At 46.2% G+C, this 243793-nt stretch overlaps 3 protein-coding genes, 2 long non-coding RNA genes and 1 other non-coding gene across 11 annotated transcripts; 2 read left to right on the top strand and 4 right to left on the bottom strand.

Moving 5' to 3' along the window:
- Positions 1–9621: 9621 nt before the first annotated feature.
- On the bottom strand, positions 9622–139861 carry LRRK1 (leucine rich repeat kinase 1). 6 transcript variants are annotated; one of them, XR_014815340.1, is made up of 34 exons: positions 139809–139861; positions 134155–134402; positions 91944–92107; positions 87468–87639; positions 83177–83356; positions 82623–82771; positions 60723–60949; positions 59317–59444; positions 58816–58979; positions 57568–57705; positions 56062–56174; positions 54344–54420; positions 49100–49229; positions 48304–48416; positions 47690–47904; positions 45439–45603; positions 44798–44970; positions 43828–43948; positions 43408–43567; positions 42729–43005; positions 38800–38971; positions 36015–36178; positions 34632–34771; positions 32017–32266; positions 29286–29452; positions 25479–25676; positions 23358–23635; positions 21585–21843; positions 20482–20633; positions 18577–18694; positions 16963–17079; positions 13529–14379; positions 13044–13145; positions 9622–11022 (listed from the first exon to the last, which is right to left on the bottom strand). XR_014815340.1 is itself a non-coding variant. In XM_021098586.2 (34 exons), the coding sequence occupies exons 2-34, from the start codon at positions 134252–134254 to the stop codon at positions 10845–10847; spliced, it is 6048 nt and encodes a 2015-aa protein (XP_020954245.2). In that variant the 5' UTR covers positions 134255–134402; positions 139809–139861; the 3' UTR covers positions 9622–10844. The 6 variants fall into 6 exon arrangements, 4 of the variants coding, with proteins under 4 accessions (XP_020954245.2, XP_020954249.2, XP_020954252.1 ...); XM_021098586.2 differs by having other exon boundaries at positions 21585–21779; XM_021098590.2 differs by lacking the exons at positions 134155–134402; positions 139809–139861 and adding an exon at positions 99099–99268 and having other exon boundaries at positions 21585–21779.
- On the bottom strand, positions 75936–81998 carry LOC146406427 (uncharacterized). Its single transcript, XR_014815346.1, has 2 exons — positions 81349–81998; positions 75936–80396 (listed from the first exon to the last, which is right to left on the bottom strand). It is a non-coding gene; the product is annotated as an uncharacterized LOC146406427 (long non-coding RNA).
- Positions 94800–94903, top strand: LOC146406426 (small nucleolar RNA U13). Its single transcript, XR_014832441.1, has one exon. It is a non-coding gene; the product is annotated as a small nucleolar RNA U13 (small nucleolar RNA).
- On the bottom strand, positions 120658–123444 carry LOC146406425 (uncharacterized). Its single transcript, XR_014815362.1, has 2 exons — positions 123392–123444; positions 120658–122848 (listed from the first exon to the last, which is right to left on the bottom strand). It is a non-coding gene; the product is annotated as an uncharacterized LOC146406425 (long non-coding RNA).
- A 2886-nt stretch (positions 139862–142747) lies between the features above and the next one.
- On the bottom strand, positions 142748–182791 carry ALDH1A3 (aldehyde dehydrogenase 1 family member A3). Its single transcript, XM_021098574.2, has 13 exons — positions 182614–182791; positions 176829–176933; positions 174420–174560; positions 169214–169343; positions 168815–168876; positions 166619–166747; positions 163894–164007; positions 161334–161436; positions 158196–158380; positions 153302–153466; positions 151553–151710; positions 150258–150332; positions 142748–144643 (listed from the first exon to the last, which is right to left on the bottom strand). Exons 1-13 carry the CDS (start codon positions 182710–182712, stop codon positions 144571–144573), a joined length of 1539 nt encoding a protein of 512 aa, XP_020954233.1. The 5' UTR covers positions 182713–182791; the 3' UTR covers positions 142748–144570.
- LOC106509041 (uncharacterized) lies at positions 182711–202153 on the top strand. Its single transcript, XM_085013916.1, has 3 exons — positions 182711–182774; positions 182865–183208; positions 197071–202153. Exons 1-3 carry the CDS (start codon positions 182711–182713, stop codon positions 197185–197187), a joined length of 525 nt encoding a protein of 174 aa, XP_084870042.1. The 3' UTR covers positions 197188–202153.
- Positions 202154–243793: the final 41640 nt, after the last annotated feature.

Here is a 243793-nt window from a genome sequence, read left to right as displayed (position 1 = left end):
ACAATCTTACTTCTTTTCCTGTATAGATGGCTTTAATTTCTTTTTCCTACCTAATTCCTTGGCTAGGACTTTCAGTACTATTTTGAATAGGAGTGGTGAGAGTGAGATCCTTGTCTTGTTGAGTATGATGTTAGCTATGGGCTTGTCATATATAACTTTTATTATGCTGAGTGTATTTTTTTTAATAATGAAAGGATGTTGAATTTGTGAAATGCTTTTCCAGCATCTATTGAGATGACTGTATATTTATCCTTCATTCTGTTAATGTGGTATTTCACATTGATTTGCACATGTTGGACTATCTCTGCATCCCAGGGTTCAATCCCACTTGGTCATGGTACATGATCCTTTTAATGTGCTGTTGAATTCAGTTTGCAGGTATTTTGTTGAGGATTTTTACATCTATGTTCATCAGAGATATTGGCCTATAATTTCCTTGTCTTGTAATGTCCCCATTTGTCTTTGGTATCAAAGTAATGTTGACCTTGTAAAATGAATTTGGAAGCGTTCTCACATTTTCAATTTTTTGGAAGTTTGAGAAGGATTGGTATTAATTCTTTAAATGTTTGGGAGAATTTCACCAGCAAAGCCACTTGTTTCTGGATTTTTTCTTTGTTCGGAAATCTTTCTTTCTTTTTTTCTTTCTTAGGGTCACACCTGCATCATATGGAAGTTCCCAGACTAGGGGTAAAATCAGAGCTGCAGCTGCCAGCCTACACCACAACTCATAATCTCAGTCACATCTGTGACCTATACTGCAGTTCATGGCAATGCAGGATTCTTAACCCACCGAGCAAGGCCAGGGATCAAACCCACATCCTTATGGATACTAGTTGGGTTCCTTACTGCTGAGAGGCATTGGCGACTCCCTGCTGGGAGATTTTTGATTACTGATTCAATTTTATTACTTGTTATTGTCTGTTCTGGTTTTCTACTGCATCGTGATGCAGTCTTGGGAGGTTGTATATCTCTAAGAATGTACCCATTTCTTCTAGGGTATCCCATTTGTTGGGGGTATAAGTGTTCACACTAGTCTCTCATGCTCCTTTGTATTTCAGTGGTATCAGTTGTAATGTCTCTTTCATTTCTGATTTTACTTAAGTCATTTTTTTGTTCTTGGTCTAGCTAAATGTCAATATTGTTTATTTTTTCAAAAAGTGAGCTCAGCTTTGTTAATGTTTTCTATTCTTTTCTTTTTATGGCTTCACCTGTTTGATATGAAAGTTCCTAGGCTAGGAGTCAAATCAGAGCTGCAACTGCTGGCCTATGCCACAACCAAGGCAACACCTGATCTGAGCCACATTTGTAACCTACACCACAGCCTTCAGCAATGCCAGATCCTTCACTCACTGAGCAAGGCCAGGGATCAGACCTGTTCCTCACAGACCCTATGTCAGGTTCTTAACCCACTAAGCCACATTGGGAACTCCTGCAGGTTTTCAAGTCTCTTATTTATTTCTGATCTGATCTGTGTTATTTCCCTCTTTATGCTAACTTTGGTCTTAGTTTTTCTTTCTATTCTATTCCTTGAGGTACAAATTTAGGTTATTTGAAATGTTTTTTGTTTTTTTTTTTAAATGTAGGTGTTTATCCCTATAAACTTACCCTTTAGAACTGCATTTTTTGCATCCCATAAGTTTTGAGATGTGTGTTTCCATTTTTTGTTTGTTTCAATTTTTTAAATTTCCCTTTTTATTTCTTCTTTGACCAGTTATTGTTCAGGCATGTGTTGTTTAATTTCCACATATATGTGAATTTTCCAGGTTTTCTTCTCTTATTGATGTCTCTCCCCTCCTTGGAAGTCAGGAGGTGGGACTGAAAAATCCAACCCTCTAATCTTGACCTTGGTTCTCCTGGCAACCAGGCCCTCTTCTTAGGTGCAGCCAGAAGTCACTCATTAGCATAACAAAAGACACCTTTATCCCCTTGATCACTCAGGAAATTCCAAGGGTTTTAGGAATTCTGTGCCAGAAACTGGGACCAAGACCAAATACATATTTCTTATTACAAATCTCATCACACAATGATATTTCCAGACCTCAGTGAGAAAAGGTCTCAGATGCTGATGGGATAAGCGCTGAGGACCCAGGGTGGTATGGACAGTTTCCTGGGGCCAGGCTTCCAGCAGCTCCTCTGGAGGTGATTGCAAGAGCCTCAAGCCTCTAGCTGCTTGTTTTTCCTGTGTGAAGCATTTGCTCACTGTGCCCATAGGACTTTTCAAGCTCAAGTTTTCAGAAAGCTTTGTGCTTTTTTGCAGTCCACCTCACAAAGTGAGGCATTCTTTAGCTTCCCTTTGTCCCACCCTCAGGCTGTGTTGCCTTGCTCTTTGAGCCTCGTGAGAAATGCATTTAGTTGGAAACTTCCAGAAAAACCAACTCAAGGGTCCTTTCCAGGCAGGAGGGTGAGTGGGCAGGCCCCCTTCCCTCTCAGTGGATCCTCTTTCTAGCTGGCCATCAAGGGTGACAGTCTTCTCCTTCCAAGATGACTTTCTCTGCGTTTGTGTTTTTCTTTTACACGGATTTTAAGAAATGTTTTATACGCTAATATTATACACTAACTAGAAGGAGCCAATGTTTATATAACATTTGTGCAGTCATTAAAAGTGATTATAAATTATGCATATCTTTTAAATTACAACTACAACTTGCATGCTCTTAATAACTTTTCATCCCAACTTTTCCCATCTCGTCCTATTTCAATCAACAAGTTAACAAATCACAACCCAACCAGACTGAGCCCCTTTAAGCCAGGCTCTTTGTCCTTTGAACAGGGCCCCTGAAAGCCTGGGATAACCAGCTTGCTGCAGCCCCATTCTAAACAGTGTGAGTGCCTGTGTGTGTGTGTTTGTGTGTGCATGTGTTTGTGCATATGTGTGCATATGTGGACACAGTATCAGCTGCCCTGCAAAAAGTCCTGCCTCACTGGGATTCCAAATCTGAGACATTAGAATGGTGACGTAAGAAAGGGCTACTCTATGAGCCACTTTTAATGACAGAACTCAGAAATGTTGTGATGATTTTATTAAAATTTGTTTTAATTTTATTTTATCAATTTTATTAATAATTATTAACTAATAAATGTTATTAATTTTATTAAAACTAGTAATAGTTTTTATTTACATGTACATCTGCATGTACATTACAATGTATGTTTACTTTTTTTTTTTCCTTCCTTTTTAGGGCTGCACCCACGGCATATGGAAATTCCCAGGCTAGGGGTTGAATTGGAGCTGCAGCTGCTGGCCTACAACTACAGCAACTCAGGATTCGAGCCATGTCTGCAACCTACACTTCAGCTCATGGAAATGCCAGATCCTTAATCCACAGAGCAAGGTCTGGAATTGAACCTGCATCCTCACCGTTACTAGTCATGTCCATTACCGCTGAGCACAATGGGAATGCCTACACTTATGTTTACAGTATTGTGAGTAACTCTCAGATAAAAAGCCCATGCTAGCCATCTGAGTCCCCACCCAGTTGTCCCATCTCTTGGTCTCCTTCTACCCTGAAGGCTGTCAGCTCACGTGGATGTTCACAGTTTCACAAATTATGTTGCTGTGATGTGCCCCCACTCCACCCCCGATTGCCTTATCTTTCTTTTAGGATGAGACTTTTTTGGCCTGTTTAGACCCCCTCTTCCCTGTCCCTTCCCTTAAGAAGCTCCCAGTCTTGGGGAGACAGAGCTGGGGCCATTTCCTCTTTGCAGGACAGAAGTGGACAGCACTGTGGAGCCTGGTGCTGAGGACTCTAGACCCATGAGTGAGTGTGCTGGGGGCAGGCATGGATGGTGGTAGGGTGTCGGTGTCCTGTATCAATCAGGATGGCCAGGTGAGCTTGGGTAATAAGCCCCAAATCCCAGTGGCCCCAACCACAGTGCTCACTTCCTGCTCTCGCTCTAGATCCATGGCAGGGTGTCTGGGCATTCTGGCCATCTCTTCAGGACCCAGGCTGACCCAACCACCACCAGCTCTAGCTGCAGGTCCTGGGGACAGAGTGGAGAGCACCTGGAGGGTCTCACAGCCAATGAAGTACTCCTGCCCCCGGTGATGGACACCCCTTCCACTCACCCTGCTCCTGTTTGCCAGAACTAGTCATGTGGCCTCTCCTGAAGGCCAGGGATGGAAGATACAGGCGATGCAGCCATATTACAGGCTGGGAAGAGTGGGCAGGACTGGTGATGGCCCGAGGATGAAACAGACCACAGATAGCAAAGTGGAAATTTATTTGTGTGACTCTCCTTACTCCTTTTTCATTTTTTTTTTTTTCTTTTTCTGACTGCAACCACAGCATATGAAAGTTCTGGGCCAGGGATCGAATCTGAGTTGTAGCTGCGACCTATGCCACAGCTGGGGCAACGCTGATTTTTAACCCACTGTGCCACAGGGGGAATTTCTCCTATTTCATTTTTTAAAGGATGTGTTCCCAAAAGGGACTCCTAAATAATCCTATTGCCTACTTACACACATACATCAGCTTTCATTTATTGTGATGTGTTACACCTTAACTCTGTTCTCAAGTAAAGGTGTTAGTAAGAGTCTTCTTGATACATCAGGAAAAAAAAAGGAGATTTATTTTTAAAGTTAGGCTATTTCATAGGAACAGGACTGCTTGTGTTTCCCTTGAGCAGTTCATAGAAAGGACTTGTGCGTCCCCCTGGGTGAGGGTCATGGAGCCCATCAGTTAGGGAAATGGGTGAGGTGGACAAGGGAACAGGGACAGAGTCCAGGCCCTGGGTCAGGGGCTGGGCTGGGCTATGACACACACATCTCTTTTACTCCTGAATCCTTCTGATGGGGAAAGACCTGCTATGGCCAATTTACTGAGAAGAAACCAGAGCCACGAAGGAGGGGTGGCTTGCCTGGGGTCAAAGGTTTAAACTTGCAGGATGCCACACCCTAAGTTTTGGCCTTTGGGCAACTAGAGTGAATGCCCAGACTCCCCTCTATAACTGTGGCTGCTACATGGACAAGATCTATAGGCTGCACCATACCCAGTGCTCATGAAAGGAAATAAGTTCTCGAGCATGTCTGGCTGCAGAATGCTCTGGTTCACTGTTGCTCAGGTCTCTCTGCCCAAATTTGAAAAGATGCTTTTTAGGACCACCCAGAGCATCACCTGTTAGCTCCCAGGGCTCTGCTTGGGATAGTGGAAAATGTACCTGAACATTTAGGAATAGTATTTGGCTCCTAGTAATGGAAAGCTGGAAAACACTGGCTTAAACAAGAAAGTACTCAAGAAAGTACTCAAGAGTTACCTGGTGGCCCAATAAGGCTCCAGCATTGTCACTTCTGTGGCTCTGGTCACTGCTGCATTGAGGGTTCGATCCCTGGCCCGGGAACTCCTGCATGCCACAGGTGTGGCCAAAAATAAAATATAAACAAAATACCACCCAAAAAGAAAGTACTTTCCTTATCTATGCGAATTGGAGATCGGCACTTGCCATCTGAATCTATAAGGACTGAATCATGAGCCGCTACAGCTGCTGACCCTCAGCACCCTCTGAAAGGAGCCCAGGGAGACCAGGAGCGAGGCACTCTGTGCTCTGGGAAAACTTGCAGAATGATTCTAGTATCTAGAACATATCTAGTTAGGTATTTTCAGGAGAAGATTTTCTGAGTCCAATTCTTGCCTCTCCTCATATCTAGAAAAACACTAAAATCCTTCATGGCGATGTTGCCTTCTCATGACTAGCATAAACCTTCATGAGACTAGTAGTGACCCTCTGCAAAATGTGTGCTTCATTGCATGTACCTCTGCCGTCTCCAAAATCACATGTATACTGACCTTCCCCCTGCCTCTTTGGCACAGTTTCTCAGAGCTACCTGAAATGTTGCCTTCTGGGCTCTAGTCCTCATTTTGCCCCAAATAAAACTTAACACTCAACTTTTATCTTGTGCATATTTTTTTTTTTAAGTCGACGTCTATGAGATGACAAGGGGATTGAAGGGAGGCAGCCAGGGCTGGCTTGAGGGCTACCTCCCCATCACTGTCCCAGTGTCCTCTCTGTACCCTCACGGGGGCCCTGCCCTCTTGTCAGCGAGGATCAGGGAGGCAGGGGCAGGGCCAAGCCCAACACAGGCATCTTCACGCTATCCCTGGCTGAGCTCAGTCCCAGGGCCATCTGTTCCTGTGAGAGAGGCTGGGAGCTGATACACCAACAAAATCAAGATCTGGTACTGAGCAGAAGGTATAGTGAGCAATCACTGTGATTCTCCAAGGGCTGTTATGACTTATATTCCCCAACCCCATAGAAGCAGGCACATAGGGATATAGAGAATTTGAGGCCCAAGGCCCTGACATGCTGGAAGATGTAAGTCCTTCCAGGGTGGAGTTTCCATGTTTCCGGATTTCCTGAGCCTTGGGGCGAGGGGGTGTTTTCTGTGTCACCTCATCCCCCTTTTAGGGGTCATTGAATGCTTTCTATAGGATGGACTCCCAGCCTCGGAGGCACTCTGTGGAGAGATGGGGTCTGGTGCGCCAACTCCACCAGCCCCCAGCAGTGTCCTTGCAGAGACTCTGCAACTCTGAGCAATCGGGGGCCCTGGAAGGTGGTGTTGGTGCGCTGGTGACCATCGGAAAGGCCATGGCTTCCCAGGTGGTGGCTGGGAGGAGGCTGGGTTCCCTCTGCCAGGGGAGGGGTCTTACCTGCAACTGAGCTGCATGTGCTCTTGGCCCCGGGAGCCCACTCACTTTCGTTTTTTGAACAACCTTCAAGCCTGTTCTTCTGCCCGGATTTCAGCTTGGGACTCTGCCTGCATCACCAGGATAGCCAGGGTGAATTATGGTTCAGCCATGGGCCTGAGGTGAGAAGGATATTGTTGGCCTTGCTCCTGGCACCGGACACCCATCATAGGGTCAAGGGAGATTTCCTATTACTTCTTTACCCCAAGGCTGAAGTGTGTCCTTCCTCGGTCCAGCCCAGCTTACCTTCATAAGAAGGTTAGTTTACAATTCAAACAGTGTGGAAGAAGGTATAAAGTAAAAACAAAGGGCCTGCTTCTCAGTCATCCTCCTCAGTGGCAACAAATTTCTATCAGACTCCTGGACATTCTTAAGGATATTTCCCCTGTGCACATAACTCACTCACACACTTATGTACACACGCACGCATAACTGTACTTTTTTCAGTTTTGTTTTTCTGCCCCATCTGCAGCATGCAGAAGTTCCCGCGCCAGGGATCAAACCTGTGCCACAGCAATGACAATGCCTGATCCTTAACTGCTAGGCCCCCAGGGATTCTCTGTGTAATATTTTTTGTTTTTATTTGTTTTTTCCGTCTTTGACCACGATTGTGGCATTTGGAAGTTCCCCTGGGCCAGGGATCAAATCTGAGCCGCAGCTGCGACCTATAGCAGGGGCAATGTCAGATCTTTAACTCTCGGCCCCAGAACTGGCAACATCACAGAGACAAGTTGGACCATTAACCCACAGTGCCACAGTAGAAACTCCCTCATTTTTGTTCTTTTATGCAAGTAGTAACTCTATACACACCAAACTGCAAGTTGCTTTTTAGAAAAACAACACATTCGTTATACTACGGAGAACATGCCAATCCAGCATGGTTGGTACTGCCCTGTGTCTGAAAGGCTGCAGCGTATGGCACTGTTGGAGGAGCAGACATTATCTGACTTCCTTCCTGATAGAGGTTTAGGTTGTCTTGTGTTCGGGGCCATTACAAGCGATACGGCCAGGATGTCTTTGTTTTGAATCTTTCAGCATTTTCACAGAATTTAAGAATCCAATATTTAGTGGGACAGCTAGGTCAAAGGGTATGTGCGTTTGAAGTTTGGGTAGATACAGCCCAAATGCCCTTGAAGGAGTGACCCCATTATAAATTGCCTCCCGGTACCTGCCATGGTGCAGGAGTTAAGAATCCAACTGTGATGGCTCGAGTCACTGTAGAGATGTAGATTCAAGCCTGGGCTGCTGCAGTGGGCTAAAGGAGTTGGCATTGCTGCAGCTGCAGCTGCAGCATAGGTTGTAGCTGTGGCTCAGATTCAATACCTGATTGGGAAACTTCCATATGCCATGGGTACGGCCATAACATAAATAAATAAATAAATAAATAAATAAATAAAAAGTAAGTATCCTCCCCTTTAGTCCATCCTCCACTCAGCCGCCAAAGTGATTTTTAAAGAAATTTAGATCATCTAGTGCCCCTGCTTAAAACTGCAAGTTGCTTCATTGGGTACCCATGCCTCTGATGCTGTGCCTCTCTGGCCCTGATCTCCCCTCCTTACAAATGTTCTAGCCACAGCAGCTTCTCACCTGTGCCTCCAGCAAAGCAGTTCATTCCTACCACAGGGCCTTTGCATGTGCCAGTCCTTCCAGCTGTGCCTTCAGAGAGAGCTCCATGTGGATGCTGACATGAGGGCCATAGAGGCATGTTTATTTGGGGGAAGGTGGAGGCAGGGGTAAAGGCATGAAGAAGTCCCTGGGACCAGGGATCAAACCTGTGCCACAGCAGTGACCTGAGCCACTGCTGTGAGAACGCCACATCCTTTAACCAAGAGGCCACCAGGGAACTCCCATAAAAGCGTTTTATTCTTGTCTTCATGACTCTCTCCTTCCTATGGGGCAAGGTTGGGTGTTGTTGATGTCCTCTACCTGTTTTCCTATCAGTTTTTTTCTCATTAATAGGTACAAGCTTTTTGTTTAAAAGATAAGCGAACTACATGTCTCATTTGTGTCACAAATATTATTGCCCTGGTTGACTGTCCATATTTTGGCTTTGGTAATTTTTGTTTGTTTCTAATTTTTACTATTTTTAGAAGTTTGTTTTTTCTTTCTTAATTTTTTTTTTTTTTTAATGGTTTCACCTTCAGCATATGGAAATTCCAGGGCCAGCAACTGAATTTAAGCTGCAGCTGCGGCAGTGCTGGATCCTTTAATGCTGAATCCTGAACTGGGCCAGGGATTGAACCTGTGCTTCTGCAGTGACCCGAGCTGCTGTAGTTGGATCCTGAACCCACTGTGCTAAGTAGGAACTCCAAGTTTCTAATTTTTAGATAGCCAAGTCAAGTAACTATTTCCTGCATGGTTGCTAACTCTTGTGAAAGACTCCCTCTGTGGGCTCTGCGAGACCATCCCCTGAGCATCTGCCTCTCCTCACAGCATCCTGGGCCCTGGCCTGGGGCTAGATGAGCTGGAAAAGCAGGGTGGGACCGGATGGAGTCCCACAGCAGTCTGGCTGAGATGATGTGGACCATAGGTCTAGGGCAGAGGACGAACAGGACCATTTGAGAAGTTAACTAGGTAACTTCGGGGCACAGAGATGAAAGGGAGAGCAGTGACCGCCAAGGTCCTACTGAGGGCCCAATGGCTGCAAAGTGGGCAGGAGCACAGACCCTCAGACCCCTGGGACCCAATGCCCGGGCTGCTACAAGGAAGTGGGGAGATGGACAGAGCCTCGTTTCTGCCCAAGGACACTGCTACAGGGCAGCCTGCCCCAGGGGGGCAGCCAGGGGCCAGGATGGGGCCGTCCTCCCCTCTCCCCCACCCCAGGGGAGCTGGCAGGCCAGGGAGGGGCTATTCCCCCTGGGGAAGCTAGGGGGCCAGGGTGGGCAGAATCTGTGCCCTGTGTTATTCCAGAACTCTACAGAAGGAAGCCATGACCTCATTCTTGAGACAGTCTGTTTATTTTCAGATAAGAGGAATTACATTTGCCCACATACTCTGGCAAAATCTTAAGTTTGATTTTTATAATTTAATTTTAGAAAAAGGTCAACAACTTGAACTGGTGCACGATCTTTCATTCATACTCCCATTCTGGGTCAAGCAGCTTCCAATGGTTCCTCTTGAGAACGGCGTGGACATGTGTGCATTCTTGTTTGTGCACGCGGGTGCGAGTGCACACGAGCGCATGTGCACATGTGCCTACTTACCCACATTCCCTCATTAACAATGTCACTTTTTTACTGTGCTGTATGTGCTGTGCAGTAAATGTTTAGCGAATACATATTTTGATGTAAGCCCCATAGGACAAGATTTCACAATCAGAGGCCTAACCACTGAGATATGGACTTAATTTGTTAAAGTGATAAACGAGATTATGATGTGCAAACAAACAGGGCTTGTGCCCCAGCTGTGTCCAAGTTTATTTCACAAAGCTGTAAACACAGGCCCTTTCTCAAGTCCTGCTGATCGGGTCTCTCCTGCCTTCTGGGGGCAGGAGAAGAAATGCAAAGGCTGAGTCAGTGCTCTCAGCCCTGGGCTGGCTCTTGGCTTTCCAGCCCCATCACTTAAAGGAACCCATTCATTCCCCAGATCGGGCAGTGCTCCTCACTGGGGTCCTTCTGAGCTTTTTCACACACTTTCCAGAGCAGGAGACACCTGATCTCTGACTGCCCGAGCGGGGCCTCGGGCCCCGGGGACCCGGGAGCTTGAGAAACGTGCTGAGAGCCTGGGAGCCACTCAGAGAAGGGGCAGGGGTCACAGCTCCCCTCCCTCCCTGCCCTGAACCGCTCCCCAATGGAGAGCCCCTCATGTAATTCCACCCCAGATGTGGGGGTTAAAGTGGGGAGGCCCATTGTGCTGGTGAGGCCCAGCCCCCCTTCATGTGACCCAGCCCAGCCCTGAAAGTGGACGGAGGGGGCGGGGGAGTTCCTCCCAATCAGACCCCACCGTCTTCCGTTGGGGTAAAACCAGCCCGGAGTGGGGTGGGGGTGTCCAGCGAACTTGTGCCTTAGAACAGGAGCACCCCAAACCTGCAGAGAGGTGGGAACTTCTCAGCACTTTTTAGCAGCAAGTGATTCAGAGGAGAACCTGATCCACCTTCTGGGTCCTCAGGGGGCTCCAGGCTGCAGGTGGAGGGGCCAGGTCCGAGAAACGCTCCTTCCACAGGGATTATCTTCTCTTCCGAATGCAGGCCTCCAGCCGGCCCAGCTCCTCGTAGGACTGGTAGAAAACATCAAACTCCCGGGTGCCCCAGCCCCTCCAGACAGCCAGGCACCACTCCAGGTTTTCGTTCTCAAAGCCGCACACAACTGTGTCCTTGGCCACCACGGCCGCATCCATGAGCACCCTGCAGAAAGAGGGGGCATGGTCTGAGAAAACCCACAGGGGGTCCCCACTTGGTGGGGGCCATGACCTTCCCCCTGAACCTTCTTGTAGGACAGCGCCTGCTTAAGGCGGCATCTGTACACCTACACCTGGCCCCCACCGGCGTGCTGGGATGCCCTGCTCCCCTCTCTGGTGGTCCAGCATCCAGCAGCCTTTCTAAAGTCTGAAAAGGGGCCAGGGCATCATCTCAGGTCCACATCAGAGCAGGTATCCTCCGTAATGTGCCCCAGACGCCAAAGTGTCCAGAAAAAAAGAGTCAGCCCTCCGTGTCCACAGGCTTGGCATCCTCAGATAAGGAGGACTGACTGTCCCGTGCCCTTTTATATTATAAAGACTTGAACATCCTTGGATTTTGGTATCTGCAGGGGTCCTGGACGCCCCACCCCCCGCCCCGCAGATTCTGAGAAAGGACAGTATAGTCAATTCCATCTAATTCTCGCTCATCAATGGTCCATGATGAATTTTAAGATTTAGCTCGATTCCCTTGCCATCCATCCCAGGCGTGCTTTTTCTCCCTTTCTAAGTTTCCACAGGCTGAGGAAATGCAGAGCAATAGATTAGGCAGAAAATCTGTACCAACAAGTCCTAACTCTATACACTCTTTTGAGGCTCTGGATTGTCTCAGCTGGTTGGAGCATGCACTGCAAGCTTTCTCCTGGGCCCTGAGAAGTGGTGGCCCACCTTGAAGCCAGAAACTCCTCCCTCCGCCCCCTGCGCCCCGACCCGTCCCAAGGCCAGCATGTCAAGTGGGATGGGCAGGGCCCTCCGCTCCCTTGGGCCTTGAATGTCTCCTTGGGCATCTGATAAATGCATCTCAAAACCTAGCAAAACTAGCGAGCTCTGGCTGCAGCCTTCCTGCCTGGGCTTTCTCCCTAGTGAGTGTGCCTGGCTCCTGGTAAACTTGTCTTTGGGGGAGCAAATAGGAAAATTCAGGGATATTAATGGGGGCATTCCAAGGTCAAAAGGGCAGGCCTCTACAGGTCCTCAACCCCCCGCCCCACCGGAAGCCTCTTCTGACATCTGGAAGCTACTGATGCCCAAAAATGCAGCTGGGGCCCAGCCACAATCCCAGATCTTGTCTCCAGAACCACTTGCAGGGCAAGGTCACTGGCGCCAGTGCCACTGACATGATCTCCATCAGTATCCTGCTCCAGGGAAAACAGGCCAAAGGGGATTTCTCCATAAGGGAGGTTAACAGCATGGGACTCAGCAAAGTGAAGGGTGTAGACACTGCCAGCCACCTGGTGACTCCAGGACACCGGCGGGCACCAGCCTCCCGTCTCCACAGCCAGGGTGACTCTCACAGTGGAGTCTGGCCTGCCTCCTGGTGGGAGCCCTTTGGATGGGTGATGGGCACAGCTGAGCCTGGGCATGGGCGTGGCAAGAGGTGGTGAGGCCTGGCTGCAGGGCCCTGGTTGGGGCTGAATGGGAGGAGGGGCCCCTCGGGAAGGGCTATTGCATGGTGGGGAGGACTAGGAATCACCTGGATCCCCATTTCTTTTTTGGCTGTCCCACAGCATATGGAGTTCCCAGGCCAGGGATCAGATCTGAGCTGCAGTTTCAACCTAAGGTGCAGCTGTGGCAAAGCCACACCCTTTAAACCACTGTGCTGGGTCAGGGATTGAACCTGCTTCCCAGCGCTCCAGAGATACTGCTGATCCCCACTTTGATTGCAGCTGAGCTTGGGCCCTGGAGGCACACCCCAGGAAGAACACTTGGTTCACAGCTGTAGTGGGCACCCCAGAAACAGTCAGCCACAACTGGTGATGAATGGGTGATGCCTGGTTCAGTTGGTATTTGCCGATCCTCTAGGAGCTGCCTGCTAGACCCCAGCATGTTCCTCATCTGCCTATGGCCACAGTGATAATGCCATGTTTATTTGTGGAAGACACAGGGGCGGCAGCCATTAGGCAGGGAGGTGGCAGGGGGCCTCGATTCCCCTAGCCACATGCCAGGTCCTCAAGTTGCTACCCTCAGTCTTACCCACGTGAAGTCAGCTCTCGGGCTTTCAAGACGGCGATGACTCGGCCCCGCTGGGCACCTGCATCCTTCTCCAGGCCGATGACGATAATATCTCCACCACGCCTAAGAAACCAAAACCCAGAAGGGGAAGCATTTGTCCAGGGCTGTGCTCTCCAGGGGAAACGGAGCTGGCGTGCAGAAAGGCATGGCAACAAATGCAGTTTCTGCAAATGGATTGAGTTACCAGAGGCCCCGAAGCCGGGCAAGAAGCCCTTTCCCAGGAGGAAACCTGACCGTGGCTCTCCTTTGTCATTCCCTGAGCTCTCTAGAGGGCAGATGGGCTTTCGTGCCGCCCGTCTTAGATCTGCTAAAGAGATCCCTCTGGTTCCAGGGGAGAGGAAACAGCTCATGATGGATCTCAATAATGTCTTAAGGTTCCCTGCACTCTGCTCCCAAAGCCAGAGCAACGGGCAGTGCAGGACAGCGCCCCCTGCTGGAAAACCTACCTGGGGACCCAGATGACATCTTTCACGGCCAGGATCTTCACTGCCTGCAAGTGCTGGCTGAATGCCTCACCGTCCACGGGGCTCAGGTCATGCTCAGGCCTATCGGAGCCCAGGGTGGGCTCCAGCAGCCTGCTGGTGTCCCCGCTGTCAGTGGAAAAAAGCAGACTGGAGGAGCTTGCTGGGGAGCAGGGCACGCTGGAAAGGGATGTGGGCACCCGGTGGGATGGGGACGAGGAGTAGGAGGACACGGAGCAGTAGTCAGTCAGCGAGTCCTGGTGGGTCAGGATCTGTGTTCCCAGCTCCTCACTGTACATGATGCTCACGTCCGCCAGGGAGTCCTTCTGGGGCTCCTTCGGGCTGGCGATGGGGCTGAGCAGGGGCTCCGGGCCCATGGGGTGCACAGGAAACACGTCCCTGAGGGGGCTAGGGTCCCCGCAGAAGTAGCGGGCGCACAGTTGGTAGGTGGCTGAGTGGTACATCACCAAGCAGTTGGCCCTGTCGTCCAGGCACCAGACGACCTCCTCCCCACGGCACTCAGAGCTGCACACGACCGACATGACCACCGAAGGGGCTGAGTAAGGCTCCAGCCGCCTGCGGATCTCCAGGGCCATGCAGTCGATGACCAGCAGGCCCGGCCCATTGCTGTACCAGACCTCAGACCCGCTGTTGACCACCTCCATGGCCTTCACAGGGTAGGGGTTCTGCCGCGCGTCTTCGTCTGGGATGCTGAACCTGGACCTGTTGGCTGTGTGTGAGCACAGGTAGGAGCAGCTGTTGTCTGGGGCGCCCCGCACCACGGAAAACACAGCCACAAGCCCATCAGCCAGGCCCGCCAACACCAGGTAGGAATTCTGCAGGGAGAAGGGAGGGATGTGTGATGCCTTTGCTTGTGCATCTTATGGATCCCAGGAGCCAAAAATTGGCCACAAGACCTCTGCATGTACCCCAGGGGGGCACTCATTTTCCATCCACAGGTACTTCTTGGAGGGGCAAGTTTTGGAAAAGGCAGGGGCTACCTTCTGGGAGTGCTCTCAAAGGAGGTGCAGTCCAGGCCCTGAAGAGCCACACCCATCCTCCCTGCCCTGAGCCAGAGTGAGAAGAAGGCCCTTGGCCCCTGAGGGAGGGGGCATGTGGCCTAGACCACAAGGCCAGACTTTGGTCAGCCTGGGCTTCTTGTAATGTCAGTTGCAGGGGGCAGGGGGTGGGGGACTGCCTTTTCGGTCACCAGGGCCTCCTTCAGAGGCAGGATGTGCGTCCTTCCCTCCCGTGAACTCTGTTCCTTAAGGTGACAGCAATTGTGGGTGCCCCATGGATCTGCTCTTAGTCTCCTGTTTGCTGTCCCCAGAAGGTGGGTGCCCCATGAGAGCAGGCCAAGGTCTGGTACCCACCACTGCCCCAATGCTGGTCTGCTATAGGGAAGGGCAAGGCCCCCTCCACCTCTGACTCTCCCTAGTTTTCTGCTCAAGTATTCATTCTTAAAGAAATTGCTTCCAACTCAGCTTTTCCGCGGAGGCGCGTCTTGGCCACTGTGCCACATTCCCCGTTTACATCTCTGAAATGCCTGTGGTTCAGCTGACACTGATGGGGGTCCTCGGGATGCCCTCACAACCCCATGAAGCATGTGCTCTTTTACGGCCACCAGAGGTCCCCACGCAGAGGCCAACATTGCAAAGACTGTGCTGAATGCTGGGCCCAGCCCAGGCATCCCTGGAGCATCTGTGTGGAGCTGGGGATGGAGAGCAGCCCAGACGCCTGGGTGGGGCTGGGGTGGGATGGGAAGAGTTTAGGAGAACAAAGCCAGAGTTGGGACCGAGCGGGGCCCCAGGCCCTGGGCCAGCGAGGGTGAGGACAGAAAGCCCCCTTGTTGGAGCTGGGAAGCTGGGCTGTCCCAGGTGATGAGTGAACCAGCCTCTAGCTCAACAGCAAGGTCAATGAGGCCTAAGAACGTTTATCCAAATCCATCTTCAGGTTTCGAGGAAAGAAAACAGCCAAAGCAAACAGGAGCAAGGCCTCTATCTGAGTCCCTGCTCTGGGCCCCAGCCAGGCAGTGAGCCCCACGTCCCGGCTGGGTGTGGACGTGCGCGTGCAAGAATGCAGGGGTCTGCTGTCCGAAGCCACGGGGCAGCACAGCCTCTGAGGGGCAGGCACCCTGGCAGGGAGGCTCCGCACAGAGCCAGCTTTATTCCCTCTGGTCTTGCGGGCGGGTGGCGGTGCCCTGGCTCGGGGCTCTGGGCAGCCCTGAGCTTAAATAACGCTTTGTGTCATGTCCTGCGCTCTGGTGCAGACGGGGTCCTGAGCTGCCCAGCCTCGCCCATGGGGCCACAGTCATAAATGGCTCAAGGTTGATTTCAAACTTTTTTTTAAAGAAATGAAACTGTAGAGGGGTGGAGAGGAGAGCACGTGTATTTCATGACCGTAAGGAAAGAGTAATAATGCTCATGTTCAACCAGTGCACCAGCCCAGAGCTTTGGGTACGTTATGCCCAGAGATCCTCCTCACAATCTTTTACGCCCATTTTGCAGGTGGGAAAACTGGCATTGGATGATGACACCCAGAGCTTTGGGTACGTTATGCCCAGAGATCCTCCTCACAATCTTTTACGCCCATTTTGCAGGTGGGAAAACTGGCATTGGATGATGACAGCCAACGTGTTTTAACAAAGCCACACCAACAAGGAGCTCTCGAGTGGAGAGTGTGCCTGCTGTAAAAACGGCACCTCAGGGCCCACAGAGGGGGTCCAGAGGCCTGGGGGGTTGGGGCGGAGCGTGGGGCAGCTTCTCAGAGTCCGGGTCACGGCCCTTGTTCTTCAGACCTGAATAGGAAGAGGTATGAGCCACTAGGTCAGTCCTAAAGGGAAAGGCCTGCTCAGAGTGCGGTGCTGGGAGGAGAGGAGTGAGAGGGGGTTGTGGAGGGGGGAGACCTGGCCGGCTCTGCAGGCTGGGTCTGAAAGCTGAGGATATGCATCTTCAGGGCCATATTGGACAAAGAGGGATGGAGGTCTGGGACTGATGGAGACTGGTCTGGGGAGGCAGAACCAGAGTGGGAGGGGAGCTAGGGGCCTGCCAGGGCCTGGTGACTCAGTGGCTGTGAGAAGTGCTGAGCTAGGCCCCTGCTCTCAGAAGGGGAAGGGCACACAAGCAACTGTCCCCTGACACCATCTGCACCAGAAAAGCATCTCACCATGAACTGGGGCTGTGGTTTCGTGTGCTGAAGGTAGGCTTTCCACCTAGCCCTTTGTTTTACTGGTCCTTAGGCTCTCAGAAACCCCAAAGGCACTGATGGTCCAGGTGTCCTGTCTCTGTGAGACTGACAGTGACCCAGGCTTGCTGCTCCAGGTGGGCATGGCCTTGCTGCCCTCCTCACCAACCCAAGGGAAGGGAAACTCAGATGCAGTGCCCCCACTTCCCCATGACCTCACCTCCCCGTGACCTCACCTTTTTTATAACAGGCACTGCCAGGAAGCAGGTGACGATGGCTGGGGTGTCCAAAGCCTGCTGGGGCATGTTCAACGGGCACATGCCCTTGAGGCTGTAGATGTAGATCTTCTGGTCCTATGGAGGCAGACAGCCAACATGAGCCGGACTGGACCTGGCCTGCCGTTTCCTAGGGGGCAAGTTCTGTCTTGGGAGTTCCTTTATGTCTTCGGAAGTAATGCTTATGGAGGCTTTCTGGTTGGCTGCTCTTTGTAGAAACTTTGAAGACTACCAAGTAATCTAGAGGAGATGCAATTGCCCATGATCCAACACCCCAAGAAAGCCACCTTTGGGACTTGGGCCCAGACTTTGAGTTTTCTGTGGATATTGGTGGGGGTCTGGTTCCCCACGACAGCAGAACGACGTTATCGTGCTGTCTGCACAGGTTTCTCCTCCTGGGACACTCCCTGCAGGCAGAAGCCCTGTCCTACCTGGTCTGGGAAGGAGTGATGTCTGTGCTCCTCTTTCTTCTTTTTTAGGGCCCCACCCGCAGCATATGGAGGTTCCCAGGCTAGGGGTCAAATCGGACCTACAGCTGCCGGCCTACACCAGAGCCACAGCAATGCCAGATCTGAGCCACATCTGCAACCTACACCACAGCTCACAGCAACGCCGGATCCTTAACCCACTGAGCAAGGCCGGGGATAGAACCTGCTCTTCTTCACTGTCTGTTGCTCGGGGCTACCAGACTTTGGTTCACCTTTTGCAGATGTTTATTCTGTTCAAGTTGTTCACGATATGAATTTTACTGGAATGAGCTTTTTTTTTTTTTCTTTTTTTCCTTTTCTTTTTTGGCTGTGCCTGTGGCATACGGAAGTTCCTGAGCCAGGGATAGAATCCACACCACAGCTGTGACCCAAGCCACAACGGTGACAATGCCAGATACTTAACCCACTGTGCTACCAGGGAACTCCTGGAATGAGCATCCTCAAGCATCTGTCTGTCTGAGTCTGTATGTACGTGTGCGTGTCTTGTTTTTTTCCTTAGAACAGATTCTTAAAACTGAAATTCCTGAGGCTTACATAGTATGAATATTTTTAAGATTTCAGATGCATATTTGAACCAAACTTCCCATCTGCTATCTGGAAAGGGCTCCGCTAATTTATACCCCCCCCCCCCCAAGAGCAGCTTCAGAGACTTTGTTTTGGGGCATTCCTCTCTGGATTCCTCAGAAGACAGTTCCTCTGCCTTCTGCTGACCTCTTTACAAGAAAGCAAAGGGCCTCATAGCTGAGTGGATTTGCTGCGTAGACACGGCAGGGTTATAAGAAACCCAGTCATTTCACCAACCTGCTGGGGTTCTCTTGCTGGGATTCTGCCCTTGACACTATCACAGCTGAACCCCAGTCACCAGCCAGGGACAAAGCAGGCTGAGTTGCCCCTGGTGAGATGCTGCTTGCCAACTGGGCTGCTGGCATTGACCTGGGGTCTCACGGGTGTGGGCTGGGGTTATGCCTAAACCTCAAATGTACCCAGGTGTCCTGTCCTGCATGTTTAGTTGCTAAATGCCCCCCTACCCCCCCCACCAGGGGCTGGTGTCATCCACCCTGAGGAGAGCCCTGCAGGGGGTTGTTACCTCAGTGGCCGTCCACAGAGAGTTCTGGACCTTGAGCTGGCAGCTCAACTTCATTCCAGCACAGCTCATGTGCTGCACTTCCAGAAGGCCCTTCTCTGTGTTCACCACTGTGTAGTTCCTACAATGGGCAACAACCATGTGGTCAGCTCATGCCGGTCAGGGGTCCCCTCCCTCTCCCTGGCCTGGCCTGTAGCAGCCTTAGAGGAGGACATCAGCTGCCATGGCCCTTGGCCACCCCTTCCAGCCCAGAGTCCAATTCTGCCTGTTCCGAGAGACTCAAGGACTGCTCGTGGCTGGAGCAGAGCCTGGTTCGTCTGCCTGGTAATGCCTGAACATTTAGGCGCAGGAAGGCCATTCCCAAGGGGAAGAAGGACCCTCCTCTTTCTGCGACCTTTGAGGTCATGCCTAAAGCAGAAAGAGACATTAGGAGGCTGTACTGCACGCAGGCCACTCCCTGCCCCACCCTCCACTGGCCATGTCTGTCCCTACCCCAGTAAAGGGGGATCCCCCACAGCAGACAATACCGGGTCAACTAGAGACAAGACAGGGGAATTTCAGAGTAGACTGGGGCCTCAATGAGTTCTCTACAAAGAACTAACAAGCTGTGTTTTATAAATACAGCCCTTCACCACCACCCCCAACCCCCTGCATCACTGGATGTCCTTGATGGGACCTTGTCCCCAGTCCAAGGAAATAAGTCAAGTGAGTGGGTAGCAGTTCTCAATGTAAAATTTTTCTGTCAGCACATTTCAGAAACCCTTGCCATTGCTGACTGAGAACATGTATCTACAGACGAGAGAGCTGAGTGAAAAATCTCCAAATGAAAACTTCCTTCAAAGTTTATATTCCCCCCTTTTTTCCCAGTCTTTTTTCTATGCATTGAAAAAGTGAAACTAGGATATTACAAATCACTTTACATTTAACTTGAAAAAAAAAGAAAAATATAGACTTAAAGGGTGAAATACCCCTATTCCCTCCAACAAGAATTTTGTGACATGCGTCCTGTGTTTGGCATGTCCTCCCTTCCTTCTCCCCCCATCCCTTCCTTCTCCCCCCATCCCTTCCTTCATTCTCGGATTGTCTCATTTTCTCTCCAGTCTCACTTCCCAGGCTCACTGCCCTTGTGCTTCTGGCCAGAACTACTTCCAGTCCCTTTCATTTATCTCACTGCATCTTAAGCTTTGCTTTATCTACGTCCGCTCAGATTTGAGCAACTTCTAGTGTTCCCACCAGACTTTCCAGAAGATTCTTCATGCCATAAAATGCTATTTTGCCTCTGAAGATATCACACTAGGTAGGTGGGAGAGGTCACAGCCCTGGCGAGAACTGAAGGGTCTTGCACAGAATGGGGCTTTCCTGGACATTGCCAAGGCTTTGATGCTACCTTTCCAAATCCCTGGGCTTTCTGTCATTCTCCTCAAATATTCTGAGCCTTTCCCCAATGGCCTTGCCCTTCCTGCCACTTCACTGAGAAAAAGAGATGCACCTGAAAGGGGGAGCACATGATATCCTACTTAGTGGCACCCTTCCTGCTGGACCCTGGGGCCCTTTCCCTCGTCTCTACTCGGCAGCTCCACTCTAGTCCCTGTCCTCTCTCCCGACTCCCAGTATCATTCACCTCTACTCTCAAGCTGCAAATAACTCCCCCATCTTAAAACAACCCCTCGCCTTTAACCCCCCATCCTCAGCAGACATCTTTTCTCTGCTTCTCTTATCCACAAACCCACGCGTGCCCATCTGCAGGCATGTAGACTGTTTTTTCTCTTGAGCAGGCTCCAACAGGCTTTCAAGCCCTGTCTGCTAAACATCTCTCATCATGGTTGTCCCCGACTGCTCCCCAAGTCCACGATGCGCCCCCCACCCTAACTCTGATACCAGCAGGGCCCTGTAAACCTCAGGCTTTACCTAGACTCCTCTTTCCCGTCCCAGAACACCACCATGTACTCTTGGTCCTGGGACGAGAAGAAGGCCGTCTGCTTCCCACAGGGCAGCTGGTACATGAAGGTTGCGAAGGTCGGGTCCTTCATCTGGCTCACCACTGCCAGGGCCAGCGGTCGCTGCAGGAGAGAGGCCATCAGGGTTGTAAACAAGGGTCGGTTTTCAACCAGATGGATGCTCAGCCTGTCTGAGACACTAAGGGTCTTGAACCAGGAAGGAAGTAGTGGAGCTGCTTATTCAGGACCCAGTCAAAGCAAGAGGCCGAAACAACTTCAAATGCCAGAAACAAACCCTTTGCCTCTGCGTCTGGATGGTGACTGTCGTCCATGAACTCAAAGGGGGTCAGCTCAGCCTAACCTCTGATATTCCACCCCCGCCCCAAGTCCAGGGACAAACAATCTTCTAAAGAGTTTTTCTCGGATCTCATTTATCCTCAACACATTAAATTAGCACCATCTAATTTGATAAATGAGTTTTAATCTTAAAACCACCAGTCTCTTCCTAAAAGGACTAGCTTCAAAATGGTAACATGGCTCTTGCTTCTTAGGAGCAAACCTTCCTCCCATTACTTTGGAGAGAGACGCGCACACACGTTCTCTCTGCCCTTGCTCAGGGGCTGTCTTGCTATAAAAGGGTTGGTTTGGTTTATTTGCAGGATGATGTAACATGAATACTGGGAGGGAAAGAAACTTCATTTTTCCTGAGAGCAACACCCATGCAAAGAAAATGAACTGGGTGTATTAAAGGCAGTTAACATCTATTGGTAGAAGAGGTGAGTAGGAAAGTGTTGCTGCATTTATTCTAGACCCTTAGGGAAGGGTGGGCAGGCAGTTATACACATGCCCTCAGCCTTGCTGTTTTTTGCTTTTTTGGCCATGCCTATAGCATAAGGGAGTTCCTGGGTCAGGTATCAAACCTATGCTACAGTAGTGACCTGAGCCACAGCAGTGACAATGCTGGATCCTTAACCCACTGCACCACCAGAGAGCTCCAATACATGTGCACTCTGGAGACCCACAGCCTCCACCCCTGGCAGGAGCTGTGGGCCCCCAGGCTCCGCTCCCAGGTACCTTCTCAGGCTTCGTGTCCCAGCACTCCATCATGAGAGCCTGGAGTCGATGGAACTGCACTTCCTCCGGTGGCCCCAGGACTGGGCGGATGCCCTTGGACAGCTTCTTGGCAATCTGAAGTTGGTGGTGGCCCAGTGCAGGCCGCTGTCCGGACAGCAACTCATAGAGCACCATCCCATAGGAAAACATGTCTACCTGGGCAGAGAGGCAAGCCAAGTCAGGTCCCCTGCCTGGGCCCAGCAGATCTTGCAAAGTGGCCCTGAGATGGAGGGAGTGGGAAGACGCATTAGATAAGGAAAGAATGGGCCTTGCCCAAAGGGAGACACTCATCAATTCCATCAATCCATCCACCTCACGCTACCTCACCAAACCTCCCACCAAACAACTGACAAGCCACCATTCTGTCCCTCTGCCCATCTATCTTCTGGTTCTTCTCCTTTTCCTTTCTTCTTCCCTCCCTCCCTTCCTTCCTCATCCATCCATCTATCCATCCTTCCATCTACCTTCCATGATCCATATTAACTGTTCACCCACCCATCCATCCATCTACCTGATCACCTGCCCTTCTAGCCATCTTCCTGTCTACCCACACTTGCAGCCATCTGACTATCCTTCTGTCCATTTACCCATCCATCCTCCTATACTTCCATCCAGCCAGCCATCCACTAAATGCATACTGAGAACTTGCTAACTGTCAGGCACTAGTTAAGGGCTCCAAGGATGCCATGATCCCTTTCCTTATGTATCATAACAAGGCAGGAAATTGCAGACTCTCAGCTTAACATGCTTGCTAGTAGGACAGCAGTATATACAAATCATCAAGAGGGGAACATCTCCCAGATCATAAAATCTTGATTCCTCTAAATATCATAAAAAGACCTGGAAAGGAGAGAGTTACACAGGCCTCCAGGAGTGGCAAAAAAATAGCTTTTTAGCAGGAGAATGGTTAAGACAGATTTGAGAGTTTTTTCAATGTGAAGGTTCCTGTTATAAATTTAGTTTTCAGGTGCCTTGTCTGTGTCATCTGCTACTAAGAAGCTTATTTCTGTCACTCTGATTTGCCTTTTCTATACTGGTAAATAGCCCCAGGTGCCAGGTTAAACTACACATGCTCATGTTATTCTTAAAGCAATTAGTCAATGGCCCATCTATAAATCACCAAGTAATGAGAAATTACAGACCAGAGGTTTCACCGCTGGGCGATTAATTAACCCGGGCTGGTACTAGATGACAAGTGAGTAATGTGATTTTAAGTTGTCTGTGTGCCTGCAACAAACAGCTCCAAGGGAGGAAGGCAAACATTTAGCATCATCTCGGCCAAGGCTGACCATGTGGCTGTCCCACCAGATCTCCCTCTCTTCTCCTGGCTTGGATGATGCTGCCTTTCCATTTGACCAGGAGCCTTTATTATCCTTATCTGTCTGTTCCTCTCAAGCACCTGTGGGGCTGGTCCTCTGTCCTCATTTGGCACATCTAAACGGCAGAGTTAGGAGACCCAAATCTGGACTTATCTCCATCTTGGACTTTTGTCCACTGTGAACAGCTTTCACTCTATTTCTCAACCAAGGTTTGAGAATTCTGAGGCTGGCTGATGCTAAGGAGAAGTCACTCTCAATATTACGAAGTGGACACAGGCCCTTGTGTCTCCTGGGTCAAGCAAGCACTTGCCAGTTGGGCATAAGCAAGACAGAGGTGTGTGTTTGGGGGGGCATGAAGCCCCAAAATAGCAGGTGCTGCCAGGACCCCCAAGCTGACCTTGCAAAGGGTGCATACCTTTTCATCATACACGATGCGAGGCCTGATCTCTGGGGCCTGGTAGCCGGGAGTGCCCTCCACGCCAAGGGCGCCCTCGTGAAACGACTGCCGGGAGATGCCATAGTCTGACAGCTTGATGTTGATGTGCTCCTTGACGTCCAGAGACCAGACCAGAATATTGTCTGACTTCAGGTCACAGAAGATGATGTTTTTCTTGTGCAGGTAGGCCAGGCCGGAGGCTATCTGGTAGGCTATTTTTTGGGTGAGCATGTGTCCCAGGGGTATAAAGGAAGAGTCTTTGCAAAGAAAAAAATATCAAACTGTCATCATAACAACTTTCTATTTTCCTTTTCTTTCTTTTTTGTTTTGTTTTGTTTTTTTCGTTTGTTTTTTTGGCTGTGCCCGCAGCATGTGGAAATTCCAGGGCCAAGGATTGAAACCAAGCCACAGTAGTGATAGCACTGGATCTTTAACCCACTGATCCACAAGGGAACTCCCACTCTCTTCTTACTCCTATTTTCCTTACTCTTATTTTACTTTATATTCAACCAACTCATTCAGCATTCGGCTGAATGCCAGAAGAAACAGAGAACAACTTTCCTAAGTAAAGATTCCTTAGGTTAGAAATGCTTGTTGTTACAGCTTCTTTTATGGTATCTCATGCCTGCAATGGTTGGTGTTTTTACTGAAAGAGCAAGGATTCAACATTCCAAGAGTTCATCTCAGGCCAAGATTGAGGTACTGTCAAGGGGTGAGTTGCAGGTGTAAGAACTTCATTAAAAAGAAAAAAATTCTCTTCCCTGGAGGGAGAAGTGATGGCTGTTCAGTGAATTTTTTCTTCCTGAGTTAAAGACAGCTACCTCTTTCCCTCTGTCAGGTCCTTGGAATTTAGTTACCTATCTCTAAGGGTAAATTTTTTTTTTTCTTTTTTGGCCTCCCAGCAGCATATGGAGTTCCCTGGCTAAGGATCAGATCTGAGCTGCAACTGCAACCTAAGCCACAGCTGTGGCAATGCTGGAACCTTAACCGGCTGTGCAGGGCCGGGGATTGAAGCTGCTTCCCAATGCTCCCAAGATGCCACTGATCCTGTTGTACTACATCGGGAACTGCAACAGGGTAATTATTTTAAAATTTGGTTAAACAGTAATATAAGATATGGAATTCCTGTTGTGGCTCAGCAGGTTATGATCCCAACTATTATCCATGAGGATTTGGGTTTGATTCCTGGAGTCATTCAGTGGGTTAAGGTTCTGGTATTGTCGTTAGCTGTGGTGTAGGTCACAGATGCGGCTTGGATCCCGCATTGCTGTGGCTGTGGTGTAGGCCGGCAGCTGCAGCTCCGATTTGGTCCTTAGCCTGGGAACTTCCATATGTCACAGATGTGGCCCTAAAAAGCAATATATATATATATATATAGGGTCCCTTTAACAATGGTGGAGTTGTATGTGCATTAGGGCCAAAGGGGAGGTTTATGTAGTGGTGGCCTTACAGGCCCCCCAGGGCTGCCTCTCTCTCTCTTTTTTTTTTTTGTCTTTTTGCCTTTTCTGGGGCTGCTCCCAAGGCATATGGAGGTTCCCAGGCTAGGGGTCCAATCAGAGCTACAGCTGCCGGCCTACACCAGAGCCATAGCAACATGGGATCCGAGCCACGTCTGAGACCTACACCACAGCTCACGGCAACACCAGATCCTCAACCCACTGAACAAGGCCAGGGATTGAATCTGCAACCTCATCGTTCCTAGTCGGATTCCTTAACCACTGAACCACGACAGGAACCCCCTGGGCTGCCTCTCTTAATGCTTTTGACTGTTTTCTCAGCAGGTCTATTACCACCTTCCTTTGACGGATGAGTAAATGGACAAGTTCCTGGGTGATGGCAAAGAACCCAGACTTGGAATATGGTTCTATCCGACTCCTCCAGTCAGGCCAACACCACCCCCAGTGTTCAGACCTGGCAAACCTCCTTTCTCCCCACAGGACGTCGCATGTGGGCTGTGGGCAGGTGCGCCTGGCCCCTGAGGGCTCCTTGGGACATGGGCTTCCCAGCACGTGGGGGGTGGTGCTCTTAGGCCTGGCACGGGCTGGATCAGGCTGAGAGCCCCAGGCAGTCCCTGTGGAAGATTCTGGGTGTGGTGGTTACCTTTTGCCTTCTCAGACAGCACGGTATTGAGGCTGCCCAGCGGGGCGAGCTCCAGGGCGAAGCAGAGTGGGTGGATGCTGATGCCAATGAGGGCCACGATGCAGGGGTGCTGCAGGGCATGCAGGGTGCTGGCCTCCTGCCGGAACTCTGAGAAGTTCCTCATGGCGTCCGTGGCCCGCAGGTGCCTCAGCATGGTGTCTGTGGGGAGAGCACAGCATCAGCACTGGGGCAGCCCATCCAGGGTGACTGGGGCTGGGGGGGGGCGGAGGCTGCCACACTCAGAGCTGCCCTCCCGGGGCTCGTGGGCCAGGTTTGGCCAGGCTGTGCATTCTAAGTCACTCAGCTATCATGACCCCAAATCTGGTCCCAAATGGTGGCATTCCTGAGGTGTCCGGCTGGTTGTAACCCCCTTCCTCCTCAGGGGCTGCACTTGTTCTGTCACACTCCAGGGAGGACCACGTGTCTCCGCCCTCGCCACCCCTCCCCCAGCCCTCGCTCCACCCTGCTGCCTGGGGGCCTCAGTTGGATCTTTTTCTAATTCTGCACCCCTGAGCCTGGCATGTAACCAGGCCCCCACAGCTCATTCACTGGGGTGCAAGGCTTGGCCACTGCTGCTCACCTTACTCCCTGCCAGAAGCCAGGACCACAGAAGGCAGAAAGGACCACCACCCTCTTGTCAACCAGAGGGAAAATCATGGGGCAGCCATGGGCTTGTGACAACGTCATCTTGGGCCAGAGAAGAAATATCAGCAGCCAGTAGCGGGCTGTGCTCAACCTTTTCCCAATGGCCTTGAAACGCATCCCCCATGGAAGGTGCTTGCCAGAGTCCCCCCCTGAGGGCCTCTCCCACCAGCTAGAGGAGCAGGATGTCACCCAGCAGGCTGTGGCCAGCCCTGAGGACATGGAGCACTGTCCCCCAGGCTTGCTCATCCTCTTGTGTCCTGATCTATCCCTCCCCTATGTTCGGATTTTAAAATTAGGGATCATTGGACTTGGAAGTTTAAACAGCAGGAAGAAAATCTTGGCAATTAAAATGCATCAATTGTGCCAGATCTATGTGTGGGCCAGGCAAATTTGTTTTTTAAGTGTAAAAGCTTTGGTTTTTTGCTGTGGGTCTTTAACCCATTAAGAATGAATTTTTGACTCTGCCCCAGTTTAGGGAGTAGTCAGCGGTTCTGCTGAATTTCAACGTCATCTCTGTCTCGTGTCAGCCTCCAAGAGACACTGTGCCTGGAGAAAAATGCCTTAAGCCTGTAGATTCATGAGTCAGGACATTTGCTGGGCCAGCCTCTCTCCTTTGTCTTCCACTGTGGTATTTTCTCGGCTGTTCTTGGTTTTTTTTTTTTTTTTTTGTCATTTTATATGTATGTTAGAATGGGTGAGATTTCACACACACATGCACACCCTGCTGGAATTTAGATGAGAACTGAATGATACATATTAATTATTCCTCAGTACCTTGTGGTTTAATTGCTGTCATGGAACGCATTTGCTAATGGGGCATTGCTGCTGAATTTGACGTTGAGTTCACATTTAGGAACTTTACCAAACGCTTATTGGCTCTGATGTTTGTCAATAAGGTTTCTTAGATTTATATTCTCTTCACATAATTACAATTTTATCTCTTCCTTTCTTATCTGTTTCTTAATTTTTAATCTTTTAAATAATTTATTTTTTTGGCTGCCCCTGAGTCAAGCAGGAATTCCCAGGCCAAGGACTGAACCCAGGCCATAGCAGTGACGACAATACCCAATCTTTAACCACTACGCCACCAGGAAACTCCTGATCTGTTTTTTTTTTTTTTTTTTTTAACATATACATATTTTTCTATGATTCTGAGTTTTCTGTGCCTTGACAAAAGACCTGAATAGACATTTCTCCCAAGAAGATAGCCAACAAGCACATGAAAAAATGCTTATAACTGATTAATGGAGAAGTGCAAATCAAAACTACTATGAGGTACCCCCTCATACAAGTCAGAATGGCCATCATTAATACGTCCACAAATAACAAACGCTGGAGAAAGTGTGGAGAAAAGGGAACCCTCCTACACTGTTGGTGGGAATGTAAATTGGGACAACCACTATGGAAAACAGTATGGAGGTACATCAGAAAACTAAATATAGAACTACCATATGACCCAGCAATCCCACTCTTGGGCATATATCCAGACAAAACTTTCCTTGAAAAAGACACATGCACCTGTATGTTCATTGAAGCACTATTCACAATAGCCAAGACATGGAAACAACCTAAATGTCCACAGATAGATGAATGGGTGAAGAAGATGTGGTATATATGCACAATGGAATACTACTCAGCCACAAAAAAGAACAAAATAATGCCATCTACAGCAACTTGGATGGAATTAGACACTCTCATATTAAATGAAGTAAGTCAGAAAGAGAAAGACAAATACCATATGATATCACATATCTGGAATCTAACATATGGCACAAATGAATCTTTCCACAGAAAAGAAAATCATGGACATGGAGAACAGACTTGTGGTTGCCAAGGCGGAGGGGGAGGGAGTGGGACAGACTTGGAATTTGGGGTTAATAGATGCAAACTATTGCCTTTGGAATGCATAAGCAATGAGATCTTCTGAATAGCACTGGGAATTATAAATATAGTCACTTATGATGGGGCATGATAATGTGAGAAAAAATAATGTATACATGTATGTGTAACTGGGTCACCATTCTGTACAGTAGAAAACTGACAGAACACTAAACCAGATATAATGGAAAAAAATAAAAATCATTAAAAAAAATAAGTCTTCTGTGCCTTGAAAGCTAGTATCCATCAGATCAACTGCATTTATTGATGGCAAGGTTAATCATTTTCCCATTTCTTTTTATTTTTTTTTGGCTGTCCCACAGTGTATGGCGCTGTTGGGCCAGGGGTCAGATCTGAGCCACAACTGCAACCTACAACGAAGCTGCGGCAATGCCAGATCCTTTAACCCATTGGGCCAGGCCAGGGATTGAACCTGCATTCTGGTGTCTCAGAAACCCTGCCGATCCTGTAGTGCACAGAACTCCCTCATTTCTTTTTATTAAGCAAAGAATTATCTACATGCCCACGCAGCATGAACTCCTTTTGTGATCATAAGGATAGCTGTGCTAAGCAGGGGGCAGTGAGAGATGTGGTATCTAGCCAGCTGGAAGGGAGGAGGTTTCCCAGCCCTTGCACTGGCTGAGTATTGAGTGGTGACAAGTGGCTCAACCTCTTTGAGCACCTGATGTGTGGACCTCAGCATGCCAAGACTAGAGGGTGTGCACTCCTTTGAGGGGAGGGGTGGGGGCAAAGCTACCTACACTGGCTTCTAATCCATTCATCTGGAGCACCCACCATCCTTCCTATAGTGGTTGGGGGGGTCCCCCAGGGTGAGGGGTCCACCTGAGGTCTGACTGTGTGCCCACCACAGATGCAGAGCAGATGGAAATTGTAAGGACGCCTCATGTGGCTCTCACCCAGACGTGAATAATCTCCAAAAGCCATTTCCAGGCCTTCCCTGCTTGGCCTCATCCTTGGCCATAGCAGTGATGACAATACCCAATCTTTAACCACTACGCCACCAGGAAACTCCTGATCTGTTTTTTTTTTGTTGTTTTTTTTTTTAACATATACATATTTTTCTATGATTCTGAGTTTTCTGTGCCTTGACAAAAGACCTGAATAGACATTTCTCCCGAGAAGACATACAGATGGAGCCCACCCTCCATCCCAGCCACTGTGGCCTCAGGCATCCTCAAGGTGGTGCGTTTGGACCTAGGGAACATGATGCAGGGCCCCGTTTACCTGCAGGGGCATTAGCAAAGTTCTTGAATTTCTTGATCTGGAATCGCTTCACCGCCACGGGCTGGCCTTGGTACCTGGCCCGGTAGATGACGGTGCCGCTCCCACCTTGCCCCAGGATGGCGCTCTCATCCTCGCTGTGCTCCAGCTTGCTGTTCTCCAGGAAGAGCCTGTCAGAAACACAGGGTGGGGGTCAGAAAAGATCTCTCAAACTGCTCTCTGCCCCCGGAGAGGCCTGCCGAGGTGGGAGGTGGGTCCTGGGCTGGACGGGTACAAGGATGTGCTTGGCCATTCATTCCCATTGTGGAGAGTCAGGGGTCAAAGGCACTTGTAGAGTCAGACAGATCTGGGATAAATCCCAGCCCTTGGCAGGTTACGTTGCCTGGACGAGCCTTGGTCTCCTCCTCTATAAAGCAGGCTCATCAGAGCAATGGCCTCAGAGGTGTGGGTGGTGAACGGCAAGGGGTGAAGCCTCTGAAAGCGGTGGACACAGTAAAAGAATTCTTTCGGACATTTTCCTCCAAAAGAGTCTATGCTTTGAGAGCTAGTATCCATCAGACAAACTGCATTTATTGACAGCTGGGTTGGTGGTTTCATCATTTCTTTTTATTTTTATTTTTTAATTTTTTTTTTGTGGCGGGGGGAGCGTGTGTGGAAGTTCCTGAGTCAGGGATTGAACCCAAGCTGCAGTTGCAGCCTGCGCTGCAGCTGCGCAATGCTGGATCCTTAACCCACTGCACCAAGAGGGAATTTCCATCTCATTTCTTCTTTTTGTTCAGCAAAGTATTAGGTAAACGGCCATGAAGAGCTTCTGAGCAACATGACCTGTGTCCCCACAACTGGTGGCTAGGATTTCACCCAAGGGCAGGGACTTTAGACCTCACCCATCTTTGTGTTCTAACCCTAGATAAAAGGGAGATTTGGGTTGGGCTTTTGGAAATACTGTGCAAGTCACTCCTGGAAGGGAGGGAAAGAGGGAGGGATGGAGGGAGGGCAGGAGGGAAGGCGAGGGAGCCAATGCCCTCCTGTTTCAGGGCTGGCCCTGCTCTCCTGAGGTCCACCAGGGTTCTGCATCAGCCACCCCTGCCAGGTGCCTTCCCTGGAGCTTGCCTGGCCCAATGGACCACGTAGTGGTTTCCCACATCTTCCCGGAACAGGTTTTGCAGGTGCACCGACTTCGTCTAGCTCGACCACATCACACTCAAGGTAGATGCCACTGTAAAGTTGGAGCTCTTGGTGATGCAGCTGAAGACGAACTGGGCTGTCCTCTGAGTGCTCACTCAAAACCACCTGCTTGGTAAGGGTGGGCCCTTGGGAGCCTCTTAAGTCAGGGAATAGTAGGAATGCTGGGGATCCCTTGGGGCTTTCCATTAGGATTCTTGTGAACTTGGGGACACAGGACAAGCCTCCATGGATGCTGGATTGCCTCTGCCCCCACCTGCCTGAACTCCCAGTGGGGGAGGGTGATGCTTTGGGACCATGGCTGGCCACAGCCAAAGTTTCCAGAGAGTCTCTGCTGGATTGCAAATCCTGTTCAGGTTGTTGGACTTTTCAACTCTCCACCAAATGCCTGAGTTTAAGAACCATGCTAGCCTGCAATTAGATCCAAACCACCCCCAGTGTGGCTTTCCAGATTCCACACAGTATACACCATAGCCCAGGTTGTGGGGGGCATAAAATATAACTAGGTTCAGCAAATAAATGAAAATTCTAAAATTTGGGGCTGCCTAATTGGGCACCTGACTGTTAAACAACTCCTATGTATACACAACTCTGCAGGTGGTCTCTGAGAAGTGACAACCTTCATGTTAAAGACCTAGGAACAAAGGGAAGTCATTTTGCAGAAGAGTGTTATTTAATTGTCATTTCAGCCAAAGGGATAACTGGGCATATTGAAAAGAACTATGGGGGAAATTTTTCCAACATAGGAAGTGATTTCTAAATTTAACAGAGTCATCCAGCAGCGTGCTTTGGAACCCCAGTCCTGCAATATCTCAGAGTACTCCACTTCCACTTTCTTGGCAGCAATTTGGAAAAATGATGACACAAATATTCTTAACCCCCCAACAAGTTTAATGTTCTTTAAAGAAACCAAATAATAGCAATCCTTTGAATAAGAAAACAACAGGACTTCACAACTCCAAAAACATTGCTAATCACCAGTATCAAACTGTCTCCAAGGAGACCAAATCATGGCTTCTGGTTTCCATGACTACAGAAGATTCCATCCTTTACCCTGGATTTTGTGACTACTTCCTGTGAGATGGGACCACAAAACGTTTCCTCTTTTCTCCAGCATTCTCTCCCCAGTTATTATCTTAGATTATAGGTAGATTATTGTTCATTATTATCTTAGATTACAAGTATAGGTAGAACAGATTTAGGGACCTACATGCTCAGTCACAAGGCAGTAATCAGGAGCCTGTGTTTGCCAAGAAAAGAAAAGGAAGCAGTAGGTCTGGGTGCGTCCCCTTCTTGGATACTAAGGAGCGTTTGTCTTCTGTTCATTGATCCGGCAGCAAAGTAGGAACCAGAGGAGGGTCAGCTCAGTGGAACACAGCGCTAGCTAATGCAGGGAGGGAGCCTAGGTTCTCCACGTACTCTACTCAGCTGGGCCAGCTGTGACCTCCAAATGAATGGGGAGCCAACAGCCTGGTTTCCTTCAGTTGCCCCCTGCTCCCTGGGCTTGGATGGGAAGCCCTGGGTCCCAAGCGTCATTGGCACTGTGGCATACCTGGCTGGGAAATCGGTCATGAACAGCTCGGGCACCAGCTCCTGGAGAGGCACAGGGATGTAGGGGTGCCTGGGGCACGAGATGAAGTCCCGCTCGATGGCCGTCAGCACGCAGTCCTCCATGTCGAAGTATTGTACGTCCTCCGATCTCTCACTTGGGTCGGTGTGCCGGGCCCAGGAGGTCTCACACACCGGGCAGGGCACGTACTGCTCCATCAGGGGGGTCCCATCGCTCTCTGTGGCTGTCAGGGCTAAATGGGGACAGGGTAGGAGGTCAGCTCACACGAAGCCGGCTGCAGGTGGGTCCCTGAGCAGCAGCTGTATTGCAGGTGGGTGGGCCTTTCACTGGAGGGGAGGCTGTCTGCCTTGGCCTGGACCCCCAGGAGTGGCTGAAATGTGACTGCCACACTCCAGTTCCTTTTTGGAGGGTGCCAGCCTTGATCCTGAAAGACACTTGCCAAGAGGGGCCGCAGAGGGGTTGTCTGCACCCTGAGCTGGCCAAGGAGGGGCTGAGAATTTGGGGATCCCTCCTACACAGCATCCTATCCCAACAGGACAGCAAATTGGATCTGACCACACTCCAATGACCTGACCACGAATAGTAAGGAGCTGTTCTTAAAATCAGAAACATATGATCCTTTCTCCAAGAGCAATGCAGGAGGAGAAATGAGTACAAATTATAATAGACACAATCTAGTTATTTTTCATGGGTTCTCCTGGGCAGGAGGCACAGCTTTTCTCCATGCCTCTGAAAGGAGGTGCAAAGAAACACCCTGGGCAGGAGGCACAGCTTTTCTCCATGCCTCTGAAAGGAGGTGCAAAGAAACACCCTGGGCAGGAGACACAGCTTTTCTCCATGCCTCTGAAAGGAGGTGCAAAGAAACACCCTCTAAGGGGGCCCCCATGGAGATGCCTGCAGGATAAACTGACACTCTGTTTTGTGCAGGGTGGGCTCCTAGAACTTTCTGGGCACATGTGTGTGGTGCAGCCTGCCAGCTGGCTGGTGCTGCTGTGCCTGAGCATCCCTGTCTCAGGCCCTCAGCCGGTCCCCACCTGCTGTGAGGACCACTGGTTGGTGGGGAGCTACAAAGGGCCCGGAGGTTTCAAATGGATGGCCAAGCACCCCCCAACTGCCAAAGCCCACACACTAAATTGCCTTCTCTTAGGCCCCTTTCTGTTTTTTTCCTTGTAGGTCATCCTTCCCACTGACCCCCCCGGGGGGTCCCAGACCTTGTGTCTGAGCAAGATCTGGAGCACGCCCAGCTACTGTTTCTTAAGCACTTTCTTTGATGCTCTCCTGGGATGCGGGGGTGGCTTGCAGGTGAGGAAGCCAGCTCGGGAGGCCAGAGGACTGGATAGCAGGCCAGAAGCAGGGCTCCCATCCCAAACCCACTCTTTGCTCTTTCGGCCTCCAGCCTTCCGGCTTGAGGGCTCATGGGGAAGAAGCTGCAAGGCTGCCCCACAGTGGGTCAGCCTCCACTCCAGTAGCAAAACAAACAGAGGCCCCTCAACAGCTTCACTTCAAAAAGTATTTTCTTTGGGTGGACTGTTAATGCTGATCAAAGCGACTGGAAAGGGCCACATGTGTGGCTGATTGCCGCTGGGATTTGGGGGTCTGTGGTGGGCAGGGAAGGAGAAGGGAGGCCTTGGCAGGTGTGGAGCCTTCCCTCCCACCCTTGCATAGGGGATGACTCTCCAGCTGCAGCCTCCCCACCACCCATTTAGGAAGCCTGGTCCTCCCTGTATAAACAAGACTGCGTGAAGCTCACATCCAGGTCTTCCCAGACCACGAATGGTACCCAGGGGCATCTTTCTTCCTATATGCTGTGGGCAGCTAGGGGTCACCTCCTGCCCAGGATCTTCCCCATGGCACCTGCACACATGCCGAGCTGGGCTCTCCCAGGGCTCTGGACTCTGCCCGAGGGCTGTTAGGACCCTGCTGGGCTCCCTGGGCTGAATCCTAGTGAAATTTCTCTTTTCCCAGTAAGGAGCCCCACACTGATTTATAAAGAATTTTAATAACAGGGAGTTCCTGTCATGGCTCAGTGAAAATGATTCTGACTAGCATCCATGAGGATGCAGGTTCAATCCCTGGCCTTGCTCAGTGGGTTAAGGATCTTGCATTGCTATGAGCTGTGGTGTAGGTCGCAGATGTGGCTCAGATCCCAAGTTGCTATGGCTGTGATGAAGGCTGGCAGCTGTAACTCCAATTCGACCCCTAGCCTGGGAACCTCTATATGCTGTGGGTATGGCCCTAAAAAGCAAAAAAAAAAAAAAAAAAAAAAGAAGAAGAAGAATTAATAACATGAGCCAAGACCTCGTTCAACAATGTTTTCTGGAGTTCCCATTGTGGCTCAGCAAGTTAAGAGCCCAACATAGTATCCATGAGGATGTGGGTTCAATTCCTGGCCTCATTCCGTGGGTTAAGGATCCAGTGTCGCTGCAAGCTGCAGTATAGGTTGCAGATGCAGCTTGGATCCTGTGTGGCTGTAGCTGTGGTGCAGGCTGGCAGCTGCAGCTCTGATTTGACCCCTAGCCTGCAAACTTACATATGCTGCAGGTGCGGCCATAAAAATAAAAAATAATATAATAATAATAAAAGGAATGTTTTCTTACCGGGAAACCACTGATCAATCAAGGAGTTGACATGGTCTGTGATAAAAGCCATTGCTGAGAAGTCCCTCATTTCCGACTGGCAGATGATTTTTATTCCCCCACTTTTTTTCTTCTTCCAGTTCACGTCTGAGGACTCCACACTGCAACCCAGAACAAAAAGGTATCCGTAGTTGGTGATGGGTTGTGAAAGGCCCTGGGATAACCTCCTTTCCCACAAGGTGAGGGTGCAATCCCAGGGGCCCAGGCAGGACTGTCGGGGGGCTCCTGCGTTTCTATACTTGTGTACGTGGTCCTACCTGTCCCCCACCACTGCTCCCCACCCCCAACAGTGAAGTGAACAGAACGAGGACTTTGCAGTAAGGGATACTCAGGCTGGGCTATGACCTTTGGGTGTGAACCTGGGGAAGGCTTTTCCCTTTCCGAACCACAGGATTCTCATTTGCCAAGTGGGGACCATGAGCTTTAAATGCGAACATCTCCATGAAAGCTGCAGGCACCAAGAGTGGCCCAAATCAGGCCTTCAAAAGACTTACTTTCCCCCTTTTCCCTCTCTTTTCACAGAGCTGGAGAAGATTCTTGAAAAATTTCTGATAAGTATTAAATAATTCCATGTGTGTACTAAACTTGATTATAAATCACTTACTAGGGAGTTCCCACTGTGGCCTAGTGGAAACGAATCCAACTAGTAACCATGAGGATGTGGATTCGATCCCTGGCCTCACTCACTGGGTTAAGGATCTGGCATTGGCATGAGCTGTGGTGTAGTCGCAGATGTGGCTCGTATCCCAAGTTGCTGTGGCATAGGCCAGCAGCTGTAGCTCCCATTCGATCCCTAGCCTGGGAACTTCCATATGCCTCAAATGCGTACCTAAACAAACAAACAAACATACAAACAAACAAAAATTACTAACCTGCTGAGCTGACTTCATGTCTATCTCATGAAAAAAAAGAGGAAAAGGGAGCTAAGGTAGGTATAGTTGGATACAGGCTAGGGAACAAGTGCCACTGTCTTCAGACAAGAAGCTGGGGCTGGGAAGCTGCATGGCCCCTTCCGGTCTCACCTAAGTGACCAGGGGTATGCTGGATGCTCTCACCCCTGAGCTCAGTGGTCACCCACTCCCCTCTAGTCCTGGGCTGTGGTCACCACACTCTCGCCTGCCTTTCCAATTCTGCAAGGGGAGAGGAGGAGGGGTGAGGAGATGGTGAAACTCTGAGACATTTGCAGAAAGGTTTCCTATTCTAGCAAGTTCCACAATGAGCAGCACTTAGGAACGGAACTCTGGACACCAAATGGACAGTCTCCTCGTGGGGGCTGCCCTGAGGGCCACTTCCACTGCATCCTAGCGACCCAACTCAGTCAGGTGGGTTCCCAAATGCTCCTACCTGAGGTAGCCCCCGTCAAAAGTGACCAGGAGCCCTTCCTGCCAATAGATGGTCTGATTTCTTTTCACTCTGAATGTGCTGCAGCGATTTCTCTGGTTTCCTGTAAAACTGTAAATGGTGACTTTCCTGTGCCTGCTTTTAGTATTCTTCTTGTTTTCAAAAAGCTGAAAGACAGAGAAAAGATCCTGCTTAAGTATTCCAGGCTCCTCGCTGGCCCTGAGCAGAGCTCTGAAGAGGCCGGCCTGGCCCCGTCGTGATAAATGACCCCCATCTGTCTTCCCACCCCTCCTCCTGCTCCCAAATGAAACGCTGCATTATCCAAAGGGGTCTCCAGGATACTCTGGGAACACATTTCCCCCCAAAGGATTGCAAATAGCTCTTCTTTTTCAAATCTTTTCCCTCTCTAATGTTACAAGCAAAAAGTTACCACAGAAAATGTGGAAAGTACAGAAAAATAAAAGAGAGAAAATATCAGTTTAATACATAGAGAGACCACGAAAAGTTTGGTAAATTTTACTCCAGTTTTTTTTTTCCCTCTTTTTTTTTTTTTTTTTTTGCCACACCTGCAGCATGTGGAGGTTCCCAGACCAGGGATTGAACCTGTGCCACAGCAGTAACCAGAGCCACAGCAGTGACAATGGTGGATCCTGAACCTGCTGTACCACCAGGGAATTTCCAGGGAATTTATAAAACAGCTAGGGCCATGTTTTGAAATTTTGTATTTCTAGATTTCTGTGCATACTTTAAAAAATTTTGCTTTTCCTACTCCATTAAAAACTCCATTCTAAAGCTCAATATTTTATTAGTAAAGTTAAGTATAGTAATTTGCTGAATCATTCTCTTCCTTGGACTTTTAGGTTGATTCCAATCTTTTGCTCCTTCAGATAAACCAGATGAACATGAAAGAGCACAGAGCTTTCTCTGTTTTCAAATGATTTCCTTAGTTCAGATTTACAGAAATAGGATTATTGGATCAAAAGGGTTGAACGTCTTCAGGCTCTGGATTCCTAGTGAGGAATCACTTTCAAGGTGATGAGGCTGTTTATCCACTGAGCAGGTTGTGCGAACTTTCTGGATTCTGGGGTTGGCTATTAGCTCTTTGCTAATTTGAAAAGTGGTGTCTTATCAGTGCTTGAATCTGCCTGCCTTTGATTACTTCTGAGAATCAATTCCTTTTCCTCATCTGAATTTCAACAGGACTTCTTGTCTAATTCTGAGTGAGGGATGCAGCCTGGAAGGGTCCTGGCCCCCGCCAGCCACTGAACCCACTTGAGGACTCAGGCCTCACACGAAGCTGGTGCTCGGTGATCTCCCACTTGGAATGTGGTGGAGGAAGAGTTCAAAGGGAGGGCAGAGTGACCGGGAACACTGGAAGAACCTGCCCTTGCGCCCACCCCTTCCATCTGGCAATGCGTCCTCCTGTGTTACTAACAAGTCTCCCTCCGGCTCCCAGAAGCCGTGAAAGTTACGATTTTCAGGCTCTTGCATTTATTTTTGAACCTTTCAATAAAATGGGACGATCAAAGAATATATTTAATAACCAAGAAGTTTAATTCCATAAGGGCCCTTTTGATAAGAATGTGGCAAAAGCAAACTCATGCTGAGTTTCATGTCAGTTATCAACAGTCCTGGCTTATGTCAGGGGCTCTCACTGTAAAGTGGGTCAGAATCCTCTGGAAGGCCCTGGGATCCACCCTGGAGTTTCTGATAAAATGGATCTGAGGCAGGCCCAAGAGAATCTGCACTTCTAGCAAGTTCCCAGGTGAAGCTGATTCTGCTGGTCCAGGAACTCCACTTTGAGAACCACCACTCTGGACAATTACTACTTTCATATGATTATCTTTTTTTTTTTTTTTTTTTGGTCTTTTTGCCTTCTCTAGGGCCGCTCCCACAGCATATAGAGGTTCCCAGGCTACGAGTCAAATCAGAGCTGTAGCTGCTAGCCTGTGCCAGCCCACAGCAACGAGGGATCCAAGCCGCGTCTGCGACCTACACCACAGCTCATGGCAACGCGGGATCCTTAACCCACTGAGCAAGGCCAGGGATTGAACCTGCAACCTCATGGTTCCTAGTCGGATTAGTTAACAACTGAGCCATGATGGGAACTCCTCAATATGATTATCTTGAATGAAATGAATGTGGACTGATGGCCTGGTGAACCTACAAAAGAACTCCTTGCTCCCCAGTTCAAGTTCAAGTTCTAGGTCAGTGGTTCCCAAGCTTGACTGGACAGTGGAATCACCTGGGGAGCCTTTAAAAAATAGATGCGTGGGTGCTGCTCCCAGATTCCAACTTAGTGGTCTGGGTCTGGGGTCTGGTCTGTGTCTTTCTGGAACTCACCAAGGGAGTCTAGTCACAGCCTGAATGGCCAAGCTGCAGTTCTGAAGCCATGGTTCTTCAGGTGTGGTCCCTGACCAGCAGCATCACCATGGCAGGCTCTTGGATCCCTGTCCACAGCCCCTGGGCCAGAACCTGAGTGGGGCCTAGCTGTCTGTGTTCTGACATCCACTGGGGTGCTGAGTGGGTTAGATCGGAACTCATACTCTTAAGGGAGTGGTCTGTCCAAACCAGTTGGGTGCTGAGCTGGCATTCACAGAACGGTTTGAGGGCCTAAAGGAGAGAAGGCACCCATGCTGTGTTTGCCTCCAGGCCCTAAGTCAGTAGCTTTGCTAAGGGAAAAGGGTCTTCCATCAGGCCCCTCAAGCAAGGGGCATCCCCCGCCTCCTTCCCTCCAACCAGGGTGCAGCAGCATGCAAAAATTGCCCTCTGCAGAAAATGCAACTACCTGGAGGTCCATCTCGGCCAGGCTGATCAGCATCCGTGCTATAAACCTTTGCCAGAAGCCAACAGGAACGAAGCTCATCTTAAACACCCTCTGAATGGTGTTGGCCGTGGGGTGCCGCATGCCGTGGGTGTCCAGACCGGGTTTGGACGGAAGGAGATGTGGCAGGAGATAGCTGAAACACATCCAAGGGAGCTGGTGAGCCTGGGGCCTGACCCGGGGGAACACGGCCTGGCCTGGGGCAGGCTCTGCTGAAGTGGCACGGACTGCCCGGTGCCTTCCTCCCAGGGCCTTTGCCATCTTATTTTTAGAAAGAAAGGGTAATTTATATGCTGAGAATAAATGCTGGGCACAGCGGATCTGTTTCCCGAGGCCTTTGAGATAGAGACTAAAACACTTGTAAGGGAAGACGTGAAAACATCCGTGGTCGTAAACACAGACAAAGCCAGTGGCAGTGGATTCTCTGTAAACTGGGTTGAGAATGGGGAATCGCTTAACATTAACTCTGGGTGGTGAAGGAAAAACAAACGCAGCTGCACATTTCCAAGGACAATGTAGATATTGGGGTCACAGAACATCTTTTGGTCTTAGAAGCTCTTTATTGTCCTTGGCCAGTGGAGCAACAAAATTGCTTGAAAAGTTAAAAGGAGGCTGTTTGTGCAAAGAACCACATTTTGTGAGCGAACTCTTACTCATCGTAAGGGTGCTAAGTCACAGTGTCAGTGAGCCATTCAGGACTGTGATCACTTGAAAACTGCTGAAACAGGGCGCTGGGTGTCCCACCAAGAATTCCCTGAAAACCAGTATCTTCTGTGTGCCCTGGAGCTAAGGCGGCCGGGGCAGAGCCTTTGGGTGTGCCTTTTTCTTAAAGGTTTTGCCTTCAGCTTTCCTAAGTTTAAAATACATCAGTTTAGGTCCAATAACGTGCCTTTAGACCTTTCTGGAAGAGACTCCCTGAGAATACCATGGAAGGAAAATTCAATGACAGCATGGCGGGCAGTCTACCCAAGGGTCAGTCCTGTGTCTTCAGCACATGGCTTAACCCTGTTGGGATTCTGCTTCCTGACACAGGAAGGGAAAAGATGTCCACCTCACAGGGTGAGAGAAGGAGGGACAGGGGCTGTGTAGGTGAGACCCACAGGGGGCAGACAGTGAAGTTTTAGGTCCTTTTCAGTGATTTTTAGGTCTTCGGAGAAAGGACCTTCTCAAGCATCCCAGCTGGGGGGCCTCTCCCCACAGCCAGGCGCTCTCCAGCAGAGGATCTGATTTAGTCCCTCCAGGTCCTGAGAAGCCCTTTATCTCTTTGATCTCTCCAAACGGGAGGCCCTTGTCAGTGCCCAGTGTGATGTTTCCTGCTTCCTCTGCCTGTATCAAGTGCAGCTTGGATCTCACGAGACCCCCTACACTGATGGAGCCCTGCAACTTCCTGCTTCTTTCTACCTGGCAGTTGTGCTCTGTGCAAAGGGAGGCATCCCAGCTGCAGTTCACGGAGCAGCTGCTCAACACTGAGGAAGGCAGAGCCGACTTAGAAGCCAGCACAGAAAGCCCTTCTCAAGGTGACTGGCAATGGAAGCCCTTCTCAAGGTGAGTGGAGCCTTGGGAGAGCCCTGCCCCCCTCACCACTCCCTGCACTTGCTGGAGAGCGGTCACTAGCAGGGATGACTAAGAGGTGAGTTCTTCACATGCCTGTTGAATATAAAACCATGCAGACCGGGATGCTGCGTGGCATCCGCATGCAGAGCCAGCTCACCCTACACCTCAAGTCTGCCTCAGTGGTCAGGCAGGAACCCTTCCCAGATGCTGACAGCCATGGAACACTGCCCCTCCACCAAAGATGCACAAATGCTCACAAGTGGATGGGGAGCCTTAGAAGTGCCCTGAAGGTTTTTGCAGGGACAGGAGGTGTTCAAGGACTTTAGGTCAAAACCTGAAAACCATGCTTTAAAAGGAGCAGAGAATGACTGTTTGCACTGCTATTGCTCTTGACCATAGAAAAGCTTATGGTTCAAGATGCTGGAATTCCTTGTCCCTGGGGCACAAGACAAATTGCTCAGACACTCCTAACTTTGTTATTATTATTATTGTGTTTTTCTTTTTAAGGTGGCACCTGCGGCATATGGAAGTTCCCAGGCTAGGGTCTGAACAGGAGCGCAGCTTCAGGCCTACGCCACAGCCACAGCAATGCCAGACCTGAGCCATGTTTTTGACCTACTCCACAGTTTGTTGCAACGCTGGATCCTTAACCCGCTGAGAGAGGCTGGGGATCAAAACTGCATTCTCATGGATACTAGTTGGGTTCTTATCCCACTGAGCCACAGCAGGAACTCCGCTTCTGACTTTAGATAGAATCAGACACTGCTGGCTATGAGTACTTATCACAAAGAGAGAGAAACAACAACAGTACTGATAACACATGATGTCCTTGGAACTCACAGGTATAGGAGACACTTCGTATTTTACATGTACTATCTAATTTAATCCTCACAATGCCTATGCTGCTAGTAGGTAATAGCATTATTCCCATTTTACAGATGAGAGAAGAAAGGTAGCTGGAATTCACATCAGGCATTCTGCCTCCATGGGCTGACTCACTGCAATATAAGCCTCCGTGAGGACTTGCAATGATTTGGCTGATTTGATTGTATGGCTGACTTGCTTTCACGGAGTGCTAATATCTCCTCATTCCTCTAACCTGTCAATAAAATAACCAGAAAATTGTCAGATCTTGGCGATGCTGTGAACTCAAAGGCTGCTTCACGTCTGCTTCTTCGTGGGCCAAAGTCAAGGGCACACCCAGGCCATGGTGTGAGGGGTCAGGTGGATTTTGGATTCCTCTTTGGGGTTTCTCTTTTTAGGACTCACTCTTGACCCCAAGGGGCTAGAGCAGGAAGCACTGTGGCCTCCCCCCCAGAGCTATAAGGCCAAGTGAAATCTAGATGGGGACTCAGTCAGAGATGGTCCAGAAGGCCCAGCTTGTGTCGATGGAATTGCTGGGCTGGCCACACAGGGTCTAGGCTAGCTCCTTAGGAGTCTTCAGTAGGTATCTCCCAGGAGCTCTGGGGTTGGAGATAGAGTGGTGACATGTTCTATGGCATGTGCATGGAAAAGAGCTGTGGATTTGGCATTCTGGCTACTGTGTCATTGCCAACATCAGCATCAGACCCAGGAAGTGGCTGAAACTGAAATTAGAGCCAGGAGACCCTGAGCACCAAGCTGGTTTAGGTCAGAGCATCACTAGATGGAACCCATGTACCCCTCCAGGCCCTGCCCTCTCAGCATTTGGACCAAGCTATATAATTAGCATGGCCATCTTTGTCACTCATTCCATTTTTTATTCAGCAAATAACCAAGCCATCAACTTCCAAGGCATGAACTCCCCAAAGTCATTATTATTATTATTATTATTATTATTATTATTATTACTATGTCTTCTTAAGGCCGCACCTGTGGCATATGGAAGTTCCCAAGCTAGGGGTCGAATTGGAGCTGCAGCTGCTGGTCTATACCACAGCCACAGCAATGTGGGATCCTACACCACAGCTCACAGCAATGCTGGATTCTTAACCTACTGAGCAAGGCCAGGGATCGAACCTGAGTCCTCATGGATACTGGTCGGGTTTGTTACCACTGAGGCATGATGGGAACTCCTCCCCAAAGTTATTTTTAACGCCACTGTCATTCTTGCACGTTTTCCTATATCTTTTTAATTGATGGATTTCTTTGAACTCCCTGAAAAGAGACACCCAAGGCATAGGAAGGAGTTGCCAGCGGGGGGTGGGGGTCGGGTGCTGAGCCCACCCCCTGCAGCCCCAGCCCAGGCAGGTGGGTCATTGTCATGGCCCGTTCCTGGAAATCTTGCTCAAGCCACCATCGGCTCCACCCCAATTCCTTCCTCCAGGAAGCAGCCTGCACAGATCCACCCATGGCCTCACCTGTCGTTGGCAACTGGCAGGGCGATCTCAAACTTGGCCAGAAACTGGAAATACTGCTCTTCTGTCTGCTTCGTGAAGCCGGTCCCAACCAGCAGCATCCTGAGGTCCTCCGCTCTGATCACCCCGTTCTTGGCCACTGACCTGGAACCCTTGATGTTGAAGATCCTCTGCAGACATTCGGACAACCAAATGGGGTCGAGGAAGTAGAGGTTCCTCAGGCCGTGGCTGGTGTCTGGGAAGTGGAGCAGCGTGCCGGTTTCAATGAGGAAGCTGATGGCTGCCAGGGAAGGGGAGGAGGGAGCAGCGTCAGAGAGAGGGCAAAGGGACCTCTGGGTGACCTCCTCCCGAGGGGGCAGGTCACAGAGTCTTCCTAGGAGGCAACCAACACTCCCAATGCACCGGTCAATTGCACCATCACGCCTTCTCAGAGGCATCCTGTCACTCTTGCCAACGTGCCAATCTCCGTTATTCATGGATTCCATCTTTGCAAATCCGCTTACCCATTAAAATTGACTTGTGACCCCAAATCAATACAGGGAGTGTCTTTGCTGTCATTTCCAGACATGTGCAAAGCAGTGAAAAATTGGAGTGCCCCTCGTCAGGGCCCCGGGCCTCTGCCTGTGGGTACCCGCCTGAGCCCCTCTGCCTGCCTGGGCGCTTGCCCTCCCAGCCCACCCACCGGACTGCAGGTCCTCGTAGTCCTTGATGTCGTTGTCGGGCATCTGCTCCACCAGCTGCTCCAGCTGCCTGTCTGTCAGGTACTGCACGTCATCGCTCCGGCTGCGACGCTGCTGCTCCGCCAGCACGGCCTCTTGGAGGCCCAGGTAGCTCCTGGGGATCTGGGACAGGTGGGCAAGGCTGAGCCCTCAGGTCCCGAGGGGAGCCTGGCAGCCTGGCCTCACCTGACGCCCTCCAGAGACCTTACTGTTTCCAATCACGCCCCCCACCCCCCAAAAAACTGCTCACATGGGGACCATGGAGCCTGACGACGAGCATACACAGCTCACGCGTCTTACAGGAGGAAGAGAGGGAGGTGCAGATGCTCAGGCAAATGGGAAGCAGGCCCTGCTGGCTTCAAGCAGCTGAGGGAGGTACCCACCAGCCTCCCTGCCAGTCGCTGGCAGCCGATGGTGCTACCCACGTCCTTCATGTTGCACGTGACCTGGAAAATGAGCTGCCGCAGCCCTTCCTGACCTTCCAGGCTCTTACAGGAAAGCTCGCTGTCAGTGCAAAAAAGAAGAGCGCTTATCAGCACACCTCCCCTCTTGGACAAGCACTGCGATAACTTCGGTTTCCCAAGTGTTTCATTCCAAACACTGGCAAGTTGAGAAAGCTCATGAAAGATGGACATGGAGACATCTACTGAGGCCTTACTAGGTAAGGTGTGGTGCTGGCAGCGCTACAATGCACCGTTTTAGTCCGTCTCCTCAATGTTCCCATTTTTCAGAGGAGGAAATCGAGACATGCAGGCACAGGGTGGCCCCCAAGGACACAAGCTGGAAAGGCCAGGCCCAGGTTTCTGACCCAGAGCCAGCACACCAGTGTTCATGATACTTCACCCAGAGTGAGGGAATCCAAGAGGCACTGTTTCCATCATCTGCAAAGTGGGCACAACAACCCCCATACCTAACCTGCAGAGCTGTTGTGAGAATCCAAGGACAAGCCCAGGACATGGGTCCCACTAGCACGGGCCGGTCCTAAACCTCCCCCATGCCAGGACCACGCAGACCCAAAGAGAGGACCAGGTCCACACCTGGGGTCTGTTCTCGATCAACAAATGTGATGGATGGGGTTCCAGTGTCTTATCTCCTGGTGCCACTGGGGCTATGCACACTCAGCACTGGCCCCAGGGTGGGGAGACTGGGAAAGAAAGCACACAGAGGGTCTCCAGCCCTGCCCAGAAAGTCCTCTGGAAGCGCCTCCCCCTTCCCCCCAGCGGTGTCTAGTCTGGGGGCTGAGCTGCCACCCTCCGTGCAGCCCCTGGCTCAGGAGCCCTCTATGGACAGAGCCCAGGTGTCTCTGGGAAGATGGACAAGGGAGGGGCCAGTGGGAGGCCACGGGGCACGCACTGTAAGTGTTTGAAGGTGATGTCCGGAAAGCCAGTGGCCCTGGAGCCGGAGGGCGAGCGGCAGAGAGCCAGCACGTAGGCGCGCAGCGTGGCGATCCTCTCCACGCGGAATTTGGTTTCGATTAGGTCCAAGTGTGTTCCGACAACCAGCACCACGGCGTTTGGGGCCTTGGCCTGTGAGAGAGAACCCCATGCTGAGCACCAGCTCCCTTCGCTGGAACAGTTCCCCAGGTGGAGACTGTGTGGACTCTGGATGCCCGGGGCCCCCAGCCATGACCCCTCACTCTATGCACCCCTCTGTAAACTGCGAGGGCCTGGGGGGCACATTCCTGGGGCCTAGATCCCTGATCCCTTCAGAGGGGGCCTCAGCTTCTGGGGCACTGGCCTGCACACTGGCAGAGGGAGCCCTGTCTTCCTTCTGAATCCAAGATACAGGGCTCTTAAATTGAAGGAAGCAGAAAAGTACAAGAGCACCACCAACCATGCAGCCAAGGAGGGCTTAAGTGCTTCACGGTGGCCTATGATGCTGTGACAGCCCAACCAAGTACAAAGCTTTTCTTTCTAACAATCCCATCCAGCCGCTTTTTAGCAATGCCTGCAATGCCCGGAGGACTGTGACCTGAAGGGCTGGCACTTTCTCACCTCAATGTTGAGAAGCCAGAACTGGAGGTTGGCCACAGCCTCTTCCCCCAGTGCCAGGTTCCAGACCACCACATACAGAGCCTTGTCCGTGAAGAAGCACTGGTTGACGGTGGCCATGCTGGCAGGGCCGCCAATGTCCCAGACGTTGAACTCCACGGACTCAACCTACTTGAGCAACAAGGCAGTGACAGGGATACATTTTAGCAACCGGGGTTTTAGCCAATTTATCAAAATGACATAATGCATCACTCTGAACATTGTACATGGGGGCCTGAAAAGGCAGAGCCATGGAAAAGCATGGCCCGCCCTGCTGTTTGTCTCGGGAGCCAGCCATCCAAGGGAGGGAAAGGGGCCCCACGGCTTGGAAGTGGGCTGCTAGGGGCTTCTATCTACTTCTCAGGGAGCAGGGGGCCCCAGACGGCTGGCTTCCATGGGTAGAGGCATCTGGAACATTGAAAGCATTGTCTCCACCTCGGCTGCAGACATTTAGGAGACATCCTGCTGCAGGAAGCCTAGGGCTGACGTCAATGCTCACACCAAGGCTTAACCTCCATCCCAGTGAGGCCAAGGCCAAGGCCAAGGAGATGGACCTCCAAACCGTGCAGGTCAGAGGGCAGCACCCACCACGGATGATGGGAAATAGGCCTGACGTGGGAATCGAACAAAAGACTAGCTGTTGGGCTGAGGGGAAAGGCTGGGTAAACGGCGGTGCCTCTATTGTATATGAGGTCAGAGTCTGGCCTGAGCAGCTAAGGCTGCAGTTTGGCCTCCAAGACATAGTGCGCTGACCTGCTTTTCTGGTATAAAGATGAAAACGGACAGCTGGTCTAAACTGGCTGACTGCCCAGCCTCACAGTGAGTTAGGAGCGTTCATAAGAGCAGGTGGTTGTCCTTCAGTGAAAGGGGCGGGGGTGGGGGACTTGAATGATGGCGGAAAGGAAGTGGGGCCAAAGGTCAAGAAAAATGAAAACCCCCTCAGGCCTTGGTCAACCATTTGCTAAAGAACAGCTGGAAGCAAGTGACATGGAATAACTGCTTAGAAAAGCAGGAGAGAATCCAAAGATTCTAGTTACTTTCCTAGGTTTGCTCCTGGGGTGTTTGGGCTTGGGGGGGAGGCAGTGATGATTTGACTGTTCTGGCCCTAATGGGTAGGTCTCCTCTCTTTGTTTGTTTGTTCTTGTTTTGTTTTTTGTTTCTGGGCCACACCCATGGCATGTGGAAGTTTCCAGGCCAGGGATGGAACCCGAGCCAGAACAGTGACCTGAGTTGCTGCAGGGACAATGCTGGATCCTTAACCCATTGTGCCAGAATGGAACTCCACAGGTCTCCATTCTTTGGAGGGGAAGTTTCTGAGTCTGTGTTAAAAACATACACTCAACTTAAATGCCAAATGACTTGAATTGGATTTCCCTGACTTGGAAAGAAATTTTGTGTGAAAGACTGCAACAGAACTGGTCTCTAGCCAGCCCTGTGCTAAATGCTATGGGGATAATTGTACAGCCTCTGATCCAAGGCCCCTGGGTTTTCCACATATAGTCTCCTTGCCCCTGCATCCCTGCATGACTACCTGTACCCACAAATTTGGCAAGAGACAAGGGAGGCATCACTGGCATGTGTTCACCCCCTGGGCTGGGAGAAGTGGCTCAGGACCCTGCTCTAGCCCCTCCCAGCAGTATTCCACAGGTTCTTTTCTCTTATTCAAGGGCAAGACGATTTTAATAGGTTCACTGAAGGACTCATTTGAAATGGGACTTAAAAACTTGACTTTTCAGAACCTGAGTTGAAAGCACGTGTCGAGGAGGACAGCGCATTCCTTCTGGGACTGGTAGCCTTTCAACCTCCCTTAGGCGCCATGCCGATGTCTCACTCCTGCCAGGGTAGTTCATTCTTAGCCCTGGGGAAATGCCTGGCCCTGGGCCATTTGAATCACAATCTTTGGGGCCAGGGGTGGCGAGGCCTGGTGCTGCTGTCCTTAAAAGATCATCAAAGAAATTTAACCATCTCCCATGATTAAGAAGCACTGGCCTAGAACCTCAACTTCACTATAATAGAAAATTTACAAGGATATATTAAGAAATTATTCACTGCCCTTGGCAGGAGTTGGTTGGAACCACCACATAGTGACTCCTGTAATTATCCTGGTTCTCAGACACGAGCCTGAGAAAATCCTGGGCTCTCTGGAGAGGAGGGAGAAGGGGCCCTAGAAGCTCCCTCCCTCCCACAGGGACTCTGCACGCCGACCGTCCTTGACCTTAGCTCTTGAGCCAGCCGGCCTCTGGAGCTCCCATTTGGTAGTCCTGATGGTGGCCTCGCCGTGCGCCACCTGGGGGGCCCTCCCCGTCTGTAAGATCTCCAGGAGGGTGGACTTGCCCTGACGAGGAGGACCCACGATGACCATCTTCATCTGCTTACACTTTTCCGCCTTCCGCAGCTGAGCACGCAGGTAAGACAGCATGGCTTTGGGGCCTGTGCAGAATAAGTGGGGGAGGGGAAGGGGACAGGGGCTGACATATGGGTGGGATCACGCTCGCGCCTCTCAGGAAACAAAGTCCTGTCTGTATGTTCCAGTGGGGTGAGCTGAGAAGACCACTGGGTCTCTGGAGGGACGATGTGATACGAATCACTCCAAAAGTGAAATTTAAAGGTCAAGGACCTACAGACAGCATCCTTGCTGCCTACAGGGTCAGAGGTAGTTTAATCACATGGTCAACTGCAGTACAACGGTCCACAGCAATCACTGAGTTCAGGATAACTTTCTAGCGTCTTCCCAAACACAGGAGCTGGAGGTGGGCTCTGTGGGCCCCCAGCTGTTTAACAACTGGACTTGAGCATCTTCCCAAGGTGGTGCTGCTGAGGAAACCCTACCTTCTTTTCTGATCTCCGCAGGCACGTTGTTGACATTCAGGTCTTCAATGTCCAACTGCCAGAGGTTGCCCAGTTGCCCCAGCTCGGGAGGGAGCTCTCGGAGGCCAGGATTGCTGAGGGCACACACACACCACAGGAGGAAATACACGCATACACACAGACACACATACAAACCATAGGAGGACACACACACACAGCAGCCCGTCAGTCTCTGGGGCCTGTGGGGGCCACCGACAACCTGCACCCCAAGCCCAACACCTTGGGCCCTGGTTCCAAGCAATCCATTTAAATGCTAATTCCAAAGACTTTCTCCCTGGGAAGCCAGTGGTCCAAATAGCAGCTCTGTCTTCTGCAAATCCTGGAGGCTTCGCCCTGGGTCCCCTTCCCCAACTTTCCCATCTCTTCAGTGAATTACACCACCATCAAGATGAACACTACGTCTTCTTGAAAAGGCAAGGTAACCTGAATTCGTTCATATTTTCATCGTTTTACACACTGTCTGGACCCCCGGGGCCATGCCTGGCAGTAGTTACTCAATACATGAAAAGGTGAATGATTGAGCAGTTCATTAAAACCAGGTGAAATTGCCAAAAGGGCATCATTGCATCACAATCCCTGCTTTCCCCTCCCCCACCTCTTTGACTAATCCTGGCTCTGAAAATCCTACCACTGCTTCTTGGTACATAGATGGATGTTTCCCTTGGCTTTGGTACCGTGTCCTCAGATGCTTTATACAAGGACATTCTGCTTCCCTGGGCCAGTGGAGGCGGCACTGCTGCTCTGGCCATGTACTTACTTTCCCAGGTAGAGTTCTGATAAGCTCTTCAGTAGGCAAACCGAGGGTGGGACTGCGTCCAGGTGATTGTCGTTCAGACACAGGACTTCCAAAGACTCACTCAGGAAGGCTGGGAATTCCAGCACACATGCTGCAAAGAAATGGCAAAGCAGACTGTCAGTTTGCAAACAATTCTGGACTTTCATGGTCATGGCGCCAAGGCCAGATAGGCGCTTAGACTGGTACAAACTTTGGAGGGCATTTTGGCAAGTCCATCAGGATAAGATGCTCATTTCATGTGTGGCAAAGATGTGAGGACAAGGACACTCAGGGACACACTTTGTGATAGCAAAGGTAGAATCTAGGCAGCTTCCATGCCCCCTGCCCCCTCCCCAGGGAGCTGGTTAAGTGAATAGTGAGAAAATGTACAATGATTACAGAGCTGGGGGTAGATCTACATACTTGGGTATGAAGTGATACTCAAGAGCTATTGGTAAATTTGTGCACCACAAAACGTGTGCAGACACATGATCAAACACCTCCCATGCATTATGTATGTTATATTCATGTGTGCGCACACATAACATGAACACACACATGCTCTGTTATGTACATGTGTGCACACATGTGCATGTCATGTGAAGTTATGTGCATGCACATGTTAGAAAATGTGATACACATTTTATACACAGAAGATGTTACATGCATTTGTAACATGTGACCCACGTGTTAGGAAACGTGTGGCACACATACCACACGTGCACATCCACACAGGTACATGTTACATGCTGTTACAGGCATGTTTATACACACACGTGCACGTGCGTGCACCTATGTAGGTATATGTTATAATGTATGTCAGATACAATTGCTACCAGAGACCCATGAAATCCCACAGTTATCCCTGTAGAAGGAATTACTCAGACCAAATATTTGCTCCACGTCCTTTGTGCGGTTCAAAAATTTTGTTTACCTTAGGCAGGTATTACTTTTTCAATTCAAAAATGCTAGTTAAGTGAAAAACAGTAACACAGGCTTGGTTTTTGTGCTTCCTAAGATGGTAGTCTCTGGAAAACAGGACAAGGCTCTAGTATTTAAGTGACTTTATTAATTAGGCTACTGTGAGATTACTATTAGAATCACGTCACATCTGCTGTTCCCACGGCAGCGCGGTGAGCACATCGAGAATGCTGGTGGGGAGGGTCCAGAAACACACAGCCACGGAACTGAGGGTTGGATGGGAGGGAGGGAAGGAGGGGGGGAGGGAAGGGGGGAGGGAGAGAGAGAGAGAGAAGCTTGGGTTCTTCTGTGGGGCTGTAACGATGCTTTGCTGCATCGACCCTCAACCACAGCTTCCCCCTTAACTCTGGCTTTTCTCCGCACATGTAGCTGCTGTCTCAATGGTAACGGGGTACCCTGGCACCAGAGTGTGTTCTTGGGGAGACAATAACGGAATACCAATACTGAAGCCCAGAAAATCTGCCCAGCCAGCTCCATAGTCATGGGACTCAGTGCTGTGGCCCCTATGGAAATAAAGGTGCGACAGGCTTTTAAAGACGGCTTTGTATTCAACCTTGTTCTATAAGAAAATGTTCAAAAAGCCTTTTTTTCTTTTCAATAAAGAAGAATGATCAACTTTAGCCTGCTCTATTTCACATGGAAAGACTATCAAGCATAATAAAGGCTCACTTGGAGTTCCTGTTGTGGCTCAGGGGAGATAAATCTGACTAGTATTCATGAGGACGCAGGTTCGATCGCTGGCCTCGCTCAGTAGGTTAAGGATCTGGCATTGCCGTGACCTGTGGTGTAGGTCACAGATGTGGCTCAGATCCCACGTTGCAGTGGTCGTGGTGTGGGCCAGTGGCTACAGCTCCAATTTGAACCCTAGCCAGGGAACCTCCATATGCCGCAGGTGTGGCCCTAAAAAGCTAAAAAAGAAAAAAAAAAGGAAAGAAAAAGGCTCACTTTCTTCCCAGAGAACGTGTTCTGAACACCTGGCCTGTGTGCTTTCCAATTTTAAAGTTTCGCCTTGGTGTTTACGAAGCCTCTTAAAGTAATGGGCGGATGGAAGAAGGAACTTATATTGCAAACAGAGGCAACACCTGTCATAGACTGGCCCAGAATGGAAACTGGGCTGGGCAGAGCACAGCTCGAGGTATTTATGAACTGTAATTATTTATTCATAAGTTATTTATGACTTGGATAGTCTCAATTTTATGGTAAAAATGGCCGTCCAAATTATTTTTGGATGTGGCCACTGCGCCAACATGACTACTTAAATGTACATAAATCTATGTGGAGTTTTACTACCCATCTGCAAACAAGTTATCTTTTATAGATAATCCCTCACTCGAGGTCAACAGCTCGAAAGAAGAGCCCTGCTGAGGAAAAGCATTCACAGAGGGCTTTCACACAAGTGTGGGCCTCAACTTTCTAGAAGGAATTGAAAAAAATCAAGAGGCCCTTGTCACGCACCAAGGCCCAGTGCAGTGCAATCCACCACTGTCAGGGAAACGCCCAGAGCAGTGGCTCTTCCCCTAGCCCCAGACTTGCTCCTGTGGGCCACTAAAAAGGCTATTTTCCAGAACCCGGGCACATGTTATCACACTTTTCTTTCTTCTCTTTCTTTTTTTTTTTAAATGGCCGTACCCACAACATACGGAAGTTCCTGGGTCAGGGATTAAATCCAAGCTGCAGCTGCAACCTATGCCATAGCGGCAGCAATGCTGGATAATTTAACCCACTGTACCTGGCTGGGGATGGAACTCATGCCTCTGCAGTGACCTGAGCCACTGCAGTCAGATTCTTAACCCACTGTGCCACTGTGGGAACTTTCCATCACACTTTTACTGTGTACCTTTGGCCTTATACTTTGGAGGTTCCTTGAGAAAGCTGCAGGTCCTGCAGGGTGTTGGGCTATCTTCTTGTGCACATCTGCAAGGTCTGCATTTCTAGACTGGAGACATCTTTCCAGTCAACCCCCACGCACGAGGCTTGGTTCAGCTCGACCCAGCGGTGGAGGTGCAGCCAAGGTCCACACCAGCAGCTCTTTGCATGCCCATCTACCCATTTGGGCACCAATGAGAAAAAACTGTTTATTTCTCCTTCCTTCCAAGTGAAATCCCTATATCTGGACTCAATTTCCAAAGCCCTAAGGCCCTTTGTTTTGAAAAGGATTGGTTATGAAATTCCAAACTGCATTTCCCTAGTAGCGAGGTTCAGGGCTTTTCTGTTTCTTTCTGGGCCATCTGGACTTCCTTTCCTGTGAACTGTTTATATCTATTGCCCAGTTTCTGCCTATTCGGCTGACTTTTTTTTTAAAAAAAAATCAATTTGTAAGCTGTCTTTGTATATTAGGGACTTAAGCCAATTTATGTTGCAACAGTTTGTGTTGAAAATATTTCTTCTTCGTCTGTTTGCATTACGACTTTTGTTTATGATGTCTTTTACTGAACAAAGCTTTCCATTTTTACAAAGCCCAAGATTTAGGTCTTTTTTTTTTTTTTTTTAAATGACTTCTGGATTTCCCACCTAGCTTTTAAAGGTCTTCTCACCCCCAATTTATACATCCATTCTCTTAAATGTTCTTTTTCTTTTACACTCCAAGGGGCTATTGACATGAAATTTTGTAATTGATGTAAGGCAGGGCAGCCGCTGGTGTGTTTTCCCCCTTCCAGCTTGATAGGCAGTTAAACCAACACTATTTATTAAAATGATAAAACATTTTTTCCACACTAAATTGAAATGTCCTCTTTGTCATATATTAAATTCCTATATTAGGTCTATTTTTGGACCCTTTTCTGTTCTACTGATGATGTGTTACTTTTTCAATGATATGTAACACATCCATACGTGACTGACATATGCTTCTCATATGTATACACACCAGTTCATCAAAAACGGGCAATGGGTGGGCCCACTATTTAGTTCATCTCTTGCAAATGTGTCTTGGCCTCTGTGGTGCTTCTTATCCACACCTCACTCTAACAACACTTACAGAGTGCCTGTCAACATAGATCGATCAAGTCAAAGAAGAACGTTATATTACATTAAAACGACCTAAATATCAGTTCCTGTTCTAAGGGGCAGCATCCAGAAGGACTTATCTGTGAGCATTAACAGCTTTAGAAGTCCTGGCTTTCAGGTTAAAAAAAGAGGGCTGGTGGTTGAACTTGAAGGACAGACCTGCACCGCCCCCCCTCCCCCGCCCCTTACAAAAGATAATGAACGAAAAGAACTGTTTTCCTGGAAATAGCCTCTGCTGAACTGGCCTTGTTGTGTGACCAGTGCAAACAGAAAAGTTCTGTTTCTGCTGAGTTTGGTGTGTGACCTCAAGCCCCTCCGGAATCTCAGACCAACCAGGACGGCCTGCAGGACCAAGGGTGGCTCTGTTCCCATGTGGACCTCACAAGATGCCACAGTGTGGCCGTGAGGCCTTCACAGCACTGCCCCTGGGCCCCAGCACTGGATCCCATAGTGTTGGCTGAAACCTGGCTCTTCACTGAGTAGCCATGTGACCACATCAGTCAAGCCCTGTGCTATCAGACTGAATTATGTTCCTTCACATCCATGCGTGGAAGCCCTGACCCCCAAAGTGATGCTATTAGGAGACGGGGTCTTTGGGAGGTGATCAGGTTCAGATGAGGTCATGTGGGTGGGGCCCTGATGATGGGGTTAGTGCCCTTCTGAGAAGAGAGACTAGAGGGCTCTCTCTCTCTCTCTGTCCTGCGACAACACAGCGAGAAGGCAGCTGTCTGTAAACCAGGAAGACTGCCCTCCCTAGAAACTGCCCACGCACCCTGATCTTGGACATCAGCCTCCAGAACAGTGAGAAAATACATTTCTGTTGTTTGGCTCCCCCAGTCAGTGGTATTTTGTTATGGAAGCCTGAACTGAAGAAGTCCAGGAGGCTTAGTTTCCTCATCTGCAAAATGGGAAACCACAACCCATATGTCACATTGTGATGATTAAAGAAAGCCTGACACATGTAAGGTCTCCATGGCAGTCCTCACAAGCAGCAGGCCATCTACACACAGTACCTACTGGTCTATGGGACTGTAAACAGGAAGGGGGGTTTCAGGACCCTTGCAGGCCATCCATGTGACATTAGCCACAGGCATGATACTTCAAGCATGGACATCTCTGGCATCCGCACTGGGAACTGCAGGAGAAAGCCCAATGGGAGGGCCATCCTCACCCACCTCAGGTGGGGAGCAGCGGCAGGGTTCTGCCAGCTGTCTCATCCCCCAGCCCTGACTCACACACCTGTCTCTGTCCCTGAACGCTGGCGGCCTCTGGTGGTGAAAAAGGAAATTCGCTTTGTTTTAAGTCCATCTTCATTTCTGTAAGGGGAGAAAGGTCAAAATTTGAGGAAAGCATGGCAAAGACATTCCTGTTTTAGCTGTGACTATATAGTGCCAGGCAGAGAGAAGGAGAAAAATCCATGAGCAGCTTGTTTGGGCCCCTGCTGCTGACATGTAAGCATGGAGAGCCAGTGCCTACTAACTGGACAGTTGTGCTCAGAATTCTTTTGGGAAGAAAACACGCAGAGAAGGTGATCTAATGCTGGCAGAAGGACTGGTGGTTTCAATTCCTGAGTTTTTCCAGCTCAGGCAGGTGCAAGTGTTTCTGTGCCTGGCAGGAACACCCATTCTAGTGGTCTGTGGTGTCATGACGTTCACTGGATTAAGTTCCGCTGAGATGCTACAGAAGTGGCTCTTAGCAAATAAGTGTGTGTGTGTGTGTGTGTGTGTGTGTGTGTGTGTGAGTGTGTGTTGGATCTCCCCACCCCAAGGGCCAGCTGAGCTCCTCCCCAGGATTTCCTCTTTTATTAGAAGACCTTGAAAGGTACTTTTTATTCCATCTACATAAACATTAGTTAGTGATTGGCAAAAAACTTTTTTTAAATTTTATTTTTATTTTTTGATGAGCTTCTGGGTTGGTGAACACACCTACCTGCTGGAGGGTGGTGTAGCCTATTTCCATGGGGACAGAGGCCCCTGTACTAAGAACCCTTCCATTTTATTTCATTTCATTTTATTTTTATTTTTTGTCTTTTTAGGGCTGCATCTGCAGCATATGGAAGTTCTCAGGGCTAGGGGTCAAATCGGAGCTACAACTCTTGGCCTACACCACAGCCACAGCAACGCCAGATCCGAGCCATGTCTGTGACCTATATACCACAGCTCATGGCAACGCTGGATCCTTAACCCACTAAGCAAGGCCCAGGATTGAACCTGCATCCTCATGGATACTAGTCGGGTTTGTTAACCACTGAGCCACAATGGAAACTCCTAAAGAAAATTTTAAAATTTATTTTTAATTTAATTTTTTTCTGGGGGGGTAGTGTCACAGTATGCAGCAGTTTGCTGTGGGATGTCACTTCTCAGACCAGGCACTGAACCTGGGTTGCAGTCATGAAAGTATCAAGTCCTAATCTATAGACTACCAGGGAACTCCCTTGGCAAAAACTTGTGACTAGCATGACAGGGGAGGCTAAAATGAGATTCTCCAGGAGCCTTTAAAAATTAGAAATGGGAGGACACTGTTATGGGGTAAATCGTGTCCCTCTGACGTCCAGATTCATGTGCAGAAGTCCCAGCCCCCAGAACCTCAGAAGGGGACTGAATTTGGAGACAGGCCTTTAAAGAGTTCATCAAAACAAGGTCAAAAGGGGGTTCCTAATCCAGGATGGCTGGTGTCCTTATTATAAGGGGAGATCAGGACACAGACACACAGAGGGAAGACCACATGAGGACACAGGGAGAAGGTGGCCATCTCCACACCAAGGAGAGAGGCCCCAGGAGAAACCAACCCGAAGGACCACTCAGACTGTGGGAAGCACATGCCTGAGCTCTGAGCTGCCGGGCCTGTGGCACTGTGTCCTGGCTGCCCGGCAGGCTCGTAGAGACACCACCCCAGGGGTCTGTCGGCTGTGTTTACACACATGTGAGACCTTGCCGAGGACAAAGACCTCTGCTTACTTGCCAAATTGGTTTTTGGAGAGATCCAGGGTTTTGAGTTGTCTGCAGGTCCACTTCTCTTGAGGTGGCAGCGCCACCAGCTGGTTTCCCTGTAACTTCAAGAACAGAAGGGCCTGGACAGAGGGAGAGAGAGGCAAAGATGACGTCAAACACCAACAGGGAGGCAGAACTGAGGGAAAATCGGTTCCCTGCAAAGAGCAGTCACACGATGATAACCCACTCACTGTCACAAAGATTCCAGCAGCACAGGCGCTTCAGGGTCCCTTAAAACTCATGAAATTATAGCAAGCAGAGCAGATGGACAATTATAGAAGCGCCTTCCCTCCAGATCAATGGGAGGCAATTACTCCAGAATGAAAGGAGTCTAAGTACTTCTCAGAACTAAGGTTTTATTTTTATTTATTTATTTATTTATTTATTTATTTATTTATTTATTTATTTATTTAAATAGCAGCATATATAAGTTCCTGAGTCAGGGGTTGAAATGGAGCTGCAGCTGCCAGCCTATACCACAGCCTAAGCAACATTGGATCTGAGCTACATCTGCAACCTACACCACAGCTTGTGGCAACACTGGATTCTTAACCCTCTGATCGAGGCCAGGGATGGAACGTGCATCCTCACAGAGCCTTCAGGTCCTTAACCTGCTGAACAACAATGGGAACTTCTTGAGACTTCTTAAGAGTAACAATTATTTGTGGACCTGTCCTGGGAAGAGCAGCTGAGTCTGAAGGCCCTAGAGGCCATCGAGTTACCACAGGAGGGGGACACAGCATGGCGCCTCCTTGGGCCAGCCTGCGTGACACCCTGGACAGGGGCCAGGTGGCAGCAGCGACACTGAAGGTGACTGGCCTCAGCTGCACACTCTCTGCTGGCCCGACATTGATGCCTTCAGGGCAGTGAAGGGTTTCCCATTTGGGGACCAAGTGGTGAAAAAGGATCCATGCTCTGTCTTGAAAGGTTGCCATTGGGGGTTGCCAGATCTGCAAACAACCTAAGGTAAGAAGGCAGCAGTGCCTCCCTACCCCCCCAGCTTCCTCCCATCTCCCCCCCCCACCCCCCGTAGCCACCCACACACCCAATGGCACTTCCTGAATTCATGACCAGGAATTCCAGTTCTGTCACCTCCGGGGAGGGAGGCAGGGACAAGAGGGCCCCGCCCTGCAGTACTGCCTGGGCTTCATGCACCAGCAGTCCTGGGGGGCCCATCCCAAGAGCCTGCAAGAGAGAGAGCTAGAGAGGCATCTGGGCTGTGCTTACAACTGTCAACATTCAAGAAAGTGCTGGAGGATGAAAATCCATCATCCACTGCCCCCCCAGAGCTGTTTCCATTGTGCACATTTCCTCTCAATCTTTGCACACAACTGTGCACATTTTTGAGAGTTTAACTTTTCTTTCAACTTCTTGTTTTTGCCTCGGAAGCTCAGAAGCAGCACACCGTGGTGTGTGTGGACTGATTTTTCTTACTAAGGCTGAAAACGAGAAATAAAGTGCTGTCAGACTTACATCAAGCTGAAAAAGTCCCAGGGGAACTTCTTTGAGTGCATTTTCTGAGAAGTCCACATCCTTAAGGTGGTTCTTCCAAAACACAGCCATTTTGTCTGGTAGAGACTCCAGGGCATTTTTGGATGCTTTGCAACATTTCTAGGAGGATGACGAGAAAGAGGATATTAATGAGCTTTTTAAACGCTGCGGCGTCTCTGAGACTGTTTCCAAATTTAATGTGGAAAACAAGACCATGACAATACAGCTTTGCAATAAATACTATTCAGTTAGTTAAGAGGCTACAGACTGTCCTTGTCCAATTTTCTTGTCCCTGCTCCAAGGATGAGATGGGGACGGGGAGACCAATGTGGCTCACGGTCCTTTCCCTTCCCTCCAGAACATCTGGCCCATTGTCCTTGGAAATAATGAGACAGTTTATCTGGAGGGGAGCCAGTTGCTGACACACATATGTTTAAACCAGAACTGTTAGGGCCAGGGATGGAGAATTTCCATCTTTGCTGTTAAAACCAACAGCAATCAGAGTTCCCATTGTGGCTCAGCGAGTTAAGAACCTGACTAGTATCCATGAGGATGTGGGTTTGATCCCTGGCTTCTCTCAGTGAGTTAAGGATCCGGCGTGGCCATGAGCCGTGGTGTACGTCAAAGGCGTGACTCAGATGTGATGTTGCTGTGGCTGGGGTGTAGGCCAGCAGCTACAGCTCCAATTGGGTCCGTAGCCTTGGAACTTCCATACGCTGCAGGTGTAGCCCTAAAAAGACAAAAGGAAAAAAAAAAAAAAAAAAAAAAAAGAAAACCAACAGCCAGCAATAAAACACAAGTATTCTTTACCCCGTTCTGTTTAAACAAGCAAACTTCCCAAGAAATAAAAACACCATTTAATGGGCAGCTCTAGGGATGCAGACCATGCCTTCTTTTTTATTTTTATTTTACAGCTGTCCTAAAAGAAAGACCCTGCTGTTTTGGACAGAACTCATCCTGTGCCCAACGTGCAAGGCCGACCACTGGAAAGTCCTCTGGGTGTAATACAGTGTGAATCTCAACCCCAGAGCCAGGTGGGCTGGCCCTTGGGGGAGTTACCTGCCTGAGACCCTCAGTCGCTGGATGCTGAGTGACACAGCTTGGGTCTAACACAGGGACAGATCTGGGTGGCCGCTGAGGGGAGGCAGTGTGCCAGGGCACCCAGCTCCTTGAGGTGCATGTGGACATGGAACTGACTGGTCCCTTCATGAATTCTGGTAAGATACTAACCAAAGGGCAGGCCCAGGCATCTGGAAACACTTTCAGATTATTTCTGGAGACATTCAGACAACTGAGTGACTTGAAAGCATGAAGGAAAAGTGCGGGGAGTTCTGTCAATTTATTGTCAGAAATATCGAGTTCCTGTAGCTTCCGTAAACCAATCCAGTTCGTGGCTAAGGGGCGAAAAAAAGAGGATGAGTTGGTGGAAATATCCCAGTCCAGAAGAAAATGACAGGGTTTGGGGATTGGCACATGCACACTGAGGTTTATTGAACGATTGGCCAATGGGGGACCTGCTGCATAGCATAGAGAACTCCACCTGCTGTATAACACAGAGATTATATTCTGTGATATTCTATGTGGGAAAAGAATCTCAAAGAGAATGGACGTGTGTATATGTCTCACTGAATCACTTTGTTGTGCAGCAGCAATGATCACAACAGCAATAAAACTTTAAAACAAAAGAAGAAAATGACAAAGGAAGTCAGGTTACTGATGATGACAACATACCACTTTCTTCTTCGAACAATTTTTCCAAATAATTTTTTGAAGCTGTCAGTTTCTGAAGTTTGGAGAGGTGCAGGAATCCCAGTGGGAGGTAGGACAACTTGTTGCTGGAAATGTCAATTTCCAGGAGCCTGGAGAAGAAGGAAGTGAAGGCACCAGAAGAAAGAGGGAAAGCCTCACAGTTACACTTCTCTGAAAGCATCTCTCTTTTTCTCCTTGCAAAAGGTTAAAGAGTATGCATTGAAAATGCAGCAGATATCATGTTTATTCACTGCATTCCTGTCACTATGGCCTGTGGAGACAAAGTAAACCAAGCCTCTCTTTGGTGAAGCCGGGTCTCATTGACCAACAGGGACGAAAACCTTTCTCACATATGTGTTAGCAGAAGGAGCTGGTGGCCTGGATGCTGCTGGGAACCCACAGAGCTGTGCTTTTAGCCTTTTGGACCCTCAAGGCTGCCCTGGTTAAGGACCCCCCCCAACTCCATGGCACTAGGTTAAATTTTGTGTCCAGGCTTCTTTCCCAGGGGTTATTGCTGACCCTAAGCCCTTTCTGACATTCTTATGTCACTTAAGCCTCAGCTTTTGAAATCAGCTCAAATCCTTGGCATTTCAGTTGTGGCTCAGCAGGTTACAAACCCAAATAGTATCCATGAGGATGACGGTTTGATCCCTGACCTCTCGCAGTGGGTTAAGGATCCGGCATCACCGTGAGCTGTGGCGTGGGTCACAGATGTGGCTCGGATCCTGTGTTGCTGTGGCTGATTCGACCCCTAGCCTGGGAACCTCCATATGCCGCAGGTGCAGCCCTAAAAAACAAAACAAAACAAAACAAAAAAAAGAAAGAAAAGAAAAAAAGCAATCAGCTCAAATACCACCTGGAATGAGGCCTTGCAGGTAGGTATGCATCATGCAGGGGGAGGTCCTCCCCCTCCCCACGCAGCCTCACCAGGAGGCTTGGTCCTCTTCCCAAGGCCTCCCTGACAAGGAGATGGGGGCTGCCTACACCGTCAGCCTACTGCCAGAGTTCTGAGGGATTCGGTTTCTCTGAGGCCCTGCCCACTCATTTCGCTCGGAGGTGGACCAAGAGCTGGGGTCTTTGGGCCCCCTGGTTTCTGCCAGCTCCCCTCCCCTGATTCCTGTGTGACTGACATCTCGGGTAAGCAGGCTTGCGTGGCCGCCAGCCAGTGGACAAACCATCCCGCTAGACCTCTAAGGTTCACCTGGAAAGGAGGCGGGACTTCATGCCCAAGAGCTTGCCTAAGGCTGGGCAGAACACTCTCCTCCCATTTTAGCTGAAAAATCTGTTTTCAAAGGCACCAACCACAATCAGGGAGCATGATCACAGGAGGATGGGGAGAGTGGCCAGGTTCCGGTTCTCACGCCAGGGGCTGCAGGGCAGGGGCCCACCTGGAACAGATGATTTCGTCCGATGACTGCACGCTGGGCAGCTCCCCCAGGTGGTTGTCTGAGAGGTTCAGCTTCCGGAGGTTGATCAGTCCCCAGGGGATGACCGAGGGGAGGGATGCCAGGCAGTTGGCAGAAAGGTCCAGCTCCGTGATCTGGCAGGAGATGTCGATGAGCCAGTCCAGATCCACCCAGGGCAGCTTGAGGTGGGACCATTTCACATGAAGAGCCTGGATATTGGAGAAAGCGGAAAGGCACATACTGGCGATAAGCCCAGGGTCCGTGCAGGCTTGGGATGAAATGATTATTCACGTGAGAGTCTATCTGCTCGTCTCAGTGGAGTCCCAAGAGGCTGGGACCCTGTGGACAGGAGGAGGTACCTATTTGTCATGCACCTGCATCCCCAAGGTGATCTCTGCACAGCTGCAGCTACTTACTCTCCAGCCTCTAGAGGGAGCATGTGAGCTTAGTGTCACCCCTTTCAGGGCTGATGAGAGCCAGGTAGGAAACAAAGCAGGAATGGCCTCTGCTCTGTACAGGCAAGGCCACCCTAGTTTGGAGGAGCCTCACAGACTGGAGAAGAAGGCTGAGACCCAAATCTGGGACTTCTTACCTCCCTTCAGGGCTCTCTTCCCTGTAACTAGAGCAGTTGCCGCCTGCAGCCGCTTTACACCCAACTGGGTGCTTTGTGGATGGGCTGCCTCCAGAGAGAGAGACTGAATATACAGATAATGGACAGACTGTATATAAAAATGAGAACTCTGAGCCACAACATGCAGCAACCTGCCAGGAAACTGACCCCCTTATCAATAATAAATAGTCCAGGAAGCCAGACTTGCAGAAGCCATACTGCAATGTCTAGTAACAATCCAGGAAGCTAAACAATAACTTCTATAACAACTGGCCCCAAATGGCCAGGACTCGATTGATAAGTGACAGTCTCCCTAATCTTGTCCCTGCTTTCAACTTAGAATAACAAGGAAAGCCAAATGAGCTCCCCTAACCCTTCACCTAGGATATCCTCTTCTGGTTAGCTGCCTCCAGCTTCCCCATCAACAGCTTCTAGTCTGGGCACACCCAAGGCTTCCCTTTATCCACAATAAAGATTCTCTACTCCTCTGACAAAATGCAAGGAACAGCAAGCTCTGAATATGTCTCCTTTGCTTTTTTTATTGGATTGGGTCATAAAGGCCAAGAGTTTGCTGGAATATGTGGGAAAAGAGATCTGGTCAAATTTGCATGGGCAAAGCTTTTTTCTCTTTTTGATTATCAAAAAATTGGGGGTTCAATTAGGTTTCTGGGGAAAGGAAATTGGATTTTTGACTTGTTTCTCTAAAGCAACCAGAAATCCATATCAGAAAACTAGAGAAACAAAAATTACTGCTTTACTAACAGGCAAATCTAACAACCAGACAGACAGGGAAAGACACCAATAACAGGAGGTAAGTTTGCTTTCAAAATTGGCAGCAGCAGACCAACTTCCTTATCTGGCCACTAGGGGGCAATGTGTTCCTTCTCGTTATCTCCTTAGCTAACTTGCTGGGATTGGAAAGGCTGGGTCTACTACATCCTCTCAAGGTCTACTCTCTGAACCAAGGAGAAGAGGGATTGTCTCTGCCTGTCTTTCTCCATTCACCTGGATGGTGTACTGGATTTTGGGTCATGAGAATGGAGCTTTAGTCTCAGTTGCTTTTCTTTTTTTTTTCCTCAGACAAGTCAAGCTATTGATGTAGACCTGTTTTTATTATTATTGTTTCCCTACTTATTTATTTATGGCCACACCTTCAACATGGGGAAGTTCCTGGGCTAGGGATCAAAGCCATGCCACAGCATCAACCTGAGCTGCTTCAGTGATAACACTGGATCCTTAAACCACTACGCCGCAAGAGAACTCCCCCTCAGAGGTTTTTGTTTGTCTGTTTGTTTTTAAACTTCAAAACTGTAGAAAAATTGAACTAGGACACAATGCCTATCCATTCATATACTCTTCACTTAGACTCACCAACTGCCAGTATGTTGTCTCATTTGGCTTCTTGCTTTATCTCCTGTTCCTCTACACACAGATACAAGCAAACGCACACACATTTTCATTTTTTCATGAGCCATTTGAAAGTAAATTATAACCATTCTGGCACTTTATGCCCAGATATTTCAACAGGTGTCTCTGAAGAATAAGAATATTTTCCTACAGGAGAACCATATATTTATCATTTTCAGGAAATGGCATTGATACACTATTATCACATCCACAGTCTATGTTCAAATATTCCGAAATATCCTGGAAATGTCTTTTTATAACTATTTTGTGTCCTAATCCAAGATCCCAACAAGAATCACACATCACATTTAGTTGTCATGTCTCTTTTCTTTAATCTGGAAGAATGTGCCTACCTTTTTAGGTCTTTTTCAATGTTAGCACTGCCAAGTTTTCAAGTCATTCTAGTCTTGTGACTATCTCATTATCTGAATTAACTCAGTTGTTTCCTACTGATTCAGTTAAGATTCCATTGAAGCAGTTTTGGCAAGAATCTCAATGTTGAGTCCTACCAGTTAAATTCCAGCAGAGGGCCCCTGATGTAAGGCTTTTCACTAAAGTGATGCCAAGTCTGCTGCCTTGCTTAAGGTGGTATCTGTCAGGTCCCTCCTTTGTAAAGTTCCATTTTCCTCTGTGGTGAATTAACAATCTGTGAGGTGATATTCTGAGACCCGTGAACATCTTATGTTACTGCATCAGCTCACCCAGTGGTTTCAGCATCCACTGTTGATCCTGGCCTGACTTAATTAGTACACGATCAGTTACAAAGTAGTAATTTTTCTAAAACTACCATTCCTTCTACATTTGTTATCTCTCATTCTTCTGTGCAAAAGGGCGCTGCCTCAATCCTTTTAAATATCACTATGGATTCACGGATTCTTTTTAAATTCAAAGTATTATAATTCATTATTATCTTGATTTATTTCCATGCTCAGGCAGTCCCCAATTTGACCAGTGGGAGTCCCATCCAGGGGGCTCCAGTGTTCCTCTGACATATCCCTATTAGTTTTGGGTACTCCCTTACTTCCTGGTAAAACAAGATGTTTGAGTCTCCTCTGGTGCTTTCCAAGTCCTGGCCCTCGAATCTGCTCTGATTCCCTTTAGCAGAAAATGGTATTTAGAAACCAAGATCTGGGTATTAGGTGTGTTCATTGCTATTGGGCTGTCACTGATTCTTGGCCCAGTGATCCAGTACAACTCTGTATTTAACATGAGTGCATTCTGATGCCTCCAATTTGAATCCAGCCATATGGGCTTTTTTCCTGATCCTTCTGCAGTTCACAGTTGTATCATCCTTCACCTTACTGCTCTTTGTTTTAATCTGTTAAATAAGCAGTTTGGACCAGATGATGTCTAGATCACTTATGGCTTTTGGTGCTAAGAAGGCCAATGGCCTCCCACGTATGGGGAGCCTTGGGGTAATCATGAGCGCCAATCTAGGAGCCATGCCAGTCTTTGCAATGCCAAGTCAAAGAAGGTCCTCCAAGAGTGTGGCTGCCTCCACTTCCTGGGTCCTCAAAGACACAGTCAGGTCCCAGGGCCAGGGCCAGACAGCTGGACAGAGAGCCAAGGTGTCTAGTCTGCAGGCTAACTCTTCCCACTCACCCTATGTCACCATTTTGGTCACTCAGTATCAAACAGATTGGATCTGAGCAGCAAATGGCAGTCAAATGTAAGATGAAAATGAGGCTAGTTTTGGATTTAAATAACAAACTTTAAGAGTCTATTGAAAGTCTTATAAATAAAACTCTGCGGGGCCATCAAAAATAAATACAACTATAGGAATGACTCAGGTTGTGATTGTGACATGAATCAATCAGACATCCTTGGGTGGTTTGCCGAGAAGTTTCTGTTCTGACAATGGCAACCCTCCTCCTGCATATCCTCCTTGTCCTCTGATTCCTGAGCTGTAGCCCTGATCTGCATAAGAAGTGGGGCATTGGGCAAGTCAAGGTGGAGGTGGTACTTTCTCAGGTCCTACCAGGGTCAACTCCCCTTGTAGCAATCTGCCTGCGGATGTCATGCTACACTAACTCAGCCCTAGGGTCATCTCCTCCTCCCCTGATCCAGCAGGTGGTGAGGCCATCCGGAACCCAGATAGCATGCCTCTCCAGTGCTGGGTCTTGTCTGACTGTATGTGAAGTGCAGCACCTGCCTAGCATGCAGCAGACACTCAATAAATGTTTGTGTGCTGAAAACAAACAAGCCACTGGGACCAGAAATCCATCCATTAGCACCTCTAACCAGATCGATCATCCTAAAACAACAAGGTCTGCTCAAAACCCATCGACCCTCTCCCATCCCAGCCTGCCTGCAGCAGAAGATACAACTTCCTTCCTCAGACAGCCCCACGCCTCTACAATCTGCCCCAAACACCTTCCAGATTTCTGGCTCACTGTCTCCTCCATAGCCTCTGTACTCCTGCTGGCAGATGGCTTCTAGGGTTAATAGCCTGTTCTAAGTAGAAGAAACTGGGGAAATGGGCCTAGTCTTAGAACAGAGGATTCAAAACCAAGGGCACACTGCCAACTAAAGTGCAGAAACTGCCTATTCATAAATGAACCACAGGGCTCAGAAAGTGGACCCAATACTGAAATTCACAGGAAGGCGTGTGTGTGTGTGTGTGTGTGTATCTGCTATCAGTAACTGACTGGCCAATGTGCCAAATGGCTTCTACATGCTCTGGGGGCTGCAAGAAACACAAGGCTGGTGGGTCTGCAGCTAAGAGAGTTTTGCAAAAGCTTACACATGTGAGCTGGCCTCCTTTTAGTTGTGGGTGTCACGAGGTTACTCAAGGATGTCAGAATCTGCAGGTGGGCTGGCCTCTGCCTTTGCGCTCTGTCCTGCCACCATGACAAAGCAGAAGGGAAGCTCCCTGATGGCTTGCTCCCTGTTGGAGTTCACGGCCCTCTCCCCTCCCATCTAAGTCCTACTAATCCCACAAGCCCTGATGCAAAGACTACCCTTTTCGTCCCCCCACCCCCAACAAGGCTCTGTGTCCTGGCCCAAGTTATGTAACAAGGATGCTGTCTTACTTCACCTGTGCCCACAGGCAGCAGCAGTGACCTGGGGCATCGCTGAACCTGGGCACTGGGTGGTGGAAGAAGCAGATGGTACAGTTGGAACCAAGGCTTGGGGAGTTCAAAGCTTGAAGGGAAGAGCTGTGGAGGTGCTACACAGGCATCCTGTCACCCTAACTCCCTGCTTTCTTGGTTTTCCTGAACTAAGAGTATGTGATGTTGACCACAAAGCCAGGAGAGAACACCTGGAGGGAAGCTTACCTGTGCTTCTTTAAGGGGCGCTGTTTCTCAAAAGTAAATCATCAGTAAGTGAGTATCTGAATGTGCCACAGAATTCCCCAGACATGAAGAAGAGGAGGATCAGACACGAAGCAGAGGAGGAAGCAGATGCCACCAGTTCCTAAACTTGAGCTCTTTCTAGTCTTACACTAGAGTTTCTGCAGGGTTAAAATCTGTGAAACTCCAGCCCTGGGGAGAAGTAGCAAAAAGCAGAAGTCTGAGAATGGGATGACCTACTGCATATTCAGACATGCTCGTGAGAAGACTCCTGGGCTGGATGGAGGTTGGAAAAACATGTAAGACTTCTACCTGATCTTGCATTAGTCTGAAAAGTTGCATTTACAAAAGCTACCTTCCTTTTGGTGCACAGACACCCCAGGGTGCTGAAGTGCTTCCAAAGGGGCAGAGAGGAAGAAAAAATGAAGAGTGCACAGTACCCTTAACATTGAAATTGAGCTGGGCAGGCCCCGAAGCCCTCATTATTTATTTGTGTTTAGTTCGGGCAGGATCACAATAAACCAGGTTCTGAGGGAGAGAAGCCAGCAATTGTATAATTAAATCCATTCACGCTGAACTGCAAAATCAAAGACAGCTGGCTGTGGAGATGCCATCCACTCAACAGGGCCATGGCTAAGATACATACAGTCCAAAGGCAACGGATGGAAAACGTGCTTCTCTTGGTTCTTAAGCATGAGCGCTTTCAATTTGGGGCCAAAGAGAAGGGAAATACTCTCTCCCAGAAGGCACTGTGCGATGACTTGAGGAACTTGTTTTCTGAGGTAGTGATGGTGACAAGGACCAGTTCAAGGGCATTTGGCTCATTACAGACAGTGACGTTTGGGGGCACCTCTGCAATAAGAAGGTCTCCTTGTCCTGTGATAGAAGCTGTGGTCCAGGAGGGCAATTACCTGCCTTTGTGTAATGCTGCTTGATGCTTCCAGACACACATACCATGGTGGATGAGCCACTGGGCTACAGTGACATCTCTCATGCTTTTTTGTCAGTGCAACCCTATGGTTGACGAATATAATTGTTCAGTGGAGGGCTGAAAATGACATTGCTTTTAACCTGGCTTTAACCTTGAGAGCTGTGGGGCTGGCAGCTGGGCTCTGAGCTGACACAGAGAATGGTTCTCCATTCAGTGCTAGGGGTGTGCCTCTGTGATTTGGAGAACAGCCTCACCAGAGCTAGTTCCAGTGTTTCCTCCTCACTAGGTCTCTAAGCAGCCCACAAAGAAGGATCTGCACCCACTGTCCCTTGAGGGGATAGACTAGAGCTCAGTGACAGCAGAGCAGGACACCAAAGGCAGTCAGCAGGATCAGTCTCTTTAACCAAGACACACGTGTTAAAATGGGAGCAATACATAGAACCTTCTAAAATTCACGAATCCTGGGCCCGCGTAAAACCCATGCCTTTCTTTTTGTGGATATGTAGTTTCTTGGGTGGTGGTTCCTTGTAGAACCAGCCAGGAAGACAAGAGCCACCATCCGCTAGGTGAAGGAGCAGTCAGGGCACCAGATGCCAGAGGAGCTGCAAAACCACCAGGGCTAATCTGAAGGGAAGCAACTCATGAAAAGGCCTGAAGAACAAGTGAAAAGGGACCTAAAAAAGAAGATGCTCAGAGTGGCAGAGCCAGGCATAGACTCTGAAGACACATCCCAAGTCACATGAGTGATGTCTGACTGCAGAAGGGGTTTCTCCACAGATGCCAATGAGGGTGGTAAATCTCAAATCTGCCAGTATTCTCTGGGGGCCCAGACTGTCAGAGGAGGTTCTGGGTGACGGGTTCAGCTGGACAGGGGATCAGCACACTGGACAGGGTGGCTCCCGTTCAGCCTCCGTGTGCTGGTGAGGTCAGCAGATGAGAACATCCTCGTCCCAGGAGAAAGCCCTCACACGAGGCTTCCAGGTATCCACTGCTCAGGTCTCTGCATTCGCAGGGACAGGCTTTCAGGAGGGAGAAGTGGTGAGAGTGGGAGGATGGGAAGGGGCCCAGACCTTGACCGGCTGTCCATCTCAGCATATGCGGCAGCCATGGCAGTTGGACGGCCACAAGGATGGTGTCATGGGCTGAACTGTGTCCTGGCAAAAGATATATTGAATCCTCAGCATGTCAAAATAAGCATATTTGAGCTTATTCAGAAACAGGGTCTTGATAGAGGTAATCAAGTAAAAATGAGGTCATTCCGCAATCCCGCTCTTGGGCATCTATCCGGACAAAACTCTACTTAAAAGAGACACGTGCACCCGCATGTTCATTGTAGCACTATTCACAATAGCCAGGACATGGAAACAACCCAAATGTCCATCAACAGATGATTGGATTCGGAAGATGTGGTATATATACACAATGGAATACTACTCAGCCATAAAAAAGAATGACATAATGCCATTTGCAGCAACATGGATGGAACTAGAGAATCTCATCCTGAGTGAAATGAGCCAGAAAGACAAAGATAAATACCATATGATATCACTTATAACTGGAATCTAATATCCAGCACAAATGAACATCTCCTCAGAAGAGAAAATCATGGACTTGGAGAAGAGACTTGTGGCTGCCTGATGGGAGGGGGAGGGAGTGGGAGGGATCGGGAGCTTGGGCTTATCAGACACAACTTAGAATAGATTTACAAGGAGATCCTGCTGAATTGCATTGAGAACTTTGTCTAGATACTCATGTTGCAACAGAAGAAAGGGTGGGGGAAAAATGTAATTGTAATGTATACATGTAAGGATAACCTGACCCCCTTGCTATACAGTGGGAAAATAAAAAAAATTATAAAAAAAAAAATGAGGTCATTAAGATGGGTGCTCCCCGAGTATGATGGGTGCCCTCATGAAAGGGGGATTAGACACAGGCAGACACGTGCAGAGGGAAGACAACACGAAGACATGGGAGAGGACAGCATGTTGCTGGAATGATGGGTCTACAAGTCATGGAACACTGAAGACTGCCAGCAACCACCAGTAACCAGGAAAGGAACAGGGCGTGGCCTTCCGCTGGAACTTCCAGGGAGCTTGGCCCTACCAACACCCTGAGGTCACACCTCCACCCTCCAAAACTAGAGACAATACATTGCTGTTATTTTAAGCCAACCTGTGTCGGTTACTTTGTTACTGATATAAATGGTAACAAGTCACAGGAAGATCAGAGAAGTCAAGATCTGAGAATCTGGAACATTCCATCAACAGAAACCCACAGATTAAGAAAGGAAAAGAAAGAAGCAGAGATTCTTGAAAGCTGAAAAACTGTCTGTCTCTTGGGATAAGTAGACTGGAAACATAATAAAAAGGTAAGGAAACAGGACGGCGAAAGTAGCCAGAAACTTAGGGAAAAGCCTGGGGGGGCTCCATGATGTAAAAGGAGAAGGCCCAGAACAACCTGAGAACACTAACCGGAGGGGAGGACAGCCTTCCTTCTAAACTCGGAAGGACGATTATTTAAAGTGACACAGTTATTAAATTAAATGACTGAGAGAAAAAAATGAAATCTGTTCTCACAAAAGCCTGCCCGCTAAAAATATTGTAAATGCCAGAATCAGTAGTGATTAGCTACTAATATGATTTCAAACCCACAAACAAAAAAAGGGAAATAAGAATCCTGTTGTGACTTCTGTGGTGCAGGTTTGATCCCTGGCCTGGGAACTTCTGCATGCTGCAGACGCAGCCAAAACATTAAAAAAGGGAAATGTAACTAAGGAGCCAGATCAATGAGTACAAAAATACTTACAAGAAAACCTATGATGGCATTTTATTTTACTTTTCATTTATTTATTTCATTTTATTTTTTGCTTTTTAGGGCCACACCCGCGGCATATGAAGGTTCGCAGGCTAGGCGTCCAATCGGAACTAGAGCTGTAGGTCTACACCACAGCCGCAACATCAGATCCAAGCTGCGTGTGCGACCTACACCACAGTTCACAGCAACGCCAGATCCTTAACCCACTGAGTGAGGCCAGGGATCTAATCCACAGCCTCATGGTTCCTAGTTGGATTTGTTTCCCCCGCGCCATCATGGGAACTCCATGGGAATTATAAAGCTACACGGCAGTAAGAATGGGAGATCACCAAAGAGGAGGGCACAGGAGAGCGAACTGTTTTCAAATCGGTATGAACTTGTGCATAAATTGATTCCATTCTGAATAAGAGGCAAAAGGAAAAGGAAGAAGCAGGCAAGAGGGCAAGCTTCCTGTGCATCTTATTCCTAGACAAAGTCAAGGTAGAAACCAGTGGTGAAAGCAGAATTAAAAGGTGTCCAATGATTTGGACATTAAAAAATGCCCTTTCAAAAAATACTTGGATAGGAGAGAAAAACCAATGCACAACAGCAGAACACATTTTTAGAGCAACAAAAGCATCACAAGTAATGGAGGAAAAGAAAAAAAAAACCAAACAACTCTGAGCAAAAAGGAAAAAGCAAAGCAAATAAACTAGCCCTTTCCTGCCCAGAATGGAAAGCTAAAAGAAATCAGGGAAATGAAAACAAAGTTAGACTAAAAATAGAAAAACCAAAATGAAGTAAAAACAGGGAACTTGATAAATAAAACCAATTCTAGAGTCATTAGAAAAGGATAAAGTTGATCAATTGACTACATTAAAAATAAAAGTATCTTAATAGTTTAAAAATGGAAACAATAACCTAACAGTCGCATCAGAAACAATGCTTAAGTTATGGGAGATGTCCTCAGCCAGAGCTAACAAACCAAATAATGATGTCGAAAGGCAATACTTACTTCCACAATAAACAATTTTCAATGACACAATCAGAAAAAAAAAAAAAGGTATGTGAGACAAACAAATAAGGAAAGTAACTAAAGAATCACTCCCCAAAGGCTCTGAATTCAATATAATACTTTTTCAATCAAATCTTTCAAAGAACAAATCATCTCTGTGTTATACACATGGTTCCTTGACAGAAGACCCACTTCATTTACTGAGAAAAACCAAACACTTTTTCAAAGCCATTACAATTCTAGGCCAACTACGTGAACACACATGGATGCAAAAACTGTTACACAACCTCTCGAATGGAAATCAGTAACTGAATTCAAAGGTTTAAGTTCTGTGACCAAGCAGGATCTACACCAAGAGAACAGCACTGTGGTGACTTACAGAAAACCATCAGCCTATTTGGTTGAAGAAAGAGAGACCCTCTTTTAATCATCAGAATGCCAAAACGTATTTACAAAATTTATCACCCTTTCTTCGCTAAAATTCTTAAAAATAGGTAAACAAGGTTTGTTTTAAAAGCAACATTATGCTTTTGCCCTTTCATTTCAGTTATTCCTTTTAAAAATAGGAAGCTTACAAAAAAACACCCCTTCCAGCATAAAAATTTTGCTAATAGCAATTTGAGAGCAAGGAAAAAAAAAGGCAAGGAAAAAAGAAATAAAAATACTACCTTTGCAGTTACTAAGCTACTCAACTTACAGGTGAAAGAACTCTGTATTTCCTCAATTTTTAAATAAAGACAAAAACTTCTACCTCACAGGTTTGTATAGAAGATTAAAGTAGAATGTTTGGCAAAGTACTTTGTTAGCCATTAAGTCCTATGTAAACAGAGGGTTATTACAAATATAAAATTTTATCCACCCACGCACCCATTCTTCATTCATCCATCCATCCATCCATCCTTCCTTCCATCCAAGCAACCGTCTACTCATTCTGTTCCAGACCCTACAGTGAGGGGCAAACACAGGGTGAGCAAAACAACAAATCCCTGCTTTTGAGAAGCTTCCAGCTTGATGGGGGGTGGGGGGATTGATATTAAACAGGAGTATTACCCAAACAGGCAACCCCAGATATTGTTAAGTGCTAGGGATAAGATGAAAGGAAGCTTTAGAGATGGAAGAGGGCATTTGACCAGGGCTATGGGCTGGGGACAGACTTCCTGAGGCTGCTGTGTGGGGCTGGGGTGTAGAGAGAATACTGGCAGCCAGGTGTCCATGTGGTGTCCACCCTACAGGTAAAGACTGGGCATAGAGTTCCTCTGCTGCTGGACATTTGGGGCTTCCCACCCTACCTTCTCCTTACACATTGCAGTGCTATTTTTTTTTCAAATATTTTTCCCATTTTTTAAAGTTTTATTAAAGTATAGTTGATTTAAAATGTGATAATTTCTGCTATACAACAAAGTGATTCAGTGATACATACACGCATGTCCATTCTCTTTCAGATTCTTTTCCCACATAGGTTATCATAGAATATTGGGTAGAGTTCCCTGTGCTATACAGCAGGTCCCCGTTGGCCAGTTGTTCCACATACTACAGTATGCATATGCTAATCCCCAAACCCCAGTCTTTTCCTCCCCACAACCTGTTGCCTTTGGTAACTATGTTTGTTTTCAAAGTCTGTGAGTCTGTTTCTGTTCTAAGTAAGCAGTGCAATTGTTGCAATTACTTTTTTCCTTTTTTTTTCTTGGCCACCCCCGCAACATGCAGAAGTTCCCAGGCCAGGGATCAAACCCTCGCCACTGCAGAAGCCAGAGCCACAGCAGTGACAACACTGGATCCTTTAACCACCAGGCCACCAGGAAACTCCACTTTTAAAAAAAAATTATGTCCTAGAGTTATCTTTCAGAAGGGAAATACCAAATTCAGAACTGTTCTCTGGGAGAAAAGAGTTTTATAGCTTTTGTCACATGACGCCAATTACTTTCCACACAGATGGAACCGATTTATAGTGCCAGCAGCAAGGCTCTGGTGCCCCTCCTCTTTGACCCTGCCAAGTGTCTTACTCAGCATTTATATTAATTTTTACTAGTTTAATAGGTAAGTGACAGTACTTTCAAGTCATTTTAATTTGAATTTCTGTAATTGCCAATAGGGTGTATGTTTCAATGCCATGATTTACTGTCTGTTTTCTCATACGTAAATTAACTATTTCATTTCTCTTAACTTCTAACCCAGCGGGATTTGGAAGCAATGTGGTGGCAAGGTCCAGGGCTCTTGCTTAGTCACTGCTAAGTCCCAAGCATCTAGTAGGTGATCTATAAACACTGCCTGGATTAAAATTAATTATCAACTGACCTATAATTGCATCCATCATCTCTTTTGGATTTCAGGTTTGATTAATTCTTTTTTCTCAAGTATCTTCTATGGTTTTTCTTTTTTATATTCTTTTTAAAATTCTATTTTACCATATTAGCATAATATAGTAAAGTTGTATTTTATCATATTACTATTTTACTATAATTATAGTAAAATGTACTGTAAATAAATTTATTTATTTAATTTATTTTGGCCACACCAATGGCATGCAGAAGTTCCCGGCCAAGAAGCCACAGCAGTGACAATGCTGTTTTTTTAAACTGCTGCACCACCAGGGATCACCTAAATAATTTTAATTTCTCTTTTTTGTGATCATATATGTTTATACACCTTTATATATCTTTAAAATTTCAAAGATATTTTAAAGATAAAATATATATTACATATTTGAAAGATAAAACTTTAAAGAAATGTAACCATTTTTTGGGTCTTTTTAGGGCTGTACCCATGGCATATGGAGGTTCCCAGGCTAGGGGCAGAATTGGAGCTGTAGCTGCCACACTACACCACAGCCACAGCAATGCCAGATCTGAGCTGTGTCTGCAACCTACACCACAGCTGTGGTGACACTGGATCCTTAACCCACTGAGGGAAGACAGGGATTGAACAGTGTGTCCTCATGGAAACTAGTCAGATTCATTTTCCGCTGAGCCACGATGAGAACACCACCATTTACTTTTATAAGTGGAATAAATGTACTTTTTAAAAATATATTCTGATGAGTTTTCAATGCTTATCTGGAATTTATCTGCATTTTATGAGTGTACTTGTCTATGTCTATACCAAAATTCCAATGATATTTAATAATGTTTCCTTTTTTCTCTTATTCTTTCCTTATTGTGTTTTCTAGTTTGTTACATAAGTTCAAGGAATAGTTTTAGTATTTCTGCGTCTCTGTGAATCATTTCCCCCATTTTAAACTAAATACAAGTGGTTTATAGAACTGCTTTGTATGTCTGCCCATCTAGTGGTACAGCCCGCTATGAACACCCACCTCAAGTGACCCAACTATCCATTCTCAAGTTCTGAGACACACTTACCACGTAGACAGTGTCACAGTAGTTTATTCCGTAGGCTTCCACAGGGAAAATGTATGAACAAGAGTGAGACAGCACTGCCCACTCTAAGGGGGTATGAGGAGCTGAGAAGTTGCAAGGTATAGAAGCAGAAATGCTGAATAAGACTTTGTACCAAAAATTAGGCCTAACCTGGGATGAGGGTGTCCCCCAGAGGCCTTAGTGTCCCTCAGGAAAGGTGACCTGCTCACAGTGGAAGCAGCCTCTGATCAGCTGCACAAAGACCCTAGAAAAGGCTGAGCCGCCAAACAGGCTATAGCCGACCCTTTCTGAGCGTTTGCTCATGCAGATCCTTAGACCCACCAGATCCCTCCAAGAGAGAAGGGCCACTTCAGCTCCTGAAATGTGCAGCCAGGACGTTTGTGCTTGGGCACAGATGGAGGCAACTGAATGGCCAGTCCCCAGGAATGTTTAAGGTACATCATAAGCCAGAGCTGATCCAAAAAGTGACAACAACAACAGTAATAGTAATACTGGTAATAAATGATCCTCTCCAGGTTCACTGCAGATTTGAAATCATGAGGGACTTTTAAAGGAAATGAAAACTTCCCAACTGGGTTGTTTCAAAATCAATAACACTCCCAACAACCCAGAGAGCCCTCTGGACCCGCCCTCTAACCACTGAGTGGGATGAACACAGTGCTTAGTCCAGGCCCTGCCTAGGCCTCTCCTGGCCTCTCTCTTTTCCTGCTCCTTTCCGGGTGTGCCAACATCAAAGCATTATTTCTCATGGCAACAAAGCAAACAGTGACAGGACGGTCACCAACACAGGCTGTCTCATTAAACGTTCAGGCAAGGGTGGGGCAGCTTTCCAGAGGGGCACCCATAAGCCAGAGCCAGACGTGGCTTTGGCAGGTCTGACTTGGCTTCACTTCGGCTCTTTTAAAAGTGTGTCCAGACCGTGTGGCTTGAGCTCTCAGACTTTCCTTTCCAAACACCATCAGAACCTAACTCAGCAGCCTGCCTGCTGCCAGTGGAAAGTCTATGTGGGCTTCTCGGCTGTTCCCTGTTCCCAGGCAGAGGCAGGTGCTGGCAGCCTTGAGGCCAAGGTTGTGCTTGACACAGAGGCGTGGTGAACCTTAACTGCCCTGGCTTCCACGGAGGTAGCAATTACATAAAAAAAAAAAAAAAAAAAATACTGACTAGCTGGTGGGGGAAGCAGAACACAAATACAGGAAAAAACAAGATGACTGCTTCATCAAGGTCACTGCTGCGAATGCCAGCGGCCAAGGAAGTTTTCAGGCTGGGCACACACAGCAGCAAAGCACCCTTTTTTTGCCTACCCTTGTCTAATATTCTGACCCAAAATTCCAGTTCAATCCCACCACACACCAGGAAAGGTCGGTTCACTTACCTCTGGCTCCTGGGCCATGGTTCCTGACTACTGGACCCCTCTCTTCTGCCAGCAGCACTGAAGGAAAGTGCTATGACAGGTTGGAGATGACAGCAGCCAGACACATCCACTGCAAGGTCCTTGACTTTGAAATTCACTTGAATTTAAAAAAAAAAAAAAAAAAAAGGACCACCTGCTTTGGGGAAGCCCAAGGAGTCCTTATGACTCAGGCTGCACTTTCATTTCATTTTCTCTTCCAATTCTACCCAAAAAGGCCAAGGAGAAGAAAAGCAACATTGTCTTTTCCTTGTCTTCTCATTTGCAGAATGCAATAACCACTTCCACACTCTATCCCTGTCTTGGCAAACTAGTAGGAGTTGCCCGTAGAAAGATCACAGACACAGATGTCAAGCATTTCTGCTTTTTGTTTTTTTTTTTTTTTGCTTTTACGGCCACACCTGTGGCATATGAACGTTCCCAGGGTAGGGAACGAGTCAGAGCTATAGCTTGCTGGCCACAACCACAGCCATAGCAATACCTGATCTAAGCTGTGTCTATAACCTATACCACAGCTCATGGCAACATGGGATCCTTAACCCATTGATTGAGGCCTGAGACGGAACCCGCATCTCATGGATACTGGCTGGGTTCATAACCTCTTGAGCCACAATGGGAACTCCCAATCATTCCTGCTTTTAGCATGAAAGCCAAGACAATGAAAGTGACTGTCTTACAACCTAGGGTGCACCCTGGAATCACCTGGGGAGTTTTTAAAGCTTCTGATTTGGGCACTATCCCAGAGATTCAGATTTAGTTAGTGTATTGTGTGGCCTGATCATTGGGATTTTTCTAAAAGCCCCCAGGGATTCCAGCTACAGAAAAGTGTGAGAACCATGAAAGAGCTGAGAGGTACAGTTCAGGAATCATGAAATGAGAAAATCCCTTAGTTAAGAAGACTCAGGTTCTGGTCTGAGCATCACTTTTTGTTCTTGGACAAGTAACAGAAAGTCTCTAAACCTCAATATTTTCATCTGTTAAACAGATTATATTTCTTGTAGTTCTTACTGAAGTACTGAATGGATCAAATATGCTAAGTGCTGGGAAAGACACCAAACACTATATACGTGTAGGGTTAGATGATCACTATTTCCTTTTGAAGTGTGAAGTTGGTATCTAATTAATGTTTATTAAGCAGTTATTATGCTCCAGGCCTTGTGTTAAGTGCAGAGCTGGCTTCCGAGCTGGATACTATAATTATCTCTGTTTATAACTGAAACCAGTCAAGGCAGAGAGCTGTAACAAAGGTACAGAAAGTAAAATTTCAGTGTTCTCTAGAAACTAGGAAACCAGCAAAGATAAGAAAAGAAAAGGTATATTAATAAATATAATTAAAAAAGATGGAAGGAATAAACCAATATGGCCACACACAATGTGAACTGTGTGGGTTCTTCTTTCAAAAGACACACTCTTGTTAAAAACTGAAGGCTGATTACAATAAATACACTAAAGACACAGAAAAAAACTGGAAATAAAGGCTGGGGTTTTCAGTCCTGTTCCACTGACCTGTACTTCTGTTTTTGTGACAGTACCACCCTGTTTTGATGATGATAGCTTTGTAATATAGTCTGGAGTCAGGGAGCCTAATGTTCATTGCAGCACTATTTACAGTAGCCAAGACATGGAAGCAATCTATATGTCCATCGACAGAAGAATGGAAAAAGAAGATGTGGTATATATGTGATGGAATATTACTCAGCCACAAAAAAGAATGAAATAATGCCATTTGCAGCAACATGGATGAAGCCAGAAATTATCATAATAAGTAAAGTTAGACAGTGAAAGATAAACATCAAATGATATCAATTATATGTGGAATCTAAAAAAAAGGGATACAAATGAACTTATTTGTAGAACAGAAGCAGACTCATAGACTTTGAAAAATTATGGTTACCAAAGAGGACAGGTGGGGGTGGTGAGGGAGGGATGAACTGGGGGTTTGGGATTGGCACATGCACACTAGAGGCAGGTGAAATGATTGGGGACCTGCTGTATAGCACAGAGAACTCTTTCCAATATTCTGTGATAATCTATGTGGAAAAAGAATCTGAAAGAGAATGGATGTGTGTATATGTATCATTGAATCCCTTTGTTGTTCAGCAGAAATTATCACAACCCTGTAAATCAACTATACTTCAATAAAACTTAAAAAAAAAAAAGCTGGGAAAACTTATACCAGGTTGGTGCAAAGAACAAAAAAGAGCAGCGTGACCATGTGAAGAACAGACTAACCCTAATTTAAGGACAGATGCTTCAACAGCATGAAGGGGGAAAAATATTTTTTGAAATATTTGATACAATGAAAAAGGTCAAAAATGGGTCACACATGTATGTGTAACTGGGTCACCTTGCAGTATAGTAGAAAATTGACAGAACACTGTAAACCAGCTATGATGGAAAAAAAATTAAAAATCATTATTAAAAAGAATGGGTCATAAAGCCATAAACGAGTTGCATGACACCAAAACTTCTAGAACTAGGTAAAAATCAGTAGATGAAGAAACCAAGACCCAGAGAGATTCAGTGACCTGAAGGCAGTCCTATAGCAGGAAGCCCTGGAGCCCAGATTCAAGCCAAGAAGTTTGAAGTCAGAGCCTCGCCTGAGCCACAGCACCATCAACCAAATTCTTAGGGAAGAAGTCAAAAAGGTTTTAGTAAAGATAAAAGCCAAAATGAATGCAAGAACAAGCAAAACAAATTGTGAAAAAATAAAATCTAGCAGTCCCTCGGTGGGATGGCTAGAATGTACACATCCCTGGCTGGTCTGATTAAATTCAAAAAAGAAAGAGTAAACTTGTTCAACATCATAAATCAACACCATAAACAGATACAGGAGAAAAGAATGACCAAAAAAGGGTAAATGTGACACACCACAGTGGCCAATTCAAAAGTCTAAAGGAAATGGAGGATTTTCTACCAAAATATAACTTTCTAAACTGCATATAAGCAAAAGCAGACAACCTGAATTAACTAATGACTTCAAAAGAAGTCCAAAATAAAGACCTGCTTTATCAAATTAATCCTTTGTTTTGGCTGCACCCTCGGCATGTGGAAGTTCCCAGTCCAGGGATCAAACTCCTGCCACAACAGCGACCTGAGCCACAGCAGTGACAATGCTGGCTTCTAAGCCCACTGTGCCACAGGAGAACCCATAATTAATCTTTAACAATAAATAATTCCTATGAAAATTCTCCAGACTGTAACAAAATGGAAAGTTCCCCAAGTCATTTTGTCAAGCTAACATGGTCTTACACCAAAATCTCATGAAGATAATAAAAATAGAAAATTATAGACCAATTCACCTACAAACATAGATGCAAATATTATAAATAAAACATCAGTAGATCAAATCTAGCCATAACAACGCCAATTACCATTTCTGACCAGATTTGAAGATTGAGCCAATATCTATCATCTTTTATTACATCAACACATGAAAGTAGAAAAGCTATGTGAATATATCCATAGCTGTCAAAGAGGTATCTGACAAAATTCAGCCACGTTTCCTCATAAGAACTAAGCAAGAAGGAATACATGGAAACTACCTAAATATAACAACAGTCTATTTACCAAAAATCTACAGGAAATGCCCACAAACTGCTGATGCCACAACCTTTAAAATCAGGAACAAGAGAGATACATCTGTTCTCTTCATGATGATTCAACTTTTGACATTTCTGCTTGATACATAATAAGTCATAAAATAAAGTGAGTTATATAAATATTAGAAAAGATAAGACAAACCTGTTTTGAACCTGCAGATGACTTGATAATAGACCTAAAAGTCTCAAAGAACCAAAAAACTACTAGAATTAACAATAGGAATTGGTAAGGGGATTGGGTAAAACAAACAGAGGAGATTTCCTCCACAACTATAACATTAGGCTGGAAATGGGAGAGAATTACACATATTCTAATCAAACAGTGGCAAAAACAATAATAAACAAACAAAATAGGTCCAGGAAACCCTATGAGGAAAACTATAAAATCCCATTAAAGAACTTAAACACAGCACAAATCTCCACGGTGGTCACCATGGGAAATGTGCAGAACAGAAAAACAAATGTCTCATAAGAAAGATATTTTTTGAAAAAAGCAAATGAGTAGAAAACTTGCATTAACAAGTTGAAAAGTTTAGGGAGTTTCCTTTGTGGCTCAACTGGTTACAAACGCAACTAGTATCCATGAGGATGTGGGTTCGATCACTGGCCTCACTCAGAGGGTTAAGGATCCAGTGTTGCCATGAGCTGCGGTGTAGGTTGCAGATGTGGCTCAGACCTAGCATTGCTGTGGCTGTGGCATAGGCTGGCAGCTGCAGGCCTGATTCGACTGCTAGCCTGGGCCCTTCCACATGCCACAGGTGTGGCCCTAAAAAGCAAGCAGGCAAACAAACAAACAATTTGTAAGGTTTAAATGAGATGCCTGTAACCGGAATAGTATGGCATTTGAACAGAAAAAATGTTAACAGGTCAGTGGACCAGTACAGAGAATCCCAAAATGTACACAGGTATGGATATACTGGGAGATATGGCCATGATGACATTTCAATTCAGAACTAAAGGCAGGGTTTATTTTTAAATTGTGCTGGATTAACTGATCATCCACCTAGAAGAGAGGAAAATTACATTCCCTCCTTCAAACCACATGTACAAATAAATACCAAAAAAAATTAAATCTTAAAATGTAAAAAATAGGAGTTCCTGTTGTGGTGCAGTGGAAATGAATCTGACTAGCATCCATGAGGATGTGGTTTCGATCCCTGGCCTTGCTCAGTGGGTCAGGGATCCAGCACTGCTGTGAGCTGTGGTGTAGGACGAAGATGCGACTCAGATCCCACGTTGCTGTGACTGTGGTGTAGGCCGGCAGCTGTAGCTCCAATTGGACCCCTAGCCTGGGAACCTCCAAATGCTGTGGGTACAGCCCTAAAAAAAGGGGAAAAAAAAAAAAAGTAGAAAATAAAAAAATAAAAACAGTATAAAAGACTTTAGAAAAATATTTATATAAAATTAAGGTGGAAATGACTTTCATATATAATCCATATGCCATAAAGGAAAAGACAGACATATTTGATTATATATATATTCTTATATCTTTGTTACTTCAAAAGATAACAGACAAAAGAAAAATAATGGCTTGGGGGAAATACTTGGCAACATGTATAATAAACAAAGGCTTAAAATCTCTAATATACAAAAAGACTTTCCAAAATGAGAAGGAAAGGGGGAGTAATCCCTGAGAAAGATAATCAACAGTAACAGGTCAGTCACGTAAGCGGAAATGCAAATAATTCATGATGATATGAAAAGATGCTCAACACTATTAATAATAGAAACATGGACATTAAGACAAGGAGATATTATTTTTACCTAACAGAGTGATGAAAATTAAATGGCTCCTGGAGATCTAGTGCTGGCTGAGGTATGGGGACAGAAATCCCCACATAATGCTGGTCAAAGTATGAGTCATCAGAATGTTTTGGGGAAGTGATTCCAAAGTAGTCCACTTTTAGTTCTTTGATCTCCATAAGGAACACCCTAGAAAATCAGGCTATATTATACAGTCAAAACCTAGAAATAATCCTAATGTTCACCAACAGAAGGGCTAAGTCAACTAAGCTGTATTCACTCTAGTTTGGTTTTTCTTTTTTCTTTTTTTTTTTGCTTTTTAGAGCCACACCCATGGGTACAGAAGTTCCCAGGCTAGGGATTGAATTGGAGCTACAGCTGCTGGCCTACACCACAGCCACAGCAACGTGGGATCTGAGCCGCATCTGCGACCTACACCACAGATCATGGCAACGCTGGATCCTTAGCCCACTTAGAGGGGCCAGAGATTGAACCAGCATCCTCATGAATCCTAGTTGGGTTTGTTAACCACTGAACCATGAAGGGAACTCCCATTTACTCTAGTTTTAAGGCACATATTTAATAAAAGAATGATATGTAGCCACATTGACTGATCTTGAGGGAGTCAGTGATAGAAGTGCTAAATTTAATTAATTAATTAATTAATTTTCTTTTTACACCTGTGGCATACGGAAGTTCCCAGGCTAGGGGTCAAATTGGATCTGCAGCTGCTGGCCTACGCCACAGCCATGGATGACCACACAGGATCCGGGCCACATCTGTGACCTATGCCCCAGCTTGGGGCAGTGCCAGATCCTTAACACACTGAGCAAGGCCAGGAATTGAACCTACATCCTCATGGACACTATATTGTGTTCTTAACCTGAGCCACAATGGGAACTCCTAGGGTGCTAAATTTAAAAAGCCAGATTGGGAGTTCCCATGTGGCTCAGTAGGTTAAGGACCTGGCATTGTCACTACAGTGGCTCAGATTGCTGCTGTGGCCTGGGTTCAATCCCTTGCCCAGGAACTTCTGCATGCTGCAAGTAGGACCAAAAAAAAAAAAAAAAAAAAAAAAAAAGCCAGGTTGAAGATCATGTAAATAATACAATATTATTTTTGTTATTCAAATGGCGAACTAACTAGAACTAATTCCTTGTACACGTTTTCCCCTGGTTTTATTGAGCTATAAGTGACATATAACATTGTGTAAGTTAAGGCGTAGAAGCTGTTGATATTTTTATATATTGCAAAATGATTACCACTACAGCCTTAGCTAACACCTACACCACGTCACCTAATTACCATTTCTTTCTTGTGGTGAGAACATTTAAGATTTATTCTCTTGGAAACTTTCAAGTATAAATTAAGTGTTATTAACTATAATCACAGTGTTGTACATTAGATCTCCAGAACCTATTCATCTTCTAGCTGAAGTGTGTCCCTGTGACCAGCATCTCCCCATCTACCCCACCCTCCATGCCCTGGCAAACCATCCCCTCTATTTCTATGGTTTAGTTTTTTTAGGTTCCACATGTAAGTGAAAGCATACAGTATCTATTTTTGTCTGACTTTTTTCATTTAGCATAATGTCCTCAAAGTCCATTCATGTTGCCAATGGCAGGATTCCTTTCTCATGTCTGAAAAATATTCCACTGTCTAACTACACCACCCCTTCTTCATCCATTCATTCACAGGCTACTCACCATTTTTCCTGGACAACTGTTGGGCAACGCACTGGCTTCGATGAAATACTTCCTGAGAAGATGCTTGCTGGGATCAGGACTGTCCAGTAAGATGTAGGAACAGAAAAAGGCCCCATGCCGAAGCAAGAATATGGCAATGTCTTCATTCCCTATGGGACAGAAAGCAGAGACCTCAGGGCATGGGAAGCAGTGTCACAGTTGTCCAAAAGGGCAGAGGCTCTCAGATGAAATGCAGACGACAAGCGTTCTGGTACTAGTTGAACTTCTCCACCTGCTCCCTGGACGTTTCAGGTTCCTGCTAGAGAATTTTCGTGGGACTTTTTCCCTTGGAGTGCCTCCGAGGTCAGGCCCACTTGCCATAGCCACTGAAATCCCCTTGCAGGGGCAAGCAGGGCAGGAGGAGGAAGGATGCAGGCCTTTCGAAAAAGATGCAAAGAACTGGGAGTTGCAAAAGCCTCCACACCAGTGATTTGGGAGCCGGCTGGTCCCACACTTCAAAGGAGCAATCATTCTTCGGGGTTGGGGGGGGCAGTGTGGGCTGACAGGAGACCCACCTGACTTGATGGCTGCGTAGAGTGGCAGGCGCACGATGACAGGGAACTCATTCTTCCTGACCGCATAGCTCTCAGGGTCGGCCCCGTGCGTCAGTACCAGGAGCTTCACCACTGCCAGGTGTCCCCGCTGGCAGGCCAGGGCCAGCATCCAGTTCAGCAGCCGCTGGGGGTTGCAGGGACCTGGCAGGACAACACGATGGAAGAAGGAGAGTGTCACCGAGGCGACCGGTTGTTCCCGCTCTGAAATCCCCTTTGACTATGGTCCTGCTTCTGCCTGAAAATTGCTTCCTAGTTGACAGTGTTTATGGAATAGTCCCTCTGATTTGCGCATGACATTTCCCCACATCATTATAAACCCATCTGCTCATCAAATCATGCCAAGTGGGGAAAAGCAGCATTCAAACAGCACACACAGTATGATCATAATGATAAAAAGTGTGTGTGGGGTAGTTCCCTCTGTGGCGCAACAGGATCGTCTCTGCAGCATTGGGACACAGGTTCAATCCCCAGTCCAGCACAGTGGGTTAAGGATCTGGCATTGCCACAGCTTCTGTGTAGGTCAAAAATGCAGCTTGGATCTGATCCCTGGCCCGGGGAACTCCATGTGCTGCGGGGAGGCCAAAAGGAAAAAAAAAAAAAAAAGTGGGTGTGTGGAAACAAACCTAGAAAGAACGAGCTCAGTGTTGCAGAACTTTGCGGAATTGTCTTTGGGTACTGGGATTGTGAATATCCCCTTACTCTCTGCCTCATCCCCAGTCCTGACCTCACCCCTAGAGCAGCATACACAGAGGGGTATGAGTTTTGGAGACAGGCAACTTAGGGTTAAATATTTCAGCTGTGTCTCTTGGGCAAATTTCCTATCCTCTCCATGACTCAGTTTACCCATAGGTAAAATGGAAATAATAACATCACTCCTCCCAAGTTTAATGGGAGGATTACATGACAGAGTATATGTCAAGTGCCTGACTCAACAAACTGTCACACTGTCAAGTGCCTCATATAAGTCATTATAGCATCATTATGTTCTTGGAGTAATAAGCACTTTTCTGAATTTCCAAATTATCTGTAATATACATCTATTACTTCCATAAATTAAAAAAAACTTTTATTGAAAAAATAGATCAACCTAAAACTTAGAGAATCACTCCCCCAAAGAACTGCCTACTTAATTCCAGGATGAAATAACACTTGACACACTGAATGAACAGGGACAGCGTGGGCTGAAATGTTGCATATCTTCAGTTTCAAAACAGTGCGATGTCTTTGGATCAGACTGCCAAGGAAAAATGACCTCATCCTCCACACACATACTTCCCAATTGCATCATAACACTGTCTCATTTCCAGAGGTGGCAAGTCTTCCGGAACTGAAGTGCTCTGAAGCCTGGGGAAAGTGATCCTCCCTCTGTGATAGGAAACTGACCGGGAAATAGGGGTGAGGTTGAAAGGGCAGAAATTAAAATCCAACACCTAAGGCACTTGGCATCATGCCTGGGCTATTGCAGGTGCTAAATAAGTGTCCTTTCTTTGGCTTCGACTGCTAAGTGGAAAAGACAATTTAAAGGAGGACGTACTTGAACAGGAAACAAATGATCCCTAATTCGGTTACCAGCAGGTATCTGGGTCTGAGAAATGCAGCTGTCATGCTGCTAACTTCTGTTGAGGATGGACATGAGTCGGTCGGTCTTAGGAGGCAGGCCCTGTACTTCATGGTCATGATTTTAATAGGAGGAAACCAAAGCTCAGAGAGATTTGGGAACTTGCCGAAAGTCCCATGGTTGGTAAATGGCAAAGTCAAGCCTTAAGTCCTGCTTTCTCTAAAACCAAAGGGCTCTCTTAACCAGACGAACCCCTATGAGTGTTCTCTGAGGCCCAAGCCTAGCAACACTCATAGAGCCCCATGTTGGCCCCCATCCTTCTGCCTCTTCCTTCTCCCCAGCCGTGCTCAGCTACAAGACCAGGAATTTCATAATGATGCCGTTCCATTGATGTTCACCATTACACAGTGCTGTACCCAACCCCACGGACCTCTCACCCCTCCTCTTCTTGAACTCTCCCTCATTCTCCAGCTGCTCTTGTGTGTCTCTTGGTCTTATTCCCAGCCATGGCTACTTTCCCTACAGGGTGGGCATTCCCAGGGGACACACACTCTTTTGCTCACCTCTGCACAAACGGGCACACCTTTCCCCACCTTTGCAGAACCTAGTATGATGCCCTGGACTCTTTCAGTCCTCAAAAGCTCTGTTCCAAGGTATGTTAAAGACAGGACACCCCGGGTAGCAGCTGAAAACCATGCTCAGGTCCAGCAGAGCTCCCTACTCTGAAAAAGCAAGCAAACCAGGCTCTTCCCTTGCTCGAGTTCCAAGTCAATTCCTACTCAGCCTGCAAAGCCTGGCTCAGATGTCAGCTCCCTCTGAAGACCACATTCTGCACCCAGACCCCAGCCTACACCTAGTGAAGACCACTCCCTGATGTGTGCTCGCAAACCAGCGTATAAGCCATGTTAACCTCCCTGTGGTTATGCTGCACAGCATCACTCCTTCCTGCCTGAGCTTCCTCCTCTTGATCAGGAGCTACTAAAGGGCTGGGATCACCTGTTTAAAAAGCCTCTGGGTCTCTCAGGTTCTGTAGTGTGTCCTGAACTTGGCAAATGCTCAATAAATGTAAGCTGTTGAGTGAAGTGAGTGGGTCGGCCCGCATAGACATTTTGGGGGTAGAACAGAGCTGCTCTTGGGGACCCCTGAGGAGATGGAGTCAGTCACTGGCTCCACAGGGGCTCCTCCCCACTCTCCTATGCCTTGCTTGACCCAGTCTGCACCCATGGCCCCAACACTGCCCTGACCTGTCCATGAACCCATTCTCCCTCCAGACACATGAGGGGCATGCTGGCTTGGAACCAAGTCTGAGCACAAATCCACCCTGCTGGACAGCCCCCACAGTACTATTGCGTAATTTGTGAAGGCCCATGAAAACCTTAAAAACGGGGTCACTTGTTTAAAAATTATTAAAAATGTCAAGGGGGCAACTGCCAAGTGCTAAACCAAATGGTGGGGGTGGGGGGAGGGGGAAGGACTTCTAAGTGCAGGGTCCTGGGTGACTGTATTGTTACCAACCCATGAAGCCAGCCCTGCTGCCTCACAAAATCCTAACCCTCAAAGACCCCTGCTAAGGCAATGCCTTGGCCTACAGCTATAGCAATGCCTCAACTTGTACAGTATCACAGGTCCAAGGCCATTCTGGGAAATCAAAGGAGACCAGGACAACTTGAGTCTACTAGAGAAAAAATGACTTATTAAAAAAGTAACATAGCATGGTATATCCAGACAATGTATTATTATATATATATATATATATATATATATATATATATATATATATATATATAGAGAGAGAGAGAGAGAGAGAGAGAGAGAGAGAGAGAGAGAAAGAGAGAGAGAGAGAAAGAGAGAGTTTGTGTTGTGGCTCAGGGGGTTAAGAACCCAACTAGTACCCATGAAGATACGTATTGGATCCTGGCCTCGTTCAGTGGGTCAAGGATCCAGAGTTAGCACAAGTTGCAGCATAGGTCTCAGATGCATCTCGGATCTGGTGTTGCTGTGGTTGTGGTGTAGGCCAGCAGCTGCAGCTCCGATTTGACACCTAAGCCCAGGAACTTCCAAATGCTACAGGTGCAGCCCTAAAAAGCCCTATATATAAGCTCTCAAGCCATGACAAAACAGGGAGGAAACTTGAATGCATACTGCTAAGTGAAAGAATTCAATCCGCCAAGGCTATACATATCATACGAATCTAACATATATCATTCTGGAAAAGGCAAAACCATGGAGACAGTAAAGAGATCAGTGGTTGCCAGCGGTCAGGGGAGAGAGGGATGAATGGGTGGAACATGGGGATTATTAGGGCAGTGAAATGGTCCGTATGACACAGTAATGGTGGATGTATGTCATTACACATCTATTAAAAGTCATAGAATATACAACCCTAATGTAAACTGGGGACTTCAGTTTGTTCATATCAGTATTGGTTTATCAACTGTTACCACTCTCATATGAAAGGTAAATAATAGGGAAACTGTGGGGGACGGTGCATGGGAGTTCCTGGTACTTTCCCATCAATTCTTCTGTAAAGCCAAAACTGCTTTGCAGAATAACCCCGGACTTCAGGATCTCAGGGTTGGTAATGGTGGGAAGATGGAAACATTTTGGAATGCAGTTCCCCACCCCCAATGCCTGTGTGGTTCCTAAGAGGAGAGTCCCTAAAAGGTGGATAAGAGCTCACGCCCTGGGATTTACCTGGCAAAGACTCCAGTAACTCTTGCACGACGTCAGTGTGCCCAAACTGTGCTGCCACCACGGCTGGGTTGTCATCAGTGGGCTCCGTCGGCAGCTCCACCAGCCTCTCCGTGAGAAGATACCGGACGGTCTCCAGATCCCCATAGGCTGCGGGGATACTCAGGAGCTGGCCCTGTCAGAACAGAACCAGGATGGGACTTCAGCAGGATGAGTGCTGCTGAGAACTGCCAGGAAAACCAACACCAATGTTTCACCATGTTCATGGGCAAGACTGGAGCTCCGCTGCCCAGGATGGCACCACCAGCCACCTGTGGCTTTCAAGGCTTGAAACATGGCTCATGCAGGGTGAGAGGTACTGCAAGTGTAAAGTCACATGCGACTTCAAAGACTTCGTACAAAAAGGGTAAACTCCCTCATCAATGATTTTTATATTGGAGTTCCCGCTGTGGTACCTTGGATGGCTGCAGAGATGTGGGTTTGATCCCTGGCCTGGCACAGTGGGTCAAAGATCCCACACTGCTGCAGCTGTGGCTCAGGTTGCAGCTACAGCTTGGATTCAATCCTTGGCCTGGGAACTTCCATAATCCATCCGTGCAGCCAAAAAAAATATATCAATAATTTTTATATTGATTACATGGTGAAATGATCTTTAATCTATTCTGGTTAAATAAAATAGATTATTAAAATTTTCACGTTTCAGTTTAGTTTTTTAATGTGACTACCAGAAAATGTGATATAAATATCTCACATTCTCTTTCTTTGGAAGAGGATTGTGAAAAATACCTCAGGTAGGGACCAAAATGCGTCATGAAATTTGAACATGCAAGCCAAGGATGCTGTTTGGTCCTTAGGCTTACCTGACTTGTGCCTCTGAGAGCCCAGGTAGGGGGCAGTTCACGGGGGCCTGGTCTTGTCCTCAGCGGATGGTCAGCACATGTGCCACGTGCCACCTCCTTACAGTGTCCCCTGCGCTAGGTGGCCTCTGTCGCCATCTCTGCATCACTAAAGCCATTTCTGCTCTCTCACCCAGGCTGAAGTTCAGGCTCCTTGAACGGACCCTTACTCATCCCATCACGCATTTGTGCCTAAACACATGCTCTCCTGTCTTTTTTTCCAAGTCAGGTTTCTTAAGATATAATTTATATATAGTAGATTTACCCTTTTTAGGTGCACTTTGATGAGTTTTGACTAAGTATAACTCAATCACAATCACCACCATCAAGATCCAGACTATTTCAGAGTTCCCTGGTTGCCTAGTGGTTATGGATCTGGTGTTGTCACTGCTGTGGTGCAGGTTTGATCCCTGGCCTGGGAACTTCAGCATAACGCAGGCTTGGCCAAAAAAGAACAAAAAAGGAGCCAAATTGTTTCCACTGCTCCTACAAAGCCATCTTGTATTTGCATGTCTCCACCGCCATACCTCTGGTTCCTCTGATAGACTGTGGGTTCCTAGATCCAGCATCAAGCTGGCTTTCCACTGAAGAGCCAGGCACAGGATACTGATGGTGGTGCCAAATGGATGGGCCACGATGGATCCTGGCTCTGCCACTTAACACCTATGTGTCTTTGGACAAGTGGCTTGTTTCCTCATAACAAAGTGGGGGTCTTTCCATTTCTTTGTATCTTCTTTGATTTCCTTGATTAATGTTTTATAGTTTTCAGCGTATAAGTCTTTCATCTCCTTGGTCAGGTTTATTCCCAGGTATTTGATTTTTTGGGGGTGCAATTTTAAAAGGCATTGCATTTTTGTATTCCTTTTCTAATATTTCATTGTTAATAAACAGAGATGAGATTGATTTCTGAATGTTAATCTTATATCCTGCTACTTTGCTGAATTTGTTGATCAGTTCAAGCAGTTTTTGGGTTGAGTCCTTAGGGTTTTCTATATATAGTGTCATGTCATTTGCATACAGTGAGTTTTACCTCTTTTCTTCCTATTTGGATGCCTTTTACTTCTTTTGTTTGTCTGACTGTTGTAGCTAGGACTTCCAATACTATGTTGAATAAGAGTGGTGAGAGTGGGCATCCTTGTTTTGTTCCAGATTTTAGTGGGAAGGCTTTCAGCTTTTCTCCATTGAGTATTATATCTGCTGTGGGGAGGGGATGTGGAGAAAAGGGAACCCTCCTGCACTGTTAGTGGGAATGTAAATTGGTACAACCACTGTGGAGAAGAGTGTGGAGGTACCTTAGAAAACTATACAGAGAACTACCATATAACCCAAGAATCCCACTCTTGGGCTTATATCTGGGCAAAACTTTCCTTGAAAAAGACACATGCACCCGCATATTCATTGCAACAATATTCACAATAGCCAAGACATGGAAACCACCCAAATGTCCATTGACAGATGACTGGATTGAGAACATGTGGTATATATACACAATGGAATATTACTCAGCCATAAAAAAGAAGAAAATAATGCCATTTTCAGGAACATGGATAGAACTTGAGACACTCATACTGAGTGAAGTAAGTCAGAAAGAAAAAGACAAATGCCATATGATATCACTTATATCTGGAATCTAATATAGTACACAAATGAACCATTCCACAGAAAACAAAATCGTGGACTTGGAGAAAAGACTTGTGGTTGCCAAGGGGGAGGGGGAGGGAGTGGGATGGACTGGGAGTCCGGGGTTAATAGATGCAGACTCTTGCCTTTGGAATGGATGGGCAATGAGACCCTGCTGTATAGCACTGAGAACTATGTCTAATCACTTCTGATGAATCTATGCATGTATGTGTAACTGGGTCAACATGCTGTATAGTAGAAAATTGACAGTGCACTGTAAACCAGCTATAATGAAAAATTTTGTTAAAATACCAAAAAAATGGGGGTCATTACAACTCCCCCAAACCTCCTTCTTGGCAGGCACAGAAGGAGGTGATGGTTTTAAGTAACCCAGCTCACAGAAGGCAGCCATGCTAACAAGTCTGCCAGTGGGTCAACCCATGAAATCACTAGCAGGGCAGACCCTGCTGACGTGGACAGAGGGAGGCACAGACTCTGGGTGGTCTGCTGAGCACAGCCTTCCCTGCAGGAGGCTACCCAGTGCTAATCTGAAGGGGCACACAACTCCGACCTGCTCATGTGGGCAGCCCAGCCCTCCCCCTACATAGAGGGGCCTTTGGCCATATCTGTGGTGGAGTCATAATGGAAAGAATAAAAAATGCCCTCCCCTCAATAATTTTCAAATACATTGTACCTGCTCACCTTCCCCCACCCCCCAAATCTCTTACAATTTGAGGAACAGGCTGGAGGTTTAGTAATTGAGCTATATCCAACTATTAATTAATTAATGGCGATGTTAAACCTGTGCTAATCAAAGTCCTGGGCACAAGGAGTTCCAGTAGGTTGGGTCCCTGCCAAGGTGTGGGTTTGATCCTTGGCCCTCTGCAGTGGGTTAAGGATCTGGCGTTGATGCAGCTGCAGCATAGGTCACAGCTGCAGCTCACATTCAATCCCTGACGTGGGAACTTCCATATGTCGGGAGTGGGGCTATACAATTTTTTTTTTTTTTAAAGAGTACTCACACAAAACATCAATAAAGTGGTTAACAGCCAATGAGAATTTCCCGCAAGAACCAGAGGTGGCAATAGTCCTTCTTAAGCTGTAGGTGAGTAAGAGGGTTAGTCTCTACAAACTTTTTAGAAAAATGTGGCATGTGTTTCAAAATTTAAATACTGCTCATTCCCACATTCTCAATTCCTGTGGACCCAGGCTAAGAAAATAGCTTCACGGTAAGAAAAGGGTTAGGTAAAAAAACCATTCAACACAGCATTATTTATAGTAGCAAAAAACTAGAAACAATCCATATATCTAACCCAAAGGACCAGCCGGGTAAGTAATGGCATCTCTACCAGGTGGAATGTCACCGTAGCTGCTGAAGGTGATGCATATAAGTAACATACAGTCCTGCAGAAAACTGTGGATATAATACTCCATGAGCAAAAGCAGTACAAAAACCTATATGGAAATAGGTATGTTTCTATCTTAGAAATGATAACAAAACATACACTCAGATGAGCAACCTGGAAGGGAGTTTACCAAAACTGTTCCATGGGATGGTTTGGATGGATCAGGAATATGATTACTTTTTTGTTCTTTTTTTTCTTTACTTGCATATATTTTCTGAATTTCCTTTTGTGGAGCATGTGCTATTGTTAGAGTGGAAAAAGTGTAAAAGAACATACCAGGTTAAACCTTCAGATAGGCTTTTTTCCCTTTTACATTTCTGTTACCCCCTCCTGTCCCTGGGGAAGGTGGGGGCAGTGTTCTTTGGTGACTACAGGCTGAGAGGTCAACTCAAAAGGACTGGCCCTCCTAAGTTTACATGAGAAACAAGGTATTCAGAACACAATGCAAATTCCCATTAAGATGATCACAATAAGGAGAAAATTAAAGATTTGAATGGTAAACTTTGCCCAGCCTGGGGTCCCTGGTTCTGGTAGGAGGGGCTGTCATTGACTCTTACCTTTTCCAGCTGAGATGTACTCTCATCACAAGCTTCTCTGAGCAGGTGCCGGGCCCTGCTGGGATCTCCTCGCTTGTAGGCATCATGAATGCCTTCTGTCCTGGGGCTCTGTGCTGTGGGGTCGCCGCCTGGCATGGAGAGCTTGCTGCCCATGTCCCCGGCACCTGGGTGGAGAGAAGCACTACCTTCACTGCGGGCGCTGCTCAGGGGAATCAGTTGTTTGAGAGCTGAGCAGGACATGCTCTCCAAGACAGAGACCTTGGGCTTTAGCAAGAGAAAGGGGTTGCCCTGGAATGCTGCCAATGTTGACAAGCACAGCAGCCCCAGGGACCTACGCCCTGCTGGAGGCACTTCCTGCAAGAGGAAGGCAGGGGGCAGCTGAATGCAGCAAGACTGTCGCCTGGAGCAGGTCCAGGGCACCAAGCACAGCTGCTAGTGAGGAACTGAAAGACTGACCTCACCAACAGCCACGGAGAAGCAGGGGCTTGGGTAGGAAAGCTGGTAACCCACCAAATGGCCCCACTGCCGTATCCCTAAGAGGGACATGATTATCAAGTGGAGGAAAAAAGGTGGTCAAATCCTGGGGAGTGTGGAAATTCAGACCCACTCTGTTTAGAGAACACAAAGGGCACATGATTTAGACCTGGTAGCCCTCATTCCATATTGTGCTGGGTCTGAAGCTGCAGAAGTGAAAGCAGTCAACCCGTAGAACTCCCACTCTAGAATGGTGCATGGTTAGGAGTCTGTGGATCCCAAAAGCCTTCAGAGACTTGCTGCCCATCCTAAAATTGCACACATCTATGGCCATACCACTCTGAATGTACCTGATCTTGTCTCAAATTGCATACAGAATTGTGCGTGTGCATTTCTCTGGGGAGAAAATTCAAGGCTTCTACCAGATTTGCAAATGTGTTAGTGAACCAGACTTAAAAGTTTTATCTCTGCAAATATTACAAAAGAAAGACTTCAACGAATGAGGAGTTAAATTCTGATTGTGTTGAGTGACAGTATAAGTGGGGGTAGGATGGAGTTCCCATTGTGGCTCTGTGGGTTAAGGACACAATGTTGTCTCTGTGAGGATGCTGTTCCATCCCTGGCCTCACTCAGTGGGTTAAGGATCCCGCGTTGCCGCAAGTTGTAGCATAGGTCACCGATATAGCTCACATCCTGTGTTGTTTTGGCTGTGACGTAGGCCTAGGCTGCAGCTCCAACTCGACCCCTAGCCCAGGAACTTCCATATGCTGCAGATGCAGCCATAAAAAGAAAAAAAGAAATGGGGACAGGATTCTATCATTGTTGGCCAAGTTCACACAACCTGTAAGAGTCAAACTGGGACTTAAGGTTGTTTCCCCAGCTTTTAGGCTGGGGTTGAACTCACTCTGTCTCTTGGCTGCCTCTTTGAAAGGATGAAAAAACAGGCTTTATTTTTAAAAGGAAAAATGTAGGTGCTGAGGAAAGTTAGCTTCCCAACATTCACATCATAAAAGCAAATCACATTAGAGCAGCTACCATTTGGAAAAATTTTTTAAACTTATTGTCAATAACATAAAATTACATGCTTAGAAATATGTTTTTAAAAAGATGAATAAGATCTATAACCTGAAAATTGTAAAACATTTCTGACAGAAATTAAACAGGACCTATGTAAATGGAAAGACATGTAATGTTCATGGATTAGAAGAATCAATATTGTTAAGATGTCCATTCTCCCCACTTCAATCTATAGATTCAATGTAATCCCAGCCATAATTCCAATAGGCTTTTTGGAGGGGGGATAAAACTGATAATCTGATCCTCAAATCTGTATGAAAATTCAAAGGATTTATATTATCCCAAGAAATCTTGAAAAATAAGAGTTGAAGGATATATGTTACCTGGTTTCAAGTCTTACTCTACAACTACAATAACCAAGGCAGTGCAGTACCAGTATATAAACAGATCCATGGAACAGAACAGAGAGTTGAGAAAGAGACCCACACTTGTACCTTCAATTAATTTTTAACAAGGGTGGCAACATAATCAGGAAAGCAAAAGTCTTTTCAATAAATGGTGCTGGAACAACTGGACATTCATTGAATAAAATGAGTCTCTGAGCTCTCCCTCTCACCACACACAAAAATTACTTTGAGATTGATCATGGATTTAAACATAAAGGTTAAAATGTAGAGCTTCCAGGAAAAAAAAAAAACTTAGGAGAAGATGACTTGAGAGTAGGCAAAGCTTTCTTAGATGAGACAGAGAAAGTAATCTCTATGAAAAGGAAAAAAAAAATTACTAAATTGGAATTCACCAAAAGTTAAAACTCATCAGAAAGTTGATCTACCATTTAAAAACAATATACCATTTAAAAATAAACAGGCATCTTACATAGGAAGAAAATCTTTGCAAAACATATATCCAAAAAAGGAACGGTACTCAGAAAACAGAAAGAACTCCTGTAACTCGATAATAAAGGATAAACAACCCAGTTAAAATGAGCAAAGATTTGAACAACAGAAGATATCCAAAAAGCTCCATATCAGCAGTCACCAGGGAAATGCAATTTAAAACCACAGAGGACACCACTGCACTCCCACCAGAATCACCAAAATTTAAAAATAACATCAATGCTTGGTGAGGATATGGAGCAACCAGAACACCCATCCCTTACCGGTTGCATCTAAAATGGTGCAGCCACTTTGGAAACAAGTTTGGTGGTTTCAAACTAAGCACACACCTAAGATTCACTTATTCTATTCCTAGGTATTTACCCAAGAAAAATTATCTAAAAATGTATCCAAGAATTCATAGCAATCCTTTATTCATGGTATTTCCAAACTGTAAATAGCAAACGTGACCATCAAGATGAAAATGAATATCCTTTTGCAGTTCATGAGCGTGACGATTGGGTATTCATGCGCCTGCATGACATGTGCCTCCCTCAAACCTTGTTATGACATCGGCACATTACCCATCTGATGTTAAAAAAAAAAAAAAAAGAGAATGAATAAATAACTACTGTGGTTTAGTAACTACTCAGCAACCAAAAGGAATAAATTACTGATCCATGAAATAACTGATGAGAATCTCAAAACACAACACTGAGTGAAGGGATGACTGCACAAAAGGATCCCATTTATATGCTATGGTGGGAAAAAATCAGAACAGCAGCGGTACAGGCATGAAGTTCACCAGAGAAGGGGTAAGAGAAATTGTCTGGGTGATGGTTTTATATCTTAATGACGTACAGGTATTGATATTTGCCAAACCATCAATCAAATTTTCCAATGAAGATATGAACATTTTTCCAATGAAGATATGAACTTTATATAAACTTTATGTAAAAATTATCAACAATATTGAATTATAGTCAATAATATGAATACTAAAGTCTAAATTTTCTTTTAATGTAACAAAGATGATAGTTTTAAGTTGTTAGTACTAGTTGTCTAATTAGCCCTAGTTAGCACTTGTTGTCTAAACACGTGCAATGGATGTATATGTGGTTGAAAAAATTGTGAATCATGTTATCTTAAAAAACACAGCCGTGGGATTTCCCGCTGTGGTGCAGGGTGTTGGGAATCTGATTGCAGCAGCTCGGTTTGCTGTGGAGGCACAGACTTCATCCCTGGCCCACTGCAGTAGGTTAAAGGATCCATGGTTGCCACAGTTGTGACATAGGCACAGAGGCAGCTCGGATTTCAATCTCTGGTTCGGGAACTTCCATATGCCATGGGTTTGGCCATAAAAAAAGACACATAAAATATACAATGGCAATTGACTTTAACTGATCAAGCATGTTCCCCATCTTTGTATAAACCAAGATTTATAGTTTATGTAGTTATTTTACTTATTTTATTAGCTGACCTAGTGTCTACATACATTTCTAATATTGATTCAGTGTAATTATAAAGGATGTTTACTGAATCCATGGATTGCATTTTCAATTTGAATTATTCATGCATTTGAATCATTGTAGTTATCTTCTTTCCTGAAGTGATCAATGTAAAAAAAATACGCATATTAAAAATAAAGTATTTGAGGGTGAAAAGTACAGATATTTCCAATTTACTCTGAAATGTATGAAAAATAATAGATTGACAGATGAATAGAAGAACGACAGTGTAGGAATGAAAGCGATTTTAGAAAATGTTAATGGTAGAATCTAAAATGGAAGGTATGTACATGGTTCAATTCTTTCCATTTTACTGTATGTTTGAAATTTTTCATAGCAAAATGTTGGGAGAAGTGAATCAGAATAACCTACCCTAAATGCAAGGCACCCCATGTGGCATCCTAAATGAGCTCCACCACCAGTGCAGAAAAATCCTGCTCTGGAGAAAGGGAAAGACAAGTTGCTTACAGTAAAGGCCCTTGATGCCTCCCAGATTCTTTACGGCTCACCCTAAGCCATGACTACGTCAAAGGCAACCATTCGAAAATCCACGCTAAACAGATTTCATGAGCGTCACACACAATCTGCATCCTTCTTGAAACCCCAACGCAAGATTGCGATGTCTGAATGCAAATGATTGTGTTTTCGGAAAGAGGAATCAAAAAACGGCTGAGTGTGTAAGTGGTTATACATGTGCCTAAGGAAGCTTCACTTCCCATCACACATTAACAGTCCCCATTCATTATTTACACTCAGAGACCCGGAGACATCTGAGAGCAGGCTGGAGGGAGAAAGCCATTGGTGGGGGCAAGAAGAAGGCAGAAGGAATGGCAGCATCATCCATCCGAGGGGCACTTAATTATGTCAGGGTCATGTTTCAGAATTGAAAAATATCCCCCTCATCTCTGTAAAAGACAAGCGTGTGTGAGCGCCAGTATGAGGAAGAATAAAGTAACCGCTTCTGTTCACGTTAGGAACATAGGTCAAAACAATTCACTCTTACATCTAAGTCAAGCAACACTCAGAAGGTGAACCTAGGACAAAAGGTATGTGAAATTACAAGAGTGGTTTTACTTTAACTTGAATTTCAAATAATATGACGTATGTGGAGTAAACGACATAGTAAGAAACAAGATGCTGCTCACTTCTATTTACATATATATTTTTTAATGCTGTGGTATTTTTCAGTTTGAATTTGATTTTAAGTTGCATGGACAATACATGTCCACTCTCACTGACCCAGGAGCTGGGGGGTCTCGTCCAATCAAATTATTGGAAGGATATTATGGGAAAACATCAGTTAATGCATATGCTTTTAATTTAATCTGCCAACTTCATTTAATTTCCTGAAATCATAAAGAGATGATGAACATATATTTTAAATTGAAGAAAAAAAAAGACCAGAATACTAATGATGAGTATTAAGAATGGGCTGGGGGGAATTAGTGATAGGATTAGAAGATTTTTCTTGATTTCCTAAATTCCCTGTAATAGAATTATATGACTGCTTTATTTAAAACTTTAAAGAGATTAGATAAGTAATAAAAGAACAAATTATAAAAATTTAAATAATAGAGAAATACATCATGTAAAAGGCAGAACCCCTCTTACCCACCGTGAAATAACTCTTCCTAGAGGTAAATATTTAATAGTAATTTTTTTTGCAAATATACTACAGTTTTATATTTGAGAATTGGTGCCATTTGATTTACACTTAAAGCAGGGTCATTTATTTATACTATTTGAGATTATTCAGTTATTTGTGCTTATTAGTCAACCATTATCCATAATTTTACAGTAAAACATCACAGTTCTAAACATTTGCTCATACAGATTCCATATGTACACTGAAAATAGAATCCCCCAAACTCGTTCTATTTCAGTGCAATATTCATGTAGCCAATAAGTAAGCAGAACTAGATGGAAAATAACAGTGGAATAATTAGAATGATTCATTGTTAAAATTTAAAGATATATCCTTTTTGTTCTCTATTACAATGGGTAATATTTCCCTAAACAGCAGTGAAAATTTCATATATATATATATAGGCATCTTCCTTTTAATGCAAAGTTAATATGGGCAACAAAGAATGTACCTAAATAAAGATGAAGAAAGAGAAAACAAGAGCACAGTTCTTTTTTTTTTTTTTTTTTTTTAAGGTTTGGTTGGTGTTGCCTGTTTGTTTTTAGGAAAGAGTAAATTAGAAGTAATTAGAAGTAGGAACTAGTGAAGGGAAACTGTCAGTGGAGTGGTTGGCTGGGGTTATGGGCTCAGCACATGCAGACTTACTCAAGAATACAAGAAATATTCACAATAAGCTGTGAGATGCTAAGTGAACACATTCCTGGTTGGTAATAAACTTCAGTATTTACACAGCCTGGAATTTAAATATCCTGGACCCAAATAGTAAATTCAAGTTCATTACATGAAGAAGTATTTGGTTAAAAAAATATTTAAAAACCTGCAGAACCAGAACATCATTTAGTCCTTGATAATCACTTTCATTTTTTATATCCTATTTATAAATATTTTCAGTAACATTATGTTTCACCTATTCAGCCATTTCTAGAAGAAATGTTTTTCGTTGCCAATATATCTAAATGTGGTTTCTATAATTCAGGTTTTAAACCCAAATTATTCTGAGTACAGGAAAACTAATAGAAGTTATGCTTCTCTTCTATTTTGGGAAAGTAATAAAACAGAATTCCATGAATATTAGTGATGTCTGGCTGTAAAAGCTATGTCACTTACACTAACAGTTCACCGCGGTCTTCCCCATTTTAAAGACAGTCCTTTGTCTGCTGATGCTGAGTCTGTTCTGTCCTTATAGCCTAAGGAGACATTTTTACCTTTTCTTCTAGAACGGTGCTTGTTAAATCATTCCTCCCAACCCAATAATCAGAATAAAATTCTCTCTCTACTGCTTCTTTTCTCTGTATCTGGGAAAATGGAGAGCTTATATGAAAGTGACTTGAATTTTTTCAGTTCTCGTGTGTGTGTGTGTGTGTGTGTGTGTGTATGTATGTATAAAATACATTTAATTCTCTCGCTCATCCCCATCAAAGAAAGCATGTGTGATAGAAGGCAAATGCTCTCTGTTACTTCAAAATCAGTGGCATCCTCTGTACATCCTAGGAGAGACACCCATAATTTACTTGGACATCCATAACCTTTTAAAATAGCATTCACCTCCATCAATAGAGTAGCAAAAAGTAAAAATATATCTATCAACCCAGAGTTCACTGCAGAATAAATAAGAGTAGCCTTAGATGCTACTGACCTGGTCATATTGTTGAACGACCTTGCTGTGCCATCCTCCATCGGGGCCCTGTGTGGCCAAAACCTGGGGTAGGGGGTCGTCCCTCCCCGGAGGCGACACCCTCCTGGCTCACCCACTGTAGCCCTGGGTTCAGCAAGACGGATACGTCTCTCTTCGCCAGCTGTCACTCTAGGGCTTTAGCCTCAGCAGCAGTTTTTTTTTTTTCCTGTGGGTCGCATTACGGTGAAATCCAACCCTTTATTTCTTCAGGGAAGAGGCAGAGGTTGGGGGGTGTGCAGGGCGACATGGCCCTCAGGGTGACCCTGGGCAGTAATTCTTCACTGACTCCAGATGGCTGGTGCTCAGCCCCATCCAGCTGGGCCCCTTGGACCAACCAACACCAGAAAAGAAAGCAAAGCCAGAGGTGCCATTTACCAGGGGCCTGGCTCCTGACTCAGGCAGAGCCTGGCTCCAGCATGGAGGCTGAGCATTTCTCCCATCAGCAAAGCCTCCCAGCACAGATGTAAAACTCCCCTGTGACTATTCTCACCAAATTACTGGAAATGGATTTTTGCTAATATAAGGGATCTAGGCTGTTAACGGCTACGAGCAGGTTGTGCAGAAGGAAATCACACATAGAACTGTGGTTTTCTTTAGAAATAAAAATACAATTAGCCATAAGATGCCATGTTATGCCCACCTGACACAGTGAAAAAAAAATTTTTTTTTTTGGTCTCTTTAGGGCCATGCCTGCAGCATATGAAGTTCCTGGGCTGGGAGTCAAATTGGAGCTGCAGCTGCCAGCCTACACCACAGCCACAGTGGCACCAGATCTGAGCCACATCTGCAAACTATGTCACAGCTTGTGGCACCCCTGGATCCTTAACCCACTGAGCGAGGTCAGGGATTGAAACTGCATCCTCATGGATAACTAGCTGAGTTCTTAATCTGCTGAGCCACAATAGGAACTCAGGTAAAAAATATAATGAGTGCTAATATTCACTGCTGGTCAGAGTGTGGTGAAATTGGTAATATGTCATTGTGGGAGGCTTGGGGAAATGACAAGACTGTTTCAGAAAGTGATAGGACAACAGGAAGAGGTTTTGCAGGGCTCCCATGTTTTTGGTCCTAGGGATTTACCTGCAGAAGAAACAAGGTGCTCTGCTTTCCAATTTAATACTTGGATAGATTGCATGTTTGTGCCCCCCACTTTCTGTTTTAACCCTATTGCCCAGGGTGATGGAGGAGGTGGGGCTCTGGGAGGTGACCAGGTCATGAAGGTGGAGCCACCAGGATGGTATGAGTGCCCTTCCAGAAGAGACAGGAGAACGCTGGCTTCTCTGCTCACTGCCTAGTGAGGACACGATGAGGAGGTGGCCGTCTGCAACAGAAGTGGTCCCTCGCCAAGAACAGAATCTGCCAGCACCTTCTCCCTGGACTTCCCAGGCTCCAGATGTGAGAAATAAATGTCTGTTATTTAAGGCACCCAGTCCCTGGCAACCTGTTACAGCAGCCTGAGCGGACTGAAACAGCCGTACCTTGAGATACTTCAAAATGAGGAACTACTATGCAGCCATTAAAACTGATCGTAATGGAGACTAAGCAGAAGTACTAAAAATACTTATAGAACACTAGGCTAAAAGGTAGCATGTGGGGGCACAGAGAGTGAAACACGGAAAAAATGCACAACACATAACGTCAGCTGACCTCATCTGAAAACATGCAAAAGAGAAAAAGTTTATTCCAAGCTGGTACATGATGTGTCATTAAAATGCTTTGGGGGGAAAAAAAAAGATGTCTAATGAGCACAGTGTATTATTTTTGTTTACAAAATTTAGTCTGTTTCTCTCTCCCTGTTTAGAAAGAAGACCTGAGGGACACATATAAATGATGGCAGCAGGTGAAATGATCAGGTTTTTCTTTTTTTTTTTTTTTTTCAATTTGTGTTTTTCTGTGTCTTCATCTTTTTCTTAATTCCAAAATCAAAGGACACTTGATGAGAAAAATAAAAGTCCTTTTCTTTAAGAATTAAGGAAAAGATGAAGTGGATCCAGCACAAAGTTGATTACTTTCAATCTAATGTAATGAACTAGTTCTTTGATGGTATTATTTAAACTAAAGAAACTTTTTGCTCTTGGGTATACTAAGAATTAACTCAGTTGCTCTGGGGGAAAAAAGGGGGGAACAAGAAAATTTCCTGGGGCAGTAACTGGCAAAGATGTTGCAGACCTTAAAAGCAGAAATACAGGGGTCTATGAGAATATTTAGTGTATCATTTATGGTACCACTGATACCATTTGGTACCATTTATTGAGTACTCCCAGATGCTATACGACATCTGCCTTCCTCTCAACACCCATGCAAGGCAGGGTTTCTCATCACCACTTTCCACAAGGTGACCCTTGGTGGTTAGAGAAGCTGCCTTCACTCAGACCCCAAGAGCAGAGCTGGGACCTGGACCCTTGGCACCAGTCATTAAAGTACAACCTCCCACTTTCCAGGCTGGGTGCACCCAACCAAACATGGAACACTTATTCAGAATGCAATGCACTTGGCAAACACGTGGAACTAGAAGGTGAGGTGATTCTATTTCATTAGATGGAAAAACCAGAGAGGAAATGGAAACCAATTCCTTCATGAATTTTCTGCAGCAGTAGAAGAGACATATCAAAATACAAAGCTACAAAAATGAATTCTTTCCAAAGCTTAGTTCCTCTTCCAAAAATGTGTTTATTTATTGCTCATTCATTCTCCAAATATTCAATACCTACTATCTGCAGAACCAGAGGCTGGGGATATACTTTGCTGAGACAGGCAGGAAGAGCTAGAGTGTGAAGGTGTATTCTTCTCAGATTTTCTCTTTTTTTTTGGCTGCACCCACGGCATATGGAAGTTCCCAGGCTGAGGATTAAACACTTGCCACAGCAGTGACCCAAGCCACAGCAGTGACAACACCGGATCCTTAACCTACTGCACCACAGGGAAACTCCCCCAGATTTTACTTTTAAGCATCTACAACAAAATCCATGCTCAAGAGACCTGGAATGGTCAACAGACACTGAGTTGGTTGAGAAAGAAGAACCATACTTCTGAGGAAACAAAAATCCCAGAAGTAAGACAGTTCTTTATTTAATACTCACCCACATAATATAAAATGCTACGGTCTGAAGATATACAAAGAAACAGTCATACTCTGACCTCTGGGGAGGGGATTGTGGGCTGGGCCCACTGAGAGCTGGGTCAGCCTTTGTCATAGCAATCCTGCTTCTAGGCAGTGACTCCATGGGAATAATTCTATGCAAAAAAAGGGGGGGGGCAATATGCATGAAGATGCTGATTGCAGTACTGTTTAGTATAGCAAAAAATGGTGGTTTTGATACTTATCAAATGTATTAAAGTGCTTATCACACTGAGCTCAAGAGGGACCCTGCAATACTGGAAAAATGACCAGAAGGGAAGATCCCAGGTGATAATTTGGTTTTTCTTATGTGATGGAATTTGAGCTGATCTTTCCCCCTTTCCTCTATTTTCCAGTTATTTCTCTGCGATGGCTACAGTGGCAAAAATAGTTTTTAAAAATACGCTTTTGGAGTTCCCGTTGTGGCTCAGCGGTTAACGAATCCGACTAGGAACCATGAGGTTGTGGGTTTGGTCCCTGCCCTTGCTCAGTGGGTTAAGGATCTGGCGTTGCCGTGAGCTGTGGTGTAGGTTGCAGACATGGCTCGGATCCTGCGTTGCTGTGGCTCTGGAGTAGGCCAGCGGCTACAGCTCCAATTCGACCCCTAGCCTGGGAATCTCCATATTCCGTGGGAGCGGCCCTAGAAAAGGCAAAAATAAAAAAAATCAAAAAAAAAAAACCCCACTTTTCAGGAGTTCCCACTGTGGCTCCATGGGTTAATAGTCTGACTAGTTTCCATGAGGATGCAGGTTTGATCCCTGGCCTTGCCCAATGGGTTAAAGATCTGGTGTAAGTCACAGATGTAACTCAGATCCTGCATTGCTGTGGCTGTGGTGTAGGCTGGCAGCTGTAGCTCCTATCTGACCCCTAGCCTGGGAGCCTCCATGTGCTGCATGTGCAGCCCTAAAGAGGAAAAAAACATTTTTAAAAATACACTTTTCAGATTAACAAAGTGAAATTTCTAACTGAATCCAACTTCCTCTTGGCAAAGATGGACCCAGGGAAAGAAGAAAATATCTCAGTCCAGAGGGAAATTGAGGATGAGGCACCAAGATTTTTCCAGCAGTGTCTTTTACCCGAGAACTATGAACTGTGCTAACACACATGGTGATACTCGAATGATAAGGCCTGGGTTCAAGTCCCAGTTGACTGCCTAACAGCTGCATGGTCTTGGCAAGTATTTGAGATGACTGAATCTCATCCTCTTATGAAAACGAAAACAAAAACCTCCAAAGAAAAAAACGACACACGTAAAAAATATTGCAAAATGCATGCCCCTCAAATAAATGGACCAGAACCCACTTGCGGATTACTTCCAGTGGGCCTGCCCCTTCCTCTCCACTTCAGGCACCCAGGAGGCACCCACACTGCACTCCCATCTCCTCTGTGGACCCCGGCTCCCTCAGCCATCACTCTGTGTGCCCCCCACCTGAAGGGAGCCCTACCCCTGCCCTGCTTCCTGGCCCAGCAGGGTACCCCCTCTCTTCCCTTTGTCTGCACCCAGCCTGACTGGGATCATTGCCCTTGCAAGTGTCTGTCTGCCTCCTTTCTGCCTGGTGGCGCAGGCAGACTGGGCCCGCTACCTCCCTCAGCACTGTGTCCCACAGAATGGTGCCGCTCACAGCAGGTGCACATCAATGGCTTCTTGAACTCAGTTCGCTGGCCCTCCAGAGCTCTCTGTGTATCAGGGAAGGGTTCACTCACATCTTTCCCCTCCACAGTATCATTCAGGATGGCCACAGGGAGTTCCCATTGTGGCTCAACAGGTTAAGAACCCGACTAATATACATTAAGAGGCAGGTATGATCCCTGGCCTAACTCAATGGGTTCAGGATCCAACATTGCTGTGGCTGTGGTATAGGCCTGAAGCTGCAGCTCTGATTTGACCCCTACCTAGCCCGGGAAATTCCGTGTGCTGCAAGTGCGGCCCTAAAAAGACACCTCCCCCCACCTCCCCGCCACACACATACAGAAAGGATGGTCACAGGGCACAGGGCTCTCCAGGTAAAAGAAGAAAACAGCTTCAGCTCCTTCCAGGTTTTTCTTTCCACCAATGGCTTCATTTTGGCCCCACTGCCCTGCCTCCATCCCTCCTACTGTAGAGTCTGGCTGCTTCAGCATGACAGTGTGCTAGGGTTCACACCAGGCCAATGATTAGACTGTTTCAAGATAATACTCTGGGGCTTTCCGATTCATAGAAGTATCCCAGGCCTTAGTCATACACACTGAGAGCACAGAAAGCCATGAAGGAAGTGGAGGGGCATTGCCACCATGTTACCTTCTGCAAGCACCCAGCTGGGCGTGTGTGTTTCTATCGCCCCCTGTGTCTCCTGAAGATGCTGGTAGTGGCTCCCTGAGATGGATGGTTGTGAGGGCTGCCTCATGGCGGTTTGGATTTGCATTTCCCCAATGAATCAAAGTATGGCATTCAGTGGGCTCCAGATAAGGCTAGCTCTTTATTGTTTGAAATGATGTTAGAATTGGGCCCATGTCTAAGAAATATCAAGTCTGGGGTTCTCATCTTACTCCTTAGGCATCTGAGATAAATCAGGTCAGTTCAAAGGAAGAAGTTGGTGATTTTTCTACTCTAATATTTGTGGGTGCAGACCACATAGTGAGAGACAAAAGGCTGGTCTCCAGCACCAGCACTGGGCTCTCAGGGGTTGCACCCAAGATGCATGGATATCAACTCCAGACAGGGCAATATAAGCCAGTGGGCATAGCCAGGCCCCTGCATGCTGCCCAGCACTCAGCCAAAGCTCAATATATGTTTGGTATAAACACTACAGCCAAAATGAAGAGCCTGCGCTGTTTAACCTGACAGTGCCCTGATATAAAAATGCTGCTCAGTAGTGAGCCAAGCTTCAAATGAGTGGCCTTAGAGTGCATTCTGGTTAACAAAGCTTCCTTTTTTTTTTTTTTTTTTAAATATTTTTTCTATTATAGTTGATTTACAATGTTCTGTCAATTTCTGTTGTACAGCAAAGTGACCCATATATATATATATAAATAAATACATTCTTTTTCTCACATTATTCTCCATCATGTTCCATCACAAGTGACTAGATATAGTTCCCCGTGCTATACAGAGGGATCTCATTGCTTATCTGCTCCAAATGCAATAGTTTGCATCTACTCACCCCAAACTCCAAGTCCATCCCACCTCCTCCCCCTTCCCCTTGGCAACCACAAGTCTGTTCTCCAAGTCCATGACTTTGTTTCTTTTCGGCAGATAGGTTCATTTGTGCGGTCTATTAGATTCCAGATATAAGTAACATCATATGGTATTTATCTTTCTCTTTCTGACTTAATTTACTTAGCATGAGTGTCTCTAGTTCCATCTATGTTGCTGCAAATGGCATTATTTTGTTCTTTTAACAAAGCTTCTTAAAAGATGATCTTATCTGTCCAGGCCATTGTATCAAAATACCATAGACTAGGGGGCTTATCAACAACAGAAACTCATTGCTAACAGTTCTGGAGGCTGGAAGTCTAAGATCAGGGTGTCAGCCTGGCCAGGTGAGGCCTTCTTCAGGGTGGATGACCTCTCATAACTCATGGGATGAAGGGGGCCAGAGAGATCTGTGTAATTGTTCCTATAAGATCACAATCCTATTCCCAAGGACTTCATTCTTTTGACCTAATCACCTACCATCACCTTAGGGATGAGGTTTCAACATATGAATTTTGATAGGATACATTCATACCATGGCAAAGATTTTGCTAAACATCATGGGAGATGCCTGTTAATATTCCTAAGTAAGACATAAGCTTATAGTAATATAGTTTTTTTTTTTTTTTAATGCTTTTGTTTTTTCCTATGCCCATGGCATGCAGAAGTTCCTGGGCCAGGGATTGAACCCATGCCAGAGCAGTGACCCGAGACATAGCAGTTGCAATGCCAGATCCTTAACCTGCTGAGCCACCAGAGACCTCCTAGTTAATGTTTTAAATCCTGAGACAGTATTCAGAACTAATTGTCTGGTTAATCACTATAAAATCCTCGATGGGAATAATTACTGTCGTAAAAACTGGCTATAATCAAAAGCCTGACAAGCGATTTGCTACTTTCTCCAGGGAAAGGTGTTAGGACTGAATGCTAAGTGATTCCTCTCAGAGGAGTGAGCAGCCCAGCTCAGGGATCAAGTTCAGCAAGAGCATCCTCAAAAGAAGAACATGGAAGGCGTTCCCTTTGTGGCTCAGCAGTTAACAAACCCGACTAGTATCCATGAGGATACAGGTTCAATCTCTGACCTTGCTCAGTGGGTTAAGGATCTGGTGTTGCCATGAGCTGTGGTGTAGGTAACAGATGCAGCTCAGATCCTGCATTGCTGTGGCTCTGGTGTAGGCTGGTAGCTGCAGCTCTGATTCGACCCCTAGTCTGGGAATCTCCATATGCCATGGGTGCAGCCCGTTGCGGATTTTAACTTTTATCAGGTTGAGGAGGTTCCCCTCTATTACTAGTTTATTGAGTGTTTTTATCATCAAAGGGTGTTGAATACGGTCAAATGCATTTTCTGTGCCTGATGAGATGATCACTTGTTTTTTTCTCCTTTATTAATATGATGGCTTATGTTGATTGATGCTAAACCAAGTTTGCAATCCTGGGATAAATTCCACTTAATAGTGGTATATAATCCTCTTTATATATTATTGGATTTGGTTTGCTAGTGTTTTAATGAGGATTTTTGCATCAATATTCATAAGAGATATTGGTCTGTAGTTCTCTTGTACTGTCACTGTCTGGTTTTGGTTTCTGACCCACAGATTGAGTTGGGAAGAATTCTATCCTCTCCTACTTTTTGGAAAAGTTTGTGAGTTTGAGGCTAATTCTTCTTTTAAATGTTGAATAAAATTAACCAGTGAAGCCATCTGGGCCTGACTTTTCCTTGTGGGGCATTTAAAAAAATCATTAATTAAATTTCTCCAACTGTAATAAGTCTGTCCAGATTTTCTATTCTTTCTTGAGTCAGTTTAGGTAGATTGTGTCTTTCTAAGGATATATCCACTTCATCTAGTGTATTTAATTGTTTGGCGTGCAATTGTCTACGGTATTCTCTTATACTTTTTATTTATGTATAATTGTTAGTGATGTCCCTTTTTCATTCCTGATCTTAGTAATTTGAGCCTTGTCTCTCATTTTCCTTGGTCATTCTAAGTGAAAATTTGTCAATATTGTTGATTTTTGCAAAGAACCAACTTTAGGTTTCACTGACTTTCTCTGTTGTTTTTCTAGTTTCTATTTCATTTATTTTTGCTCTTATCTTTGTTCTTCCTTCTGCTTGCCTTCTAGTTTCTTAAGGTAGAAGTTTCAGTTATTGACTTGAGATCTTTCTTTTTTTTTTTAATATAGGTGGGTATAGCTGTAAATTTCCTTCTAAGCCTTGTTATATCTGTATCCCACAGGAGTTTAAAACTTTCAAACTTTCAACTTTGGTTTTAGTATGTTGTGTTTTTTTTTTTTTTTTCATTCACCTCAATGTATGCTCTAATTTCCCTTGTGATCTCTTCTTAACTCACTGGTTATTAAGGAACATGCTGCTTCATTTCCACATAGCTGGGAATCCCCCAAATTTCCTTCTATTATTGATTTCTAATTTGAAAACCACTGTGGTCAGAGAAAATATTTTATTCTATTTTAATCCCTTTAAATTTGTTGAGGCTTGTTTTATGGCCAAACAAAATTTAAACACATATGGAAAAATCCTCACAAAAAACTCTTATGTCCCCAAACACACAAACTAGAGAAAAGACAAACGACACATTAGAAAATTTCAGCTTATACACAAAAGGTTAATATGATGAAACAGGCATGCTTTTATATTGCTGGAGGGAATGCAAAATGGCACAACCCCTATGGAGGGGAATTTACTAATATCTAGCAAAATTACATGTGCATTTTCCATCTTAGCCCAACACTCTCTTTTAGAAATTTATATCAAAAACTATGTCTAGATACTCATGTTGCAACAGAACAAAGGGTGGGGAAAAATATATATATACATGTAAGGATAACTTGATCCCCTTGCTGTACAGTGGGAAAATTAAAAAAAAAAAAAGATACAACAGCAAACATGCAAAGTAATGTCTACTTAAGACTATTCACTGCATCATTTTCAAGGGAAACAATCCAGATGTCCATCTATAAAGAACCAGCTAAGAATCTATAGGACATCCATACAGCAGAATCCTATGCAGAAGTAAGAAGGAAAGGGAAAGAGTTCTATATACTTGGAAGTCATCTCCTACCGTTCCATGATTCTTAGGGAAGCTTCTATTACTTCCCCCGCCAGGGTGGGGCATGCAACATGTCAGCCCCCAGTGGCTCTGTGTGCTGGATCTGCTCACTCCATCTTAGAGCTGGGAAGGCAGAGTCTCTGCTGAGGTCAAATGAGGAGTCTGAACTATTCCCCAAGTGGCAGCTCTGATGCAGTGTATCGGAGGAACTGTAGCACCTGTGCTCGGTTGACTCTGACCAGAAAGTGACACTGATTCATGGAAGAAGGAAAGGCTTGCTTCCCACATCCCTGCCACCATGCCTATGGGTCACTGCCAAGGATTCTTCCCAGGCCCATCCATAATCTCCATGCATGCTTAAGTACTGATGGTGGGGAAAGAACCTGCAGGAATGGTGTCCTGCCTCCACCACCACGCCCCACCCCCCATCCTCCCAGGCAAAGTCTGGGTGCACTTTCTTGGTGCAGGGCGGGCAGGGCAGAGAGACACATACACTCACCAAGCAAGATAGGCTGGCTTTAGCGGAAGTGCCTGGGGGTCTCCGGACAGTGAGAGATCAGAGACTGGACGGAGACTGCAATTTGTGAACTTAGAGGGCAAGATCTGGGTAAAGGCTTGGTTGTGTGCTTCAATGGAATCCCCTGTGGATGTTCTGTCAAGAAACTTTAGTAAAGATGTGAAGGTTTTGTTTTTGTTTTTTTGGCTGCACTGGTGGCACATGGAGGTTCCTGGGCTAGGGATCAAACCGGAGCCACAGCTGCAAACTACACCATAGATCGCTGCAATGATGGGTTCTTAACCCACTGCACCACAGCAGGAACTCCAGATTTAAGCTTTTTGAAAATTTTCTTTTAAGCTTCCAGGCTGGAGTCACCTTGGAACACAGAAGCCATGAGTGATTTCCCTGGATCTTACATAAATATTCACTTCTCCCCTTTTTCCTTTTTAATAATGGATTATACTATGATTATGTTCTGCAGCTTGCTTTCCCCACTTCAGCATTCTTTTGTATCAGCACATGGAGATTCAGCATATCATTTTTCATGGTAGCCTTTTGTCCTCATGGATGGACATTTAGGGCATTTCTAGTTCTTTATATTCTCTTCAGTGATGCCCCGAACATCCCTATGTGTGCATTTCTCCCCTGTGAACTCTATGTCCAGGTTAAATTCCTACCAGTGGAAGAAGCAGAGGATATATCCAGTCTTAACGTCTATAAGGAATGCCAATTTGGTATTCCAGAAGTTGCACCAATTATATCCTTACTTAAGTAAAATATGAAAAGTAGAGCAAAAATTGTATCTTTGCTGCCTTAAGTAATGTTTTTAATTTAAAAAGCAAAGTAACACACCTCACAATTGGGTTTGGTTTCGGTTCCTTTCCATATGAAGGGCATTTCATGTTCACCCATCATTTCTATCTTTTTCAAGGACCTCTCTAATTCCATTTTTTTGGTTCACTTGAAAATTAGACTATTCTTTATATAATTGATCAGCCAGTGCTCTTTGTGGGATATGTTGAAAACAGTTTTCACCTGTCACTTGAGAGGCTTTTCTGCAGAATAGTTCTAATTGCTAAGTAATCACACTTATTAATCTTCTTTATGATATCTGGTTTTTATGCCGTGCTTAGGAAAAAGTCCTTCCTCCATCCAAAATTATTTTAATTTATCATTTTTCTAGACTTTTAGTGGTGTTCATTTTTAGGTTTAAATATTTGATTCATCTGAAATTGATTTTGTTGTGGAAGTAAGAGAGCAATATGTTACTTTTATCCTATTACCAAGTAAACTTTCTTTTTTGCTCTAATTTGAAATCCTAAATAGTAAAGCAAAATCAGTGGGCATTCTGGTCTATTTTTGAGTTGCTTTTCTGTTCCATTGCATTTCCTCCCCTTTTCTTTTCCAGTCTCTAACTGACTTCATTACTATGGCATTGTAATAATTCTAACATATGATGGAACTAATCTCCCCTACTCTTCTCAAATGACCTCCTCTTCATTTGAATTTTCTTGACCATTCTCATATGTTTACTTTCCTAGGTAGATTTTATTATTCTTGATTCGTATTCCAAAAAAAATCCTGTTTGTATTTTAATTGCTATTGCGCTGAATTATATAATCAACATGTGGGGAACTGACATATTTACAATGTCGTCTTCCTATACAAGAAGGCAATATTTAAAACTGAAGTATAGTTGATTTACAATATTATAATAGTTTAAGGTATACCACATAATGATTCTCTATTTTTATGGATTATATTCCACTTAAACTTATTATAAAATATGAGTTATATGCCCTGTGCTGTACATTACATCATTGTATCTTATTTATTACATATTTAGTAGTTTTTACCTCCTTCTCTGATCTTGCTCCTCCCCCACCCCCTTCCCTCTGGTAACCACTAATTTGTTCTGTGTAACTGCGAGTCTGTTTCTGTTTTGTTATATTTGTTCCTTTGTTTTATTTCTTAAATTTCACATGTAAGTGAAAACATACAGTATTTGTCTTTCTCTGTCTGATTTATTTCACTAAGCATAATACCCTCCAAGTTCATGCATGTTGTTGCAAATGGCATAATTTTCATTTTTTATGGCTGATTAATATTCCATTGTGGGAGTTCCCATTGTGGTGCAGCAGAAACGAATCCAACTAGTATCCATGAGGATGCGGGTTCAATCCCTGGCCTTGCTTCGTGGATCAGGGATCCTGCATTGCCGTGAGCTCTGGGGTAAGTTGTAGATGTGGCTTGGATCCATGTTGCTGTGGCTGTGGTGCAGGCCAGCAGCTGTAGCTCTGATTTAACCCATAGCATGGGAACTTCCATGTGCCATGGGTGCAGCCCTAAAAGGCAAAAAAAAAAAAAAAAAAAAATTTCCCATTGTGTATGTGTATGAATGCATGAGTGTGTGTAGCACATCTTCTTTATCCATTCCTCTGTTGGTGGACACAATTTGCTTCCATATCTTGGCTACTGTAAATAATGCTGCTATGAATATTGGGGTGCATATATCTTTTTGAATTAGTGTTTTCATTTTCTTCAGATATATACCCAGGAGTAGAAATGCTAGATCATATGGTAACCCTATTTTGAATTTTTTGAAGAATGTTTATACTGTTTTCCATAGTGGCTGCCCCAATTTACATTCCCACCAATAAAGCACAAAGGTTTCCTTTTCTCCGCATCCTCACCAATATTTATTTATCTGTAGACATTTTGATGACAGCCATTCTGACAGTATAAGATGATATCTTATTGTGGTTTTGATATCCATTTCCCTGATGATTAGCAATGTTGAGCATCATTTCATATGCCTGTTGGCCATCTGCATGTCCTCTTTGGAAAAATGCGTATTCAGATCCTCTGCCCATTTTTAAAATTCGCTTGTTTTATATTTAGTTGTGTGACTGCTTGACATATTTGGGATATTAATCCCTTACCAGATTTATTTAAATATTCTTATGTCTAAGGTTTAAAGTTTCTTTCATGTGGGCCCTGTATATTTATCATTATTTCCCCTAGACAGTGTATATTTCATTTATATTAATTCAATAATTAAGAAAAGAAAGCAAAACATTTCTACTTACAGCCCCCTTGGACATTCAAAGTTCTCACTTCAGTCCTTCTGGGCTTATAAGTGGATCTTAATAGGGCATCTAGTTTCGTGTTAATACCCACTAGATACAATGTCGACGCAAAGAGGTCCTAGATTAATAAACAAAAGTTATGAAGAGAGGGTTCCAAAACAATAAATATAACCATCTCTGACACAGACTAAAACATGCTAATCCCCACTTATCATAAGGGCAATGATAGGTAGATAGATACTATACTGAGACACCATTTATCACACATCAGATTTTGGTTTTGGAAAGACCAAAAATTTGATAACAAACACTGTTGTCAGGCCTATAGGGAAACAGACAAGCCCATTCATTGTGAGGGATGGGGATAAACTGGAAAAACTCCCATGGAGGGCAATCTGGCACTCTCTGGAAGATTTTTAGAAGCACATTGTCCTTTGACACATCACTTTGAGCATATATTGTGTAGCTATGCTTGTATATGAGTGAAAAGACATCTACAGTCTTATTTGTTATATCAAAATATTAAGAACAGCCCAAGAAGTTCCTGCTGTAGGACAACAGGTTAAGAATCCAACCGCAGGGAGTTTCCGTTGTGGCTCAGAGGAAACAAACCCGACTAGTATCGATGAGGATGTGGGCTGGAGCCCTGATCCCACTCAGTAGGTTAAGGATCTGGTGTTGCTTTGAGCTTTGTTGTAGGTCACAGATGTGGCTTGGGTCTGGCATTGCTGTGGCTGTGGCATAGGCTGGCAGCTGTAACTGATTTGACCCCTGGCCTGGGAACTTCCATATGCCATAGATGTGGCCCTAAAAAAAAAAAAAAAAAGATTCAACTGCAGCAACTTGGGTTGTTGCGGGAGGCCCCGGTTTGATCCTCAGCCTGGCACAGTGGTTAAGGGATGTGGCATTACCGCAGCTGTGGCATAGGTTGCAGCTGTGGCTCGGATTCAATCCCTGGCCCAGGAACTTCCATATACCTTGGGTGTGGCCTTAAAAAATAAAAAAGAACAGCTCAAATGCCCATTAGAGACTGCTTACATGACTGAGGTACATCTATACAAGAGAATGCTACACAGGTGTCAAAAGAATGATGGTGAGATGACAGCATTTAAAACAGGCAAGGTACAGAACAGTGAGTGTGATCAGCTACATGCTGTGTAAAAGAGGGGAAAATATGCATCTATATTTGTTTTGCTGGGACACAAAGACATTCTGGGAGCATGCAAAATCAAAGAATCATAAACTGTTACTTATGGTTTTCGAGCTGTGCGACGCTATTCAACAAGGAAAGTTTGAAGATCTTGGCCGGGGCAAATACATGAAGTCACTGGCTCTTCCTTTTCCTGCTTGTTTTCAGGCAGAGTTACACACCCTCAAGTTCAAACATCAAAAATGGACTCCAGCTGATTTGCCTTGATAGTGGGCCTGCCATCTGCCTTCCAAATTTGAAAGCGAAAAGCCAGGAATGGGGTCCCCTGTAGCTCGCAGTTATAAGGTGATGCACTTAATGGGGCAATTTAAGGGGAACCCCTGGGTGATTACAATGTGGTCTCTGAAAGGCTAAAAGCAAATGCCACAAATGCATCTGTATAAGAGATAATGCTTAACAGAAGCGAAGGCCTGCCGCCTCGACCCACTGCCCCAGACAAAAACGCTGAGATCTTCAGTCTGAGCCAGAGTTTACATTCCTGGGTGCCGTGCTCCTCTGCAGCCAGGCTCGCAGCCTGTGGCTTAGCTGGACCTGGACTGCTCCATGATTGTCACATTCACAGTTATTTTCCTCTATGGAAGTGCCTGCCTGCATAGTACAAACCTCTTCAGTGAATACAAACCCTGGCCAGGCAACAACACAGCCCTATGTTTTTATGAGTGATATTCTGATTATTAAATCGAGATGCTCCATGATTTCTCAGTAACCGCAAATATCCCAAGAATGCTGGGCTCTGCTACTGTGGCCCTTTGCCCACCAAATATGGCTCAGCTTTCACTATTTCTCTATGACCCGTGTTGGAGGCACTCCCTGTGGACAGCTTAAAGCTGAACATTTAAAAGATACTCATGAAGGTTAGAACTTCAAGCTTTATCAGGAGTTTTGAGACATACAGATTTTGCTAATTTGGCCAAAGGGAAAAAAGAGCATTCATTCTGAAGAAAAGGTGATGAAAGATTTTGACGTGAATGAAAACATTTTCAATTAAAACTTAAAACAGTCTTTTTTTTTGTTTTGTTTTGTTTCAGAGTTGTTTTTGTTAAAACAGTCTTAATTAAAACAAGTTTGATGGTTAGATTTGGAGTCATCACATTTCACTGATATACACATTTGAAAATGTGGCCACATTTTAAATTCCATGCTTTCCATGGCTTCAAGCCCAATAAAATCAAAGATCCCCCCCATTTTTAAGGACCTCCCCATTTTTATTCACGTAGTATTATCATTTTCAGCTACATATTTTTTGTGTGTTTCGCCACACCTGCAGCATATGGCAAACCCGAACCACAGAAGTGACCTAAACAGCTGCAGTGACAACATCAGATCCTTTACCTGCTGCACCACAAGGGAACTCTTAGCCACGCAATTTATTGAGGGACTACTGAGCAAATGCACTTAGCACAGTACTAAGAAGTCTGAAAATTTTTCTCACCATTCTTGTGTTACAGATGGGGACTGGGGTGCAGGGGACCAAGATTTGAACCCAGCTCCTTCTGACTGCAAAGTGCACATTCTTGACATGGTTACCCAGTGTCTCCTGAAAATTACGCACCACAGAGATGCTGAGGAGATGTGATCCAGATAGCAGACTGAACTCTGGTTGGAGCCACACCTCCTGCCCTAAATCCTTTATATATATATATGCCATATTAGCACAGAAACCCAACCAGCCATATTAGCACAGAAAACAAGAAGGAGACCTAGTAGGACCAGAAACCATCATTTAGTGGGCAAGGTTCAGCAGTGCTCCGAGACTTCCTGAAGTGCATAGAGGAAGCAGGAAGGGCCCCCAAAGTCACCAGCAGGGGACTATGGAGGGAAGGGAAGACCCACAGTGAGCCCTTCTCCAGCCTGGGCCAGGCAGTGCGGGGGCTGACGGTTCTGTCCTTGGTGTGCTAGAGAGGAAGCAGGTGACACCAGGTGGCAGATGGAGTCTCCCCCCAGCACCAACCAGGGCAGCCCACTGCAGTCTCCCTGCCCCCCTCTCCACAGGCTGCAGTGTCCAAAGCTGTGTTCACAGGCAGCTACGGGGAATTCTGAACACAAAGACCAACATCCAACCATGTACCCACAAACATTTGAGGAAGATGAACTCCGTAAAAGAGAAGTACCCAACTCCACCAACTGAGCCTGCAAGTAGGCAGGCTGGAGATGCCAGGAAGAGACCCCTCTCCACCCCCATCCCTACACAGGGAAAATAAAGCTAAATTAAGTCACCAGCTTATGCAGTCAAGGAGCCAGTTCCATTGAAAACAGGTTGACTCCTTCCCGGGCAGAACAGGACAAGGCATACCCCCCCTACTGTTCCCCCTTTGGCCTCAGAGTCCTCAAGGGGAAGTGAGCAGTTGACAGTGATAATGCTCGGGCAAGGCAGAGTCTTGCCGGATCTGAGAACCTGCATCTCTTGTTGCACCCTTACATGACTGCTCAGTGGGAAAATCTGTACAAATAACCCAGTCACCAAGATAAGGGAGCGTGGACAAACTTTGGACTCTTGGTTGATAATTAAATTTGCTATCAAGCAACCACGTCCCTCATCTGGGAGGAAAAGACGGGGGTCAGTGCCTGATCTTTCCTAAGCAGAATCTCCAGCTCCGGCTTCCCAGAATCTCAGGAGCCCATCTCCATCTAGAACCAGTGTTACTAAAGCAAGAACAAGACCTCAGGGTAAACATGACTGACGTCTTGGAGAGACACAGGAGGAGGCAGGCATCCATTCAAAAGAACTGACTCCAAAGCTGAGAGATTGGAAGAGCTGAGCTGGAAAACACAGTGTGTGTTTGGCAGAGTGGAATGGACAGAACTGGAGGACAAATCAGCAATGTGGCAGACCAAGCAGAGGGTGCAGCTCCAAGACACAAAGAGGTTAAAGTATAGGCAAAGACATGGAAGATGATCCCTGAAGCTTTTCAAAATGTGCCTAATAAAGATTCCAGAGCCATGTACTCAAAGAAACATGTTGAAAAAGATGAGTTCTCAAAAGTGAGAGGATGCTTCTCAAGAAGTTGAAAAGGAGGAGTGAATTAATTTTATTATTATTATTGTTTTTTCTCTATGGCTATACCTGCAGCATATGCATTTAGAAATTCCCAGACTGGGGATCAAATCCAAGCCACAGCTGCCACAGCTGTTGGCAACACAAGATCCTTAATCCTTTGTGCATGGCTAGGGATCAAACTTGTGCCCCAGAAGTGAGGTTGGATCTTTGCCACAGGGGGAACTCCAGGAGTGAATTTAGAAAAAAAGAAGAAAATAAAGAGAAAAGAAGAAATTAATGAAATAGAAACCAGAGTTTTCCTCCACCGTCTGAGACAGTGTGGTTATCTCTGTTGCCCTCCATGTCGTTTCACAAGACTTTCAGGATCAAGTGATTCCCGGCAAAGGAACAAAAGCAAAATCATCCCATACTCCCAAGAGATTCAGATGAAAACTGGTAATAAAATCAGGTACCATTCCAAGAGATAACACTGAGAACAGTCTGGGTCTATGAGGAATTGCACAACGAGATGGCACGCATACTGATGATGTATCAAGATCACGTGCATCTTAACCATATCACTCTGAGAACTGCTACTACCTGGACAACTAGATATGTTTTATTGGGAAAATGATTTTTCTCTTTGTTTCAGTGTTTCTGCACTAGTGGGTTGGCTCAGTAATAAATATGTAAGACTTTCCTGTTGGAAAAAAATAAATGGAAAGCAAAGCAATTAAAAAGAGCAACAACAAAACCCAAAGCTGCTTTTTTCAAAGCATTCATGAAATAATCTTACTGAAAGATTGATTAACAAAAAATAAGAGACAGGAGGTGAGTGGCAGAAAAAGTACAGCCAATATCTGGAATGAGAAAGGAGACAAAAATACACAGCAGAGAATGAAATCCTGAGAAATTTAAGATTTAATAGCAGATGGATAGCACGTCTGGGGCAGAAAATGGACCACAGGGGCCTGGACTATGTTTTCTCATCAGAAAGCAAGAATGTTATCAAAGACTCCTGGGGTCATGTCAAAAGATAGAGAAACCAACCCAAAGGAGTATCTGCCGGCCAAAGATGAATAATTTTAGCATCACGAATAAATAAGTGGTAGTTCCCATCATGGCTCGGTGTTCGATCCCTGGTGCAGGAACATCTGCATGCTGGGGGTATAGCCAAAAAAAAAAAAAAAAAAAGGGAGTTCCCATCGTGGTGCAGTTGTTAACGAATCCGACTAGGAACCAACCATGAGGTTGCTCAGTGGGTTAATGATCCGGTGTTGCCATGGGCTGTGGTGTAGGTCGCAGATGCGGCTCGGATCCCGTATTGCTGTGGCTCTGGCGCAGGCTGGCAGCTACAGCTCCAATTAGACCCCTAGCCTAGGAACCTCCATATGCTGCAGGAGCGGCCCAAGTAATGGCAAAAAGACAAAAAAAAAAAAAAAAAAAAATTAGGTGAAAAGCTGAAAAACCATTAGGACCTTCACAATGAAGTTCTGGGCTGACAACATCTGAAATCACCGAAAAATTTAAACATCAAAGAGAAACAATTAAATAGCACTAGACTTCTATGGTGAAGTAACAGGAAACACACAACACTAGCTAGTTCATATTCTTGCCAAATGTCTTACTGAATATAATCCAGCCTCCGGGTCTAGGAAAGCACAGACGTGAGAGGGACAGACACAACCACCAAAATCCAGACCACGGGAAACTGCAGAGGACAAGCAACATGGTGGTACCAACAATTAAATTGCAAGGACAAAGGAAGTGAGGGAGACAGGTGGATCTGAAGAGACTTAACCACATCGACTCAACAGAATACATGCAACAAACCTGGTTCAAGCAAACTATTAATAAAAAAGAAATTATGAGGCAATCAAAGGCATTAGAATGCTGATATCTGATGTTATGCAGGCAATTCTTTTATTGTTTAAAAATGTATGTAAAAGGTATTTTTAAAAATGCCTCAACACATGAAGTCTGGAATTGGGTTTTAAATGCTTAGAGGGAAACGGGAGAGGATCTGAATTAGACAAGGTTGGCTACGTGTGAAAATTGCTGAAGTTAGGCCACAGGACACAGAGAGGTCCACGGAAATATTCTCTCTACTTTTGTGATGTGTTCAAAAATTTCTCTAATGGAAAAAAAAAAAACTACAATAAGGACATAACATTTCAAAATTCTGCGTAGATTAAATATTTATGAAAAGAAAAAAAAAGCCATTTTGAACCTAGGCCTAAGAAACTGATGTCTGAGAGGAAAAAAAGAGAGAGAGGAAGGAAGGAAGGAAGGGAGGAAGGGAGGGAGGGAGGGAGGGAGGGAGGAAGGAAGGAAGGAAGGAAGGAAGGAAGGAAGGAAGGAAAGGAAGAAGGAAAGAAAGAGGAGTTCCTGTTGTGGCGTAGTGGTTAATGAATCCAACTAGGAACTATGAGGTTGAGGGTTCGATCCCTGGCCTCGCTCAGTGGGTTAAGGATCCAGCGTTGCCATGAGCTGTAGTGTAGGCCACAGACACGGCTTGGATCCAGCGTTGTTGTGGCTCTGGCGTAGGCCGGCGGCTATAGCTCTGATTCGACCCCTAGCCTGGGAACTTCTATATGCCGCAGATTCGGCCCTAGAAAAGGCAAAAAGACAAAAAAAAAAAAAAAAAAAAAAAAGAAGAAGAAGAAAGAAAAAAGGAATAGTTTTCTCTGATTCTTTGGAAGAAAGGGGAACTGGAAGACTAGGGACCAGGGTGGCAGGAATACTTTACCTTGTACAGCCTTTTGTACTTTTCAATTTTATATTGAGTATATGACTTCGCTATGAAAGCTAGATGAAATCATCTAAAAGTATATTTTAAATTCTAAAGTCACTGTAAACTTTATGCTAATACATTAGGAAATCTGGATTCAATGGGTGCCTATCTAGAAAAATGTATTCATAAAATTAACTCAAGAAGAAATGGAAAATTTAAATAAATCTATAGTCTTTAATGAAATGGAACCAACAATTTAAAAAAAAGTCTACCCATTTTTTTTTTTTTTTAAACACCAGGCCTAAATGGTTTTTAGTAAAAGGTTTTATCACCTTCTTGGAAAATAAAGCTCTTATACTATATAAACTTAGTTTTGATTGAAAAATTCAGTAACATTGGCACAGTGTGAAAACACGTATGTTAAAATCTTAAATATGGAAACTGTTCTGAAAAGAGCAGGACTGCCCATACGTGTCTCTGGTTGCCACTCCTCAAACTTGGACAATGAGCCAGCTGAGGGGTGCCCCTTCTCCCAGGCGAAGGGATAGAATCCAAGCTTAGTTTCCATGGGTCTAGTGGCTGGTGGGGCTATAATATCCCACAGCCCCAAGTGGTCCCCTGTATGCATCTACCCTGGCATGCCATGGATAGGCTAGCCTTCTGGGAGGAGAGCTCCATTCTGGACCCTCTGTGGGACTGGAACCCACTCCCATGCAGCAGATGTCCTGGCAAACATTCCTGAGAGGATGAGAGACTGGGGACCACAGGCAACCCATCCTGCAGATCCAGGCTTTGTGATTTCCTCTTCCTCAATCACCAGGAAGGTAACACTGTAGAATTTACCTTGACCCCTTGTGTACCAGGGTAGCAGCCTAGAGGAGACCACTGGCCGGACAGAAATAATACTATGTATTTATGGGCACACACATATTTAGCAATGGCAATGGGTCCACACTAACTTCTGAATAACAACTACCTTTGGGGGTTTGAGCAGTTACCAGGGAGAGGTCCAAAAGGAGCTCTGACTACACTTGTCATGCTTTATTTAAAATAATTGTTGGGGAGTTCCTGTTGTGTTGCACAGCAGAAATGAACCTGACTAGGATCCATGAAGACGCAGGTTCAATCCCTGGCCTCACTCAGTGGGTTAAGGATCGGGCATTGCTGAGGCTGTGGTGTAGGTTGCAGACGTGGTTCAGATCCCAAGTTGCTATGGCTATGGTGTAGACCGGCAGTTACAGCTCTGGGAACTTCCATACACCTTGGGCGTGGCCCTAAAAAGCAAAAAAAATCCAAAACAAAACAGAAACAAAAACAACAAAAACCAACCAAACAAAAAAACTGTTGGACTAAAAATGGCAAAATATTTGTATTGGTTAAATCTGAATGGTTACATCCTTGATTCCTGTTTCTTTTCTTCGTCACATCTAATCATCCATTATAGAGTTCTGGGGTGTGCCATGTCAAAGAGAGCCACGAGGTTTTTGCCATCCTTCCTTTGGGAGCCAGAATCTATTTCCTGGCCTGCACTGCATCTGGACTTGCCTTCTGACCTATTTTGACCAAGGAGGGGCAGCAAGAGTGATGAAGAGACAGTTCAGGCCTAAGCCTTAGTAAGCCCCCAGAGTTTCTGCTTCTTTTTTTTAAAAAATTTAGTTTTAGTATTTTGGGCAGAGGCAGGTGGGGGGGGAGGAACATGCCCACAGCACGTGGAAGTTCTTGAACTAGGTATCGAACCCACATCACAGCAATGACCATAGCAGTGACAATGCAGATCCTGAACCCATTGTACCATCATGGAACTCTCTCTGCTTCTGATGGGGGAATTCAACTGCTAAGATATAAAGAGGCTGGGGGTGGATGTCTGGACAAGAAGTGGGCACGTGGAGGCATCTGACATGTGAGTGAGCCAAGAAGGACCACCTGCTGAGCCTTGTCCATTCCTGACCCACAGAATCCTGGGAAGCTATCAAGGGCTGCTGTGTTAAGCCAGTGAGTTATGGGGTTGTCTGTTGTGTAATAAACAAGTCCTGATGGCTCTCCCTTAGAAACAATTCCCAGCCCATCCTCTTCTTCCTCTCCTGCCCCACCATCCCAGGCCACCCCAAGCTTCTCTCCAGGCCTTCCTCCTCATCAGACCATGTTGCTCCTCCGGTCTTCCATCCACTCTCTTGGAATCAAATCTGAACCCCTGCCATGGCTGCCCCGGAAGCCCGCCTCTCCAGCCCTCCTTGGCACTTATCACACACCAGCCCCTCAGGCCATCTTGGCAGTCCCTCAAATACAGCGGGCTCACCCTCACCACACAGCTTCTGCACTATGGTGCCTTTGCAGGCTCACCATTCCCCCAGCTCTTTACACAATGCACTTCCTCATTCATTTGCTTCTGCTTAAAAGTACCTCTCCCCAGGAGCCTTCTGATCTCTGAGCTAAAATACTGCCCTTTGCCCATCACTCTCCATCCCTGCCCTCCTTCATCTCCTGTGTATGCTCTTCCATGCCTAGCAGTGAAGCACATGTTTATTAATAATGTTTCCCTCCTGGAATAAAAGCATTATGAGGACATTTTCCTGGTTCCCCAGGGCCCAGTCTATGGAAGATTCTGACAGAATGCACAGGAAGAGGTGCTGGGCACATGCTTTGCTCATGGTTTCAGTCTGTTTGAAAAATACTCTTCTTCCCAGCCTTCCCATAGCTCCTTCCTTCTAGTCAGCCAAGCATACCCAATGTCACTACTTATGGAGGTCTTACTCAGCAACAATTAAAAATAGCCACATGGTGCCTCTTTAGCATAGCACCCTGCCATATGGCTACCTTCGTCAAGCATCACTCTCTGATTTCCTTCCTGTTCTTTGCTGCCTATCTTTCCTGCTAGAATCACAAGCCCCATGAGAGCGGAGGCCATGTTCCTGCTATATTCTCAGACTCTAAAACAGTGTCCACTTGACAGTTGTTCAAATAATAATGATGTTTGACAATTGTTCAAATAACAATGCTGAATTATTCAAGAGATTAATGACAATTGTTCAAATAATAATGCTGAATTAATCAAGACAAACAAAAGGCCATGTCTTGGAAGAAATGTACATATAGGACATATTTTTGCTGACTTCTCTTAGCGTCATAGCAAGCTGCTTTCCATGTAACTTCCAGACATGCTCTGCCTACAAAGTCAGCTGATGGCAAATTTCCCTAATAATGCTTTGAATCCTATAATCACTGGTTTATCTGGAATTCATTGTAAAAATGTTGATTTTAATCAATTAATTTGACATTAAGAAATAAATTTAGGAGTTCCCTGGTGATCTAGAGGTTAAGGACTTGGCATTGTCACTGCTGTGGCTCAGTTCACTGCTGAGATGCAGGTTCCATCCCCAGCCCAGGAATTTCTGCATGCTGTGGGCGCAGCCCCACACTCCCCCACCCCCACTGCCGCTACAAAAGAAATCGAAAAAGGGGAAGAAATTTAAAAGTTAACTGAGAAGATAATAAGATTGGTATCTATTGAAATAAAGTAAAATAAACTCCAATCAGGATTTTCAGGAGAATTCAGGAAGACACTGCCTATGTATCACAGGAACAGAATGCTATAAAAAGAAATAATCAAGAATAGGCAAAGAGCTTTTGGAAGTTAAAAATGAGTGTGAAAATGAAATGTTCAATTAGGAGGGTTGGAGGATAAAGTCCGGACATCTCTCAGACTTTAAGAGAAAGAAGCAGAGTTGGAAAATGTGAGGGAAAAGATAAGCCATGGGAATTTCACTTTTTTTTTTTTTTGGTCTTTTTGCCATTTCTAGGGCCACTCCTGCGGCATGTGGAAGCTCGCAGGCTAGGGGTAGAATAGGAGCTGTAGCTGCCAGCCTACACCACAGCCACAGCAATTCGGGATCCGAGCTGCGTCTGCAACCTACACCACAGCTCACGACAACGCCGGATCCTTAACCCACTGAGCAAGGCCAGGGATCAAACCCACAACCTCATGGTTCCTAGTCGGATTCGTTAACCACTGAGCCACGATGGGAACTCCAAGCCATGGGAATTTCAGAAAAATAAACAAAGAAAAGAAAAAGCAGAGGACAAGGTTATCAACGAAAATTCAAGGACTTTTCCAGGCCTGAAAGGGATAAATGGTTGGCTTACCCACTACCAAGCAGCATGAAGGAAAAGACCCTTACTCGTGTCTTTTGTTAAGAAATTACAGGAGTTCCCGTTGTGGCTCAGAGGAAACGAATCTGACTAGGATCCATGAGGACACAGGTTCGATCCCTGGCCTTGCTTAGCGGGTTCAGGATCCCAAGTTGCCGTGAGCTGTGGTGTAGGTCCCAGATGAGGTGCTGCTGTGGCTGTGGTGTAGGATGGTAGCTACAGCTCCCATTCGACTCCTGGGAACCTCCATATCCTGCAGGTGTGGCCCTAAAAAAAAAAAAAAAAAGAAAGAAAAAAGAAAAGAAAAAAAGAAATTTCAGAAGCGCAGATGTACAGGGAAGATTCTAAAGGCTTCCAGAGAGGAAAAAATAGGTCACTCACAAAGCAAAGAGAATCAAACCACATCGGCGGACCACAGTGAAGGCCCTTTCAGAGTCTGAGGGCAAATGATTTCCACTTGGAATTGTAGGGAAGAACCAAAGGAAGATGCTTTCAGGAACACAAACACAGCCCTTTCTGGGGAGTTTTCTCACTCATGTGCTCCAGATAATTAAGGGCTCAACATAAGGGTTCTGAATAAGAAGTGGGAGGGGAATGGAGGTAAAAAGTAGGGAAGAAGTGCCCGCCTCCTGGGCCCCACAGAACACAGATGGCACAGGGTCCCCAGACCAAGTCATAGCAAATGGAACATATCATTTAATGTTAAGAAAGCAACTCAGAGATGAGCCCACACTGAGAGAATGAAATATGGAGGGATCAGGTGGGAGATGTGGTGCAAAGGTGAAGGAAATCTTCCTGTATCCTGGCAGGCAGGCGATAGAATCTGAAGAACAGTGGCGACCTAAAGAACAAGAACCAGAAACAGGAAACAGAGACCCTTTTGGGGGTTGACACTGGGGCCTAGTCCGTTCTGTATCACTTGCTTCCTTGACAGGGGCCTGTACTGCTTTGACCATTTTTCGTTTTTCTTTTTCTTTCCATGCCCACACATGGGGCATATGGAAGTCCCCCAGGATAGGGGTCCAATCACATCTGCCGCTGCAGGTCTTATGCTACAGCCATGGCAACACCAGATCTGAGCTGTATCTATGACCTATGGCACAAATTGCGGCAACACTGGATTTTTAACCCACTGAGTGAGGCCAGGGATCGAACCTGAATCTTCATGGATACTATGTTGGGTCCTTCACCCAAAGAGCCACAGTTGGAACTCCAACTCTGATCAGTTTTCATGTGCTTGTTCTTTGATCCTGCCATTCTGCCGGGGGATACTCAACTCCTATGATAAGAAGCAAAATACAGAAAGAATCTAAAGGCACTTTAATAGCGGATGGAGTAAATAAATATTGCTGTGTTCACATTAAGGAGTTTGGAGTATGTGAAAAAGATTCCAAGTCATACATAACTCAGGTTAAAAAAAAAGTTGCCCAACATATGTACAATTGAATGTCATGCATGTAAAACCAGAAACATACACAAAAAGAATTCTGCGTGCGTGCGTGCGTGTGTGTGTGTGTGTGTGTGTGTGTGTTTAGGTGCAGACCGGCATAGGAAGAGGATGGAAAGGAAACACTTAGCTCACAGTGGCCACGTGGGCAGAATAGAAAGGGGGCCAAAGAAGACTGTGGCTTTATCCATATCATTTGGTTTTCCATGAGAATGTGGATAATTACACACAGGTAACATTTTCTTAACTCCAGGGAGCCCCCTGCCCACTGTCAGGCAGTGATTCTTTGCTTCCTTTTTACTTTTGAACCCAGGGTGCTGGTGGTTTGCGTGGGAACACGGGTGGCCACGCATTGGACCCTTTTGGTCCTGACAGCTGAAATGAGGGGTGTAAATGACCTGAAGGGCTTCTTGACCTGGCCTCTTCCACCTCTAATTCCACTGTTGTGGGCCACCTGTAGCCACCCACCTGTCTAAGAGTTCACAAAGCCATCTGAGGTCCCCAAAGAGCTGCTATAAGGAACATTAAGAGTGAAGTGCTTGTCCTTTTGTATGCAAATCCTAACCTCAAATTTGCACCATCACTCGGTTCTATATTTTAAAAAAAAGAACGAAATTTTTCAATGACTTTAAATACCTCTAAGTTGCTAAAAAATTCAAAGTGCCAAAAATAAGTTATTTTTGCTTTTGGTTCTCCTGAAATGAAAAGGTAGGTGACTGATTTTAAACCAACACCTGGCAATATGCCCGGTTGCTGGATGCTAGTAGATGAGATAAAAGCTGGGAGGTACAACCCTCACAAGAATTAGCAAAATGAAGTCCAATCCTAAAAAGTTATTTATAATTCAAAAAGATAATTTCTAACTAATGTGTGATTCCCTCTATTATGTTAGGGTTATGGGCTCAGGAAGGATTCTACTGCTTGATATGCATGTTTCTGTTTTGTTTTGTTTTGTTTTTTTCTCTTTTCTTCTTTATGACAAATGCCAGTCAATACATAGCACGATGGTTAAGCAGAATCTGGACAGACTGAATTCAGGGGCAGCCAAGATGGTGAAGGGACTCAGAATTGGGACTTCTAATTGGAAGCCCTTACTTTCATACATCAGAGCTCCTAAAAATGGGCATGAAATTCATAGATTAGAGTTTGGACTTAAATGTTATTGGATGAGATAACTTATGTGTTATTTAGTTCTCTTAATTCCCAAGAAATTAAAGAATTTCATTAACCCTCCTCCTCCGGCCCCCTCGTCTCCCAAGTGATGGCTTTCTTTAAGGTCTGGCTCATGTGGACCTTGGAAGGAGGAAAAAAATATCCTTATCCTTCTACACCAGGCCACGCCCTGGTGTAGAAGCTCACAGGCCATTGACCTCTTCATGGAGGCCAGGGCACAGGGCTGGAAAGAAATCTCATTTCTTGGCCACTGGATGCATGCCAGGTGGGCCTGGGCTGGCCATCGGACTAGAGGGGGTGGGCTGCACTGCCCACCCTGGTAAAGGGAGTCAGGGGCAAAGATGGGGGAAGAGAAGGTGGGCTGAAACCGTGGGTGAGCTTCAGGCTCTAGCTATCCAGAATCGGTGGAGGGGTGGGGTGCTCCAGAGAGCCCACTTGTAGCAGGAAGGAGGGAGAGAGTGAGAGGCTGCTGTCCCCCAAGGTGCAGGTGGCCACAGCCTAATAGTCAATGCTCAGGCTAAGGGGCAAAACCTTGGTGATGTCCAAAGGAAATATGTGATGTTGCGGACAGTCTGCTCTTAGAGGTGATGCGATGGTGTCCACAGAGAGGGCAAGGCATCGGCCTTAGTTATTTCAAGGAAAGGGTTAAAGGATGTCAACAAGTCTAGGCAGGTGCAGCTGGAAGCAAGGAGACAGGCCTGGTCTCTGCAGCACACATGTCCCAATACAACAGCCCACAGGAAAGACTAGCATATTGGAGAGGGAGTCAGCTCCCCATTAGCATCAGTGAGTAAGATTCTGAACAAAGAAGTAGATGATCCAAGCCTCAGATGTAGGTTAATATGAAAAGCCCCATCAAACCCAGAGCTTCTGCTGTTGGGCAGGGAGTTACGGGCATGAATCATAGCTATGTTAACTGCTGCCCACACGCATGGATGCCCATGGCCATTTCTCCCACCACCTGTGCCACCCCAGCCTCCCTCCCCTTCTCCTCACTCAGTAAGTGATTCCTTGCTGGACACTGGCTACAGTCCCTGGGCGCCCAATGCTCCTCCTGCAGCCAGGCTGGAGAGGGCACCCTGTGGACCATGGAAACATCTCTGTCCTCCCCTCCTCGCTCCCTCAGCGAGCACACAGCTCAGCAGGCACGAGTGGGGCACGGGCTCCAGGAACAAGTTCAAGATGTGGGCTGGCCGTTACACTCTGAAAGGCACTCATCCCCAGGGCCCTGTCCCTGGTAGGATTTCTGACACTGGCTCACAGAGAAAACACGCCGCCACCCAAGGGGCACTTCCTGTTCACGTTATTTCCTATTTCCGCTTGTGGAGGGCAGGCCGAGCCCCCAGAGGGGCAAATCCACTTGGCTCCTAGGCTAAGAGGTTCTTTTCTTTTCTTTCTTCTTCTTTCTTTTTTTAGGGCCGCACCTGCGGCATATGTAAGTTATTTTCAATACAGAGTTGAAAAAGCCACAGGAAGAAGAAAAGGACATTGGAAGTAGTGAGATAAAAACCTGGGATCTGAAGCCCCTCTGAAATGTTCCTTCTTCTTCTTGGGTCCATGCAGGGTCCAGTGGAGGACAGCATGATGAGAGGTGGGCAGCAGCAGTCAGGACTGCTCACAGAGAGGTGGGGGACAAAGACCACCTCCGGGGACATCTGTCCAAGTGTCCCTCACCCTCATGATCCAGAAGAGTCTCACTGAGCGTTCTCAGCCTGAATAATCTAGAAGGCTCCTCACGTCTTCACTTCCCAGGAGCCTTAGCTCAGCTGACAGGACAGGTTTTTCCACTCTGATTAGTGTGACCCCGTCGTGGAAGACTGTCTAAGGTTTATTAAACTAGATTGCCCTGCAATCCTAGCCCTGTATCTCGCTGACCCTCATTATGTCAATTCATACATGATCTAAACCCTTCCAGGCTTTCTAAAGTTTCTCCTGCATTGAAGGTCAAGCTGAAGGCTGACCAGGTTGTGACACACCCTTCTGGGGCACAGTTGTGCTGCACAAACACAGGACAGGGACACACAGCCCACCTGGCGCCACGCAGCATCTGGAGATGCACTCACACATCCGTGGGTGCTGAAAGGGTTAACCATTCTCCACAAGTACAAGGTAAGCTGTGCAAGTCAAAACAGGTACACCCAGTTCACACATACGCACACATAAGACCACTATCAAAAACTCAAAAGTGCAACCTTAGTTTTTCACTACTTTTTATTAGTTTGGATCTTTTCCTAACTCTACTGGGAAGTGTAATAATAATGTTATTTCCAAAACATGCTGTCTTCCAAGGATTTCTTTTTCCCATTTTAAAAAATAGTTTATTTGATCTAGATGGAATTCAGATAAGGTCTATACATGGCAGCTGGTTGATGGCATACAAGTCTCCTTTAACTTCTTGGTTCCTCTTTTATCTCTCTTTTCCAAGTTTATTTGTTGAAGAAACATGGTTATTTTCCCTGAAGTATTTTTCAGAGTCTACCTTTTGCTAATTGAGTCTCTATGGTATCATTTTACATGTTCCTCTATTCCCTGTATTTTCTGTGCATTAGATATCCCTTTACTTTCAAGCTGAGTTATCAGTGAGTAATCAGTGTTATACATGTGTCCAGCATATACTTTTAAATAATCGGATACTTTGTGTTTTAATCATCCATTATAATCAGTTTCCATTTACTGTGATTGCAGATATATTTGTGCTTATTTCTTTTTTTCTTCCTTAAAAATTTATTTAAAAAATTTTTATTGTAGTTGATTTACAATGTTCTGTCAATTTCTGCTATACAGCAAAGTGACCATGAGATTTTTCACAGAACTAGAACAAACAATCCAAAAATTTATATGGGACCATAGACCCAGAATTGCCAAAGCAATCCTGAGGAACAAAAATCAAGCAGGAGGCATAACTTTTCCAGAATTCACACAAAATTACAAAGCTACAGTAATCAAGGCAAAAACAGACCTATAGACCAATGAAACAGAATAGAGAGGCCATAAATAAACCCAGAAACCTATGGTCAATTAATCTTCAACAAAGGAGGCAAGAATATAAAATGGGAAAAAGACAATCTCTTCAGCAAGTGGTGCTGGGAAAACGGGACAGCTGCATGTAAATCAATGAAACTAGAATACACCCTCACACCATGCACAAAAATCAACTCAGAATGGCTTAAAGACTTATAAAACAAGACACCATAAAACTCCAGAAGAGAACACAGGCGAAATATTCTCTGACATCAACTATTCAAATGTTTTCTTAGGTCAGTATCCCAAAGCAATAGAAATAAAAACAAAACAAAACAAAACAAAAAAAACCAGTGGGACCTAATCAAACTCACAAGCTTTTGCACAGCAAAGGAAACCATAAAAAAAATAAAAATAAAAAGAGACAACCTGCGGAATGGGAGAAAAATAGTTTCAAATGATGCAATCAACAAGGAACTAATCTCCAAAATATACAAACAACTCATACAACTCTTCCAAGGATTTTTTTAAAAAGTGAGAGAGAGTTAGCTGCTCCAACATTGAGAATAACTTGAGTGTCACGGGTCCTCTTTGTGACAGTCAGTTCTCCTCAGGCAGTGCTGGGAACTAGGACTGCAAGGGTCTTCTCTGTAGTGAGGCTGGTGGATGGGGTGACAGGGAAGAGAGGCAGAGTTCCCCCAGGGAGAAGGTAGGGCAGAAAAAAACCCAGCTCATCCAATGGGGACACAACTCAGAGGGTGAGCCCCAGGGAGGCGCAGCTGTAGGTTCATGGGGTCAAATACTGCTCCATTTATTCCAGAAAGAAATTAAGGGGAAAGAGACCAATTAAAGCAAATGTGACCTTGGAAGTGAACACCCACTGAAGGAGGAAGTATACAGGTTAGAGCCTAATCACAAAACCTCCTTATTTATAGAGACAACAATTTTTTTTCGACTGTGCCCCTGGCTTGCGGAAGTTCCTGGGCCAGGGATCAAACCAGTGCCAGAGCAGTGACAACGCCAGATCCTTAACCCACTGAGTCATCAGGGAACTCTGAGACAATAATTTTTAAAATAAACGGCAATATTACTCTCTGGTTGCAAAAGTTAATGTGAAACGGCAACAGCAACGGAACGCAGGCTCATGGTAGAAAACAAACCCCACAGATAAGTAAAGGGAGGTGACTGTCATCCCCAGTGACAGTGCGACTGTTTGAGTGTTGCCTGCTCTCAGGCTATTTTGTGACAATGAAATCCAACCTGCGATTTTTTTTTTTTAAACTGCAGCATGCAGAAATTCCCAGGCCAGGGAAAAAAACCTCGCCACAGCAGCGACCTAAGCCAGCAGTGACAATGCTGGATCCTTAACCCACTGAGCTACCAGGGAACTCCAACACGCAATATTTTTAAACTGGGCCCAGAGAGCTGGGGTCAAGGTGAAGACCAGTAGTGGGATTCACCACCCCAATCCCTGTACTACTGCCCATCAATGCAACTCCACTGTTAGCTGCTAGGTGGGCAAGGGCTCCAGTAAGTTTTCATGGGAGAAAAGGACTCTGCTGGCTACTTAGATAAATCAACAGAAATATGTAAATAAGATACTTTTTTTTTTTTTTTTTAAAGCGTCGAAGCGGCCCAACTCCCCTCATGATGGATGGGATGCTGAGCACAGAGCCTTCCCCTCTGCCTGCATCCATATCCACACCCTGGCTGTGGCCCTCTTCCTCATGGAGGGAACATTTCCCTTGAGCTCCTCTATATGACTTGCTCTGGCCAAGGGTGGAGGCATGGAGGTGCCAGCATGCCACTCTGAGCCTAGGCCTTAAGAAGTATGGCATGTTTTTGCTCACACCTCTGCCACTGGCCATGAAGAAGGCCCCTGCCAGCCGGCTGGTTTCAGGAGCATGGAGTCACAGTTGAGCAGAGCCCCTCAGCCCTCGCTGACCAGGGTGGGGCTGGGAATAAATGCCACTCGGCACATCCCAGTGAGATTCTGTGTCTGTCTGGGTCAGGGTTCAGAGAGGTTGAGCCACCCAGCTGAGGTCACCCATAACTATGAATTGAATGCAGCTCTGCTTAACCCCACAGGTTAAGCCCTTTCCTTCCCTTCTCACTCAGGAAACACCGTCATAACCCCTCGGGGGACTCCAAACAAGAGGGGGACAGATGCACCCATCACTCCAGCTTACGTACAATCAGTAGTCATAGTCAGCATTTCTGGTGCCCATGCAGGTCCCCATGGACATTGTCCTCCCCTGGATGGGGCAGGCAAGGAGCGGGGGCTCCCTGCTGCCCTCACTCCTTCTCTTAGGAGGGCTGACCAGTAACTGCAGGAGCCCGGGAGGTACTGATGCCTGGTCGCCAAGCCAGTAAGCTGCCTATTGCCAGCAGGAGGGGAATGTTGTGAGGTTTGGTCCTTGGGTGGGGGGGTCCCAGGGAAGGGCCCCCATGCTCAGCTTCTTGGCTACTACAGATGGAATCTTTCAACTTCTGGAGTATGGGCATAAATTTGTACTTGTCCTCATAGGAGTCCTTATGAGAATTTGATTACTATTATAATTCCTAAGGAGAGAATATAATTTCCATAATGCTGAGCCATAGGATAGAATTTTCCACTGTACTTTAGGCCACTTCGTTCTCGTCTTCGATTCTGTGGTTTTGTATTTTCCTCCTTCAGCATCAGAATTCACAAGATGTCCCCTCCCCTGTGGGCACCCTTCAGCTGGAAGCACTAGCCTGACACTGGTGGGGGGCTGCACCACCCTCACTGGCTCCTCTATCCTGGTGGTTTTGAACAGGGAGGCATGGGAGTTCCCACTGTGACACAACAGAATTAGTGGTATCTTGGGAGTGCTGGGACGCAGGTTCAAGCCCCGGGCCGGCACTGTTGCAGCTTCAGCTTAGGCCGCAACTAAGGCTCAGATTGGATCCCTGGTCAGGGAGCTCCATATGCCAAGGGGTGACCAAACACTCCCCTCAATCAAAAACAAAACAAAACAGGGAGGTGTGGAGTCCTAAGCTTCCACTAGGGACAGAGGCCCCTGAGGCAGAAAAGGCTTTTCTGGGCCTGCTCCCTCTAACCAGGTGGTCACAGCTGTCAGGGAGAAGGGACCTGCTGTGGGAGCAGTGTAAAGTTCAGACCAGACCAGACCTCAAAGGAGGAGAATGGGGACTGGGTGCATGACAACGCTTTGGCCTCTTGATGCTCTTGAACATTCTCTGGCAGTCTGTGCTACCTCAGGCCTGGAGGCAAGACTGGTTCCAGGTCTGTCCAGGGTTCCTTGGCCCAGGTCCCTAAGACCTGTAAGAATTAATAGCTTTTCCAGGCACCTGGGTTGTCTCAGCCTTGCCACTGATTTGTTGGGACATCAGCACAACTTAGGATCCTGTTAGAAATGCAGCATCTTAGTGCCCCCAGGACCACAGAGTGAGAATTTGCACTTCACTAAGATCCCTAAGGGACTGGAAAATATATTGCAATTTGAGAAATGCTCCACAGGCCCTGAATCATGTAGACCAGCTGGTCCTCAACCCCAGGTGCACATTACAATTGCAGTGAGAGGGAAGCAAGAACTATTTTCTTTTTTCTTGTTGGGAAGCCCTGCAGCATATGGAGTTCCCAGGCCAGGGATCAGATCCGAGCCACGGTTGTGACCTACACCACAGCTGTGGCAACATTGGATCCTTTAACCCACTGCACAGGGCTGAGGATGGAACCTGCATCTTGGTGCTGCAGAGATGCTAGCCGATCCCACTGTACCACAGCAGGAACTCCAGGAGGCAAGACTTTTTAAAAATGCCCCTGCATACCCCTCCCCCCAGTATGCTGTTTCAGAGGATCTGGGGGTGCCTGGGCACTGACAGTTTAGACACGTCCCGGTGCTTCTGAGGGCCTGGGGGCCCCTGTGGGGCTTTTTCAGATGAAATTCACCCGAGCATCCCTGTGAATTACTGAGGAGAGGCGGGTGGGATGGCAGAGCTGAGAGTGCCCTGGAAAGTGCGGAGTCCTGGCTGACATCAGGAACAGCATTCCACACACGTCCCCTTGATCTCAGGCTCACAAGGCATGGCCTTCCTAATGAGCGACTGAAAAAAGACATCTAAAAAAAAAAAAATTTTCAAAAGATGCAAGTCAAACACTTTGGGAACACTTAGTGCTGGGCAATGTGAGGAAGCAAATTCTTTTCTCATTTCATAATTTGATTTATGTGCAGAGACGTCTTCCAGAAACATCACCCTAGTTAGCCTTTGGGCACTGTTGATGGAGAAAAAAACACTCAAGCAACTGAACAAAATGTCTGCTGGGCCAGGTACAACACTGAAGTACTAAGTCAACAGAGATACAAACATAAGGGCCCTCACAAGCTTCACAGAGCAAACTAGAGTCTAGGGTCAAGATGGGGTTCGAATGACACTTCTGCCCATTATAAGTTACTGACCTTGACCAAGTTTCTACACCTCTCTTACTCTCACGCTCCTCAACTATTAAATGGGGATAAAAGTACCATTTATATGTTGTTGTAAGCGTTCAATGAGGTTATTCCCTACCAAACCCAGTGCCTGGTATGCACTAAGGGCTTAACAAATATTTATTGTTAACAGTAGCAATGATATCCTATTGGGGTAAAAGTGGTGCAACTCTGGTGAACAATCCGGCAAGACGTGCAAAGAGGCTTAAAAATATTCAAACCCAACAGTCCCGCTTCTGTAAATCTACCTTAAGGAAATAATCTCAAAACCACATATAGAAAGACAGGCATGGAATGCTCTTGGTCAAAGTCAGCAACTGGAAGCAACCAAAATGTCCCAACACGTCCAGCAGGAGAGTAAGAATTAGGTCCATCATGTGGTACAGAGTTTCCGAGTAAGAAGATAGTTCACAGGGTCACATGAGCTAGGTGACTGTCATAAAGTTATACGAGAAAAATAGGATAGAGAAGTACCTACCCTATGATAAGAAAATAAAGTAAAACAAAGTCCCTGAAGCCCACAAAAGTTGACTAGGAGACAACATACCAAGATGTTAATTCTGCTTAGGGTAGTGGAACTCTAGGTGATTATTTTTTCTTCAATTTTTGATAAATACACATTATTATTGTAAGAAAACATAACCAAATTTCCATTTAAAAAAATCTTTTTAACCAGCATGAAATGATGCCTTGTTTCCCAAGATCTTCGAGTCCACAGAAACTTTGTCCCACGGCTCATTCAATGCTATGAATTTAAATGAGAATCCCCCCCTTGCTGTACAGTGGGAAAATTAAAAAAATAAATAAATAAAAAAAAAATGAGAATCCCACGATATATTTTATAATGAAAAAAAATCACATGATGCATCAAGTATCTGGCATTATATATCCTCCGACTGAAAACCCCTTGTTTGTTGGTAGAACATGTGAGATAGGTTTGGCCAGCTCTGTGCTTACCGTTGTCATGCGGCTCCATGGCGCGTCCTGGACACACGGCTGACCCGTCCGGCCCCACACACCAGTACATGCTGGGTGGCCGCCGAGACATTCCAACCATCAATCCTCGGGGCTGCTGCTCCCCCAAGTCAGTTCTGGCAGTGGTCACGGTCACTGCTGCTGGAGGGGTAGCCTCTGTCCTGGCTCATAGTCCATGATGGACCAAGTCACAGACACACGTTTGTGACTGAATAGAAAGCTGTCTCGTCCTGGTGGTGAAAAAAAAAATCAAGTCAGAAAGTTCTTCTTACCTCAAGTCTCTCCCTGAACCCTTGTACCTACTATTTATATCAGCGCTTTGGTATCCTTCCCCTCTTTTTTGGTGACATTTCTGTTCTCATTTCATCTAACCAGACACACTTGGTCAGGTGGGGCCAGTGAAAAGGAAAAGACAGAGATGCCCCCACCCCACCTTGCATCTGGGGTCCGACCGTGTCAGCCCACGAAGAGTATAGAAACCCTAAACAACTGCAGAACACCTGCTGGTAAAGGGCTCAATCACTGTTCAATCAGCACATCATTGTCACTGGCACGGTGGCACCAAGACAATGAATTGTCTTCTGCCTTCAGGGGTTCACGATTTGGTTGGAGTGGGGCAGACACATGTACACAAAACAAGGCTTCCCTTTGCCCAGGACAGACTCCTCTGGAAGGCCAGAGGTAGGCATGTACTGACAGAAGAAATTAGGCAACTGTCCCAAAGAAAAGGGTCTGGAAGGCACTGGTGCTGGTTGTGAAGTCAAGTCAGTTTGAGTTCTAGGGGAATAAAAGAAAGAAGCCGCCTACATTGTGCCTGCCCCCACCGCCCCTGGGTACACTTGGCAATGTCCGGAGGCATTTTTGGTTTTCACAACTGGAGGTAGGGGTGCTTACAGGCATTTAGTGGGTAGTGGCCAGGGACACTGCTGAGCATCCTATAGTGTGCAGGGCAGCTTCCCACAGCCCAGAATTTTCTAGAGAAACTCTGAGTCTGATGACGACACATCTCCTAAGACAAAGAAGGCTGTGATGAGGGAAGAGGCTGCTCTCACATGCTGGGTCCCCCCTGAGCTTAGGGGTCACCCAGCATGAGGGCCCAGCCTGCCATGCTGACTAAAGGACCAGAAGCACCTTGTGGGCAAGACCCAAGTCCAGCTCAGGCATGGCCTGGGGTGACAGGAAGGGAAGGGGATGACCAAAGGAGATGCATGTCTCTACAAGCATTTGCATGGAGCCTATACCATACATAGAAAGTATGGTGTAATGGCCAGATGGTCTCTGAGACACCTCTGCAATGGTGGGTGATAGCACAGTCCAAAAAATAAAATAAAATAAAATAAAGTCAAGGTTGTATAAATGATACCCAAGATGACATCATCTATTAAAAACAGACATGCACCATGCTTCCCAGGTAACCTCGCAAGGTTGCTGTGAGATTTCCAACAAGGTCAAGTTTCTGCAGTCACTGGTTCTTCTTTTTGTCTTTTGTCTTTTTAGGGCCTCACCCGTGGCATATGGAAGTTCCCAGGCTAGGGGTCTAATTGGAGCTGTAGCCACTGGCCTACACCACAGCCACAGCAACACAGGATCTGAGCTGCATCTGCAACCTGTACCACAGTGGCAATGCTGGTTCCTTAACCCACTGAGTGAGGCCAGGGATCGAACCCAAAACCTCGCGGATGTTAATCGGATTCATTAACCACTGAGCCATGGCGAGAACTCCTGGAGGTGGTTCTCACTGGCAATAATAACAGCAGGGGGATAGGGGAGCCAGCAGGCTCCCCTCCTCCCAGCCTCTGATTAATGAGCTCAGAAAATCAATGCTGGAGGGCAGACCCACTGTCTCCCCAGTGAGCAGGCTCTAGAAGGTGCCTCAGGGTGGGCACTGAGAAAGCTCCAGAACAAGGCTGTGAAAGCACCAGAGCTTTCTCAAATTAGAGTCTGGAGATCTGGCCCCTGGCCCAGGTAAGCTGTACTCTTGGGTGTACGGGCTGGAAAAGCCCTGAACCAGAGGCCTTGTCCTTCATAAGCCCGCGCCTTTCCAAACTAAAGAGCCAGAATTTTAGAGAGGCCATGCTTGGGAAAAATCCATGTCTGAAGTTTGGGAGAAGTCTAAGTAGGAAATAAGAAGTGATCAATCTGAACACAATTTAGGAGATGATCAAAGCTTTATAAATTGCAAAACCTGATTAGGAAAGATCAACTTGAGAGGAGACAGGGAGAAGTAGCAAAATAGAGTCTCTGTTTTAGAATAAAGGCTCCACTGGGTCACTTTGTTGTACACCAGAAATTGACGGAACATTGTAAATCAACCATACTTTAATAAAAAATTTAAAAAGTAAAATAAAGGCTCCAAATCACACAGTAGCATTCAGAAACCGCACAGTAGCATTCAGCGCACAGCTGCTACCTGCTCTCAAAGACCTCTCAAAATCAGCTCCCAAATATACCCAACAACACTTCAAAAGTCCAAATGCTAGTAGATGTTCTTTCTGAAAACAGAAGTGACTTGCCATATAATACTTTTAAGTCAAAAAAAAAAAAAAACTTAAGAATATTTTAGGCCAGCCCTCACCCAGTCATTTTGTTCCCCTTTTCATTTTCAGTTTCCTTTTGAAAATCATTTTACCAATGGAGGATTTTGCTACTGGAGCAGTTTTTCAATTAGAATTTGTATTTTGGCTTAGACTTTAAGGTCAACTTTTTAAGATGAAGTAACTTATGTTTTGCTCAATCTTTGCCCTCAAACGGATCTTTGCTTCTTCCTGCTTCTTTTGGGTTCAGACCAGTGCAACCAATCATGGTTGCAAGATACACGTTTTCTTTTCATTATAATCTATACATCCTAATGAGGGCTTCAAGAAGTGTCCTGAAATAATAATTATTTTAATAATTTTTAAAAGCTCACCAATTTGCTTTTGCCAACTCTTTATAACTGTAGTAATGAATAAACCCAAATACTTGTTGGAACGAAAAAAAAGGCAACCTGATATTCCTTCTACAAATGTTTTTATTTGGCCCTTCCCATGGGGAGTGAGCTTCATAAGTTCATGAAACTTACAGTTGGTGAGAAGGGCACAGTCAAGGAAAAACTTCCTATAAACTTTCTGCTGAAAACAAGGAAGAAACATCCTGAACCTGCTCACCTCTTTATAGGAGTGCAGATACCAAAGAGCCTGAAGAAACTTGCACAAGTGAAGCATGTTAGAAATGCTCTTATCATCCAGCCTTTTATTTTTTTTTTATTTTTTTCCTTTTTACAGCTGCACCACACCCACAGCATATGGAAGTTCCCAGGCCAGGGGTCGAATCAGAGCTAGAGCTGTGGCACAGGCAACCCTGGATTAGAGCCGCCTCAGTGACCTAGGATGAAGCCTGCAACAACACCAGATCTTTAACCCACTGTGTGAGGCTAGGGATCAAACCCATATCTCTCAGGGACACATCAGGTCCTTAACCTATTGAGCCACACGGGAACTCCCACCCAGGTCTTTTTTTTTTTTTTTTTTTTTTGTCTTTTTGTCTTTTTGCTATTTCTTGGGCCGCTCCCGCGGCATATGGAGGTTCCCAGGCTAGGGGTCCAATCGGAGCTGTGGTCTCCGGCCTATGCCGGAGCCACAGCAACGCGAGATCTGAGCCGCATCTGCAACCTACACCACAGGTCACGGCAACGCTGAATCGTTAACCCACTGAGCAAGGGCAGGGACCGAACCCGCAACCTTATGGTTCCTAGTCGGATTCGTTAACCACTGCGCCACGACGGGAACTCCCAGGTCTTTTTTTGAATCAAAAGCCTGGTTGAGATGGTTGGCCCATGGTCCGAGACATCCCTTTGGCACAACTAGCCTCCTTGACCACTACTGGCTTGCCTACAAAATGTGTTTAATAGATTTGTAGACATCAAAATATTACGGTGCTACAAACCGTAGAAATGTGTAGTTCTCAGGCCCAGATGAGAACAGAAGCCCTTTGTGAGCCTAAAGCCACAAACAAGTTCATACTGTCTTTCCACCACTGTCTCTCTACCTGTATGCATTTGGAACCCTCTGGAGCAGCTCTGGGAGTGAAGATGCAACAGTGAGCAGGGACTCTGGAAAGGTCTCTGACACCTGGAGTCTCCAATGGAGACTTTCAGGTAAATTAAAGGAGTAATTCAAAAGATAGAGTAGGAACACACAGCCATTGGCAACTGCAAGGACATACACAGAGAGATGTGAGAGTGAGGCTGGGTTTAGAGGGGGTGGCTGGGTGGGGAGGCAATGGCCAGGTGATCTGAGACGGCAGAAGCCAGATCAGCTGCAGGGATGCGGACGGGAGGAGGTCTTCTGGATTTCGTGACAAGCATAAGGAGATGTTATTGAAGGGTTACAAGCAGAAGACTGACACTCTCGAATTTACCTTTAAAAAAAAAAAAAAAATCACCATGGCTGCCAAATGGAGACTGGGCGTATGGGAAGCACTGCAATTGCACAGGTAAGAGATGCTGGTGGCTTGGACTAGAGTGGGCCATAAAAAGGAAGGGGATGGACCCCACACACCTTTGAGACCCAACAGGACTTGCTAACCATTGAATTCAAGGAATGAGGAGTTGGGACAAGGGACGACTCCTAGGTTTTTGATCTGAGCAACTGTGCCTACTACCTTTAGTATGAGGCCACCCCCTGAGATGTGGAGGCTTGGGGCAGGGCCCCCAAAACCTTCTGCAGAGACAAATTAGGTGTGAGGTTTGTATGTTTCTAACTTTTTTATTCTTCCGGGGCATAAACAAAGATAATGAAGCCAAACGACCAAAGGAGGGGAATGTTAACATTTTTCCAAATCCTGCATATTCTAGTTGTCCCCTTAAGGCCCAGGGGAATTTGGACACAATAAGTGACAAAGTCTGAAAATGGTGTGTTTGGTGAGAGGCTCACCAAAAACAAACTACAGGCTCCCGTATCTCTCCTTCTCAGACCCCTGCAGGGGGATGTGCTCCTGAGAGAAAAGCTTCTTGACCTCAAACAAAGAGGGGCTGGTCGAGCCCAGCACAGAAGTCGCCCAATTATTCGTCATCATATCCCTCCGACCCCCAGCCTTCCTCGGCAGCCTTCCTCGGCTGCCTTCCTCGGCTCCCTTCCTCATTCCACCACATCCGCGCTCATCTCCTGCGCCTCTGCCCGGGAGGTCGCCGCAGAGACCGCCAAGGTGGTGGCGGGGTTTTATCCGCACCGCCGGAGATCCGACCCTCAGGCCAGAAGAGGGCCTCAGCCTGAGGGTGGGATGAAGATGCGCCGGCCGTCGCGCACCAGGCCGTCGGGGCAGGGAGCTGCTGCTTCCCCACACCCCCGCGCTCACACTCAGCTTACACTCTCGCTCACAAGCACATTCACTCTCAGGCTCACACAACGCACACGCGCTCTCACGGCCACTCCGACTTGAAGGAAGCGAGTTTTTCCAAAGGCGGAGGGAGAAGTACTCCTTGCTCGAGTCTGCTCTCCCTGCCCGGGCCCCGTCCCGGGGGGTCTCGGGTTCCCCGCCTGGGCCTCGTGCCCCGTGAGCGCGGCGGCAGGCGGCGGGGCCATGAGCCCTGGGGTCGCCCTGCGCCCGGGGCCTGGCGGCGGGTCCCCTGGCGGGGCGCGGGCCCGGGCGGCGCTTACCTGAGGCGGCCGGCGCCTTGGACTCTGCGCTGAGCGCGGGCGGGGAGGAAGACGGCGGATCCGGGCCGGGCCGCCCCTCTGCCCTCCGCCCCTGCGCCTCTGGCCGCTCGCGGGGCCGGGCCAGACACACACTTCCTCAATCCTGAGGAGGGCGGGCGGCAGGCGGCGCGAAGGGTGCGTAGCGAGGGTCGGAGCGGCGGCGTTGCCAAGGAACTGGTTCGGGGAGCACCCCCACCACCACCTCCCCGACCTCCCGCCTCAGTTTCCCTGCTGCAAATCCCAGGCGATCGCGCTCATTGCTCCTGGCCCGGAGGCCCCCCGGCCCTTCCCGCTTTGGGACATCCTGCTTTCCACGCGGGGCGGGCGCGGCGCTGAGAGTGGTCGTTCTCTGCTCAACCCAGCTTCCCCTGCCCCTCTGATCCGCTCCGCTGCAAAATCCGCTGATGAACCTCTGACTCATATATGTAGATCGTATACTCTGGCAGTAAATATGGAAAAGACGGGAATATTCATTTGTGTAAAACTATAGAGCAGACTAGAAATGTGTAACTTTAAAGCTTTAATAGTTTTCAAACTGCACCCCTTCTACCACATGAATTTACTAATGTAATTATGGATGTATACAAATATGTCACTGTTTGGTGAATCATTTTAAATTGCCTGGGGTTATTTTTGAGGGGGGAGGTGGTAGATAAACATTGGGGCATATAGGCAGTTTATTATGTTTCAAGCTACCTTAACTATGTTCCCACCAGTGAGGCCATTGTACAAACGCAGAGCATAAAGATGTATGTCCATGCTTGCAGACAGGCATTGGATTTGGCTCCATGTGCCCACCGGGTAAAGAGAAGCCGGTTTGGAAAAAAGCAGATGATTCTTCACCCTGGCAGGACCTGCCTCCTAGGCTCCTCTCACGTAGTGTTACGACTAGAACATTCCCAGGATTTACCCCAAGGCACAAAGACAAATTGCCACCACCCTTACTTCCATTTCACAAAAGCCAGGCAGCTGCAGGGCCATCACGTCACCTCGCGGAAACCCAGGACTGTGGCCCCTCGGACAAGCTCCTTGGGCCCCTCTTTGGCGAGGGGACCGCCGGGCAGCTTTGCTTTACTCCCAAGAGGTTGTCCCTCTAATTCTCCTGGACTGGACGCCCTTTCAAAAGGGTGGGTGCAGTTTTGCAATCCTACCCTCATCACCGCGGTTCTAATTCCAGTATGCAAAAGGCGTTAATATGATTGCTACCGAAAAGTCCCTAATAATTTGCAAGGCGTGGCGTCCACGGTGTTGAGTGAGCCCGCGAATCTCCACAAAGCGCCCCAAGGGCGCGCGGCCCTGCCATCTAGCGGCACCGTGAGGAAGTGCATGCCCAGTGCTTGAGCAGACAACTAGTGGACGTGGCCAATGGGGGGGGGCAGCAATTCAATTTCCCTTTTAAGTAAGCCTGGGAACCGTCTTGGAAATGTCTCCACTGTAGAAAACCGTTGGGATAGTCTACACACAGGGGGCTTGTTTCAAGCTGATTATATACCAGCATTTAACTCCATCCGTTAGGCGTGTGTTAGTTACAGGTTTACAGGGGGCCATTGCTAGGTCAGTTAAGATTTCCACTGCTTTTTTTTTTTGGCCTTGCCTGGGGAATGGGAAAGTTCCAGTGCCAGGGTTGGAATCTGTGGCACAGCAGTGACCAGAGCCATAGCAGTGACACTAGATCCCTAATCCACTAGGCCACCAAGGAACTTCATCTTTCTGCTTCTTCTTGACCCTCGCTAACCACAGTCCCCCTAGCTTTTGTTCCACATTGGAATTCTCAGCATCTCATGTTGGAATGACCCCTCCTAAAGTGGGGTCAGTTGGAAGCTACCTCCTTCATCTTCCCTTTCTGCCTTCTGCCCTTTCTGAAGGTGTAGTGACCGACAACCCCCTCTGCTCTTCCAGTTGCCTTTCCTTCAGCTGGGTATTCAGTTTGCGCAGACATTTCTCCTCAGACACTTTTTCCAAATATCCCTCATTGCTCACCTTCAAGCTCAAGTCACCACATGCTAGGCGCAAAGACATTTAAGGGCTTGGTCTACCACGAGGGCATTCCGGAGAGTCCACTTCTAGAGAATGTGCCCACTGCCTGTGCCCCACCCTAACAGGTACCCAGGTGCACATGTGTAAACACAGGCACACACGCCAAGGCCAGTATATGTCCTCAGAATGGTTCCCTTCATGGTAACCCAAATGAAGGAAATGCCATGTTCCTTGAATTTTCTGCTCACATTACTACTGGGGAGTGGACGGTTTCTAAGTGCAATAAAGCATGCATAAGTGCATACATAAGAGACATCTGATCCAAGCTTCCCTTAACTTTTCTCTGAAAGTGTGGAGATTTGCCTCTGCATGGCCAAAGTGATCTGGACTCAAGGCCTAGTTGAACTTGGTGGATCTAACCATGTATATGAATATTCTTGATCCCACCTCAATGCTAGCCTATGAATCGGTGATTAAGGCTTATTGGTTTGAAGCCTTAGAAACTCTAGGTAAGGTAAACCCAAACACAGAGATCCTCATGGAGAAAAGTGAGAAAAATGGATGCTTGAGCACACAGAGGCAGGATGCAGTGTCTTCCCTGGATCTCCATGTAACCCTCCCCATCATTTTCTAATCCTCACATCCCAACTAAGACATAGAACCTCTGCCACCAACCTTGCTGCCCAGTCAGCCCCCAAAGCCATAGAAGCAAGCTTCGCACTCAGGCTAAAGTGCTGGACCTGATGAATTGAGCTAATGTAATTTTATCCTTACGTGATTGTATATAAAACATATGTGATTTTATATATAATAAAATAAGCTGTTTTGTACCAAAGTTCTAAGAAAGAAAAGCCAGCCACAGAATTAAAAGGGCTCTGGTCTTTAAATGAAAACAACAACAACAACAACAATAAACCCTCATGTTTCTCAAATATCCAACTTTATTTTATGGTTGTTGCATTGTTGAACACAATCTGCAGTTAGGGTCAGAATTTCCAGGCCAATAGATCTTTTAAAACCGTACCACAGGAGTAAACCTTAAAAGAAGTAAAATCTACTACTATATAGACTTCCATTTCTAAATACAGTATATTACAGAAGGTTAAATACACCACCTCTGTTTACTTACAACTATAAAAAGATACATTAACTATATCAATTATAAATAATGTAGCATTTCATATTAAAGGCATTATTATACAATGAAGGAATAAGAACGCTCTACTGTATTACTATCAAGGTTAGTGTCTAGAGTTACTTGAGATAAAATCCTGAAAATTCAGTGTATGAAGTCAAATCCTGATTTAACAAGCTGCTGATCATTTAAGTGATAAGTGTTAACTGATCTGGAGAAGCAAGTGAACTGCATTTTGTCTCTTTCCAACAAGAACAATAACTTCATTTCACAGATGACTTTATATATATACTTGTTTTGACATAGACCTCTACTGGGTTACTGCCCCCCAATTTAATTCTCAGACATAATTTAATTCTCAAACAGAAGCACCATTAGAAAAGTACTAGTCAATAATAGTAAAAGTGTCCAAATAACACAATTTCAGTTTGGTTTGGTTTGGTTTGGGTTTTTTTAAAGCTCTGTGGGAACACTTTCAGTTTTCCAAGTTAAACCTGGAGTGGCACATCCTTTGGATACACAAAGAGGAAGAAAAAAATCCACAACCTGTTAGTGAAGTGCTCGGGCTGCTGTGGTAGACCAGACATTATTTGTTATTGAATCACTAATTGATATCGAAATAGGAGTTTGAAAAACCAAAGCTGTACTATAACAGCAGTCTTTCCAGCTGTGTCTGTTTCACTCATCTAAAATGTGGATAACCAAACTGGAGCAAAGGAGAACTAACACCGGCTTATCATAAACCATTGAGGCAAGTGATAGAAATGCATAACTGGGAAAAGCAGCTTATGGCTCTGACTCGTAAAACATGGGACTTAACAACCCGAGGGTTTGCTATGTATGCTGTTGTGGTGTCAGAGCACTGGGTCTTCTGCAGCGATGCTGCCACTAAGTGACACTTCCTGCCTAAGAAAGTGCCTTAGTTAAGGTAGACCCGCCACATAGTGTGAGATAAGCTCTTTGGATGGCTAATGTGGTCATATTCCAAAGGCAGTACTGGTTTTAAGCTGATCCCATAGTCAATGTCAAGTCCTGAAGACTGTTCACACCCAAGGCCTTCAGGAGCCTTCCATGGTACTTGTTTCCCCAAAACTCCCTACATCGGATTCTCCTAACCTTGTTTTTAGATTTTTTTTTTTTTTTAAACTTAATGCTGATCTTTCCCACTGAATAGCAGGAGGGGCTTGTCCTGCAGGCAGGTAACCCTGAGGTTACAGGGCCTGTTTGCAGAACATGAAGGGAAATTTTTATTTTCCAAATTCTTACTGGAGTCAGAGTCAGCAAAGCATTTTTGAGTGACTGCTGGATACTTCAAATGCCATTTCCTGTTGGCTACGCCCTGAGCCTCCTCACTGTCCCCTGGGATCTGGTGGAAAGGGGAAAACAGAAATGGCCACTCGGCCCATCCCCCGGGCAGGACTGCAATTTGACACACAACATATCAGTCGACAAAACAGGAGTGTGAGAGGAAAATAAATTGTTCAAATCCAGCAGATGTAAAGTCTCCAGAAGAAAGCATCCCAGGAAGGTCAGAAATGCAGGATTTTCTTCGGCAAGTTTGATCTGCCACATTCAGCTGTCAGAAGTCTGAGGAAGGAGCCTGCCTTTCCTTCAAGGGTTCTTGTCGTCAAGTTTGATGGTGACAGTTTTCACTTCTGTGTATTCGGCTAGCGCATATTCGCCTCTGTGATCACAGAAAAGAGGGAGACGTGAAACAGGCAGGCACTTAGCCCTTCTGTACAAACTCAGCTCTGATGCTTGATCAATCAGCTAGTACTCTGTTGGGCAGAGTTGGGAGTCTGCACGAAAGGCCAAGATGCGAGGATGTAAGAGAGTCATAGCCAGGACTCCGAAACCATTAATGAGTATAAGTTCCTGGATGTGTAACTTCAGGTTACATATCAAGTGTTGTGTGTGTGACACCTTTGAAATATTCAGAAGGACAAAGGGTTTGTCTTTAAAGAAGGAAGGGGATTTTAAAAAAAGAGAAGAGTTCCCATTGCGGCTCAGTGGAAGTGAGCCCGACTAGTATCCATTAGGATGTGGGTTCGATCTCTGGCCTCGTTCAGTGGATTAAGGATCTGGTGGTACTGTAGGCTGCGGCACAGGCCACAGACATGGCTCAGATCTGGCGTTGCTGTGCCTGTGGCCTAGGCCGGTAGTTGCAGCTCCTATTCAACCCCTAGTCTGGGAGCTTCATACACTCCAGTGTGGCCCTAAAAAGAAAAATGAAAAGAGAGAATTCCCTGAGTTGGGGAAGACGAGAGTGCCTGTGTGGTGAAGGAGGCAGGCGAGCTGGGGAGCAGAGAGAACACTCTCTGCTTTGGAACTTGGATTTGGAACTTTTGCTGGCAATTTGGAGCCACTGGAAGAGACAGAAGAGGCAGAGCTGGAAGTTATTGACTGGAGGTGTGTCGTTGGAGCATCCACAAGGGGCAGGGACTTGGAGGATCTGGAGCTGCCTTTGGACAGCAGTGAGAAGAGGGAGGCAGGTGCGGAGCGCCAGGGGCTCAGATGTTAGCACAGCCTGGATACAGGGGAGTCCATGTCCTTGAATTTATGTCTCTGGTATGTGTCCTTTCTTTAAGTCTTTCAGAGCCCAGTGATGCTTCTCAGGCATCGTGAATCACCTTCAGGGCAGGTCCCTTCCTAGAACCAAGCAGGGGGCTTTGGATAGATTTAAAATCCTCTACAATACTTGCTCTGCTTCTATGTAAATAAGAATGTGAGCCTGTTTGGGAAAAGTGGGAGGAGAGGTGGTCACAGTGGCTCTGCAGCTACGAAGACTCAAGACAGAATCCTATCTCATCCCTCAGACCAGTGCCTCTTAAAGTGTGGTCCCCAAACCAGCAGCATCAGCCTCACCTCAGAACTTCCTCAAAATGCAGAGTCTCAGACCCCCCACACCTACTGTGGTAGGCAGACTAATGCTCCCCGCCTCCACACTGCACCACCAAGATGTCCACATCCTAACTCTCTGAACCTTTGAAAATGTTAGGTGATATGACAAAGGGCAATTAGAGTTACAAATGGAATTAAAATGGCTAGTTAGCTGACTTTATTTTTTTGTTGTTGTTTTTATTTTTTGGCTGTAATGGCAGCATATGGAGGTTCCTAGGCCAGGGATGGAACTTGGGCTTCAGTGGCAGCAATGCCAGATCCTTAACCCACTTCGACACAGGATAACTCCCAGCTGACTTTAAAATAGAGAGATTATTCTGAATTATCTAGGTGGACCCAATGTAATCACAAGGGTCCTTCAAAGTGGAAGAGGAAAGCAGAGAAAGAGAGAGGGAAATGAAATGACAGAGGCAGGGTCAGAGAGAGGTGACACTACTGGCTTTGACGATGAGGAAAGAGCTGACAGTCAAGGGAATGCAAGAGGCTCTAGAAGCTGAAAAAGGCAAGGAAGGAGGTTCTTTCCCTAGAGTCTCCAGAAAGGAATGCATCCCTGCACACACCCTGATTTTAGCTAAATGAGATTGGGGCAGGTTTTATCCTATAGATAATACATTCATGTTGTTTAAGCCACTGATTTTGTGGTTATTTCTTGTGGCGGCCATAGAAACCTATGGGTGGGGCTCAGAAATCTGTATTTTAGTAGCCAGGGGATTAACCAGCCATGGGAGTCTGATGCAGCTCAAGTTGGACAACCACTGGCTTAGATCCATGCAATGGAGGCAAGTTTTTTGCCTTCCCTGAGCCTCAATATCATCATCTGTAAAATGGGAATACCATCACCTCTTCATAGTTATAATGATTAGAATTAATTTATCTAGAGCACATACTATGTGCTAGGTAAAAAGTAAATGGGAGAAAGTACTATTCTTTTATTATTACTATGTCTTTGAGATTCGTTGGTAGTGTCCTAAAACAAAGTTAAAGAACCCATGATAATGGGTGCATTACTTTGTAATCTTTTCTAAACAAAACAAAATATGAAAGCCATATACGGAATGCTAACATCAATTTTTGCAGAACAGAAAACTCTATTTAAAAAACCCAAAGACCAATTATAAAACAGAAAAAAATTACAACCCTGTGCAAGAAACAGAGTGCAGTTTTCCTTAATATACAAAGCTCTTACAAACCAACAAAAAACAACAGAAGACATGATAGTCAGTTTGCAGAAAAATAAAATACAGCCTACCAGGAAGTGTTTAAAAGGTGCTCAACCCCTCACAATTAAAGAAATGCAAACCAAAAGAATGGGGAGCCCATTTTTCATATGGTGGATTACCCGATTGGGGGAAATTTTTCGGAAAACAGTTTTCCATGAGTGCATAAAATTTTATACCCAAGGAAGAATATCAATCTGATTTGTAATAGCAAAACCCCTTAAAAATAAAAAATAAAAAGCCCATCACAGGAGATCACCAATAAAAAGAGTAGGATATCCAAACCCCATTCTTAAGGGCAAAATGTACTTTCCTCCGAAAGTCACTGGAAAACAGAAAAAAAAAAAAAAATACACATTTACATCCATTGTATGCAAAGAAAATGACCTTTAAAAATGAGCACATTGTATTGCACTGTAAAAACTCCAACTAGTTAATGACTTATCAACTTAATAAAGAAGAAAAGCAAACCAAATGATGAAATCATGCTGAATTAGCACATAACTTGTAAGCCCAGCATGAAATCACTCCTGTAAGATTCAGTGCATGAACCACCTCTGTTTTTCTATTCCCACGGTCACTGCCCTAGTTCAAGTTCTTGTCACTCTTATTTGACCCACTGTGGCATTTCCTCAATGGTTTTTCACCCAGTTTTTATCGCCTTGGTACTCAAGGCTATCCATGAACTAGCCTTCCTCCCACTGGATCTCACCAGAATGTTGGGGCATTGGCACTGCCCATGATAGGGTTCCCTGCAGTGGGTTCAGAGCCCAGTACATGACTGGGCCTCAAAGGTGCCTGGGCCTCATAGGTTCCTCACTGGTAAATACATGCCAGTGAGGAATGAACAAGTGGACAAAATGGACTGCTGAACAGTGATGATCACTGAGATGGAGGGTCTGCGGAGAGAGGCCTTGACCTTCCACATGTCTGTACAGTATGGCTTTTTTGGTTGCTGTATTACAAAGCAAACCAAAGAGCTAAGAAAAGCACCCAGGAGGAAGAGAAATTGCAGGCATCATCTTTAGACAGGAAGAAATCCCAGAGGAGCCCGTGGGTGGGCGGCAGATGGCCAGCCCCCGACTCGGCGGCCAGGGATGGGGAAAACCATGGAATCCACCGCACGGTGCTCCAGCATCCAAAAAGGGAACTTACTGCCACATGAAGACATTAATTAGAGACAACAGAAAATGGAAATTGGTTTTTAAGCCAGTTTCCAGGCTCCTTGTGAATTTTGTTAAAGTAGTTTATCAAAAAGCTCTGGGAAAATATACGCCAAGGGTCAAAAAAACAGACATCCAAAAAAAAAAGTCCCAATTGTGGCTAACAGCAGGATGACACATGGACTGAGGGCAGCAGCGGATATTCCTGGACCTGCTCCACAGTGGGCAGGGGTGCCCCGGAGCCAGAGCATGTCGGAGGTGGTAGGGGGTCGGGGGGAACAGACAAGGAGAGTAGTGAGGGGACTGTGTGTGTGAATGGACCCTACACACCCCTTCCTGCAGCTTGGCCATCCAAGGACATCTGCTTTGGGGGCTGAAGTTCATGCTGTGGGAGGAGGCTGGGCCTGGCCTGCAGGGAAGAGGGCCTGGTGGGGTTCTGGGGCCCCCAGCTGTCACAGCCTGACTGGTTGAAGCAGTAGAGCAGAAGAGACAAAGGACCGTGTGTGCCCTCACTAGCTCCATTCCAGGTGGCTCACAGAGGTAACCCCTGTTGAGCAAAACGCTGTGGTGCAGGTGGGCCCAATGGTTTAGTCCCAAGTCTGTCACTTTCTGGCAGTGTGACCTGGGGAAGGCACAGAGTCCCTGGGCAGCCCTGGGTTTCTTCATCCAAAAGCAGGGGTAGCAGCAGTACCCACTTGCCAAGAACTGAACGTGTGTAGCCCCCTGAAATTCATACATTAAAGCCCTCAACCTTAATGGGAAGAAAGTAGGAGGTGGGGCCTCTGGGACATGATTAGGTCAAGAGGGTGGAACCCTCAGCTATGGGATTAGTGTCCTTTATAAAAGAGATCCCAGAGATCACCCTCCTCTCTTCCACTCCATGGTGACACAGAACCAGGAAGAGGCTCCCCATTGGACCCTTTGATCCCAAACTTCTAGACTCCACATCCGGAGAAATAAATATTCATTGTTTAAGCCACCTCATCTCTAGTATTCCATGCCAGTGGCCTGAACGGACTCAGTTCATGAGCTGTTGGAAGGACAGGATGCCTTAACATGTGCAAGGCACTCAGACAGATGCTGGCAGAGTTGTACTCAACAGATGCCAGTTGTGGCCAGGGTGATGGGTGGGGAGGCTAAAAGGTGACCCGGGTGACCCTAGCCCTCATGGGCAGGCAAGCGTGAAGGCGTCATGAACGGAGGCTCACAAAACACAATACAAATGATCCACTCAGCAGAGGGAATGAGCTTTCTGTAAGGGGGCTTCATGGCCAAGAACTTACTGCAGTTCCCTGGAGGAGAAACCAGTCTTAGGAATTAGGGGTCACCGAAGGACTCATGCTACTCAGACATTCAGATGACTCTGGCATGTTTGCCACGAGTCAGGGATGCACTGGAAAGAGGGGCCGAGGTAGGGGACTGGTCAAGAGCATTTGCTCAGGGATGGAAGCCAGCAGCATCCTTATTAAGAATCTGGAAGGGATGCTGCCCAAAGGCCCCAGATAGGCCCATGCCGATGGGTACAAACAAGTACGCAGTTTCACATTTGTATACAAATGACACAAACTGTTTAAATGAGAGGAAAAGCTCTGAGTCCTCTGAGATGTCCCAGGAACGACTCTGTGTGTTGTCACAGATGGTCCCCCTTGAAAGACTGACCCTACCAGCTGTTTGTCCACAAAAGCTCATAAAACCCCAGCACCACACACAAGGGCGTGGGAGACAAGGCAGCTTCCGGCTGGAAACCACAACATGCCCACCCCCAGAATGCTCCATCCGGCTCCTGGCCTGGGCCTTTTGTCTTGGGCCAGACACAGAAGACCTGTTCACTTAGACTAGGCCCATGGATGGCATCCTCCCAAAGGGCCAGACAGGAAGGAACCGTGAGGATGAGGGTGGGGAAGGATGGGGTGTGCGGGAGAGCATGGGGGCTCCAGCTGCGTCCAGAGGGGAGGGCTCAGCAGATCAGAGCACAAGGCCACCTCCCACAGACCAGGTGGGGGACAGAAACACTTACAGTTCTCTGCCGTTCCCCGACATTTTGAAGCCACCAAATGGGGCCTGTGCATAGATGGCATTGTAGCAGTTGATCCTGGAGAGAGAGTAAAGAGAAGCTCGGTCACCTGGAGGGGACTCAGCTGGACCTCAGCGCTGTGGGCATTGTGGCTCCTGGGCACTTGGTGCTGAGCAACATCTAAAGGACAACCTTTGATCAAGGTTTTAATCATCAGAACAGTGTGTTTTGTGTTTTTTTTTTAGAAATTACTTTTTTTTTTTTTTCTTTTTAGGGCTGCATCAGTGGCATATGGAAATTTCCACACCAGGGGTTGAATTGGAGCTGCAGCACAACCTAAGCCACAACCACAGCAATGCCAGATCCGAGCCCTATCTGTGACCTGCGCTGCAGCTTGCATCAGTGAATCCTTAACCCACTGAGAGGGGCCAGGCATTGAACCCGCATCCTCATGGAGACTACGCTGGGTTCTTAACCCTCTGAGCCAGAATGGGAACTGCAGAATAGCGTGTTTTTTATTTCTCCCTGCTCACTCTTTCCACCAGAAACTAAAATTTGAATATTCTTAAGTATAAAGCTTCTCACTGGTGTAGGAAGGGAATGACAAGGGGATGGGGGAGAGAGAGGAAAATTCTGAGAAAGGGAGAATTAGCTCTGAAACGAAATAGGCTTGACCTCAAAGTTCTGCTTCTTGGCCCCTCTGAGACCCAATTCATCTTTTGTTTTCTTTCTTTCTTTCTTTCTTTTTTTTTTTTTTTTTTTTCCTGGCCTTGCCCTCAGGATGTGGAAATTCCCAGGCCAGAGATTGAACCTGTACCACAGCAGTGACAATACAAGATCCTTAGCTGCTAGGCCACCCAGGAACTCCCCCAATTATTGCCTTCTAATGTTATCTTTGTAATTGGCAGAATTATTGGTATGCCATCCATACTTGGCCCAAGAGCACATGCTGCTCTTAGAATCAAAATAAAAAATAAAGCCAGAGGGAGCAGAGTTCAAGGGGCGGCCCAATACAGTGGTCAAGAGCATCAGAGCTGGACGGGTAGGTTTGAGCTCCACTCTGACACGTACTAGCTGTGTGACCCCGGGCGGGAAACCCAGTCTCTCTGTGCTTTGATTTCCTCATCTGTAATGTGGAGGTGATGACCACATCTGTCTCAGAAGGTGGTCTCGAGGATGGAGCAAAGCTCTTAGATGGTGCCTGGCACACGCTATGTGACTTAGAGCTCTCTAACAGACCAGTGAGGGAGCCAGCAAACCCGCAGCTCTGGAGAGTCGGGCACACACATTCTACTCACCAGACGGTTCCAGACTCTAATGCGGAGGCCAGCTTCAGGGCTTTGTCAAGGTTTTTTGTGAACACAGCTGCTGTGAGTCCATATTCGAGGCTATTTGCTCGTTTTATCACTTCTTCAATGTTTTTAAACTTCAGAATTGGCTGCACTGGTCCAAAAATCTATGATTAATTGCAAGAATGGCAGTGAGAGGCTATTTGAATGAAACACATATGCCCCGAGCAGGCATTTCCTTCCTCTGATGTCTTTTTTCAATGCCCCCAAGTGCTCACACGCCTGGCAAAGGATGACTGGAGGAGAGAAAAAGTCCAAAGATCTTGTTAGCTGTGTGATGGTTGAAAGCTGGAGGGAAAGACTGAATTAAACAAAAATTAAAAATAACAACTACAGGAATATGTTGGGTCTAAGCTCTCTCGCTATTGTCAGGGCTTCTAGAAGCTCCAGCCTTGAGCTTTGGAGGAGACCCTACCATGCTGGGATGCAGAGAAGATGAAACCTTGGAAGTAATTCTTGGAAAGTTATCCTGAAAGGTGTTTGCAGGCACAGTTATAGGACTGCACGCCCTGGCCTCTTGGTGCTGCATTTTCTATCAGTGAAGATGCCCTGAAATGTTTCCCTAATAACTCCCGGGGAGGGACTGCTGCGGTGTTCCCTGCCATCTACAACACAGCTAAGAAGAGGAAAGGAAAGAGACTGGAAGGAAACACATCACAAAAGAAAGAAAGAGAGAGAAAGGAAGGAAGGGAGGGAGGAAGAAAAGAAGGAAAAAAAGGAAAGGAAAGGAAAGGAAAGGAAAGGAAAGGAAAGGAAAGGAAAGAAAAGAAAAGAAAAGAAAAGAAAAGAAAAGAAAAGAAAAGGACAGAGAAACAGGGTGAACATTTAAAGGTAATTTTGAAAGGATCCTGTAACTGATTTAATGTTTGGCACCACAGCCTGGCAGGATGTTATCAGCCTGCCAAAATCTCTGCCATGGTTCCCAAGGAGCTTGTCAGAGGGAGATTCAAAGACCTGACTCTCATGCCATCATGATACAGTTAATAACCCATAAAAATCTCAAGGAGCAAGTGTATAAAAGGCCGGAGCCAGGAGGACTTTGGCAGTGACTCACTCTTTCATGTGTGCCAAAAGGTCCAAGCACCTGGGACCCAGATGGGAACGAGCTGCATCCAGCTTAACAATGGCACCAAAAGACATGGAGCTACACTCTTATGGGAGTCTCCTTTATTTCCCCCATTTCCAAGGATGCCCATGCTGGACAGTTTCAAAGAAACTTCTGGCCACTTCATGTTTTTGGAATGAACACTTGTCATTTAAGTTCAGCTTTGTGGGGGAGGTGGCGGGGTGCGGGGACTAAAGGCAGCTTTAGGCCCTGAATCCATGGTTGGATTCCTGGCAAAATGCACAAGCTGAGATGGCCCTCCACCCTTGGCTAACCTGAAGACACAAGAGAGGACAGAAAGGGGATGGTTGCTCCCCAGAGATGATGAGTGATGCGTGGATATGGGGGTGAGGACAAGCTGCACCATCTACCAGGGCTTGGGGATCCCAGGGGCAGGGCAGCTTCCCAAAGGACTCCTAGGGAGAGGGAAAAGACCCTAGGACAAGGGGAAATGCTCCTCTCACAAACATTTCTGGGATCCCTGGGCCTGGGGTAAGACTCCAGTTTGAATCGCCCAGCCCCCTCTCCACACCCTGGGGCCCCAGCTCGTCACAAGGCCCCACAGGACACAGTTTTGCCTGCAGTCTCAATACCTCCTCTTTGGCGATCCGCATGGTGTCAGTAACTTCTGAGAAGACAGTGGGTTTGATGAAGAGCCCCCTGTCTTCCATGGCTGAGCCCCCACATTCCAGCTTGGCTCCTTCCTTCTTTCCGCTCTCAATCAGATCCAGAATTTTGTTGAACTGCTTTTGGTCAATCTGAAAAACAGTGAGGTAAGCCTGGCTTCCTTCTGGGTGGTGACTGTCAGCTTAGGTGTTCAACAGCCTATATGATCAGCTGTCCGTCCCTCCCTGGTGTTCTGGCTGAGGCATAAGTCAAGGGACAGATGTACCTTGCATGCAAATATTCCTCTGATGCACAGATCTGGTCTCTTTGGAGCAGGGGAGAGATGGGCTTTCTCATTCTCTCCAGGTATGGGGATTATTCTGACTCTTTCATGCTGATAAGCAAACCCGTGGGTGAAACAAGATCTGAAGTGGTCCATCCTTTGTTCTCCTAATTCTTGCAAGGTTGCCAGATTCAGGGACTAAAACCATGGAGTGCCAAGTTAAATTTGAATTCCTAAAAAACAATGCATGATTTTTAAAGTATAAGTATATCCCAAACAATATTTGGGAGGTACTTATGCTAAAAACATGTAATCATTGTTTATTTGAACTTCCGCTCCAACTGGGTGCCATGTATTTTATCTGGCAACCCTGCACCCCGTTCATAGGACCACGGATCAGGGTAATTCCAAGTAATTCTCAGTCATGGCATGGAGAAGTGAGAAGTAAAACTGACTGACCAGCTGACTCATCACCCCTGTAAACAGCAGAGTAAGGCTCAAAGTGGGGTGGAGAGGCTGCTCCCTGGATGGTGGAGAACCCACCTATCAGAAGGGCTCCACCTTCTGCCACCTTGTCCAGAGGTCTCCTGGGCCAGAGTGTGTCCTGTGCAACTAGTCTTAACATCCAGCTTGTGGAAACTATACTGAACCAGCTGGCAAAGGGCATTTCTCAGGGAGACCATGCTCAAGGCAGGAAGTACTCTCTCCACCTGAAATGGTCTTTTTTCCAAGCCTGTGGGGGCTCTGTTCCTAACCATGAACCTCTTGGTAATCCCCTCCTCTCTGGCTGGGAGAGACAGAGCTTTATAGGTTTGCTGTAGCTGAGATGTTCAGATAGAAAAAGTGGTTTCCTTTAAGTAAATTTAAATTAAAATTAGCAAATCCACTGGTGAATTTGGATGACTGTCTGGCCATGAGGAGCAGGCTAGCTTTCTTAGAAAGGGTGGGCACAAACCATTGCAAGCCCCTTGACCAATCATCTTTTGAAATGTAGATCCAGTGCGAAAATGCCAAAGTTGGATCCATACCTCATACTTTTATACCAGGATAGAGTCCACATAGATCAAACATAATCATGAAAAATGAAGTCATAAAGAGTTTTCAAATTCTCTCATGAGGGAGAATGCCTCTGTAAACTTGGAGTGCTGGTAGCCTTTCTATGGCTTGAAATTCAGAAGCCCAAAGGAAAGAATGATAAGTTTATGTTTGGAAGAAGAAAAAAAAAAAAGGCCAAAACATCATCAGCAAAGTCATTGGGCTAAACAACAAACTGAAAAAAAAAAGCTGACAAGTCATATCATAGACATAGAGCTACTCTCTCTAGTATGTAAAGAGTTCTTAGAAGCGACTTAAAAAATAACTAGCAATGTAAGAGATAAATATGCAAAGCACATGCACAGTGGATAGAAGAGGAAACAGAAATGGCCTTTAAACATAAGATGATCCACTTTACTCATTATGAGATATATGCATATTAAAAGCAAATGAGATACCATTTTTAATGATTAGATGGGCAAAATTCCATGTTCTGTTAGTAAGGCTGGAGAAATGTGCAGGCTCATGCAAGGTAGGTAGGAACACAAGTTGGTTCATCCTTGTACAAGGTGATTTGTCAATGCTTATAGAAATTATAAACATGCTCCCACTCAGTAGTCCCACTTGAGGAACCTGTCCTGTGGATTTTCTTGGACGTGTGTAGAATGATATACTTTGTGACACTGTGCATGACTGCACACACCCACATGTTCATCAGAATGTGTTACTTGAATTCTGGAAGATTCATACAGTGGAAATCTATATACATTAAAAAAAAGAACAAGGCAGGTTCCTACGGTTTGGTATGGAAAGCTCTTCAAGTTTCTGGTCAGGGGGCAAAAATCAAGGTGCCAAAGAGTACCATGTATAGATATTTTGGGTAAAAATGGAGCAACTCAGAATACATATTCATTCTTGTATATAGACTCAATTTTGCTTGTATACACAGAAATTCTGGAGGACACCCTTGGAGGGGAGGGTAAGAAACAAGCCCATGAATGAATGGAAGGGAGCTTTTTCACTATTGACCTTTATGTTTTGGGTTTTGACCATGTGTATGAAATCCCACCTAAAAGAGTACTTCAAACTACAATGGATCCCGTAATATCTCAAGGTTCTCTCAACTTCTCTCTGGGTGAACCAAGTCTTGGTTTGAAAGTGCCTCTACTTTGGAGGTCAAGAGGCTTGTGGGGCTTCATCGAGCTGCAGACCCTGAGTGGCCACTGACCACATTCTGCCTCAAAGACTCTGTGTCCTGTAGGCAGCACTAGATCCCCATGGAAACTCTACCTGTCTAGACTCAACTCTCCCTTGGCGAGTCTGTGTGAACACACTGTTTAAATCTAATAATCCTCCATGAATGGCAGCTGGTACCTGGAGAGCAGAAGAACCCACAGGGAAGTGAAGGTGGCGGCAGGACACAGCCCAAGAAACAGGATGGCAGAGGCCGAGCGTGGCTCTGCTGGAACTCTGCCCCCGCCAGGTGGCCTATGAGAGACCTATGTATCTCTTTGCTCAGTTGCCAAATAAACCTGAATGACTCTGAGCCCTCTGATCACCACTGCCTGCAGCAGACACCCATCTAGGTCAGCTAGCTGTTTTCCAGGCATGAGACAGACAAGACTATTTAGACAGCTGTAAATCCTCTCAGAGTAAAATCTCTTTAACATAGATGAAAAAGCACTTTGGGAGAAAAAAACCCAGCAGCATTCTAAAATAATATACCGAGGTTGGATGGCTTTGGTGAGTTTTCAAGAGGACTTTTTGCAGCAGCATCAAAAGCACTGATGAAATCAACACCATTCTCCTTGGATCTGCTCTCTGGGAAGAGATCTGTGTATCTGGCTTTAAAAATCAAGGCTGAAGCCTTGGAAAGGTACTTATGAATAATGATGGGATAAAAGGGATCCTTAGGACAGGCTCAGCTCCCATGTTTCCCATGGATTACAATCACAGTGGATTCCATAATGACTTGTGGCCATGTTTGTATTCAGACCTGAAATCCAACCTAAGTCCCTGGACAAATCTGTGTCACTGGCTGCCGGGTTTGGGGCTGAGGCCTGGCAGGATGGGGAGTTGGCCACAAGTGGAGATGTTTCTCTCCAGCAGGGTCACGTGGCATCAGAGCTGCAGAGCATGTGGGCTGGGGCAAGGCAGGGGTGGGCACTGTGGCAGAAACACACCTTTTCTGGGTGGTCCTCCCCTGTCTCAGGCACCACCCCCTGCCAACAAGATCTAATTGATGTGGCTTCAAATCATGCACAGATATTCACTGCCACCAAGATCAGGGAGCCTGCCATTGAATTCCCACCCCCCTCCCTTAAAAAATAAAAAACGTATTAAGTGTCTTGACATTTTCATAATATTCATCCATTATTCTGTTTTCCAGATGAGGAAACTGAGGGATTTGGGAGGAGCATGGCTTTGGCAAAATCACAGAGCCAAACTTGCCCTCAGATCCACAGCTTCCCGTGTAAACACACGGTGCCAACACAGTGGGTAAGCAGCCAGCTCCCAGGAGAGACACAAATGAGTGAGTTCTGACATGTGATTTGAAACTTCCTGGCTGGAGCAGGACTTTGGCTACAAGCAAAGTGGGTTGCTGTTGAACTCCGTTTCAATAATGCATGGGATGGTCAGGCTGCCCTCTTTAAAATATTTATCCATCTGCCGCACTGCATAATTAGTAAGAAAGTGATATAGGGTGTGTCCTTTTAAAGAGGTTATTAAACCTCGTGGTTATGATTATTTTCATCCTGTCATTAGCTTCAAAAACCAGGCCTCCAGAGATGTGTGTTCCTACTGCCCAGAGATGTAGCCCCATCCTCTGAGCCCTTTCCACTGGGATTCTTTGGTTTCTGGGGGTCCTCTTGTCTTACGCATGGGCTTGAGAGCCTCCAGCCTGAGACGTCCAGCTCCAAGTGCTGCCTCGGCCTGCACTCTGCTGCCTTTCAGCTGGGGTTACAACCTGCTTCTGCAGAGAAGCCAGCCAAGCAAAACTGAGGCTTCTGCCTGAGGCTCTCTCCTCGGGACTCTGGTGGCTCAGAAGGGATGGTCCTTTGGTTGGAAGGTGCAGGCCCTTGGGCTTATGAGCCAAGATGCCTCCCTTCTGCCAAGGCCTGGAACTCAGCATTACTTGCTGCAAATGACAGAGCCTTTGTGTGTCCACCCCATCCTGCAACTTGTGGCACATGGAAGTTCCCAGGCTAGGGGTCAAATTGGAGCTGCATCTGCGACCTATGCCACAGCTTAGGATCCTTAACCCATTGAATGAGGCCAGGAATGGAATCCACATCCTCACAGAGACAACGTCACGTCCTTAACCTGCTGAACCACGACAAGAACTCCTCTACCCCATTTCATAACCCCACCAAGACCTGATGAGATTGAACTGTTGGTGGGCGTCTGAACAAAATCCTTACGTAGCCGGGCACGTGGGTAAGGGGATCCTTGCTTCAAGAGGAACCCTGGAGTCACAGAGAACCAGAGCTGTAGAGGGCCAGGGCCAGAGGCTTGCCTGGTTCATCCCTCACACGTGCACCTCGGGACCTGTCAACCCTTACCTGGGGCCCCTGTTCCGTCCTAACATCAAAGGGGTCTCCGACGGGCCGTTTCTTGGCGTACTCCACACTCCGCTTGACAAACTCACTGTAAACCTGCTCCTCCACGAACACCCTGGAGGCGGCTGTGCAACACTGGCCTTGGTTGAAGAACACTCCCTGGTGGGCGCACTCCACTGCCAAGTCCACTGGAGAGCGGGGGCGGTGGGGGGAGAGGAAGCGATTAAGTCGTTAGGGCTGCACGGGTGACAGCTGCAAGACTAATTGCCCACATGAGAAAACAGGCCCTGGGGTGGCTGCGTTTCAGAAATCAGTTTTGCTCAGCACTTCCCAAAAGGAGAGGATGGGAAAGGGGATATTCAGGTCCACTGAGTTTGGAGTTAAATAGGTCCCCTGACTGCAGGACTTCTCAGTGTCTTTACTGTGCTAGTAAGCACAGATTGATACACCCCCCACCTCACTTGCCCAGGGACCCCTCCCCTCCCTTTTCAGGAGACTAACCTTCCATAGAATAACCTTTGGTAGGTATTGCTGTTGGCTGATTGATGAGATTTTTTTTTTCTTTTTTCTTTTTAGGGCTGCACTTGCAGCATGTGGAAGTTCTCAGGCTAGAAGTCAAATTGGAGCTGCAGCTGCCAACCTACACCATGGTAACACCAGATCCTTAACCCACCGAGCAAGGCCAGGGATCGAACCCACATTCTCATGGATACTAGTTGGGTTCTTAACCCACTGAACCAAAATAGAAACTCCGAGAATTTTTAAAGGGGCCAAAACTGTCCGCCTTGAGTGAAAGAAGGATCTTATCAAGTACTGATACTCATCCCACATATGACTTCTAGGGATGAGAAGAATACACTGATTTCCACCAGATGAAGGGTGAATCTGCACCGTAGAGCTGACACTGAAGTAGAACCAGCTACTAAAACTGAACTAGAAGGGTGCTTAGGAAGACAGATCTTCAGGGACATCCTTGAGGGAAGTGAATACTAACTACAATGTTACTGGCATTCGCAGAGGGGCTTCTCAGCCCCACCTGGCCGCTCCCCCACCCCCCAATGCCTGCTTAGGAATTGAAGCTTTCCTTTGCCTAAAGCAAGAGCCACTGCCCTCTAGACTGGGACAGGTGACCCACCCACAGCCAGCACTGCTCTGCAGGCGGTTCCGAGGAATGCTGCCCTTGGCTTTAAGATCCAGGGCCTTGGTATCCGGCAAGGTCTTCTGTGTAAGTCACTGCGACAGCAGGACAGAGTCATAAGGTTCTTGCCTCTCCCTGTACCACCCTCACCCTGTGCCAAATTCAAACCATCCCTCCTCCAAACTAATTCATTTCCTGAACCCTGGCAGGAGCCAGGGTTAGCAACTGCGGTGTTGGGGAGGGTGGCGTGTTGCTATTGATATCATGCCTGGGGTGACAGTTCTGCCAGGACTTAATTTTGTGGACTCTCTCTGCCCGGCTGAGGATAGGAGGGTGGCAGAGGGTGTTTATGACCCTTGTCAAACCAACCCTCAGAGAGGAGCCCTGCATTTTAGTGGCACTTTTCCCTGTTGAGAGGGAAAGAGGGTGAGCTGAGGTGCAGAAGGGGCACCAGATAGAGGGGCACAAGCCTGCAAACACAGGAGCCTTGGTCTTTGGGACTGGAGGTTGGAACTGCAAATGCGGCTCATGGGGGCAACACCCATAGCTGTTCCATGTGGCCGCCGAGACCATTAGGGAAGCTAATGCCGATGATGCTCCCATTAGGGCAGACCAGCCCACGCACAACATGAGCCATCCATCTTCACCCCCAGATGCCTCTTCCTTCCTGGATGCATGTTTCCTTCCTGAGCCCTCTTCCCTTCACAAACCAGTTTCAAAAAGAACTGATGTCAGTCATTTACATGTTGGTGAGAAATGGTGCGAGGGTCATCTTTCTCAGGGGTGTCTGCAATTCCAGCCTTCTCTGCACATGGAATGGAAGGCTTTGCACTCTGCGAAGGGACCTCCTGGCAGCAGAGGGCAGGTGGGAGAGGCTGTTCTTTAAGGCAAAGTGCTTCAGGGTACTTGGGGAGTCACGCCTTTTGGCAGCTGACCCCATCAACAGGTCAGTGAATGCTCGATGTGGCCCTTTCTTCCCTCTTCTTGGACATGGTAACCAAGAATGACATCCATTAGAGTTCCCACTGTGGCACAGCTGGTTAAAGATCCGGTGTTGTCTCTGCAGTGGCTCTGGTTGTTGCTGAGGCACGGATTCAATCACTGGTCCAGCACAGTGTGTTAAAGATCTGGCATGGCTGTAGCTGTGGGATAGGTCACAGCTGTGGCTTGAATTCAACCCCTGGCCTAGGAACTTCCATGTGCCAAGGGTTCAGCCAAAAAAAATAAATAAAATAAAAATTGTCAAACATTTAAAAAAATGAATAGCATATATTTTCTTTTAATCTATTATTTTTTTGGCCACACCCAAGGCATGCAGAAGTCCCCAGGCCAGGGGTTGAGAACCACAACAGTGACAATGATGGATCTTTAGTCCACTGAGCCACCAGGGAACTCCAGCACCTATGTGAATACTATGCCATAAGACACAAACTGCTCCCAAGCTGCTCGGCAGGGTTGCTTTCCCAGGGAAGAGGTGGTAGAGGGAGAGACCAGTTCCTAGGCCAGTGGGACAAGTTGAAGGGTCAGCTGCCACTACTCTGATTTGTCAGGTCTCTGATAAAGAGGAAAGAAGCCTCAAGTCTTCGAGAGCCTGAAAGCACCATGGGAAGTCCTGACTCGGGGACAGAATGGTGAAGGTCTGTGATGAGCCACACCTGCCCAGCTCTTTCTCCTCTTGCCTCCCCCGCCCCAGGCACAGGGAGCTCTGGACCTGCTTGTTATGGCCCCAGCTCTACAAGGACAGGATCAGCCTCTAAGGGCAGGACCAGGCCACCTCTCTGGCTACCATGTCAAACATTATCTCTACCAGCAACAAAGCTGGTGTTCGGATCTCCAACTGCCAATTATTTATGGCAGGATGACCCCAAGTGGAGAAACAGCCCCAGTGTGTGTGTGTGGTGTATATATGTGCACGTCTTTCCCAATTGCTTCTGGAAAGGAAGTGGGGAGAGATTTATGGATCCCGTAAAGACCCAGCAATAGTGGGCAGGGGAGTGACTCACGGTCCGCATCCGCACACACAATACAAGGGTTTTTCCCGCCAAGCTCCAGTGTCACCCTCTTCAGGTTGCTTCGGGAGGCAGCTTCTTTAACTAGCTTTCCAACCTGCAGGAGGAAAGCCAGACCAGATTAACCCTGGGATGTAGCTGGACATGGCCCAGACATTCTGGACAAGACAGGAGGTGTGAGGGCTGCGTGGCCTGCACCACGGCCTCTCTGCCCAGGTGCCTTGGGCCTTGATGCTAGCCCCTCAGTCCCCTGGCCTTTCCCAGACCCTGCCCTCAGATCAGCCCTTGACCATGGCCCCTGGTCTGAGCTGCTCCAAGACAGCAGTGGAGTGGAAGGCTGTGAAGGTCATGGCCACAGAGCAGGCCAGTGGTGGAGCCAGCTCTCATTTGTGCTGCTGCCTGCCCCTTCTGGTACCTGGTCCAGCTCAAGGGACAAGGGGATGTGGTTGTGGGTGGCATTTGGTACAATCTGAGGGAAGCTTTGAGAAGGAGGTAAAAAGGGAAGCTGACCTTTAGGATGGAAGGAGCAGTTCTCTGGAAACACATCTACGGATGAGTGCCCCCAAGGGGTGGGAGAGACCTGCTTGGGCTGTGGAGTAACCGAAGGACCACTCACCAGACTGGACCTGAAGGGTCTGTCCTATGCGCCCCGGCAGGGCTAGAGCTGGGCATGGCCCAGCACTCAGCAATGACTTGTTTTGAGCTGAGTGCCACCACCCTGGAGCTGGAGGACTCAGAGGCCAGTGTGCCCTCCAGGGCCTAGAGCAAACAGCCAGCAGGAGGCAGAGCTGTGCTCTTCGAGGGCTGAGTTGGCTTTCCTAAACTAAGGCATGAGTACATTTTAAAACTCAGCCGGGAAAGAGAAAAAAATAAAAGGAGTTCCCACTGTGGCTCAGCGGGTTGAGAACCTGACTAGCATCCATGAGGATGTAGGTTCAATCCCTGGCCTCATTCAGTGGGTTAAGGATCTGGCTTTGCCATGAGGTGTGGTATAGATCACAGATGCAGCTCAGGTCCCGAGTTGCTGTGGCTGTAGTGGAGGCTGGCGGCAGCAGCTCCGATGGGCCCCCTAGCCTAGGCACTTCCATATGCTGTGGGTGCCGCCCTAAAAAGACAAAAACAAAAAACCTCGGCCAGTTCCTGGCCAACGGCCCTGACAAGGTGCGAAATTGGCCTACAGGGACAAGGACCGTCCCCAGGGAGAGCAGCAGAGGCAAGCCAGCCTGCTGCTGGCCCAAATGGCCTGTGAGGCTGGGGTGTGTGCTCTCAGCTGGCGCAGCAGGGTGCCTTGTGGGAAGCACCCCTGGGAGGGAGCAGCCAGCCAGTGGAGCAATCCCTGGGGCACACGAATCACTTGCTTATGCAGGAGACTGACTGCCTGAAGAGAGCCCCACCCAGCTGGGCACATGGCAGCAGCAGCCCTACAGTGGCCTAGAGGGGGAAGCTGGGCCGGGGCAAGGAGGCTTTCGCTAGACTGGGAAGACCTGGGAGCCGCACCTGCTGCCTCTGCCACCCCCACCCCATCCACTCCCCACCCCTCAAAGCCCCAGCATGAAGCTGCTGCTGCCCCATTCAGCTGAGCCAAGCAGTGCCCACTGCCGGCTGCTTTAAGGCCATGCAGGGCCCTGTCCTGTCCCGACTGCACTTTCCTACTGAGGCTCACCCAGCTGGGCAAAGGAGGGTGGCGGCTGTATTGTCCAGCAGCCACAGGAGTGGGGTTCGGGCTCCTGGTGGGACTAAACTAGGAGTGAGAGAGGACACTTACTGCCTGGGAAGTTTTATCATGTCTTTTTTTAAGCACCAAAAAAGTACTTTCTCATTAAACAAAATTCCGCATAACAGATGTGTGTAAATTGAAGATGAAAGTTCTCATCTCCCCTCACTCTGTTCGTGACCCAGGACCTGCCCCAGAGAAGGCCATGGTAAGAATTTCTTGGGAGTCCTCCAGGCAATTTGTATTTCTACACACACACACACACACACACACACACACACGCACACGCACACGCACACACACACACACACACTTTTACTAATGGGATCATATTGTATGTACTTTCCTACAGTAGACATTTTTGTGCTTCAAAAATAGATCATGGACAGCTTTCCTTATTGTAATGGCTATAAAACCTCACAGAGGAAGAATACAAATACTAGAAAATATGTCCTTGAATGCTTATGAGAATATTTCTCTAAGTAGCTGCTTCAAAATGGAATTTCTGAATCAAATGTTTTGTGCTTTCAAATTTGTGATCAGTACAATAATGCTGATCCCATCACCTTTGGTTTATGTTAACCTTGGTTATGATGTTTGTCCTACAGATGTTTCACATTTTTATTTTAATCTTATCTATTACTCTTTTCTTCTGAAGCTTCGGAGCAAATAAATTTGATATTTATCTAGTTTGGAAACTGGACCAGTAACTTTTTTTAAATGTATTGTTATGTACTAAAATGGGGGTTAAAATTAGAAGGATAATATATCCTAGTTCAGCCTCTCAAAGGAAAGTTCCCAACGACGGCCACTGTCCCCACAGCCAAGGAGGATGGTTACCTCTGTGGACCCCGTGAAGGCTATCTTGTTGATCTGAGGGTGAGAAGAAATTGCAGCTCCCACCGTGGGCCCGAATCCCGGCACAATGTTCACCACGCCTGGAGGGAATCCCACCTGGGAGGAAATCGAGGGCTTTCAGAGGAGAACGGACAAGGCTCCACCACAGACCCGCGCTCAGGCCCAGAGAGCTGCGGCTGTGTGCGGTCCTGGAGCAGAGCATCCTCACCAAGACCCAGATTCTATATCCACCTTAGGACCAGACCCAGTCGGCCAGTGTGGGGGCGAGGTGTATATCCACCCTAAAGAGTAAGAGGGCAGTGGCCTTCAGAGCAGAGCACCTTTCCCTGCATGTATGTGCATAGGTTTGTCTCTGAGTGTGTGTATATGTGTGTGTTTGTCTGTGTCTGTGTGGGTCTATCTCTGTATGTCTGTGACTGTGTGTATGTCTGTATGGGTCTGTCTCTGTGTGTCTGTGTCTGTCTCTATGGATCTGTCTCTGAGTATATGTGTGTGTGTGTGTGTGTGTGTGTGTTTGTCTGGTCTGTATGTATGTGTCTGTGTGGGTCTATCTGTGTGTGTCTGTGACTGTGTGTATGTCTGTATGGGTCTGTCTCTGTGTGTGTGTGTGTGTCTCTATGTGTATGTCTCTGTGTGTCTGTGTGTGTGTGGGTCTGTCCCTGAATGTGTGTGTGTTTGTGTGTGTTTGTCTGGTCTGTATGTATGTGTCTGTATGGGTCTATCTCTGTGTGTCTGTGACTGTGTGTATGTCTGTATGGGTCTATTTGTGTGTGTCTATATGGGTCTGAGTGTGTGTGTGAGTGTTTGGGTCAGCGTGTGTGTGTGACTGTGTGTATGTCTGTATGGGTCTGTCTCTGTGTGCCTGTGTCTGTGTGTGGTGTGTATATGCAAGCGCATCTGTAAGGTTCTGCCCCTGTGTGTATGTATGTGTTTGTGTCTGTGTTTCTCTGTGTCTGTATGGGTCTGTTTCTATGTCTCCGTGTGTATGTCTGTCTGTCTCTGTTGTTGGGGGAGAAGGGATACCTTGGTCACAGCCCTCAAGGTTCAGAGCCACCTGCAAAACACACTTCCTGAGCTTCACTTTCATTTTTAAATCTTCCCCATTAATGTTCCAAATGGCAAAGTGGTCACATCTTGTCCAAGTCCCTGCTTGTTGAACCTGGGTCACAACCAGAGCCAGCACATCCTGAAGGCCGAGAGTGACATTTTTTTCACAGTCACACCTGGTGCTCTGCACATGCTCAGTCTTTTTTATTAACCAGGAACCCCGCAAATGAGCCCATGGGGATGGCCTTCCCCACATGCCAGTGTCTTCGATAAAAAATCTTGGAAGGCAAGATTTCAGGACATGTGCTTGAGTCTTTTGTCTTCCAAGACACTTTTTTAACAGCTATGCCTTTGGACTCTTTTCTCTTTTCTTTTTTTGGCTTTTTGGCTTTTTAGGGCCGCACCCACGGCATATGGAGTTCCCAGGCCAGGAGTCCAATTAGAGTTGTTGCTGCAGGCCTACGCCACAGCCACAGCAACGCCAGATCCGAGCCGCGTCTGCAATCTACACCACAGCTCACGGCAACGCCAGATCCTTAACCCATTGAGAGAGGCCAGGGATTGAACCTGCAACCTCATATCGTTTCTGCTGAGCCACGAATGGAATTCCCCCTTGGACTCTTTAAGTCTTGTTGCTATGATGTCATCAGGACCTCACCAATCAAAGTGGGAAACTGGTCAATGACTGACGCTGCAGCCTCAGGTATAAGCAATAAAGGTCTGCTTCCTGGGCATCTCAGCTCAGCTGAAAAGTGGAAAGGCTAATTCTTTACTCCCATCCCTCTTTTCTTGCTTCTTCTTTGTGACATACAAGTTGGGGACAAAATGACTGAAACATGTTGCCAGGTATGTCTGCAGGAAGGTGTCCCTTTGAGCCACCCATTCTCCTGAGCGGGGCTGCCAGGGAGGGAATAGTTGCCTGAGAGCAGAGTGCTGGTGAGGGGGCTCAGGACCCATGGCAGCCCCTCTACATCACCCTCCACAGGAAGGATGAGCTGTTGTGTGAACCACACATGCAAGGGCCCCAAGAACCTTCCTCTCAAATCACCCTCCTGCAGATTCTCCAGACAAAACATGTGGTCCTGAACCATGGGTCTGCGCCCATGATAAGAGTTAAATATGTACATTAGGATCCGTGGGAGGAACGGTGGGAGGATCTGTAACTCAGTGACGGTGACCACAGGCAGAGAGGGAAAGAGCTACTGCCACGTGAAAAACGGAGGCAGCCCCTCCCTTCCTACTTGGCTGGAGCCGGCTGGTGCTGCTCAAACGGCACAGCTCCACTGGGTGGCTTATCTGGTGATGGTGGCCTGGTTCCTGCGAGTGAGAATGTGCTTGAGAACACACGTTTTCTTTTCTTTTTTTTTTTTTTTTTTTTTGTCTTTTTGCTATTTCTTTGGGCCGCTCCCTCGGCATATGGAGGTTCCCAGGCTAGGGGTCGAATCGGAGCCTTAGCCACCGGCCTACACCAGAGCCACAGCAACTCGGGATCCGAGCCTCGTCTGCAACCTACTCCACAGCTCACGGCAACGCCGGATCGTTAACCCACTGAGCAAGGGCATGGACCGAACCCGCAACCTCATGGTTCCTAGTCGGATTTGTTAACCACTGCGCCACGACGGGAACTCCCCAACACACGTTTTCTCTTTGGACATCTTACCTCCCTGATCAGAGAGCCCAGATGGAGGGCGGTGAGGGGTGTCTGCTCTGCTGGCTTCACGACCACTGTGTTCCCACAGCAGAGAGCGGGTGCCAGCTTCCACACCAGCATAAGCAGAGGGAAGTTCCACTGCAACAGAACACAGAGGAATTGGGGGGCCCAGGTCTACCCACTATGCTTTCCCAGAGTCCCAACTTTGTGTCCTTGGAGTGCTTGCTTTGCATGGCTTGGATGTAGGATATAGTAGGTAACCAAGGAGTGTGCAAGGATCAGACTGCTTTCCCGTCTGGTGCTTCCTAAACTGCATTCTGGGAAATGCTAATAGGTGGTCACTGCAAAGAGGACTCTGCTGGACATGCACGACCTTCTCCTATTGCAGCCTTACAATGCCATCAGCACGTTTAAATCTCTGAAAAGTCCCTCGGGCACAAGGCCTGCCTCTCCCGAACTTGAATGTCACAGGATCTCCTTCTCGTCTTACAGAATATACTAATCCCGAGGGGTGGGGAGTGGATGAAATTCATCCTGGGAGATGCTTTCCTGTCGTCCTTCAACTGCAGAGGCAGGTGCTGAAATGGTCATGACAGTAGGCCTGACAAGAGCTAGTGCCCAAGAGCATCCACAGAATGCCAGGTGCTATTCCCCAAATGGAACTCACTGATCCCTATACAGCCAAGTGAGGCAGTCATACTACCAATCCTGCTTACAGACAGGGAGCTGAGGCACAGAGGGGTGAGGTCACTGGCCCAAGGTCACAAGCTAGCAGGTGAAGGCCAGGGTTCAGGCCAGGCTCATGTTCTCCACTATACTCTTTGATGAGAGGAGACAAAACCAAGCATCTCCAAGGCAGCTACCTTGATTCTAGCTGCCCCAAAGAGTCCCTCTGACCCCCCAAAGAGTCCCTTTGGCCCAAGAACACCCCATGCTTCAGGGCTGACCAACAGCCATCTGGATCCAGCAACCTCCCCCCAACCCCACCTCCAGCTCTGTCTGGAGTTCCTACCACTAGACAACAAATGTAACATCCAGTTCCCAGGGGCCTGTGTGCTTGACCGATGACAGGAAGCATTGACTTGGGTTCCCTCATAATGACTGGGGTGCTCTCTTCCTCTTGATCCCTGGCCTTTAACAGGTAAATGCCAGGATCTCTCCTATACTACAAACAGATGCAACACCTCTCCTGGTCTCCACCTCTTCCGGCAGTTCCCTTCTCACTCACAGCAGCCTCTAGAAGGGTGGTGCCTGAGCCCGGCTCCCTTTCCGCCAACCCTGGAACTCCCTTGATGCTGCTCTTGGGGAAGCACATTTAACAGCTATGTTCAGTCTTTTTGAATTAATAGATAATAGATGACTTCATTGACCACAGTCTCTTACTGGAAATGTATTCCGTCCCAGGGAGGCCCCAACCCTGGATGCTCAGACTTCTCCATAGGATCTCCTTGTAGTCTATGGAACTGGCCCAGGCCCTCTTCTTTTTTTCCCTCTACTCCCATCTTTGGGTGACCTCTTGCAGCTCGATGGGCAGGAGCACTTTGGCCTGACCAGTTCCCGGTTCTCAAAACCAGGTGCTGGGAAGACACACACACACACACACACACACACACACACACACACACACACACCCATAGAGCACTTTTCCACACCTCTTCATCCTGCTACCAGCCTCCCCAGCTGCTGCAGTGGCCTGGGGCTTCCTCCAAAAGACAGCATCATCATCACATCCTCAGTGCCTGCCAGCAAATGACGTCCTTGGACCTGCGGCTTGCATCCCTACCAGGAGCTCCCCTCCTCCCTTTGTCCCCGCCTAAGCTCTGGTCTCGCCACCTGTCCTGCTCCTGCCTTCCAAGTGGCCCAGGCACTTCTACCGCTCACCCGGGCCCTTCATATCACTCAGAAACCCCCTTTTCTTGTTGAAAACCTGTTTCACATCATCCTTCAAGGTCTTGTTAAGGGACCACCGCCTGAGGGGATCTGGCCACCCCTGACCCCTCTGGTTGGAAGCCACAGTGCCTTCTGTCCTGCTCCTGGAGAGCAGGGATGGGGGCTGATCCTCCTGATAACCCTCAAGCACTAAGCTCCATGCCACAGAGCAAATCCTCGATTAGCACCTGTGTGATCGATGGAAACCCGTTCCAAAGCCACAGAGGAGGAAGGTGGGACCCATACAGATCCATCTAGAAAAGCCATCATACTTACAGGAGTGATGGCCCCACACACACCTATGGGTTCGTGCCTGGTGAAACACACCACATTGTCATCTGGAAGAGAGGTGAAACAGAGATCACATTCGCATGAATCTGGGTTAAAATTTTTAACTAGTAAAAAGACAAGAAGAAACCCAAAAGCCCATCCACATGTCAGCTCGAAGTCCTATCTGTCTTGCAAAGGAGACATTTTAAACTCGGTTTCAAACATGAAGTTCCCTTGAGGAAGGATGGCACAGAGCCGATTCTTTTCAGGGACTGGGAAGGATGCTGGGGGATGGGGTTAGGGTGGGACCAGGGGATGCTCTGAACTGGCTACAGGGAGGAGTGAGAAGGCAGAGCCCCCAAGAGGCCCTGGACAGATGCGGCTGGGAGTCCTGCCGTGGCTCACCTGTGGGGATGGTCTTGCCCTGAATTTTGTCTGCCCACCCTGCAAAGTACCGGAGGGTTTTGATACAGCCCTCCAGGTCAATGAAAAAGGCATGAAGGAAAGGCTTCCCTGTGTCCATCGTTTCCAGGGTCTGCAAGAAAAAGACAACATCTATTTCAGATGCAGTTTTCCTTTCCACCGTTGGTTTGTGAAAGACAGGCTAGGCAGAGAGAGCAGAGTCCTAGAATGCCGCTCTCTGAACCTCACAGCCAAGGTCTCCTGACAAAGTGAGGCACCACATTTAAAATAAGACCTGTCCCAGGCTGTCAAGGACAGGCTTTCTTTCAAAACACCTCTATCTGGGGGGTGAGCAGGAGCTTGGGTCCTCATGCCCTCAAAGGATGGCAGGTACAAGATGGGTTTGGAGCCTCACTGGCAAGGAATACACCTTAGCATCTGGTCTTCTGTTCATCTGGCTGCCGGCCAGAATACCGCTGCTCTGGCTGTGGGACGTGGCCATGTGGGTTCCCGTAGCTTCCGGGCGGCCGGTTCCTCTAACAAAAGAGAAAGGGGGCAAAAAGGTTCTTCCTTCCTGGCCCCACTGACCAGCGCAGCTGTGGGAAGAGTGATGGAACCCAGGAGGCTCATGCCACCAGCACAAAGATGCACTCCTCCACACTGGGCTGTGGCCGGATGCGCGGTGGGAAGGCAGCGGACGCGCCCTCGGTGGTGAGGGTGGCGACTCCCCAGGGTGAGCGCGGCCACTCAATGGCAGGGATTCTTCTCTGTTTCCAGCCAGGCTTAAGAGAACCCCTTTGTCCCTGAGACAAGCAGTCCCAGTTGAGCCCAGCGCTGAAACTGCCCGTCTCTGCAGGAAGTGGCCACCCTGACACATAGCCCAGGGCAGGATTCTCCTTTTAGAGTCACTGGGGTGAGATGGTGATTTACGAAGAAAGGGGGCCCCTCAGTGTGCATCCGTGTATGCCTCGTGTCCATGTCCAAGCTAGATGGCTCTGTTCCCTCTTCAAGATACAGACACAGAGGCTAATGGGGCCGGGGACTTATCTGCATTACCCGGAGGGCAGGTGGCACTGCTGGCACTGAATCTGGGGTTTTTGCTCCTCAGGCTACCGCCCTGGACATTTGCATCTGGAAAGGATGTAGATGGCCACATAAAATGCTGGGGCTACTCTATTTTGCTCAGTGATGAACCAAGCATTCTCTGAACAGGAGGCAACCTGCTTCCTAGCTGAGGGGTTGTAACAAGTCTCTGAATCTCTCCCTGCCTCAGTTTGCTCATCTATCAAATAATCATAATAAAAATAATGGTACCTGTATTATAGGACTAGTATACAGGTTGGAGGAGTTATATATGTAAAGCGCAAATAGCATTGCCCACCCAGAGTAAAAGCTGTGTCTGCTGTGCTAATGATGATAATAACAGCTCTGACAATTGTCATCATTTTCCCTTTTGGGCCAGACAGGTGCTCAGCGACCCTTATCTGGGGACAGTGATGAGACAGGCTATGACCTCCAATCCACTGTACCTTTGGCTCCTATTGATTTACATTCCAAGTTGGAACTTTGACTTTTCCAGGGGAAACCCAACAATTGCAAATAATGCCAAAATTTTCCAGGGCTCAGCTGCTCCACACAAACCCTTCACATCTTTCATAGAACCAGGAATTTCAAGAAATATGCCTGGCCCTTTTCTGGGATGGAAGAGAATGGCAGAGGTCCAGGGCAGAGCGTGGTGAAGTTGGATGCTCATCTCTAGTCCTGGCTTGCCCTCTCTGGCTGGGTTACCTAAGACAGGTTACTTAAAACCCCCTGGGCCTCCATGCCCTCATCTTTGAAATGGGATAATAAACACTACAGGTCAAGTGCCTACAGCAAGCCTGGTACATGGTGAGTATTCAACGAGGTTTTTTTTTATTACTAACTTGGTCACATTTGCTCTCTGGAATGACAACAGGAATTTTCCAGGTTGGTGTTATGGAATCTATCCAAGGAAAATAGGTTTAGAAAGGAGGTTCTGGAGTTCCTGTTGTGGTGCTGTGGAAATGAATCTCACTAGGAACCATGGGGTTGCGAGTTCAATCCCTGGCCTTGCTCGGTGGGTTAAGGATCTGGCACTTCTGTGAGCTGTGGTGTAGGTAACAGACGCAGCTCAGATCTGGCATTGCTGCGGCTGTGGCATAGGCCAGGAGCTGTAGCTACAACTAGAACCCTGGCCTAGGAACCTCCATATGCTGCAGGTGCGGCCCTAAAAAGACGAAAAGACAAAAAAAAAAAAAAAAAAAAAAAGGAAGTACTTAAAAAAAAATCCAAAAAAAGACTTGCAGATAAGCAGTACCCATCCCCACACAGTGGGTTAAGAATCCAACTGTAGCATCTCTGGTTGCTGCAGAGATGCAGGTTAGATCCCCAGCCCAATACAGTGGATTAAGAGATTTGGTGTTGCTGCAGCTGTGGTGTCAGTTGAAGCTGGGGCTCGGATTCAATCCTTGGCCTGGGAACTTCCATATGCCTTGAGTGTGGCCATAAAATTAAAAAAAAAAAAATTGCTGGTAGCACATAGGCTTAAATCTGAGAGATCGAGGGTTAGCTACCCATTGGGACTTTTAAGCAATTACTGTGGCTGGACCAAGAGCAAACGACAGTGGCTCCTAAGTTTATGTCCTTTAACTAAAATATGCCTTCTGAAAAATTAACACATGGTAACCTTTGGATACTAAAGAACGAAAGGAAGGCACTGTGGGGATGCCACCTGGCTGCCCAGGGGCTGAGACTACTGTGAGGGACTCAGAGGTGGGACTCAGCCTGAGAAGACGGCAAACAGGGCAGCCCCTGTTTGGGGACTCCCAAGATGAGCCCCTAAAGAGCTAGAAGCTGTGTCCAGGTGCCTGAGTGGGAGTGACTGGGGCCGCTGGGTTCCCCCATCATCTCCAAACCCTGAATATGAAGTCAACACCCAGCTCTGCAGAGCCACCGGCAGTAAGAGAACGGAAAGAGGCACTTCGGGCAGGAAATGCAGGGAAACCCCATCAAGGTGGAGAGCGAGGCATGCTCTCCTGTGATGTGGTCTGGGTTTTGAAAACCATGTCTGCCAGTCATTCTCTCGTCTGTTTCATGATGTGGTGAAGAGCTAGATCTTATTTCTTGTGGGCAGCAAGGTCCCGGCTGCAGAGGCAACTTGCTCTGTGTGCTTTCACACTGTGGTCCTGCCAGGCGGGCTGAAGGGCTGCTACTCCCCAGATGATACTGACGCTTGGGGACAGGGTGGGAGGGTGCCCAGGCACATCCTCTCCCGCCTGCTATTAGTCCTCACGGACATTGCAAACCGATGAGCTCATGCTGGGTGAAAACAGAAATGTTTTTGAAGAAGCCAGTTTGGCAGCTTAAGGATTGAGGCTGGCTTTCATTGCAGGAAGAGACCAGAGGCTCCAAGGAGAGAAACACTGACCCTGGGAGGGAGTTCCCCTCGCCTGGCCTCGGACTGGTCGACTGGGGAGGAAAGACAACGGGTGCAGGTCTCTCTGGGCGGACACCCTCAGGGCAATGAACCCCAGAGCAGCACCCGAAATGCAGAGCTTCTCCACTCCAAAACACATACTCAAGGTCAAGAGCAATTTCAGAGTCCCAGCTGGCACTGTCCTCCACGTGGGGGTCCACTTGACTACTCACTCCCAACATCGGATCAAGAAAGGAAAGAACCATTTTTCCAAATCGGAGGCCAAAAGGGAGATTTCCTCCCCTATGCACTGGGTCTCCAGGTCTAGGGTGTGTTTTACACAGGAGCCTGAGCCATAGGAGGGCTGTGTGTGTAAAGCTGCAGAGGACCTCAAGGCACAAAGGGGCCCCCAGATGTCCTCCCATCAGTCACCCACTGCAAAGGAAGGTCTGAGGATTCCATTAAATCCTGCACCTACAACTTTTCAGTGTCTTCACAGACAGCAGCCCAGCTTCCTGAATGGGCTCAATAAAGATCCCCATTTTGCAGCTGAGGAACTAAGGTGCTAGAAACTGCTGGCCTGGAGAGCATGTAGTGAGGTTAGACCCCAGGTCTTCAGACAGCATTACTGATAAACGCTATCATCTGTTTAGTGCTTACTGCATACCAGAGGCTGCTTATTCTTGTTATTATTATTGTTGTTGTTGTTATTATTATTAGTTGACCACACTCATGGCATATGGAAATTCCCAGGCCAGGGATCAAATCCAAGTTGCAGCTGTGGCAACCCAGGGATCGAACCTGTGCCTCAGCAGTGACCCGAATGGCTGCAGAGACAATGCCAGATCCTTAACCTGCTGTGCTGTAGTGGTAACTCCATGCTTAGGATTTTAAAGGAATCATTCTTACAACACTCAGATATCATGATTAGTGACATTCTTCATGAAGAAACATATGCTCAGGGAGGTTAAGCCACTTGCACAAAGTCACACAGTAAGTGGCAGACCTGGTATTGGAAACTAGGTCTTTCATACTCTGAGGTTTCCTAGAACTAGGTTACCCTGCCCTCATCATCATGCTGCACACTCTCACCACTGCCCACTTCAGGGGTGAAATGGGTGATTTTCAAGTTATATGGGGACATTTTTTTTCTGTTAAGTGGTGGCATTTATTTTAACAAGTATTAGAAAAAATATACCAACACTTTAAATCTGTAATTTCATGGATACTGTCACTTAGGATGAGGTTAAATTTCAGTTTATTACTTAAGGGTTTTTTTTTGTCTGTACCCATGGCATGCAGAAGTTTCCAGGCCAGGGATTGAACCCATGCCATAGCAGTGACCTGAACCACTGCAGCGACAAAATTAGATCCTTAACCTGCTGCACCACAAGGGAACTTCTAAATTTCAGTTTAAACTGGAGTCTATGTAAGGAAAAAACTAAGCTAGTAGTTGTGCAGGTGGGGCCAGGATGGGACCCAGCGCAGCCTGGCTGTCTGTGAATGTCTCAAGTCTGGGAACCACTATCGTCGTTGAACATCCTCCAGGCCAAGAAGCTGAGCCGCAGGGAGCAAAAGTCTGACTTCAAAATGAAAAGAATGAGTCCTGGGGCCCGGATGCTGGCCTACGGCTGAGAGCCACCGCCTCAAAGGACCAAGCAGACCCACCGCCACACAAAAGCAGCACCCTAGGTCATTTCTCTCACACCCTGAGGGGGACAGGCCCTCGGGGAGGCCAGCTGGGGCCATGCCTGGCCAGGTGTGTGTACTCACGGCCAGGATGGTGCGGTCCCGCTCCACCAGGTCTGCCAGCTGGTGCAGCAGCCGGCCACGGCTCAGGGCATCCAGCCGGCGCCACGGCGAGCCCCGCTGGAAGGCGGCTTGTGCGGCCTCCACGGCCTTGTCCACGTCGGGCTGTAGGGCCAAAACAAGAGAGAGGGTGTGTCACCTTCTTTTGAGGGCTCAGCTGTCAGTTACAGAGAACAGCAGAGTCCTGCCTCCACTGTGCTGGCTGAAGAGGAAAGGGTGGGGAGCGGGCAGTTCAGAGTAGCCACAAGGTTTTCAAATCACTTCCATGGTTGGGGGGCTTTTAAGGGATTTTTTTTCCCCCAAGTTTTCTTCAATGACCAAGGATTAACTTTCCTTCTGATTATACAAGTGATTTAAATAGTCATAAAACCACTGCCCTCAGGATTTTTCTGGGTGACCCAACTAGGAAAAGACTGCTTGTTAGCTCAGTTCAGACACACACTCTCACAGTTCGCCAGTCAGGTGGGAAATGCCTGACCTGGCGTTTCACTCCAGCTGAGGACTTCGATCCAATAGTGAGGATGAGGGCACGTGTCCTCCTATGAATCTCAGAATTGACCACATCAGAAAGGTCCAAAGAGGGGGAAGGTCAGGAAGGTTTCCTCTCTCCAGCCCCACCTCACCTACCCCCTGGGGGCAGAACTCTGGCCTCATTTTATGGAGAAACTGGATCATCTCTGCACCCATAGCAGAATTACAATCAAAACTTCTTCTGACTAGGAAGGAATGAAAGCTCTTTAGAGTAATGACATCCATTCCTATGTTCGAGGAAAATGGGGTTCGAGGCTCTGGCTGCTGGTGGGCAGCGGCTCATCCCCCAGGCCCCTCTGAGCCTTTCTTCCTTAGGGAGGTGCAGCCAGCAGTGGACACCTGACACCAGTCAGGTGGAATTGCAGCAATTCTGTGTCTCCAGAGTGTGCTTAGAGCAAGGAGAAGCTTTGGCAAGGGTGATATCAGGACTTTGAATTCCTCGTCCCAGGCTCTGGGTTGGAGGCCAGGACCCCTCCAGGTGTACAGACCAGGAAGCCTCTGTCTTCTGGTGCTCAGCACAGTCATCCAGACCATGGGACAAATCAGAGCCTGGGTCAGGGATTTCTCTCTGCTCCCTGATACAGGTGTAGCACTCCTGGGGGGTCTGCTCGGCACCAGGCCCCACCCCCACCCCCTCACATCTTCACATGAGCTGCTTGGGGCCAGTATCTTTGTAAACAGAGCTTAGCATGGAGCATTGCACACGGGAGAGTCTGGATGGGTGGAATCACCATGCATGGAACACCTAGCACAAAACTATCATTAGTGGGATCAAATTCAAGCCTAATTTACACATGTCATTCACTCTGTCCATGTTCAACATTATCTACACATTTAAGAACATCGCGTGTGTTCTCTAGGGTTGAGGGGAGGGTTATGTTTCCTTTCCACCTGACAAAAGTTGTACTTTCAACATTTCCCCCAAGGAAATACAGATTCAAAAGATACTTTATGGCTCTGAAATGTATCATGGACACATCGAAGAGCCCCTTAGCTTTATATATGAGATAGCTTATATATAATAATATATAGGAGTTCCCATTGTGGCTCAGCAGGTTATGGACCCGACATAGTCTCTGTGAGGATGTGGGGTCAATCCCTGCCCTTGTTCAGTGGGTTAAGGATTTGGTATTGCTGCCAGCAGTTGCGTAGGTTGCCAAAGCAGCTTGGATGTGATGTCGTTGTGGTGTAGGCCCAGCTGCATCTCCAATTTGACTCCTAGCCCTTAAACTTCCATACGCTGTAGGTATGGCCATAATAAATATACATATATATGAATATATATATATTTATGTATATAATATATATAATGTATACATATAATATAGCTTATAAAAATAACCTGAGAATAGTGTTATAAAGACTATAGCTTTACATAGTCATTTAAGTTCCTGGTAAAAAAGAAATGGTCATTGCATGACATTATTATCTCTGCATGATTCAGTGAGCAAGTCTTTTTTCCTTCAAGTCTTTTTTTTTTAAGTGTCTCCTGCCAGAATGCCACATTTGATGAAACGCACCAGTTGGAAACACTTTCTGGAAAAATTCTTTAATGCCGCCAGGTTCAAATAATTGATAAAAACCTTTCCTTTAGTCATTCGATTGAGGATAGCTGAGGTCATCCTCATAGATGCAGAAACATCTATCAAAGGAGAGTGACTCTGCCTTGGATCGTCCCTAATTGATCCCATTCTGGGCCATGCGTCTGAGAGGCAGCCCGCTTAGGTCCCACCTCAGCGTGGACCAGCTCTGCCTTACAGCTCAGCTGAAGCACTTCCTTATCCTCCAGTGATCTGTAATTGAGTTACGGGGGTGAGGGGTGAGGGGGGAGCGGGCACCCACCTTATCTCCTTCTTCTACTTCACAGATTTTCTCCAGAGTTGAAGGGTTGTATGTGGCAAACTTTTTTCCACTCTTGGATTCGTTCCATTCATTGTTGATGAATATCTAACCAGGAAAGGAAGTTGTAATGCATTAGGCTTAAATCAAAATCATGTAATTCCAACAGGCTGAGGACCTTAGGGAATGTCTTTTCCTTCCCTCCCACCCTCCCCACCCCCAGCCTTCCCCGCCTGAGGTTTTACAGATGGGACCTGGAAGGGGGATAGCCTGTCCAACCGGGAGCACACTCAGAATTAGAATCTAAGTCTCCAACCCTTTTTTTTTTTTTTTTTTTGGCTGCACCCTTGGCATATGGAAGTTCCCGGGCCAGGGACTGAATCCAAGGCTCAGCTGTGACCTAAGCCACAGCTGTGGCAACACCGGGTCCTTAACCCACAGTGCCGCAGTGGGAACTCCCAAGTCTCCTGACTTTTAATATGTTTTCAGAAAACTACATTTTGTCATACTAAAACCAAAGTTCATTTACAATGTTTTTTTCTAAGACATACTCTCTTTTTAAGATGGATCACAGAGGAATAGCAGTTAGATAGTTACATAAAGGGTACAAGTTAAATTTAATACCCTTATCAAGTTTGCAGGAAGACTGTGTGTATGTGTGTATATATATATATGTATATGCATATAAAGCACCAAGCAATCCACCTGTCCCTGAACAGTATATCAGCACTCCCACCCCCCTCCTGCTACAACCTTCAGCTCAATCACCAAGGCTTTATACAAGACTCTTACTATAATAGCCCCCATTAATGCACATCAGTACCCCTCCCCTATTCTCTTTATTTTTAAAAAATAAAATATTACTATTTTTGAAGCTATTACCATACCTTGTTCTCGTCTCAATTTTTTTACTTACAATGCTGTATTAGTTTCAAGTATACAACAAAGTGATTCACATACATAAATCCTTTCTTTTCTCCCCCATATAAGTTATTATAAAATATTGAGTAGATTTCCTGGTGCTATACAGCCAGTCCTTGTCCCCCATTCTGTTTAAAATATCTGTTTTCATGTTGGGCTTAATAAAAGCCAGTGTTGGAACACAGAGATAAATATCTGGGTTAGGAAATGTTCTGGTTACGTTAACAGAGGTAGCAAATAACCATTTACATACAGAACCAAAGAGTCAACCCACAAAAATCACTTAGTTCACAGACTCAGTTATCTAGAACACAGATGAGAGATGAGAAGAGAGATGTTAAAAAAAAGAGAGATGTTAAAAGAGAGATATTAAAAAAAAAAAAAAGACATAAGGAACAAACTAAAAAGAAGTCACAAAGTCCATGCACTGAAATGTGTGTACTAGTTACTCTTTGTTTACCCTACGTTCTAACTGCCTTAAAAAAGCACCACATTAAAAGAGAAGGCTTTGGGGAAAGAATTAGGAACTCAGGTGACAGATAATAAACAAAACATGTTCTGATAGTGTGAAGATGCTGGCCACCGAGCAAGAAGATAGACACTCTCTTGCTCTACCAGCTTGAGACAACCTCATCGTCAGGGCCCATTGTAACATCAGAGACCCCAGGCATCAACACAGGTAAATCCTTTACCAGCACTTCCACCAAATAAAATGCCATCAATAATGTCTAAGTTCAGGAGTTCCCATTGTGACTCAGCAGTAACAAACCCAGCTAGAATCCATGAGGATGCTGGTTTGATCCCTCACTCAGTGGGTTAAGGATTCAGCATTGCCGTGAGCTGTGGTGTAGGTCACAGATGCAGCTCGGGATCCCGAGTTGCCGTGGCTGTGGCATAGGCCAGCTGCTAGTTTCGATTCGACTCCTAGCCTAGGAACTTCCATATGCTGCAAGGGCAGCCCTAAAAAGCAAATAATAATGATCATGATAATAATAATAATACAACTTCTAAGTCCAGAACTGGCTCGTTAGATTCCATCTCTATATCCACCTGCATAACTCTGAGTCACTTAAATGAAGAATTGCACCACTACGAGGAATATCTTCAACGACTGAATTTCTTTCATTTGGAATACTTGACTCTCCAGTGAGGAGGAATAAGAGAGGAGCTGACACATCCAGCGATTTGGAATACTTGACTCTCCAGTGAGGAGGAATAAGAGAGGAGCTGACACATCCAGCGTGCAGCCTGACTATGCTCTGTGACCTGGGCTGCCTTGTAAAAACTCCACAGCTCACGGGGGAGCTGTCTTCATAACTCTCCCTGGAAAGAAGGGAATTTGAGTGGGATGAGGATGAAGTACAGGAGGCTAGCTCTGGCTGGGTAGGTGGGCCCAGGGCCCCTGCCTCCCTGCGTGGGGTCCAGAGCTGAGAGTGGCCCTCACCCCCATGGGATGTGCCCATCCGACTTCTGGAAGCTCAGCGCCTTCAACGTGAGGCCCGGCCCCCAGGGAAGCACGCGAAAAAGGCCAGGCTACAATTACAGGTTTATTCTTCCAGCTGAAACCAAATCCAAGAGTTCACTTTTGCCATCCAGCAAGCAATCGTTCGGTAACAGTGAGAAATTAATAAGAAGAGAAGAGGAGTTAAGTTATCATGGGGAGGGAAGTGCAGTCAGGAAGAGAGGCCCATTTGTCGGAAGATGAAATTTCGTGGGTTAGATAATAGAGACTGTCAGTGAAAACTGCTGATTCTGGGTCCTTCCTGGTATCAATTCCAAGGGGGAGGGAAAATGAGAAGGTGGTAGAAGAGGGTATAAATAAGCGGATGGAAACAGATTGCAACGATCAGATGTCTGTTATACTTCATCTCCAAGCATGGCCAAAAAAAAAAAAAAAAAAATTTACTTGATCGTTCATGACATTGATCTGCAGTCCTTTCTAACCAGCAACTTGAAAGAAAATTCATACTGCTCAACGCTACTCATATTTTCCTATCACAATGTTTCTAACTTAGCAACAATTTTTTCTTTATCCTACATTAGTAAGTAGCCCTGTAAGCGGTTTCTACTGTTGATTTTTTTTTTTCTCTAATAAAACAAAACAAAAACACAAATAAGGAAGGGGCCAGTGAGTGTGGCCTACCGATTACGCTGGCTGTATTGTTTTGAACCTGAAATCAGGATAACGGGTGTAGAAAAAAACGTTCCCCTTGTGAACTGGCAAGAAACAAACCTTACAGAGCTATAAAATTATGTTTCATTGAGCTGTGCACGGAATTCACATTTTATGGAAGGAATGGAATGGTACAGTATCCTGACTGGGCTGGAAAAACCACAGCTATTGTGAGGGGGTGGGTACCCCCGCAGAGGCGAAGATGGTGGTCGCCCAAGTGGGTTCTGCTGACGCCATTTTACAGCAACTTCTATTGGGCCTCAGCTAGACTCAAAAGGAGTATCTTTTCAGGAAAGGGGATTTGAGGGAATTTTATTTTTCATAAAAGAGATAATAAAACCAGTGTTTTAACGGGCCAGAAAATCTTAAGGAGTCTCCCGGCTACTGGAAGAAATGCTAAGGAAAGAAAGGAGCCTTCTGAAGTGAAAGAGGCTGTGACCCTCTGAGGTCTGTGGGGAATTTTTTTGGGAGGACCCTCCCCTCATGAGAATCCCAGAGCAGAGCGCGGTGTTAAAACATGAGAACAAACAAAGGAGCGCCATCCTGCTAAAGACTGGACTTACTCTGGGAAATGGCACCCGCCAAGGCCAGGGCTCAGACCCACCATTTCCAGGATGTCCTCCATGAGCAAGAAGCACCGTGAATCAGGTTTGAAAAATAACAGACCATCCCAGCTCACACACTCCAGGGCCCAGTGCCTCGATACTGTATTTCTATTTAGCTGCTTCTTTCCTTGGCCCCATGGGCTGCCTGTCCAGCCAGAGTCTCCCTAAGCATTGCTTCAAGGGCTATCCACCCTCAGTCACAAGCACACCGGCCCCACAGCTGCTAGGAGGAGGCCTCTGTGGAGGTGGGCCTGGAGCAAAGACAGAGAGGCAGAGGCCTGGCCCTCAGGAGGAAAGGAGGGTGGAGAGACCTGGGGTCCGCTGTAGCAGCCATCTTTGCCTGGGAGCCCCCAGAGGATCCTGGCTCTGCAGCCCCTCTGCTTTGCCCACTTCCATCAACCTGAGTCGCACACCCAGTGTGTGTGGACACCCAGCAGGACAAAAAAAACACTGGCCGCTCAGTGCACTTGCTAAGATCACCTAAGTCAGGGCTGCATTTGCACTTGTAAAGGGCCATAAAGAACTGCAGAGAAAGAGGAAACTTTCCATAGGTGGCTGCATTGCTCTGATGGCACTCAAAAAGGTAAAAGGGAATAGGAAAATAATACATGTAATTTTTGGTTTCTATAGCATTTTAAAAAATCCTATAAAACAAACGAACAAACAAACAAAAACCCCCAAATACCGCCACCACCACACAGGTGAACACAAGCAGTGCTAAGAGCTAAAACAATTTAGGTACTCTTTTCACTGTTCCCAGAATCTGTTTTGGAATTTGCACTCTGAAGCAGACACTACTTAGGAAACTACAGTAAAAATAAGCCTCATCCAAGTGTCTCTGTTGATTACAGTTAATTTAAATAGCTTGTGATCAGAGGTCCAGCTGACAATAAGTGCCAAGCAAGAGACCAAAATCTGAAGGCCACACATAGTGGCCTGCTACTTTCTCTGCTTGATTAAAACTATTTGAGAAACATAATTGCTACTTTGGAAAGTAAAATTGATGGAGGAATTTTCTAAGTGCTGTGTCAGCTGGAGTTGGAAGCGATGGATAAGATTCAAAAATAAAAGGAGACAAAGTTGGGGAAAGCAAAGCCAACTGCGGCTTTTGGCCTGCGCCTCTGAAGTGCCACCAGCCCCAGCCCATCAGTCGCCAAACAGCCTCAGGGTGTCCTCTCATGGGAAGAGCTCCTGGCTGACCACGGAGCCCTGGGCTCCTGGCCTCACCATCTTCCTTTCAGCCCCAGGCAGGTGATCTCACCGCTTTGCCGATGCTCCAGCCTCCCAGCCCGCAGTGCAAAAAAGACAGAGAACCTCTGGATCTCGCGGCGTGAACGGGCCCTGCCACCCGCGGTTTCCCAGGCCCAGATCGAGACCGTGATCTGCCAACGACAGGGCCTCTGGGCTCCAGTACGGTTTTATCAGTGAGCACCTTCCTACTTGCCACTGCTCTACTGGTAAGCTGGTAAGAGCTAAGCACAGGGGGTGCCCGAATTTTCTCGCGCTGCTCCCTCTGACATTCACGCTTCCAGTTGCAGCTCCGGAGGCAGCCAGAACTCTCAGACCCGCTCTTGGCGATTTCAGGCCCCCTCTGACCCTCCGGAAGCTCGACCCCTTCATTCCTGGAAACCACGCCGCAAAGTCTGCGGGGAGACCACCAAGCCCAAGTCACGGCGGCTGCGCATCATCATTCACCTTCAAAGAGGGCCCTGCACCGGCAGCACGTCGGGGCCGCGCGGGCGCTGCGGAGCCTCCCTCGCGCGGCTTTGAGGCTCAAAGCGCTGAGCCCTAGCGCGCGAGAGCCCGGAAGATCGCGGAGTCTCTTTCGGGGTGCGCGATGGACGCGCTCGGGCTGCGGACTCCTGCCCTGGATGCCCAGTGCTGGACGCTGCTCCAGGAGGGCCTGGCCCGGCGGAGAGGCTCGGGTCACCGGAGCGCGGGGCAAACTCAGCTGGGGGCGCGCTGCCCCCACCGTCCCGCACGGTCGGAGCGGAACAGCAGGGCTACCGGTCCCGCGTTCCCGCTACCCCCGCCGGGCAGCCCAGCGGGGAGCCAGGCAGCCGTCGGGTGGGACCGGTGACCACCTCACCTTGGTGAACTTGACCTCCAGGTTGCGGATCGGGCGCGGCAGGGCGGGTGACTTCCTGTCCGGCTGCCCGTTCTCCACGGCCCCGTTGGTGGTGGCCATGGCTTCTCTGCACTCCCCGGCCCGAAGTGCCCGTGTCTTCCGCGCCGGTTCAGGCCTGGGCGGTGCGCAGCCTGCTCTCGGGGTGACAGCTCCGCGCCGCTTTATGGAGGCCCCACGCCTCCCGCCCGAGGGGGCCGTCTAATTGGCTGCAGGACGAGAGGAAGGAAGGGCGGGTAGGAGGGGAGGGGGCCGGCCCGGCTCACCCCACCCCGCCTGCCGCCTCTGCAGGAGCCCGGCCACCCCCAGCCCGGCCACCGCGCTGCGCTTCCCGCCCGGGAGGCTGCCCTTGGAGGAGCTCCCCGAAGCGTCGCCGGGCCCCGGAAGTCTCTGGCTCCGACAGCGGGCCGGGGCCGGGGCCGAGAGCGGGGGCGCGCGGCTGCAGCGCCGGTTCTCTTCCCGAGGTCAGGCGAGTCTCTCCGCCGCACCTGCCGCCCCCTGCCCGCCGCCGCTCTGCGCACTCGCCCAACTTTGGTCCGCGCGCTGCGCAGCGCTCCTGGTAAGCGCGCCCGCCCACCGGGGATCCTGCGCCGGGCCCGGCATCCCGGACCCTGCGGGGCGGTCCCGCGTCGCTGCCCACGTGCTTCGGCCTAGAATCCGGCCGCCAGGACTCGGCTTGCAGGACAGGCGCTCACCGCCCCCGCCGTCGGCCCCAGCTGGGACAGCGGGCGGGTGGGCGCGGAGTCTCCCCCGGGCCTGAGCAGCACCTGAGGGGCAGAAGGCGAAGGAAAGAAAAGCTGGCCCTTCCAGCCCCGTGTAGTGCAGCCCCGTGTAGTGCAGTCCCAGCGCCGATGGGCTTCTAACCTTCGCTGGCGCACAGCAGGCCTCCAAGCCGGGGCCCTTGGATACATTTGATCTGAGTTTTTAAATGCATGCACTATACCTCAATTTTTTTTTACAAAATGAGAAAAGGAGAAAGCACATACGATCTTCACAGCTTTGTTTTGAAGAGTTGAAGCACTTGTCCCCTAGGTAGTTCAGAACTTCCCAAGGAAACAAGGGCACTCCAGCTCCTCTCAAACGTTCCACCAACTCCAGGGACTTGCCCCAGGTCCTATCTGGGACGCGGAAGCGGCTGCTCATGCATGTGATCCCTCAGGTTTCTGGAAAATGATGTGGGGCACGAACCCGGAGGACAAAAACAGTGGTTTAATCCCCATAAGCCTCAGCCCCTCAGTCCATTTCCTTCTGTGAGTAATCTGGAGCAACAAGCAATGGGGACACTCCTTTCTGTCCTGAGGTTCCTTCTGTTTGTTTTGGGGACCCTCAAACAAGTTTCTGTCTTTCTCTCCTTCACCCTTCTGGGTGTCCTGGAGAAAGTTGTGATATTTTGCAAACCCATCATCAGACCACCTGCCTTTTAGGAGTGAAAGAACCCTACGCTGTTGTGGCTTAGGTTGCCCAGGTGAGGAAGGGAAAAGGGATAATGGGTCCCCTGAAAGGGTTAGGGCTAACTGACATCAGTGAGTCTGTCTTCAATGACAGGCTCAATGACATAGATGAGTCCCAAAGCAATGGTGTCTCTTTCCTTAGCTGCTCCAGCCAGTCCCTTGGCTCCCCATCCTGCCTGGCTGGTCCATGGCCCCCACTTAGTTCTCTTAGAAACAGGTGGGCAGATGTCTCATGTCTCATGCCTGGGGCGGGGGGGCCTCCTGGATCCTGAGCCCCAGCATCTGGGTGCCTGGGCTCAGTAGGGCCTGCAGAGACTGGAAGCAGACCCTCCTGCCCAGCAGTGTCTGGCCTTGGGGGCTAGATGCAATGACACCAACCACTTCACTTGCAACTCTCCTGTTGACACCCACCAACATGATTCTGGGAACCTGGTATTGGAGTAGGGTACTCAGCAGTAGCAGACAGCTGCCAGAGAGCAGATCATGAGGATGAGCCTGGCTCCAGGCTTGTCCAGACCAGCAGATTACCTCTGTTTCCCTGTCTTGCCACTCAGTGGGAGCAGTGAAGGCAAAATGGTCTTCGCCCCATTTTATAGGTGAGTAAACAGAGGCATGCAAATACTTGCCCCAGACATCACCTGCAGTGGAGGAACCAGGGCCAGGATTTGTGTGGGTGGACAGTGCAGGGTGTGGAGGAGGGATTTCTCTTACCTTCTTCTGTACCCTTTTTTCACCAAGGGCAGTCCCTGTCTCCTGTAGCCCATGTCACTGTGGCAGCAGAGAGCACAGCAAAGGTACAGGTGTAAAATGATAGCAGCATCCTTCCGGACTTTGCCTTGCGTAGGAATCAAGCCCTTGGGTCCCGGAGTTCCCACTATGGCACAGTGGGTTAAGGATCAGACTGCAGCAACTCAGGTTGCTGTGGAGGTGTGGGTTTGATCCCCGGCCTGGTGCAATGGGTAAAAGGATCTGGCATTGCTGCAGCTGCAGTGTTATTCACAGCTGTGGCTCGGATTCAATACCTGGCCTGGGAACTTCTCTATGCTGTGGGTGCGGTCATAGAAAGAACAACAAACAACAAAACTCTTAGGTCCTGGTCCCAGAGGTGGTGACCACAGGAGCCAGGGAAGGAGGAAGGATCATTTTCTCCCACAATCAGCCACTGGATGTCTGGGTGGCAGGGAGGTTGCCTGAATATCTAAAGCTTCAGAGGCCCAGCCTCTCTGACCACATCCCTGACCTGGATTCCAGCAGTGTGCTTTAAGGTTGCACACTTTGCTCTGATCTTCAGTTTCATTTAGGGAAGCTCAAGCAAGAAAATGGTGCTTTATAAGCTGTAAAGTGCTGTATATATGCCAGTTCCTCATTTTCCTCTTCTTCCTAGAGATTGATTACTATTAGTAGATTTTTCTTCTGGGAAGTTAGCAAGTTTCTTTGGCTTGCAGAAATCTCCCTGGTCAACAATCACTCTACTAGTTTCATTGTAAAAAAAAGTAATATTTGTATTTTGTATTTAGCTCTAGTACTGCTGCTGCTCTTTGCTGCTCGGTTTCTTGGCAGCTCAGATTATCTGAGTCCAAGACATCTCATGCTGAGGGCTTGCTTGTTTTGTTGAACATTCAGTAAAAATAAGCATGAATAAAAACTAAGATAAAATTGAAATTATAGATATCCTGCCCTAATGCCATTTTTAAACACATAAACCTTGTGGGAGATGTTGAGGTCTGTAGCAAATGTAATCCACAATGATAATGATACTAATGGAACTCTCACTTTGTTTTACATTTCAAGTCTGGTACCTAAGCCTGTCTAGGGGGTACCCAGAGGGTGTCTGAGGGCCCCAGTATCCTCAGAGCCAGTGGCCAGCTGTAAAACTGTCTCCCACAGGCCACTCACTTTGCCCCGCATCTGGGAGTCAAGGTCAGGGTTCAGGACCTGGGTGTGTGGAAGCCTTTCATGGAGAGCCAGGCTCCTTGGGTGAAGGTAGCTCTCTGAAGGAGGGAAGAAGTTGGGCTCTTCAGTGACTCAGGGCAGGGGATCTCACCTCAGTTTTCTTGGCTATAAACTGGGCTGATACATGCCCTTGAGGTGAGGGAAGATTGACTTGGCTGCACGCACCTCCCTGCTGGTGGACGCAATGGATGTCCCATTTCACGTGAATTGTTCAGTGTTGCCCAAGCTTGACTTGAATAGGGAAATACTTGCCTTTTAGGCTCCCTGTAACTTAAGTTCCATGCTACTTACTACAGCATCCTGTCCTAAGGGAACACACAAACAAATCTGCTTTCCTGCGAGCTTTCATCTGTGATGACAGAGGCAGGAGCACTCAGGCCTGGGGAAGACATGCCAGCCAACACCTAACCCCTTCAGTCCTTCTAGTCCTTTCTGGCCTTGAGGTACAATCTTACACACACACACACACACACACACACACACACACACACACACACACACACACACACATGGTTGGTCTGGGGTAAATTAATTTTAGACCAGGCAGAAGCAGAGATCCAAGTACCTAAAAGCAAAGAAGACACATCAGTATTTTTGTCAATCAGGCCTTGATTAGGCCTCACGCACTCAGCCTGACAGTTCATGGCTGCCAGAACTGTCTCCCTGGTCCACCTTCCACCAGAAACTGCTATGATTAAGCATTCTGACAAGGGCAGGAAAGAGCATGGCAAGTAGGGTAGAGATGGCTGGTTGACCACCCAATTCTTCTCTTTTTTCTTGCCTTTAGAACTTTGTATTATTAAGGGAAGCTACAGGCTTTCATTAAACTTATTTTCCAGCCTCTCTGGCAGATGGGAATGGTAAATGAGATATAAACCAAAGTCTTTTGTTTTGGTTCTAAAGAAGCTCATTGCTTGGGGCTGAGTCAGCTGAAAGTCTCTTCTTTCTTCCTGCTGCCTGGAACATAGATTGGAGGACTGGGGCTCCAGCAGCCATCTTGTGACCATAAAGCAATGCTGAAAATAGAAGTTGTATGATAAGGAGGTTGGAGCAGGCACATAGGAAGAGCCTAAACCTTTGATGACCTTGGAACTAGGCTTTATGCCCTGGATTTCCTTTCTTGGATTTCGTGCATATGAGCAAAGGGTAAATCTCTGTCTTATTTAAGTCTGCTAATTTGGCTTCCTGTTTCATGTGGCTGAACTTCATACTAAGTAATACAGCTGGCTATTTCAACTGTGCCCCATCACCATGACTAGAAAAACAAACTTCTAAACTCAAGTGGAATGATTATATCATGTGTGTTTAGAAAGAGCAGCAGATTAAAAAAAAAAATCTTCTTATCACCATCTGTAATTTCTTGGCTTTAATCAAATGCTCTGAACATTTTGTGCTCAGGTTTATAGTAAAAAATTTTAAAAAGACAAAACTAACCCTGGGATGGAATAAATGGAGCTAGATCATAGATTCATCTATAGCTTTACTTGCCTAAATAGGATGGTGAGGTCCTATCTAAGGCAGAGAATGCTTTTGGTACAAAGGCCTTCATGGGGCTGGGCAGGTAACCCACCATTCTTGGTGCCTGTGGGTGGCAGCTGCTGGGGCTGCACGCTCCAGCTGAGGAAGGTACCAATGCTCAGAAAGCTGATGGGGCCACACAAGTCCTAGGCCGCCCAGACCTGTAAGATGCTTGGCCCAGCCAGCACTGGATCCAGGCAGCAAGAAGTCTGACTTGCGGTTTTAAAGTACATAAAATGTCACTATGTGTAATCACTGCATCTCCCTCATTACACTCTACAGTTCTCAGTGCCGCCCTCGGACTTTCTCAGTGACATGAAGACTTGTTTGTAAACTTTCCAACCCTCTTCAAAATTTGTGGATTTTGAGTTTTGAACCAAATTTGAATTATTTGGGGGTTTGGGTTCAACTATTTATTCCGGACAAAACACCCTTTCTGGTTAGAAAGAAAGTTGTTTCAGGGGCTTATAAAAGGGTTCTGGAAGATTCTTGGATGCAAAATGGCTCTCACTAAACAACTGTGCCGAGTTAAGCCGAATTGCATCAGAAACATACATATTAAATTTCCCTTGAAATTCACATGGGTATAAAAATGTCGGGAAAGGGGGCTTAACAAGATACAGTTTGCCAAACCCCAAATGTTTGAAAACTAATTTGAGTGTGTTAGTTCGACGAATCATTCCTAGGCTTACCCACCCTAGCCCCACGGTAACAAGACTTTCCTCCTGCCTTTCAGCCAGGACTTCCTGTAAAGGAGCATCAATTACCAAAGAATCTTCCTTTGGATTTTTGCCACGACTTGAATCCTGGGGTGGAGATGGGGTGGGAGAGGTTATAAAAATCTGTGTTCTCATGAGACAGCTGGGGGATCCTTCTTGTATTTGTGTTTGTGGTGTGAAAGTGGCTCAGGCAGTATTCTTGAGGTTCCCCTGGGGTCAGAAGTCTCTAGAAAGCCCATTTTGTCTTAGTGTGTGGGGGGCATGACAGATGGGAAGGGTATTTATGTATATTTTTATCTGTTTTTTTTTTTTCAAGACGGCATTATGGTGATTGGGAAACACCCACTCCCCTCCCAGGAAATTAGATTAATTAGTGACTTGTAGCATTTTCAGATATATAACACTTTTTTATTATCGAGAATGTCTGCATTGGGCTGGTATTATATATGGTATTTAAGTTATATTAAATATATTATTTCTATGAATTACATATGATATATTATCATCAAGGATAGTTTATCAGTTAAAAGACAATGGGTTGGATAAAGTGTATTTTCCACCAGCAATGCTACCTAATAATAAATATTAGGAAAAAAAACTGGAATTTTAGATTTTCCATGGTTTAAATGTACATCTTATAAATTGCATGAACAATTCTGTTATTATGAATTTCAGCCCATCTTTTATCCCAGGAAGTGCCAGCCTTTGCACCTGCTAGCAATGTCCAGTGAGTCCATTGCACTCTTCCAAATGGCCACTAGATGGGACCAAGTTAAGTGGGAAGTTGCCACTAAAGGTTTTTTTTCCACTGCAAGAAATAGGAATTCCCCAACTTACAAAGAAATGGTGTCGCAAAAGTTTATTGACACTAGAGTGCCCCAGACTTCAATTGTATCATAGTCACAATGCTAGAGCTGGAGATTAGGGCCCACGTCAGCCCATAAAAAACCACTCACTTCTTAGTGAGCCTAAAAGGGATTCTGGCTTTGAGGCCAACATGTGTGGGTGTGACTCTCTGCCCAGGGAGCACTAGAAACTGTCACCTGAGCTTTTCAGTATTCCGCTTCTTCTTCTGAAAGTGAGAGTCACAATTCCTGCCCAGGTAGGGGGTAACAGAGATAAAGGAGAGGGCAGATGTGACACACCAAGCACACCTGCAGTGAAACAGGAAGACATCCCTGCCACCAACTTGTCATTGATCTGAAAGAGCCCTGTCTTGCCTGCCCTCAGCCCTAACCCATCACTCCCACCTTGGGGCCCCGCAATCCTCATCCCTTCCTGCCCTTTGCACAGGCAGGACAGCCAAGCACCTTCAAATGGAAATTTTCCAAGAGATTTCAAGAAATAGATGTTTTTAATGCCAAAAGATAAATATCTATAAGCCTAGGAGATGGGCCTTGTGAGCAGACAGTCTGGGTAGGATTCCTGCCAAGGCATTTTCTAGCCTTCTTTCTTTCGCTTTTTAGGGCTGTACCTGTGGCATATGGAAGTTCCTGGGCTAGGGTCGAATCGGAGCTGCAATTGCTGGCCTACATCACAGCCACAGCAATGTGAGATCTGAGCTGTGTCTGTGACCTACACCATTGCTCATGGCAACACCAGATCCTTAACCCACTCTTCGGGGCCAGGGATCCATCAAACCTGAGTCCTCATTGATACTAGTCAGGTTTGTTAATGCTGAGCCAAAATGGGGACTCCCTCTAGCCTTCTTATTTAATGTTTCCTTGTTTGTCAGAAGGAGATGGTGGGAACCCCCTTGCAGGTTCAGAAACCTCTGTGAAATCACTGATGTGACAGGGGCAGTCTCTGCCTGGTGGGTGGTGGACACCATCTGAGACTCCCCTGCTGGGGAGACAGATGAGCTACTTCCCTTGGTCCTGACCAAGCAGCTCTGAGTCGGGTGGGCAATTTCTTACCCCTTCTGGAAACTTCTTCCTGGGTTTCTCCCTGATCAATGCCACAGGTGTCTAGCAGCAACTCCAGACCTCAGAGACCCTTCTCTGGCTGACTCCAGGCCTACTCTGCTGCAACATATCCCCTTCACATATATTTCTGCTTCACCTCATCATTGCAGACACTTCCTGGGCTCCTTTTAGAACTCTTTCTGGTTTGGGGGCTTCTGTAAGCCAGACTTTGCCCTGACTTTTTCCTCTCTCTCTCTCTCATTTTGTTAGCCATGTGTTAGGGCTGATTCTTCTTAATCTTTCTCATCCAGGCCAGACCAACCACAAAGTTTCTTTCCCAGGCTGACTGTCAGGCATGATGAGTAGGGCACGTGTGTCACTGTACAGAGAAAGATCTCAATTCATCATCAGAGTGGTAATTGATTAGCTATGTCTGCTGTGGGCACAGCATACAGAAAAGCCCTAGAAACCAGCCTTGGCTTATTGTGTGGTGCACAGGAATCCCCTGGGATGTCGTTAAAGTGCAGACTCAATTAATAGGTCTGGAAGGGGGGCACTCGGGATTCTGCACCAGTAACAAGCTACCCATAAGTATCTCAGAAGTTCCCTTCTAGCTTGACAGCATCAGCATCTCCTGGGAGTTTTTTTAGAAATGTGGTTGCTCAGACTCTGCCCTAGACCTACAGAGATTGAATTTGCATGGTAACCGCAAACCCAAATGCACATCATGGCAGGAGAAGAGCCACAAGGCTCTGGTCTCTGTTGGCCAATATCTGGGCTCTTATGAAAAGCGCCCACCCATGCCCCCAACCTGAAGCCTACCTTGTCAGAACGAATGCTTCTCTTTCTAGTTCTGTTTCTTTTCAGAGTGGAGATAACTTTAAGTTTTGCCATGAGCCCATGGAAATTCCAATCTCTGTCCCAGCCAAGAGCCCACACACTTCAGAGGCTCCTCAAGCTGTCCTCAGGGGAATGGTTTGTAGAATTGTAATCAATACTGTTTGACAAGATCAATGCCCAGAAACACCAGGGCAATAATACCAAGGGGTTATATTTTCATTTCCTGGAGTACAATTACTCTTTGAACCCATATTGGATTCAGGGTCTTAAGGAAGGCAGGTTTAATGGGAAGGGATACAGACTTGGAGAAGGTAGGGGGACTTTTGGGGTACTTTGGCGGTTAGGTCCTATGCCCATTGGAGCGGCTGGGATGGATATTTCTAGGCTCAGAGGACCACACTGGGACATGAGACTCCCCTCCCCCAGGGGAAGCCAGACAGCACAATGGCTGAAGTGGTGACATCAAAGGGGCCAGTGTGGATGGTGGATGGTGGGAAAGCAGCCAGTTGGAGGCCAGGGCAGCGAGATGACACCCAGCATCCAGCTTCATTGTAAGAGCCTCAGTTCTAGCCTTGTTCATATTCCAACTCTGGGGGTAACTACAGGATAATAAACATACGATTTTGTGGAAACAAAACTCTCATTATGCATCTAGTTGTGTAGTCATTGATCTGATATTGGTCTTCTTTACCAGACTGAGCTCTGTGAAGGAAGGCAAACTGCCATTTTTCTCTGCTGTTACCTGGCCAAGTGGAGGTACCTCCCTCCACCCCCATATCACTGAATGTTGAGTCAATGCATAGCTTGCATATTTGTTCTGGACTTAGAGTGTCCTGGCTCCAGCGGTTGCTGGCTGTGTGACCTTCAGGTTCCTAGGCTGTAAAATGGGTGTGCTAAGGTCCTGGGCTGTTCTCGAAATGGGACTCCCCAGGTGGGGGGTGCCCTACCAGGCTGGGTGTGTGGTCACCCTTGATCTCCTCAGGGCGTTCCCTGGCCAAGGTCAGGGTAGTTTTGCTGCCAGTGGGATGGAATGGAGGGTTGATTAAGGGAAGAAAAGTTTGTTGGAGATGCCTGAGCAAAGGCTGGATTAGGAAGAAACATTGAAATAACATGACTCGCATACTGGCGAGGTGCTGGCTACAGGGTTTCAGAACAGCCTTTCTGTTCTGAAAACATGGTCATCTTGTTTCCACCTCAAGGCTTTTGTGATTGCACTTGCCTCTGCCCAGATGGCTCTTTGTGACCTCTTCTGTCACGAGTCTTGTTTCAAATGCTGCCTGTCAGAAAAACCTCCCTGAATAACCTGTCTCAGTGTCCCTATCCTTCCCTTTCAGCATCCTGCTCTACATCATTCTAGCACTTCTCACACATTTTCAAGTTGTTTTATTGTCTGGGACCTGGCGCAAGAACCTGTGCCTAGCTACTGAGTTACCCACCCCAGCCACCAGGTGGCTTCATCGACTATGGACAGCTTGGTAGCCCAGCTTGGAGGCCTCAAATATTCAAAATGCAAACAGCTGTTTATATATTTGGCATGTTCACCCTCAACTGTGAGTTGGACAGTTTATTAGTAGGTCTGCAGTGGATGCATCGGGACCAACTCTCTTTCTAGAACAAGTAGGTCTGCAGTGGATGCATCGGGACCAACTCTCTTTCTAGAACAAGTAGGTCTGCAGTGGATGCATCGGGACCAACTCTCTTTCTAGAACAAATTAAAATGAGTCCTTGGGTTGGAGTTATAAAAATAAGCTCTGGGAGCGCCCACTTGTGGCTCATTGGGGTTAAGGATCCGGCATTGCCACAGGTGGCTGCATAGGTCACAGATGTAGCTCGGATTTGGGGTTACTGTGGCTGTGGTGTAGGCCTGCAGCTGCAGCTCCAATTTGATGCCTAGCCTGAGAACTTCCATATGCTGCAGGCGTGGCCTTAAAAAGAAAAAAAAGAAAAACAAAACAAAACAAAAAGACAAATTCTGCTCATTTTCCTATCCATTCCTGGGTCATTAATTGATGAAATAACATTATTAGTGGTTAGCCTATTTGGGGGACCTGGTACAGACGATAAAGATCTCCAAAACCTATTTCTTTCTTTCCCAGGCAAATCAGCTCTGGAATCGAAGGGGCAGCGTCTGTCCATAGTTATGGAGCTAGCAAATTCCCAGTCAAGGATGTTTTCTTTTGCACCCATATGAAAAAAGCCAGGATGCCCAGGCATAAATGTCCAAGCACCCTCTTGGTTTGTATCTTGTAACAAGTAGGAAGTCAATGCTGAGTGAACTGGATTTCTGGTAAGCCAAAAGCTTTTACAGTTTGTTAAAGCATTTTATGAGCTGAGCTTTCTGACTACAGAAAAATAGGATATGGCTTTTGCTCTCAAGGAGTTTGTAAACTATGGAGTTTAGTTGGGAAACTATGTCCAGGCAGAATATTTATCAATTCCAGATAGTATGCCATCCTAGAGAGACAAGAGATGGTACTCCTGGATATAGGGAAGTTTTTCATAAAGAAGGAAGTCTCTAAAGACTTGGACCTCTGTGCTGTCACCCAACTCGGGTAAACTAATAGTAGGCAGCATAGACTCAACTCAACTGAAGGTACCAGAGAGTCCCAACTTTCAAGTCTGCATGAGGCTTTTGTGCACTATGCTTGTGCCAAGGGGGCTGGTGAGCCATGGCCCAATGTATCGCCTGGCTCGGTCACCCTTTGGACCTCCCCTTTCTGCCTGGCCTCCCAAATTTCCTTAATAAGGCATTCTAGTGTGTGCTTTAAAGATGGGCAACTCTTGGAGTTCCCTGGTGGCCTAGGGGTGGAAGATCTTGTGTTGTCACTGCTGTGGTGTGGGTTTGATCTCCAGCCCAGAAATTTCTGCATGCTGCAGGCATCACCAAAAAATAAAAAAATAAAGGTGGGCAACTCCTCAGGGAGTCCTTGAATGGCTGCTGGTCTGGAAGTGCTGAAAAGAGGCCTGACTTGGGCATTAAGAGTGATGTCTTGGAGTTCCCTTCGTGGCGCAGTGGTTAACAAATCCGACTAGGAACCATGAGGTTGCGGGTTCGATCCCTGCCCTTGCTCAGTGGGTTGACGATCCAGCGTTGCCGTGACCTGTGGTGTAGGTTGCAGACGCGGCTCGGATCCCGCGTTGCTGTGGCTCTGGTGTAGGCTAGTGGCTACAGCTCCGATTCCGACCCCTAGCCTGGGAACCTCCATATGCCATAGGAGCGGCTCAAGAAATGGCAAAAAGACAAAAAAAAAAAAAAAAAAAAAAAAAAAAAAAGAGTGATGTCTTGCCTATGTGTTGAGACACAAAATAAAGGCACCTAGCTAAGAGCAGAACCCCCTTCCAAAGGAGAGGGAGAGACATCCTTCCACACACCCAGTCTGTCTCCTCCACTCTGAACTGGCCCTCAGAAGCTGCATTGTCAGGCTGCTTGGCACGCCCACACTGGGCATACTGTTTGGGGTGTTGGTTCTCAAGAGGGAAAACATTCTTTAGTTATTGCTTTTCTTTTTCCTTTTTCTCTTTTTTCTTTTGGCTGCACCCATGGCATATGGGAAGGGCATATGGGAGTTCCCAGGCCAGGGATTGAATCCGAGCCACAGCTGTGACCTATGCCACTGCTGCAGCAACACTGGGTCCTTAACCCACTGTGCCACAGAGGGAACTCCAGTTATTGCTTTTCTTAAAACATAGCACGTAGCCATGATCTGTCACACACATCTACCTGAGTTCTACTCTGTATTTAAGAACTAACAGGCAAACTTACATTTTCTTCTTCAGTTGTACTGTGTTTATTGTCTCTTATAGGCATTACATGTAAGGAAAGCTTGAGTGTAGGTGGTCTGGCACACTGTTGTCTGTAACAGGACTTACGTACTGTCCGCTCTCATCTTTCAAATGATCTAGCTACTTCCTTTGTGTTAACCTCCGTGATTGAAGGAACTTATTTCTGGTAACTTTCCCAACCCACAAAGCCAATCCCATTTTAAGGTGGAAAAGTACAGGGTAACAATGGCATCACTGTCTTTTTTGGTGGTGACGTGAAAATGTTGAAGCTTGACCCTCACACCAGTCACCGTTGAAAGGTACTGCCTTGTACAAAATAACAAACCAAATCCCAAACTGTCTGTTTACGGTCATCACGGTTCACTTCATTAAGCCATAACTCTGATTTTACATTCTTTCTCCTGCCCTACCCTGAAGGCTGAGCTCCGAGGCCTACGGTTCCCTGGGAACTGTGTGTTTAAAAACACATTTGTGCGGACTCAATGCAGCCTGGACAAAGGAAACTCTCAGGCTGTGTGGGCACCTCCCTCCCGGGGCTCCTTCTGGCCTTGGGGTTGTGCTTTCACCTCCCCATTCTGAATACCTCACCCCTCTAGGCCTCTAGCTCCTGTTGCACCTGCAGAGATCCCATCAGGATGTTTGAGGCTGAGGAGGGAGCTGGTGATGTAGGTTACGTGCAAATAAGAATATGTTTTAATCTGTGATAATGATGCACAGGCAGAAATCTTCAAAGAATGGGGTGGAGTGGACAGAGGGAGCCGATGGCTATGGATAAGGGGGGTGTGGGTGACCCTATCCCTCCATGTGTCATCCCCCCCTCAAGTCACCTTTTGTCTTGGCAACATTCTCCCCAGAGCCTCCTCCCTGCTGTCAGATCCCAAATTTGGATGAGAGAGCTGTCCTCAACCTGTGCATTGAGCCCCTGATGAGATGTGTTTGGGCAGAGCTCTGGCTCGCACATGCCATCAGGGAACCCCTTTATGCAAGAGGCTGAGTGAAGAAGAAGAGAGAGGGCATGTCTTGGAGGTGGACTTCCCTGGGTTCCATTCCCCCTCTCAGTGGTGTGGGGCCTGGGAAAACTCCCTCACTTATCTTAACCTGGGCCATCCCACATGTAACATCTACTCAGGGTGTGCTGCAGCAGCAGCTTGTCCCCAGAGATGGCTCCTGTGAGTGGTGCCTCCTGGGGTTCGTGTCCTTGTGCAGTCCTTCCCATGCTAACTCTGGGCTGGTCCCGCCTCTGCTTTAACTGCAGTCTCAACGAAGGTCTGGCAGCCTTTGCTTCTGTACTTTTGGGCCTGTGCTACCATGTAAGAAGTATCCTTCAGAGAGACCATGAAGAGAGACTACAGAGAGAGGGAGAGGCCCTGAGACCCAGGAAAGAGATAAGACCAATGTGCTGATTGCCTCCCATCTATCTTTGCTAAACTGTCAGGCAAGTAAGTGAAGCCATCTTGGACATCCAGCCCTGGTTATCTTGGACCAGCCCCAGTGCCATCTCGGACATCCAAGATTTTCTGCTAAGCCCTAATATAGTGCCTAGCACATAGCAGGTACTTAAAAATAGCCATTTTATTTTTATAAATAAATATAAATAGGTGGTTTTCCCTCTTCTGAACTCTAATTAGCTAAACACGGACCTCTCATGGGCTCCTGATATCCTGGAAGCTTGATTCATTCTACAGAGAGGGGTTCTAAGTATGCCCACCAACAGGCAGAGCCATATTTCAGGGGCCTCTCATTCAGCACTTAAAAAGCTGCTGCTGGAGCCAAGCTCTGGGCCTCCAGAAGTGAAAAGAACACATACATTGCTGATTTCTCCTACAGACCAGGGAGAGGACAAACTCAGAATGAGAAATTGCAAGCGTGAATCGTGATATGGAGAAGTGCAGAAAGAGGAGGACTAATTTAGGTTTAATTCAGCTGCTGGATTCGGAGATTGGAAACCATGGTGACTTGAGGAAAATAGAGGTTTCTTTTCTTTCTTTCCCCTTTTTTGATCATGTCCATTGCATGTGGAATTTCCTGGGCCGGGGATCCAACCTGAGCCACAACAGTGATGGTGCTGAGTCCTTAACCACTTGGCCACTAGGGAACTCCCAAGGTTTATTTTCACATAAAAGAAATGCAGAGGTGGGAAGTCAAGAGCTAGTAAGACAGCTCCGCATTCAATGACCACATTTAGTTCATCACAGAGTCTGCTGTCTCTGTCTCTCCTGCTCATCCATCTTCGCTTGTACGTTCCATCCTTAGGTTGGTCCCAAGATGGCTGCTGGAGCTCCAGTCCTCACGGCTATGTTCCAAGAAGAGAGGCAGAGAAGAAGGCTTGCCTCCAGGTTTAATTATCCCTCTTTTGAAGAACTTTTCTGAAGCACCAGGCCTCTCCAAAAGATGTTTACATCTCCTTGGCCAAAGATGCCTGAAACCTGGGAAATTTAATTTTTTTTTCTTTTTTTTCTGGGCCCATTGCTACCCTCAACAATGTAGGGATCTATTAATCAAGAAGAAAAAAGAATAGGTATCGGCTGACATCTAGCAGCCTCTACCACAGGGACCACTTCCTAATCAGAGAAGGCCTTCCTGGGGAAGAGACATTTTTAAGCAGAAAGAAGGGGTGAGTCTGTTAGGTCAAAAAGCTTTGCAGAAGCAGAAAACCAACCTTTGCATAAAGCCAGGAGGTAAGAAATCTCATGGAGCCTTCAAGGAACTCATTGGAGTCCAATACAGACCTTTTGCCCCTAAATATAATGCCCTCATCTGCCCTGCAGGAGTTTACTTTAGCTTAAGACCTGCAAAAACATGTGTCTTCCCCTCCATCCTAAGAGCTGGGGTCAGCTTTCCCACTTAGGTGTGAGTGCATTTCCATGCTACAGAGCAGACTTGCAGGTGAGAGAAGGGGAGGGACTAAAGTCCTGGAACATGATGGGGAGAGAGGAACCCACAAAACTGGGGGAGATGGACCTTTGCTTCCCTCTTTCGGGCTGAGGTGGCCTCTGAGGAGAAGGGGACACAGGAGACCCTCTAAAGCCACGGCCAGAGAGGTGACACCCATAAGATTTTCAGTACCTTCCAAGAGGACTTGGCACCCTGCTACCTGTTTGCTTATTTCACATCATAAGTACATGAAGCAATATTTTAAAATGACAACTTCCTGAGCTCTGGCCCCATAGCAAGGAAGACTCTAAATTCCTTTTGTTCTGATCCCATAGAATTCAGCATTGGAGGGGGGTCTGGAGGGAGCGCAAGTAGATTTACAGGCCAGACCATGTAAAGCATGCTTTTTGTTGTTGTTGTTTTGGTTTAACAGCTGGGCCTGCCAAGGGCAATTCAAAGAAAGAAGGTGTACTTTAAGTTAGCCCTATTTTCTGGAACTGGTAGGAATGCCTTCCTTTTTCGGGTTTCTGCCCATGGTTACCTTGCCAGGTTTCCCAGTCCCTCCATGTCTCCTCCCTGGCCTCATCCCAGCTTCTGGGGCACGATTTCCCATCACATCTGCCTTGGGACGAGTGCCCAGCCATCTTCCATGAGGGCCTCTGGACAGAGAGGCCTCCACAGCTGGAGACACACAGACCTCTGGCAACCCCAGGCCGGGGAGCCACTGGGAAGCGATTTGATTGTGTGCTCACCCAGCCCTGCTCCGTGGCCGTGACACAGCCCGATTACTCCCTTCTCCCAGGAGCTTCCTATCTCCGGCTGAGTTGCTGTTTGGAAAATGTGCGGCTCAGAAAGGGGAATAGAAGGTGGTAGCATCATAAACTGGGAAGCAAAGGGTATTTACATATTTTCAGGAGATGTCCAGGCTGCTGGACATGTTGGGTGACAGGTTTATTGTTGTTCCTTGGAGAAGTGAGTCCTAACTCTTTAAACCTGCCAGAGTCATCACTACCAGGATCTGACTCTCATCTCTTAGAAGGCATTACATTGCTTTAATATGCAACAGTCTAACATAACATTAAATCATTTTTTAAAGTTTCATCTAGTTGAGCCTGAGCCAAGGTATTCTTGGGTTGGGTTTTTTTTGCACAGCCCCCGCCCCCCTTTTAATAGAGTTAAAAAGAAACACACGACAAAATACCTATCGAGTGATTTCACTCTTGCCAGCGTCCAAGAGTGATCTGCGTAAGTGGGCCCTCTGGGTTTCCAGCAGCCTCTCACTGTGGCTTCACCCTCAAGATCAGTGAGTATTTTCAAGGGCCCACCGCATGCACCGGCCTACGAAGTGGGAGGTGGAAGGATGTGGTGGGCTGGCTGCTGACTAGAAAATTCTCCGTTTTCTAAGGGGTGTCAAGGACTTGGTTGGAGAGACTAGGGAAAGTGCAAATGCTTTTGCCTCCATTTCATAAAGCAATGCTTTTGCAAAGCTGTCACCTCATCTCTGTTCCATTCCCTCCGCAAAAAATCACTCAATCACAGAATAAGGGCAGCCCTGTGAGGAAGGCTTCTTTCCTCCACCCACCAAACCATCCTATACTCCTCCTCATGCAGGACACCTTTTTTTAAAAAAACTCTCTCTCTTTTTTTTCTTTGCTTTTTAGGGCCACACCTGTGGCATATGGAAGTTCCCAGGCTAGGGGGGGTTGAATCAGAGCTACAGCTGCCAGCCACAGCCACAGCAACACAGGGTCCAAGCCACGTCTGAGACCTACATCACAGCTCACAGCAACACCAGATCCTGAGCGAGGCCAGGGATCGAACCCACATCTTCATGGATACTAGTCGGGTTCATTACCACTAAGCCGCCACGGAAACCCCTCATTCCGGACACCTTTCGAACTTCCAAACAACCCTCAGTAAACTCCTCCTTGGGTTGTTTTGGTCATTCATGTGTTGATCTCCCTGGCTGATAAGAGAGGAGCCCAGTCTTGACCACCCTAGAATCTTGGTGGCCTTCCAGAGTCTTTTGGTGACTCCATGAATGTAGCAGGACCCCCACCCCAAATACACAGCCAGGAATATGGGGAGCCTGAGCTTCCTTTTTGCCATCCAGCCTCCCGTTCCCACACAACACGTATACCCGGTCCTGGTTCCCCCATGACTCCCTGGTCCTGACTCCCTCTCCCCTTGCACCCACCCTCCTTCTCCCACCTCAGGGCTTCCAGCCCGCTGGGGGCAATGTGAGGACACAGGTGAGGCCGAAGGGCTCTCCCAGCCTCAGCCCCTTCTGGGGACTGGCCTGCGTCCTTGGGACGGGGCGATAGGAAGAGATGCTGGGTCGGCAGAGGCCAGATGGCTGCCTGAAGTCTAGGCAGGAAGATGGTCCTTGGGGGCCCTGCATGGTTTGAGGACTTGCTAGATAATCCGGGCTTGGTCCTCCAGGGACCTGGCCCCTCAGGAGCCTCTTCCTGGGCCTTGTGCCACCTTGGCCTCTGCCCAGAGACGGGGGGGGGGGGGGGGGGGGCGTGTCGAGCTCTCCCTGAGACGCCGGGGTCCTGTGTCGCAAGCCTGGCCTCTTCCCAGGGCCTGGAAGACCGTCTCCTGGGCCTGGCTTCTCCTCCCCAGCCGGCTGGGCCAGTCTGGAAACAATGACTGCAGCCAGAAACTGCTTCTCACGGGGTTTTGGAAAACCGCGGCGGGACATCGGCAAGCAGCTCTGGCACAGGCCTGGGGCTCAGGAGAGGAGCTGCTTCCTCGCTGGGAGGGTGCAGAGGAAGTGGCAGACACAATGGACAGCATTGTGAATTCTCCCCGGAAGCTCAGCTCTGCGTGGCTTTCAGGGAAATTGACTCGGGGACAGCTCGGTCTGTTCCAAAGCAACAGCTTTCTGTGATTATGTGGGTCCCAGGCTGGGACAAACCCGCCCTCCCTACCTCATTAACAACAAGGCCAGCAGGGCCCAGCCATGCCATGGGGGTTGGGGGGACAGGGGGGGAGGGCTTTGTGCCCTAATTCGTCAGGCAAGGGCTGAGGGTAGGAAATCAGAACAACAATGCATCTTAGAGCAGAAGCTGTCTGTGGAGGGAGTGCAGCTTTGATGTGGGGCCCTGTCCTGATTAGGGCTGATGGCTGGGGCCCGTCAGTGCTCCAGGAAGGTGGCATAAGCCGGGATGGCATTTGGGATATGGGTTTTTGCACCTGGGTCTGATGAGGTTTGATGGGGTTTAACACATGCAAACAGCAGCTTTTGTTCTGCAGGACAAAGGCCTCCCCAGCCTGGGTCTGGGCTGAGACCCCGTGGCACCCGTTTCCTCTCCATCGCCTCTTGTCACTCTCCTTGTCGACGTTTAATTAGGACAACGAGCTTTCACAGGCTCATTTCGCACTCCAGCAACTTTCTAACACTTCCTAACGAGGAGGCTGGAGCCTGAGGACGGGAAGAAGAGGGGGGCTGGGGGGCAGGAGGGAAGGACCGTTGAGGGGGCTGGGAGGGGCCGGGCAGGGGGTGTGTGGAGAAGAGCACAACAGGCGCAGAGGAAGCTCCAAACCACACCGGCTCCTTGGGGAACTGGGGATGGATCTGAGAAGAAAAGAAAAGAAAATAAATCCTAACTGGCCTTTGTTTTCTGGGTGGCCAGACAGTAATTTTCCCCAAATTCTTTATGGTTCCGGAAAAGAAAGCAAAGGATCAATCAGTGTTGACTTTGTGACTTTCAGAACTGGATCACAGAGGCTGTTAACACCTTCAACTCCTCTAACTCTCAGACAAGCCTCTCCCATCCACTGGGTTTTGAACAACCAGAGCCATGGTGACAGTACCCCACCTCTCAACCCATTCCTGAGCCAGACTCAGACAGGAGGAATGCGTGTCCCTGTGTGATTGGTGGGGATGCCACATTAAATGTACAGTCCTGCTGACCTTGATGGAGATGTTGGCTTTCTCCTGCCCGAAGAGATGGAGCTGGGGGGGATGGAGGATCCCTGTGTATCTTTGCCTATTTTAGTCAGTATAGTTCCAGTCACGCTGCAGTAACAAATACCCAGAATGTAAGTGTTTAAAACCCACAAAGATTCTTTTCTTCTGCTACACATCCACGGTCAGTTGGTTAGGAGCTCTGTGACACATCTCCCACAGCCCTAAGCTGATGAATCATTGTTTCCTTATTGGCACTGCTGATGATTGGTTTGTAGAGGGGGAAAGATGATGACGGTGCCTTGGCTCCCAAAGTGCCCTCAGTGACCCACATCAGTCTTGCTCACATTTCACAAGCCAAAGAAAGTTACAGATAGATTTCTAAAACTTCCACAGAGGGGAGATATGTCCTCCAGTCATGTTTCTAGAAGTTAGAAAGAGGAATATTTGGTTATTACACTACATCTCCTGTTGTATTTGTCTATTGCTATGTAACTGATCACCCCAAAATCTGTTGGCTTAAAGCAATAAATGTGTCCTTACTAAGAAGTCTGGGAACAGCTTAACTGGATGATTCTGGATGAGGGTCTCACCTGAGGATTCAGTGTAGATGTTTGCTAGGGCCGTGTGATCTGAAGATTTGACTGGTTGGATAGTCTGCTGCCAAGAGGGCGCCTTACAAGGCTGTTGGCAGGAGGCCTCAGTTCCTTACCACATGGGTCTTTCTACTGGGCTGCCCAAGAGTATTTGTGATGTGGTACCTCATTTTTCCTAAAAATAGTGATCTGAGAGAAAGAAAGGAAAGTAAGAAACTGCAGTGCCCTTCAGGACCTCGTCTTGGCATCACACACCATCACTTTTGCTTTCTTCATTTTGCTAGACGAAAATGAAGATGTTCGTCTAGCCCACACTTAAGTGGAGGGGAATTAAGCTCTGCCTCTCAATGAGAGGAGTGTCTAAGAATCTAGAGTCATGTCTTAACACCCCTTCATGAACACCCCAGCTAACTGTCAGGATCCATCTGGCCCCAGTTCAGCCCTCTTCACTTGTAGCTGGGCCTCTCCATCTGTCCCTGACCATCACCTACTAGGAGGAGGGTGAGAGGAGAGGAAGGTCTACCTTTCAAAACAATCTCCTGGAGTTCCCACTGTGGCACAGTACATTAAGACTCTGAGCAGCTCAGGTGGCTGCAGAGGCATGGGTTCAATCCCCAGCCCAGCACAGTGGGTTATATAAAGGATTATGGTGTAGGTCACTGCTCTGGTTTGAATTCGACCCCTGGCCCGGGAACTTCAATATGCCGAAAGCGTAGCCATAAAACAAAACAAAACAAACAAACAAAAAACCCTAAAAAATCTCATGGTGAAAAGGAAAAAGAGAGACAAAGAAGGGAAAAACTTAAGTCCATGAAATCTCCCTGACTCCTCTGCCTTGACCCAGCCACAGGTGGGTAGACTGCTGGAGTCCGAGGTCTCAGCCCCGGCAGATGGAGATGCCCCTTTGCACAGAGGTGGACAGATGGTTAGGGTCTCTAACTTGGTAAGTATATACTAAGTACATAAGCTCCCTGGGCCTGGGGTTCAACTTTGTGCTACTGAAAAATGACAAACAATGATGCACCAACCCTTTGAGTTACGAATGAAACTTCAAGGATGAGGACAGCACATGTGGAACTCCCAGCAGAAGTTTCAACCAACCAACCTAGAATTGAGAGGCAGGAGCAGAAACTCAGAGGAAACCCAGCAGAAGGTCAGGAAATGGAGCGATGAGGCAGGCGTGGGGTGGACAAGGCTTGCCTGGCCATGGGCCTTGACCCAGGGGCTCTGGCCTCTGACAGTCAGAGAGCCTCCAAACTCACTCTTCACGATTTGGAGAGGGAAGAGAAGGAATATTAAACGTTAAAAACGACATCATACTGGTTGTTCCGAAAAGCTGTCAGTAAGGATGATGGTCTTGGATCAACTTCCATCTCCCTTTATTTCTAAAATTGCTCAGGAGGGGCATTTGGGGTTCCTATCTCCTTTAGACTTCTAGCCTAGTTAGAACCCAGAGCCCAAAGTTCTCCTTCTGGGGTCCCCCGAAGGTCTGGGTATAAGTGGAAGGGATAACATGTTGTCTAGGGGAGGCAGCACCCAGAGAGGGCAGCAGGGCCACGGTGAGTTGGGAAATTGCTGGCCACAAAGGTGGCAGACTTCCTTAAGTAGTCCCATTATTTACTTTTTGGTCGATAATTTAAAAGATTTTTGAGAAAAAGAGTACATATGGAATCTGGCCCAAGTATAAAAGGCTTGAGTGGCTTACTGGGTCAAGTAGGCAATTCCCATGAGGGTCACTCTTTAGGACTGTGAGGTGGGCTGGATGGTGCAAGAGGCAGTCTGACCCCAGAAAGCCTTGTTTGTCCAGAGAGACCCCTGGCCTCGTGTGTGGCCAAAAGCCCTAAGGCTATGAGCTGCCCAGCCAGCACCACTGGCCCTCACTCCCTGACCAGAGAGGGTGGGAAACGGTGGCACCTAGGACCCTGGACAGAGCCTGTGAAGCCAGGGCCTGCTCCTTCCCTGGGAGTGGTTTCTGTTTTGGAATTATTTTTTCCTCCCTCTCCTGTTGCTTGATCTCATGACTCCTTTGGGGAACAGTTGAGATTACGGCTACTCAGTAAGTGTTCAGGGGGCTCTAGGTGGCAGGACTGATTGACGCAACCTCGTTGGAAAGCAGTTTGGTAAATTCCACCAAAGCTGCACATACTAGAGGCCCCAGGAATTCCTCTCCTGCCCAAGGAAAGCAACGGCTTCCATTCACTGGGAGACATGCACCAGAGTGTTCATGTCACCCACAGATGTGGATGGCAGTGTGCACAGCAGCTTTCCTCCTAAGAACTGGGATATACCCAAATGTCCGTAAGAGGTAGAATGGATAAAGGGTGGTAGAACCAGACAAAGGAAAACATCTTTTTAATGATTCAACAAAGTTCTTAAATAACATTTATAAATATGTATATTTAAGAATAATTTTTTCAGCTGGCATTGTTTTCCTTTCAACTCCCAAAGAAAATACAAAATTATCAGCACCCACACATGGATATACTCAAAGCTATACTGACTCTATACAGAACTAGAGTTTAAATTGCTAAAAAATCAAGACAGTTCCACTGAAGTGATCACAAGGATGGCTTTTTCTTCTAAAAACAGTTGAAAGGGAAGCAATTTAAAGCTCTTTTTTTTTTTCTTTTTAGGGCCACACCTGCAGTATATGGAAGTTCCCAAACTAAGGGTTGAATTGGAGCTGCAGCTGCCAGTCTACACCATGGCCACAGCAATGCCAGATCCTAGCCTCACCTGTGACCCACACCACAGCTCACGGCAAAGCAGAATCCTTAACCTACTGAGTGAGGCCAGGGATGGAACCCACAATGTCATAGATACTAGTTGGGTTTGTTACCACTGAGCCACAATGGGAACTCCTAATTTAAAGCTCTTTAAATTTGAAGGTGGTTGAGCCAGACAAAGGAAAACTACACTGCGGTGAAGATGCCAGAGCCTAGCTAGCCAGGCAACGTGCTTGGATCTGACACATAGCCTGGAGAGAAAAAGGTCAGACAGAAAGATGTAGACTGCATGATTCCATTTACATGAAATCCAGGAACAGGTAAAACCATCCTGGGTGATGGAAATCAGGATGGGGGCTCTCTTAGGTGAGGTGATGGCAGGAAGGGGTTAAGAGCCTGATTCAGGGGTGGGAAATGTAATTTTTTAAATCTCAGTGGTGATTACGCAGATGTACACACAGGTGAAAAATTCATCAAGATGTATCTTTCAGGAGTTCCTGCTGTGGTGCAGTGGTTTAAGAATCTGATTGCAGCAGTGGCTCCAATCACTGTGGAGGTATGGGTTAGATCAGCTGGTCACAGCTGTGGCTGTGATTTGATTCTTGGCCCAGGAACTTCCATATGCCATGGGTGTGGCCATAATTTAAAATATATATATATATATATACATATATATTTATTTATACCTTTCAGAGGTGTATGCTTTACTATATGTGTTTGATGGCTAGAAAGAGGGACAGTTGAAGCGTAAACAGGTTCCCTGTATGCTCTGGCTCTTTCTAGAGCTTTTAGAGATGTTTCCTTTATGATAAAAATTGATCATTCTGGAGCCCCATTGTGGCTCTATGGTAACGAATTTGACTAGTGTCTATGAGGATGCCGGTTCAATCCCTGGCCTTGCTCAGTGGGTTAAGGATCTGGCATTGCTGCGAGCTGTGGTGTAGGTTGCAGACGCAGCTCGGATCTGGTGCTGCTGTTGTGGTGGAGGCTGGCAACTGCAGCTCCAATTCGACCCCTAGCCTGGGATCTTCCATGGGCCACTGGTGTAGCCCTTAAAAAAAAAAAAAAGCAAAGGAAAGTATTGGTCATTCCATAAAAACCAGTGTAGAAGTCCTTTCAGGAGACAATAATCAGTGGGGGGCAGTGACACTCTAGTAGTTGGACTTTCTCCCTCAGAAGGGGCGAGCCCTGCCCCCTCCCTCTGTATCAAGGTTTGTACAGCAAATAGTTTCAACTTTCAGATGTCATCCTCCAAGCCAAGAGTTCTCATTATGGTCTAATTACCTTGGCTGTTGGAAACAGGAAACGAATAGCTGAGCTATTGAACTTGGGGGGGTGGGGAGAAGAGAACCACTTCCTACCAATATTTTTAGTCTCCAAAAGATCACTGCATAGTCTCCTCAGGGCTATTAGGTACATGAAAAGTCTGCCTAATTATGTATTTTAACAGGAAACCAAAGAAAGGACCAAGAAAGTGCAGTTTCAATCTTTGGGATAAATAAAAATAAATGTGTGGGTGTAAACTATGAATAAATGTCTTCTATTTTTAAATGCCTAACCCCCTATTTTCTTAAGGAATTTCTGCACATCGTGGTAAAAATAACATATGTCCTATATTTTCCTCTGAAAGATACAAATAATTTTTTAAAACTCCATTTTTTTTTTCAAAAAAAAATGTGTAATGAGCCCTGGTCAATAGGTCTCCTTTTTCTTCATGAATTTTTATAAGTTGTGTGAACAAACCTAGGCAAAAGAACCTTGTGAAAGAGAGTGTAGTGACAGAAAATCCCCAGAAAATGGGGGTGCTTGTCTTTCTGCTGAGGGCTTTATGTCACAGCCGTCAACCCCCCACCTCCATTTCTGCAACGGAGAGAATTTCTTCTATGGGGTCGGTGAAAAGTGGATCCCACTGATTTCTCATTGTTCTTGTAAAATATATGTTCCGCCTCCAAGCCCAGAGAATGGGCCCCCATCAGAAGCATTTCCCTGTCGTTTTGCTGCCAACCTCTGTGATACTGGATACTACATGAAAACTAAGAAAGCAAGAAAGATCGACGTGAAAACACTGGGAAACAAAATCTGTATATTTTATTTCAAAGGGCAAGTCTTCATGAATGTCTATCCCTGGCTCTTTGGAGACACGTTGAACATAGGCATACTTTTAATCAAGTAAATTAAACTTGCTTTAAAGCAAGATGAAGCAGGCGGGTTGCATCGTGCTAGAGAAAAGGGCTTAGATGCGCAGAGGCACACCAGGTCTGTGGAAACAGAACACTAGGCAGGAAATAATTACTAGCACTCCTACCATTTTAAGGAAATATTCTGCAAACCGATGGAATCCTAGTTATCAACAGTTAAGAGTAAAGAAAGGCATTTTTAAAGGACCAACCAGGTGTAAACTCCGAACTGTTTTTGTGCAAAGGATAGAGCCTCAAACGTGGCTTTACCTGGTTTTATGTCCCTCTCAAAACACATCTGTGTATTTTGCACAAGTTTGTGGTTTTTATTAAAACTTATTCAAAATAATTATTGCTATTTGTGATAACTCAGTGTTTTGTGTAATTCCTATGTTTCTTTAAAAACGTGTGCATTGCTCAGCTTTGCTCCCCCAGGTCCTTGTCTAAATTGCTGATGAGTTGCCAAGATTTATTCTTCTTTTTGGGGGCAGGAGGGCGCTCTATTCGTGGCATTCAGAAGTTCCTGGGTCCAGAGATCAAACCCATGGAGCAGCATCCACCCAAGCCACAGCAGTGACAATGCTAGATTCTTAACCCGCTATTCCACAAGGGAACTCTGCTTGAATTTATGTTTTATATTCACAAGTAAATAATTGAACTAATAACACAATAATTAGCACGCAGACATTATCGTTATTTCCTGGGGTGAAAAAAGCTATGTCAATGCAACTATCTTAGATACCCAGAGTCAAAAATAGGAATTTCACTGGATGGGGAAGGTCACCTGTCCTTTAGGCAAATAACTGGCATTAGGGCATCCCTTTTTAACTCAGTGTGGCCTGAACAAGTGGCCCCAGTATCTCCTGAAAGCATATTAGGAAATTTGATGCCAGGCTTGGCTGCATTCCTGATGCAAAATCTGCATCTCAGCACACTACTGTACATAGAACGGTTTGAAAAGACTGGTTCCAATAACATGGGGTGTCTACCATGTACCCTATCCGAGCATTAAGTGAGGGGCCCAAAGGTGAACTGGGTCCCTTCCAGTAAAGACCTTAGATGTTATCAAGATAAAGCTACAAGGTGTGGAGTTCCCGTTGTGGATCAGTGGGTTAAGGACCTGATATTTTTTCTGTGAGGATGTGGGTTCGATCCCTGGTCTGGCTCGGTGGGTTAAGGATCTGGCATTGCTATAAGCTGCAGTATAGGCAGATGCAGCTTGGATCCTGTATTGCCATGGGTATGGCATTGGCTTTAGCTGCAGCTCCAATTCGACCCCTAGCCTGGGAACTTCCATATGCTATAGGTACAGTGGTAAAAAGAGGGGGAAAAAAAAACAAAACAAAACTACAAGATGTGAGCAAAGGTGGGACATTATCTTTAGAAAGTTACATGGGTGTTTGGATGGACATTTGCCCCTGGCTCTACACTGAGGAGCAGTCATGTTGTCCCAACAAGGAGGGGTTGAGGTCAAGGCCCTACATCCTGATTCCTACACATCAGCCTTGACCAGAGCCTCCAAACTGTCCCAAGTTAGATTCTCTTTGGAGACTGCTGGCCCAGCCATGGCTTAAAGATAAAGAAGCGACACAAAATTTTCTTTTTAAAAATTTTTGGGGCTTTTTTTTTTTAGAGCCACACCCGCTGCACATGGAGGTTCCCAGGCTAGGGGTCCAATCAGAGCTACAGCTAGCTGCCCTCCTATACCAGAGCTACAGCAACTCAGGATCTGAGCCGCATCTGTGACCTACACCACAGCTCACAGCAATGCCAGATCCTTAACCCACTGAGAGAGGCCCCGGATCAAACCCACAACCTCATGGTTCCTAGTTGGATTTGTTTCTGCTGCGCCATGATGGGAACTCCAACACGAAATTTTCTTACAGGGTTTTGAAACTAATGTGGAAACACTGGGTTGCACTGGTTTTCAAGGAAGCCCTCCAGAGATGCACACCTTGACAGATGCCCTGCCAAGTGCCTGCCTGTGACCCGGATGCACATCCAGCATTCTTGTCTGGTCAATGTTTCAGGAGGGCCAGAGCAGGCCAGGACAGGAAGACAGGTTTCAAGCCTCCCGTCCCTCAATCTGCAGCCCTTTCTCCTCTCATGGAATGCTGCCCCACAGGTCTGTGGTCCTCCCCAACGTGGCCCTTCCATGGAAATGCAGGACTCCCTCTGCCCTATAGCTATAGCCAATCTCAAAATCTGATGAAACTGGGCCAAATGGAGCTGGGAGGAAGCTCCGGGCGGGCCAGCCCTCCAAGGGCAGGGGTGTGACTGGGTCCTGGGAGCCCCCTCTCCACTATGGGCCCAGGGAGGCCCCCCTGGATAACGTGTTCCAGGTGTTCAATCTCAAAACAAAGAAGCTTTTCTCTGTTGCCTGAGAATGAAGAGTCCTCGCTGGTTGCATAAAGTTTTTCCGAGATGGTAATATTTGGTTACAGTAAGATCTGTGATTTCACAGGAAACCCAGCAGAGGTGCCCGTAATTTGATTCATGTAGTAACTGGGAAAACTCAAAGCAGGGAGCAGGGGGTGGGGGGAATGGGAGACCCCAGCTCATTAATGCAGCATTCAGCGGGGTCAGTGTTCAGTCTTCTGAGCAGAACCTCACACAATAGGCTGCCAGGTCCCCAGCCACCTTCTGAGGTCAGGGTCACCATGAAGGTTTTTCTGGCATTACTCTGACACCCCAAAGAGTTTCCATGACTTGCATTATATTTTTTCCCTCTGATTTAGTATTTCTAATGATTGCTAATGTGCAGCTGTAAATCCGGAACAAGTAGCATTATGGAACAGAATGAAATCAACATTTAAGTGCATCAAAAGTCAACTGCTACAAATTTGCAGGGGGTGCTATAGTCCTTAGTACCTGTAGAACAGAATTTTATAAAGTACTCATTTGAGCTGAAATAATACCTCAGATTTTCCTGAATGTATTACGTTAATTCATACCTTTCCAGGAATGTTTATTTAAAGTTTAACCATATTAATTAAATAAATCTATGTCTTATGTGCCCGAATGGCTTAAAACCTAATTTTTTGGAACATATTTTATCTCAGATTAAGAGTATTAAGAAACACATAGTGTAATGTGAAAGTGATTAAAGCTGATAATCAGTGCCTGGATCTGATGATATATTTATTTAGGCACTCTTAAAAGAGTTTGTTCCTGCTGTCCAGGGCCAGGCAGCAAAATGCGGAAGGAGTGACAACCTTTCTGGACCAGCTCCACGAGCCTCAGATTCACTTTTCCTCTCAATCCTGTACTGAATCCAAGCTCATTAGGCTCACTGCACTACAGGCCAATAAATCAGGAGACAAGTTGTTGGGGAAAGGAATGATGATTTTATTCTAAAAGCCAGCAGACTGGGGAGATGGCAGACTACTGTCTCAAAGAACCATCTCCCCTCAGTCAGAATTTAGGCTCCTTTTATACAAGAAAGGGAGGGGGAATGGTTAGTTGTTACAAACTTGGTGTGGGAAAACTTTGTTCTTGCATCTGTCCACCTAGGTCAGGTCAGGATGTTCCAAAAAATCTCCAACGAAACAGATGTTATTCTCTGTTCCTAAACTTTTTATCTAAAAATGTAATAGTCTTAAAAGTCATAGCCTTGAGAATGAGCTGTTCTGTATATTTCAGGCTATAGGAAGCATCCTTTTGCAAAAGCTGCAGAGCCAGGGTGATTAAACACAGAGGACAAAGGTTAAAGCCAAGTCAAAGGTAAAGGAAAAGCTCTAATATGGAGTCAGATGTGTTCTTCTTTTTTATAATCCCAGGAGGTGTCCATGGCCAGTTCCTTAGATGCAGAGCAGGGACAGCATTTAGAGGCCTTTAAAATATCTGGACAACAGGGATTATGGCAAATGAAGAGTTCCAATGATTGTTTTTGTTTTTTCATTCTTTTGAGTCCATTTGTTGGGGAACCAGGGCTGATGAGTATGGGCCTTCTTGGTGACCAGTAGTCACCAATTTGGAGAGTGGGAGAGGATGCTGGGGTTAGGAGTGGCATATATAGGGGCCTGGGAATGAGATAAGCTGGGACCTGGTACCGGGGCCGGGACACTTTTCTGCCATGCTTGTACCTCCAACAACAAAATACAAAGAAACTCTAAGAGACTAACAATAACTGCATGCCTGTGGAGTTTGGGCAAATTATGGACAACAAGATGCAAAAAGACTAATACAACCAACAGCTGAAGAACCCCCTATACACAACACTACCAAAGGGGTGAGCAGACCACCTAAGCCACTCCTTTGGCCTGACCTCAGGACCCACCCCTACCCTCCCCCCTTATAAGGAACCAGCTTCGTCCCTCCTTGGGGAGCAAGGGAGCAAAGAACCTGTTGCTTGTTTTAGCTTTTCCCTTCTGCAGCAAGGGCTCCAATAAAGCTTTTCCTGAATTTTCCTGTCTGGTCTCTCATCAATTTCCATTGACGAAAGAAGGCCAAGGACCCTGGTCAGTAATAGGAAGAGAATGGAAACCACAAATGTGGAGCCTTTGAGTTATTGATAACTTTCAGCTCCAGGCTCTCAGTGTCCCACATCTACCCTGGTTCCCCAGGTGCACACACTCCATGCTAGATGCCAGTATATATAGCGCTGGTCCCACCAGAGCACATCAGTCAGGTCACAAATTTGTCGTCTGGAAATACTTGGCTGATGACAGCTGAGATGTACTTTGGCCCATTCATGTTGGGCCTGGCTTCCCAGAGTTATTTATTGTAGCAGGTGTTACCTGACCAGTATAAATAAAGCAGAAATACTCAATAAAATCATCACCCACCACCCTCTCTCAACCCCTTTTCCCTAGTTTTAATATCTTTTGTCTTTCCTCCACTAGAATTGTTTGGAACTCAAGTTGGCCTGTCCCACTTACACTTTTGGTAATGTCCCAGACCTTTCTGTTCTCCACTTTTATTTGTAAGTCAAATGATCTAAATACACTTATATTTGTACTGCATGGTTATCTATCAATATAATTAAGTTAATAAAATGATTAAACATTTAAAAAAGAATTAGTAAGATATTTAGATATTTTACTTTCAGCTTTTTCCATCTTTATCAAAATTGTAAACACTAAAAGGATCAAAAGGACACTTAATGAAATATTTATATTATATTTTAATAACTACTAAATAGGTTCACTTTCCTCATCTTTGAAATGAGAAGGGCCCAGTGTGGTCTCAGATTCCTTCCATCTCGAAAATGTTATGTTCTAAGATTTTGATTGTGAGTTTCTTCTTAGTAAGCACACTCCAAAATAAGTAGAGGCAGATCCATTTTTTTTTTCCAGCTTAAATTAGGAAAAATTTCAAACATACAGAAAAGGCAAAAGAGTAATACAATGAATAAAAGTGCACCCCCCACTTAAATCCCATGACCATGAACATTTGCCACACCCCCTGGTGTGTGTGTGTCCTTGTAAACTATTTGAAACTAAGTTGCAGACGTCATGATCCTTTACTCCTGATGACTTCAGCCTGCATTTCCTAGAGATCAAGGACATTCTCCTGCATGACACAAACATAGCAGTCACCCCCAAGGAAATCCGAGGAAATGTATAATACTGAGACATCCTATAACGCTAGTACTGATGATGCTGTAATACCAGCTAAGAAGATACACTGTGTCTTCCTAGTCTCTTTGCATCTGCAACAACCATCTTCCCTCTCAGTGGCTTGGTTTCCTCATCTGGAGAGAGTGGCAGAGTCTTCCTGTAGGTCTGAGACGACTCACTACATTTTAATATATCAGCAAAATGCTTAGGACAGTGCCTGGCACCCAATAAGCATGGGTGAATTCAGGATTTGGAAAAACACGTATTTAGCCAGAGAAGATCAGTCATCAGAAGAGGCAGGTGCCTTCCAACAGCCTCTGTGAAGAGACCTGAACACACAGCTGGGTTCATTGAAGGCTCTTCATTGAATGATACCACATGCAGGTTCTGTATGTCCAGCAAAGGGACTGGGCAGGCAGTCCTGGAGAGGCTGAGGTCATGTTGTGAGAAACACCACTGCCCTCATCACACAAACTATACACTCAGGTGTGTGGGTTGCATGGGCAGCACAGTTGCAAGTTGCCAATATTCATCAGCTCCAAGTTACACCACCAAGAAACATGCAGGTACATATGATCCTGGGAGCCTGCAGAATGTGATTAATTATGTTTCATTATCCCTGTCCTCCTGCTGCTAGGTTTACTGTGCTTTTTCTTGAGTGGCAAATAAGAAAGCTTTTTATTTTAAATGACAGCTGGGGGAAGAATCATGTTGCTGACTTCTCTGAGATGCATGAGAGGGTAATGACAGATGGAGGCTGGAGAACAAGACTCATTTTCCTTAAAAGATATGACTTGAAAGTCATTCTTGAAATGACTTGGATCTGACTTAGTGAGTTCCAGCATCTAATTAAAAACAGAAAGCAGGAGGGTGGAGGAGGAAGGAGAAACGTTGAGATCCAAATGGGTCATGGTCCAGAGTACATTTCTCATTGCGACTCAGAGACTATCTGTGGCAACTTTTGAAATGCTCTTTAACATTCTGATCCAGGTCATCAGAAATCACCCAGAAATGTCCAAACTTCCTTTTCAGAGGCAGTGGCAGATTCGTTCTAGGGTTTTTGCCTGAGACAGAGAAGGAGGTGGAATTTCTTGATGGCTCCGGACTTCCCATCAAAAGTCTAGCAGACCTCACTGGTTTGTCCATCTGCTTTGTGACTGACCTGCTTTGTGATTCCAGGCAAATGAGTCTCAGATTTTTCATGTACTTAATAAAGGATGAGTGTGAACTGTCTCTTGCTTTCCCCTCCCCTTTAGGTCTTTCTGAACTCTCAAGTTCTATAATCAGAATCACATCTGGGAGTTCCCTGGTGGCTCGGCAGTGAACGATCCATTGTTGTCACTGCTGTGGCTCAGGTTCAATCCCTGGTCAGGGAACTTCCACATGCTGTGGGTTTGGCCAAAAAAATAAGTAAATAAAAATAAAAGAATCACACTAAATCCTATTTTCTATTTCTTTTGATTTTTTTTAGTTTTTCACTGTAATCATTTTAGAAAACATATAACATTTAAAATAGGTAAAGACCATGTAAATCATTGAGTATTATCTGGAAGTTTGGCCCATTTGGGTTCTCAGGGTTATAATAAACCTGGCATTGCTTGGTAAGGGTTGCTGCTGATGGTTGCATAGGACTCAGTCCTGTGATTTTGAGAAAGTAACTTAGTGATATGTATCAGGAATTATAAAATATTTCATGTTGTCTGATATCACCCTTGGGAAAGTATCCCAAGACAACCAAAGAAAAATACGGTCTGCGTGACGGTGTTCATTATAGTGTGTTATGTAATTCACTAAAATATGATATAAGGTCATTAAAAATTGTGTAAAGGCTAGAATTAGGGGAAATATTCCTCATACGATATTTTTGGAAAAATAAGACAATAAAGACACATATACATTGTGCTTACAATCGTATAAATATATGTAAAGAAGTACATAAAAAATAGAAGTAGTTAGGGTAATATAGTGAAATTATGAGTGCAGGTGTTTCTAGTTAGGCAGTCTTACCCTTTATTGTGTTAGAACCATTTTTAAAAAAAATTACTAGGTTTGCCCCAGGTTTGGTTCCGAGTTCTGTTTAGTTTAAGGCAGGCATCAGGAGAGTTATTTACTCTTAAAATACACAGCAACAAGGAGTGTAAAAACAACAACAAAGGAAGGGCCATGCCTCTGACTCTCTGTGAGTGAGCCTGTTTTTTCAATACGTGGTCCACTCAGAGAAGGCACAAGGGGAGGCCAGCGTGTCCCCTTCAGTAAAACAGAGCTGAGCCTCAGGCCCACCTAGGACTTTGCTCAACTGGGTGGGCTTTTTTTTTTTTGGCTACACTCGCAGCATGTGGAATTTCCAGGGCCATGTATCAAACCCTCACTGCAGCAGTAACCAGAGCCATAGCAGTGACAACACTGCATCCTTAAACCACTGAGCTACCAGGGGACTCCTTGGTGGCCTGTTTGACCCAAGCCTTGGTTTCTATAACTGTTCTCTCTCTGTATCCATGTGCTTAGTGTTTATTTGTTTGCCTTTAGATTCCACCCATCAGTGGCATCATGACTTTGTCTTTCTCTATCTGACTTACTTTCCTTAGCATCAAGACCTCAAGGTCCATCCATGTTGTCCCAAATGGCAGAATTTCTTTCTTTTTTGGAGTTCCCTGGTGGCTCAGCACACTAAGGATCCGATATTGCCACTGCTGTGGCTCAGGTCACTACCGTGGTGTGGGTTCAATCCCTGGCCTGGGAACTTCCACATGCCCTGGGAACAGCCAAAAAAAGAAAAAAAAGCATTTCTTTCTTTTTTATGGCTAAATAAATTTTGCATTGTATATACTATATATTTACACACACCACAGTTTTTAGACCACTTGAAGGTGTTTATCTTTTCCTTTATTATCATTTGAAAAATATATATATATATATATTTATTTTCCCACTGTACAGCAAGGGGATCAAGTTATCCTTACATGTATACATTACAATTACATTTTTTCCCCACCCTTTTTTCTGTTGCAACACGAGTATCTAGACATGGTTCTCAATGCGACTCAGCAGGATCTCCTTGTAAATCTATTCTAAGTTGTGTCTGATGAAAAATATATTAATATGCAGAGTTCCGTCGTGGCTCAGTGGTTAATGAATCCGACTAGGAACCATGAGGTTGCGGGTTTGATCTCTAGCCTTGCTCAGCGGGTTAAGGATCTGGCGTTGCCATGAGCTGTGGTGTCGCAAATGGGGCTCGGATCCTGCGTTGCTGTGGATCTGGAATAGGCTGGTGGCTACAGCTCCAATTAGACCCCTAGCCTGGGAACCTCCATATGCTGCGGGAGCAGCCCTCAAAAAGCCAAAAAAAAAAAAAAAAGAAAGAAAGAAAAATATATTAACATGCCCAATAGATGGTACGAAACATGGTTTAGTTATAAAGCCTCATAATGACAATCACGCATGAAGCATGAAGCTTGATGGGCTCCTGCCTCCCCTCCCACCCTCTCCCTCACCACACTGCCCACACGCCCAAGGGGATCCAGTCTCTTCTCATCTTCACAATAAGTTTAAATTCCCAAATGTACACTTGCCTTAACCGCAATGAAAAACATTGCAATGCCTTGGAAGACACTGCAATGCCTTCTGAAGTGTCAGTTCCTAGAGGCGATGGAAAGAGAGAAGCTCTTTCTGAGTGAGGCTGCTTCATGAAAGTGAATGGCTTCCTGGTTGAAGAATGTATCATTTTGTTGTGTATGCACTGGATTAAGATATCTTGGGTAAATAAGAAGTTGTTCTGACTAGGGTCTCACACTGAACCTAAACAAGATCCTCAAACCAGAGTAGTCCTAAAATCCCTGATGTCCTGCTGTCTTTCTGAAATGCACCATCGGAGGGTATTGGTGTGTCTGGGCTTTCTTCCTTGAGAGAGTTGTAAAGCCTCCTGGTCCCTCATCCCTCTTTCACTTGGTGATGTCCTGAGCTGCCAGAATTAGGCATCTGTGACCTCAGCTCCTTCAGGGACATGTCTTGGTCAGTAGATGGAACCCTCTGAATTGACTTAGGGAAAGTAGCCCTAAATGATCCTAGGACAATGGCTAAGTATGTCTTGGGTCCTGTCCAGATTGGAAGACTGTTTTGTCCTTCAGTAGGTCAGATTCAGAGACCTGACTCCAGGGAAGCTCATTGTTCACGGTGTGGACCAACAGAACACAGGTATCAGCTGAGGCCAGGAGGTGGTGTTTTAAGGAATGCACTGCTCTCCCATCAGGAGCCAATGTTGTCCTGGCAGGAGTGGGCTCTTCCAGAGCTCCACACAGCTCAGGGAAAATAGTGACAATTCTTTGTTTTGGGGTTTTGGTTTTTTTTTCTTTTTTTCTTTTTTTCCTTTTCAGGGCCCCTTCTACTGCCTATGGAGGTTTCCAGGCTAAGGGTTGAAATGGAGCTGCAGCTGCCAACCTACACCACAACCACAGCAACGCCACATCTGAGCCATGTCTGGGAACTACACCACAGCTCACAGCAATGCTGGATCCTTAACTCACTGAGCGAGGCCAGGGATTGAACACTAATCCTCATGGATACTAGTCAGGCTTGTTACTGCTGAGCCACAATGGGGACTCCGACAAATCTTTGTTCTTTAAGGTAAGTTTCATGGTTGAAAACCATTCTACAATCATTCGGATCTGGCGAATGCCATTATTAGGTAATGCCATTTTTTTATTTGTTTGTTTATTTTTTAATTTTTTTCTTTTTTTGGCTGCCCCAAGGCATATGGAGTTCCTGAGCCAGGGATCAGATCCAAGCCACAGTTGCATCCTATGCCATAGCTGTGGCAACGCTGGATCCTTTAACCCACTATGCTGGGCTGGGGATTGAACCTGCATCCTGATACTGCAGAGACACCACCAATCCCATTGCCTCACAGCAGAAGCTCCGGTGTTTTTTTTGTTTTTGTTTTTGTTTTTGTTTTTGTTTTTTTGTTTTTTTGTCTTTTTGCTATTTCTTTGTGCCGCTTCCGCGGCATATGGAGGTTCCCAGGCTAGGGGGCGAATCGGAGCTGTAGCCACTGACCTATACCAGAGCCACAGCAATGCAGGATCCAAGCCGCGTCTGCAACCTACACCACAGCTCACAGCAACGCCGGATCATCAACCCACTGAGCAACGGCAGGGATCGAACCCGAAACCTCATGGTTCCTAGTCAGATTCGTTAACCACTGCGCCACGACGGGAACTCCGCTCCGGTGTTTTTTATTTTAAAAGAATTTTGCCATCTTAAGAAAAGTCATGAGACCACTTTTTTTTTTTTTTTTTTTTTTTTTTGGTGGGGCTTATTTACCAGCATTTCCAAGAATATCCTATAACCCCACCATAGAAATGGGTGACCAGCCTCTCAGAGAGGCAGCGCCCAGCTGAACATGCAAGTTTGGATGCGTTTCTTTGGGGATCAGTCTGTTTTATTCTCCATGGCTTATGCTTTTCCAGCACAGCTGTGTTCTGCAAGAGACACCCTTCTGTGTGACGTGCACTTTATTTCATAGCATTTTAGTTGTTTCCAGGTTCAAGAAGCATTTATCTAAACAATAAATTCTATAAATTACTAAATTTCCTCAGCCAAAGATCATAGGACTGGAATTAGTTGAATTATTTTCCGCTTTCTTTGAAAATACGGTCCCAGGGCTATTGTGGGTTAGTGACATTTACAAATTATACTTACATCAATATTGCTTTGAATTGAACTAAAGTTCTTTTTTTTTTTTTTTTTGCTTCTGACTTTATACTAACCTTCCATTCCTATTTCCTTATCACCAGCCTCTTTCTTATTAATTTCCCATAATCTAGGGTAAGAAACAAGCTCCCATTGCAGTTCAGTGATTCAAGCTTAATTTTATGAACAGAACTCTCAATGCTCAAATAGTCAGAGTAAAGCCAATAGTCCAGCTGTTAAATATAAAATGGTTCACGTTTCTTTTTGTTATGCGGTAAAATACTTCCTTCCCAGAAAGACAGAGCCCAGTGTTCAAGCCTAGCAACTTCTCTGTGAGCTGTAGGACATTGTTGTTCTCCTCTGAGAGGATATTTAATCTTCTAACTTGTGTTGCTGATTTTGGATAGGATGTGTATGTATTTGGGGGCTGCGTGCAAATTTCCATCTTGGCTGTATTTATGTGCAGTGTTTATGTCGACCAAGTAAAGAGATAAGTTTGCCAGAGCTCATCTTCTATGACACAGGCAAGGCTGCCGTTGCTTCCGAAAGTGCAAATGAGGGTGGCAGGAAGGGAGAGAGGCTCACATCATAAATAACATTAGAAACAATGAATTTAGCCAAACACGGAGACTATGTTCTCACAATCCAAAAGGACTTGGTCCAGAATTAAACAAACCTGGCAAGAGAAAGTCTTTGCAGCTCAGCAGAACGTTCCAAGGCTTCCTTCTCTGATCATTATCTGCTGCCGATTACCTGGTTTTGAAGGTAAAAGCAGTCTGTGCTCACGCCTCCGAGGATAACTTTAATCCCTTCTACCAAAAACCTACCACCAAATCCAAGGCGGGCACTCTGGCTGGGGAATTTCACTTTTTGCTTTATCTCTGCCGTCCATCTGGCCTGTCAGGCCTGTCACATACCTGCAGCCTACAGCCTGGAAATCGGGGACTTTGATGTTGTAAAGGACGCTTTATCTTGGGTAATTTTCGCCAATTCTTACGTTATTGTGTAGGATGCTCAGAGATTCAGAGAATGAGCGATGGCTTTGTCTACTAAGATCAGAGCAATTTGCAAGCTTTACTGAGGGACAAGGTCTAATAAAGGGACTTTTGAGCTGGAGTCTGTCAACACCATTGGGAACTGGCATGACATCAAGCTCTAAGATTATTGATAGCGTAAGCATCAGTGGGCAGAGAGAAAGGCTGTGGGCATGTGGAATTCCTCCTCGCCAGAGCAGGAAAGCTTTCAGCTTATTACTGGCTTAGTACTAGATTTATTTGCTTAATTAAAAAGGGACGGTATACACATCAGGGGAGAAAGAAGTCAAACTGTACAATGAAAGGCAGATCCCCCTTCATCCTAAATTCCCAGTTGAGTTCCCCTTTCTAGAGGAGTCCTTACTGACCAATTTATTAATTTATTAATTTATTTCTTTATGCCCGCACCCATGGCATATGGAAATTCCCAGGCCAGAGACTGAGTCTGAGGCACAGCTGCAACCTATGCTGCAATGCTAGATCTTTTAACCTGCTGTGTAGGGTGGGGGAATGAACCCATGCCTCACAGCAACCTGAGCCACTGCAGTTGGATTCTTAACCCACTGGGCCACAGCAGGAACTCCCTTACTGACCAATTTATGTGAATGTAACTATTCTAGGAGTTCACTCACCCTCTGCACCAAAGGAAGTGGCCACTCACCCACTTCTGCCTCCTGCTCTTTTCACGTCTACATTTGTTTTGCCGCATGTACAGCATGTGGGAATTTCCAGGCTAGGATCGAATCAGAGCTGCTATGCACAGTCACAGCAACAAAGGATCCGAACCAAGTCTGTGACCTACACCACTGCTCATGGCATACCAGATCCTTGACCCATTGAGAGCGGCCAGGGATCAAACTCACATCCTCATGGATACCAGTTGGGTTCGTGACCACTGAGCCACAATGGGAACTCTGATGTTTCAAGATATTTTGTAGGTTATTTTTTTGCTGCAGTAATGGCAGGACACCAGCTCGGGGCTTATATATAGAACTTTTGTCCTCTCCATTATCTTATGTTATGAGATAGATACAATTATTTAAGTCCATATTTTCAGATATGGAAGTAAAGGCATGAAAGGGGATAGGATTTGCCCAAGGCCACCGGTCTGATGGGGCCAACCTGGGATTCTGACCCCAGAACCTGAGTGTGCAGGTCTAGGTCTCTGTTGTCACCTAGAGACACCTCTTTTCCTTAAAAACAGCTATTATGACACAGTCAGTACTTGACAGATACAATAGAATATATAAGGGGGTATGTGGCATCAAACACAGTAATAGGACCTAGACCCTTGTATCCACAAACCCAGCTCAGAACCACATCCTACCTAAACATTGCCTACTTCCTTACTTTAGAAAAATAATTTTACTCCATGTGTAATCATCTCTAAACAACATCTCATTTAGTTTTGCTTTGTCTTTCCCTTAGGAAAATGGAGTGCATTTCCTCATTCATCTATACAGCTGTGTACTATTGCATTGTTGGGGTGCACAGCTCACAGCAACACCATTCTCTTAGCTGATGACCATTTACCTTGTTTGGATCAAGGTTGTCTCCGAGAACCTTCTCCTATGTGTGTCTCTGCATGCCTCTGTGAGCATAATGAAGGATAAACTGCTTTGCCAACTGAGTCAAAGGGCAGAGAGTGTGAAGTTTACCTCCCAAGAAGCTGGACATCTCCCAGCAAGTGAACACCATTCCTGTCTCATGAGAGCAGTGTGCAAAATCAAACTCTTTTATAATTGCCAATTTGAAAGTTAAAAGTTTCATACTTTTAGATCAAATAGGGTTTATTTAATTATGATTATGGTAAGGTAGTCATTTGGATTCCTTTTTACATGGAAGTAGCAGCCTTACTTATTCTCCGTTAATTGTCTTTTCTTATTGAATCTCAAAAGAGCATGGCATATTATGGAAACTGGCCCTTTTTTCTACCTTATCTGTGACAAATAGTTCCCTCTAGGTTGTCATTTTTTTTTTTGACTCTGTGATAATTTTTCCTAAGCAGAATTATGTGGTCAGATTCATAACTCTTATTATGTCAAGATATTATGGCTTGTGTAGAAAGGCCTTTCAAAAACACTCAAAGATATTTGTTTGCTTGTTTTTTTAATTTATTATATACAATCGTTTTGTTTACTTATTTTTAATTAATTAATTAATTTATTTATTTATTTATTATTTTATGGTCATCCCCACTGCATATGGAAATTTCCGGGCCAGGGGTTGGCTCCGAGCCGCAGCTGAGACCCACACTGCAATGCCAGATCCTTTAACCCACTGCTCTGGGCTGGGGATCGCACCTGCACCTCTGCAGTGACCCAAGCTGCTGAGTTGGATTCTTAGCCCACTTCATCACGGTGGGAACTCCAACATTTGCCTTATTTTTTATGCTATGGTTTTTTTTTATTTTTAGTTCTTTTTAAAAAATATTGTGGTAAGGACGCTCAACAGGAGATCTATCCTCTTAGATTTTTAGGTGTGCAATAGTGCTGTTGTCGATAGGCACAGTGTTGTAGAGTGAATCTCTAAAACTTATCTTGCATAAGTGGAGTTTTAAACATGTTCATTAGCAACTTCCCAATTGCCCCTTCCCTCAGCCCCTGGCAACCACCATTCTACTCTGCATCTGTGAGTCTGACTATTTTAGATTCCTCCTATTAGTGGAATCATACCATATTTGCCCTTCTGAGACACTCAAAAGTTATTTACTAGACATAATATCCACCAAGTTTATCCACATTGTTACATCTTGCAGGATTTCCTTCTTTTTAAGGGTACATAGTATCCCATTATATGGATATACTATATTTTCTTTATCAGTTCATCCAAGGCTATTTCTTTAAAATATTCCTGAGTTTTGTTCTAATATTTTGGTAGTTTTGTCTTTTGTGTGTGTTTAAATTTTTTATCCATCAGGAAGATTTTGGTTAAATGAAATGGGATAAAGACCTCCACATAATTTTTTGCAGATTGCTACCTGGGTACCCAAACTCCACTTTCGAATCTTTGACTTTTTTACCTACTGATTTAAAATGTAGTTTTCACCATATGCCAAATTCCTGTATGCAGTTGGACTGTTTCTGTACTCATTATACAATTCCTTCAGTCATTTTGTCTGTTTGTGCACAAAAACCAAACTACAACTTTTTAACTTTATAGCATGTGGTAGGGCAGATTCTCTGTCATTGTTCTTGAGTTTTAACTATTTTTCTGGAAATGATCAAATTTTTTTTTCTATGTGAATTTGGCACTGCATGTATTTTTTTTTCCTTTAAGAAGATCCTTTTAAAAAATGTTTTATTGAGATCACATTAATTTAGGGAAATTACCTTCTTTCCAAAATTGGGTTTTTCTACCTAATAATAAAGTAGTTTTTCCCACCTTAAAGTCTTTCTTATGTCCATTGGTCTAATTTAAGTGTTCTTAATATAGGACCCACACATTTTTTTTAAATTAAAGTGTAGTTGATTTACAATGTTGTGCCGATACCTGCTGTTCAGGGAGGTGACCCAGTCGTATACATATATTTATATACAGTCCCCTGTACTATACTGTAGAATGTCATTGCTTATCCATCCTAAATGTGTAATAGTTTGCATCTACCAACCCCAAACTCCCAGTCCATTCCACTCCCTCCCCCTTGGCAACCACAAATTTGTTCTTTATGTTTGTGAATCTGTTTCTGTTTCATACATTTCTTATAAAGCATAGTCCCAGATATTCTCTCTGTTTTGTCATTCTTCGCTTGTATTTTCTAATGAGTTGTTACTTGCACATAAAAAAGCTACTGATTTGTGTATAATTTTGTAACCAGCCATCTTACAAAATTCTCTTAATGTCTATAATAGTGTTTCAGTTGATGTGTGTGTGTGTGTGTGTGTGTGTGCGTGCTTGAGGCATACTATTCTGTCATCTGCAAATAGTGAAAATTTTACTTCCTTCCCAATTTTCATGCATTTTTTTCTCTTATCTAATTACATTGGCTGGTAATTCTAGCACAATTTTATATAACTGTAGTAATTGTTAGCATCCTTGTCTTTTTTCTGACATCAATAGAAATACTTCCAGTGCCCTCTCATTAAGCAAAATGTTGTGCTGTGTGTATAAAATCATTGTGAGTGCCTGTTTCTATTTTTATAAAGATATTAAATTATGAATTATGTTGAAATTAATAAATTTTCTTCTGAAGCTGTGGATAAATTTCGATTTCTCCTTTGACCCACTCTGTGACATATTAATAGACTATCTAAGTTGGAATAGTCTCACATCTTGGAATGAACTCCCATTGATTGTGGTATGTTTTTCTTCTTTTTTTTTTTTTTTTTTTTTTTTCATTTTGGGGCTACAGGTGTGACTAATGGGAGTCCCAGGCTAGGGGCTGAATGGGAGCTACAGCTGCTGGCCTACATCACAGCCACAGCAAGACCAGATCCGAGCTGCATCTGCAATCTACCCCACAGCTCAATGGCAATACTGGATCCTTAACCCACTGAGCAAGGCTTGGGATCAAACCCATGTCCTCATGAATACTAGCTTCATCACCACTGAGCCACGACAGGAACTTTGTGTTTTTCTTCTCAAGCATGGCTGGATTGTTCAGACTTTTTGGAGCTTTTGTAGATGAGACTGATCTACATCTTTCCTTTAGGAGGTCTTGTCAAATTTTGCTAACAGTATATAATCTTTTTGCCTCATAAAAATAATTTGCCAATTGCAACATAGAATCTTGGATTGGATCCTGGAAGAGAATAAGGCCATTAGTGGAAAAACTGGTGAAATCCAAATAAAGTCTGTAGTTTAGTTAATTGTTTTATACTAGTGTTAATTTCTTAGTTTTGAAAAGTGTATTCTGACTATATAAGATATTAACATTAGGTAGTAGCCAGGAGAAGCTACTGTGTGAAACTATGCACTGTCTTTGAGACTGTTCTATAAATCTAAAATTATTTAAAAATAAAAGTTCTGAAATAATTTAAATTTTAAAAATAATTATCTAATTAAATTATTAATTTAATTACTCAATACACATTAAATTAATATTTATTTAATTATTTAATAATTAATTGATTTAATTATTAAATAATTATTAAATAATTTAAGTGAGTTGGAAGCTTTCGTTCTTTAGCACTGAATGTATTTGCACTTTAGATATTTTACAGAATTTATCTCTAATACAAACTGGACCGGGTGTTTTCTCAAAAGTAACTTTAAAGATTTCTACTATGCAAATAATTTTGTTTCTATTTCTATCTCTTCTGATTTCTATTTTTCCCAATTTATATTTTTTAAAAAAAATCATTTAGGTTTTCACATTTATTTTTGTAGAACTGAGCAGGGTAATCATTTATTATTTCAAAAGTTTTCCTTAGAGTGAAGAGTCTTCTCATTTCCATATTATTCTTTCTTATTTTGGTTTTTCATTGATTTGGTTAATTGTTTATTTTACTGAGGCAGGGGAGGGACTAGCTCTTGGACTTGTTTGGAGGTTCTACTATGTTTTACTCTTTTCTTCTTTTATTTTTAGTATTTCTCTCCCTGTAATATCCTCAAATATATTTTATTGCTCTCTCCCTAATTTCTTTGAGTGCAAGTACTATTAATTTAATTACTTAAGGATATGAAACTTCCTCAAAGTATTGCTTTAGCTATGTCATATAGTTTCCGTTACATATATTTTTATTTTCTAACATTCTGCAACTCTGTTTTCTATTGCATTTTGGACCTGAGATCTATATAAGGGAAGGTTTTAAAATTTTCTGGCATCTGTGCTTTTAAAAATAGCACTTGTGAGACTGATTGTATTTATTTATGAAAATATTTATTTGTCCTTATAGGTAAATAACCACTGTTAGCTTTTTCTCTATGAACATGATTTGGCCTCAAATAGTCATGATAAATACAAAGGAGATAGAGCAAAACTCTTCATTTCTGCCATGGTTCCCCACACTTTGAGAATTTCAAATTCTGTTTTCTAACTTATTTAACTTTACTTTCACAGTTTACCAGGAATGAGCTTTCAGTTAAATGAAACGAAATACAGAAAGACACAGATCATGTCATTTTGAGAGGTTGTATAGAATTAGAAGTTTAGGTTCAGTGAGGACTTAGGGGAAAAAAATACAATGATAGGGTCATCTAGGACATACAGGACATAAATAGGCTCCAAAATCTGTGAATTTTGTGTCTTAAGAAGCCAAGGGACTTCAGTCCCCATCTCTAAGACAGGATGCTCTTGGAGTCCCTGGCAGACATAATACAGGCCCTTGGTGCAATGCAACATTGACATATCATTGTATCATATATATCAATATATCACTGAGTGGGTGGCCATCGCCTTCAACTCTATTTCTTAGCTAGGAAAATTGAGAGTCTAGCTACCAACCTCATAACAGAACATTTCCCCTCCGTCAGATGGGCAATGCTCCCAGCTCTACCACTTGGCCTTCAGAGCAGTCACACTCCACCCCTTATCTTTTCCACGAGCCACCAAAGAGGTCAAGAGCCTCTCCAACAGCTCCACAATCTGAGGCACTGCCCTCCTCTGCCACATGTCTCCAAGGGAAGACATTGCTTCAAATATCTCGGAAACATGGCGTGTAAAACCCAACATGGGTTTTATTAATATTTGCACACAACCTATAAAATTGTGCCTTTAGCCCTGAATTCTCCCTTAAGTAATGGGTTTTGACTTGCTCCCCCAAATCTTCCCACAATGACTCAATTTGATGAAAATGATATAATTCTCAGGGGATTCATCTGGTTCCCTTGCCCGCACCATTTGCCGTTTTCCATCCCATCCCAATGTGGTGGGTATTTCCCAGTTATTTCATTTGGCTGATTGCTGTCCACATCTTGCTTGCCAGCCCTCAGGCATGTAGTCTTGCTCAAGACACATCACCAAGTCCGAATATGTAGTGAGCTTCCCCTTCCTTCTGGGTATTTATTTATTGAGGTATAAGGAAAAATAACAAATGTGTTTTGTATTACATGCTATCAGCTACAGCAGGCTGCAGTTCATGGGGCTGAGGGGTGTTTTCCATTAAGGCTCTACATTGCCCCTGTGAGCCAGGCTTTCCTTCTGTTGCCAGCTGGCAGGAGTGGCCTGGGTCCCCTGCGTTGGTCAGCTCAAAGTAGGGGATAGAGCACGTTACCTGCTATTTCTTCCTTATACTTGATCTTTCATGCCTCTTTGTTTCTCTTTCCACAGATTCCTTTCTGTAGAGAAAACACAGCTGTATATGGATTTCCGGGCAGCTTGTTCATGTCCCTTATAAACTCCACCAGTACTTGATTTAGTGGCATATAATAATAATTACAGTTTCATAGTAATTACTATTGTTTTATAATTAAAAGCCAGAAAGAAAACAAGCATTCTAATGCTTAACAGCTTATAATTAAAGTCAGTTGTTTGTAATGTGGATCTGTGGGGGGGGTGGAGAATAAGAATATATTAGTATTGGCACTGATTAGGTCAGCCATCAGCTCAGGACACAATATAGCATTTCCCAATTTGAACAGCCTCAAGGTATCATCCATCAAATTCTAACTATGACAATAATGATACTACCTAAATTTTGTGGAATATTCCCTCTTTGTCAAGGCTAAGGGCCTTGCTAGTGTTACACTGGTTAATCCACAACAACTCAATAATATTGGAATTTTTGTTCCCATTTCACATGTGAGGAAATGGAGGGCTTTCAGCGACTAAGTCACCTAAACTGGGGATGAGATAAAAGCCCAGGTATTCTAACCAACGATGGTGAGGATGCCATCAGGAAGACATAGTTTCTTCTGTGGCCTTTCCACAGCTTTGTTAAGAGTCTCTTCCTCTCAGAGGGGCAATATATCTCGTCCCAGAGTCAGGGGAAGAGTGAGGATTCACGGTGGAATGAAACAATGTCTGGAGCAAAAAAATACCATCATCTTATTACCCATCAGCATTTCTTCTCTCTCAAGAATTTCCAACCTGACCTACTTTTAGCAAGTCAAATTGATGCAATTTGAAGATTTTGGGCAATTTTTTCTTGTTATGAATGCTAATTTTTATAACCTGTTATTCTCTATTTTGTCTCATTGTAACATACACTTCTTTTGTTTCCCATATTTATGAAGTGGGATCTAAGCTTTAGAGTATGACATTATTTTTAAAAGCAAAATTTCATTTTCTAGACTGTTCCCAACTGTTTAGTTTACTTGAAGGTCGTTTTTTATTTACTGAATAACTAGATCTAAGCTAAAAAAAAATGTGTCTTAGGAAGTTTCAACCCAGAAGTCACCACCAGTTTTCCTGGATGTAAGCCCTTGGTAAATATGGTGGATTTTTTTTTTTTTTACATTACATTAACCTTACAGTTAATGCCAGGGAGGTAAAAATCTCTTAAGCCCTTCCAACAGAATTTTTGTTAGGCATTAAACCTGCCTAATCGGCCTTGTTCTGAGCCCGGCAGTGTTTAGGAGAAAGTTCAGGGACTCCCATTTGTGAAATCCTTGCCATAACCACTTTCATCTCAAAGGGTCATTATGGAAAATAATCTTTTATAACAGAAACATTTCTGAGCGTGCCAAGGAGACGGGATTTTTTTCTTTAATACACAATCAAGAAGCATGGGCTCTGCTTCTTTAGTAATAACAAGAAGAAAGACATTTTCAGACTCTCACATGAGCAGTTACATGTTCAGAATAATATTTCCTGTGGCTGAAAAATCTCAGGAGACAGTGATCTGGAGCCACAAGGAGGTGCAAACAATTATTTTAATGAGAGCCAAGGCTCGCCGCTGCTCACACGAGGGGATGAAAGCTTCCTGCAGCCGCTCTCCCAGGAGCGCTGGCGGGCAGCTGTGTGACAACTGCGCTGTCGCTCTAGGGCGGGGTGCAGTCTGAGATCCTGCGGTGTAATTGCCTGGGCTGCCCTATAATTTAGGGTGCTGAGTGTGATATAAGAGGGTCATTAAATCAGGACATTAACCATGTCAGAAAATAAATGAGCTCCTTTGTTGGATGGGTTCTGTGGTCTTAAAGTCACCGAGGTAAATGGTTCACATGAATACGGCTCCCATGGGGAATCTGCACCGGCAGAGTCTGGGGGTCTGTGCAGAAAGAGTGGGTTTCGTATACACCCCCACACACTTGCACACAAGCTGCATGCCACACTTATAAGGACAGTTCTCAATGTCAGCTGAGGTCAATGCATTTTAACAGCAAGCCCAGCTGACCACTAACTGGAGTGGACAAGAGGCCAACATCATTTCTATACAAAGGAAGGTGCTTTCTTCTCCAAGAGGGTCCCCAGAGGGGCCACCTTGAAGCCAGAGATGGCTACTCTTTGGGGGTTTTGAGTTAGTGCTGCAAACTTCACCTTGGGATTCCAGAATTTAATTTCAGAAGACAGATCTTAGTCTTTGAATTCATTTTACAATTTTCTCTGTCTCTCCCTTCCTCTGTGTGTGTGTGTGTGTGTGTGTTTTCAACCAATGTTTATCTATTTATTTTTCCATGAACAACATGCCAGTTGCTGGGCTAGACCCTTTCACATAGATCTTCTTATTTTAGGTAAGAAAATAATCTTAAAAGAGAAAAATTGATACAAAAAGGGGGTAAAAAAGTCATATTAATATTGCCCAACAGAAAAATTGGATGTCCACAAGCAAAAACCACAACAAAACAAAAACCTAAAAAACAGAAAAATCCTTGATCTAAGCCTTGTATCTTATTTAAAAATCAAGTCATAATAGACCACGTAAAACTATAAAACTCATGTGGGAAACAGAACATCTTCATGACCTTGGGTCAGGCAAAAAGTTCTTACATAATTACATCAGCAGCATGATCAATCAATAAAAGAAAAACTTCATAAATTGGATTTTATCAAAATTAAAATCTTTGCTCTCCGAAAGGCTCTGTTAAGAAAATGAAAAGAGAAACCACAGTCTGGAAGAAAATACTTGCAAATCATTTATTAGATAAAGGACTTAGGTCTAGACTATATATAAAGAACACTCCTAACTCAACAATAGGGAAAATGAAAAACCTGAGTTTTAAAATAGGAGAAATATCTGGCCACTTCACCAAAGAAGATGTAAGAAAAACAAACAGGCACATAAGAGAGGTTCCATGTCATTAGCCACTAGAGAAATGCTGATGAGAGCCCTCATAAACCACTGCACACCTATGAGAATGTCTTAAAATTAAAAAAAAAAAAAAACAACTGACAACATCAACTGCTGGTGAGGATGCAGAGCAACAGTCACTCATATGCTGATGAGAAGGCAAAATGGTGCAGCTTTTCTGGAAAACAATGTGTCAGTATCTTACAAATGTAATCACATACTTACCACATGATACAAGAATCTCAGTCCTAGATATCTGTTCTAGAGAAACGGCAGTATGCTCCAAAAAGTGTTCAGAAACCTCTTCATGAACAGGTATAGAAACAATCTTTGTAACTGCCCCCAAATGAAATGACCCCAGTGTCTTTGGATGGGTGTATCAATAAACAAATTATGGAAATGTTCACCGGGAAGAACAACCCAACAGTAAAGTGTGAACTATTCAAACACATGACAGCAAGGCATTATGCTGAGAGAAAGAAATTAGTCTCCAAAGGTTACCTACTCTATGAATCCATTTCTATGACATCCTGGAAAAGGCAAACAGGTCAGGGGCTGGGCTGGGGGAAGGGTTTGGGGTGAGGATGCTCTCTGTACCCTAAGTGTGGTCGTGGATATACAAATCTATACATGGGAAGACTCATAGAACTGTACACCAAATAAAAGTCAAGTTTACTGTATGTAAATTTAAATATTGGAGTTTCCATTGTGGCTCAGTGGGTTAGGAACCCAACATAGTATCCGTAAGGATGAGGGTTTGATCCTTGGCCTCGCTCAGTGGGTTAAGGATTTGGAGTGGCTGCAAGCTGCCAGACACAGATGTGGCTCAGATCCGGTGTTCCCCTGGCTGTAACGTAGGTCAGCAGCTGCAGCTCTGATTGGACCCCTAGCCTGCGAACTTCCATATGCCACAGGCACAGCTGTAAAAAGAAAAAAAAAGGTAAATTTAAATATTAATAACAAAAATAAGGAAACAAAAATACTGGCTAACATTTATCGCGCACTAACTATGGGCCAAGAGCTACTCTGAGTGTGGTTGGTACAAGGTCAGATAACTCTCTCTGTTCCAACTTGGTCTCTCTGGTTCAGCTTTCCACCCCACCTCAGCAACCTGCCTTTTTAGATAAACTGGAACAAATCCCAAACCATAGAATAACTTAATGTTACCACTGGTGCTAACTCTTAAAATGACTTTTCCTCATGCCTTAGTCTCTTCTTCAGTTTCCCAAATTGCCGCACAGGATTTGTTCTCTTATTTGTTCAAGACCTGGCTTTCCCTGTTCCCGTGGGTGCTCTGGGCTAGCAGGGGTCTGCCAAGGGCACTGAGGTGGTCTCAGGTGTGTGCCAGGAGGCTGGGCTGCCAATCCTCAAGGTGCATAGAAAGCATTAAAATCTGATTCTTGATAGTCATGTGGGATAGAAAAGGGCCATCCTGGTTCACTGGACAGTACTCCTGGTCAGGCCAGCCCAGAGGGCCTGGCACTTGTCCTCACACAACTTAGGGTGCAGTAAGACAAGCCTGGCCCTGGCATTCTGTGAGGGTCCCGTATCTGGCGTGAAGGCTGTGGGGCCCCGACCAGGTGTGCGGGAAAGGCCTATGTTGTCAGATTGGCTGGAAGCCTCTTCTCTGGGCAGACAGAGCAATGTGTGTAGGCTGAACAACTGAGATATGTGAAACATATAAAACACATTTTATAAATGGAGTGGAATTTCAAAGGCCCGAATTCCAGAAATAACCCAAAAGACGGATACATGCTTGAAAGGTCTTAAGACATGGGGACTGTTTCTCAAACAAAGACTGTGAAAGCAGGACAATTAAGTGGGCTGAGGACCCAGAGGGCCCCGCTTTAATTTATTTTCTCAGAGAAAGCACGGGGTGGATAGGATTACCACCATCACACAGAGCAGAAGATGATGTCATTAGGTGAACAGAGACCCTTTTGGGCAGAGAGGGTGGGCTTGCCTACACTCCCACCCACCTCCAGAGCTTCCAGCCCCCATCCTAGGGAGGCGTGCTGCTCTGCAGGCCTCAAGGGCAGGGCTGCATGCTGAGGCAAGCTTGCACTTGCTGTGTGACTTTGCGGAGCACAGGAACCCCCAAGTGTCTCAGTTCCCATGTCTGTAAATGGAAAGGGAGGGTAATAAGAGTGGTGCCTGGCCTGCTGTGAAAACTCTATAAACGTAGGCACACAGTCTGTGTGCATGCTGTGTGTGGGGTAAAGGTATGTGTGCATGCTCAGAGTCTATGTGCATGCTAACAGTCTACGTGAAGGCTATGTGCAAGCTAATGGTGTATGTGCAGGCTAACCGTCTGTATGCATGCTAACAGTCGATGTGCATGCTAATGATTTATGTGCATGCTAATGGTCTGTGTGCATGTTAATGATTTATGTGTATGCTAATGGTCTACCTGCATGCTAATAAGATCTGTCCACACTAGCAGGCTATGTGCAAGCTAACATATATGACACAAACTCAAAGAAGGCAGGCCAGCAGACTGACCTGTTACTGCCCCAGGTTCTTTCTTACACTGGCTCTGAATTGTCACTTGCTTGTCCTGGGCCAAAGCACATCTGAACTGACATAAAAAACACATAGCACACAAAGTACAATTAACAATAAGATATGCAATACTCTTTGCTGTAATTTCCATGCGGCCATTCTGTTTTCATAGGATGTTCCCCTGCTTTTTGCCAAACTCTTGTATCCATAATGAGTGAGTCTAGTTCTTAAATGATTTTTAGCTGACACTTTCATTTATGTTACTAAGACAAAAATGAAACATTAAAGAAATTTTTTGGAACTTCATTTGTTTTTTTCTGTTTTTGTTTTTTGCTTTTTAGGGCTGCACCTGAGGTATATGGGAGTTCCCAGGCTAGGGGTCGAGTTGGAGGTGTAGCTGCCAGCCTACACCACAGCCACAGCCACAACAACGATCTGAGCCATGTCTTCAACCTACACCACAGCTCACGGCAGTGCTGGATCCTTAACCCACTGATTGAGAACAGGGATCGAACCCTCATTCTCATGGATACTAGTCAGATTCGTTTCTGAAGCTCTATGATGGGAACTTCCAGAACTTCTCTTGTTTTGTTCCTAAATGATTTGAGCAACCTCTTTGCTGTATCAAATACTGGTTTTCAAGTGTGGGAACGATAAATATTTGTTTTTTGCCTGCTATTCACGATATAATGGTTTCAAACAGGACACATTTTAAAAGTTTACATTTTAAACCATTTCTTCATTATTTTCTTATGTACGGGCAATCAAAATAATAAATCAACTGATTTATAGCTTTTGCCAATTTCCATAGTGTAAATTCTCCCACCCTGGCCAATTTCAAACTGATATCACTGAACCAAGTGTGGGAGAGTGGTGTGTAATGGTACACTTCTACCATCCAGACACAGAAAATGTAAATACCTCAGGAACATAAATATTAGGAAAAAGTAGCAAGATAATTAGAAAGAGATGAATTTTGAGTATTTGTTACCTTTGTCTTAAAATATAATTTAGTTAAATACTAGTTTATATAATTTTAAATAATGGCTTGCAAATTTCCTGTGTATTTAACTGTGGGCTCCCCCATGCTATTGTCAGCACGTTCCCTAGTACTGCTACTCAATGGACTCATTTCATGACACACATCCTCCCTGATAACTCTCTGAAAGGGAGAAATGGATTGTTCTTGTCATATTGTGTGGGTTCACGTTGAATGAAAGGTCATGGTCTCAGGTGTTGACCATTTGGTTGAGATATGCTTCATTTTCATGATTAGTTAGGAACCATCCCTCACCCTTTCTTGTCTCCCTCCCTTCCTTCCTTCCTTCCTTCTTTCCTTCTCTCCTTTCTTCCTTTCTTGTCACACCCCTGGCACCTGAAATTTCCCAGGTCAGGGATAGAATCTGAGCCACAGGTGCAGCAACTCCAGATCCCTTAACCCACTGCACCAGGCTGGGGATTGAACTCATGCCTCAGCAGTGACCCCCACCACTGCAGAGACAACATTGGATCCTTAACCCGCTGCACCACAGCGGGAAATCCCCTTTCTTGTATTTCTGATCAATTATTTTTAATAAACATTGGTAATTTACTTTGCTATGTTATTTCACCCTCTTTTTTTTTTGTCATCATGAATATCCTCCTACTACTTAATCTTTGACCTGGAATATTATGCTTTTCAAGTCTTCAGATTTGATATTTTGACCCTGCAAATTCCATCATCAAACTGCAGTCATCTGTGGCTTGTGTAACTTCATGTTCTTTCCTGTTCCATCTTAGATGCTCACCATGCTTCACTCACCTTAATTTGTCCTTGGTATGATAACATCTCTAAAGACAATCCTAATGTCTGACATTGCATGTGTGCTGGTTCCTGAAATGTGGTTTAGCTGAGACAAGGCTTTATTTATTTGCCCCGTATTCATGATCTGTGGCCTGATATCTTCCTTTAAAAAGAAGGCAAGTCACTTGATGGTTTAGAGACTTCTCACCATAAAGTTCTGGAGTGATGCTTTATGAATAATCTTGGATGAACTTACCCAGGAAAATCTGTGAAAATGAGGGTTGGGGGAAGCAGGAGAAGAGAAAGAAGGAACAGGCTGAAGGTGGAGGAAAGATTCAATTGCTTCATTTGAAATCTGTGATGAAAATATCCACTCAAACCAGTGTATTTCGAAACAAGCTAAAGGAATTCTTATAGATTCCCAGAAATTGTAGGAAAAAAATCCTCCACATTTCAGAAAATCCGGTCTGGGGCCTGAACTGTTCATTTGCTGAGTTACATCTTCTTCTTCTTCTTTTTTTTTTTTTTTTGTCTTTGTCTTCTGGGGGCCACACTCATGGCATATGGAGATTCCCAGGCTAGGGGTCAAATCAGAGCTGTAGCCGCCGGCCTAGGCAACAGCCACAGCAACGTGAGATCTGAGGTGCATCTGTGACCTACACCACAGCTCACTGCAATGCCGGATCCTTATCCCACTAAGCGAGCCCAGGGATCAAACCCGCAACCTCATGGGGTCCTAGTTCGATTCGTTTCCACTGTGCCATGACCACCGGAACTCCTTTTTTTTTTGGTCTGATTTTACATCTTGATGATAGAGGACCGATGAGCATTTAAAATGTCAGCTTTGGAGTTCCCCGGTGGCACAGCAGGTTAAAGATCCAGTGTTATCACTGCTGTGGCTTGGGTCACTGTTGTGGCGTGGGTTCAATCTCTGACCTGGGAATGTTCACATGCTGCGGGCATGGCCAAAAAGAAAAAGCAGCATCGCTGAACATCATCCTTAGGAAATATCCCCAAAGTGTTTAAACTGCCCAGGAACTTTGTACCAATTTCCTGTGCTCCCTGGGAAAGAAGCCAGGGAGGACAAATTTCTTGAGGGCATTTGCCTCTGGGCCTGGTGAGACTGGTGGACCTGTCTACAGTGCCCTGAAAATTGGCCATTCCCTATCCCCTTATCCCTACTCTCCACTCTTCCCTTCACCAACCACCTGGCATCCTCCGTGAAGGGTCACTGGGGCAGCCCAATTGCTGGCCTCCCTCCCTCCCAGCCCCCAGTTCCAAGGGTGTCCTGGGTTTTTTCAGCTGCCCCAGGTGCAGAGCACCTGGATATGCTTTTCCTGTCCTCTGGGGTTCTCATGACCCTGCATCCATCATCCTGGCTCTCTGTCCTTTTCCAAAGCATCCTGGGCCTCAGACTAGATCCCCATGGATGGAGCTGTGTCAGAATCAGTCTGGGAATCAAGGCCTGTGGGCTCTTGTTAAGGATGTTTGCTTCGCCAAGGAGAAATTCCCACTTTTTCTCTCCCCTTCCTGGTGCTCCTCTGGTGGCACTCCCAAGCACCTAGGGCTCAGCAGTGGGCCATGCTCTGTTCCTCTTGCTATTCCTGATGCCAATCAGGGGACCCAGAGGGCAGGGGCTGCCCAGGTGACCCCATGCCAGAGGGATATGGGGATCCCCAGGGTGGTTGGTGGTGGATGGAGCCAGAGGTGAAGACAGGTGAGACAGGCCGGGCCAGTCCAGAACAGGACAGGTGAGGGGGAAAGTGGCACAAGCGCCATGTGGATGCTGAGACAACTACTGTGGCCATGGCCTCTTCCAATTGCCTGGAACCAGGCTAAATGGTCTAGCATAGGGGTAGACACCTGGGCACCTGTCTTCAGGAGCACTTACAGTTGGGGCATGGGAGCAGAGGGCACTGGGGCTCCTGCCTCCTTCATGCCCCCTATCAGAAGCATGGAGTTGCTGGTCCTTGTTCCCAAAGGCTGACCTGACCTTTCCCAAAAAGGGTTCCACAAGGAGGAGGAGAAGGTACCATGTGCATAGCAAGAAGGGGTCCTGGGAAACCCTGGCACCTGTTTCCTTGTGCTCCTGACACATGCCCATAGCTGCTCCCCTGGGGGAAACGTGCTGTCCCTATCTTGGGCTCCAGGGGCAGGCCTGCCGGGAATAGTTCAAGGGGCAAATTTCACTGTTCTAAGGAGTCTAGAATGGCTTTAAGACATGGTGTTGGTCTCTGGTTTTTGTCCCACTGTTGACACATGGCTGGCAAAGCTTCCCACTCACTCTTGCCACATTGAGGACTTATGCAGTTCTACGAGGGGCTTCTTATCAAGTGGTGGCCTCAGTGCCAGCACATATGTGCCCCTCACTAGCCACACTGACTTTCTCAGCCTCTTCAGCACCTCCCCTTGGCGTAATCCAGCACGGGTCCCCAGCTCGTCCCAAGGACCTAGTGCTCTGGTGTCCACACATGGGTGTCGGGGCATTCCCCTGGTTAGTGCCACATGGGACTCTGCCCCCCAATATTTTCTTTTTAGGGCCACACCCATGGCATATGGAGGTTCCCAGGCTAGGGGTCAAATTGGAGCTAGAGCTGCCGGCCTACACCACAGCCACAGCAACTTGGAATCCAAGATGTGTCTGCAAGTTATACCACTGCTCAAGGCAACTCGAGGTCCTTAACCCACTGAGCGAGGCCAGGGATTAAACCTGCATCCTCATGGATCCTAGTCAGGTTTGTTAACCATTGAGCCACAAAGGGAAGTCCTGGCCCCCTTTCACACTCACTCTCCCTGCAGTGACCCTGGCCAGGACACCAGAGGGAGTCTCTTCCTGCTCCAGGTCACAGGCGGTCAGGAGGCTCCTGGAAGAAGACAATCTCTCAGAGACCACATTCAGAAATCAGGACAATTCCCAGGGTCTGGCTGCCCAGGTTTACCCGTGGCCGTCTGATTACATGCTTTCTGTCATTACAAAGGCAAATTACCCCTATTACCAGCCTGGTGCTGGAATTCACTTTTCTGTTGATGGAAACTCTGCAGTTTCACATTAATTATAAAGAGAATTCAAGGTTGCTTATGAGAGGTTTTGCCCATAAAGAAAAATTCAGGAACTATGGATGCCCCCAAAATGGCGGGGGGGGCAGGGGGAGATTCTCAACCATCAATGATTTGACTTAATTTGCTCTTCATCCATTTTCTTCACCTCTTTTGAATTTTGTCTTTATCTAAAGAGGAGCAAGTAAGCAGACCAAGTTAATGACTAGAATCAAGAAGTAATAGGATGGGGTTGGGGGGGATGTATTGGGGGTTTGGGATTGGCACATGCACACTGTGGTATATGGAATTATTAGTCAATGGGGACCTTCGGTATATTCAATATTCTGTGATCATTTATGTGGGAAAAGAATCTGAAAGAGAATGGATGTGTGTATATGTATCACTGAATCACTTTGTTGTACAGCAGGCATTATCACAACATCACAATTCAACTATACTTTAATAAAAACTTTTAAAAATGAAAAAATAAATAAAATAAAATGAGATAAAATCTGAAAAAAAAAGAGAAGCAATAGGAACATCTCCATCAAAATGAGGAGCTTTCTCTTTGAAAGCTCCACCCCTTTACTTTCAGATGCAAGAGGAAATTTCCAGGGATGAAGTAGGGCCTCGGGAGATGGTTCGAGTGTGTCCTGGATGTTACTCCCCACTGTAAGAGGATTCCAATTTTGATTTTATTCTGCATTCAAGGAGGACAAGTTTTCTCCCACCGTCTACCTGTAATGACCTGTTTCTAAAAAGAGAGTGCAGAGGATGTGAAATCCCATGAGGTTCCATATAGTCTAAGCCACAAGCAGAGGCACCCTGAAGGGGTACAGCTACTCAGGGAACAATTCCTTTGGAGGATTCCTGGAGAAAAGGAATTTCCATAAGGGCCCAAGACCAAAGAAGTTCACCACAGAGGGAGTGAGCTCAGGGTACCCACTCCTGGAGCCATGTCACTAAGGGAGAGTAATCCCAGGACACTGCAGACATTTCCTCAGTGGAAACTCTGTTTCCTGATAGCTTAGCCTAGAGGTAAGAACATTAGGATCTAATGGCAAGAAGAAGGCAGACTGGATAAAGATCCAAAAAGTTGAGGAATGACATGGTAGTGAGTTCCTGGATTTTCTTTCTGTCTCTCATAAGTCCTGGATTGGGCACTGGAGAAGCTCACAACCCAGAAACACCAGTAGGTCTAGGTTTTTAAAATACCCCCACACACACCAAGCTCTGCTATTTCTAGCCAGAGGACCAGGAAAAGGGTTGTCTGGCAGAACAGAAATCATTTTGACAATACCTCCCCAGTGCAGCTCCCCTCAGCATCCAGGTGCCAGTGGAGCCTGAAAAGTGAGCCTGGCTTCCACCCTTGTTCAGTGGTAGCAGGGAGCACTCTGATTCCCATGCCAGGTTATTCTGGGAGGCTGAGTGGGAAGGATGGGCCCCCATTCACCACCTAGAAGTGGCAGAGTGGATGCCTTATTTTTCAACTAGCGAGTTGGGAAGATTGCAGACTGGAGAGGGCTGGGGAGAAAGAGCCTCTTTAAACCTGTATACGAAGAGATTCATGACCCACACATGAAACTAATAACCAGAATTAACATGACAAAAATTTGAGATCTACAGTAGAGAATACCACCCAAGTTTCAGATAAGCCTCAAGGTAACACACAAATGAAGCACACTGGACCTGCATGCTAAGGCTGAACAGATGATGCAGCTGGAAGGCTGTAATAGGACTCAGAGTCTCATGCATAATATCCTAATTTGCAGGATATGATTTTTTAAAAAAATCATCCGTTAGACCAAGAATCAGGAATATCACAATTTAGCATCATACCTGACAGATGCTACAATGGAGATGATACAGATATCAGAATTTTTTGACAAGAATTTTAAAGTAGTCATCCTAAAAATGCTTTAATAAGTGATTAGTAACACTTTTGAAACAAATTAAAAAATTGAACAATTTCAGCAATGAAATAGAATGTACATATTAAAAAAACTAAGTGGAAGCTGTAGAACTTAAAAATATAATGACCAAAATTTAAAAATTCTAAATGTACTTGATAGCAAAAATGATATAATAGAGGAGAGAATCTGTAAACTTGAAGATAGATGGATAGAAATTACCCAATTTGAACAAAAGACAGCAAATGGACTTTAAAAAAATGAATAGGGAGTTCCCATCATGGCTCAGTGGTTAACAAATCTGACTAGGAACCATGAGGTTGTGGGTTTGATCTCTGGCCTTGCTCAGTGGGTTAAGGATCTGACATTGCTGTGAGCTGTGGTGTAGTTTGCATATGTGGCTCGTATTCTGCATTGCTGTGGCTCTGGTGTAGGCCAGTGGCTACAGCTCCAATTCAATCCCTAGCCTGGGAACCTCCATATGCCATGGGAGTGGCCCAAGAAATGGCAAAAAAGACAAAAAAATAAAATAAAAATTAAAAAAAAATGAATAGAACCTCAGAGACCTGTGGGACAATAAAAAAATATCTAAAATCCATGTCATCCAAGAAAAAAGAAAAAGAATGTGACCAGAAAAATATTTGAAGAAATAATGCTTGAAATTCTCCCAGGATTTGAAAGAAGCATAAACCTAGATTTAAAAAGCTGAGTAAGTCCCAGACAGAATAAATCCAGGAAATCCATGCTCAAACAATCACAATCTAACTTTTGAAAGCATAGGACATAGGGAAAACAGAGAGAAATGATGCATTACTTATAGAAGAATAAATATTTGAAGGAAAATTGATTCCTCACCAAAAATTACCATGTTGAGAAAGAAATGGCATGTTTTCCAAATGTTGAAAGAAAAGAAATATCAACTCAGAATTCTATATCCAGCAAAAATATCCCTCAGGAACAAGGTGATAATAAAAGCATTCTAAGATAAAGGAAAACCAGGAGAAATTGTCACTAATAGACCTATCCTAGAAGAATGACGAAAGAAATGTCTTTAAAACAGAAAAGAAATGATACTAGAAGGGAAATTGGAACACCAGGAAGGAAGAGATAATGGGTAAAATGGAGTTGAATAAAATAGACTCTGCTTCTCCTCCTGAGTTTTAAAATATAAGTTTGAAGTCAACTATATTCCAATGAAATTTTTAAAAATTAAAAAAAATTTAAATAAATTCTTTTTTATGTTTGAAGCAAAAATTATAACATCATTTAATGTGGTGCTCAATGTATATATAGGACGTATTTAAGGCAATTATAGAGTATGGGGAGAATGCTAAAGGAACCCAAATGGAAGGATTTCTACATTTCATTCAAAGTGGTAAAATAGTGACACCAGTAGACTGTGGTAAATTATATATGCATATTTTAATACCTATAGCTACCACAAAGAAAACTACACAAAAAGATGCACTTAAATACTTCAGATAAATAAAAGTATAACTCAAACAGTGGAGAGAGAAATAGAGAGAAACAGAAAAAAATAAAATACATCACAAATTATACTAAATGTAAATGGTCTAAATACATCAGAGACCGGCAGAATGGATTAACAATCATGACCAAACTACATGCTGTCTATAAGAAACTTACTTCAGTTATAATGATATAGATAGTTTAAACAACAGACAGTGAGATGGGCATTACTTGAGTGGGCAAGGGACAAACTGATGTCTGATGCTTAAGTCAATGTATCAGAGATGTCATCAAGTTCAGAATCAAAGTCGGAGGGACAATTCTGAGCTCCCACTGTGAAGCAGGTGTTTGACAAATATTGTCCTCTATGATCACCACTGCCCTACAACATAATGTTATTGTTCCATTTCGCATAATGAGGAAACTGTTGTTTTAAGTCTTGTCTAAGATCAGGCGGCTAATAAATAGAGACAAGAGGCATTCAAGCACAGGTAGAGTATTTTTTCGATTCTAGACTTAAAGCAGAACTGGAAGGCAAGAAGCATGGAACCAAGCAAGAGGACTTGAAAGTTAGAAGAGTGGGTCCTTGGAGTTCCCGTGGTGGCACAGTGGTTAACGAATCTGACTAGGAACCATAAGGTTGCGGGTTCACTCCCTGCCCTTGCTTAGTGGGTTAACGATCCAGCGTTGCCATGAGCTGTGGTGTAGGTTGCAGACGCGGCTCGGATCCAGCGTTGCTGTGGCTCTGGCATAGGCCAGTGGCTACAGCTCCAATTCAATCCCTAGCCTGGGAACCTCCATATGCCGCAGGAGCGGCCCAAGAAATAGCAAAAAGACAAAAAAAAAAAAAAGAAGAAGAAGAGTGGGTCCTGGAAAGGTTGTCAGATTTCTAGGATGGCCCCATACTGGAATTTGGAGCCTGAGCTCTGACCCACAGCTTTTGTATTCCCCCTACTCTAGTGCTCACATTCAAGAGATATCCCACATACCTGATGGTACTTATGGTTTTTGGTTTAAAAAATTTGAATGTAAAAAAGAAAAAATTTAGATGTGGTCATGATTGATATCATTTTTTTCAAAATAAGTATTTAATTTTCTGGATATTGTTACTTCATTATTTATAGACAAAATGGTATGATGTCTGGGATTTTCTTTGAAAAAATCCAATGTGATGAGGGAGGGGGGAAGAGAATAGTGTGTAGATATTACACACTTATGATTTATTGAAGCTGTCTAGTGCATCTGAAATTTTCCATAATAAAATGTTTTCTAAAAATGTACTCCAAAGATAGATGGGAAGGAAAAAGAAGACATATTTCTGAGGGAGAAAAGGAGGCCATGTCAATTTCCCACAGATTTGGGTTGGGGGTTAGAGGTGAGGAGAGATACTCTTGATACTGACTAGGTGGAAGTGAGTTTTAACTATTTCCGGGCATGAATCAGCAGTTTTTCCCCACAATCTGTTGCTAAGTTTGCCCAATTCTCAGTCCAGTCTGCCTATAATCCAGGCCTAAGGAGAGCTGGGTCTGCCAAGGGGTCCTTCCAAGAGCCATCCCCTTGGGGAGCTGGGGGTCTGAGATGGACACCCCATATCAAGGGAACACCAAGGGGACAGGACAGAGGCCTCTTCCACACAGCCTGCCTCCTTTTCTGGGGAAAGGACAGAGGCCTCTTCCACACAGCCTGCCTCCTTTTCCGGTTGTCTTCCAGCCCCTCATTTTGCATGAATTCACCTGACACTTAAATATTCCAGCCCTTTATCTTTTCACATTCTGTTCCTGTTCCACCCTTTTCCCAAAGCCATGTCTGTGCTGGAATGCCCACTCCTTGCCAGCTCACTAAATCACTCTGCTTCCCAGTTCCTAAAACATTTCTGATATATGTATCCTCCAAGAAATTCCCTCAATATTTAGATAAGGGGTGTTGTTTTCCCACCACAATCCCTTCCTTGCATACTCCTCCACCAAACACATAAACCCATTTGCTTTTCATTAACATAAAACATAAACCCTCAGTTTATTAATTTAGATGTCTGTTTCTAATATTTTGATCTGGCACAGTGGTCTGAGCTGATGTGTCAGCTGCCAGGAGGTGGGAACCACACCAGTTTTCTTAATTCACGCTGTTCAAGCAAGTCAATGAAAGGCACAGTCAGGTATTCGACAAGTGCTTTGGAAAAGGAGGGTCATCTTTGTAAGAGGAATGGTAAATATGTTCAGGTATGGATGTGTCCTCCCCTGCCCCTTGCTGTTCCCCTTCTCTCAGGCCCCCAGGACATGAATGTAGCCTCCTCATATAGGAAAACACCAAAATCCAATATTCCAGATGCTTTCTTCCCTGATGTCAAAACTTCTCTGTCCCATCTCCCTAGGACTCTCATCCTTGATGGAACAGCCAACCACTTGGGTGGTGATGACTTAATGGATTACTCCACCCAGCTTAACATTTGCATTTTAATAATGGGTTCCAAAGGGTAAATATTGTAGGCACTTGGAGCATCTTTGGTGACCAATGGAGGAGATATTTTGGAGAGTAGGTGGTTTCCAGAACCCTTCATATCAGTCCTTGTGGGCTGCTGCAAGCAGCTGGCACAGAGTTCAAGTTATAAATCATCCAATAAGTTGTGACAAAGCAAAACACTGGCAAATCATCTCCAACCAGTTAATGAAGGCTTTATGAAGATAATATTTGTATCCACTCCTAAAGAATATGGGAGCCTCTTTGAAAAACAGAAGTCTAGAGTTGAACACCATCTCTGATCACAGCTGGATTTGCCTCTGAGGTGCTGGCATTGGGGGTGGGGGTAGGGCTTTCACCTCAGAGTTTCGGAGTTTGGGAGCGGTTTCCCTGTGGGCTTTGTTGGGGAGGAAATGTATTGTTGGAAAGACGACAGACAGAAGTCTTCCAGCTCCATATTCCCAGGCCTCTTCTAAAGTATGTACTGGGATTTTTGACTGAACTTCCACATGCTTTATCATTGTGGACTAATTTGAAAAGGTAAAACTTCTTTTCCAGAACAATGAGTCAAAGATCTCCTTCAAGGCTGCCAAGGAGCCTGTGAGGGTCCCTCCCACTCTTCCTCTCCAGCTTTGGCCTTCTGACATCAGTAAAGGCTTTCCTGGACTAGAGGCCTTGGCCTTGGGCCTAGAAAGCATCACTGTGGACAGCCCAGACATGAGGCTGATGGCCCAGATAATTGGACGATCTGGGCCCAAATGCCAGTTTCTTAAACCAAAGAGATTTCTGTGCTGTTTGACCTATCATTTCAGCCAGACAGAAAAGCTTTGACGTTTCTCCCCCACTCCCTTTTTTTAAACAATGTGGAATGCTATGCCACATCTAATTATACCCAAGAAATGTGACAACTGTAATTTTAGGAATCCAATTCCCACCACAATTTTGTAAAACTTACAGACTCTATTCATCAATAAATTATGTATAATTAAGCATTCTAAAATGATTTTTTCTTTTTGCCCCATTTTAAACATTTCCAGCTCATCAGTAACCGTTTCATATTACATAATGATTTTCAGAGATATGCATATTATAGATACACATACATGACAGATATATATATTTAATGCTTCAATTTATATG

Source organism: Sus scrofa, chromosome 1 (assembly GCF_054392235.1).
Source record: "Sus scrofa isolate SSC_HxYL_T2T_F1_AM1 chromosome 1, Sscrofa_HxYL_maternal_Yorkshire_Landrace_v2.0, whole genome shotgun sequence".
NCBI lineage: Eukaryota > Metazoa > Chordata > Mammalia > Artiodactyla > Suidae > Sus > Sus scrofa.
This window is presented reverse-complemented; position numbering and strand designations above follow the sequence as displayed.

Bases quoted from the DNA above. Each gene is read 5' to 3' on its own strand.
- LRRK1 (XM_021098586.2), bottom strand. From the start codon at position 134,254: ATGGTTGGAATGTCTCGGCGGCCACCCAGCATGTACTGGTGTGTGGGG. The intron at 49,230-54,343 runs GTGTGTGAGTCA...ATTTCTTTGCAG, and splicing joins GCGTTCAGGGACAGAGACAG to CATGTGTGCTGGAATTCCCA. The intron at 36,179-38,799 runs GTAGTTGCATTT...TCTGTCTTTCAG, and splicing joins TGGCCGAGATGGACCTCCAG to CTTTTTGAAAACAAGAAGAA.
- LOC106509041 (XM_085013916.1), top strand. From the start codon at position 182,711: ATGGCTTCTCTGCACTCCCCGGCCCGAAGTGCCCGTGTCTTCCGCGCC. The intron at 182,775-182,864 runs GTGCGCAGCCTG...AATTGGCTGCAG, and splicing joins CGCCGGTTCAGGCCTGGGCG to GACGAGAGGAAGGAAGGGCG. The intron at 183,209-197,070 runs GTAAGCGCGCCC...TTCCATCCTTAG, and splicing joins CGCGCTGCGCAGCGCTCCTG to GTTGGTCCCAAGATGGCTGC.
- ALDH1A3 (XM_021098574.2), bottom strand. From the start codon at position 182,712: ATGGCCACCACCAACGGGGCCGTGGAGAACGGGCAGCCGGACAGGAAG. The intron at 151,711-153,301 runs GTATTGAGACTG...AATTAATCATAG, and splicing joins TGCGGATCGCCAAAGAGGAG to ATTTTTGGACCAGTGCAGCC. The intron at 150,333-151,552 runs GTGAGTAGAATG...CTCTCTCTCCAG, and splicing joins TTAGAGTCTGGAACCGTCTG to GATCAACTGCTACAATGCCA.